This window comes from Engystomops pustulosus, chromosome 6, assembly GCF_040894005.1.
Source record: "Engystomops pustulosus chromosome 6, aEngPut4.maternal, whole genome shotgun sequence".
Lineage (NCBI taxonomy): Eukaryota > Metazoa > Chordata > Amphibia > Anura > Leptodactylidae > Engystomops > Engystomops pustulosus.
In genome coordinates, this window is record NC_092416.1 from 152,292,727 (window position 1) to 152,581,084 (window position 288,358).

Sequence of the window (288,358 nt, forward strand, 5' to 3'; positions counted from 1 at the left end):
ATATTTTTATTCATTATACATCTACCCGTTTGTCTTTCCTTCCACCTGAAAACAAACATCTTCAGGTTCATCAGCTTCACAAGTGGTCTCTAATCATTGACAATTCCCTGGCTTTTTTCGTTGAAATAAGGCATTCATTCTCCTCAAATTTGTCCTCTTCAATAAATCACACAGCCACATGAGGCATGGACGGCTCCTGACTAGATTACAGCATGCTTGAGAAAAATCTTTATTTTACTGTTGTGGTTTAAGGAGAAACTGCACTAGTGGAATCTTAATCCAGATCAGTAGACCTCTACAATACATGCGATGGAGATTAAAGTTAGGCAACAACACACAATTTCCTAAGTGTCAAAAAGAGTATTTGGACTGAAATCCTACTCTGAAGTGAAGAAATCGCTCATCAGCGGAAAGAATCTAAAGGCTAGACTCACCTTTGCTGAACAAAAGGTTGTATGGACAGAGAAATGGCCCACAGTTCATTTTACTAATCTTCTTTGAATTTGATGGGAAACATTAAATTCAGCAACAAACTGGGGGAAGACTGAACCCAAAGTGTGTAAAGAAGTCAGTGAAAGCTAGTGGAGGAAGTGTCATGGTTTGAGGAATGTTTTCTCTAGCAGGAGCCAGAACTTACAGCTACATGGCAGAGTGATGGCCGGTGTGTATCAGACCCTTCTTCAACAACTTGTGGTTCCTTCCTTGTCTTCATGACTCAATAAGCTACAAATTTCCATGAAGAAAAATGCCCCTGTTACACAGCAAAACAGGTAGGAATCAGTTCCTTTAAACAGAAAACAGTGACACAATGAAATGGCCAGCCCAGAGTCCTGAGCCAAACACGATGGAAAACTTCTGAAAAATCCTTGGTGACAAAAAGTTATAGAAACCCACAACTACTGAAGAGACTGGAAGAAGAGTGGACCAGAGCAGTGTGAGAGACTAAAGATGTCTTGTGGCCTCAGTTATCCTGAAGTCAGTAAAGGCCTGTGCCTGGTGTAACATTCAGAAAATTTTGTTAAATGTTGATCCATTTAGATTAAATTTTTTTCTGAAAAAAACAAGTGATCCTACATTGTTCTCTAATTTGGATCTCATTGTATGTTTTGGGGCAACAGTTTTACTTCGGTATACTATCATGGATAATTATATAGTAACAAAGGACGTCAACAAAGGAATAAGGCCGAGCTCAGATCACTAAGCCCTGCTTAGTGCAGACATTTTTGTTATGCAAGCTGCGCTTGTCCGTAGGGCCTCTACTGGGGGGCACTAAGAATGGAGCTGTTGACTTTATGTTCTGAGCTCTATCTTCTGCGGAGAATAGCTTGTTCTTAAAGGCATTGTTTTAATAATGATATGCATCCCCTTTTCACAGGATTGGGTTGTTAGACCCCTTTTACCAGTAGAACGATGGATCGAAGGTCCCACTGATCTGCTTCATAGAACAGGGACTTCCGGACTGACTTCTATGGGTCTCTGGTCAGTTAACATACATAACCCAGAAGTATACATCAGATAAGGGGAACTTGGAATCCCTCATTATGCTGATTGCGGGTAATCCAGCACCCGAGACCCACCCTCTCCTACATTTGTGAAGCAAGGGATACCACACTCTCCCCTACAATCTGATATTTATCCCCAATAATAGTGGATAAATATCATTAATACCAATATACCTTTAAGGACTCATGCTAAGGATGGTTCATCCATATTTTAGTCTATAAAGAAAACTCCTTTAAGGATGAGTACATCTTTCATGTAAACTCCAGTAAAAAAAAACCTAAATCCAAAACTTCTATGAGTCAAAGAAATACATACTTTCCCTGCTTCCATCTAGTTTCGGGACATCTGGTTTCGGGCCTGCTTGCCACAGGGTGGTATGGGACCTACCTCATCCAATAATGTGCCTCCTCTGCCGTTTACGTTTCCCCCTGGGCATTAAAGTTGCTGTGTTGTCCCCAGTTCATGGAGGCCACTCATTGGCGAACACAGGTCCTGGAACAGTGGTAAGTCTAGATTTTTTTTTACCCCGTCCGCTGTTGGTTTTATGGAAAACACCTTAAGCTCTGATTGCCTTATACCTTCAGATTTTTATACCACCATATTTCATGCTATATCACTGGGACATACACTGTAGAGAATACATTTTTCGACAGCTGATGATGATTTGATAAGTGACTGTAATTATGGCGGATTTGTGATCCACATTTTCTAGGAATGCCGTGTTATTAATTAGGAAATGCAGATGGAGTTTACAATGTCAGATATTAATCATACTCAGTTATTGGCTTTCTCAAGGTTTCATGTCAATGTCATCATGGTGAGGATGTACAGGAGAGCAGCAATCTGGGTGATACCAGATTGGAACAATGTAAAAATCATCTTAATATGGTTTCAGTGGTTTACAATAAAGACTACAGATTCGGGGTCTTTCTTTCAGAAACAATGCCACATGTGTTCACAGGTTGTATGTGGTATTGCAGTTCAGTCCTATTTACTTAAATGGAGCTGAGTAAAAATACTAGACACTGGACATGGACAAGTGATAGAAGGAGATAAATGGGCACATGTATCCGTCTGTTTTTTGGGACTATTCTTGGCTTTTCTGCTGGTCAGATGTATCTTAGTGGGTTTTCCTTATTGATACATGTCGCTTTGGGTCTTTAGTGAAGGTGGAGGAGGTCATGTGACATTGTTCTGGCTAAGTGTATGTAGCAGGTCTCAGTGTGTTCAATACTGTGGATACAGATGGCTCCTTCACAGACTAGTGAGGTACAAGATCTCCCTTGTTTCCTCACAGATTTTATAGAATCTTTTCTCTCTCTTCACCTCATGCTACACCCCCCTTGTACTCGGCGATATCAGCACTGTGTAGAGAAGCTATTAACCCTTAGTCGTCACACAGCACAGACTCTACACGCTCTACTTATAATTTTTAGTACTTATTACACATTCCCTGCTCCTCCATGTGATGAAAGCTGCCAGGCTGTCTCCATATACATCCTGTATGTACACTGTGCAAGAATCTCACTAAATTATTTAATGAGAGAAAACAAGGCATCATGGGATCTGTGGGCAGATTGAATTAGACTCAGTACAGTTACAGGAAGAGGTTAGTCTCTGTCCACTTCACCTCTGGTGAGAAAGATGTTTGTCAAACACTTTCAGAACAGAAAACGACATAACTTTAAAAAGAACGGGGTGAATAGCAATATGATCATCGTTATTAGATTTTAAAGGGGGAATCATTGGTAAATTCATTATAACTTCAGGGTTACGCTTTAAGAGGCCTGTTTATTTTGGCCAGGTTTTATTTCTTAATGGCACCATCTATGGTGAGATGAGCTGTTTCTATTGGCATGTTTATGGGGTAACTAGAACAGTTTTGAAGCGTTTTGTACTGGTGAAAGGTTATTCTAGTTTACTCAGGCCTCATTTACATTTACTTACCCGATCTGCGAAGTGCATTGTCCAACTGGAATGCACTGTGCCGCGATTCACTAAGATTGTGCGCTGGATATCCTGCATGTGTCGCTTCCCCGAGTCCAAATCAGTCGGATCGTCCGACGGCACGCCCCCGACTTCTGTCACATGAAAGCCAATCGAGTCACGTGCGACACAATCCCAGCGCAAACCCGTCAAAGCTGTACAATTCCCGAAAACTGTGAACAGTCTGACGAAAGCGCGATCCGCGACCCTTAGTAAATAAGCCCCCATGGGGTTAAATGTGAAGGAAACCAGAGGATTTGGAGCTCTGTAACAGTAAAATGATGTTAAGAAAACCATCAGAATTTTGGAGTCTAGGATACAAGATCCACATACACCAGGATTTACAGCCTTGTCATAAAGTGGTTTTGCTTTTATCTGGAGAAAAATGATTGCGTTCAGTTCACAGTGAATATGTACGGCCCTTGCCTTATCCAAACTACAAACCAAATATGACACTGTAATTAAAATCTGCCGTATATCACATCTTCCTGCGGCGTGTAGTCATTTGTGCTGGGTAATGCAGATGATATACGGAAGGAAATGTTAGAATTTCTTATTGTGCATTACTTGTGAAGGGAAGAGCTGGCATCACTTTACCCATGTTTCACAATGGCAATGTTTCAAAGCAGAAAATTTGGAAGCGAAAGAGAGAAAATAGAAATACCCTGGAAAATCTGCTGTAAAGGAACTGTCGTCTGTATATTCAGGATACGGATAATGAATTCAATGGAAAGCTGTGACATATTGGAAGATTGGCAGCAGAGCTGTGGATAGACATTATTATGATTTGTTCTCAGTTCTGTGAGCTATGAAAATGTATAATTCTCTTATATACAGTGCACAGGATAGTAGGATTTTTCCCTAAGGCTTGGCCCCCAGACTTAGCTCCTGAATAGCATGATCACTCCTATAATCACTCCTAATATAATCTCCACAATTGAGCAGATTATCACACTTATATTCATTCCCGATGTAGATTCACTTTCATGATTACTCTTGACTTTTGATTTAGGGCCCACCCCTGAGTAGTATGATCACACCTATAATCATTCCCGATGTAGGGTGACTTTCATGATTATTCTTGACTTCTTATTTAGGCTCCACCCCTGAGCAGTATTTATCATACCTAAAATCACTCCTGATATAAGCCTCATCCCTGAATAGTATGAGAATTATTTTATTCATTACTAAAGTAAGCATCACTGCTGTGGAGTATGATAACCCCTATTGTAAGCCTACCCCTCAGTATTATGGTCACATTAAGGATTACTCTTGATATAATCCCCAGCCATGAGCAGTATGATCATTCCTGATATAAGCACCACCCCTGAGCAGTGTTATTAGACTTTATATAAGACCGATTCCTGAACAGTATGATCACTCCTATAATCAATAATTATGTAAGCACCACCCCTGAGCAGTATGATCACTCCTGATGTTAGATGCACGCCTAAGTATTATGATCACTTCTATAATCACTACCAATGTAGAGTCACTTCCATGATTACTCTTGATAAGATACACCTGATTTAGGCTCCACCCCCGTACCTGAAAGACCACCCACCATGATTTCTCTTGTTAAGATACCCTGGATTTAGGCTCCATCCCTGAGTAGTATGATCACACCTATCATCCCTCATTTGTATGAGCACTATTGTAATCATTGCTAAAATAAGAATCACCAAGGAGGACTATGATCAGCCCTAATGTAAGCCCACCCCTGAGTATCATAGTCACTTTGACGATTACTCTTGATACAAACCCCAGCCCTGAAAAGTATGATCACTCCTGCTATAAGCCCTTCCCTGAACAGAATGATCACTCCTGTAATCCACTATTATGTAACCACCAGCCCTGAGAAGTAGTATCACTCCTGATATAAGACCTACCCCTGAACAGTATCTTCACCCCTGAGCAGTATGATTACTCCATGTGTTAGCTCCACCCCTGAGTAGTATGATCACTTCTATGATTACTCCTGATACAAGCTCCATTCCCAGGTACTATGATTAGTCCTAAAATTACTATTTACCAACAGTTGGACTGGAGCTGATTTGATTATGATTTTATACAATCTACAGTGTTCTACTTATTCTTCATCAAATTTCAACAAGACATGTGTGATTTCCACCAAAAAGGAATCCAGTCTACGGGTTACATGTTATATTGCAGCTGGCCTTCAATACTGCATACAAACTGTGAACATTAGAGGTGCTGTTTGTGGAAGATAAGTCATACTTTCTGATTCTGGACAGCCCCTTTAAGAACTATTACAAGTAGTTCTCAAAAACAGTGTGAACACATGATGTGCTGTTTATACAAGGCAGTATAGTATGATACATTAGCCTATACATGATCTGCAGTTAATTATTAGCTATGGGTAATGACTCTTATAATTCACCAAGGCACAATTACATCTGAATGAACTGACTGAGCTCCTCTCATATGTATCTCAGAAATTAACCTCAATATTGACTTGACTTTTTTCATAAGTCACCAATAAAGGACGGTCTATAGCAGTTACATGTCACAATAATGAACAGCCCGCATTGTATAATTACCATAATATAATGTTATACCATGCGGACAATATAAAGGGCTATTCATTATCTCAATTTAGAGAAAATAGGAGATGCCCTTTTAATGCCCCACGTCCTCTTCATAAATCCTGCTAAATGACAGTGACATTTTATACAAATGAATATACATACAGAACATTAGACTTCATAGTTTCCAGAGCACTAAAAATCATGTATTTTTAGCTTGGAGATGATAAAAAAAATCCTTAGAAGATGGGAACATAGGCAATGGCAGGGTTGGTATTTAAAAGCCCCTTTCTAGTATCGTGTAACCCACCAGGTTGCTTTTCCTCCACATCATGCTTCTCATTTCTAGTGAAACACACTAGAGGGAGTTTATTAACGCACTTGCGCCACAATGCTGGTGGTTTTGCGACCAAAAAATGTCTAAAATGACTTGCACCATATTTATCAAGGCTTTTAGACCTTTTTTTTGGCAGCTTTGCGACTTGTCCAACTTAAGGGGTGTGGCCTTTGGAAAATAGGCATGGTCTCATGAGAAACGGGCTTGGCTTGCAGGAAATTGTCCGTGTGCCCAAAATTCTGGCACATTAAGGGTACATTCACACTACCGCCATATGGCAGGTGCGCTGGAGAGGTAGAGTGGTGAGCAAAGGGATGCACGGCCGTATGAACGGAGAAAGATAGAACATGTTCTATCTTTTCCCCATGTGCAGTGTGGTCTATGGGGACGTATATACGGTCGCAGGCTTGCAGCTGTATATACCTGCGGGTGGCATCAGAAAGGTGAGTACAGTGTTTGTTTGTTTTTTATATAGGCTTGGCATACTTTGGGGATGGGATGTCTGGCTATATACTGAGGGGCAGGGGGCTGGCTGTATACTGGGGAGCAGTGGGCTTGCTGGGTATACTGGAGGCAGAGGCTGCTGGCTATATAGTGGGGGCAGGGGCTGGCTATATACTAGGGGGTATGGTCTGGCTGTCTATATACGGGGGGCATTGGTTGGCACAATATCTACTACGGATAATGCCTTGATCGAATTGGCGAAACGTCGCACTATGTTGGTGGTATAAAACCCTTTTTTTCATTGGAAATGCCGGAGTGCTGCTTCTCAATTGTCTACTACTATACATTGGTAGTACCTCTTAAGAAGACCTGCACCCGAATATCTATATATACACGGTGCCGCTCAAAATACCCTGTTTGGACTACTACTACGGAGAATTAGATGGCTGGCTATATACTAGGGGGCATGGGCAGGCTGGCTGTGTACTAGGGGGCATGGGCTGGCTAGCTATATATTGGGGGGTATGGGATGCCTAGCTATACACTAGAGGGCATAAGCTGGTTATATACTGGGTTACAGGGGGCTGGCCAGCTAAATCACGAGGGAGGAAGGGGACTGGCTGGCTATATACTGGGGGTTGGCTGTGACCAATGCATTTCCCACCCTAGGCTTATACTTGATTCAATCGTTTTCCCCAGTTTTTGTGTTAAAATTAGGCTTATACTCGAGTATAGGGTTAGGAAATATAGATTAGGGTTTAGTTGGAACCTACCTTCACCTCTATATTTATTGGTACATTTCCGATGGTAGGTTTACTTTAAAGGGTCATTTTGCACTCCTGGCTATCTTCCCTGACCAATCTAAGCATGACATGTCACCCTCAGACTTTCTTTGATCACATGTGTACTCGACCTGCCCCAAGGTAGAGGTAGCAACTTGGTGGAGGTGAAGATCAGATCCTTGCACATGGGTAAAGGGTGAATTGCATTTTTACGCAGTGTTCCCACTGCAGCAGTAAAGCAGGGTTTAGGGTGGCTGGTGTTGACCTGGGTGTACCACAAAAAAGATTTACTGCCAGTCATGGTGTCCTCTAACCTCAACATTATCAGATCAATTCAGATATAACCCACAACAGAACAGGTATACAAAAAGCTGCTGCATGGACAATGTAGAAAACTTCCATGATGTCCAGGGGTCTTATTCAGACGGAGGCTATTGTAAAATCCGACATAGCGCAGTTGGAGGCATTATCCATCCCTGCCGGGTGAACTGCTGCGCGCTGGTGACATATAATCTGCTCTAAAACACGAGCAGATGGATGAGCTCAGATCTTTGGCACATTAAATATAGATACCTGCGATTCGGAATGTCTTTTATCACATTTTCAGGACAATTTTTTTATATACAGAAAAAAAACACTATAAACACTTTAATTTTGTATAAAATGGGAATGTAGCTGTAGATAAAAGACTCCAACTCCAATGCTAAAAATACTGCGCCTGCAGCTTGACCTATTTTGTTAAATGCTCGAAAAGATGTTTATTCCTTAGATGTGTCTCCCGTCTGTAGGATTTCCTGCTCTGTACTCTTCCTACTATGTGGTCCTATTATTCTAGGTTTTATTTCATTCTGGACACTGCTGATTCCCTTCCAGTAATTAAATCAATGGCCGCCCAATATAACAGCGTCTGTAATTAATGCATTACCTAGGTGTTTACCCTTGGATGTTGACTGTGGGTTATCTGCTTTGTGTGATCACCTTGAATGTGGTTCTTTGTGCAGAAATAAAGGTCATTTTTTAAGGAATTATAGGAACACCTCGGATTTGTAACATCGAATAATATACAGTAAGTGATAGACCTTATTTCCGTATCTTCAGCAAAACAGACATTGTTAAAGGTGTGGTCTTATTAAAGGGGTATTCTCACGAAGACAGTTTCTTATATGTACTCAGGATAACAAAATTTCACATTATTGGCATTTCACATATTGTCCTATCTCTATCAGTCCTGGTGTATACAATTTTCAGATCCAACCCTGTAACTTCAGACTTAGGGTCGGGCTGCCATCTTTGATTTTTTGAGATTGTGGAGCTGAGATTTCTGTCTCTCTCTGCTCTGAGCCTGCTGCCATGCCCCCTGCACGGAGCTCTGAGACACAGACACTTCCTGCCAGGAGATCTTGAGCAGAGAGAGAGGCTGCAAACTACAAGCTACAAGGAGATAAGTGATATGGGGTAAGCGGAGGCAGGCACATGTCTGTGAGATTTAGCAGAGCTCACAGTGTAACAGTGTAATGGTCTGTCAGTCTCTGTGTCATAGGCATCATGCATCTCTGATCTGTCTCATCTCTTTGTGTCAGTGTTTAGTACAGAAGTCATATGAAAGTGTATATACATCTGTAACCTGATAATGTAACCACACTGTCAGCCCACAGAACTAGATGGATAATAATGTGTCTGCTTAGAGAGGCCCCACCCACACCCTGGAACCTTACACTGAGCAGCCTAGAGAGTAATAGGAGCTAAAACAGCAATAAAACTGAGTAAAATTGTAAAATAAGGGGTTAAAATGATCTTTATTGAGTTAATATTACTAGGGGATTGAGATGTGAGAATTTTCTTTTGTGGGAAAACCCCTTTAAGACTAGATTAACAAATCATTTAAGATTAGATTCACTGAAGATTGCTCCAGTTGTCCTGGGAATTGGTACATTACCCCCTTGAGTCCCCACAGAGAATAAATTTGGTTTTATAGATCTTGCTGCCCATTCGAGATCCTTATTTACGGTGCTGACCAGAGAGCCTATAGGCAAGCTTCCCATTACTGAAGTAAGTCTCACTGTTTGCACTATTGTCAAGGAGTAAGAGCTCTCCATATGCAGACTTTGCCAATTAAGGCCACCCTGCAGGCGTGTGGAGACTTATAGCAACTCTTTTGAACCTTGTAGTCCCCTTACCATCAAGCAAGACTTTCAGGAAGCCTAATGGAATAATGTGGGATTAAAGCCAAACCATTATATCTATTCCAGAAGGAACAGATCCCCAACTGTAGACAATGTGGTTGAATCTCTTCAGTACAGTGTAGGGAACTGGTAAAGCTGAGTGAGAGGCTTTTGAATAGGGTTAGGAAGTAAAAGTTCTCATTACGGAGACTTTGCCAATTAAGGACGCTTTGGAGGCGTGTGGAGATTTATTGCCATTGATAATCCACTAGGGGATTCTGGGAAATATGCTAATAAATTTTCCTAGATGGGACTAGGGAAACCACACCTTGTAATAAAGTCCTGCTCCTGTGACCACTCATTTTCAGTGACTTCTTTCCATTCCAGGTATTTCACAGAAACTAGGATCCAGGAGGAAACTGCAACCATCCTTTAAAACAGGAGTCTAGTAGTCTTCTGTCATATTGAACTAATCAGACCTATTGATACTCCTGAGTGTGTTGTGGGACAAGAAGGGATGTACCAAGGATGCAGGAGTGAGCAGCAAATGTCAAGGCAGGTGCAACAAATTCATGAACAGTTAACAAGCAAAGGTCAAAATTCAGGTGGAAAGTGCTAACACTGGAGAGTTCTGAAGCCACTGGCTGAGCTGGGAAAAGCTAGCGGCAGATATTGCCAACCATTAGCATATGTAATTGACGTTATTTCCAAACAGCCATCTTATATCAAACTGAGCCTGGAAGCCGGGAGAATTGGTACTTCTATCAGTTATGCCTATTGCCCACAAGCGAGTGTGATGTGATTTACTGGCATCACACTCACATTTTAATTTCGCCTGAATGTCCGACCCAAACGCTCCAGTCTCGATGTGTTTGAGCAGGACATGCAGACAAGCTTACGAGGGGAGAGTGTTGTGAGTAACTACCATCACACTCGCTCGTGGGCAATAAACCTCAGTAAGAAAATTCACTGGACTTGCCACTTACCCCATAAAAACTAGTATTTAATTCTGGCCCAAAGAAGTACGATGGTGTCTCTTCTTTTAGCAGTACAGAAGCAAATTATGTCTGTAGAGCTGTATATACACACATGCTTTTTATTCAGGACATTGGATAGCTCCATACTTGAAGACATTTACTTACCAGGTCCAGTCGCGATCCAGCGTGTCTGATTCGGGTCTGGCCGGGATTCACTAAGATAGTGCACCCGATGTCCACCAGGTGTTGCTGCTGCGCTGAAGTCTGCTGGAGTTCACCATCCGTTGCTGGGTGCAGGTAAGTGCGTGTCAAGCCACACATTTTTTAAAAAAAATACAGCGGTTTTTCCGAATTCTCCGACGTTCATGCCCTCTGATTTCTGTCGCGTGCATGCCGGTGCCGATGTACCACAATCCTATCACGTGCACCAAAAACCCAGGGCAATTCGGCGCAAAACGGTAATTTTCGGGAAACGCGACAACTAATAGTGATTGCCACAACTTACTAAAAGTCAGACTCTTTTCTCTGTTCAAGTCAAAATGTGGGTGAATTATTTCAGACCCTTATGGGTCACGCCAGAAATGAATTCAAAACTCAACAAAGCCACGCCCCTTTGTCTACTAATATGAAAATAACTTATTAATTTATCCAACTTATTTGACCTTGAAAACACTGTGGGTAAGTCTCCTCTTGTATAGTCAAGCATTGCAGAATACATGCTATATGGCTGTATTCTACGTGGAAGTACCTTCAGTAGTTATTATGAACTACAGAGTGTGTAGAAATGATAAGATTAAGATCTCTGATCAAGATATGCTGATCAAGATCATATTAGTGAATAAATCTAGAGTGTAGATGTAATGGCCCGCTGGACAGGGCATTACGAACCAAATTAGCTCCAGTTGGCTTCCTGGCTAGCTAATGGAGTGAGGCCAGCTCTATTAAGCTAATTCTAGAGATTTTATCTATTTCCACTGGAGTTCTCTTATTTCTTATCCTATAATACCATCTTGTAGCATTATGTTCTACTACATCTAGCTTGAGGCCATTCATTGATTGGTGTCCCAGATTTGGCAGTCTATAAATATTGCTTCTGGTTGGACTTCTAGATCTTTCCTCAGTAGACTTAACTGAGTCTGCAGAGACAGCCAGCCTGCTACCTGCTGTCTCACTAAAGAGGGATACCTCTATGTGCCTTATTCCATGGAGACTGTATCCAGTATAGCTACTATCCAGCCACTATCTAAGAAACCAGGGCTGAAGTACTCTCTCAGGCCAAGCTGCAGATCCAAACAACCACTGCCTTGTGGAACCCAACAGAGAACAACCATTGCAGCTGTTACCTGCTGCTCTGTTGGACTGTCTGCCTTATAAAGAGACTAACAACTTGGGTCTCCCCTTAACCACCAGCCTGGGGATCTATCACTACACTTACATCGGGAGTGCCCGGGAGGAACCTTCCACTAAATTACGGCCATCCCCTCTTTTTGCATCCCCTATCTGGCCCTGAGAGGCAGGGGTTGAGGCCTGGACCAAGTCACCTGTGCGTAACTATAGTGTTAGGCCACATTACAAACCAGTCACTCAGGTCCCAGGAACCCCAGCTGGCCCCACACTGGGTTCAGGTTCCAGTGGGCGGACATTGCATAAATAACTTTTAGACCTTCCTTTTGACTGCACCCTAAAACCACTGACACATGTATGGTCTTTGATGGTGGACCTCCACAGGTAGTAGGCACTCACAATGGTATTAGCTGCACTGTAGTAGTAGCAATGTAAAGTAAGGTTACACTCCAGTGTGGCTGCAGAAATGAGGGGCGGGGGGAATCAGGAGTCAAAATGTCACTCCAGGGAATATCTGCAGAAGTTAGATCCAAGAATAAAGTAGAGTTAAGAAACTTCAATACTATGAAATAGTAGGGACACCAGGCACAATGAGCCTTAGGTAATAAATGTGTAAAAATGTGTCTATCATTCCATCCCACATTGAAGGCAACTAGATACATCTGACTGTGGGGACAAAGCGGGTGGATAAGTTACACGGAGCAGACATGGAAAAACAAGATATATACTGAGAAATATTATTATTATTGTTATGAAGAACCACTAGCACATCAGACTACTTACTCACTTCTGCTGCGGATTTGTATTCAGTGAGAATACACTGCCAGCTACAAAGAAACTTGTACTGTACATTGGTTCAAACGGGCTACAGAATACTTATACATTTTAGAATATATACAGGTTATATGTAGATTAAGGTATGGAATTCTCTGATGTGTGACTATGTCCTCAGTAATTATTCCCCATCCATATGCCAGTTTTATTAACTCATTCATTTGCATATGACCTAATGATTCACACATTTGCTACTGAGATTTATGTTGGTGGCACTAATATTACACTATATTTAACTCTACAGCCGTTTTACAAGATATTTCACTCCTGCAATGTATATGTATTGCTTTTACCTTTGTGTTGCCACATATACAGGATCTGGATTTCTCTACCGTCCGAGAGTCCTCCCCACTGGAAATACTATAAAAAAGCAGACTTAACATTCATCTGTTTACCCAGGCATTTGATTAATGCACATCCATCTGTCAAGCGCTCAGTACTTGTCTTCCACTGTTCCCTCGCTCGCTTTCTTTTATATTTTTATCCCCTGCCTCAGTTGCACTTAGGAATGTTTTGCTCAGAAGGTGCGGCAAATATTCCCTCAGGTACAGATAACAACCTTCAGTGACCAATGACATATCGAAAAGCACGGCAGATGTATAGAAACATCTACATGCTGTAGACCAGAACATGGAGGCACATTTGTGCGGAATGTCCGACAAGGATTCGGAGCTGCCGGGATTCACTAAGATCGTGCGTCCAATTTCCTGCATGTGTCGCTTCCCCCGCTGAGGTCCGCCGGAGTTCACCTTCTTCTTCCCGATGCATGTGAGTGCTGATCTTGCGACACAATTTGGTTTTTAAATTCGGCGGTTTTTCTGAATCAGTCGGGTTTTCCGATGTCCATGCCCCCCGATATGTGTCGCATGCAAGCCGGCGCCGATGCGCCACAATCCGATCGTGTGCGCCAAAAACCCGGGGCAATTCATGGCTAAACTGAAAAAGTCAGGAAACCTGACGAAAATGCGGTGTCATTAGTAAATGTGCCCCATGGTGTCACTACCCCTCTAGTCCTTAGAATTAGAAGAACTTGAGAAGGTAATAAAACTGTAAGTGGGCAGCAATGGGTTGTCTGCTGTGGGCAGCGGTTCTCAACCTGTGGGTCGTGACCCCAACAGGGGTCGAATGACCAAAATACAGGGGTCGCCTAAAGCCTTTGGAGCTGCGATTTTATCGTGTTTTTAATGCAAATCACATGGTTTGGGGTCACCGCAATATGAGTAACCGTATTGCGGGGTCAAAGCATTACAAAGGTTGAGAACCACTGTATTAGAGGGATCACTGTGCTTTTAGTAAACTTTTATAAAGTATTGAGGAGACCATAAACAAGTGTTACATTTTACAGTAGCATCGAAGGAGGAGGATTTAGTAAAAGGATGGAAGGACATAAGCTCCTTCAATGTTACCAATGTTAAAACCAATAAAATACCAATGTTGCTGGAAGAGAAAGATTGGTTAGAACAATGCACGAATATGTTATGTTAATATTAGCTGTGCAATGGACTTTATGCTTCTGCTGATGGTGAGCTAGAGAGAGATAGGAAAGAAGGATCTCCTCTGTTCATCCAGTGTATGGTAGACATCATATGAGCTGGTCACCACTAGACTACCTTTAGGCAAAAAAATTTATGATTAATCTGTACAAGAAGCATATTCTGTATGAAATTTCTGGGTCATGACTTCATCTATATGCAACACCCCTGCCAATACATAGGCGGACTGTTAGTGGCGAATAGCGCCCTCTCCAGGTTAGGAGCTATCAGAGAGAGTCATGAACCCTCTATGAAATGGCAGCTGTAGATTCTGCCTGAACAGGCAATAGTTAAAAACGTGTAAGATATTAACCAATGAGTTGGCTGTATTGTAAACTGGAGTGTGATTGGAGAGGTGCTGCCACCTGACCAGGGGGAGTATAAAACCTCTGTGCAGAATCTGATGTTTGACCGTTCTGGCGTGTTGCTTGCTACCTGTTGTTCAGTAAAGAACCGTGAGTTGATTTGCACAACGTTTCCTCCGTCTGATCCCTGGATACGGCTGCTTACCACCAAGGGCTTCCCATCCATTATCCATTATCCTATCTTACAGACACTCAGGAGTTGTCCCAGGGAGAACCAGTGCATCAGCCTCTCCCTCCATGTTTTTGCACACACCACCTGCTGGAGACCTGCCAGGCTATAAGACAGCCCTCCGGTCCCTATACCAAGCACCGTGACATCAGCGCGCCATAGGCCGCAATCGCCAGCCACTCCGGTATTCTGGGCCCCGGCTGCCTCCGGGCCCCAAGAAAAGGCTAGGCCTCGGTGGGGGATATTGCATGTAACACTTCATCTAATGTAGGGGTGTCAATGGGCAAATGGACATTTTGGACATCCGCAGGTACCAGGTGTAACCCCAGTTACACTACTGCCCATACATAATAATAACATGCTGTGCTGTGCTAGCCTGTGGCAAATGTTTAAAGGTTGCAGCCATGAGTCAGTGAGTACAATTCGTTATATTGTTACATCTGATAATTTAATGACTGCTCACAGACGACCCACCACTTGCGGTCATCTACATACACTAATGTGTGAGAGCACAGAGACAGAATCTTAAGTGGAAGCCAAAGATCGATTTTAATTAAGATAAAGTTATCAGATTTATCACACTCTGTACAGAAGCAAGCAGGGGCAATCGTGTGCCAGAATACTAGGAGAGATGCCAACAAGTCAGTATACCCTAGCCGGGGTATTAAGATACTAGGCTAGGGCAGAAAACAAAATATTTACCTCCAAGAAATGTAATTATAATCCAACAGATCATATAGATCCAATACTGTCTATGTAATTCTGAATCGCTTCTTATCTGTGGGCGCCCCCTTGGCCTGCCATAGCCATGGCCAGCTGTTAGGGGCACCACTTTGCGGGATTGGCTGTTCCGACGCCAATCCGTCTTTATGTCCAAGTCGAATGGGGCCGAACTCAAACGTCGGGTTGGCTCATTATTATTCCTAGAGCTGCTGCTCTTACCCCATATGGGAGAAGAAGATCTAGTGTTTAGTAATCCAATATGCCTAATCCCTGAGACAGCAGATGCTGGGGCATAATCAAGATCCCCCCATTATATAGATTATACATTGTGGGGCTCTGTACTCATTTATCTAATGAATTTGAGTGTGTCCTGTTATATGCCTATAAGTGCCTTTACTTGGCCAAGGTAGTAAGAGAAAAAACCAGGGAAGTAAACATAGTCATGATCAGATAGATAGCATCAGATCAAATGCACTAAATATGTCCCCTGTACATACATTGTTAATTGGCACATTCAGCCCCCATTTATCTAATGTACCTGTCACGATATAGAATCTGTAGTATTATTGCCAACCTATCACTCTACTTGTCCAGGGCATTTGGATGATAAACTAGGACAAAAATGGAATATACATCTGCAGAAACATATTCATGGACAGACGGATCAAAGAGACGAAATTCAGGATGACCAAATATATGCCGCACAGGCATTGGCTCCATATGACTTGGCTGTATAAATATTATAGCCCCTTCAAGTCTGGAATCACTTCCTACATTTGGTACTAGAATAAGGCTTTTTGGGGAATAGAGGATGCGTCCCTTCTGCCTGCTTTCAATCTGCTGTTTGAGGACCTTCAAAGGCCCTGAAATGACTCTGGTTTAAATCTGTGTTGAGAACAGGATTTCATGGGTGAAATATAAAATTAGTTGGGTGCTTTGGGTGGCCATGGGCTTGGGTGCTGGGCTACCACCCAAACCACCTATATTATAGTCCACTATTGTGCGCAGGTAAGTGTGATCAACTCACCTTCTGGGTGTATGATGACACGGGAGGCCTGCAGCTCCGTTCCGTAACCGTTCCACCGGCCTGTAAAAGCAAAACTCCAGTTTTATTTAACCCACGGTCGGTAAAAGCACAGCTAGTTACAGTAAGCAAATATCATCTTTGGACCCAAATGGTCTGAAACATGTAAGATGATAATTGCTTTCTGCATCTTACTGTGCTGACCATCTTTTTTTTCAGGTTGAATCTAGATGTTACTTAACATCTGTTGTCCATATGACAGCAGATGTTCGGTAACATCTGTACACACATTGTCAAACGTTGGGGTCACATAGGTGGCTAAATATAGTATCGGTGTCTATTATGCGGTTTGAGTGCACTATGAGAAAAGCACATTATAAATGATGTTTTTATAGCGTTTTACTTTTTGGATTGAAGTTTTTATTTGGCAAAATCAAAGTTGCATGAAACACTGACGGATCGCTTGTCTGTATCAGGTCCTTGCTATGATGTCTTATGGTTCTAGCAATTCTATCCATGCCTTGAAGATAACTTTATCTGCAGCACCACCTAGTGGCCAGCAGCACGAGCAGCAGATGATTACTTTTCTAATAGGATTCCGATGATTGGCTTCAGGCGAGCACACAGAACACGTCCACATTGCGCTCCCATGAACAGGCTGCAAACAGTATCTTCCTATTCCATGCACACAGTCGGAGCATCCAGCTAAAGGAATAAGCAACCAGCCAGACTAAACGGAGCGATTTCTCTCCAGATTGCACACAAGTCCATGGCCAGTGACCGGGTATCACACCACCGCTTCTAGAGATGCAGGGAAGTGTGAATTATCTCCAGGGTTGACAGAAGGAGAAAAAAAACTTTTCACTGGACACTGGTATTGGTTTGACCTGAGGGGGTAAAAAGGATGGCGGCATTGAGGAGGAAATTTGGAGAAGAATACCATGTGGTGACCACTACGGTCGGTGGTGGGTTCTTTCCTTCTGTTAAAAGAAAAAGACAGAGGTTTGTGGACAAGAATGGACGCTGCAATGTTCAACATGGGAATCTGGGTGGCGAGACCAGTAGATACCTGTCAGATCTCTTCACCACCTTGGTGGACCTGAAATGGAGATGGAACCTCCTGATCTTCATCTTAACCTACACAGTAGCTTGGTTGGTAATGGCTTCAATGTGGTGGATTATTGCCTATATCCGAGGTGACATTAACAGACCGCACGATGACAACTACACCCCCTGTGTAGCCAATGTCTACAACTTCCCCTCTGCGTTCCTCTTCTTTATAGAGACAGAAGCTACCATTGGGTACGGTTTTAGATACATCACTGAGAAATGCCCTGAGGGGATCATACTCTTTTTGTTTCAGTCTTTGCTGGGATCTATCGTGGATGCCTTCCTTATAGGCTGTATGTTTATCAAGATGTCACAGCCCAAAAAGAGAGCAGAGACTCTGATGTTCAGCCACAGCGCTGTCATCTCCCAGCGTGACGGAAAATTGTGTCTGATGTTCAGAGTGGGCAACTTAAGAAATAGCCATATGGTCTCTGCTCAGATACGATGTAAGCTAATAAAGGTAAGTGCTGGAGCGTCTCCGTATTCTTATATGGAAGTACTCTGCCTCTATCACCACATCAACATCTCATCTTATCTTATTTTGCACTATTCTGCAGCTGATTCTTTATACAGTGAAATTTATAGCATGTCCCAATAGATAATAAAACATGCAATTCTAAGATTTAGGGAATCGTATGTTAAGCAATTTCCTAATATAGTAAACAACTGCGGTAGATTAAGCCAAATTGCGACCGTCCTATGTCCAAGATATAGACTTTAAAGCTACGTACCCTAAATTTCGGCTTGCACTCTCAGGTGCATATGTGGTTTCCGGGGGAATTGCTGGTGGCAACTGAGATACTATGGTGCATTAATGGCACCAGGGATGTTATAGGATTGTTAGGAACAATCGTATTCTAAGCAATTTTCTAATATAGTACACTACTGCGGTAGATTTAGCCAAATTGGGACCGTCCCATGTCCAAGATATAGACTATAAAGCTATGTACCCTAAATTTCGGCTTGGAATCTCAGTTGTGTATATAGTTCCTGGGGCACCTGCTGGTGGCAATTGCAGATACTATTGTGCATTAGTGGCAACGGGGATGTTATAGGATTATTAGGGTAAATCGTATTATAAGCAATTTCCTGTTATAGTACACAACTGCAGTACACATTGCGACTGTCCCATGTCCAAGACATAGGCTATAAAGTTATGCTTCCTACATTTTAGATTGGACTCTTAGGTATGTGATTCCCAGGGCACCTGCTGGTGGCATCTGCAGATATTATTGTGCATAACCGAGGACGTTAGAGGATTATTAGGGTCAAAACCATTTCACTTTATCTAACTCTAGTACGGGAATCAGTTCTTCAATAGTTTTTTATTTCCATTTTAATATCCATGTGGTTTACCATCACCTGTCTTATCCGAACGTAGCTCAGATCTGTCCTATAGAGGTTACTAAGAGGATCTAAGGACAGTAGTGATCTATTACATCCCTCATTCCTAGATCTATACAGTATAACCGGGCATTGCTAGAAATGCAATTCCATAATACTTATATTTATTGATAGGTTTCCAGTTTATTATGGAGGTGCCTCATCCCTAGAGCTATACAGTATAACCGGGCATTGCTAGTAATGCAATTACATAATACTTTTACTTATTTATAGGTTTGCATTTTATTATGGAGGTGCCTAGAAGCACTGGGAAAACCCTGGGGGCATAACTAGGGAATGCACAGAGCATAGCGGACCATAATATTCCACCTTTCTACCCCATATAAATCATTCAGCCTTAGCAATAATTCATAGCAATAACCTTTATATACAGTGTATACAGGACTATATCTCTTGAAGGCTCTAAATAATACAGTATATTGATGTATCTTCATGCTTAGGGACTTCTATATTCATCTTATATAACAATGCACACGTTGTACTCTGTAACTCTGGACTGTATCAGGGCAAGCTAGAAGATTATATAGGGTTTATTCCTATTTCTGTAATTGAAGTTTTTGGAAGCTTCTTTATGCCCTCTTATGGTGAGTTCAGGACCATAACCTACAGTCAGGACCTACTGTACATGCTTTGTCACTTCTATATCTGCACCTTAGATGATCTGATGATGGTGGTGGTAAGATTAGTGATGTTAATGACAGTTTCTTTCAAAGGGAAGATCAAAACTAAATTTCTTTCTGAAACATAATACTTTGTATTGGTTGATGTTGTAGGTTCTCCTTGTAGGTTCATACACCGTCCAAAAGCAGCAATGGTTAAATCCCTTGATTATTTTTGATTAGTAAGCTTCAATCATAGACATACACATGGTTCTAGAAATATCTCAAAATTGGGCAAGGATCAGTTGGATAAGTAACTGGAGATAAAGGTTGGACACCATATCTGAGGGTCACACAGTTTAGTCTTTTTCAGCCCCATAGTGGAATTAAGGCAGCAAAATAGGTGGCATCCTCCACCACAGCCATTTAACCCTCATGATCAATATCTTAATGCTCAATAAGCTTTTATTCCAGGGCCAACTATGGGGCTTTTTTCTTAAAATAACTTAGTTAAATCAAGTGATGTCCCTTAACTCCACAATGGGGTTTATCCCAAAACATATTTATTCCCTGTCCACAGCATCTCTGGTGATCGGCTGGACAGGGACCAGAAGTCCTACTGACCTGCGCCTTATAGACTGGGACTTCCAGAATGGGCAGTCCTGTATGTTGTCTTGGAAGTCTTATAGAAGTCAATGGAACCGGACAAAGCAACATGTTCAAAAACTTAAGTTTACCATCATCTTAGGGCTCTGTGAGGAATCTGTCCTATGATGGACTTATATAGCGCCATTGACTTGCTGCATTTTCCTATTGTGAGCCTAAAAATAATTACTTTATTTATATAGCGCACACAGATTATGCAGCGCTGCACAGAACTTTCCAAATCGGTCCCTGTCCCCATGGGGCTCACAATCTAATCGTCATACCGGTATGTTTTTGAGTGTGGAAGGAAACCGGAGGATCCGGAGGAAACCCATGTAAACATGGAAAGAACATACAAACTCTTTGCAGATGTTGACCCTGGCACTTGAATCCAGGTCCCCAGCACTGCAAGGCTGTAATGCTAACCACTAAGCCACCATACTGCCCCTATTACAAATTAGCTAAGTAGCTAAGAAAATCTTAAAGGGATTTTCAAAAAGAGTAGATCCCCTACCACCAACACTGCTGCCAAGCTACTACCCAACAATGTTACATGTCCTCATGTATCACTGCAGTATGACGCCCTGTTCCCCCTGCCATCGGGGATCCAGTAGGCAGTCGCAGAAGCTCTCTCTATCCCTCATACACATGCACGCTCAGTTTGGAGAAGTGTGCATAATTCAGGAAAAGGAAGAAGGGAGAAAGCCACATTCAAACACTTCTGGTGGTGGCAGATGTCCTACCAGATCAAAAAGATTGGGAATTGACATTGAATGTCTTTCACCTTCCAAAAATTATCTGGTTAATACATGCAGTCATGTCATAGCACAAGGGCAATGCACATAGTGATGTAACAAAAGAATAAGACTTGGAATGTTGTATCATTATGTGCATTACCCTTGTATTGCTGCATCATAACATGTCCTATTCACGTGTAACATCACAATGTGCATTAACCCTTGTACAATGACATCACAATATCCCTTGATTATGTGTTACATGACTGTGTGCATTGTCTCTATACTATGACATTACTGTTTGTTTAACCTTGATCCTGGAACTTCTCTAGTTGCTTGTAGTGACATGACTTGTGCATTTTCTGTATACTATATCACTATGCTCATTTCCCCAGGGCATGTAATTTATGTGCTGTAATGGCAGTGAGTTTACATTATACATCCATGACTTATGTATATGTATGCGATGATGTGTACAATGCACATTACAATGACGTGACTGTGTTCAGCATTTCTGTACTGTGACACTACTGTATGTATCATTTCAATTTTATTAGTAGATGAACTCTTGGCATTCCTAACGTTGCAATGTGAAATTGTGTTGTTATCCAGCAATTGTATGTCAATGTCCATCAGAGTCCATGCGGGACTTTAACCTGGCCAGAAGTGCAGTACTAAGGCTATGGTGTCACATGCTGGAATAATCCATGGCCTTCGTGCTCCACTTCTGGCCGTGACCAAGGACGAGGATGACCCAAAACTTTGCAGATGCCGCTGATGCAAACTGACTTAAAGGGCATCTACCAACAGGATGGAAGACTGTATGCAAATGAGCCTGATGGGCTCCAGGCTCCATTAACACCTTAGTCCCTCAGGCTCATTTGCATACAGTCCCTCATCCTTGAGCACCCAGCCATATTCCATGATTACTAAGTATTATGACATCACTTTTCCATTATGTCTATTCTGTGACATCGCCATGAAATTCTGTACCGTGATACTGCTCTGTGCATGATCTGTGTGCATCATGTCCATGCTGTGACATCACTGTGTACATTCTATTCATACAGTGACATGATTTCTGTATTGTCACATCGCTATGTGTATTATATATCTTTGTATTATGTATTTGCTGTAACATTACTGTGTACATTATTTTAATTCTATGTCATGATTGTGTAATGTGACACTGCCCTGTGCACGATTCATGTCTATTAAGTGTATTCTATGACATTACTATGCATGATATTTTAATAGTGGGACATGATTTCTGTAATGTGACATCACTATGTGAATTATCTCTGTGCCATGACATCCCTGTGACATTCTGTACTGTGACACTGCTGTGTCTATGATCTGTGTAAATTATTACTTCTATAATGTGACATGACTACATGCATTATTTCTTTGCTGTGATATCACTGTGACATTCTGTGCATTATGACTATGCTGCAACATTACTGTGTACATTATTGTAACTCTATGTCATGATTGTGTACTGTGACACTGCCCTGTGCACGATTCATGTCTATTAAGTGTATTCTATGACATTACTATGCATATAGTGGGATATGATTTGTGTAATGTGGCATCACTATGTGAATTATCTCTGTGCCATGACATCACTGTGACATTCTGTACTGTGACACTGCTGTGAGCATGATCTGTGTAAATTATTACTTCTATAATGTGACATGACTACATGCATTATCTCTTTGCTGTGATATCACAGTGACATTCTGTGCATAGTGACTATGCTGCAATATTACTGTGTACATTATTGTAACTCTATGTCATGATTGTGTACTGCCTTGTGCATGATCCATGTCGATTATGTATTATATGACATTACTATGCATGATATTTTAATAGTGGGACATGATTTCAGTATTATGGAATCACTATGTGCATTATCTCTATGCCATGACATCACTGTGACATTCTGTACTGTGACACTGCTGTGTGCATGATCTGTGTGAATTATTACTTCTTTATTGTGACGTTACTGTGTGTGATCTGTGTGAATTATTGCTTCTTTATTGTGACATCACTGTGTGTATTATCTCGATGTCGTGACATCACTGTGACATTCTGTGCTGTGACACTGCTGTGTGCATGATCTGTGTGAATTATTACTTCTTTATTGTGACATTACTGTGTGTGATCCGTGATCTGTGTGAATTATTGCTTTTTTATTGTGACATCACTGTGTGTATTATCTCCATGTCGTGACATCACTGTGACATTCTATACTGTGACACTGCTGTGTGCATGATGTTTGGATTACGTCTTTGCTGTGACATGACTGTGTACATTATTTTCTTCCAGGGACATGACTGTGTACATTATTTTCTTCCAGGGACATGGCTGTGTACATTATTTATGTAATGTGACAAAGATGTTTGTCTTCGGGATAACACAGTCACAGACATAACAGCAGAATAATCGTAGACATTGTTTGGTCTGCACTTACTAGCACAGTTCTACATTTTGCTGTGATCGTATTTGGTATCTGTGGTTCCCCGACCCCCTCCCCGTGTCTGTCTGTCAGACCATCATTCATGCTTCTGTGCCTTTTGTTCATTTATTTATAAGATCAGGTTATACTCAGGAGGAATATCCAATGTAACCTGAATTATATTACTATCAAATATTCACTCTCTTCATTTCAAAGTATTACATATCACATACATATTCCAATAACATTCTCTGTCCATAGAAAACATGTAGATATAGATGAAATCCATTACTATATGAGAAATCAGCCCCAATGCCGGGAAAACAACAACACGACTGACTCTGCCGCCTCAGCAATAATTCACACTTGACTTTTACATAAACCTGAAGATATAGCGCGCAGGAAGAAGTGATACAGCAAATGTGATGTGTTACAACTAACACATTGGGAATGTGTCACCGCAACGGCGCATTAAATATGTAATATGTTCCCAGTCACTTTGGCTTGTGACACGCAGAGAGCGTCGCATGAGTTGCCCAGATTGTGTGCAATCTGGGATGGAAAGGCAGCACCGAGTTATGTAAGAATCTGCACACGCCAATCCGGCGATCTTTTCTTATAATAAGACTTGTTTTTGTTAATCCAGCGCTGCAGACCTGGGAGCGGAGTTGTTGCAATCGCTCCCCATCAGATCAGCTGGAGTTGGGAATGTCTATATCTGTCAGTCTTTTCTTGTATTCACTCAGCTATTCATTCCTCCGGTGCAGAGGCTGCATGTACTCAGCTTCAGAGGCTCCAAGACAACCTCCCAGTGTGGGAGATGGTTAGAGATTCACTCGTATCGGGCCAAGAGCAGGAGGATTTGGACTTAACATTTCTACACACTATTCTTAGGTGATGTGTACCAGCCTGAGTGTTGGATTAAGGTGGGTTTGGGTCTCGGGCGGAAAATCTGGTTGAGGTCCCAACAAAATGGTAGGGTAGACATTTAACATCCATGTAATAGGCAGGGTCTCCCCTGTGCCCCAATGTGTAAATATGCCCCAATGTGTCTGTAATCCCCCGTTATAATCTATTAAGCAGGGTGATCCCTCCCTTCTTTATTGTTTATCCCCAAAGCAGCAAAAAAAAAAAAAAAAAGTAACAATGTGCTCACCTCCCGCTTCTTCTCTGGCATCCGCTTGTGGATCTCCCCTCTTTGAAGGCAGCACCCGATTACACCAATATGAGGTTTAAAGGGCCTCTACCACCAGGATGAAGGATTATAAACCAAGAATACTGACATGCTGGTGTGTGCCCCTCTGGCAGGATCTGCTCTTCCTTCAGCTTCTTAGGACCTTGTTTTAAAAAAAAAAAAAAGGTTTTACAAATTATGGAAATTAACCTGAGGGGCTCCGGTTTTATTTCTTAAAATCAAGGGCATAAGAAGCTAAAAGAAGAGTGGATCCTTTCAGAAGGTGGAAACACCAGTATGTCAGTGTGCTTGGTTTACAATCCTTCATCCTGGTGGTAGCACAACCCTAGACGTTGAGCATCTTTTCATCATCACTCAATTAATTGATCACACAGAATTACACTATTAGCGCTTTCTCCTTGTTCTCTTTCTCCCGCCTCCCCCTATCCTTAAAGAGAGGAATGGCAGAGGTTTATATATACCCCTCTGCTGCTGCAGGCTGCATAATCACAAGTGATTAAACCAAAACCAGCTCATTATTCCAACTGGCGGAGCTCCATGCCTGGGATGGACCCTCCTGCTGCCTTAACTCCTCTTGGGGGCACAAGCCCCGGGGGCTCTTCTCATAATCCTGCCCTGGTCAGACGGGCCCTCCGGACAATCAGAGGATCCTTGGGTGGACCAAGGCTCTAACCTAATACTGCAGCTCAGAGACACAGCAGAAGACAAACTAATTTGGAGGTTACTAAGGTCATCCTAGGGGATGATGAAGGGTGGACCGCAGAACAATTTTATATGGTGCTTCCAAGTTACCCTAGTCTGATGCCCTACTGGCTACATACAAATGTTCAGAACCAGCTCCTGAAAATTGTTCTCTCCAATGTCATACGGCATGCTCCATGTTTGGGTTTGAAGCATTATTCTTGCATCCAAACAGATGTTCTTTGTGCAGTGGCAAAACTGAGGTATTGCAGCTTAGTCTTAATTCAAATGAATAGGAGCTGATCTGAAGTAACAGCAGAGAACGGATTCCGGTTTTATTCTCTGTTTATCAGTGATTGAGAACAGCTGATATGTGGGGGTTCTGATTGTAAATCCCAATAATCAAATTTTGAAGACCAATTGTATGGAAAACCCCTTTAACACAAAGATGCTTTAATTAGCATTATGTTTGGGGGAGGTCATCAATACACCCAGATTTTGACCTTTGCAGATATCTGCCATGTGTAGAGGTCACCACTGGGGTTAGTAATAGGTTGCAGCTGTGACCTGTCCTGAACGGCACAGCTAAAAAAGGAGCTGCAGGGGCTGGGATGGGACCACTAGCAATAGAATATGTTCAAACTATAGAATCTTTGTGTCAAAAGTAACAGATGTTTAACCAGACCTTGAACTTCTTCAACCTGTCTGTGGTTAATATTATTGATTGGTTTCCCTACATGGCACTGCAATGGAAGTGAAAGGGTCATTATATATACGCAAGATCTCAAAATGGGGTGCTTTATTTACAGAATATAATATGGAAGTTCTTAAAAGGAACCGGGATATACAATCTAGCCATCCAGATTAGTAGTGTGGCCACTTATTCATAGAGCCCCAGCAGATATTAGCCCAATGTATAATAACCTTATGGCCAATAGTCAATGTACAACGTATGTCCATAGCCAATAGAACTGGTCAAAAATATATGACAAACGCAGACGTTACCTATAAACTGTTCCACAATTATATTTGTGTGTGTGTGTATATATATACTGTTTCATATAGAGTATGATGTTATGTAATGTAACTTCCTCCAGGCCAAAGACAACCTAATAATGGAGAGATTAATTATTGTACAACATCCATTGCCATATAATCAAACCTATACATCTTAATTGTATCTGTACTTGCAGCAGGCAGGGATTCGCTTCATCCCCCTGACCTTGGATAAGTCACTTTGTCATTTTGTTATCCGGGCATAGAGAATTGAATTGTAAGGTTGATTGAACAGCCATATTTGTATGTGTAGGGTGTACACAGCGGCCCTCACCATGTGACAGTAAATACAATATATTTGTGCGCTGGATAGGGATGACGGGGACTTCCTTTGGGAACGCTTCTCATTTTTGCTGAGATCTTTTTCCATTATGAAGAAAAAGGTAATCACTGAAATGTTGATCTGACAATTGGACCATCTGATATGTATGGAATTCAACATGAATGTTGCCTCTATATGAGTTGCTGCCAAAAAAACGAAAAATCGAACCACAATAGATATTGCAGATCTGATTGAGGCAATTAATTTCTGAGACAATTCTAGTCCTGTAACAACCTGACCCCGATCCAATACTGTAGCTTTCCAGCTGGCCATATTCCAGACACAGGTCATCGATTTCCTCCCTGTCTGTGAATTGGCTGTTGTCTCGTAGTGCTGGGAGGAGACTGAGCTTCTGTCACTCACTTCTCCCTTTCCTGAAGAGCTTCTATGTGACCTAAAACCTAGAAGCTTCTCTCTGTTTTTCTAGCAAGAAGGAATTTAGAAAGTTTTAGATTGAAAATCACATTTGGAGGGAAAGCGAGAGGATGAGAGCCAAAGTAATAAAAGGAGAAGCTCTTTGATGTACTTGGGCTGACTGCTATTGTTCCATATGACTGTTTATATTGGGTAATGTAATATTTTATTCCTATATGTCCCCTATGATTTGTAAAGTGCTACGGAATATGATGGCGCTATATAAATAAAGATTATTATTACTATTATTATTAGATTTATTTTACGTAAAGTGTCTCATATTCACATTCTATTTATGTATTCTTGTTAAAAAAAAGTCACCTCTCCTAACCTGTGTATGTCAGTAAATACTTATACTGGAAATAACAATTTCGGTAGAGCCGAGGGCATTTAAATCATTTGCTCGGCCATCTTTGATTCGATTGTTGCCACCTGTACGGGAGTGGCGATTGGTTGCTATTACAGTCAGGAGTCTATGTCAGGCCTGTCATTCAGCCTCATCTCTAACTGGAGGCAGCTGTTTTGAGATCGCTAGCAAAACTCGCAAATACTGCAAAACTGCAGTATATGGTAGTAGTGATCAGACCCCCAAGGGAAAAAATGGGGAAAAAAATCCAAAACTGAAAAAAAATACAAGTTCAAATCACCCCCTCTCCCTAGAATTGATATAAATTGATCTAATAAACAAAAAAATCATAAACATGTTGTCTCAAATGTCCCAATCTATTAAAATATAAAAATGGTTATTTCCCTTAGTAAACCCCATAAAAGAAAAGAAAATCCAATGTCCGAGATGCCACTATAACAAGTGTTCAAAAGCTCATACAGTACACGAAATGGCAGCAACGAAAATGTAAGCTCACGCTGTAAAAAATGAAACCATACATGTAAGCTGGAGTATAAAAAAATATTGGTGTCAGTATACTGCATGGAATATTAAACGCCGTCACTAGAAAGCACAATTTGTTACGCAGAAAACAAGCCCCTCATGCAGCTCTGTACATGGAAAATAACAAAATGTATGGATTTTTGAAGTTGGGGAGCAAAAAAAATGGAACCACAAAAACTAAAAAGTCGGTAAGGGGTTAAAGCTCTCTCTGGTTTAGTGGCTAGTGGTTCTGTATCTTGTAAAATGTCATACTTTATACCTACCTAGAGATGAGTCAATAAGATGGTCAGACTCAATGCCGATGCACCCAGCACCTGCACGCAGCTTAAAAGCTCTCCCGTCTTGCGGGCCGTACCCAATGCATTGCTATGGAGAAGGGAGGGGTCACCCCTCCTCCTCTCCATAGCACCGGGAATATGGCCAGCTTGAAAGATGCAGTGTTGGATCGGGGTCAGGTTGTTACAATTGTAACTAGAACTATCTCAGAAATCAATTGCCACAATCAGATTTGTAATATGTCTTGTGGTTCAAAAACTTTTTTTTAGATAAGTTGGCAGCAACTTATAAAGAGGCTCATTCATGCTGAATTCATACATATCAGACGGCCGATGCACCCATCACCCTCACACAGCTTCAATGAAGCAGAGGTAGTACACCCGGCTTCATTGCGCATGCGCAGTACCTGTAACTAGGGTGTACTGAACAGCCGCGTAGGTGCTGAGAGCTCCAGACCAACATGAGTATTGCCTATGAGCTAAGGGCATTTTTATTTGCATGTATATAATCACTCTTAATATAATCTAATAAAACATTGACAATTTTTTTAGTCCAACTCCTTCAGTTTTTCTCCAGGTTTTGTTTGTTAACTGCAGGCACAAAGGCAAATAACATAAGGTGATTTGGGACCCTGCATGACCGGCCCATATGGACCTTTGGGTGGTTTAGTGTCCCAAATCCCTTTAAGAAGAGATGCTCCAGAATTGTTATATGATACAAGTATTACTATAGCAGGGATGGATTCTCTTATATTCATAAGGAAGATTTTTTATTGACATGTAAAAAAAAACTTCTAACGGTGGCTCTGACTTTAAGGATTTATCGGTGGATTTGCCGTTACTGGGGCATCTGAGTAAAATGTGTATGTCACTGGGATATAGTAGAGCGCACTCTGTATTTTCTTCCAGGGTTGTCAGCTCTGATTCATTTTTATGAAAAATAATGTCCTACTTTACATTCACTGTACATCGTTTCTCAGCGGAAGGAACAGGATCACTGCTACTCCTGACAGCCCAAATCTCATACAGCGCAATGATAAGGCCACTGACAGCTCAGTAAATGTTTCATCCCAATGGAAGCCGTGCATTGTGCCGGTAATAACACAGTGTTCCTCAATATACATCATTTATTTTCATCCTCAGCTTTGTTTTGGCACTTTATTGGGGACACACATTCTCTATTCATCGTCAGAGATAACAGCTGGTGTGTATTACACATCCAGGTCCATAGGGTACTACTACCAAGTCGATACAACAAGTCTTAAATGGGTTGCAGCCAAGATAAAATAAGAATCCTTAAAGGGGTATTCCCTTTTTTCTACTGACCACCTCAACTTGGGACAGGTGATTAATATCGGATCAGTAGAAGCCTGGCACCCCGATGATGTGTATTCATCAATGTCTATTAAAAACAGTACCACTCATTGGGGCTCATTTACTTACCTGGTCCAGTCGCGATCCCACGGTGCGTTCTCCGACGTGGATTTGCTTCCTGCCGGGATTCACTAAGGTCCGTGCGCTCGATGTCCACCAGGTGTCGCTGCTCCGCTGAGGTCCGCCGGAGTTCACCTTCTTCTCTTCAGTGCATGTAAGTGCAAGTCAAGCGACACAAATTCTTTTTTAAATACCACGTTTTTTCTGAATCCGACGGGTTTTCCGATGGCCGCGCCCCCGATTTCCGTCGCATGGGAGCCGGCATCGATGCGACACAATCCGATCGTGTGCGCCAAAAACCTGGGGCAATTCAGGGAAAAACGGCGCAAATCGTAAATATTCAGGAAACCCGGCGATTCTGCCCCTTAGTAAATGAGCCCTAGTGATTGATATTGCAGCTCAACTTCATTTTCTTGAATAAAATAGAACTACAAATCAATGGATCTGGCTGTAGATAATTGGGCGCCAGTTGTCACATCCACGCCATTCTGAAACAAATAGTTAAATAAAGGGAGCCTAACAGCATGTGGTATGTTGTCAAGCAACTGAACACTTCCCTGACCATGTTTCTTTTATGATCCAGTGCGGTGGCATCAACCTAAAAATTAACTTTGAAGGGAGCGTAAATTTCTTGTAAAAAGTCAAGGAGGTGGAGAATTAAACACTGAATGCAAGCTTTCCCTGTCTCAAAAAGCCACTTCACTGTAATTGATGGTTCTGCATGCAGAGACATCACTAACCAGATCTCCTGAAGTCTGGTGCATGATATAAGTCAAGGGAGGAGACCTTCAGAGGCAGGGAGAGCTTGACTCAGTGCTCCTGAGTTTGTGGTTGTATCCAATGCCAACCAAAAAAAACAACAGCAGTACTGATTAGAATTATATTAGACAGGTTAGAATTATATCTGTGAAATGCTCTATTTTTGTTAACAACATTGAATTAGAGAATTTGTTATTTTGCCATTCTGAGTATATTTAAGAATTTTGTCTTTGTGGGAATACCCCTTTAAGAAAATGAAGGTTTTCCCCCCTTGGATAGACTCATTAAGTATCCAATTTCCCTGTCTATACTGTACTGAGCTTTTTGGTATCTGTTTTCCCATATTACTGGTGGAACATTTACTGTCTCCTGAGATGTTCCAAATATATTTTGTACCAACCAGGGAAATTGGCCAGACCCCTGGAGTCTTGGAATGTCCTGCTGAATCTGGGTCGGTTGGGAAGCATGCCTTTTATCTATTAAAATTGAAAAGCAGATTCCGAAGGGGAACCTGTCATCAGAAATTGGCCTAATAAACCAATTCCAGTATGTTAACAAGCAGCAGAGCAGCCTTTAGATGATGTTTCTTTCATAGTCCAGTGCAGTGACATCATCCGGAAAATCAGTTTTGAAGTGAGATGTAGACTGATTTCCCTGCCTCTGAACACCTCCTCCCATGTGATTGTCATCATGCGTCGGACTTCAGGAGATCTGCTCTATGATGTCCCTGAACGAAGGACCTTAATTACAGTGAAGGGGCGTTCTAAGGCAGGGAAAGCTTGACTTCAGTGTTGAAATCTCCGCCTCCTTGACGTCATAAAACCAATTTACATCTCACTTTAAAGTTGATTTTCTGGATTATGCCACCACATGAGGCAATGCAAAAACATGATCTATAAGCTGCTAAGCTGCTTGACAATGTCACGGGTGCCCCTCTGACCCATGTCCCTTCCGCTACGTCCCCAACTCTGATCCTGTGCTGCCTGTCCTGACCTCCTGCCTGTCCCCGACTACGATTCTGCTATATGACTTTGTACCTCACCTTGGCTGCCACTGCAGACAAAATTGTGTCTGTGGAGCGACTTGGTAGTACCACGCCGCCGCAAGTCCAACCCACTTTGCGGCAGGCTCTAGTGAAAACCGGGTACTGCTTAGACTCCGCTCCCAGGTATCCGCTTACGTCATTGTCAGCGGTGGTCCAGTGGGTCCACTACCCCTGGTGCCTGACAGACAACATATTGGTAGTGGTTTATTAGGCAAATTTCTGATGACAGGTTCTCTTTAAGGTAATGAATCCAGTACATCCCAGGCTCCACATTCAGGTCACAGCAATAAGGGACAATGCGGGCGAGTGGACTTGCACACTAGGTCTGTTGAACTAACTCTGCTGCAATGTGATGATATATACTGGACTTACAGTGTCTTTATATACTGTATATAAAGATATATACAAGACTTATATCTTTTTATGGACTTTCTATATATGCAGCAAATAAATGTAAAATTTAGTTTAAGTAAAAAATGCATTTTAAAAGCAACTATGGTGTGAATTGTACCTTATTGATTTGATTGATCCAGGTGCATTATGGAAATTTAGGCTTGTGGGACCCCTATCAAAAGGAAAGAAAGATTCAAATTAGCAGGTTACACAAGAGTCTCGGCTTTTTAGGCAAAAGCCCAGCTGCATCACATCTTTACCATCTATGACTATTCATAATAATAACTACCGAAAGAACAGGAAATAATATGCATCTTCAATCCCGATAACATAAACCCCAGAGATAAGCCCGAGGGGGTTTATTGTACCCATTTTAATAACAAGGCAATGTTTTTCTAGCTATTGTATAGTATTTCTTCACTTTGATTGGTTTTTCAGTAGAGTAACTGAAAATGTAATATTAAACCTCTATGTTCAACCATAAACTTTGATATTAAAATCTGAAAAGGTTTCTTTTATTAGACCTTGGTATCAATCATCTGCAACCAAGGAACGACTTTCATTTCCTGGAGGGTTACAATATATCCCATGTTCCTGGGAAGTTACATATGCAGAGATGCTGAAATTAAAATATGATTCCCAAATAAATATAATTCATATTGTGAATATTGGTGAAACTTTGTAAATACAGGCGGTCCCCTATTTAAGGACACCCAACTTACAGGCGACCCCTAGTTAAAGACAAATTTTTTGTCTGAAACAACAATTATAAAATATACAGTTTCAACTTAAGAACAAACCTATGGAACCTATCTTGTATGTAACCAGGGGACTGCCTGTATGGGTCTAATATCTGAAGCATCAAATTATGTTCTGTTGATAACTGGACTTTTAAAGAACTTGTCTTAGGTGCCTCTGAATCAAAGGGATTGTCTACTTTCACCTTCCATTTCCCAGTCCATGGACTGGCCGGTCCATGGACTGTGTATTATTCCTGGACCGACCACCAATATGTGAATTGAACTTTCTACCTCGTTTTCTATGCTGCAGTAAATTCATGTCACACCACTATGGTAGACTTGGAAAAAGCGGCTGGTCCATGGACTGTGTTTCTTGGGCCAACAGGGTCGTGTGAAACCAGCATAAGAAAAGAGGACCTCAAAGAACAGACAACTACCTTCAATTAGCTCCGAAAGTTTTCGAGCAATCAACTCCTTTTACACATAGTGATGTATAATTTAATTATTAATTAGTTAAAATAGAGAGTTTCCTTCTCTATGTTTCTGGAGGACCTAAACTATCCATGTGTTATACCATTAAGCACAGTGTAATGCTACAATTGTACTGTGGAGGTGCTGTAAAAAAGACAAACTCTGCAGGGAATCTCTGAAGGACCTGGTTACTTAGTTTCATAGTACGGTTGACATATGTCCATCAAGTTCAACCAAGATGAAAGCGATTCGATCAGGAGGGATATATTAGGGAACACAATTCTATATTATGATATAACCATCCATGTTATTTTGATAAGAAGAATAAAGGTATCTAGACTCTTCTTGAAGCCCTCTACTGCCCCATACTGTGCCCCTACATGATAAATTCATCATGCCCCCCCTTAGTCATCTCTTTTGAAGACTAAATAAATCAATTTATTTAGATCTTTTCTATACCCCCTTTCCCCTTTAACATTTTTTGTGGCTCTTTATTGTACCCTCTCCAGTTCCAGGTTATCTAGGTTTGCAGGACAATGTTTGATATTTTTGGTGGACCTTCCTGACTAAAAGAGAAGAACTCCTTTAAATATACTGAGAGTAAGTCACTTGGTTTCCAGCTTTATTCTTCATTAAGGATTTGATTAATATTAAATTATTAATATATAATTTCCACATCGTGTGGTTTTAGGAAAGATTCCAATAATAAATTAATGTTGAGAAATCTCTCCTCATATCATTCCTTCACGTAAATTTCTAGATGAATGAATGGTGAATCTACCCAACACATCGCAAGCAGCGGAGAATATTACCTAGAAGCCAAGTCTATAAATATTCTGGCTGTTCCTTGAAGGTCCCTTAAAAACATGAGGGAAAATGGTTAATTTCTCTTTTCACAGTTTTTTTTTTCTCCTGTACACATTTTGGTGGATATAAATTTGTCATGCTCCATTAATCTTTTACTGCCTATGCGAAACACACGATTTTCAAGTTCAATTCCGGCACAGTTGTGTTCAAGCTATCTGCTATGATCTAGTCATTGTAGAATGGTGACCTATTTCAGTGAGGTTGGTCAGGCACACATTATTGGGCTGCCAATCTACTTGTTCCCAGCAGGGTGGTAGCCCCCATCCATTGTAGATTTGGCCATCCGTTCAGTTGAATGAATTTTTGTTTTTATGCCTTGCATGATATGGCCAAAAATCGTATACTGAACCTTTGGTGATTTAGAAGTATTTTACAGATAACTTGTCGGAAGGTTGTACGGCAGTAGATTCTTTGCTCACTCATCAGTCATGGAGTTTTGGATCAGTAGTTGATCCAGTTGAGAGAAGTATATGTCCTTCCATCCTGTTTCTATTCCTTTTGATCCTTCTTTTCATTTAGAGCATGTCATCTCTTAGTGATCACCAGTTTGGGTTATTTTTCCACCCTGCATGCCATTTTAGGTGTGCCAAAGAGCGGGCCCATCCCGCGGCACATACAGCCAGAAATCTCTGCCAGATAAAACCTGGTCTACGGGCCTACATGGTGCCCAAGTCTACTAAGAGGCTGAAGTCTCTAAGTAGATTGAGGACACCGGGGAGAATTTTAAGACTGGCTCATAAAATGCCAGTTTTAATAAATTTCCCCCAATAAGTCTACTTTTTAGTACCTGACTATAGGCAATGTCAATTGGTTCTGAGTAGCTCTTTCAGATATTTATGGATGAGCTGATATACTAAACACATCCCATAAAAGACATTGGGGGTCATTTACTAAGGGCCCGATTCGCGTTTTCCCGACGTGTTACCCGAATATTTCCGATTTGCGCCGATTTTCCCTGTATTGCCCGGGATTTTGGCGCACGCGTTCGGATTGTGGCGTATCGGCGCCGGCAAGCGCGCAACGGAAATGGGGGGGGCGTGGCCGAACGAAAACCCGACGTATTCGGAAAAACCGCCGCATTTAAAAACGAAAAATGTGTCGCGGAGCTTGTACTTACCTTCACTCAGCCGGGCTCGGTGTATTCCAGTGCGTTCCGATGCTCTTCAGCGCAGCAGCGACATCTAGTGGACGGCGGAGGAACTGCCTTAGTGAATCCCAGCCGGACCGGAATCCACCACAGAGAAGGCGCCGCTGGATCGCGAATGGACCTGGTAAGTAAATCTGCCCCATTGTTTGAAGTGATCTTACTGTCCATTGGATGTAACTTAATTATCAAAGAACAGTTCCAGGTTTAATATTGCTCATTTAGCTGAAAGTGAAAATAAGAGACTTGCCGAGCAGGGAGAGATATAGTATTCTGGTAGAAGATAATGTTTATGGAATGCCATAGACAGACATGGGGCAGAAAAAAGTTAAAACTCACTGTCCTGAGCCATATCAACAAATACAGGGAGCTAGTACTAGGCAATATTCTACCTGCATATACAGGCTGGAATACTGGATTTACAGACAGTTACTGTGCAGACTTTGCAGACTGTTTTTTTTTTTTATAAATGAAGCAGATTTTTTCATAAATTATAATCACACAGTTATGATTTAAATAAAATTTTATCATAAATGGATTGAGCCACCAATTACATTTATAAAACTGTATAACTTCATAGTGCGCATAACCGACCAGTGCTCCGTTCACCTGTATAGGACATCCAGAACAATTATTTCTTCCAGCTCCATAGAAGTGAATGGAGCACTTATAGGTTCCCATTTTCATGATTTCTAGGGCTACCAGTAATCAGACTCATAGCGATAGGGGATACATGTCATTTATAGAACAACCCCTTTAATATGTTAAAAGCCTAGCGGAGGATGCAGAAATTGTAATTACAAGGACCATTCCAGCCCTAAGACCTTTCCTGTCAAAGAGAACCATGACATTATAAATGGCCATTATATAAACTTACTATAATGTCACACTTATTATACCAAGCTCATTATACAAATGAAGGGCTTTCTTTTACGATGCATAAATCCCATAATTCATGACAGCGTCACACACTCTAGCATTCAATGTAATTGATAGATGGAGGCCAAAGTCTAAGTTTTGCTGTATCAGCCACTGTGTTAAACAGTAAGATGATAAGTGATCCATATAATTTAAAGTGGACCCGCCACCTCTCCTACCTGCATTAATCTTATAAAATCACAACTCTATAGCAATAAGTATGTGCCGTATTTCTAATAGAAGTTTATTATCTAAATGGGTGCTACCATTTAGGTGTATATCCCTTCATGGGTTGTTGCTACAAGCTCTAATTTTTCCAAAGACATTTCAACGCCAAGCCCTTGTAACAAATGTAAATCTCCTGAGCAGGTAGCCAAATATACTCTTCTGACTTAGGTCCAACTTATATAAGGCCCCCTTTTAAAGGGATTGTCCGGGATTACCTATTTTTTTCGTATGTACTCCAGGGGGTATGAAAGTAACTCAGCTTTCTCTGGGTCCGGAATTTGACCATTTGTGCACCCGCTACCATCAAACAGGTCACAGGCAGAGGCTGCAGCAGGCATATGGCTGTCCACATGATGTCACCGCCTCTGTATAGAGACAAAGGGGCTCATTTACTAAGGATTGCGGATCGCACTTTTGTCAGACTGTTCATCTTTATCGGGGATTGCACGGCTTAGACAGGTCTTTAACAGGAGTCTGCGCCGCTGTCTGCGCCGGGATTGTGTCGCACGCAATGGTTTTTTGGCGCAGCACAGCTTCCATGTGATACAAATTGGGGCGGCGTGCTGTCCAGACGATCCGACTGATTCAGACTGAGCACAGGATTTAATTTTTAAATTGTGTTCCAATCCAATGCACTTACATACACCACTAAAAAGATGGTGAACTCCGTCGGACCTGAGCGGGGAAGCGACACATGCAGGATATCGGCGCACAATCTTAGTGAATCGCGGCACAGTGCACGATCGTCGGACAATGCACTTTCAGTGAACTCCGTCGGTCGGGTAAGTAAATGTGCCCCAAAGACTAGCGTTGATGGGCAGTGCAGTGCTGCAGCAGAGGCCCAAAACAGGCGGGCATATGCTGTTTCTTATTTGCATACCCCTAGGGCTACGAAAAAGATATGTAATCTCCTTAATGACCAGACCCTTTAAAGGAAATCTACCACTCGGGTAGACAAGATTTTAGAGAATTAGAATTTTAAGAACTAAAGAGAATTTCTTAATAAAGTATATTAGAAAAATGTTCACTTACTGGTCGGCCGTTCTTCCTGTACTTCGGAACATTTTTTTATTATGCCTGAAACACCCGACTAACACAACAATATTGCCTTTACAGAATATGGTAATTAGAACTGGGCGCCCCTGTGGACGTCACACATGTGGCCCAGAGCTCTTCCTGGTCTGCAGGAAGAGAGAGGAAGTGTGGACAGGGTCAGGTTATTATTGGAGCTCCTTCTGTTCGACCCCTGAATCTTCCTGTTCAGGTGGATGTCAAGGACGCTCCAATGACAATCCAAATTTCTTCTCCTTCTGGTGCCCTCAGGCCTATTGAAAGCTGTGGTATAGCATAGAGCAAGAAGATTGCAATAAGTAACTGCTTGAATTGCTGTGTTGGCACTTTGCAAAAAAATATGCAGGTTTTGGGTTGCAGTTTGGGCACTCGACCTCTAAAAGGTTCGCCATCACTGCCCTAGAGGTAACGAGCATCCATCATAGGACAGGCTACCACCAATGATGTCCTTAAGTTATTAAAACATAATAAAACAATATAATTTTGGTTTATTTGTGATTGAACAGTCTCACATATTAAAGGCAATGGGAGTTATTTATCATTGGTTTACTTGGGCATTTTTGCCATAAAAAAGTTCAAGAAAGTTGCATTGAGTTTTTTGCGAGTTTTCACTGCTAAAAAGTGACATGGGGTTATTTCCGCCACTTTACTATTCTATCGTGAACATAGAACTATTGCTAGTACAACTCTGTGCAAAGCAGATTCATGATTTTTTGAAAAAATTGCAGAAAGTCGCATAGTCACTCTGGTCCCCTGCTGGAGTATGTATTGGGACTTTTTATGGATTTTGTAACATTTTGAAAAATAAAAAAAGAATCCCAAATAGCAAGTAAAGCATAAAAACATTGATTAGAGGGCTAAAGCCACTTTAATTAATCTGAAGGGGCAAAGGAGCTCCAAAGACAGACATACAACTGCCCCAAGGAGCCGCCTAATGATAAATAAACCCCAATGTGTTGTTTGGACATCACAGCATAAAATGTAAAAATGTGCTGCCGTGTTTTTTGTCATTTCACTGCATTTGGAATAGTTTTACAATGTATATTGCAAGGGATATTAAATGGAGCTATTAGGTAGTAAAAATCAGTCATGCACAAAACAAACTAAAAAATGTAAACGTTTTTGAAAGTAGGAGAGCAAAAATTGACAAAAAATGGAAAAGGGCTTTGGCATTAAGAGGTTAAAGGGAAAAGCTGGATGAACCCTAACTGAGCTTCAGGGCATATGTAGCATATGGATGAAGCATGGATGAAGGTTTTGGGTTGGGAGTAGTTGAGTGCCAAAATCTGTTCTCTGTAGTCCTCACTGTATAAACAGGAAGGCCCGTTTCACTCTTGCGATGAACTCGCATCACACTCGCAACGCAGGCTGCCCGGATCGCACGGCCCGAACGCTGCACACCGGAACGGAACTCAGCATGTCAGTTCACTCCCGGTGTGCAGCGTTCGGGCCGTGCGATCCGTGCAGCATGCGTCGCGAGTGTGATGCGAGTTCATTGCATCACACTCGCAAGTGTGGAACGGGCCGAAATGTGATTGTCTGCAAGTTGTACAACATAATCTCTCATCAAATTACTTACATCCATATTCTAGTCAGAATTTCTGTAATATTTCAACATTTAATGTTTGCATTGTCTCTCAGTCCAGACAGACTCCAGAAGGCGAATTCCTGCCGCTAGACCAACGTGAGCTGGATGTTGGATTTGGCACCGGAGCGGATCAGCTGTTCCTCGTTTCTCCATTAACTATTTGCCATGAGATCAATCACCGGAGCCCATTCTTTGATCTCTCGCAGAAATCGTTGAGGAGTGAGCAGTTTGAGATAGTTGTCATTCTGGAAGGCATTGTGGAAACTACAGGTGAGATTCAGAGCAGCATAATATCTGCAGCAGGAAGGGGAAAGCGCAGGTTAGTTTAACTACCGCATCAATAATGTAATGATTAGTATACAGAGAAGGGAGGGTAGAGGAAGAAGAAAAGAGTCACGGTAGTTGTAGTTGTATGAAACAGAAAAAATGAGCAAGGCTGAATAGAGAGACGCAGCATACTTCACTAGAAATCAATACCTGTTCATACAAACTTCCAGGGTTGTACCAGAGGCAAGACATAACTGAAGACGTTGAGATGTTTAAGACATGGAAGATTCTTCTATAACACTTCTTTAAGACATTGAAGTACCTAAAAGAAAACACCAAGTATACAACTTTGTTGGCTGACAACATAGCAGAGATTGCACGGACCACAAGATCGAATTGAAACTATTCTTTACCTCAGGCAACCAATATTACTGTGTAGCAGGGAGTATACAGAGGCAGTGCACATGGTTGAGGTTGAACACATGGAAACAGTGGGGCACATTTACTAAGAATGTTGGACACTGCACTAAAAGTGCTCTGCCCATCTATAATAATTGGTGCGACCGATTATTAAGAACGTACACCAGAAATCATGAATCTGGCACTTCTCTACACTGGCCCGACAGAGTTCACCAACTTTTTTGTGGTGCACATTCAACAAAGGACGTATGACATACTTTGCATGCTAAATCAGGTGCAGGGTCCGACTGAGCGCTGGTCTACCCTAGCCCCTTTGTGATCTGGCTTTACAGACTGTTACACTGTCTCCCCCTCCCCCCTGCATCCTCAGTACTTCTTGCCTCACTTCTTGCTCACTGATCAAATGTTTTTTGGTGAAGACTATAGTAAATATGGCAGGCGGGGACATGAACATGAGTCATGTGTAGGGTGGAAAATCGGTGAAACTTTCTGGGATGAGGCTTTATAAATGTCTTGTCTGCCAGAAAACTGTCAGACAAGACATTACAAATCCCTCCCACTGTGCTCATAAAATAATATATATCTCTCACACCTCAACTGACCACACTGTGCCCACCACATATATAATTTATGATAAATATTATGCCCCCTTAATACATTATACTGAACCCTTATACTGTGGACACAAAGTTAATGAACAATTATACAAATTCCCCTTACTGCACTATAATATATACTTAAACTTTAGAGCAGAAGAGGCTTCGGCGCTGCGCGCCTACATAGGATATACCGGAGAAGCCTCTTCTGCTCTAAAGTTTAAAAAGTGTTAAAACCGCGATACCGCGGTTTATAACACTAACGAAAGTAAGTACCGGCACCAGCTCACCCTGAGCTGGTGCTCGGTACTTACAGCTTACCCCTACCATTCTAAATGGCAGGTTTCCTTTAAAAGACATCTACCACCAAGATGAAAAGACTATATGCAAATGAGCCCGAGGGGCTCAAGGTTTCAGTAACACCTCTGGAGCCTCTCAGACTCATTTTCATACAGTCCTTCATCTTGGTGGTTGATGTCTTTTAACATTAAAACGGCTGTATACTTGAGTAAAAAAAAATATAGGTTATCCCAGGTTTTTGTGTTAAAATTAGGGGCCTCGGCTTATACTTGGGTCGGCTTATACTCGAGTATATAGTAATAGTAACTTTTACCAAACTGTTACGTTCCCTACCATAAATGTCCAAATCGAGACAACTATTGGCTTTTTGATTTCTGACTACCGTAATTTCTGGGCCATTAGGCGCACCGGAATATAAGGCGCAACAGTCCGATGCGCCTTATATATGTAATAATTCCATATATAAGGCGCATCGGACTATAAGGCGCAGGGTCCGGGGGCGTGGCGGAGGTCCGGGGGCGGAGCGGAGACCCAACGGGACGCGGCACAACGCCGAGAAGAGACGCGGGGAAGGTGAGCGGGGAAGGTGAGGGGGAGGTGGAAAATAGAATACTTACATAGATCCCCGCTACCGGGTCTGCAGTTCCCGCTGGAGATCTGCTGTCTCCGGTAGCGGGGACCTATGTAAGTAGGGTCCGCTGCCCTCCTATAGGGCGCACCGGACTATAAGGCGCACTTTGGATTTCCAAGTAAATCCAAGGCTTTTAAGTGCGCCTTATAGTCCGGAAAATACGGTATAAGCAAAGATAACATTTTCCAGTAGCATCTACAAGATTTTCCTTTGTTATCATGAGACTCATAAGGTCCCACAAAACCATTTTCTTATGGATATTTTATGTATTTTCATTAATATGAAATCCGCAGCAGAGGTGAAGCTTTTACGGACTAATTCCAGGTGACTGAGATCTAAAATTCATCCTTGCCCCACGATGTGCGTCAGAGACTATAATGAGAGCTTATCCTCTGATAATCATTTGGCACAAGAAAGATAATTTCCTATTCTTCTTTGAAGTCTATACAGCAGGATGGACATTTACAAAGACGTATTATGAAGGTGGTAAAGCATTCAGCGCTATACAAATGTAATATGAAAAGACTTTGCCTGCATGACAATACTGCACATTATTGCAGGTTGTTCTGAGATTACAAAAGCAGCATGTTTTTCTTCCGAAATTCACGTCAAAAGGCTGATTTGCTATAGACACATGCCAGGTGATTTTGGCAGAGCAAGTCAGCTGTTCTGACCTTTAACATCACATGTTGGTGGAATGAATGGTTGGGCATACTGAATTCCAACATGCCTGGTCCTTCGATTTTATGGAAATGAACCTGGTTTATTTGGCTCTTCCTGTTTGAGAACACATGCGCTCCTGACAAAGTTCCCCAAACATATTTTTGGGTAGGATACTATTCCTAAGAATCAGTAGGAATAGCTATTTAGCAAACAAGAGTTTGGCCAACGCCATCTTAGGGGTTTTTTAGTGTTACTTTACTGTCAGAATCCATTAAACCAGGGACACTTACTCATAGATCCAGGTACCGGGACTGTAGTAATCATCTTCTTTTTGTCATCCATGGCTTCCTTCCTTCTAAAATTAACCTTTAAAATTATGATTATGAGTCGGAAGTGCAGGGGGCGCTACTGCACTTGCGGCTCATTACACTGTCTTATCCTTCTTACTTCTCCCCCAGCATTTCACCTGCCTGCTTTAATCCCACACAGTGGGAAGGGGGAAGAGCTCCTGCGCTGCTTAACAGCCTGTGAAGCTGCCGCACGGAGGGGCTCTGGGACCACAGAGTCCTTCTGACTCATTAGCATAATTTTAAAAGTTGATTTTAGAAGGAAGGAGGCCATGGATAAAAAACAAAGAAGATTACCACAGTCACGGTGCCTGGATCTACAAATATATATCCCCCGGGTTTATCATGCTTGGTTTTGATAGTAAATTTCCACTAAATAGACTTATCCAAGCTATGGATATATTTACATGACACTAACATTTGCATCAAACAATTTAGGGAGGATATTTTATAACCAACTCTGGTTCTGCATGGTAATGTTCCTGTTCCTAACCTCTGCCCTTGAGATAGGTGCAGGCACCTGAGGTAGATCTGCATGTGTAAGACATTTCAGCTGTCCTGATATATAAAACTATTACTTGACTGTTTTGGAAGCTCCCGTGTAAATTACCTGAGTGAGTTGCACATGTCGGGCCAGCTATCCATTCACAGTGGTAATGGGTTGAGGATCTTAACCCCTTTTCTTGCGGTTCCTAGAGGCATCAATTAGATATTTATGGTCTACAATGTAACCCTTTGTATCTGCCATCATTTATTTTTTTCTATACATGTCATATGCCAATTTAACTCCTACATTATAATCCCATCATGGAATTCAACATATCTAATAATCTCTATGGATTGTCTTCCAGGAATGACTTGCCAGGCAAGGACGTCTTATACGGAGGATGAAGTGCTTTGGGGACATCGGTTTCTTCCAGTCATGTCCCTTGAAGAGGGCTTCTTTCGAGTTGACTACTCCCAGTTTCATGCTACCTTTGAAGTCCCAACCCCATATTATAGTGTCAAGGAGCTAGAGGAGAAACAAGCCCCAAATTCTCCTCTAAACTCTCTCTGCAGTGATAAATATAACCGGGAGAGAGTTTGTTCTTTAGACTACCTCAACGTCTTTGAAGTAGGCAGCAGTCTACTTCCATCTAAACTTCAAAAACTCAGCCGGGGCAGTGCCAACTCCCAAAGGAAGCTCCTAAGAATGTGCACCAATAGTGTGGAGAGGGCGTGCAGCACCGGGGACCTCCCATTAAAAATACAACGGATCACAGTGTCCACGTGTGAAGACAGCGAGGAGAGTACACCACTCAAGTATTTTAAGGTAAAACCGGAGTGTATGACGCAGTCTACTGGAAACCTCCAGCTCCAGAAGAAGACACAGAACATGCTGACCTTGGGGACAATGCTAGACAGTAACCTACCGGCAAAGCTGAGGAAAATGAATTCTGGCTTCATCAGCTAAATGTAAAGGAAGATGCTGGATCCTAACAATAAATGGCCTTAAACTTTGTGACAAGAAGAGACATTCACTGTTCTACATTTTGTCATAAAACATTGTTTTCAACATTCAAACATGCATTGAGAAAGTCTTGTCTTTTCATTAATGCATGAGAACTGACATATAGAATATACGGTATGTTTTGGAACCGAAAAAAATTGCTAAAAACAATAAAAACTGTTTTTCTCATCACTGTGAATAAATATTTACTCAATGTACAATAAGTCAACAATGTGCATATTAAGTGACTGTTGCCGGCAGTCTCTTTCAGTTACTGTCTGTCGCTGGCAGTCTCTTTCAGTAAGTGTCTTTCATTGACTGTCTCAATGTACAACAAGTCAATGGGGGTCATTTACTAAGGGCCCGATTTGCGTTTTCCCGACGTGTTACCCGAATATTTCCGATTTGCGCCGATTGTACCTGAATTGCCCCGGGATTGTGGCGCACACGATCGGATTGTGGCGCATCGGCGCCGGCATGCGCGCGACGGAAATCGGGGGGCGTGGACGAACGAAAACCCGACGTATTCGGAAAAACTGCCGCATTTAAAAACCGAAAAAGTGTCACTTGGGGAGCGCTTACCTTCACCTGGTCCGAGCTGGTGCATTCCGGCGCGATGAGATGACTTTCAGCGCAGCAGCGCCACCTGGTGGACGGCGGAGGAACTACCTTCTTAAATCCCGGCCGGACCCGAATCCAGAGCATAGAACGCGCCGCTGGATCGCGAATGGGCCGGGTAAGTAAATTTGCCCCAATGTGCATAATAATAATAATAATCTTTATTTATATGGCACCATCAAATTCCATAGCGCTTTACAGATTCGGGGGAACATACAAATAAAATAAGACATTACAGAGTAACAAAAACCATGTGAAACAATAGGAGTGAGAGCCCTGTTCACAAGAGCTTACAATCTATGAGGATACTTTGGGGTGCAGAGCTGTGAAATTTTTTGCAGGATTAGCATTTAGGAGACTGTAGGACCTATTCATCACTTTTTATTTAATTTGGGGCACATTTTACATTAGAGACTACACCGTTGGGAATAACCGTTTTTATATATTGATAGATCAGGATGCAACAATACCTAACACGTTCATGATTTTATGTGTTTATTTTTATATCAGTTCTAGAGGAAATGAGGATTATTTGAACCATTTTTTTTGACATTTTTTAAACTTTAAAACATTATTTCTACAATTTTTTTAGGTCCATGTGTTACTTTAACCCTATGGGGTCTGATCACTCCTGCCACACATTGCGGATCTATGATAATGACTGGTCAAGGAGTCTAAAAGAGTCTCCAAGCAGTCATGGCAATAGATTGTCGCCCTCTGATGGCAATCTGATCCAAGATGGAGATGCCCAGGTGGCGTCGACTGTTACATGGTGGCGGCAGCATGGAAAGAGTTAACGCCCATGATAAGTTCCAGTCTTTGAGCCCTATCCATACTCCCCTTGCCTATCTATCTAGACCAATAGCTATCTCCCTCTTGTCCATCATTCACATTGACCCCGGGGCATAACTAGGAGTCATTTTCTATCCCAGGCAATGCCGGGAACTTCAGCTAGCTATATATATAATATATATATATATATATTTATAGCCAGCTGCAGTTCCTGCCGTTGCCTGGGATAGTAAATAACTGCTCTTAGCTACAACAAAATAGAATGCAATGGGTACTGAAAGTATTCAGACCCCTTACATGTTTTACTCTTTGTTTCCTTGCAGCCAATTGGTAAGATAAAAAAGTTTTGCTCAATAATGCACACTCTGCTCCCAATCTTGCCAGAAAGATAGATATTTTTGCTAACTTATTAAACAAGGAAAACTGAAATATCACATGATCATAAGTATTCGGCCCCTTTAGTCAGTATTGAGTAGAAGCAGCTTTGGAGCTGGTACAGCCAGGAGTCTTCTTGGGAATGATACAAGTTTTTCACACCTGGATTTGGGGATCCTCTGCCTCTTCCTTGCAGATCCTCTCTGGTTCCCCCGGGTTGTATGGTGAATGTTGGTGGAAGCCGTTTTCTAGTCTCTTCAGAGATGGTTAGTTGGGTTTAGGTCCGGGCTCTGGCTGGGCCAGTCCAGAATGGTCACAGAGATGTCCTGAAGCCTCTGCTTTGTTATTTTAGCTCAGTGCTTAGGGTCATTGTCTTGTTGGAAGGTGACTCTTTGGCCCAGAACACTCTGGGAGAGGTTTTCATCCAGGATATATATCTCTGTACTTGGTCACATTCATCTTTCCTTCAATTTCAACCAGTTGTCCTGTCCCTCCCCCATAACATGATGCTGCCACTACCACGTGTCACTGTTGGGACTGTTGGTGATGAGCACTGTCTGGTTTTCTCCACACACACCGCTTTGAATTAACACCAAAAAGTTCAATCTTCATCTCATCAGACCAGAGAATCTTATTTCTCATAGACTGGGAGTCCTTCATGTGTTTTGTTGCAAACTGTCAGTGGCTTTCATATGTCTTTCACTGAGGAGATGCTTCCGTCGGCCATAAAGCCCTAACTGATGGAGGGCTGCAGTGTTAGTGGACTTTCTCCCATCTCCCTACATCTCTGGAGCTCAGCCACAGTGATCTTGGGATTCTTCTTTCTCTCTCACCAAAGCTCTTCTCTGACAATTACCTAGTTTGGTTGCACGGCCTGGCTGAGGAAGAGTTGTGGTTGTCCCAAACTACTATGGAGGTCATTGTGCTCTTAGGAAACTTAGTTTCTACAGAAATTATTTTGTAACCTAGGCCAGATCTGTACCTTACCACAATTCTGTCTTTGTCTGAGTTACTTGGGCAGTTACTTAGACCTCATGATTCTCATGTGCTCTGACATGCACATGGCCTTATATAGGTAGGTGTGTGTCTTTCCTAATCGAGTCCAATCAGTTTAATTAAGGACAGCTGGTCTCATAGCTGCTACCACTGTAGTTAGGCCCCTGACTGACCCCACTACAAAATTAATATCCATACAAATGTTTTGTACAACTTGATTCCCGCATGCAGAAATATACAATTTGCACATTTCATTAGCTTTATGTTTTACTGAGCAACATATTCATAATTATAATTAAAAGAATACAGTGAGAACACAGAAAACCACCCATTAAATGTGTTTGTCTATTCTGTAGATGAATGTCTTACGGAAGACAAAATCTACAATACAAGCCAGACATATTATGCTAATGTTCCTGCAATTACAGCGGAATTCAAACAAGCCTGTAAGCCGCAAAATGTGGAAAATAATGTAAAAAATGAATTATTGTTTTCTGAGCATTGTGTACAGAGTACGTGGTACATAACCTGCCATAGCCTTTCTATAATCTACTTCCCTTTTTGCTTTGTGTACTTTAGACTACAGTGTCAGCAGAAGCATAAAGAGGAGATTGATCGCCATGGCCATGGGGCCAATGTCCTGGACCATTACTTACACTGCAGCAAAGGTAGAGGGGCTATGCCTTCTGCAAGATGTTAGTCAGTCCTTTAAAAAATGGACCTCATAGGTCCCAGGGGATCCCACAATGTGAGACTGCACCAAGGTGACTGCAGGCGATACAGACTAACGATTGTGCCTTCTTGGATAACACTGGCTACTACCTTAAGATGAATACAGACCTCGCTGTGATTGTACAACATGTGTGCCCATAAACAACAAGTTCCCAACAAAAACCCTTCATCAGTCTGAAAATCCTTCAGCCTTAAAAGGTCTCCTCCGGTTCTGAAATGAAGTAGTCAGGGTAGTTTCCCATTGTTGTTGGTGCTGAGCTCTCCTTGCGCCTCTGTTGTGATTTGATTCTGTTGTGCTTCCGTTTTGTCTCAGCGTTTACAAAAAACACTTAAGATATAACATTGCTTTGAAAACATAACACAAAACAAAACAGAAATAAAACAGATTACATTCGCTCAATCTATCGAAATATAAAAACGGTTATTCAAGATAGTGAACCCCGTTGAAAATAGCACCCATTTGTCTGCCACTCACCACTTTTTTTTGCCATTAAGAGACCCATAAATGTCAGATTTAAGAGGTCACACAGACCCCAAAATTGTAGAAAAACGTCTTGTCGTCCTGCCAAAAATGTCACTTTACAAAATACACAAGTGATCTTAAAGGGGTTGTCCAAGTTTAACCTAAAACATATAACCGGTCAGGGGGTTTGAAGAATAGAAAAAGAGCTTATACTTACCTGCGCTTGGGTTCCCATTGGCATGCGCCATCTCCCATAAGTACCGTGCCTCTATTTGTTTACAGAGGGAGGTCACACCAACCTGACCACTACCGGCTCCCGGACACAGCAGTAGATTCAATGCTGTAGTCTGTGACCATAAGTAAACAAACAGCTGCACGGGAGACAGTGCAGGACCACAAAAGCAGAGGTAAGTATAAGCTCTTTTTTCTTTTATTACCCCCACCTGCCAGTTATATCTTTTAGATTAAACTTGGACAACCCCTTTAAGGAGTTAAGATACCTGTACATGAATGAACTATGCATTATCAGGCTGTAAAAAACAGGCCTGTGTGTCAATGGGTCAGATGCAGGGATGAGAGTAGAAAAGACTACTTCTGACAACAATATGATAAAACTTTATTAATCCCCGGGGGATAAAATTATTTTGTACATAGTATTCCGGCAATTGTTACACAGTTATAGACAGGCTTAACATTACAGATACATGAATACACTTCACGTTCTTACATGTTACAGGCTATGTGAACACATTACATATGGGAAAACAATTACGATAAGAAAATATACCAGTCACAATAACAAGTAGACACAGGCTAGACAGACATGCATAGGCGTTACTATGGTAGGAGTGCCGATGTGGCACTAACGGTGTTGTGGTGAAATAGTGGTGTGCTGCTGCTGTTGGTTTGGCAGAAGAGACACTGCCCGTACCTCTTTTGCAAAGTAGTGAAACTAAAGCTACCTGGAGCTTGCTACCACTGGAGCCTTGGTACAGTGTTCCTCCTGACTTGTGGTAAGGCTCTGGTTTTAATCACTTGCATTTCAGTTGCTCCGATGGACCCAGTAACTGGTGCTCTTGGCTGCCAGGTTCCGGTGCTCTGTTGCAACCAGTTGTGCGACATGGAGCTGCTGCTGCTGATGATCTGCTAAGTGGTGAAGGGGGTGATGGGGGGGAGTGCCAAGTAGGTGCCACAGGATGGTTGGGAGGGGGGGGGGGTCAAAAGCCAGAGCCAATGCACAGGCAGCCACCTACTGTGGTGCCATCTTGACAGTGCATCTTTCTAAGTGCCACTACAAGTCCACAAGATTTGGAGTGGTAAGGCCATGGAGTAAAGAGGTAATGGTGCTTTCCAGTCAACATTTTGAAGGACAAGATTTACACAAGTTCTTACAGATAAAGTCCCTTTTTTTTGGGTTCAATTCTTGTATATTTCAGTTTATGCACTTAAAAAGCTGCACTTAAAAAGATCCACTGGGTAAGACCTCAGTCAGTTGTGACCTGTAGTTTGAAACTACCAGGTGTCAACAAGAGGGTGGAGAGACAGAGAAAGGAAGTCTCCAGAAAGCAGCAGTTATTAGAGATACATTCACACATACCAATAAACATGAAAGGTGCATAGAAACAACAACACTGCAAGAGATGCCTGGACTTTGCCAAATTAAGCAGACATACCCATAGATGGCAGAAATGAGTGATGGTGACACCAGATGAAAGTGATGACATTGAAGATGATGATGATAAAGATGAAGTGCAGGGCCATATTCCATAATGCTAGATTCTGGTATAATTTTGTTTGTGCACTTAAATAGCTGCACTTAAGGAGATGCACTGGGTAGAGCTCGGATGTGGAAACGATGGCTTTGTAATTGAACCAATAGAATGGGAATGTTTGATATCCACTGAAACAACAGATTACATTACACATTACACAAACCTATGTCACATCCTGCGGCCCACCATTGTATCAAAATGCTTCTACCCAAGGCATTGTGCCTACTATAAATGACTATACAGACTATTGATCGCTATTAACTTATTGCAATCCAGACAAAATCAGGTTCCAATTCAATATTTCCAAATGTGTGAATTTTGACAGTGTAACTTTCCTTCTCTGAATTCTGCCAAAACATTCTGTGCTGAATTCCCAGGACTGTTCTGTATTCAATGCAGATGAGGTCCCAATTTTCCATTACAAAAATTTTTACCTAAAAAATCGTGAGCAATTTTTCATAGCTGAATGAAGACCTTGGTGCATAAAGTAGAATGTTACAGGGTGGTTAAGAATCGGAAGCAGGTGCACAGATTACATACACAACAAGCCTCGCTGCACAGTCATCGCCGGTAAATATTTGCAGACACAAGTCAGTGGAAAGTCATTTCAGGCTCCTATAAAAGCCATTCGACCACAAAGCAATAAATGTCTTATCAGCGCACGACCGGTGAAGAATTTGCCTTGTAAATGCAAAATGTTTGCAGGTGGGAACACAGATCGGAGCAGATATGTTTGACATGATGTAGGCTTAATTGTTCCCTTTGCCGGCTCAGTTTCAGAGATATCTTGGAATCACATACATGTATTTATATTTAATGCGTAGTGTAAACCCATTGGGGCAGATTTACTTACCCTGCCCATTCGCGATTCAGCGGTGCATTCTCTGCGCTGGATTCGGGTCCGTCCGGGATTTATGAAGGTAGTTACTCCGCCGTCCACCAGGTGGCGCTGCTGCGCTGAAAAGCATCTGAACGTGCCGGAATACACCGAGCTGGAGCAAGTGAAGGTAAGCGCTTCCCAAGCGGCACATTTTCGGTTTTGAAATGCGGCGGTTTTTCCAAATACGTTCCGAATACACCCCCCGATTTCCGTCGCACACATGCCGGCGCTGATGCGCCACAATCCGATCGCGTGCGCCAAAATCCCGGGGTAATACAGGGGAAATCGGCGCAAATCGGAAATATTCGGGTAACACGGCGGGAATCGGGCCCTTAGTAAATGACCCCCCTTGTGTCTTTACATTGAGTAGCATCAGTGTTATCCCTATAAATAAATGCTTCACAGAAGGTAAGTGAGAGTAGAGAGAAATGCTGCTGGAGCTAAATAGGAAGCTCCTAAATCACCCCAGTGCTTTATCCACATCAACACAGCTCGGAGCTTCTCTCGTATGGTACTGCTGTTGCATTTGAGTGAGGCACAGAGAGTTTAAAGTATTGTACCAATCAACGTAATGGAGGTCCACCTGCTGGGACCACAACCGATCACTAGTTTTTACTAATCGATGAAGACTGCTTCCCGACGCTCCATTCAATTGCATGGAAGGATCTGAAATTGTACAGTGCTCCAGCACTCCTAATCACTGTCTATGCTCGCTGTCTAATCTCCAGGCCTCGTTCTTGTGATTAGTAGGGTTCCCTGCAGGTCCAGCTTGGTATCCCCTACAACTCCTTCAAATGAGCAGATACGCATCTACTTTCTATGTGCAGTACATTGGCGACATCATAGTAGCTAGTCTCTACCCACAAGATTTTGAGCATGCAGTGGAGAAAACTTCTAGAAGTCAATCATGGTCTTACTGATCATGTGCACACATTATACTACTGATTTATACAGTTGCATAAAAGGGTCAGGTAAACTGAAGGGATTGTTATTTAGAAAAAATATAGAGCAAATTACAGTATCACTCCATGAAATCTGCAACAGGGGAACCTGTCACAAGGATTAAAGAGGACCTGTCACCAGTTTTGTGACCCTAAACCTACTACAGGACCATATGGACCTGTGGTTTACGGTCCCAAAATGACCATTTAGAGTTCTCGGCGTAGGGGCAATATAAAAAATAACATACATAATTACGTAGTTGTAGGTCCAAAGGGGCATGTCACACTCAAATCTGAAATTATCGCAGATGAATGCCTCTTCTAGCGAGGGGGGGTGAGGTCAGGAGATTACCCCAAGCTTCATTGCACATACGCTGTACCATACGCCGTGACCAGGTAAGTATTAATGTTAGTTTTCTTTTACTGCCCCCACCTTGAAACTCATACAAGGTGATTCAGGAACACTAATCCACAGGTCTATATTGACCTGTGGTTGGTTTAGTGTCCCGTGTCACCCTGACAGGTTCCCTTTAAGGCCCACAATGTACTTCTTTATTCCATGATATTCAGCACAATGAAGAAAAAGATTCTTGATATCTTTTTGATAGCTGTAAGGAGCCACCTGTCTCCTCCTGGCTCTAATGTGCTTCAGGCCTAGTACATTACGTTATAAGCTTCCTACAGACGCTATCCCCATCAGTTGGGCTTGTGATGGATAATATACCCACCCTACAATACACTAATTACACCAGGAGGGGACATCCCAGCTTATCACCTTTTCAGCCCCCTAACTCTATCATCATTTCCATGAAGTAGTAGATGCTCATAGAGAAATCAATATTTCACTTTAACCTTTAACTGGGCCATTAACCCGGGTTACTGACAAGACAAAATGTCACCTTTTTTCAGTACAGATGTGCAAGAAGCAACATTTTTTTTAATTAAAAAAATTTGACTATAAACCCGGTAGCTTCCTGTTGTATTGAATGTAAGGTTCTAGCCTGAAACATACCGGTGTATTTAATGTGGAAGGAACGATCCAGTGTCACCGGTGACTAATTATTTTGCTATTCGGGAAGCAGTAACAGAGACGCGGATTATTGCAAAGCCATGACAGTCTGAGACGTATGGGCATTCGGCGGGAGGTAGACCATCTCAGGGTCACAATCAATACCACATTCTATGTAACACTAATCTGAATGCTTGGCGTCACTTGTCTTCAGGTCCCTTGTTACATTTTACAACAGCGTGTGGGAAATAGTGTAATTGTAACAACAGAAGCGAGAAATAGTTGTTACATATCTAATGGCTGGTATTACTGTATAGCAGACGCCTCCTACACGTGTCTATCGCGTGTAATTAACCTGAAGTGGCAAAATATGTTAATCACATATGAAAAGGGTTTTACTCGCTCAAATACTAAGATAGTCTGAGCATAGCGGATGGAGCTGTTTGCTATTGGCAGGGTCGGCTCCAGGTTTCAGTAGGCCCCTTGGCGACAGACCCTCAGTGGGCCCCTTTGCAGTGAACTTACATGGCGGTATTAAAAATTAATAAACTAAAACAGTCTCCTGTTACCTAAAATATTTCCAAGTTTATCATAACAAACACCCCCCTCTTGGTTATTTTATATAAACCCCCTCACCCCTAATGTATTAATTGGATACAGCCCTCCTCACTCCATGGATTCCTTATTTACTGCTTTATGTGGGGCCCCCCCCCAACAGCTCTGGGCCCTGGCACATGGATGGGTATGCCCAGCGCTGGCCACTGGCCTCAATCATATTGTCAAAAACCCATTGGTAGTGCTGCTGGATAGGACTGGGGGTCCATCGGTGATGATGGGTTGCAGGGTGTAACAGGGGAACAGTATATTCACAAATTTTCCCATCGCACATCACTCCCTGTGACATCAGGGAGAGACAATCCATGGAAAAATGGTGTCCCGCATGCACAAGCGTTGCTGGCGGCATCTAAAGGGTAACACCAGTGAACAAATGTGGGTGTTTCCCGTCGGTTTAAGTATTTGGGTGTGGGTACTGGCTTCAGTCATCAGTATTCTAATATATTGGAATACTATAGTATTGCATTACATTGTATGAGCAATCAGAAAGAAAACTCAGTCCCAGTACAGTACTTCAACCCTAAGGGAAAACGGGTGAAAAAAAGTTAAATGAAGAAGAAAAAATACTGAAATCAGGAAGTGGAGACAGATAACTACACTCCATACCTGCAGCAATGATTATATTCACTTTATTGGAACTGATATGTAGTAACCCAGCTTGGCCAGTACACAGAGGACGGAGCTGTGTTTCTGGGTTAGTTCCCTGTATAAAGACAAAGGGCTTCTACATGGTATAGAGGAGCAAAGTAATGAGTATTTCATTTTTTAAAATTTTTATAAAAGAATATAGTGGATATGCTCTAAAATTTTGATAAAGTTTTACATTATGTATATGGCAACATCCAAGTACATTGCCTCTTTTAAATGAATTACAGTCATAAAGATAATATTATATAAAAATGATTCAGAAAGTAGCAGTAAAAGAGTGAAGTTAATAAAAGAAGAAACCAGGGAGGAAACTGCATAGAGGGAGAAATATATGTGACACAGGAGTGTCCCCTAGTGGAGAGACGGATGTACTGTAATCTCATCAGGAGTAAGGCATGCAGAGCACGATCGCTGCCCGCTGGCAGATGTTATGCCAACTGTGCTATTCTACAGTAACTCAGCGGTGGCGAACATCCCCGCTTCTGTGAAATCTGTGCGTTTTGAAAATGCAGAAATTCAGAATCATTGTGGGAATAAATGACAAAGGGCTTATTACAGTCCCCGGCTTTAGCGGATCACAACGGCCACATCACGCGCTGACTACATGGTGAACCTTTCTATAGTATGTAGTTTGTCCACCTATAGAATATTCATTGAGGTTATGAATGGCTTTATATTTAAAGGGGTTACAGATTCTGGAGATACATAAGGGCACGATGAATTCCCCCAATATCTGACAATAGAAGAGTTGGGAGTTGTGTACCAGCCATGAGGTGAATTGAGCCTCTTGCCCCAGGCAGCGCCACCTGCAGCAAGATTTGGGGCAGCATCAGGGGTGAACGTTTCTGCTACAAAGCAAAACCTGCCAAAATAATGCCATCATGTGCATGAGACACTACATGGAGAACCGACTTACTAAAAATATGACCTGATACATTACTATTGGATGTGGAGAGGGTGCCGTTCCATAGTTTGCCTCTGAGAGTTTAGGTTCACCCCTGGTTGGGAGGCCCCATGCACATTGGATAGCACATCTTTAACTGAGTACTGTCACGGGTGCTCCCGCGATCCCTGTCTTGGATCGCGGGCGCACCTGTGCCTCTCTGTGGTCCGGTGGCCGGCTTCACTTACCTCCCTCGGCTCCAGCGGCATCCTCCGCAGCTCCCGTGGCTCTGTGCGCGTGTCTTAATGGGGTTGACCACTTTACCTCAGGTTTTTGTAATGTGTGAGGGGCAGGATATTAGGTAATTTACCAATATACATCTATTAATAGTTCTGATCTGCTTTCTTGATATGTAAAGTGAACTTTCCTGTCTTTTACCTCATCAGCCAAACATCCCTGTCCATAACATGGCCGCAGATGGAGGGTCATGTGATTTCTTTCTGTCCATAATAATAATTCTTTATTTATATAGCGCACACAGATTATGCAGAGTTGCACAAAGCATGTCAAATTGGTCCCTGTCCCCATGGGGCTCACAATCTAAACAACCTACCAGTATGTTTTGGAGTGTAGGAGGAAACCGGAGGACTCGGAGAAAACCCACACAAACACAGAGAAAACATACAAACTCTTTGCAGACGTTGACCTGGTTGGGAATCGAACCCAGGACCCCAGCGCTGCAAGGCAGAAGCACTACTCACTCAGCCACCGTGCCGCCCCTTGTCCATAAACAATCGCCAGTTGGAGATCACATGACCCTCCATCTGCAGCCATTTTATGGACAGGAATGTCTCTAAAAAAAGTGTTGGAAAACTAAAAGTACTGGGATTGAGAAGCTGCGCCCAAAAAGAACGGGGGAAAAAAAACTGTCAAAATTTTCTGGCTGTATTCCCGGGATTTGAAACTTTTTAATACCTTGTACACCATAAAGCTGGCGTACACGGCGTGCTAAATGCCCCCCCAGAGGGTGGACGGCCTGCACTAAATCTGAGCTGAATGAGAATTTGTAATGAACTGGATTTAACATGGATTTTCTTTCACATGTTTCAGGTTTTCTCCTTTCACAATGGATTGGAGGGGAATTTATCAAGACTAGCTTTTTAAAATTACCACCACCGATGCTAATGTGATGAAATTCAGTAAAAGGCTCAGGCCTCTTAGTGAATATGGGAGCAAATTTTGCCAGTTAAAACAGTCTTCTAGTTCTTCTGTTCTAGTCTCCGCCGGTTTCCCGTCTGCCCAGTTTCCTACAACTCCTCGTTTCCTAAAACTCGATACACCCATAGTGGCCTGTGGGTTGTAGAAACCTGAAACGTGGCATTCACATGGAGATTTATATGTTTTTCCGGTAAATCTGGGCTATTGAGTGTTACAACTCTGCAGGTCATGTCATGTGGAAACCCTGCAGCATCTACCGATAAATCTACCGAGAGTTATTGTAACCCACACACGATTCTCTGCAGGATTATCGGCAAACAAAAATCACTGTAGTTGGGGACCTGTAATAATTTTTGCTTTGGGGTTTATAAGATTATTTAAAATATTCCTGGCTCCTGCATTGCAGCTTCTGGCCCGCATATGGCCTGCAGAGCCTCGATTTGCGGACACCCTGCTTCCCAGCAAACCAATGAGTGCTTCCATCACTAATAGAAGATCTCATTGGTGCAGAAGGGGAGCTGTGACTACAAGTGAGAAGTCCTCACTGCTCCTGGGTGAGTCACTGGACCCAGAGCAGGAGAAGAGGGGACCTGGGAACGATGAGTACATGTTGGATGTTTTGTACTCGCTGCTCCGGCTCCCTTACCTGTTATGGTGCCGCACTACTCTAGGTCCTGGCGCCATCACATACTATCAGTATCTTTGTTTCAGGCAGCAGAGCAAAATAATGAGAGCAGCAGAGTGAGACTTTAATCCAAGTTTCTTCCTTTTATATTGAACGTAAAGTCTCATCTTGAAACATCCCAATGTAGTTTATGTGGAAGGAAAGTTCCAGTGTAATCGGTGACTAATTATTTCACTATTCGGGAAGCAGATACATGGATTATTGCAAAGCCATGACAGTCTGAGTCATATGGGCATTTGGCGGGAGGTAGACCATCTCTGGGTCATAATCAATACCAGATTCCATGTAACACTGAATGCTCAGCGTCACTTGTAACAGAACAGAACTGTTACATTTTACAACAGCGTGTGGGAAATAGTGTAACTGTAACACCAGATGTGAGAAATTGTTGTTACATATCCAATGGCTGGTATTACTGTATAGCAGACGCCTCCTACACGTGTCCATCTATTACTTCACCTATCTAACCTGAAGTGGATAATTGTTCATCACATATGAAAAGGGTTGATGGTTGTTTTCGGTCAAATATTTAGCTGTTTCCTACTGGCCTCAAGCATAGTGTGAAAAACTTATAGGCAATGGTGCCAGATAGGGCCTATGGCGATGGGCTTAAGGGTGCAATAGGGAAGCAGTATATTCACAATTAGTGATGAGCAGACCCAACGTGTGCGCTGGCATTTTGATGTCATCCGGCATCAACGATTCTCCAAAAAATGGTGGTGGTAAAACACGTGACAACAACGATTGCAGGAGCTACCAGTGGGGGTGAGCGCTTGAGTTCATTTACCGGGTTCGCTTATCCCTTTTCACAAATATATTGGAATACTAGTGTATCACATGATATTGTATGAGCAATAAGACATTTTTTTTAATTACAAAAACATTCATGTTCTTTAGAAGGGGGCAATTCTTCTGTATCTTCTGTCCCCTGTCCAGGTGGTCTCCGGTATTTGCGGCCTTCCCTGGTGGTCTCTAGTTTTTGCAGCCTTCCATGGTGGTCTCCAGTATTTGTGTCTTTCCCTAGTGGTCTGCAGTATATGCCGTCTGCTCTTGTGGTCTCAAGTATTTGCTGTCTTCCCTGGTGGTCTCCAATATTGGCGTCCTGCTCTGGTGGTCTCCAGTATTTGCCGTCTGCCCTGGTGTTCTCCAGTATTTGGGGCTTGCCCTGGTGGTCTCCAGTATTTGCGTCCTTCCCTGGTGGTCTCCAATATTTGCGGCCTGCTCTGGTGGTCTCCAGTATTTGCTGTCTGCCCTCGTGTTCTCCAGTATTTGGGGCTTGCCCTGGTGGTCTCCAATATTTGCGTCCTGCTCTGGTGGTCACCAGTATTTGCCGTCTGCCCTGGTGTTCTCCAGTATTTGGGGCTTGCTCTGGTGGTCTCCAGTATTTGCGTCCTTCCCTGGTGGTCTCCAATATTTGCGGCCTGCTCTGGTGGTCTCCAGTATTTGCTGTCTGCCCTGGTGTTCTCCAGTATTTGGGGCTTGCGCTGGTGTTCTCCAGTATTTGGGGCTTGCCCTGGTGGTCTCCAGTATTTGCGGTCTGCTCTGGTGGTCTCCAGTATTTGCTGTCTGCCCTGGTGGTCTCCAGTATTTGCGTCCTTCCCTGGTGGTCTCCAGCATTTATGGCCTTTCCTGGTGGTCTCCAGCATTTGCTGCCTTCCCTGGTGGTCTCCAACATTTGTGGCCTTCCCTGTTGGTCTCCAGTATATGCTATATGCTCTGGAAGTCTCAAGTATTTTCTGTCTTCCCTGGTGGTCTCCAGTATTTGTGGCCTGCCCTGGTGGTCTTCAGTATTTGTGGCTTACTCTGGTGGTCTCCAGTATTTAGGGCCTGCCCTGGTGGTCTCCAGTATTTATGGCCTGCCCTGGTGGTCTCCAGTATTTATGGCCTGCCCTGGTGGTCTCCAATATTTGCAGCCTGCCCTGGGGTCTGTTTTAGTTATTTTCTGAATGCAGTATTTGGTTTCTGGAGTTGTATTTAGTTCTGTACTTTGTAATTTCTGAAGTGGCATTTTGTGTTGTGTTGTGGTTGTGATGCGTCTAAGGTGCTGGTTACTAGTACAACCACTTGGAGTTGAGTGTTGTGTCAATGCAGCCCTCGGACCAATAAAGTTTGTGCACCCCTGATCTAGCACAATGTCATGGCTTCTGACATGATACCAGTTTGAACCGAGCTTTGCAGATTTTAGACAAGCTTTGCCATATTCCTTAATTTTCTGCACATTCCTCCACATCGGCGACATTACTATGAGACATCATATTGTAACTATACAGATTGCTAAAGACTTTACCTGTTATTTCTAGTATTATTTTATTTATAAAATAATCCTGACACCTTGAGGTCGTATCAAGTACTACAAGAAAATAATTTAATACTTCTTTGTTTGCAAAAATTGAAGATCATTCCATAATCAGACCTGAAGTACTGAGAGTCTGTAAAAATCTGTTTTAAAGGAAACCTACCACTTGTAGTGGCAGGTTTCTGATGGAAATACCGGGCACCAGCTCAGGGTGAGCTGGTGCCAGTGCTTATTCTTGTTAGTGTTTTAAACCGCGGTATCGCGGTTTAAAACACTTTTTAAACTTTATAGCCGGCGCAGGAAGGTACGCGCTCGGCGCTTACCGTGCGCGCGGCTACATAGGAAGTGAAGGAGAGCCGCGCGCATGGTAAGCGCCGAGCGTGTACCTCCCTGCGCCGGCTATAAAGTTTAAAAAGTGTTTTAAACCGCGATACCGCGGTTTAAAACACTAACAAGAATAAGCACTGGCACCAGCTCACCCTGAGCTGGTGCCCGGTATTTCCATATGAAACCTGCCACTACAAGTGGTAGGTTTCCTTTAAGTGTCATTTTCAATGTATATAGCATATACCAGTACATTTTTATCATAATGTCTTTCATATAGCTTCTTTTATGGTGCTGGCTCTTTGTCTTGCTAGGATGCACCGAGAACATTGTTAGTCTGCTTCCCTCTCTTACAGTTGACAATATACTTACGGTACATTCCCTGCAGAATAATTATTTTCCGCTATACTGCCAGGCTACTGTAGGACTGTGCTCCTTCCCTGACAAGCAGGGCAAAAAGCTATTCTCATTGGTTACTCTGCTTTGAACTGGGAGACCATGGAGGACTAACTCAAGATGTGTAACATGCAACGGGGTGTAGAAAATACTCTAAGCATTACCAATTGCCCTGCATCTAACCCCACCCTCTAGTATTCCCAAACAGTGTAGTCCTACCTTTCCTGGGACCACTTAACCCTTACCTTCACTAGTATAATTCCTCCTAGAGACGGTTGTGAGAATAGTGAATAGCAGCAAAGCAAAGCAGAAGGTCTTGTGAGGATCGGAGATTATGTGTAGGGTGGTATTGGATGATTAGGTTAGAAATGTTTAGAGAGGACAGATGTATAGGAATTTGTAAGTCATGGTTAGTATTTTAAACTGATTTTTTTTGTGAAATCAGTAACCAGTGGAGAGACTGGCAGAAAGGAGAGGTAGAGGAGAAGTGAAGAGACAGATGGATTAGCCGGGAGGAGCGAATGATAGATGGAGGGGTGTTAGCGGGTTACCTGGGAGATCACAGAGAAGAATATTGCAGTAGTCCAAGCGGGAGATGATGAGGACTTTTTGAGTTGAAGTCGCAGTGAGGCTTGAAGGATAAGACATACTCAAAGGTTACCCCAAGGTAGTGGATTTTTGGAACCAGGGAAAAAGTGGTTTATTATAATGGTTAGGTGGATAGGTTTGGTGTGTGCAATGTCTTAGGTGGAGAAAAGATTGTGACTTCTGTTTTGTCTGTGTTATGTTTTAGAAAGCAGGAGAAAAGAAGGAGGATATGGATTATAGACAGTCTGGGATTCCTGCTAGAATAGAGGTGATATCTGGGCCAGAGGTATACAGTCATTAGCACAGAAATGGCTGTAGGACTTAATTAGTTCTCCTTGGCTAGAGGTGTAGATGGAGAAAAGTAGTGGTCGTAGGACAGAGCCTTTTGGAACACCAACAGAGAGGAGGCGAGGTGAAGAGGTGGTGTTAGAGTAAGACACTGAAGGTGCGGTTGGATGAGGTATGAAGAGATGGCGGAAAGAGCCAGATCAGTGATACCAAGGGCTGATGGTCAATAGTGTCAAAGGCAGAGAACAATCGGGATGAAGGAGCACCTAAAGGCCTACCTCTGAACCATCCTAGATACGGTGGGACAGTTCTGGATTTTGGGCTCTGTCCTGGGTGACAAGAAGTATGTCCCAGGAGCTCTCAGTATTATCACCATCTCTGAGCTGCTGTGTGTAGCAGAGGAAGGCAGGCGACTTGTAATGACATGATCCCACCTTCCGGCTTCAGAGATGCACACAGTAGTAGAGGACTGCTGCAGGGGGAGCATGAGAGGTAAGTATCTGGTGCTTACACAAGGGGGAGCTGTGGGGAGGCACACTATGAGGGGGAGCTGGGGAGGCACAATATGAGGGGGGAGATGAGAGGAGCCACAATATGAGGGGAAGAGGGAGAGCACAACATGGGGAGCGGGGCAAAATATAAAGAGGAGGAGGTCAAATTATACTGTGTAGGGATGGAGTAAGGGGCATGGCAAAGGGCAGGGATTGGAGGGGAGGGTTCAATATGTTATCATCCTGCCTGTTGGCTTCAGAGCTGCCCACAGCAGAAGGAAAGGAGCAAAGAGGAGAATTGCAGCAGGGAAGTGGGGAGAGGTAAGTTACTGGTGTTTATTGGTGCTCACCCCTCCACTCCCTTGCACCCAGATGTGGGCTTGCCTGGGTTACGTTTGTGTGCATGAGGCCTAAGGATTAACAAATTTCATAAAACATATTTTACATATGAAGAGGGGTATAGTTTATTAAATAGTGTAATTTATGGAGTTTTACTATTATTTAGGTCTCTAAAAGTGACTTGAAATCTGAGCAGGTCACTGTCATTGTGAGAGTGGGAAATGTAGACCGTAATACAGAACCAAAATGGAAGACAGCTCATAAAGGGCACATAACATACAAAATATAACAAGAGGCTTTATAATATAGTACAATACAATAGTCCTTGAATTCAATCAAGATTTATTAGAATGCTACTAAAATAGGATGTAGTAGTACACAGTAGTAGCTGTTCATTTTCTTATTGCCAATTTTACTATCACTCATAATAATAATTCTATCAGACTTTACTGAACCCCTTGCCAGGGGCATAACTATAGTGGCAGCTATGGGGTCCACAGTATCAGGGGGTACCCTATGGGGCAGATTTACTTACAAGCGCACTGGAGCTCACAGAAAGTACATTGTCCGTCTATAAAGCCCGATGCGGCGATTCACTAAGATTGTGTGCGTGAAATCATGAATCTGTCGCTTTCCCGCTGTGGTGCATTTTAAACATACAGCATGTGACACAATTTAAAAGTTAAATACGGCGCTCGGTATGAATCAGTCGGCCCGTCCAATGGCACGCCCTCTAATTTGTGATGCATGGAAGCCAGGACAGCTGCACCACAAAAAAGTTGCGTCTACCACAATCCCAGCGCAGACACTTCTTAAATACCTGTGCAAGCCGTTTTAACCCTGAAAAAGGTACACAGTCTGGCTAAAGTGTGTGCGCGACCCTTAGTGTGTGTATCTTCAATGTGTATAGGCTGCATGTGTATATAGTGTATGGTGTGTATATACTGTACATCTGTATATAGCACTCTATGTGTGTGTATATGTGTTTATGTATATACCGTAGGTATAAAAAAGTGTGTATATATGAGTGTAGTATGTATATGTGAACGGGGCCCCATTCAGAAGTTTGCTATAGGGCCCTGCCTCTCCTAGTTGCGCCACTGCCCCTTGATGGCCTTTAAAGAAGCGCTCCAGTCATTTCATTATGTCTCTATACCCTCAGTGGGAATTATTTATCAATGGCTTCGTAAAAAAGTTGCATCTCTGTTTTTCGAAACCTTTTAATGTCAAAAATTGGCACAGGGCAGTTCCCGCTACCTGGACATAGAAGCACCAACAGATTTAACCAACAGATATATCAATTTAATCAGCCAGTGCAAGGCCAGAATTATGTACTGACACTTTTTCAAAAGTCGCAGTTTATAAATTTCTCCTTGCAGTATATGACAGATTGATAAATTCTGTGGGTTGTTGCTTTTACATTCCGGTAGTGAGAATTGCTCTGTGCAAATATTTGTTTAAGAGGCCTAGCAAAGCCAGTGATAAATAACCACCATCTAAGGCTCCATTCACATGTCTGCATATAGCCGCCATAGTGGTCCATTATGCATGAGCACGATTCGGTGAGTGCACCATGTATCACTGCTTCCGAGCCGTGCCGCAAAAGATAAGGCGGGTCTTATTCCTGCCCACACGTGCAGCTTAGCCGCACAGCGCTCTATGGAGAAGGCCTCACCCTTTTTGTCAATTTCACAGCACCTGGAATTTATTTACAGCTTTCCAGTACATTGCATGGAATAATAAATGGCGCCACTAAAAAGTACAATTTGTCCCGCAAAGTAAGCCCTCACACATATCCGTTAACGGGAAAAAAAATTAAACGGAGGGGAGTAAAAAACAGAAACGCAAGAACAAAAAAGGGCCTATAAGGGTTAAAAACGTCCTGAAAAGTAAAAGCTCCGGATTATTATATGTGTATAGAGGTAGAACACAGTTACTTTTGCCTCTTTTGGGAGTTGCGGCAGAGACGGGGTGGAGGTGGCGCCGTGTGGTTTGGGGGAAAACACAAGACTGAAGAGTTTTTGTGATTAGATATGGCCGATACAAATGAAAGGTGAGGGAGTAATGGACAGGGGATCACTGTGGCAGCTGCCAGGTGTGGGAGGAGGGTTGAGGAGAGTTCGGTGTTCATGGACGCAGTAATGCCTCCCAGTAATGGGAGGGGTTCTGTGGGGCAGTGGTTTTGGTGGACTTTTTCCATAGTACAGCATTGCCAGTGACTGTAGTATAGCTGCTGCCCCAGTACAGAGGTTCTGTATCCTGCTTAGCATTGGCCTCACAGTCTGCTCCTTCTGCATAGTTCAGTCAGTGAGGAGGAGGGAGCAGGGGGCGGCCAGTGCCTACAGGGAGAACTAGTGATGTCTGACAGTGTCATATTATCATATAAGCTTTGTATTGGTCATGATCCCCCTGAGAGCCTGACATCCCCCGTATAACAGTCCACCATTGCCTGCACATTACAGGATAACAACATGGATAACTACAAGGGGCTCCTCTGCCAAAATAATCGAGTCACTTCCAGGGGTTTCTAGGTCTTGTAGTTTTATTGCGGCCGCAGAAACTTATACTATATGAAAGTGGCGACTACATTTCCCAGAGTGCATTGCTTGTGATGCTAGCGGTCACATGCTTCGCTGCCGACCAATCGGGTGGGGCTGCCTTTTTGTCTGCTTCCTAAGCTTGCAGACGGGAAGATACAGGTAGGCTTGTACTTGTCTGACGAGGGAGTGTTAGTAAATAGCGGATACTCGGAGCTCACTCACACTCACATGAGGGACGGCGGGGCGAGCCGCCTACATGCAGTATACACAGCGCTGCACTGCCACAGCCTGCACAGGCTCCTTCCTGGAGTTGTCCCGGTTTTCTGCTGTTATACAGGTGGCACCAGGCTATGTGCGGCACAATGGCTATCTGCAGGGGGGCAGCTTCTTATGTGACATCCCCTCTAATGCCTCCTCTTCCCTATACACAGCAGGAAGCTGATTTTGTGGGGTTAGATAAACCCCTTTAATTTATCACTGCATCTCCACAGCTTAACATTCCCTTTGCAAATATGATGGGGATCACAGCATCAGGGCCGGCTGTAGATAAAAGCGGGGTCCCCAAAATAAAACTATTTTATGTATAGTCACAGTCAGTGAGAGGCTCCTTTAGTCCTGCAAAATAACCGAGCATAACTCGGGTGGTGTGTCACCTTTAGAAAAAAAAACGAATTTTGTGATATTTAAAGTTTAAATAACGATGTATAATTATTTATGCCGTCACATGGCCCCAATAGCGAAAAAGCTAAAATTTTATAGTCTACAAAAGGGGCCAATGAGAAAACTAAAATCCTGGCAGCTGCAGGTCCCTCCAAAAAATAACAAAAATGCTGTGTACCTTCTAACTAGTTTTAAGGACATTTGTGTCCTGAATAGTGTCCCGCATAGCAGTGTACATCACAGCCCAGCCCGGCAGAGCTCAACTCAATAAATTAACTTACCTAACTAGCACAGGCTCTAACGACGCCTCGGACCTCCGTTACTCCTCTTCAGGCTGCCTCAGCTCCTGTGTAGAAGATGTTCTTGCGTCTGTACGAGCCGGGGCTGCTCTGTCTCCACGCTCCTCTATGACGTCATTGCGCGGCCTCTGCAGAGCAGGACGAGAAGACAGGAGCACCAGCTGCGATCTCTCTGACTGAGATGCAGCCGCTCGCTGCAGAGCACTTGACCTGCCACAGACAGCCCCGATCAGTCCGCCCCTGCGCTACAGCACGGCGGGCGCCGTGTCACTGAAAATGGCTACATGTGTCAGTGCTGACACGCATATCATAGGTTCGCCATCACTGACATAGACAGATGATCGGGAGATTGATGATAGAAGATAAATATGAGAGATGACATAGATTTATAGATGTATAAATATAACGTAGATTATATATAGATAGATGATAGGAGTTAGAGTACAAGAGAGACAGGTAGATCTAGAAGAAATATAGATACATAGACAAAAAGCTAGATGGATAAATGGTTAGATAGATATATAAATAGATATGCAATAGATACATAGACGATAGATGATAAGCATCTTGAACCAAGGGGTATTAAAAGATCAATACATCCTCTGCCCACAAAAGTCCACATGCAGGGGGTCCCAGGGCAGATGCCCAGTTTGTCCCCCTCCCCAACGCCAGCCCTAGACATCATCATATCATATAATGTAGACCAGCTGCCCATCTCCTGTGTGTATCAGGAAGGGTCAGCCTAAGCTCACATTATTCAATGTACGGAGCCTGTTTTTTTACTGTATGTATTAAAGGGACCTTGTCAGGAGATTTAACCCCACAAATGGCCACCAACTGGTTATCCAAGACAGTCAGTCCACTAAGAAGACATTTAAATGTTGCATGCAAATTACAATAAGGAGTGAGGGGGTGCAGAAGAGTCGCACTAGGGCAGTGATGGCGAACGTTTAGGAGACAGAGTGCCCAAGCTACAACCAAAACCCACTTGTATCCCGCAGTGCCAACACAACAATGAAAGCAGTAACTTATTTATTCCTGCTATATAACAGGTTTTAAATGTATTGGTGTCCTGAGTTCACTAATACAATAAAAAGGTGGAGAAATTTGGATTGTAGCAGGAGCTGAAATGACAATCCATCTCTATCCCCACCTTCTGGCTCCTCCTGTAGTCTTGACAGCCAAGGATGTCGCTTTAAATAGCGCTGAGCATGGCACGTCCTGGGCTGTATTGGACCACAGGAGGAAGCCTTGAGTCCTATCTGGCAAACGTTGAGCAGGGGTGAAGGCCTGTGTGCCCAAAGAAAGGGCTTTGAGTGCCACCTCTGGCACCCATGCCATAGGTTCGCCACCACTGCACTAGGGTGTCCTATACTATCAGCCAGAATGACTCTTCTACAACCTTTCTTATTCTAACCCTTTCCTGAAATCATATAATATAATTTTATAATAATATAAGCAAATTTAGGAGTCTCTCCTATTAAAAGAAATCTACCATCAAAGTCCATCAGGATAAACCAAGGACACTTGCTGATAGATCCAGGCACCATGACTGTGGTAATCTTCTTAAAAGTGTTATGCATAGCCTCCTTCTAAAATCAACTTGTATAATTATAATATATGTTATCAGAGCCTCTCTGTGCTGCAGCTTCACGGGCTGTTACACTGTGCTGTGTGAGATTACAGCATCCAGAGAGAAGGTGAGACAGTGTAATAGCATGTGAAGCTCCATCATAGAGGGGCTCAGGTAAAGCCTCTCCAGAGCCCCTTTGACTCATTAGCATAATTTTAAAAGTAGATTTTAGACGCTATGGATAACGAATATAGGAAGATTACCACAATCACTGTGTCTGGATCTATGAGTAAGTGTCCCCATTTTGCTTCTGCTCAGGCATTTTGTTGTCACCATTGGGTAACGTACAAGATAGGGACCATAGGTTTGTTCTTAAGTTAAATTTGTATGTAAGTCGAAACTGTATATTTTATAATTGTAGTTCCAGACAAAAAAATTTTTTTTGCCCCAGTGATAGTTGGTGTTTCAGATTTTTTGCTGTAATGGGACCAAGGAAAGCTTCATTACAGACACCTTACAGCTGATCATTGCAGCCTGGGACTATAGTAACATCCAGAGAGCTTCACCAGAGGTTACAGGGGGCAGAGGGGTCCGTCTTTAACTAGGGGTCGTCTGTAAGTCAGGTGTTAAGTAGGGGACTGCACAGGTCCAGCTGTATCAGGTATGAGGCCTGTCTTAGTTGTGGTCTAGGGATTTTGTTACCTCCCATTATTACTAATATCACTGTGATGACTGTTTTTGTCTTTCTAGCCAGGCAGGATGTCAGAACAAGGGAATGTAAGTGAAGCTTTGGGACCATCAGAAGAAGGGAGCGCATTGCTGGACAGTGACAGGACCTTACTCAGTGTAAGTGACCATGTATACATTATATAGGGGGAGATTTATCAGAAGTGTCTGAGAGCAAGACTGTTGTAGTTGCCCATGGAAACCAATCAGAGCTTAGCTTTTATTTTCCCACAACTGTTCATAAAACTAAAGCTGAGCTCTGATTGGTTGCCTTGGGAAACTTGAACAGTTTTATCTCAGATGCTTCTGATTGAATCACCTATTATGTCTGTGTGCCCATAGACGTGGCTACCACACGTGTGCACAACAACTTTTTTAGTTTTATTTTTGCATATTCCTGACTCTTCACAGCTACAAAATACAGTGTACAATAGGGCTCTACAATATTATAAGAAATCAGAAATGTCATCTTCATATAGTTATCATCGTAACAGAGGATATCACAGTGTCCAAGAGATCTGATCCATATTTCCTAATGGGGAAGTTTCTAAAAATAAAGTGTTTTTATCAATCCCATTTACTTTCTCCAACAAGTATGCGTAGGGTGGAGTCACAATGACGCGTCTGTTGTGCACCCATTGCGTGTCGTTTTTTCAGTTTGTCACGCATCTTTTTTTTTTCCATGTCCGTTATGCTTCCGTTGTTTCATTTATTTTCATCCCCCCCCCTAAAAAAAAAAGGTTGAACATTGGTTACAAAACACAACATCTGGTTTCCCAGCCTCATCCAAGAAAAAAAAACGAGCTGTCATCAGCTTTTTTTTTTGGCGGACCCATAGACTATTTCCTTGCGTGATCTGAATACATGAATAAAAATGACAGGTTCCATCACTTTTTTTTCACGGTCAACGGATCAGTGGAAAACAACTGGAATGGGAAAACACCTATAGATAACAATGGTTCATTAAAAGGAGAATTCCCATTTCAGCAAAGACCTGTTATTGTTGGTATAATGAAAAGTTATACAATTCTCCAATATACCTTTTGTATCAGTTCCGCACCATTTTCTAAATCTCTGCTTGCTGTCATTCTATAGAAAGTTTTTGTTTCCTTCCAGTGGACAGAAATCTGACCATGGTCACACAGGTGCACGGCTCACAAAGCTCTGATTACTCTCTGTGATACTAACGAGCCATGCACCTGTGTGACCAGGGTCAGATTTCTAAGCTTAGAAGCTTTCTATAAAATTGACAGCAAGCAGAGATCTAGAAAACTGTGAAGAATTGACATAGAAAGTATATTGGAAAATTGTACAACCTTTCATTATACAATTAACAACATTAATTGCTGAAATGGGAAAATCCCTTAAGTGAAAACAGAATCAAGGATAAGAAAGACAACCCCAATGTGAAAGAGCCTTTAGGATAGACCATCAATGAGAGATGAGCAAAGATGAGCATTTGAAGAAGCTTCACCAAATTGTTAAAAAGATTCAATGTCTGAATCTCTTTTGTCTGAATCAATGCTGATCCAAATGTCCAGGAAATTGGTATTAAGGAACCTCTTGTCCTCTAACAGATCCTAGAAAAACCTAGCCTGTTCCATACATTTTTTTCCAGTTTTTGTCTTCATTTTTATTAAAACATTAAAAACAGAAGTGGTGGAAACGGACACTAATGAAACCCATTAAAAGTTTGTTAGATTTCTATTGTTTTAGTGACAGATCATAGAAGAGGACACATCACTTCCTTCTTTGAAGGGGCTGGCCCAACTTTGGACGTTATCCCCAATCCACAGGGCTACAACATTTCCCACTATATGCACATACTGTGGGATACTTCCTCTGGCGTTCCTCCCCCCCTTGAAAGCAGGAGGATACAGGAACATCAGACAGCGATTGGTTCCTGCCGATGTTCATGGTGTCTTCCAAGTGATGTATCTGTCCTTAAATGGACAGTTATTTCATTGGCGACTTCCCTGAGTGTATGCTCACTGGAGGCAGGAGATGGATGCAATACAGCTGCATCTGTAATCTCTAGGTAATAATGGCCTCCGCTGTTTTCTTGCTTTTCATCCTGTGTTTCGTGCTGGATGCAATGTATACTGGGCAGACTAAAACAAAACTTATGCCTCCGACTGCTGGTATAAATCTATGAACATGTTTAGGGTGTACATTGGGACCGTTGCTGGCAAAACGTGTTACATTTACTAAAGTTGAACCTTAGAATCAAAAGGGTATTCCCATCTGGGCATTTACATTTTATTGAATTCATTTGCCATATGTAAACATTTCTTTAATTGGATGTTATTAAAAAAATGTTCCTTTGTGAAGATAATTTCTCATAAATGTAGTCATATGGTCCCTTAGAAACGAGATGGCTTCCTTGGATACGACCACCTCTGCTGGAGGGATTGCACAAAGAAACAAAAGGTTTTTGTATATAAAATGTCCGGGAGTTACTGCAGGTCCCACAGCCGTCCTGTGGTAATGATCGCTGAAGCCAGGACGTCAGGCAGGGCTCAATAGCACATGTCTGGCCACTGCTGCCAAAATGTAAGGTGGTCGTATCCAAGGAAGCCATCTGGTTTCTAAGGGACAGAATGATTACATTTATGAGAAATTATCTTCACACAGGAACATTTTTTTTAATGGCATCTAATTAAAGAAATGTTTACATATGGCAAATTAATTCAATTAAATGTAAATGCCCAAATGGGATTACCACTTTAAGGGCAGTTTCCCACTGCCATGATCAGTCCGTCAATCATGGGCCGCACAGTGTCCTGTTTCATGAACCAACCACAGTGACCAGGATGGGACTCATAGGAACCCCCACTTCCCAGAGGAACAGCTGCTTTTGATGCAAGGAGTGCCGTCCGGGACACTGTGGTTAATCCGTGAAACAGGACAATGCCCTTGATTCACAGACTGACCACATTTGTATGAAAGAGCCCCAAAAGTGCAACAAAATCACTTGTACCCCGAAAAACTGGAGCAGCCGGGCAGAGTACTTTCTATAAGGACTACAGAGAACACACAACGAATGTATTTTCTCTGCTACTGCAGTCACGTAGGGAAGTGTAATTGCCCCATAATGTCCTACTTCCTCAGTCCAGTACTTCAAAGAGGAGGCACTCAGAAGCATCTTGCCTTATCCCTCTGTAATCCCTGCTGCCGATGTACCATTGCACATTTAGGTTTAACATGTTAATAGATGGATTCTGTGATTCTAGTATTTCACATTTTTCTTGTTCCTTCTATATTGTATACCAGGTATCCACATCCGATGCCAATATGGAAGCAGAGCGCAAATCACACAGTGTTCATGAATCAGAAGAAGCTGTAAATTTAGGTGAGACTTTGGGGGGACTTAACAATGTGTCTCTCGCTAGTTTCTAACTGGAAAACACTAGTCTTTGGCTGCGCCAGATTTATCACGGTCATGATGAATTCTGGTGCAGGATAAGACTGTCGGTTTCTACTTTAGACCTACTTTTAGTGAGACCACCCCCCTTTCCACGCCCATTTTCCATAAGGTCACGCCCCTTATTCGGACAAGTCGGAAAGCTGCCAAAAAAGCTGGTCTCATAATTGTGGTGCAAGGCAATTTAGACAGTGTTTTTGGCGCAAAACCACCAGAATTGTGGCGTAAGTGCGTTAATACATCCCCCCCCCCTTTGTCTTCTTGTTTTCACCTGAAATGCTGTGCACCACATTTATTAAGGGTTTTAGACCATTTTTAGGCAGTTTTCCAACTACTCAAAAAGCATCATGTCCCCACAGGAAATATCCCGTGCGCCAGAGTTTTCTATGTTGGTGCAACAGACTAGAACAACTAATAGGAGGTGCAAAGCACGACTGCACCAGATGAATCATCCAGCATCAGACTAAATGAGGGAGATGTATGAATCTGTCCACGCCCAAATACTGGAGTCATTTGCACCTGAAATGCTGTGCGCCAGATTTATTGAAATTTTTAGACCATTTTTAGGCAGTTTGGGTGTTTCCTTGGTAAAAGGGGGCGTGTTCTTGGTAAAAGGGGGCGTGTCCTTTCAGAAAACAGACCATGATGTCAAATCGATTTGAAAGACTGTAATATTTAGTGAAAAAAAGGTTGTATTTGGCTAACTACTTGTTATAGATGGGGGAGAAGTAGATTGATGTTTTCACGTCAGGCCCCAGTCTTTAGGCTTATTATTAAATTTCATTTGTTTTTACCTCTTGTTACTGTTTAGTGACCTGTTTTTTCCCTGGTTCCTCAATAGACATGCCTGATAATATGCACAAAGACGACTGCACCACCACTTTACTCCCAGAACAAGATTCTGGAGCAACAACTTCTAACCCAGCTGAAGAGGTACCAGAGAGAAGACATCTTGTGGAATCTCCTCCAGAAATCAGGGAGGAGAATTTCCAGAATGTTCCCGGCACAGACTCTGGTAACGCAGCAGCTACGGCTTATGAAGAAGACCTGAACGATTTTTTCATGGACGGTTCAGACACATTTCATTGCGATATCGAAGCCGGCGCTGAGCTTGATAGTCTACCTTACCCACCACCTTTTAACCCCCACATGAGAGGTATGGGCGATAAGCCATATGGGTGTAAGTTTTGTACTCGTAGGTTCTCCCACCGATCGAGCCTTTATCGGCATCAGAAAAGCCACAGCGGGGAGAAGCTGTACAAATGTTCTGAGTGCAGCAAAACCTTCACCAACTCATCGAATCTCAGCGTGCATTCCAGAATCCACACCGGGGAGAAACCGTACGAGTGCAACGGCTGCGGGAAGAAGTTTACACGCAAATTTGCACTTGACCAACACCTGAAGATCCACAAACAAGAGAAGTTATATATATGCTCCCACTGCGGGAAGAGCTACTCGGACTATTTCTTTCTCCTCAAACATCAACAGATGGAGAGGCCCTCTCCTCCGTATATTCCTGACAGTATTATGAAATAAATCATGTCATATCCATCTTGTCTTGAGCTTTATTATCGATAATACCCCAACTGGCTGGTCTTGCTATGGTCACATCAGGGTCATATGGGAATGTAGCTGGAGGTAAAGGACAATAAAATGTCCAGTCAGAACACATAAAAGGAGATTTTCAGGAGATTCCTTAGGAAAAGGTGATGCCCTATTGATCCCCCTCTGTAACTAGAACTGGGGTCTTGAGTCCTGCGTACTACCTGCAAGGAAAGTTGGTCCAGGATACTTGCTAGTTAGAGAAAAAATGGATATTCTCCTCTGGCCATTGACATTTAATTTCATTCACCTGCCATGTAAACCCATTTCTTCGAGATTGCTGTCCTTGGATATGACCACAATTGCACAAAGAAACAAATAGATTTTACATATGAAGTGTTCGGGAGTTACTGTATGTCCCACAGTCGTCCTGTGGTAGTGAACACTGAATCCAGGTGGTCAGAAGCCCCAATACACAAATCTGACCACTACTGCCAGGCTGCGGGGTGGTCATATCCAAGGACATCTATCTTGTTTCTAAGGAACAACATGGTTACATTTGTGTGAATACCCCTTATAGGAGAATTTGCCATTATTTCTACCCTCCCAGGGTACATTGCTCTTTACTACTCCACTGTAGGTGTGTACTGAAGAGGAATGGGATACTTTCACCCTTTTTTTGGGGAGTAGTGAGGGTCTTACTGATGCAGACCACCAGTGATAAGGTTGATGAATGTTGAGAATGGAAAAATCACTTTTGACATTAATGATGGTCTGGTTTCGTTCATGTGACTGGGACTAAGTATAGCATCGGGCTGTCCTAAGACGTGAGCAAACCTAGAATAGGGAGATATAAAAAGAAAACCTAGTATTTAGTTTTTCAGTGCTTTCCCTAATTAAAGATCTCAGGATTTGTGGACAACCTAGGCCCATGAGGGGAAATAACCCTTCTGAGATCAGAGCAGAAAAATCCTTTTTTTTTTTTCCTCTTGGACATCACATCTCCCCTCGGCGCCCCCCGCATGTAGGGTGGTGTTTTCTCTTTTTCTCCTGTGTGCACACTGACCAAGAATATGAATTCTACCTTTTTAACTGCAGAACCGATCGAGTGTCAGTAAATGATAGTTTTGGTCAAGTTTCTTAAACGCAAGGGACAAAATTGACAGTGGTTAACCCAATCCAATATACAGTCACTGCATATTGGATGGGATTTAACACCTTCAGGACAACCAACCCGAATTAGTAACCTCTCATCTGGGTGAAATCATTGTGACCTGATTAGTTCCAAATCATGTGATCCCCATACCGACCAATCAATGGAAGCTTAAAGAGGTTGTCAAAGAGTTAAAATATTTTAATTTATGGCTGGAGGGGACTCAAAGAATTAAAAACGTATACTTGCCTCTCTCTCTCTCTGCTTCTGTTGAGCTGTCACTGCCAGCCTGTATCTATGCAGAAATCTGAGTTGTCATCCCGACCACTGCTGCACACCTGCTACAGCGTTAGTTTCAGGCTGTAACAGACATGCAACAGTGGTCGGGACAGCACTGCCGGCTGCTTAACGAGAGTGAAAAAAAGAGGAGCCCCTCATCCATATATTAAAACAATTGAAACCTTTAAGTATTCCTTCATAGTGAGTATACATATATATATAATATAACATACCAGAAATTAATTTGTCATTAACCCATTTCTGCTTGCTTCACTGAAATCACTTGGCTAATAGTGCAGTCCTCCTTATTTTGTGGGCTCTGCTTGATGACACTGCCCTCTTCTGGTTCAGGGTGGCAAGGCAAAACACAATCCTGGAGAAATTTAAATAATACGAAGTTACAGATTGTATAAATATGTAAAAATTCCACGGAATTACAGTGAAATCTCTTTGAGCAGAACGCCAAGTTTGCGCAGAAAAATGGTCTTTTAAAGAAGTGGACAACTTTGTGCACTGAAATAAATCGATATTTAAGGTAGTGGTATTGTCGGAGGGATGGTCTTCCCATATGTGAACGTTTGTGATCATGAAAGAGTTTTGCAAATCCCATCCTCAATGATGTTTAACCCCTTCACGACTGCCACGCTGCTATATACGTCCTCTTTGCACATGCCCCATGCATAATGGACATTGTAAGGACAAGCTTATTTTTTAAATTTGTGGTCAGTTATTGGCACATTTTATATGTAATTAATAAAACTATCCTATCATTTTAAATTCTCACATGTCATGAAAAAAACTAAGTAAAAATTTTGTATATGTATATGTAATGCTTTACCAGACATATCGTTATTTAAAGAAGCGCATAGCAGAACGTCAAAAATTGACCTGGATATTCAGGCACCAATGACTCAGTCATGAAGGGGTTAAAAGGAATTTGTAAGATGTTTTGACCATACAAAACTATAGACAGTATGAGGTAATGGCCCTGGTGGGCTATATAATCATATGAAAAGGGACTTTATATTCCAGCTCTTGCATTGGCTCTGTGCAGGTCTTTCATCCTGAAGAGCTTTCTGCTCTCTGCACTGTGTTTCACCTTAACCCCTCCACACTGCTAATAGCAGGAGCTGTATCAGAAATCTGGTTGTTAACTTAGAATAATCACTCAGTACAGAGAGGAGGGGTTGTTCATTGCAAAGAGTAGACAGCTCTCCAGGCTGAGAGACCCTCCCAGAGAACAAGCAGGAGCTACAATCCTGGCTTACAACTTTACTTTCCATAGTCCTTCTGCTTCTTACTACACACACATAAATATGGTTAGGCAGCTCTCCAGGGCCTATAACTAAAACTCAAACCAAAGAAAGAAAAAAGAGCAACACCAGCATATTGCATTTAATAAGAGAACCTCTCTTATTATCGGATATACATGAAATAATCCAGAGGTCGATTAACAAACGTTGTCACGGGTGCTCCCGTGACCCATATTGCTGGTCATGGGTTCATCCGTGACCCTCCGTTTCCCATGACCTTTGCGAATAGTGTGATTCCCGTTGTGATCCCCGACCTGTTCCCGTGTAAGCTCATCCGCTGCCAGCCCTGACCTTCTGCTTTGCCTCTGACCCTGAACCTTTGCCGCCTGTCTTGACCTCCTGCCTGTCCCCGACTACGAACCTGCCTTCCGTTTCTGTACCTCGTCTTGGCTGCCACCGCAAAGAAAATCGCACCTGTGGAACAACCTGGTGGTACCACGCTGCAGCAAGTCCAATCTGCTTTGCGGCGGGCTCTGGTGAAAACCAGGTGACACTTAGACTTCGGTCCCAGGTGTCGGCTTACGTCATCGTCCGCGGTGGTCCAGTGGGTTCACTATTCCTGGAGCCTGACAAAAGTGCTGGGCAGCAAACGCACACATTCGAATAGAAAGTACATTCATATACATTTATATAAAAAGGGGAAATGAAAGTAATAACAGCACATGTAGCAGCAGCACCAGAGTACCTGCCAAGTATTTTGATACCGACAGATCTTCTCTCAAGATTTGTCACTTCTTGACAAAGATTGGTTGCTATCAAAACATGCCGGGGAGGTGCTGGGCAGCGTCGCTGCACTCTGGTACATTTTGACATTTTACACTTAGTTGTTATACTCAAAGAGGTTTGCCCATGAAAGAAAGTTCTCAAATCGTAATCCACTAGTGATGTTTACATAATGAAGATTTTTAATCACTTACTTTACTTTTTTTTTCAGTTTTATTGCTGTTTTAGCTCCTATCTCTCAGTGATGGTCAGTGTAAGATTCCAGAGTGTGGGCGGGGACTCTCTAAGCAGACACTTCATGATTCCTCTGTGCTATGAGATGCTGTGTGCTGACAATGTGCATAGATTATCAGGGTAAGGGGTTTATCTACACTTTCATTTAGCTCCTGAATTTCTACTAGTATCTGACACATAGAAGACAAGAGTTGAGATATATGGATAACAAGAGATGGATGTAACACACAATGGCACACTCCAGCTCTGCTATATCTCAGCTATAACATACACAGAGTCAGCCCTGCTATACCTCCTTCCCCTGCTATAAAGATCTGTAGCTTGTAGAGTAAGCCTGCATACTGCTGCTCTTTGGTCTTGTAATGCAGGGGGAGGGGCAGAAAGCACTGCAGTGTGCAGACAGGAGAAGCTATTCATGAGAAGAAGCTGCCCTGCCTGACCATAGTCAGAACATTTATGGTCGGATCCTGGGGCAACCAAAATTTTGTACACCAGGACTGATGGAGACAGGATGGATTTATATCTGTGAAATGCTGTATTTTTGTTAATAGCAGTGAATTAGAGAATATGTCATGTTGTTATGCTGAGAATCTTGTCTTTGTGGGAATAGCCCTTTAACCTGCTGCTACATATGCTGTTATTATTTTAGCATGCATTTTATTATATAAATGTATGATTGCACTTTCTATATAAAATTGTGCGTTCACTGCCCAGCACTTTATTCTGTTTGTGTATCCACCTCTGTATTTTAAAATTATTCTTTAATGTATATCCAATAAAATGATTGATTTTTAATTCATTGCATTATACTGGTGTTGCTCTTTTTTTCTTTCTTAGGTTTATGATGATGTTGTTTATGGTCTTTGAGCTTAGCACTTTACATCATGTCAATGCTGCCTTATTATTATGCACTTACAATGATCCAGTTACCCCTTTGATTTCCATGTTTGTAGCTGCCTATACCTAGAACTGTCTGCAGTTTATTAAGACCAAAACCGATGAGATTCACTTCAAAATAAAAATATTCACCTTCTACAATATCTCATTGTATATAATATTGCAGGATACAAGCAGATTACACAAAGTAAATATTAGTCCAAAGTATACAAGCAACTTCATTTATTAGACAGGATTTGCTGTCATTGTGGATATTGTCAGATTAGTGATGTTAAAGACTTTCTATTCTACTTCATGTCATTGATGTGCATTTTTAAGATATAAAGAAGATTATTGAGCAAAAAAAGGTGTTAGTGCTTGGCTTGCCTACTATTCATACACACAGTAAATAATGAATTCTATATACAAGCAGTCCCTGGGTTACGTACAAGATAGTTTCCATAGGTTTGTTCTTAAGTTGAACTTGTATGTAAATCAAAACTGTATATTTTATCATTGTAGATCCAGACAAATTTTTTTTTTGCCCCAGTGACAATTGGAGTTAAAAAAAATTTCGGCTGTAATGGGACCAAGGATTATCAATAAAGCTTCATTGCAGACACCTTACAGCTTAACACTGCAGTCTGGGACTATAGTAAAGCATTCAGAGAGCTTCACCAGAGGTCACAGTCTGTAGCTAGGGGTCGTCTGTAAGTCCGGTGTCCATAATTAGGGGACTGAGTGTACATACAGAAGTGAGACACTCCCATTCCCATTACACAATTATATGTCACCATGGCCATTGTCTAAAACTAAAATAAAAAGTGACTATTGCAGTTTGCTCTTGAAACACTAGAGGGAGTGCCTCTGTAAGAAATATTGATTCTAGTCCAGCACTGCCCCATTATTAGAGTAAAATGATCCTGATCCGCTGTCATGTGTATCCGAAGCCACACTCCATTTCCCTGATGAGCTGTTTTATACAATTATGGGAACTCTCTTCACTGTGGAAAATGTATCAAACCAAAGATGCTAAATTTTTGCCAATTTTTTTATTTTATTTTACACTATACACCCCACAGTACCCCCAGTAGGCATGGTTATCCTCCGTACAACAGATTTACCAATGCAACTTTTTTTCATTAAATTTTCAATTCAATTCATTAAATGAGGGTTGTAAAAAGAGGAGTCACATAATAGTCCAATTTGTATATTTTTGTGTAAATGCAATATGAAATTGTCTTTTGTGTGTTGTGGTTTTTAGACTGAATGGAGGGATTTATTAACGCGCTTGCACCATAATTCTGGTGGTTTTGTCAAAAGGGCCATTCACCACATTTATAAAGGCTTTTTTTTTTTTGGCGAGAGGAGTACACTGGGTGGGTAACGTGAGTTCCCAGCCTCATCCACCTTGTGGAGCTTGAGAGAAAGTACAAATGGCGGATGTATATATCTTAAAATATAATTTTTATTTGTGATATTAAATGGATAAAATAAATAAGGCAAAAATTGTTAAGCAAAAAACAGATGGTCAGAAGACCCGCGAGGCACACCGACAGCTGTGCGTTGCTGATGTTCGAGGAGAAAGAGATGAAGGAGCGTCTGCCGTATTTGCAGAGATAGTTGACGTATTACTCCGCGATCGGTGTGTGTAGTCACTGAAGAGTATGTAGATCCTGGGTTGAACAAAAGAAGCCAAATGTGGTATCTTCGTCCAGGTGAGTGGTCATAAGTACTCAGAGGTGTATACACAGTGTGGAGATAACCAGGGGTAAGGAGACGCACTCATTGGGGTGTGGAGTGCGGGGGGGCCCTATTAGGCCCTAGCAGGGGCTGAGTGAGGAACCTAGGTGTCCCTGGATAGTCTTAAACTCGGGGCAGCATCCCTAGGTGGCTGCTGTCCCGACTGGAACCTTCCCCCGTCCTCGGCCTACTGACCATAAATAGAGCGGGGAGGGAGGAGGGGGGGTTCTATATTTAGACTGCTACTGTGATAGTCACAGTCATGTGCCCACAGTAAAAAGACAAGTGCATTGAATGATAAGAGAAAGGTGATAAGACAGAGTTAAGGTACGAATCCCTTAGTGATATATGTACATAGTCTTGGTACAAGTCATGAAACCAAGGTACACTATGTGCTGAATGGAGTAAGGTCAGTCTTCCCTACATGCCATGTTTCGCCTATGGAATACAGGCTCATCAGGGGAAATAGGACCTATTGGGGAAATAACAAAAAAGACACCAGGGTCGTAAGATGAGGTAAGCAGAAATATCGGTGTAATAAGACCAATAGATAGTGCTTACCCTTACTGTATTAGGTAAAATGCAGCATGTTACCTGACCTTAACAGAACGATAAGGTCAGGTGGCCTTAATAACAATAAAGAGCCAAAGTGATCATAGGTAAAAGTTATGGAGTCTTACCTAAGGTCTAGGTGCAGGCCAATGGGATCCTCCAGAATAGGTGCACAAAGGTGTGAACGCCGGGGCAGTATAGTGATGCTGCTGCCCCATTGACATATAGTGAGCTGCCCCATTGACACACTGGGGGTCATTTACTAAGGGCCCGATTCGAGTTTTCCCGACGTGTTACCCGAATATTTCCGATTTGCGCCGATTTTCCCTGTATTGCCCCGGGATTTTGGTGCACGCGATTGGATTTTGCCGCATTGGCGCCGGTGGCACGAGACGGAAATCGGGGGGCGTGGCCGAACGAAAACCCGACGGATTCGGAATAACCGCCGCATTTTTTTAAAAAAATGTGTCGCGAAAATTGCCTTTACCTTCACCAAGTTTAGGCCGGTGAATTTCAGGGCATTCCAGCGGACCTCGGCGGACTTCAGCGCTGCAGCGACATCTGGTGGACGGCGGAGGAACTGCCTTAGTGAATCCCGGCCGGACCCGAATCCAGCGCAGAGAACACGCCGCTGGATCGCGAATGGGCCGGGTAAGTAAATCTGCCCCACTGTGTCTGAGCGCTCACCCCGGCAGCATCACTATACTGCCCCGGCGTTCACACCTTTGTGCACCTATTCTGGAGGATCCCATTGGCCTGCACCTAGACCTTAGGTAAGACTCCATAACTTTTACCTATGATCACTTTGGCTCTTTATTGTTATTAAGGCCACCTGACCTTATCGTTCTGTTATTATGACAGACTTCTCTCTGGTGCACCTAAACTGATCCCTCTTGACATGCTGCATATATTTACCTAATACAGTAAGGGTAAGCACTATCTATCACAGTAGCAGTCTAAATATAGAACCCACCCCTCCTCCCTCCTCGCTCTATTTAGGGTCAGTAGGCCGAGGACAGGGGAAGGTTCCAGTCGGGACAGCAGCCACCTAGGGTTTAGGACTATCCAGGGACACCTAGGTTCCTCACTCAGCCCCTGCTAGGGCCTAATAGGGCCCCCCCGCACTCCACACCCCAATGAGTGCGTCTCCTTACCCCCGGTTATCTCCACACTGTGTATACACCTCTAAGTACTTATGACCACTCACCTGGACGAAGATACCACATTTGGCTCCTTCTGTTCAGCCCAGGATCTACATACTCTTCAGTGACTACACACACCGATCGCGGAGTAATACGTCAACTATCTCTGCAAATATGGCAGACGCTCCTTCATCTCTTTCTCCTCGAACATCAGCAACGCACAGCTGTCGGTGTGCCTCGCGGGTCTTCTGACCATCTGTTTTTTGCTTAACAATTTTTGCCTTATTTATTTTATCCATTTAATATCACAAATAAAAGTTATATTTTAAGATATATACATCTTCCATTTGTACTTTCTCTTTTATTTTTTTGGCACTTTTCCGCTGTGTCTGACTAGGGGAGTGACATTCTGGGAAATGGGTGTGACCGAACGAGAAAGGGCGTGGCTTGTAGAAAATCGTGCGTGCACCCAAAATTCTGGCGAATAGTTTAGCAGTGGTTGTCATTACCTGAACTTATTTTGTAACATAGGAAGCTTTTATTATGCTTTGTACGCCAAAGTATGAAAAGTCCAAATTTCTTGGCAGGAAATTGTGACCCGATATCCACCCCTCACCCACTTTTTGAACATTAGACGTCACGCAGGGCGAGGCAGTATCCTGACACAGATTATAGCCAATATCTACACCACCTGGCATAGCTTTCATTTGTGTGCCGGAATTACTACGGATCCAGAACCCCTTAGTAGCTCCAGCGTGTCATGCACCGGTGCCAGGATTATTGAGAATGGAGCACAACGCACCAGTCTTTATTAATGAAACCCATATTTTGTCAGAAATCACCTGTGAATAATTTGACACCAGGGTGTAGCAATGTCAGAACTGATTAAACGATGGGTAATAACTAGAGATGAGCGAGCACTAAAATGCTCGGGTACTCGTTATTCGAGACGAACTTTTCCCGATGCTCGACTGCTCGTCTCGAATAACGAGCCCCATTGAAGTCAATGGGAGACCCGAGCATTTTTCAAGGGGACCAAGGCTCTGCACAGGGAAGCTTGGCCAAACACCTGGGAACCTCAGAAAAGGATGAAAACACCACGGAAATGGACAGGAAACAGCAGGGGCAGCATGCATGGATGCCTCTGAGGCTGCATAATCGCACCATTATGCCAAAATTATGGGCAACAGCATGGCCATGACAGAGTGACAGAATGAAGCTAGATAGCATCTAAAACATCCAATAATTGACCCTGACACTATAGGGGACGGCATGCAGAGGCAGCAGCGGCAGGCTAGAGAGTGTCATGGCGACATACCCTAAATGGACTCAGGCTTCAAACCAATGGGTGGCAGAGAGGAACCAAAGGAGGTGAGCAAGAAGCGCTCAAATAATATCGGTACATGATAAAAGTTTGCCAGTATATTTTGTGGATTACACAGCAGGGTGGCGACAAAGTTAACATGGAAGCCATGAAAACAACCCAAAATTCTGCCTGACACAGCTCGTTTGATAAGGGGACCATGTATGGAGGCAGTGAACTAGTAGTAGATTAAAGGTGCTGCAGTTAAAACTATGTTAGTTGGATCTTGGCATGGAGCTGGCGCTCCGCTGCCAGGCGAGCTTTCGCCAATCCAAGCCCCTGTCTCTAGGCTACTCCCCAAACAGCACTTCTAAGAACCTTTTGTATAAGATCAAGTGTAGTAGCGTTCTTATAAGTTTAGGATATGGCGGGTGAGGGGAATGTAAACAGATGCGCAAGAAGCGCTGAAATAATATCGGTAAATGATAAAAGTTTGCCAGTATTTTTTGTGGATTACACAGCAGGGTGGCGACAAAGTTAACAAGTTTGTTGTGGAAGCCATGAAAACAACCCAAAATTCTGCCTGACACAGCTCGTTTGATAAGGGGACCATGTATGCTTACAGTTCATGCCAGTAGCTGCACTGGCTGCCAGTCTCCTTTCGAATAGTTTAAAATAATAACCCTCATCCATAAAGCTCTGTATAATGCTGCACCCCCCTACCTCTCCTCTCTTATCTCAGTCTATCGCCCAACCCGTGCTCTTAGATCCGCCAGTGATCTTAGATTAACCTCTACCCTAGTACGGACCTCCCACTCGCGTCTCCAAGACTTCTCTAGAGCTGCACCAATTCTATGGAATGCTCTGCCCTGGACTATCAGACTAATACCTAACCTCCAAAGTTTCAAACGTGCTCTTAAAACCCATTTCTTTAGGCAAGCCTATAACACTCATTAACTGCATGAAGTTTTAACTCTTCTACTAACCCGTCCTGTGTCGTCCTCCCATCTGTTATCCAGCAACCAACAGGCACCAGACTTCTCTACAGTCCCATTCACCCTGGACCTGGTATATAAGATGATGGCTGAGTGGTTCAAGCGACAGCAATTCCATTTATTATATTTTGTTCTATTCCCTAAGAAGAATGGCTTGACCATTAAATATTCTTTTACCTCGTGTTACCCCATCATCTTCATAAACCGTAAGCTCTGGCGAGCAGGGACCTCACTCCTGTTGTTCCATACAAATGTTGTGCTCTGTTACATTACATTTGTATTTGTTTCCTATGATTTGTAAAGCGCTACGGAATATGATGGCGCTATATAAATAAAGATTATTATTATTATTATGGAGGCAGTGAACTAGTAGTAGATTAAAGGTGCTGCAGTAGTAGTATGTTAGTTGGATCTTGGGATGGAGCTGGCGCTCCGCAGCCAGGCGAGCTTTCGCCAATCCAAGCCCCTGTCTCTAGGCTACTCCCCAAACAGCACTTCTAAGAACCTTTTGTATAAGATCAAGTGTAGTAGCGTTCTTATAAGTTTGGGATATGGCGGGTGAGGGGAATGTAAACAGATGCGCAAGAAGCGCTGAAATAATATTGGTAAATGATAAAAGTTTATTAGTATATTTTGTGGATAACACAGCTGGGTGGCGACAAAGTTAACAACTTTGATGTGGAATCCATGAAAACAACCCAAATTTCTGCCTGACACACCTCGTTTGATAAAGGGACGATGTATGGAGGCAGCTATATAGACGACTTTTGGAGGTAGCAATGGAGACAACGTGTGGAGGCTGCTATGGAGACAATTTAATTTGGATAGTGCCTGTATGTGGCAGTCCCAAAAATTTTTCAAACCAGAGGAGCAGGTAGGTGGCCCTCCAGAAAAATAGAATAGATTGAGTGCCTGTATGTGGCACTCCCAAAAATTGTTTAAAACAGAGGACCGGGTCGGTGGCCCTCCAGAAAAATTAAATGCATAAAGTACTATAGCTAGAGCCAGTGGGCCCTGTCAAAAAATAGCCAGTTTCCTCTGCTTTACTGTACAAAGAGGAGGAGAAGGAGGAAAATGAGGAGGAGGAGGAGTGGATCAATTATTCAGGTTGAGCTTCCTTCACCTGGTGGAGATTGGAAATTATGAGAAATCCAGGCTTTATTCATCTTAATAAGCGTCAGCCTGTCAGCGCTGTCAGTCGACAGGCGTGTACGCTTATCGGTGATGATGCCACCAGCTGCACTGAAAACACGCTCGGACAAGACGCTAGCGGCAGGGCAGGCAAGAACCTCCAAGGCGTACAGCGCCAGTTCGTGCCACATGTCCAGCTTTGAAACCCAGTAGTTGTAGGGAGCTGTGTGATCATTTAGGACGATGGTATGGTCAGCTACGTACTCCCTCACCATCTTTCTGTAAAGATCAGCCCTACTCTGCCGAGACTGGGGACAGGTGACAGTGTCTTGCTGGGGTGACATAAAGCTGGCAAAAGCCTTGTAAAGCGTACCCTTGCCAGTGCTGGACAAGCTGCCTGCTCGCCTACTCTCCCTCGCTACTTGTCCCGCAGAACTACGCACTCTGCCGCTAGCGCTGTCAGAAGGGAAATACTGTTTCAGCTTGTGAACCAGGGCCTGCTGGTATTCATGCATTCTCACACTCCTTTCCTCTGCAGGGATGAGAGTGGAAAGATTTTGCTTGTACCGTGGGTCCAGGAGAGTGAACACCCATCGGTGCTGGAATAAATTCTTTGAACGCGAGGGTCACGGGATAGGCAGCCTAGCATGAAATCTGCCATATGCGCCAGAGTACCAACGCGTAAGAATTCACTCCCCTCACTGGCCTGACTGTCCATTTCCTCCTCCTCCAACTCCTCTTCTTCTGCCCATACACGCTGAACAGTGAAGGACTCAACAATGGTCCCCTCTTGTGTCTCGCCAACATCCTCCTCCTCTTCCTCCTCATCCTCCTCCACCTCCACCTCCTCCGATATGCGCTGAGAAACAGACCTAAGGGTGCTTTGGCTATCAACAAGGGAATCTTCTTCCCCCGTCTCTTGTGACGAGCGCAAAGCTTCCGACTTCATGCTGATCAGAGAGTTTTTCAACAGGCCAAGCAGCGGGATGGTGAGGCTGATGATGGCGGCATCGCCACTGACCATCTGTGTTGACTCCTCAAAGTTACTCAGCACCTGACAGATATCAGACATCCACGTCCACTCCTCATTGTAGACTTGAGGAAGCTGACTGACCTGACTACCAGTTCTGGTGGAAGTTGACATCTGGCAGTCTACAATGGCTCGGCGCTGCTGGTAAACTCTGGATAACATGGTCAGTGTTGAATTCCACCTCGTGGGCACGTCGCACAACAGTCGGTGAGCGGGCAGTTGGAGGCGGCGCTGCGCTGCCCTGAGAGTGGCAGCATCTGTGCTGGACTTCCTGAAAGGCGCACAGATGCGGCGCACCTTCGTGAGCAAATCTGACAGATTGGGGTATGTCTTGAGGAAACGCTGAACTATCAGATTTAACACATGGGCCAGGCATGGCACATGTGTCAGTCTGCCGAGTTGCAGAGCCGCCACCAGGTTACGGCCGTTGTCACACACAACCATGCCTGGCTTCAGGTTCAGCGGTGCCAGCCACAGATCAGTCTGCGCCGTGATGCCCTGTAATAGCTCTTGGGCGGTGTGCCTTTTATCGCCTAGGCTCAGCAGTTTGAGCACCGCCTGCTGTCGCTTAGCAACGGCACTGCTGCTGTGCCTAGAGCTACCGACTGATGGCGCCGTGCCCACGGATGGTAGTTCGGAGGAGGAGGTGGAGGAGGGGTGGGAGGAGGAGGAGGCATAGTAGGCCTGAAACACCTGGACCGAGGTAGGCCCCGCAATCCTCGGCGTCGGCAGTATATGACCAGCCCCAGGGTCAGACTCGGTCCCAGCCTCCACCAAGTTAACCCAATGTGCCGTCAGCGATATATAGTGGCCCTGCCCGGCAGCACTCGTCCACGTGTCCGTGGTCAGGTGGACCTTGTCAGAAACGGCGTTGGTCAGGGCACGGGTGATGTTGTCTGACACGTGCTGGTGCAGGGCTGGGACGGCACATCGGGAAAAGTAGTGGCGGCTGGGGACCGAATACCGAGGGGCGGCCGCCGCCATGAGGTTGCGAAAGGCCTCGGTCTCTACTAGCCTATAGGGCAGCATCTCCAGGCTAAGCAATCTGGAGATGTGCACATTAAGGGCTTGGGCGTGCGGGTGGGTTGCACTATATTTGCGTTTCCGCTCCAGCGTCTGGGGTATGGAGAGCTGAACGCTGATGGATGCTGTGGAGGATCGTGGAGGCGACGATAGGGTTTTTGTGGCAGGGTCCTGGGCAGGGGGCTGACTATCAGCTGACACAGGGGAAGGAGCAGTGGTGTGCACGGCCGGAGGTGAACGGGCTTGTTGCCACTGAGTGGGGTGTTTAGCATTCATATGCCTGCGCATACTGGTGGTAGTTAAGCTAGTAGTGGTGGAACCCCTGCTGAGCCTGGTTTGGCAAATGTTGCACACCACAGTCCGTCGGTCATCCGGTGTTTCCTTAAAGAACCTCCAGACTTCTGAAGATCTAGCCCTCGCCGCAAGAGCCCTCGCCACGGGAGCTTCACTAGTTGACACATTTGGCGCTGATGCACCAGCTCTGGCCCTGCCTCTTCGTCTGGCCCCACCACTGCCTCTTCCAACCTGTTCTGGTCGAGGACTCTCCTCCGTCTCAGAAGCACTGTGTTCACCCTGCCTCTCAACCCAGCTTGGGTCTGTCACCTCATCATCCTCCGATCCCTCAGTCTGCTCCCCCCTCGGACTTCCTGCCCTGACAACAACTTCCCCACTGTCTGACAACCGTGTCTCCTCATCGTCGGACACCTCTTTACACACTTCCACTACGTCAAGAAGGTCATCATCACCCACAGACTGTGACTGGTGGAAAACCTGGGCATCGGAAAATTGCTCAGCAGCAACCGGACAAGTGGTTTGTGACTGTGGGAAGGGTCCAGAAAACAGTTCCTCAGAGTATGCCGGTTCAAATGCCAAATTTTCCTGGGAGGGGGCAGACTGGGGGGGAGGAGGCTGAGGTGCAGGAGCTGGAGGAGTGGCGATTTCGGTGACATGGGTGGACTGCGTGGAAGACGACATGCAATCCACGACATCACCTGTTCGCACTGTTCTGGCCTCAACAGTGCTCTACCACGAGTCCCAGTAACTTCAGACATGAACCTAGGGAGTGTAGCTCTGCGGCGTTCCCCTGCTCCCTCATAAGCAGGTGGTGTCTCACCCCGGCCAGGACCACGGCTTCTGACCCCTGCAGTACTGGACGCCCACGTCCCCGCCCTCGTCCTCTACCCCTAGCCCTCGGGTTAAACATTTTTAAAATGAAAGTTATAGCTTTAATTTTTTTTTAACTTTTTTTTGTGTTTTTTTTTTTTTTTGTGTTTTTGAGTTTTTAAAACCAAACAATGCTATCCTATTGCTATGGCTATTTTCTAGCCAAGTATGAAAGCACACTACTATGCCAGATGAGATGACACTGAGTTATTAAACAAAATAAACGTAAAATAAAAAAGGACAAATGGCAGACTGTGCCTAATTGAAATCCAACCCCTACTAAATTTTCCCACTTCGGTCTTTGCAATGGATATGTGCGTCACTAAGCGCAAAACACAGCGGTCGCAAGTCTCACTACAAATTGCTCACAATTGGCTAGTAGATGCACTGCAGCAAGTACAGCCACCAGCAGATCAACCAGAAATCAAATATATAACGCTACTGTAGGCGTAAGCCGTTTGGATTCTCCTATGGCTATTTTCTAGCCAAGTATGAAAGCACACTACTATGCCAGATGAGATGACACTGAGTTATTAAACAAAATAAACGTAAAATAAAAAAGGAAAAATGGCAGACTGTGCCTAATTGAAATCCAACCCCTACTAAATTTTCCCACTTTGGTGTTTGAGGTGGATATGTGTGCCACTAAGAGCTAAACACAACGGTAGCAAGTCCCCCTGCTAATTCCTCACAAAATGGTACTAGATGCAAATAAAAAAAAAAAAAGTAGAACGTTATTGTAGCCCTAAGAAGGGCTGTTGGGTTCTTGGAGAATCACTCCTGCCTAACAGTAAGCTAATAGAACACCCTAACGCTTTTCCTGACCAGCAGCAGCTCTCTCCCTAGCGGCATCCAGACACAGAATGATCCGAGCAGCGCGGGCAGCGGCTAGTCTATCACAGGGTCACCTGATCTGGCCAGCCAACCACTGCTATCGACGTGTAAGGGTACCACGTCATGCTGGGTGGAGTGCAGAGTCTCCTGGCTTGTGATTGGCTCTGTTTCTGGCCGCCAAAAAGCAAAACGGCGGGAGCTGCCATTTTCTCGAGCGGGTGAAGTATTCGTCCGAGCAACGAGCAGTTTCGAGTACGCTAATGCTCGAACGAGCATCAAGCTCGGACGAGCATGTTCGCTCATCTCTAGTAATAACAAATTGTCAAGTTATCCATTTTTTATGGGGCAGATGGTGGACATAGAACAGTTTTGCTCTCACATACTTCTGATAAATCTCCCCCTAGAGTACTAAGAAAAAATACTCATAATGTATTTTTCTAGTGGGGATAGATCTTATTTAAAGGGGTTGGCCTCTTTTCAATAAATCTTTTCTTTCAGACATGTCTCTTCGTGCACTTGTGTCTTTGCCTCCTTTGAGGGCTGCAGTCTTTCCATGTTCTCACCAAGCTGCCCTCTACATTTACACACAACTGCCGTCTCTGTTTCTGCTCCAGGACATCCATGTGATGTCACCTTCTCTCACCTTTTACATTCCTTTCACACTTACAGAGACTGCAGAGGGAGTGGGGAGGAGCTGGATGAGTCATACTGTGCTGCTGCAGCTCCACCTGTTCTGCAGAGCTCAGAGATGGTAAGCAAGAAGAATAGAGGGTTTGCATCAGAAAAAGTGGGCTCCTGGGCAAAATTAAAGTGGGGCTCAAAATAAAACTATTTTATGAACAGTCACAGTCAGTAAGAGGCTTCTTTAGTCCTGCACAATAATAACATTTTGTAGTTACACACAGTAGTAATAGTAAGGCAATCTGTAATATAGGACTTTAGGAGAATTTTATAGGAGAGACAGATTATAAGTACGGTAGATGAATGATAAAAGATAAATATGAAAGATTATATATATTTATAGATTCATAAATATGAAGTATATTATATATAGATACCTGATAGAATTAATAGATTGATTAATCAATAAGAAAAAAATAGTTAGATAGATAAATGGTTAGATAGACAGATATATATAGATAAGGAATAGACAAATTATAGTAGACAGAAAACTAGACAGGCCGACTAGAGATTGGAAGGTTCTTGTTATTGGCCGCAAACTTTTTTAAGGGCCATCTTTATGTCCTGATTCCTGAGACTATATATTATAGGGTTAAAAAAGGGGGTAAATACAGTGTGTAGTAAAGAGACGATCTTATTAACCAGTAAGGTGTGTCCTTTAGATGGGATCATATATTTAGCTGTTAGTGTCCCATAAAATGTCCCCACAACAATAAGATGAGAACTGCAGGTAGAAAAGGCTTTGTGCTTGCCGGTTGTAGTTGGGATCTTCACAATGGTGTGGAAGATATGTGCGTAAGTGCCAACAATAAACCCACAAGGTCCTATAAACATTGGCAGAGAAAACAGGAAGACTTCTAGTTCTACACCGGACGTATCTGAGCAGGAAAGCTTCTGCAAAGGAAAAAGTTCACAGTATATATGGTCAATGATGTTGTCATGGCAAAAATCAAAGTTTGATATAGGCAAGACAATAGAAAAATTGAGTGTAAGACCCAGAAGCCATGGCCATAGAGACAGACTGATCCGAAACTTTGGGTCCATGATACTAGAGTATCTTAAAGGGTTGCAGATGGCCAGGTATCTGTCATAGGACATAATTGGAAGGAGAAAACACTCGGTAACGGTTGTCCCACTAAAGAAGTATAACTGGGTAATGCAGCCCAGATAAGTCATCTTTTGCCCACCGAACAGGATGGCTCCGAGCATGTTAGGAACAATGTTAGTGGAAATCACAAGGTCAGACATGGAAAGATGACAAAGAAAGTAATACATGGGGGACTGGAGCCGGACATTGACCGACACCAGAAATATGATAAGGAGGTTTCCCATAAGTGTACAAAGGTATATGATTAAGAAAAAGATGAAGAGGACAACATTAAAGTTGTGAAGGTTTCCGAAACCCATTAAAATAAATTCAGTCACTCTCGTTTGGTTATTCATGGATATTGAAGCTCTGATCTGCAAAACTGAGGAAAAATAGAACAAGAACACAGAAGCTTAAACATAAATGTTTAATATGTTTTCGAGAACCTGTATTCATCGGAGTTCCCTAAATCAAATTAATGAGGCTTCAGTTCTGGACAACCCCACAATCCTCAATATTGAAGGAGGTGGTGGCACTCCTTGCAATGTTGAACAGACTCATCTCTGTCTTTGTACCACACTCAGCTGCGCTTGGTAAGTAATGGATGAAGCACTGTGCTTATTTTCAGAATATTGTGCATATCTGTAATAAAGCCACCGTGACATAATTACACTTCATTGTACAGTTTAGGCTGTACAGGCTGAGCTTTGCAAATACTGGACAGGTGTCTGCTGTATTATACAGCCAACACCTGCTGTTACCTGCCGCGTTTAGTACTAACACTAGTACTAGTACTCTCAAAGCATTTAACCTGTTGGTTTCTGTGGCCAAACCAGGTGCATAACTAAGAGAAGCAGGGCCCCATAGCTGACTTCCGATTAGGGCCCCCTTCCCCCTTAAAAAATATAAATATTTGTATACTCACACATTTTTTACAATTACACACATTTATATACACATACAATTCTTCACTGATACACACCCATTTATACACATTTATGCATTGATATATACATTTACACCTACAATATATACACAAATACACACACACATTTATAGTATATATACATCATATTGTTATGCATCCTGTATATACACATGTATACACACACATACATACAGTACAATCTGCAACTAAGGGACGCACATCCACTTTCGTCGGACCTTGTACGAGGTGTTTTCTCTGGGATTGTGCCACACATGGTTGTTTTTTTGGCGCAGCTGTGCTGGCATTTTAAAGCAACACAAATCGGGGGGAGGGGGTGTTGGTGTCATCAGACGATCCGACTGATTCGGACTGAGCGCTGGATTTAACTTTCAAATTGTGTTGCAAGATCAATGCATTTACATACACCAGGAAAAAGTAGGTGAACTCTGTCGGACCTGAGTGGGGAAGTGACACGTGCAGGATATTTGGCGCATGATCTTAGTGAATTGCAGTAGAGTCCATTATTGTTGGACATGCACTTTGGGTGAGTAAATGTGGGGTAAGTAAATGTGCCCCAATATGTATATAATGGTGCACATCCTCCTTTCTTTCATGTGTCAGGTAGGGTGACCAAGGCCCACTGACAATGCGGGCCCCATAGCAGCTTCTGTAGTTGTAGTTACGCCCCGGGTCAAACCAAACTTCAGCACCAATACTGGAGGATGTGAGGCATCCAGTCCTATGACTGCCTCTCAGATCCCACCTAGAGATTTGTATAAATAAAAACATAAGCATGTTAAAGGAAATCCACCATCAAAATCCATCAAGATAAAATTACTCATAGATCCAGACACTGTGACTGTGGTAATCTTCTATTTGTTTCCCATGGTAGAGCACCTCCGTACTGTAACTTCACAGACTACTATGCTGTGCAGAAGCACATCTTCCCCCTGCTTCTTCAGCAATCCTCACTCCCTCTGCCTGTGGTAATCTCACACAGTTGAAAGGGGGAAGTGCTCCGGCAGAGTGTAACAGCCTTTAAAACTACAGCATGCAGGGGCTCAGGGTACTTCTGGCTTATTAGCATCATTTTAAAAGTTGATTTAAGGAGTAAAGAGGCCATGAAAAACAAATTTCAGAAGTGATTAAAAAGAATTACAGTTCCAAAAACTGTATTACTGAAAACATCTGCACATGCCACAAAAAAGACACCTTTCACTGCAAAAACAGTCTTTTCAAAGATTTAACATTTTTTTTAAAGGTATTAAGAAAAAATCTATACCAATGTATAGGACAGTGGCGTCATTTGAAATTCATTCTCTACAATTGAATCCTGTAAGAACATGGCACATTTGCCTATTTCTGTCAATTTAACTGAATTTAGAATATATTACCAAAGAACAATTTTTTTTCTGAGAGAACAATGGTTTTATCAATAAAAAAAAATGTCTTCTACAAGTGTTTAACACACTTACCTCTATACTTACAATCCGCCTATGGCTAGGTTTGTGGGCTGCTGTATGATAGTGTGACTGGCTTTTATGTGATTTCTATGCAGTTATGAAATATCTGGGGAGTCCTCATGTATTCCAAATATACATAATAGAAAAATCTTTTACACCAGGGGTAGGCAATTTATTTTCCCATAGGGCCACATAAGAAATTGGAATGGTTTTAGAGGGCCAGACTTATACTTACATCAGTTCAATACCTAATGCTCTCTCAATATGCCTCCTTCATAATGCCCCCTCACCTTATGCCTCCTTCATAATGCCCAGATTCATAATGACCCCTCTCATTATGCCCCTATTTATAATGACCAGTCTTATTATGCCCCCTTGTAAAATGCTTCCTCTATTATTCCTCCTCTCCTTATGCCCCTTCCATTATTTTTTTAATGCAAGGATTTTTTATTTGAAAACATAAAGAAACTATATCAATTTGGTATCTCCATGATCATACTGAGCCAAAGAATAAAGGGGAGGTGTCAACAGGAGCGCACAGTGAAATCCGTAAAAACAAAGCAAATTAAAAAAATAGTGCATCTACATTTTTTTGCCAATGCAATTGGATTTTTTTCCCAGCTTCCCAGTACATGGAACAGAATATTCAATGGTTCCACTGGAAAGTACAATTTGTCCAGCAGATAACTATCCCTGAAACAGCTTTGTATACAGAAATGTCTGGCTATGGGGGCAGGCTATATACTGGAGGTATGGACTGGTTATATATTGGAGGGCGGGGGCTACTGGCTGCAAACTGGAGTCAGGGGCTTTCTATATACTAGGGGCAGGCAGGCTATATACTGGAGGGCATGGTCTGGCTATATACTGGGGGCATGGACTGGCTATATACTGAGGCAGGGGCTGCTGGCTATATACTAGGGAGCATGGGCTGGCTAGCTATATACTGGAGAGCAGGGGCTGCTGGATATATACCGGGTGCAGGGGATGACTTGCTATACACTAGGGGAAATTGGCTGCCTATAAAATATGGGGGCAGGGGATGGCTATATACTAGGGGACAATAGCTGGTTGCCTATATACTGAAGGGCATGGGCTGGCTATATACTGGGGGTATGCACTGGCAGACTATATACTGGGAGCAGGGGCTAACTGGCTATATACTAGGGGGCATAGGCTATATACTGGGTGGCAAGGGATGGCTGGCTATATACTAGGGGGCATGGTCTGACTATATACTGGGGAATGGACTGGTTATATACTGGAGAGCAGGGGCTGCTGGCTTTATACTGGGGCAGGGTTTGGCTATATACTGGGAGCTGGCAGGCTATATACTGGAGTGCATGGGCCGGCTATATACCGGGGGCATGGGCTGGCTGGCTATGTACTGGAGGGCAGGGGCTTCTGGCTCTATACTGGGGACATAGGCTGGCTATATAATGGGGGCATGGGCTGGCTATATACTGGAGGGCAGGGGCTGCTGGCTATAAACTGGAGCAGGGGCTGGCTATATATACAGGGCTGGTAGGCTATATTTTGGAGGTCATGGGCTGGCTATATACTGGAGCAGGGGCTGCTGGCTATACACTAGGGAGCATGGGCTGGCTGGCTATATACTGGAGGGCAGGGCCTGCTGGATATATACTGGGTGCAGGGGCTGGCTATATACTATGGGAGCAGGGGATAACTGGCTTTATACTAGGGGGCATAGGCTGGCTGGCTATATACTGGGGGGCAGGGAATGGCTGACTATTTACTAGGGGGCATGGTCTGGCTATATACTACGGGGCATGGGCTGGCTGGCTGGCTATATAGTAGAGGGCAATAGCTGGCTGCCTATATACTGGAGGGTATGGACTGGCTATATACTGGGGTATGCGCAGGTAGGCTATATACTGGCAATACTGGCAGCAGGGGCTAGCTGGCTATATACATTGGGGGGCATAGGTTGACTGACTACAGGGGCAGGGGCTGGCAACTTCATAACCAAACTTGATACTGTTCTGCTCACAGTAATCAATATAGAAACAGTGCCCCCACAATAGCTAGTATAGTAATATGGGCCTCATAGTAGCCAATTTAGTTACATGGCCCCCACAGTAGCCAATATAATAATATGGGCCTCACAGAAGCCAATATCATTACAGTGCCCCCACAGCAGTCAATATAGATACAGTGCCTTCACAGTAGCCAATATAATCACAGTGTCCCCACACAGTAGCAAGGTCATGTGGACCCATATTAGCCAAGTCACAGTGTCCAACACAGAAGTCATGCTTCTCAGTGCTCCCCACAGTAGCCACCAGTTACAGTGCCCCCCATACATTAACAAAATTTAAATAATTACGTCTTTACCCTCCTCTTCAAACCTTCTTTTCTTGGAGTTGTAGTGCCTGCGCCATGTTAGGTTGACCAATTGCCCTCAGCAGACCTGACCCAGGGGGACACATCATCACACATTGCTGCCTGCTCAGCATCTTCTCACAGTTCGCACTGGTCTGTGGTCACTGGAGGTCTGTGAAATGGACGGAGAGCTTTGGAGCAGGGAGCTAAAGGTGGGATCCAGCCCCTGTAGGACTGGAGGGGTCTGCCCCATGTGCTGGACCGAAGTTATCAGTGCAGAGCACGGGGCAGAGATTTAGGACAGCTGGGGGCCCCCTCTCCCTGTGGGCCTAGCACCCTGCTCCCATGATAGTTACACTGTTGAATGCTCTATATTGTATCAGCGATCAGAACTCTTAGGTTTTATGTACCCTAGGAGGGGTAAAAAAAATACATTTAAGAAGATAAAAAACTATTACAATTTCAATTCAGCCACCTAAATAAACATATTAGGTATCACTATGTCCCAAAAATGCCCAAAAATACTGAATACAAACAATTATTCCCTGCAGAGAACCCAATAACAGAAAAAGTCCAAATGACCGAATTGCTACTTTTCCAACATATCTGTCCCATCTATTGCGCAGGGGGCTGGAATTCACACCTCTCATGTGACGTCACCTCCCTAACCTGCATGGGAGAAGGAGGTGACGTCGAACGAGAGGCGTGAATAATTGACAGCCCGGATACCAGACATTGCGACCTGGCACTCTGGGCTGTTTTTCATAAGTCTTTTTTGTACAGCGACCCCCCTGTGTCAGGATTATAGAAGACCAGCACCGTATCAAGGAGAAGAGGACTATAGGTAAGTATCTGTAGTTTAATTTTGCTCTAGTGGTAGATTTCCTTTAATCCCCCACCTGAGAGGGCAGATGCTTTTAGTTGGGTAAAACCTTGTGACCAGTTGTCTTTAATATTTAGGGAGTAACTTATAGTATTCCTACTCATACATAAAAGAAAAACATGAAACCTTTGCCATTCAATTATTAGAATACAAGCAGGACACTGGAGACCATCATTACACGTGATGAAGACAATTGGGAATGGTTGTTTATGCAGAGGAATAAAAATATATTTGCCTTGGGAACTTTAATGGAATTATCAAGAGAAACTGTAGCCAAAAACGCCATCAGTCTCTAGTGTCTTTCAGTCACCTATTATTTTTTTTGCTGGTTGTATTCCTTACGTGTCTTATCATACTTCTTGCCGGCTTATTAATAATAATGACTTAACAATATGGTAGGTCTTCTATCAGGGAAGGACAGGGTGTAGAATGATTGAACATCATCAGTATCAGATTGGCGAGGTAGATGGTGGGTGACACTTGTATTACAAAAGTGGCATAGCCTCTTTTGGTATACACAGTATATTAGCTTAAACTAAGCCAACAAATAGGAATTTAAAGTAGGACTAGAGTTACTGCAGGAGTAGTTCTACTGTATAATATAAAGGAAAACTGTTTACATTTATTTGCTCAAATTCCTTTAAAGGGGTTGGCCACTTTTCAATAAATCTCTTCCATTAGACAGGCCTGTGCATGTATACTGTATATTCTTGTGTCTTTGCCTCCTGTGAGAGCTTCAGCATTTCCCTGCTCTCCACAGAAGTAGAACGGATCTCCTGCTACAGCTCCTCCATATCATCAGTGCACAGACATGTAAACAAAAATCCTACATGTCACGGGTGCTGCTGCAACCCATGTCCCAGGCGCACCCGTGTGCCTCTCTGTGTCCCCTCACATCTGCAGCAGGCTCACTCACCTGTCCGCGCTCCAGCGTTGTCTCCCCCGCAATTTAAAGGGCTAGTGCGCCCCTGATTGGGCCTGGTCAATCCAGCTTTTTTATAAATAGCTGGCCTCTTCCTATAAGCTTCGCTGGATCTTTGTGCTCTCATGCCTATGAAAAAGCTGTGTTCCTTGCTTTGTGCGTTCAGAATGATTTCCCGTTGTGACCCCGGTTCTGTTCCATGGCCGCCACCTCAAGCAAAGTCACACCTGTGGAGCAAGGTGAACAAGTCCAACTCGCTTTTCGGCAAGCTCTGGTGAAAACCGTGTGCCGTGTACCGTGTCAACTACCCTTGATCCTGACAGTAAGATCCGCCCGTGGATCCTGCTAAGGTTCCGCTTCCTGGACTGGCTGATATTTCCACCATCATGCCCCAGCAGTCCCAGCAGATTGCCGTGCAAGGTCAGCAACTCGGAAAAGTCACCGCCATGTTGCAGCAATTATTTGCTACTCAGCAGCAGTGTCAAGTTCCTGCGGTCCTACCTGCTATTCTGAGAAGGTTTCTCTACCTTCCAAGTATGGGTCTCCTCAGTATAGTGTAGGAAACTGGTTTGGCTTGTGACTAGGGTCCAGAAGTAAAATTTCTCTTTACGGAGAGGGCCATTTAAGGCCACCATTAGGCATGTGGAGTCTTATAGCCATAGATGCTCCACTATGGGCATTTGGAAAATATGCTAATTTTTCCAGGATGGGATAAGGGAAACCACACCTCTTTTAGCTACCTTGTAAGGTAGCTCCCTTGACATCAAGCATGACCTACAAGAGACGTTATGACATGATGATGGATTAAAACAGTATATCTATTCCAGAAGGAACAGACTCCCAACTGTAGACAGCACTGTTTCAACTTGATTGGGTCTCCTCAGTTTAGTGTAGGGAACTGATTTGGCTGGTTGAGAGGCTTGTGACTAGGGTCCGGAAGTAAAAGTTCTCCTTACGGAGAGGGCCATTTAAGGCCACCATTAGGCGTGTGGTGTCTTATAGCCATAGATGCTCCACTAGGGGGATTCTGAGAAAATATGCAAATCTTTCCAGGGTGGAATAAGAAAAACCATGCCTCTTTTAGCTATCTTCTAAGGCAGCTCCCTTGACAATGTGACTATGTAGTTCAGTTCCGTACACTAGCTTGGAATGAAGCGGCCTTGGTTGCTACCTTTATGAAAAGGACTTTCGGGACAGATTAAAGACTCACAAGACCTGCTGTCTTTTCCGAGTGGTCTCATCTCTCTGGCGAGTAGGATTGACATCTGGAGAAAAAGTACACTAAACCAGTCCTCACAGAAATAGAAAGAAGAAAAAACAAGCGCTTCCTGGTGCAATAAATTGCAGGATGCAGGAGACAGTCTCAGCAAGATTGTCTAATAAAAAGCCGATCTCGAGCAGAACAACGTTCTACTTTGAAAAATGATCATTCTCTAAATTTTATAACTCGGTACAACGACAAATTTAGAGAAATAACAAAAATACTTAATAAACACTGGTAGATTCTACAACAAGATCATGTTTTAAAAAGCAGTCCTCCCTGATAAACCTAAAGTTACCTATAGATGGGACTCCACCCTCAGGAACATTTTAGCTCCCAGCCAAATTAAACAACAAAAAACAACAAACGGAAAAAATACTAAGTGATAACATCCCTACTGTTAGAAAACGTAACGACAAATTATGTTTGTGCTGCTCAACAATCAAGGACAAAAGTACACATTTTAAATCTAATTCTACACAACAAACTTTTTCCGTAAAAACGCCAATGAAGTGCAAATCTAGTTACCGTATATACTCGAGTATAAGCCGACCCGAGTATAAGCCGAGACCCCTAATTTCAACACAAAAAACTGGGAAAACCTATTGACTCGAGTATAAGCCGAGGGTGGGAAATGCATTGGTTACAGCCTCCCAGTATATAGTCTGCCAGCCCCTGTAGCATACAGCCTGCCCAGCCCCTGTAGCATACAACCTGCCCAACCCCTGTAGCATACAGCCTGCCCAGCCCCTGTAGTAGGAAAAAAAATAACACTGTACTCATCTTTCCGACGTCCCCCATAGGTCCTCTTCTGTCTCAGACTGTCTCAGACAGAAGAGGACCTATGGGTGACGTCAGAAAGGTGAGTTTTGTCTTTATGTTTTTAGTTGACTCGAGTATAAGCCGAGTTAGGGTTTTTGAGCACACATTTTGTGCTGAAAAACTAGGCTTATACTCGAGTATATAAGGTATGTTATTTATTTAATTGAGTGTCCTTGCGGTCTGCAATATATCAGGACAACGCAAGAATTGCATGATCGGGTTACTGGACATAGAACTAACGTTAAGAATGGCTTCCTTAAACACAGGCTTTCTAAACATTTCCTTTTTAAACATTGTAAGGATGAAACCTTATTTACTATCATGCCGATTGATTATATTCCTGATTAATATAATCATGGATATCAGACTCTATGCTGCAGAGAAATATATTGGATATATAAGATGCAAACACTTAGCCCCTTTGGGCTTAATGAAGTGTCTAAAACCATTATGTAATAGCCCTGTGTGATTTTTATACTTACCATGGGCTCTTTCCATTTCGGTCCTCACCGATTCTTCTTGCGGATCACGGTATACACCGATTGTTTCTATTTACGCCAATGAGTTAAAAGGCATCAGTTTGTCCATTGATCGCCTCGATTTGTCATTTACACTGAAGAATAGGTGTTATGTTGACAGACCATTGGTCACCTGACCTTTGGTCGGCCAAGTGACCCGCTCTTGGAATTAATACTTCCGGAACCCTGCGTTCCAATGAGTAGTTCCCCTTAGTTCCGGTAGATTCTACATCTTCTATCGCAGACTGCAGCATTTAAACTACAGGCGGTCCCCTACTTAAGAACACCCGACTTACAGACAACCCCTAGTTACAAACGGACCTCTGGATATTTGATATTGGTAATTTACTGTACTTTAATCCCAGGCTATAATGATCAGCTGTAACAGTTATCAAAGGCGTCTGCAATTAAGCTTTAATGTTAATCCTGGTTCTAATGACAACCCAACATTTTAAAAATCCATTTGTCACAAAGACCAAAAAAATTCTGTCTGGGGATACAATTATAAAATATACAGTTCCGACTTACATACAATCTCAACTTAAGAACAAACCTACAGAACCTGTCTTGTACGTAACCCGGGGACTTCCTGTAATCAATTTGTTGTTTCATCACAGTAGGAAATTTTAATATTGTAAAGACTTATACTTATGAGCTGTTATATTATGTATTACACTATGCTTACTTTCTAACTTTTTTATCTCTCCATGATGTCACTTCCTATGTGGGGATATATATTACTATGATTGTCACATTAGTTTAGACCTGATGAAGTGTCCAGTGTAGAGGACGCAAAACGCGTTGTTCATTTTATCATGTTTTTTTATTTGATTTTATCATTTGCAATAAAACTAATTTAAATTGACCATCCGCCTTTGAAATAGCCCCATTTTTCTTCTCAATCCACGAGGACGGAGGTGAGCCCCTGCCTTTCGGAGATTTGAAGTCATCACAGAAACAAGCTCTCAACTAAAGCTGAGGGGGCAGCTAGCTTTTATTTTTTTACTAAAACCAGTCAAAACATATTTTGTTACTCAAGGTTGTACATTCACACCTGTTTAAAGCAGTTAAAACTGGTTTGAATTACTGACTGGTAATCAACTTACAATTTTATTGGGAATGATTTGTCCCAATTACCGTATATACTCAAGTATAATTTTACCACAAAAACCTGGTAAAACCTAGATTTTTTTTACTCAAGTATAAGCCGAATTTGGGTTTTCAGCACATTTTTGTGCTGAAAAACCAGGCTTATACTCGAGTATATAGAAAAGCGTTCCTGGTGGATTGTGCACCTGTCCAATACAATATTGGATTGGATGTTGAGACATATACAGTGCTATGCAAATTAATTTTGTATTGGACAGGTGCACAATCCACCAGGAACGCCTTTCTTTCCCTGAACGGCACAAACTCGAAATGGATGAGGTTAGCACTCACTTGTTCTTGAATAAATGTGAATCTTTTATTGGTCCAGGATAAACAGCAGTTTTACCATTGATAGGGATAAAAAATCCCTATCACCATAGACCAATAACAGATTCACATTTATTCAAGAACAAGTGAATGCTAACCTCATCCATTTCGAGTTTGTACTTAGCTTGATGCATAAGAAGTCTGTTGGGTTACCCGGACGAAGATAGCATGGACGTCCCCTGCTATCTGCAGCTTTGTATGGTCAATACTTGCCACAAGATCTCCCTGACAGATTACCTGTATTTCACAACAACATTTTTCGAAATGCAGTCTTAATGTCCTGGTTTCTCAGGCTATATACTATAGGGTTAAACAATGGAGTAAGTAAGTTATGTAATATAGTAACAATTTTGTTAACCATTAAGGAATGTCCTACTGATGGGATCATGTATTTAGCTATTAGTGTCCCGTAAAATGTCCCCACAACAATAAGATGAGAACTGCAGGTAGAAAAGGTTTTCTGTTTGCCAGATGTAGATGGTATCATAAATATTGCATGGAAGATATACACATAGGTGACAATGATAAAAGAACAAGGAAGGATGAATATTGGCATTGAAAACAGAAAGACTTTAAGTTCTAGAACAGAAGTGTCTGAGCAGGAAAGTTTCTGGAGAGGATAAATATCGCAGTATATATGGTCTATGATGTTGTCATGACAAAAATCAAAGTTTGTTACCGGTAAGACTCCTGCTAGATTAACAGTAAGACCGAGCAACCATGGCCATAGTGAAAGAAAGATCTGGAGTTTGAAGTCCATGATACTTGAATATCTCAGGGGGTTGCAGATGGCCAAATATCGATCAAAGGACATCACCGACAGAAGAAAACATTCAGTAGTGATTGTACCACTAAAGAAGTATAATTGGGTGATACAGCCAATGAAAGTCATTTTCTTCTCTCCGAACAGAATGGCAATGAGCATATTTGGAAGAATATTTGTTGAAATCATAAGATCGGAAATGGAAAGATGACAGAGGAAGTAATACATGGGAGACTGGAGCCGGATATTGGTGGAAACTAGGAGGATGATCAGAAGGTTTCCTATAACCGTGAAAAGAAAGATGAGCAAGAAAAGAATGAAGAGCAGAATACCAAAGCTGTGGAGGTTTCCGAAACCCAATAGAATGAATTCTGTCATTACTGAATGGTTCATTGTAGATATTAGGTTAAAGCTTTAGGACAGAGTATCAGTTCTATGTGAAAAGAAGACCTTGAAATGTTACAAGAAACAAAATGTATTATGCAATACATAAGTAAAAACCTCTAATTTCTAATACATTAAGGACAATGATGACAATGACGCATTGAAGGGTTTTCCTTCAATGGACTAAACCCCCAACTTAATCCATTGGAGATTCCATAGGATTTAGCCTTTAACGATTAAGGCTGGGAAGTACTTGTAATGTAAATGTTCTTATCCGAATGAGTCAGTAATGATTGATTCTAAACTAAGAGCTTCTACACAAGCTAATAAGTTTGCTTTATGTGTTGATAATAATCTCCAGTATATAAGAAAGCAATGGCCTAGATTTACTAAAACCCTTGCGCCAGGTTGCTGTTGGACTTTGCACGTTCTTTAATGTGCAAACTGCTTGCACATGTATTTAAGAAGTGTCCGAGACACATTTGTGGCGTGGATGCACTATTTTTCATGCACACTCAATTTTGCTCTGAAATGTGCATTCCAGTAGGACCGTGCGCCACATTTAACATGCAAAGTCCGACATAAGTGTGTCTCATACCCCTTGTTAAAGGTGCACCAGAAAAGTGGTTCACTCTGTCGTGGCAGTGCATGGGGCACCAGATTCATAAAGAATGTGCACCAGAAATCCTGAATCTGGCGCAGTTTGCACAGTTTTTTATAAATATGACCCAATTACTTTAAATCGGTTTAAATTATTGTTACAGAATACACCGGGAAATGTAACATCATCTAAGTCTGGCAAAGGCTGTATGATTGATAAAAGAATTAGAATGGACTGACTGTGTATCATCATTCAATCTGCTTATCTATAACCTTTCACATATTTGCACAATTTTTCATTAGTGTTACATGAATTGAATTGAATAAATTGAATTGATTGTTGAGTACTTACATTATGCTCATGGGTTTGGTAAGATTTAAGTCAGTAGTGTGAGTACATTCATGTCTCTCTTTATGCATTAATAAATCCTGCCCCCAATATCCAGGGATCAATTATTAAATTCCCAGGATTAATCAACAGAACAGCCAATTATTTAATTGGTCAGTATTTATAGTATGTTTTTCGTGTAGCAGGTATGACAACAGAATGCAACAGAATTAAAGCTAACTTAATAAGATATCCAAAAATGTATTGCATTTGTTTTCTGAGATTAGCAAATTTGTAACCACTACTAAGTGGTGTTGTAGAAAAATAAAATTGGCCTATCGTCCCATCACACCTCCATTCATGCACATAGCTCCTGTACTTGCCAGTCCCAATCGCTATACGATGGCTATAGCAGTGAAGACATAAGATCAGCCTGGCCCCAGTCAGTTGCAGCTAATGCCAGGGATGCAGTGGTCACATGCTGTCCCCACTGTCGCCATTTTATGCAGAGAGTTACCAACAACTACAGGAGCTGTGAAAGGTAAGTAGACATTTTATTTTTTCTTAATTGTTTTACAAAACTTTTGCCATTGTCCACAGTTTTGTTAGACCAACAACGAGTCTTCTTGTTTTTAATCACACTTAGTCTTTAAAACTTATTATTGTTATCCTACGTTTGATTTTTTTAAAATAGGATAAACAACACCACCCCAGTCACCTTCCATCTTAAAAAAATGTTTAGGTTATAAAATCTCTAAAACTATTTTGAGTTTTTAACTTCGACAAAATGTTTCTTCTGAACAAGATTAAAAAAAAAATTCACTCAATTGATTTGATCTATATCACTGACGGCCAACCTTTTAAACTTGGGTTGTCTAAATTCTTAAAAAGCATGCATAAGTTGGGTGGCGTGTCACTACTAGAAAAATCTAGGGTTAATTCTCTCTTATGCAATGTTCTCTTCTCCCAGGTATTACTGGGTTGTAACTGTGGTGGGTACACTGGTAGCAGGGTGAGTTTTTGTAGCTGCTTTAAGGTAATGGGGCACACTTACTTACATTCCTGCTGTAGTTCACTGAAAGTGCATTGTACGAAGATCATGCACTGTGCCACGGTTCACTAAGATTGTGTGCCCGATATCGTGCATGTGTTGCTTCCCCGCTCGGTCCGACAGAGTTCACCATCTTTTTAGTGGTGCATGTAAGTGCTTGGGCTTGCGACAGAATTGGAAAGATAAATCCTGCGCTCAGTCCGAATCAGTTGGATCCTCCGACGGCATGCCCCATAAATTGTGCCACAACAGGATCGCGTTGGCCAAAATTCCAGCACAGACACTTGTTATATACCTGTGCAAGCCGTGTAATCCAAGAAAAAGGCGCACAGTCCGACGAAAGAGAGCAGTGCAATCATTAGTAAATGAGCCCTAATGACCGGTTAGCACACACGTGAGGTGACACTCCTATCCCCCCTGTAGTAACTGGAATGGTGGCAAACAATTGACGGTCCAGCCAGGATTCTCGGTCCAAACACTTTCTTTATTTGAGCATAAATAGCAATGACAAATCCACTCAGAAAGACGGTGGTCGCCTACGCGTTTCAGACAGTTTACCTGTCCTTAATCATGGCTAACAAACAATGGAAAGACATACACTTTATACATGAATAAACCCCTCCCTAGGTCCCAACTTCCAATGAACACTTAGTTCCGTTAACTCCTTCTTAACGGAGGGAAATGTATTAAGCTAAATGAGGCATTAAACATTAAAAGTTAAAAACAATCCTGGTATGATACGATAAATAAAGCATACAGGTCGCGTTGGTGAAAAAGAAAGTATACACAATATTCTTAGCTAGTGTCGAATGTTCCTATAAGCAGTTGCTTGTAGTTTCAGTGACCGTAATCACAATCACGTGATCGGTCATGTGGTGGGGGCTCGTCAAGGGTGTTGCAGTCGTTGCTATGCAGCGGATGGGCGGTCTTGATGACATGGTTGGAAATCACATGACCTATCATGTGTCAGAAGCTCCCCTGTGAAAGCCGGAGCCAGCGTAAGACAGTATACAGACCACCAAGCCCGACCAGAAAAATGCCATCATCTAGCTAACCCATTGGAACAAGTAAGTAGTATTCCATGCAGGTCACAACGGCGGTGCAGCAGGGATCCAAATTTTGATAGTAAAATAATACATATTGTTGTGGGAACGGGGGTTCCCGTGCGGCACAGTGGAAGCGGCCCGATGGAATAGAGGTAACGAGACCTAGGGGTAACATAGAAAGACAATATGTTAAAAATGCATTAGAATACAATATTAAAGGTTAAAATGTACTCCTAAGAATCGGAGTATGACAGACAAAATGACTGCAGGATAGGTCTACAATTAAATTTACTTGCACACATTGAGCAATGAGAGAACTAGAAAACACGTAAAAAGTAATAGTGCAGGCTATGTACAACCCAGATTGACCATCAATTAGTAATGGTACATTAGTTCACTTTTAAGATTGAGGCCTTGGGGAAAACAAGTCTCTAGTGAAAAAATCCAATATGCCTCCCTATTGGCTAATCGTGTTTTAATGTTGCCACCTCTGACGTTATTTTTCACTTTTTCAATTACGTAAGTGTTGAGTGTGTTGGTGTCACCTTGGTGGATTCTAATAAAGTGCTGAGATGCACCAGATAGATTCCGACCTTGTGGGTTTAAAATGTCATGGAGGTGTTCCATAAAGCGGATTTTAAATTTCCGGGAGGTCTGACCTATGTACATTAAGTTACAGGCTGTACAGTGGATAATGTAAACTACATTTGTAGTGTTGCAATTTGAAAATCCCTTAATCGGAAAAGTACGGGAACCCTTGCTGTCAGTGAATTCTTTCTTTTTATTCCAGGCAAAGGTGCAGGTTGTGCATCTTGTGGCACCGCACCTGTAAAAACCCTGGGAACTAAGCCAAGTTGTCTTCGACTGTGTAGAGAAAAGGGATGGAGACAAAAGATTACCCAGACTTACTCCCCTTCTGGAAACAATTCGACATCCTCTATCCAGTATTTGTTCCAGAATAGGATCCGCTTTAAGTAACGGTATATGCTGTTGAACAATGTTTGAGATGGCATTAAACTGTGGGCTGAACTGAAGAACAAGGGTCGGTAGTTTATCAGGTGTCATACTTGGTGTATTAGAGGGTTGGTTCGGATGGATGAGAGAGTGTCTGTCTTTATTTTTAACCCTGTTGTAGGCTCTATCTAGGGTCCATTGTGGGTAACCCCTTCTTTTAAGCCTAGTATACACCTGTTTCGCTTCTGATTGGAAGAGGGCATCTGTACTACAGTTTCTTTTGGCCCTAGTTAGTTCCCCAACTGGGATCCCCCGAATAGTGTGTGAGGGGTGTTGGGACTTGGCGTGTAGTATCGTGTTGCCGGCTGTGGGTTTTCTGTAAGTGTCGAAAACAACAGTTTTGTCCACAACGCCCACAAGATGTAAATCTAGGAATGAAATCACGTGATTGTGATTACGGTCACTGAAACTACAAGCAACTGCTTATAGGAACATTCGACACTAGCTAAGAATATTGTGTATACTTTCTTTTTCACCAACGCGACCTGTATGCTTTATTTATCGTATCATACCAGGATTGTTTTTAACTTTTAATGTTTAATGCCTCATTTAGCTTAATACATTTCCCTCCGTTAAGAAGGAGTTAACGGAACTAAGTGTTCATTGGAAGTTGGGACCTAGGGAGGGGTTTATTCATGTATAAAGTGTATGTCTTTCCATTGTTTGTTAGCCATGATTAAGGACAGGTAAACTGTCTGAAACGCGTAGGCGACCACCGTCTTTCTGAGTGGATTTGTCATTGCTATTTATGCTCAAATAAAGAAAGTGTTTGGACCGAGAATCCTGGCTGGACCGTCAATTGTTTGCCACAGTTTCTCCTATACCCCAGCAGAGGGTTGGCCCGTGCCGGGTCCGGTCGCTCAGAACGAAGGTGAGCTGGCATTCTTTCCGCTATATGATGTTACCATAACTGTTGCCCGTGCGCACCTTCATCATTTCCACGCAGATGAAAGACGTTTTGGATTCAGACATTGAACTGCATGATATATGGTCACGATCTATACCAATATGAATAGATCACAAAGAGCAGCTGCTGTTTTCTCAAGTAATCTTGAACTGATTGATTCACAAGTTGATACTATAGACAATGTAAAGATTCTGGAGAAACTTATTGAACAAGAAACACGGATCTGGTGGGATCAGACCACCTTAAAAGCCTATTTGGACCGTTGCTACATTCCAAGAGGTCTTAGACTAAAGAAAATCCCGTCCATCAGTTATTCAGAAGAATTCATCTCCAATTGGAATAATACCTTTTCGGAATGTTCCTTTAAATTAATGAACCTTATCGTAGAATGTGAAGAGACAAAACTACAGGAACTACAGACGAATATTAACTCAACAAAAGCTCTTATTAAAGAGAGATGCACGGAGGAACAATACAGTGCACATCTACAGACAATAGATCAACATATCATTGCCCTCGAGGAAAAAATTGCCGAAGGCAAGAAAATCTAATTCCGACGGGATGAATTCGACTACCAAAACCAACAGGTTTATAAGTGGGGTCGTTGGGAGAGACCACCGCACACCCCTCGATCAATCCTGAAGAAATCCCATCGCAAATACAAACATGACAGGACTCAAAAAGTGGGTTTTCTGTCCTCTGATCAGGACTCATCAGAATATCACACTCAAGAATCAGAGTCGGAACCTAGCACCAGCACTCCAAAACGCCCATCCTATTATAAAAAGAAAAGATCCAAGAAACCGATTAAGAATGGCGAGACAAGCATGAATACCACAGAAAACAACAAAAACAACAAGAAATTACCATCAAAAAACGCAGAGGGGGGCGTAAACACCGGAGAAGAAAATGGCATCCCCTCGAGAACTCTGAGGAGCAAAAAAATATAACTAATAAATTGGACGTAATCAATTTATCAAACCGAACCCTGACACCCAATCAAGTTGAGCTTTTATCACTAGGATTGAACTTTGTCCCAAATAGAGACTTTGATGTGTATTCCACTGTCTGCAATATCAACAAATTTGTAAGGGATTTAACGGTCAAACGTCACTTTTACAATCATGAGGGAGAACATACAACATCCACCACTGAGTGTCATGTGAGTAATAATGAATTTGTACCCTTCAATTTTACTGATCAAAATGTATTGTTGAATCTGATGTCTTTGGAAGATGATTTATGTGGTCAGGCGTCTGTGGATGTATTTAGGGATTTTAAAATTAAAAACCCTAACTTCTATCCTGTCAGCTCTCGAGCCGATTGCATGAATTTATTTCAAGAGAGGGTCGAACGTGATCTGAGGAGCCTCAAAAACTCCACTTATCAGACCAAATCCAACCTCTCTCCTCCTTTGGAGCATGCATTACGCGAAATCAAGACCTGGCATGATACAATAATCAAAATGTCAGATAAGGGGGGTTCAGTCGTAATAATGGACAAAACCCTATACAAAGAACAAGTTCTATCACTGCTAAGTGACACATGCACATATCGCAAACTAAAAGAGAACCCGACTAAGTCATTCAGCAGTGAACTCAAGAAACTTTTGGACGAAGGGTTATCAGTTGGAGCCTTAACCCAGAACCAAGTTAAACAGATCCTCACGGAGGACCCAGTGGTTCCTATTATGCACGCTTTGCCCAAAACCCACAAGGGGGTGTCACCTCCCCCTATGCATCTCATTATTTCGGGCATAGGGTCCCTTAATGAAAACTTATGCGATTGGCTCGATAAAGTGCTGCAACCTCTGGTTCGTAGGGTCCCTGGCTTCTTACAAGATTCAAGGGATGTTTTGATGACATTAGATCAGAAAATGTGGAGATGCAACTATCACTGGCTTAGCTGTGATGTTGTATCTTTATATACGTCAATTCCACATGATGTAGCAATGAGGGCCCTCTATTTTCATCTGAATAAATATACAGACTACACTCCGGAACTTAAGGAATTTGTTGTTATGGTTTGTCAATATTTGATCACCCATAATTTTTTCATGTTTGACAATGTTTTTTATTTACAGACCAAGGGAGTCAGCATGGGGGCAAAGTTTTCCCCATCCCTGGCAAACTTGACCATGTCTTGGTGGGAGGAACATGTCATCTACTCACATAACAATCCTTTTGCCGGTGCCATTGAGTGGTATGGCAGGTACATCGACGACATTTTGATAATCTGGAACGGTGATGTGCCTGCCATACCACTCTTTGTTGAGTATCTCAATGACAACACATCAAATTTACTTTTTACCTTCACAACACACCACAGGGAAATTTCATTCCTAGATTTACATCTTGTGGGCGTTGTGGACAAAACTGTTGTTTTCGACACTTACAGAAAACCCACAGCCGGCAACACGATACTACACGCCAAGTCCCAACACCCCTCACACACTATTCGGGGGATCCCAGTTGGGGAACTAACTAGGGCCAAAAGAAACTGTAGTACAGATGCCCTCTTCCAATCAGAAGCGAAACAGGTGTATACTAGGCTTAAAAGAAGGGGTTACCCACAATGGACCCTAGATAGAGCCTACAACAGGGTTAAAAATAAAGACAGACACTCTTTCATCCATCCGAACCAACCCTCTAATACACCAAGTATGACACCTGATAAACTACCGACCCTTGTTCTTCAGTTCAGCCCACAGTTTAATGCCATCTCAAACATTGTTCAACAGCATATACCGTTACTTAAAGCGGATCCTATTCTGGAACAAATACTGGATAGAGGATGTCGAATTGTTTCCAGAAGGGGAGTAAGTCTGGGTAATCTTTTGTCTCCATCCCTTTTCTCTACACAGTCGAAGACAACTTGGCTTAGTTCCCAGGGTTTTTACAGGTGCGGTGCCACAAGATGCACAACCTGCACCTTTGCCTGGAATAAAAAGAAAGAATTCACTGACAGCAAGGGTTCCCGTACTTTTCCGATCAAGGGATTTTCAAATTGCAACACTACAAATGTAGTTTACATTATCCACTGTACAGCCTGTAACTTAATGTACATAGGTCAGACCTCCCGGAAATTTAAAATCCGCTTTATGGAACACCTCCATGACATTTTAAACCCACAAGGTCGGAATCTATCTGGTGCATCTCAGCACTTTATTAGAATCCACCAAGGTGACACCAACACACTCAACACTTACGTAATTGAAAAAGTGAAAAATAACGTCAGAGGTGGCAACATTAAAACACGATTAGCCAATAGGGAGGCATATTGGATTTTTTCACTAGAGACTTGTTTTCCCCAAGGCCTCAATCTTAAAAGTGAACTAATGTACCATTACTAATTGATGGTCAATCTGGGTTGTACATAGCCTGCACTATTACTTTTTACGTGTTTTCTAGTTCTCTCATTGCTCAATGTGTGCAAGTAAATTTAATTGTAGACCTATCCTGCAGTCATTTTGTCCGTCATACTCCGATTCTTAGGAGTACATTTTAACCTTTAATATTGTATTCTAATGCATTTTTAACATATTGTCTTTCTATGTTACCCCTAGGTCTCGTTACCTCTCTTCCATCGGGCCGCTTCCACTGTGCCGCACGGGAACCCCCGTTCCCACAACAATATGTATTATTTTACTATCAAAATTTGGATCCCTGCTGCACCGCCGTTGTGACCTGCATGGAATACTACTTACTTGTTCCAATGGGTTAGCTAGATGATGGCATTTTTCTGGTCGGGCTTGGTGGTCTGTATACTGTCTTACGCTGGCTCCGGCTTTCACAGGGGAGCTTCTGACACATGATAGGTCATGTGATTTCCAACCATGTCATCAAGACCGCCCATCCGCTGCATAGCAACGACTGCAACTCCCTTGACGAGCCCCCACCACATGACCGATCACGTGATTGTGATTACGGTCACTGAAACTACAAGCAACTGCTTATAGGAACATTCGACACTAGCTAAGAATATTGTGTATATTTTCTTTTTCACCAACGCGACCTGTATGCTTTATTTATCGTATAATACCAGGATTGTTTTTAACTTTTAATGTTTAATGCCTCATTTAGCTTAATACATTTCCCTCCGTTAAGAAGGAGTTAACGGAACTAAGTGTTCATTGGAAGTTGGGACCTAGGGAGGGGTTTATTCATGTATAAAGTGTATGTCTTTCCATTGTTTGTTAGCCATGATTAAGGACAGGTAAACTGTCTGAAATGCGTAGGCGACCACCGTCTTTCTGAGTGGATTTGTCATTGCTATTTATGCTCAAATAAAGAAAGTGTTTGGACCGAGAATCCTGGCTGGACCTTCAATTGTTTGCCACAGTTTCTCCTATACCCCAGCAGAGGGTTGGCCCGTGCCGGGTCCGGTCGCTCAGAACGAAGGTGAGCTGGCATTCTTTCCGCTATATGATGTTACAGTAACTGGAATGGACCTTGGTCCAGCTGTTTGGCACTGACAGGGCAACTATAGGACACAGTGCTAGTCACAGTTAAGTGTGAACTAAATACCTTCACTAACAGAGGTAAGATGGCCGTTGATTGCCCCGTGTTGCAAGGCCTCCGTATGGTGATTCTTCCATTTAGTAATGGAAGGGTGGTAAACAGACAGTATCACCATCTATTGGTGGGGCAAATCGTGGATAACGGCTATCTTACCACTGTTAGTGGAGAACACTGCACCATACTCACAGCAGGAGATTATTATTTATTATTGATGACCTCTTCTTTGTTCGTAACTTGTTAGTCCATTTTGTTGGGGTGGATTTATTCATCTATACCAGAGTACATATATACAGAACCAAAACCAACATTCAGCAACTAAAATACACATAAATGTATTAAGAGCAAAAAAACTTCAAGAAACAGTTAACATGTTTAGAATTTTTAAAGCTCTTTGTTTCCAGACCAATAACAATGAGTTTACCAACTACCATGTGTGCCCATTGTGGTCTGTAATTGGATAAAGCTACGTAAACTGAAGGTATTAACATTTTTAAGTTTGTATTTTCTACTTTTTTTTTAAATTAATACTAATTAATTACTTTTTAATATATATTTTAGGCTCCCTACGGAGGCCAAAGATAACAAATGAACTAGAGAGTACATTTCCCCATATACAACCATTTTTGCAATAGACTGCCTTGTGCCAAACTCCAATATACTTGAACTCCTGTGCCCAGGGGTTTATAGAGCTGCCTCTTTTATTTCCATTACTATAATCAAACTTATGTTCCTACTCCTTTGTCAATTAAGCCCCCAGCTGTCTCCACTCCTAAAGAACATTAACCCTTTGACTCCAGTTTTTACCTTCGTGCCCAGGGCCAAATTTTAGAATCTAACATGTTTCATTATAAATGGTTATAACTTTGGAACACTTTATACTTCATGTTAGTTGTGAAAATTTGGGTGACATGTTTGCGTTGGAAAACGCAAATAAAATTTCAAAAATGTTTCCATTTTCAAAGTTAATTTTTTTTTTGTTTTCCATACTGATACTCATACAACCCAAATAACATAATAGCAATCATTCACTGAATGCCTGTTTCATGTTGGCATGATTCTTTATACATTCTCTTATTTTTCTAGGATGTTATGAGGCTTAAAGGGAACCTGTCACCACATTTGCACATATGCAGCCAGTGACAGATTCCTATAGAGCTCTATTGACTGACTGACCTCCCTCTTTTAGCTAAAAATTGTTTCGCTTACATCCACATAAATCCCCTTTTATATTATGTTATCTGGCATCAGAAGGGGCGTGTCCTGCTCGGCCGGTGCCTCAAATCTACTCCTACTCATGTCCCATGGCTCTTCTCAGCATGCCATGTGACCAGGGTGACATCTGTACCCGTACTTTGTGTGAACAAATGAAGTCACAGCAGCCTCCATGGACACCTACCCTTCTCCTTCCTCCATGGAGGCTGCTGTGAATTCATGTAATCACATACATACTTTACAGTTTGCTATTATTAGAAGGCTGAAAGACCTGAATTGATGTCACTCAGGTCACATGGCATGAAACTCGGGTCACATGGCATGAATGTAACACAAGGAACACAAGGCACTGTGTAAAAAAAAATACACAATATTTCCCATCTGTACATAGAGCTTTCTATGTCTGTAGTTGAATATTAGCAGACGGTCCCTAAGAACAAGGAGGTAGGGCAGTGATTTGAAGAAACACAGAGCTGTCAGTCAGAATAATGGGGCGTGGTTGACTGTCAGCCTTGGAGAGAGAAAAGTCACAGATATCAGACATGAGTCACAAAAGCTAATTTGCATATCTGAAAAACATCTGTAATTAAGGTACAGGGCATCACTGTCAGCTAATTTAAGGTCATACAGGGAGGACTTGTAACCCTTTATCAGCAGGCAAAATCTGGTGACAGGTCTCCTTTAAAACTTTATGTGCAATTTTACACATTTTAATGAAAATCACCAAAACTTTTTTTAAAAAAAAGTTCAACTGTTGACTTTGAGAGGCGTAAATAACAGTTAAACCCCAGAAATTTTCCCATCATAGAAACTATACCCCTTAACGTTTGTACAAGAACATTTGAAAGTTTGTTAACTCATTCACAGGGGTTAAAACAGAAGGTGCAAGTTAGAAATTGTAATTATTTTGCAAATTACATTCATTTTGGCCCAAAAATATCACATACCCAATAAATTAAGCAGTTTATGTAAATCCTCTTTCTGTCCTGTATCCAATGAGAGATAAAGAAGTCTGATAAAGTGTCCAATGACTTAAAGGTGTTCTGCAGTCATAGCAAGTCGGGCCCTATCCTGTGGACCTGACCCCAAGAGCAAGGGTCTGTTGTACCCCCATCGTAGCTCAAGATGAATAGAGCAGCTGGTTGCGTATACTGCTCTATTCATCTCTGTGGTGCTAATGGAAGCCTAAAAGTCCATTGAAATTAACATTTCAACAGTTCAATTTGACTTCTGATATTGTCATTTAAGGAATGAAAGATAATGGTGGAGGTTCTAACAAAGGTGTAAACTGGACCTAAAACACGAAAATAGTTGAAATGTTTCCCTGAAAGATAAAATCTGATGAAGTTAGAGAAATTTCAGTTTCATAGACAGGCCCTCCAAAAATCTAATTATGTTTCTTTCTTTAATCCCTTGAGGGTTAGTTCCATTTTTGCATTAGATCTTTGTACAAAAGAGATGATATCTATAACCAATCACTCCATGCCACCCAGACAGTTACATTTTTTATAGCCCCAATTTCAAGTTGTACAACCTTGACTTTTGCGATCAGTGCATTGATTCTTTTGTGGGTGTGATGGTAACTACAGGTGATTTCAGTTTTATCCATTACCGCCTTTCAATCTTACCTCTTAGAGACATCTTAAAATTTCCCACTGTTCCAATTTTAATTTTTGCTCTTTGATTTTCTGTCTCACTGCTGCTGGCCATGGTAATGGGAGGATGTCTAAAATCTTTCAGGTAATTTTGGTAATATGACTCTTGGTACTCTTGCTTCTAGGATATTGTAGTTTATTATATATAATAGACTTCATTCCTACAGATTTTAAAACCATTTCCTTAAAACATCCTTATCACATCTACCTTTTTGTAACCGCAAAATGTGCATCTCATTCATTGGTCCTGTTGCCTCTGGTTGCTGGAGGAGCGTTGCAGAAGTTTTGCTAGGTGATGGTGCGTGTTGCATGGATGGTGAGCATTGCGTAAGCTCTAACCTTTTTTGTATACAGTTTTCGAAATCTATAGCGTGGTTTGTGGCAGTGTTGTAATGGTTACTCCACAAAGAAGAGCTAATTTCGACCCACCTTTGATGAACAAATAAGACATCTCACACTTTCTTCAATTGCTTGACCTGACCATTCACCATGCCTAATAAAGAGACCTTTTATTTAGACAGCTGGAAAAGGTCATCAACATTTTTAGTTTGCCCATTAAAGTTATCAATGACGAAAAACCATTTTTTTACACTGACAACCATCTAGGGGACAGAGAGCAAATATATAATAGGCAAATACTGTAGTAACTAATCTAATCTATCTTTTATATGCAATATACATGATTGAAAATTTCTTCCTATTGTCCATAAACTTTTTAAGTGTAATCTTTATGTCCTGGTTTCTGAGACTATATATTATGGGGTTAATCAGAGGAGTAAATACAGTGTGTAGTAAGGAAACAATCTTATTTAGTAGCAATGCATATCCTTTAGATGGGATCATGTATTTAGCTGTTAGTGTCCCGTAAAATATCCACACAACAATAAGATGAGAACTGCAGGTAGAAAAGGCTTTGTGTTTGCCGGTTGTAGATGGTATCTTCATTATAGTGCGGAAGATATACACATAGGTTACAATGATAAAACCAAAGGGAAAGAGAAATACTGGCACAGAAAATAGAAGTGCTTCTAGTTCTACATAAAAAGTATCTGAGCAAGACAACTGCTGAAGAGGAAAGAGATCACAGTAGAAATGGTCAATGATATTGTCATGACAGTAATTAAAGTCTGATACAGGTAAGACTCCAGAAAGATTAAGAGTAAGACCCACCAACCATGGCCATAGAGAAAGAGATATCTGGTACTTCAAATCCATGATACTAGAGTATCTAAGAGGATTGCAGATGGCCAAGTATCGATCATAGGACATCACTGACAGAAGGTAACATTCTGTTATAGTTGAACCTGTGAAGAAGTAAAATTGGGTGATGCAGCCAATATAAGTCATCTTCTGTTTTCCAAACAGACTTGCAATAAGCATGTTGGGGACAATGTTTGTAGAAATCAAAAGATCAGAAACAGAAAGATGACAAAGAAAGTAATACATTGGGGACTGGAGCCGGATATTGGTGGAAACTAGGAGGATGATCAGAAGGTTTCCTATAACTGTAAAAAGAAAGATGATCAAGAAAAGAATGAAGAACACAATACTGAAGCCGTGGAGGTTACCGAAACCCAATAATGTAAATTCCATACTTCTAGTCTGTGAAAATCAGGCATTTAAATGGCTACCCCAGGGAGCAGGGGGGACTTGTACTCTAGCTAGGCTGGAGCCAGCTACTTGGGTTTGGGATTCTAAGGATATTCCCTTTGAACATTTACCAGCACATATGTTGTCAAAAAGGGAGACACCCCATTTTCCTAAAATGCCTGAAACACCACAATTTAACCATCCTACTAAGTTAATACATGCAAAACCTACTTGGGCTGAGAGGGTTGGTATGTATGCCCCAGTAATTAACAGTTACTTCTTATCAGAAGGAATTCTCAGAAATGCCAAGGAAATTGAGGATTTGGGGGAACTGTTTGATAACATCACAGATTATCTTTTTGATGCAGTGGCTGTGACATCTATATATTTAAAACAGTTGATTATTGTTACCAATCAGCATGCAGTAGTATTGGATTATCTTACTGCAGCCCAGGGTGGTTTGTGTCAAATAGTGGGCTCAGCATGTTGCCATTTTATTGATCCCAATGGCACCTTTCAGATCACTCATGACTTGAATCGAGCAAACCAACTTAAAGAGGGGTTTAGGGGTACTCATCTAGCGCCACCCGAATTCACCTGGCCAGATTGGCTATCATGGCTTAACCCATTCAACTGGTTTAAAGGAATTGGAGGGTGGATATCGGGAATTTTCCATATGTTGATACAAGGTTGTTTCCTAATACTGATTATTTTTATCCTAGTGAAGATTTTCCTTTTAATACTGAAAAAGATCCTAAAATCCAATTGTTTTGCAGGACAATCGAAATCAGCTAATTTGACTATCATCAAAGACTCCACATCCCCAGTAATGATGATGACCATACCTGCTCCACTCCCTCAAGTAGAGCTACAGACTTCAGATATGGATGCATCAACCACAACAGCTCCAAGCCCAGCCTCACAGTTTAAGTGCACCTATTGTGGAAAACAAGCCGTGGAGAATCTTGCCAATTGCATTTATTGTGGAGTAATGTTATAATGCTATTCCTATACACTCTTATTAATGGACTTATCTAATGGAAACATTATGACTCTTATTAATGGACTTTTATATAGTGGAAACATTATGAAAATATTCCCTCTTCTTGTACTAGTTTATGTGAACTAAGAAAAGTTAAGATAGGGGAAGCAGTGGGGTTTTCTGGATGGATGCTGGACGTCCCATAATTTGTGAGGACTAGTGCTCTCACACATTGTGTAGGAAGGATGACCTTATGCACTGTTTCCCATGGAAATTGAGGCTAGGTAGAGAGGGATAGTTCATGTATCTAGTAAAGAATTGATAAAAAGGAGGGACTGTTAGAGTAGTTTAACTTGCTTGGTTAACTAATTTAGTTATCTGCTTCTTTACTTATGTTATCATGAACTTTGTACAAACTGAGAATCTGGAATACAGAAATATAATTTGTTTATGCACAATGGTTGCACAATAGTTGGCCTCTGACTTGGATGTTGGACGGATGCGGAGGACCACAAGGATATGTAGGGGTATAATCAGTTTTTGATAAACAATGTTGTGAAATCTGTATAAATGTTAAATGGGAAACACATGTCTGTTTTTATCCTTTTTCACATTTTTCCATATCTTATTAATCATGCTGTCATAAGTTACTTACGTAAATGGTATAAACACTCCTATTTTGAAAAGGTATAAAATAAACTGCGTGGGGATAATTTTTCAGATCTCCATGATACAGATATATCGTTGTCTGTGTCTATGTTATTTCGGCCGTTTTATTATTTTAATTAATTACTCTCTGCCTGATTGATATTGAACTCTTTATTACTTCAACAGTTGTTCATCATAAAAAATCTGAATTTTCAGCTCTTTATCTGCAACAAAGAGGAGAAAAGGAAGAACTTGTAATAGTAAAATGTCTTTTACATGGGTCAACAAGTAGACTAAAATGATTTACAATCATTTTACTGTATATATCTCAAAAGCTCAGCGGTCATTGAAGCCCTTCCCAGTGCAGGACCTTATGGTAATGCATGGACCAAGGTGACTTCCCGACCAGAAAAGTAGGAAATTTTAAATTTCGAAAATCGAGAATTTTTGACGAATATCTTTTTTTTTTCATAAATAAATGCAAAACATATCACCCAATTTTTTTCAACTAACATGAATTGTCATAAGAAAACATTCACAAAATCACCTGGATATATTAAAGCGTTCCAATGTTATAACCACTTATAGTGACACAGGGCAGATTTGAAAAAAATGGGCCACGTCAAGAAGATGCAAATGGCCATGTCATTAAAGGGTTAACAAACCTTTTTTTTTCCCAGCTGTTTAGATTTCGTTTTACCTAAACATAAATATTGAACTCTTCCCTTAAATCTGACTTCTGTGAGATCATGAAAACATTGTAACCCAGTTCTACAATTTTAATGTAAAATCCAAATTCCTTATGTAAAAAATGATTAAAACTTTAGAGAGATCTCTGTGCAATGTCAAACTAACAGTTATAACACTACATGAATGTACCCCAGGTTTGTATGTACCCTATACGTATCCTTCACTTGCTGATGTTGTTTGGTTAATGATGAGAGAGACTTGGGGCGTGGTCTCGGCATGCAGAGCGAGTAGACGCACGCAGCTTGAGCTCCCGCTTACCGGACTCTAAAAAGCGACATTAAGAGCCATCACGGTGCCCGAATTCTGAGAAGACCCCAGCGATGAGTAAGGGGAAGCATCAGAAGCCCACCCCGAAGCCCGCTCACCCGGCAAACACTCTCCCGCGGTACCTGCGCCCCAGGCTGGAGTCCGAGACTAGGCCAGGGAAGATGGCCGCCACCTCCACGTGTGCCTCCGCGCCTGAGAAGGTACCTGGCTCTCGGCGGAACCCTCAGCCGCAGACAGAGACAACAGCCCGCAAGTCAGCCCCTGGTTCCTCATCTCCGGCGCACGGTGTGCCCCGTGCTGGGAGTGGAGCGACTCCCCCGGCAGGCTCTGGAGGGAGGAAAGGACAATCTCCCGCTGCTCCGCAGAATAAATCACCAGTGAACACACAGGCAATATCTGTCGCGGCCGCGACACTTCGCGATGACAGGGAAACGGAGGCTCCGGTCGTCGCAGATACCCAGGTACAGCCTACCTTCTCACAGGCCCCGGGTAACCAGCGCCAGAATTTCCATCTGCAGGCAGAAGGCAGTTCACGGAAGACCTTAGTACATAAGGCACAAGTGCACATAGCGCCACCTGGTGGCTGTGATCTGAACGACGTCCCTATGCCTGCAGAAATTACAGAATATGCTGGCCAAGCTCCCCCTGGGGTAGCGGGTCTGGGGCAAAGAGGGGAAACACTACCCTATACTCAAGCTCAGGAGAATACTGATTCCGTCCTATTGATGGATTATATGCCTAGTACCCCGGAGCCACCTCCGACCCCCATGTCGACCCAGTCTCAGCTCAACCCATCAGGAAGAGAAGCAGACACAGATCGGTACCATAAGCAGCCAGCTGTACGACAAGGGGCCCACGCGGGAGCACCGGCCTCTCCACTACTGGCCTTCTCCCCCTCCCCGTCTCCACCTCACCAGTCTCCGGCATCATATATGGACCCATGCTGCCCAGAGTTCTTGCCCTCGCACTCGTGGTCTCATGATCCCGGGCTGCTAGAGGAACCTCCACTGACCAGGGCAGACTTACATGAGGCCTTGAGAAATTTACCTACACGAAGCTTCTTCGATTCCATGATATCCAGGATGGAAAAAATGCAACGTCACTGTCTGGAGGAAGTTCACCGTACCATGGAACAGATGGGCTCAAGGGTGAGCTCTTTAGAAAGGCAAACCACAGCTCACGACACCAGGCTAGATCATCTAGAGCAACGGGTCACTGCACAACAACAAATGATTCGATCCCTGACCCTGGAACACGACGACCTTGAAAACCGAGGCCGCCGTAACAACGTACGGGTGAGAGGCCTCCCTGAGAACGAGGAGGGCAGAGACCTGGGGTCCACCATCACTACAATCTTTAATGAAGTGCTTGGAGACCCTCCTGATACACCAATTGAGTTGGACAGGGTACATAGAGCCCTGGGCCCGAAACCAACTGACCCTGCTTACCCTCGTGATGTGGTGTGCAGAATCCATCACTACTGTACCAAAGAGCGCCTGATGAGATGTGCCCGCGAAAAAGGCCGTTTGGTACACGGCGAAGTCACTATACAAATTCTACCAGATCTCTCTGCCCGCACCCTTCAAATGCGACGTGTCCTACGCCCCCTGCTGGACAAAATTAGAGAATGTGACGCTTCCTACATCTGGGGTTTCCCTTTTCATTTGGTTGTGCGGAAAGAAAACCGCTCACTGCCTGTCTATGACCCTGGTGATTTACCGGCCCTTTTCGAAATGTTGGGTTGCCCCCCTTTTGATGTCCCGGATTGGCTTCAGGTTGCAGCGCTACCACGCTCACGACAAAGACGCCGTGATCGACCAGGGAACGCCCGCCCGCCAAGGATGTACCCAGCTAGGAGGGAGCGCCCCAACGACCGCTGACTCTTAGGCGGGAAAACCTCCACAGAAAGGAAGATTGCTAATAGTCACCTCCGACAGTAAACAAGTAGCTGCCTCTACACGGAGCTACATAGTTGTATCTGCTATTGTCTACCAATTAATCTTGGACATTATTAGCAAAACGTTACTTACTAGCCTTTAGCCTGTTGTCCCTTGTACGTGTAACATTCACATCCAGCCCTCCTCAGTAACTGGGTGTTTCACAGCTGCACATAACCTATCCATGATCGTGACAACTGACGGACTGGGTAAAGAAGAGTGCACCGTGATACTTTCAGGATAGTCCGGAGCGGATGTCTCCTTTCTCTGTATAGTCTTACCAAGTTCCCCACTAGGGACTCCCCAGGTGTTGTCCGCCTAGCGTGACCACCTTTAGGATAAAGTTTTTCCTACCTTTATTTCCCCCCCCCCCTTAGCAGAAGTTTGGGACTCGTGGTCCCTTTTGGTTGTCCTTCATCTTTCCCCCCAGTACTCCCTCCCCTGTTCTTTACCCCTTAGAGGGTTCGCCTTCTTCTTTTCCTTCCCCCACTTCTTACCCTTTTATACCCCCCCCCCCCACCCCCTCTTGGTACCTTCTCCCGTTACCCTTGCCCCTTCCGCCCCTCTCCCCCCCCCCCTCCAGCGGGCCTCCAAAACCTAATTACAGAAATGGATTCTAATATTAAGATTGTTTCCTTTAATGTTAGAGGGCTCCGTACTCCAGAGAAACGACAGATGCTCCTGCGAGACCTGTGGCGCTTAAGGGCACAAGTGGCCTTTCTCCAGGAAACTCACTTCCGGAAAGATAAGATACAGAGACTCTCCAGCCGCCGCTTCCCGTTCTCCTATCATGGATGCTCGGAGGATTCCCGCTCCAAGGGTGTGAGTATTCTTATTTCACAGTCAGTTCCTTGGGTCTGTCTGGAATCCAAGTCGGATCCGGGGGGGCGCTATGTGTTTGTTAAGGGAACCATACAAGCACAGACTGTCACCTTTGCGAACCTCTATCTACCAAATACAGGTCAGCCGGCTGCCCTGGCTAAATTTCTGGAAGATCTTTCCTCATTTCAGGAAGGGATTCTGGTTATAGGGGGAGACCTGAACCTAGTCTTGTCCCCGAACCTAGACACCTCGAAAGGGGTATCCCATATCCCTCGTTCACAAGTAACTCGAGTAAGAGACCTGCTTCACGCACACAGAGTAGTAGATGTCTGGAGGACTATGTATCCGAGCTCCCGAGATTACACATATTACTCCCCTACTCATGACACATACTCGAGGATAGATTATTTCCTCATTGATCATTTCCACTTGGATAGGATAACCGAAACTACCATCCACACTTCTCCGCTGTCAGATCACGCTCCTATCTCAATTACGCTGAGCCTAGCCCCTCCGTCACATTCTATGGGAAGATGGGTACTTAATAACTCACTCCTAACTGATACGGGACATGTTCAGGAAGTGAATAGAGAGCTGGAACACTACTTCTCCTCGAACGCTGACTCGGTCGCCAACCCCCTAGTGTACTGGGAGGCCCATAAATGTTACATTAGGGACGTGTTTATGAGAATAGGAGGGAGGGTTAAGAGGGAGCAGTATGCGCAAGCAACAGACTTACTGGCTCGGATAAAGGAGACTGAGGACAGACACAAACAGACCCAAAACTACGCAGACAGGACCTTGATTCAATCCCTGAGAGATCAATTACGTACCTTATATCTAGTAAAGGCCAAGGATTCACTGGTGAAGTGACGTAAGACCTTCTACGAGCATGGTAATAAGCCCGGTCGCATATTAGCAAATGCTCTTAGAACACAAAGGGCACGAAATTACGTTCCCCACATTAACAATCATACAGGGTCCAAGATTTCCTCACCGGCAGGTATTGCGGAGGCCTTTAAAAATTTCTACTCCTCCCTTTACCAGCTGCACCCACATAGGCCCCCTACCCCGACAGATATTGGAGACTATCTGAGCTCAACGGACTTCCCTGCTCTGTCTACAGAAGACAGACAGAGTCTCGAAACCCCGATTACCCCAGAAGAAGTGAAGCTAGCTCTTGACATGACCCAAATAGGCAAGTCCCCAGGCCCGGATGGCCTCTCCGTCCAATATCTTAAAACTTTTAAAACCCATCTCACGCAACACTTCCTGAACGCCTTTAACTCTCTCTCCGACGGGCACACAATCCCGCGTGACTCGCTTCGAGCCCACATAGTCGTAATTCCCAAAGAAGATAAAGACCCGGCGTCCTGTGCAAGTTATAGGCCAATCTCGCTTCTTAATGTTGACCTTAAACTCTTTTCTAAAATCCTGGCCAACCGCTTGGTCTCCTTAATGCCGGATTTGATCCACACTGATCAGACCGGCTTCATCCCCACAAGAGAAGCAAGGGATAACACGACGAAAGCACTTAACTTGATCCACACGGCAAATTCAAACGCTACCCCGATGGTTATTCTCTCCGCGGACGCCGAAAAGGCGTTTGACCGGGTGGGATGGCCTTTTCTCTTTGGTACTCTAAGACACCTGGGCTTGGGCTCTAACATGATGGCCTGGATAGGAGCACTATACTCGAGACCCTCTGCAGTAATAAGAGTCAACGGAGTCTACTCTGACTCTTTTGATATAAAGAATGGGACGAGGCAGGGATGCCCATTATCCCCCCTTATCTTTGCCTTGACAATGGAACCCCTCCTTCGTAGGATCAGAAATAACCCTGATATCTCTGGCCTGAAGATGGGCGCACAGGAGGTCAAAGTGGCAGCATATGCCGACGACCTATTATTTTCCCTCACATCCCCTCTTGTCACCATTCCAAACTTGCTCAAAGAACTGGATAAATTCAGTAGTCTCTCCAATTTTAAAATAAACATGCAGAAATCTGAGGCGATGATAATAAATACCCCACGGGACATGGGTGATCATTTACGGGAACAATTTAACTTCAGATGGGCACCTTCATCACTTAAATACCTGGGCGTTCACCTTCCTGCTGATATAGATGATGCATTCCGCCTGAACTTTCTCCCATTACTACAATCTCTCAAACTTGATCTGAAAAGATGGTCTGCGGGCTACCTATCATGGTTTGGCAGGATTGGAGCAATCAAAATGAACGCCCTACCTCGCCTACTTTACCTCTTCCAGGCACTGCCTATCAGGATCCCAGCCAGTTATCTCATGGAGACTCAACGCCTTTTCTCTTCCTTTGTCTGGGCCAATAAACCTGCTCGGTTAAAAAGATCTATTTTGTTTACAGCTAAAACAGAGGGGGGCCTGGCAATGCCAGACGTGACCCGGTACTATCAGGCTTCCCATCTTTGCAGAATAATTGACTGGCTACACCATCAGAGCTCGAAAGCTTGGGTTCCCTTGGAACAACATGCTACTCAGATCCCCCTGCCCTGCCTTCCGTGGCTAAAGAGGAAGTGGTGGAGGGACCTTACCCGACATCCCACAATCCATGCTACCCTACTGGTGTTCGATAAATGTAGACAGACCTGGGATATCTCACCGGGACACTCTCCCCTCATGCCAATTCTGGGTAACCCTGAATTTCCCCCGGGGCTCTCCTCTCCGGTTTTTAAACAATGGATGGCCTCCGATCACTTTAGGGCGTGCCACTTCATTGTGGATGGTGAATGGTGCACAGGGGAGACCCTAACGTCTCCAGCAGACCTCCCTCAGGCATCCTCTTGGCAGGGCGCCCAACTGACACACTTTCTGACCTCCCTACCATCCTCTTCTATATTCGCAAGACAGCGGACTGGATTTGAGGGACTTTGTATGCGAAAGACTCAGGTTAGGGGTTCGCTTTCACTCTCTTATAAACTGCTGACAGCCCCACCACAAGACTACGTTCCACCATACATCCTAAAGTGGGAGAGAGACCTGGACATTAACCTCACTGAAGAGCAGCGTGAAAAAATTTATCTTATGGCCCACAAAACAACCATTAGTTCACTCTACCAAGAAACTAACTATAAGATACTCACTAGATGGTACAGAGTTCCTCATGTCCTACACAAAATGTTCCCGGAGACTCCCGCATGTTGCTGGAGGTGTGGAATGGAGGAGGGGACAATCTTGCATATATTTTGGGGGTGTCCCAAACTGGCCCCTTTTTGGGATACCGTTTTAGAGGTGGTTCGCGAGGTGACAGGCAAAGCTTTGCAAAACGACCCGGCCTGGGTACTGTTACACCACAACGAGATTTCCCTTCCCACATACCGGCGCTCCCTGGTCCGACACTTACTGAACACGGCTAAATCTTGCATACCAGCCTGTTGGCTCTCTACTGAACCACCCACTGTATTTCAGTGGTTAAGGAGGGTAGAGGAGGTTAGTCGGATGGAGAGTCTCTTGAGCTCGGACCCTAGAAGTGCGGCCCGTTTCCAAAAGACCTGGCAACATTGGATCATCTTTAAGTCATCATCGGCATATAATGCCTTGCTACGAGACGCCCCGGAGGAGACGGAGGAGACCTGAGCTTGGAGGTGTCGCTGGCTTGGAGGGGGGGGGAGGAAATCTACCCCCTCCCCCCCCTGACCTCTTCAATTCCCCTTTTCCCTCCCCTCCTCCCTCTTTCCTTTCTGATCCCCCCCTTCACTCCTGTGTTTCCTTTTTCATCTATAAATTGGTTGCGATTACTGTGCCTTACCGTTTGACATTATAGACGGATGTTCGTGACTTATTGGATAATTTCAGTGAATGTCGAATTGTCTTTATCACCTAGTCGCTCCTTAAGAGCGCTGTTTGTAGAGAAAAATGTTCTATTTTTATCTATGTTTTGTTTTGTTTAGAAATGAAAAATTTCCAATAAAAACGTAATACGAAAAAAAAAAATGATGAGAGAGACTTCTGATTGGGGGTATTCTCCTGCTGTCAACATTTTGATGCATAGTTTTCAGAAAATCCGATAAAATATTTGTTTAAAAAACCCAAAACATTACAGAGAAAGCTAAGTAAGCCTTAGTGTGAGTGTCAGGCAGTATACAAGTATGGTCCGCTTTTACATCCTTTTTTCATTGCTGTATCCTGGGCAGAATATCTAGGGACAATGCTTATTCTCATTACACAGGAGAAAAACATCAATCAACTATCTGTGTTCATTGTTTTTATTGTATTTTTATACACTCTCCTATGACAATAGTGAACATATCAACTTATTATATAATATATATACACTCACCGGCTACTTTATTAGGTACACCTGTCCAACTGCTCGTTAACACTTAATTTCTAATCAGCCAATCACATGGCGGCAACTCAGTGCATTTAGGCATGTAGACATGGTCAAGACAATCTCCTGCAGTTCAAACCGAGCATCAGTATGGGGAAGAAAGGTGATTTGGGTGCCTTTGGACGTGGCATGGTTGTTGGTGCCAGAAGGGCTAGTCACCCGTTACAAATCGCCACCCGTTACAACCAAGGTAGGCAGAAGAGCATCTCTGAACGCACAGTACGTCAAACCTTGAGGCAGATGGGCTACAGCAGCAGAAGACCACTCCAGGTGCCACTCTTTTCAGCTAAGAACAGGAAACTGAGGCTACAATTTGCACAAGCTCATCGAAATTGGACAGTAGAAGATTGGAAAAACTTTGCCTGGTCTGATGAGTCCCGATTTCTGCTGCGACATTCAGATGGTAGGGTCAGAATTTGGCGTCAACAACATGAAAGCATGGATCCATCCTGCCTTGTATCAACGGTTCAGGCTGGTGGTGGTGGTGTCATGGTGTGGGGAATATTTTCTTGGCACTCTTTGGGCCCCTTGGTACCAATTGAGCATCGTTGCAATGCCACAGCCTACCTGAGTATTGTTGCTGACCATGTCCATCCCTTTATGACCACAATGTACCCAACATCTGATGGCTACTTTCAGCAGGATAATGCGCCATGTCATAAAGCTGGAATCATCTCAGACTGGTTTCTTGAACATGACAATGAGGTCACTGTACTCAAATGGCCTCCACAGTCACCAGATCTCAATCCAATAGAGCATCTTTGGGATGTGGTGGAATGGGAGATTGGCATCATGGATGTGCAGCCGACAAATCTGCGGCAACTGTGTGATGCCATCATGTCAATATGGAACAAAATCTCTGCACCTTGTTGAATCTATGCCATGAAGAATTGAGGCAGTTCTGAAGGCAAAAGGGGGTCCAACCCGTTACTAGCATGGTTTACCTAATAAAGTGGCCGGTGAGTGTATATATATATATATATATATATATATATATATATATATACAGGTGGTCCCCTATTTAAGAACACTCGACTTACAAATGACCCCTAGTTACAAACGGACCACTGGATATTGGTAATTTATTGTACTTTAGTCTTAGGCTACAATTTACAGCTGTAACAGTTATTAAAGGTGTCTGTAATGAAGCTTTACTGTTAATCCTGGTTCTTATGACAACCAAACACAGAGACCAAAAAAGTTCTGGCTGGAATTACAATGATAAAATATACAGTTGCGACTTACATACAAATTCAACTTAAGAACAAACCTACAGACCCTATCTTGTATGTGACCTGGGGACTGCCTGTATATATATTGCATAAATTATTATATTTAAGAAAATATTATTACTTCTCTACAAATACTATTTTACTATTAATTATAACACTTAAAAATACATTTTTTATATTTTGTGGCCTAAGAAAAATAAGTAAAATTTCTTCCATGTCCTACTCCTTTTTAGAAACACCACCCCTAAAAATTGCTATGGCAATCATTTGACGCCACTAAAATTGATAAATCAGTAACTAAAGGTTTAGTACTCGAACACTGGCTGTGGTTTTGGATTTGCTTTGTATTCAGGGAGGGGATCTCGCTGCATTCAGGGAGGGGATCTGGCTAGTACCATCATCTCCTGCAGTGGTCCAGAGGGTCCACAGACTCCTTCTTCCAGACTCTTTCTAAAGAGACTGCCTGTAAGACCCCGTTCTCTGACAGTAAGATCCGGCCATGGACCCCGCCAAGGCCAGGCATTCTGCCAAGGATTCTCAGCCGTTGCTGGGTGGTCCGGAGTGGTCGCCCAACAGTCCCGGCTGCTCATTTTTCAGGAAGAACAACTAGGCAGAGTTGCCTCCGTGCTTCAACAACTGCTTGACTCCCAGCAACTGCGAGATCGCCACTCCAGCCACCGGCTTTCCCAGAGCCGTGTCAGCCTCCAACTCTCCCAAAAACGCTCCAGTCACTGGCTTTCCAAGAGCCACTCCAGTCTTCGGCTTTTCAAGAGCCACGCCAGTCTCTGGCTTTCCAAGAGCCACTTCAGTCTCTGGCTTTCCAAGAGCCACTCTAGCCTTCGGCTTTCCAAGAGCCACTCCAGTCTCCGGCTTTCCAAGAGCCACTCCAGTCTCCGGCTTTCCAAGAGCCACTCCAGTCTCCGGCTTTCCAAGAGCCACTCCAGTCTCCGGCTTTCCAAGAGCCACTCCGGTCTCCCTGTTTCCAAGAGCCACTTCAGCCTCTGGCTTTCCAAGAGCCATTCCAGTCTCTGGCTTTCCAAGAGCCACTCCAGTCTCCGGCTTTCCAAGAGCCACTCCGGTCTCCCTCTTTCCAAGAGCCACTTCAGCCTCTGGCTTTCCAAGAACCATTCCAGTCTCTGGCTTTCCAAGAGCCACTCCAGTCTCCGGCTTTCCCAGAGCCACTTCAGTCTCTGGCTTTCCCAGAGCCACTCCCGTCTCCGGCTTTCCCAGAGCCACTCCAGCCTCTGGCTTTCTAAGAGCCACTCCATTCTCCGGCTTTCCAAGAGCCACTCCAGTCTCCGGCTTTCTAAGAGCCACTCCAAACACAGAGACCAAAAAAGTTGTGGCTGGAATTACAATGATAAAACATACAGTTCAGACTTACATACAAATTCAACTTAAGAACAAACCTACAGACCCTATCTTGTATGTAACCTGGGGACTGCCTGTATATATATTGTATAAATTATTATATTTAAGAAAATATTATTACTTCTCTACAAATACTATTTTACTATTAATTATAACACTTAAAAATAAATTTTTTTATATTTTGTGGCCTAAGAAAAATAAGTAAAATTTCTTCCATGTCCTACTCCTTTTTAGAAACACCGCCCCTAAAAATTGCTATGGCAATCATTTGACACCACTAAAATTGATAAATCAGTAACTAAAGGTTTAGTACTCTTACACTGGCTGTGGTTTTGGGTTTGCTTGGTATTCAGGGAGGGGATCTCGCTGCATTCAGGGAGGGGATCTGGCTAGTACCATCATCTCCTGCAGTGGTCCAGAGGGTCCACAGACTCCTTCTTCCAGACTCTTTCCAAAGAGACTGCCTGCAAGACCCCGTTCTCGTGACAGTAAGATCCGGCCATGGGCCCCGCCAAGGCCAGGCATTCTGCCAAGGATTCTCAGCCGTTGCTGGGTGGTCCGGAGTGGTCGCCCAACAGTCCCGGCTGCTCATTTTTCAGGAAGAACAACTAGGCAGAGTTGCCTCCGTGCTTCAACAACTGCTTGACTCCCAGCAACTGCAAGATCGCCACTCCAGCCACCGACTTTCCCAGAGCCGCGTCAGCCTCCAACTCTCCCAAAGCCGCTCCATTCACTGGCTTTCCAAGAGCCACGCCAGTCTTCGGCTTTTCAAGAGCCACGCCAGTCTCTGGTTTTCCAAGAGCCACTTCAGTCTCTGGCTTTCCTAGAGCCACTCTAGCCTTCGGCTTTCCAAGAGCCACTCCAGTCTCCGTCTTTCCAAGAGCCACTCCAGTCTCCCTCTTTCCAAGAGACACTTCAGCCTCTGGCTTTCGAAGAGCCACTCCAGTCTCCGGCTTTCAAAGAGCCACTCCAGTCTCCGGCTTTCCAAGAGCCACTCCAGTCTCCGGCTTTCTAAGAGCCACTCCAGTCTCCAGCTTTCCAAGATCCACTTCAGCCTCCGTCTTTCCAAGAGCCACTCCAGTCTTTGGCTTTCCAAGAGCCACTCCAGTCTCCGGGTTTCTAAGAGCCACTCCAGGTGGCACTCTATTCTCCACGTCTGATGGTTCCTGTTATTCTCCAGAGGTGTCTCATTGCCATGAAGAAGTGGAAGAGACAGAAGAAGAAGAGGCGGAAAAAAAGGGGGCCCTAAAGGGGGCAATACTGTACCCGTGCCTCTCTGTGTGGGGAGACTCCCCCCTGACCCAGACTTACCTTTCCACGAACCTGCTTCCCGCCCGATTAGGCTGCGCGGCCCTCTCCTAAGTTGCGACAGCGCCGGCTCTTCTAGCCTGAAATGGCCAGTGTCCTCTTGATTGGCGCTGGCTAATCCAGCTCTCCCTTATAATCTGGATTCTCCCTTCCAGTCTTGCTGGATCTTCAGCATCATTTCCTGCCAAGTGAATGCCCTTCAGTGTTCCTTCATTTTTTCCAGTGTCAGCTTCTTTCCTAGCAACTTCCATGGTTTCCACACCTTGCTTCCCTAAGCGGTTCCTGTTGAAGAGAAAGCCTTTCCCACCGTTCTCAGATGACCCTTTGTCTCCAGCATTTCCTGATGCTCCTGTGTCTCCAGCATTCCCATATGCTCCTGTGTCTCTAGCGTTCCTACACTCCCGGTGTTTCTAGGTTCCTACAGTTCCGAGTTTCCAGCACTGCTCCAAGGACCTTTCCGTTCCTGTCTGCCTGTGTCGTGTGCCAGCTCCTGCTTGCCCGCCATGAGTTCCAGCTCATCCTTCCAAGCCATTCTCCTGCTGTCACCCCAGGCTTGGACTGTGTTCTGCATCTCCTCTTGCATCCCTGCTACCTTGGCTGCCACCGTGGGCCTAGTCACACCCATGGAACAACCTGGTGGCACCCCACGGCAGCAAGACTATCCCGCTTTGCGGAGGGCTCTGGCAAGGACAAGGTGCCACTTAGACTCCGGTCCCGGGAGTTGGCTAGTACCATCATCTCCCACGGTGGTCCGAAGGGTTCACAGACTCCTCCTTAAAGAGTCTTCCCATAGAGACTCCCTGTGAGACCCCATTATCGTGACAATGTGAAAGAGATTTTATGGATTTATCTGGAATCAGTGATCCTTTCCCGTCCTTTGGTTCTTGGGCATATTCATTATATATTTTAGTTTGAGAAAATTTTCGGCAAGTATCTTGGACAGAGTTATGATCAATGTCAGAATTTAACCCTTTCTCTTCAGAATGGTGCAACCAGGAAAGCATTGGGAATCCAGGAGGTTTGTTCTATATGTTTCATAAAATAAGTTGTTACGTAAAATAAATTGTTGTGGCCAAATGTGGTTGATGTGTTTTATAATGCAGGTAAAAGTTTTGATGTACTGTAGTATTTGAGTTTTATATGATGATTTTGTGTCTTTGTAGGTATAGTCCCCTGCTACATGAGACTTGTAATGAAGATAATTAGAATGTTTTGTGAGTGAGTAAAAGAGGATATGTCAGACCATATATCATCTGTTGTGGTCCAGGAGAACAAGATTGCACTTTCTATGATTTTGTAGGAGTAGCTTAATGGAGCAGATTTATCAAGCTGTCTAAAAGTCAGAATATTCCTAGTTGCCAATGGCAACCAATCACAGCTCAGCTTTCATTTTACCATTGCTCATGAATATTTTAAAGGGGATCTGTGATTGGTTGCCATGGGCAACTAGAAATATTCTAACTTTCAGACAGCTTGATAAATCTGCCCCAATGTGTTCAAGACTGTTACTTGACCTTTATGCTGCTCTGGTTAAAACCCTTGATGCTTTGGTTATACTTGTAAAATGACTTGACCTTGCATACCTCTCTGGGCCAAGTAGTTTTTTTCCTAGGCCAGTTGTCATCTGATACAATATAGTTGATTGAAGTGTTGACTAACTTGGAGGGTGAGAAGCCTGAAATTAAAAAAAAAAAAGAATTGGGATATCTAGTTGACTACAATTAAAAAATTGAGGTAGGACACAGAGAACTGGAGTAGGCGTCTTATGTTTTGTGGTATAGAAGCATTCATGTCAATGCCTTAGGACTGGAATTGTGAACGTATTGCTTACAAAGAGTGAATGAACTTTATTAAGACAGGTAGGTTACCTATACTCATTGTGGTAAGAATAGAGGATCTTTGGAGGCATTGTTAAAATAGTGGAAACTTGTGAATACTGTGCCATACAGTACAGTTGGGTACATAAAATGAGTGTGCTGGGACTAGGGGAAACTATGTGTATTTGTGTTAGCAATTAGCTTACTGATAGAAAACAGAGGGTTGTCATTAATGCCACTGATCACTGGTTCAAGCCCAATACACTGCTCTGCAATACTAATTCATTATAGAGCAGTGTAAACTGTCTGGCATACAGACGCATGTGTAGACAGTTTAAAGTCAGACTCGGAAAGGATCTGACTGCCCAGGACATTGGGCAGCTCCGGGGCACTCGGCAGACCTCGGTGCTGCCCAGAAGAAGATCGGATTCCCCGGTAAGTGGCAATGTTTGTATAAGTGTGGGGGGACTAAATAGTAGGTAACTTACCCCTACTTACCACTTGGAGTGACGGTAGGGAGGTAAGAATAAGGCTCACCAAATAGGGTTGTGCTGGACATAGTCAAAATACTAGTAGAACACTTAAGGAAGATACCAATTGGTGCTGCCTGTAGATCATCAGAACACAGTTGCCAACCGGTCTGGACCAAATTAGAATGATTTTCATGGAGGTTTGTCAGGATGTCACACACAGGTATTCAGGAAGGAAAGGCGGTATACTTTGGATAGGACTGGTTTATTAATATCTCAATAACACAATGTATTTTGAAGTTACATAGGACTCCTTTTTCCAGTTATTAGAGACTGAAGTCCAGACGGCCAATGGGTGTATTAGAAATTTAGCATAAATTTACTGTCCTAAACTAAGCAACCAATGGGGGGGGCAAAGTTAGACTAGGCAGACTTCAATGATCCCAGATTTATCATCCAGCATCTAACATAGCTAGATTAAGGAAGATGGGGGCCCATTGGCACAAAATCTGATGGAGGGCCCCACTGAATGTAGCCCAGACAGTGGTACAGATTATTATTCAAAATTCTCAATATCTAAATTAACTTTCTCCTACTTATCTGTTAGCCTACCTCTTATTAGCTAGCATAGTGGCAGTGGAAGCAGTACTGACTACTAGTTCTAGTCGCCACGCCATTCCAAAGCGCGACTGGTTCCTTAAGACTTCTCTCTCCTTCTCTTACAGATCAGGCGTGACCAATCACTTCAGGCAACCACTGTTAGGTACTAAGAGGGGATGAGCAGAATGGTGGCACCTCCTCTGAACATAACTCCCAGAGATAGTTGAAATTTGCTGATGAGGTCACCTCATCAGCACGCCCCTGGAGCCCTACCTATAATTTGGTCCTGCTGTCTAGTCTAACTTTGCATTTTGTATTAATTTTACAAACTTTTGATAAATTTGTCACTAAACCAGTTTAACTCTGATAACCCCATCAGGAGTAGATCAGAGTGGCTTCCCTGTTTTTCAAGGAAGATGTGAAATTTGCTGCAGGAAAACGAACACATGCCAATCTCTTGGGGCCGCAACTTGCAGAGTAGACAAGCTGTCCTGCCAGGCCAGGAGTGTGCCATCAGAGTGGGTGTTCAGTGCGGCGGGGGCCATCATTACCTCAAGGAGAACCACGAAATGTGGAGTGACTGACCTTTGTCAAGATGAATCAGGCGTGGATCGACCAGGATTTTAACACAGCAATGCCTTATGCATCAGAATAGATCAGCCATGACGCCTCCCCCAAACGTTGAGAAATGAGTCTGGATTCTAACTACTTGCCCCACTCACTATTTTGATGCTGCCACCTGCCTGATGCCACACATCTGCTGCCAGTTGCTCCATCCGCCTCCCAACATCTTTACCATGGACTGGAATTGCCACCCACCTCCACACTCTGTCATTGTGCCACTTTCTGACCTCCGGCTGCTGCTGCCGGCACCTCCACACTCATTGTGCCACACTGTGGCCTACCATGTTGCTGCCACCACCAGAATTTGTCATTGCACCACTCTCTGGCCTCATGCTGCTGCTGCCAACCACCTACACACACTGTGACTGTGCCACTCTATGACCTCCTGCTGCCGCCATCTCCTCACTTTGTCATTGTGCCACACTGTAGCCTACCAAGTGGCTGCCGCCTCCAGAATTTGTCATTATGCCACTCTCTGACCTCATGCTTGCTAAGGTAATCTGGAGAAATCTCCCCCATGCTTCCAGAAGCTCATCCCACAAGTTGGATTGGCTTGATGAGTACTTTTTGCGTACCATATGGTCAAGTTGCTCCGACATGGGGTTGAGATCTGGTGACTGGGCTGGCCACTCCATTACAGATAGAATACCAGCCACCTGCTTCTTCCCTAAATTGTTCATGCATAATTTGGAGGTGCTTTGGGTCATTGTCCTGTTGTAGGATGAAATTGGCTCTAATCAATCACTTTCCACAGGGTATGGCATTTTGTTGCCAAATGGAGTGATAGCCTGCCTTATCCAAAATCTGTTTGACCTTGTACAAATCTCCCACTTTACCAGCACCAAAGTAACCCCTGACCTTAACAATGCCTCCACCAGTCTTGACAGATGGCGTCAGGCATCTTCTAGCATCTTTTCTGTTGTCCTGCATCTAACAAATGTTCTTCTGTGTGATCCAAACATGGGCTCTGCTATCTCGGGAATCCCGGGGAGAAGAGGAGCCAGGGGTGGGGAACCTGAAGGTGAGTACTTAATTTATTTGCTGGGGGCAGTGTGCTGGAATACCTATATATTGGAGGGTGCAGTGTGCTTGATACCTTTATACTGGGGGTGCAGTGTGCTGGATGAATATATACTGGGGGCAGTGTGCTGGATACCTATATACCTATATTCTGGGGGTGCAGTGTGCTGGATGCATATATACTGGGGGCAGTGTGCTGGATACATATATAGTGGGGGCAATGTGCTGGTTACATATATACATATATACTAGGGGTCAGCAGTGTGCTTGATACCTATATGCCTGGGGGGGGCAGTGTGCTGGATACCTATATAATGGGGGGAAGTGTGCTGGATACTTTTTTACTGGTCAGCAGTGTGCTCGAGACATGTATACTGGGAGCAGTGTGCTGTATACTTGTTTACTGGGGGCAGTGTGCTGGATACTTGTTTACTGGGGAGCAGTGTGCTGGATACATATATTCTTGAAGGAAATTTGCTGGATACCTATATACTGAGGGTAAGTGTGTGTAATCAATTGGGTCAGTAATTCATATTTATACAGATGCATCATCACATATATCTGATAGAGGGGGCACAGTATATAGCTTACAGGGGGAATTTATTTATATTTATTATAGGGGGCACGGTATAAAGGGGACATATATTAGTTCATTATTGGGGTTTTGTAAACATGTCAATTAAATAGCTCTGTACATATGTAAAATCATTTGGGATACTGTATATATGTATATTAGAACCAGGAATTGGTCCTGGTGCAGTGTTTCTGTATGAAGCTCAGTTCTAGTACTGTACTTATGTATTGGACTTTATACGGGTGCTGTATTTATGGACTAAGCTTTGATCTGGTGAAGTATATATGTAAAATGCTATTATAGTAATTGGAAATGGGAGGCACTGTATATGTTAGAATGAATTCAGGGGGAGCAATATCAAAGCTAAAGTAGTGGGATAGTGCTACATACACTATAATACACACATGATGCTTGTCTCTAATATTTTTAATTGGATAGGGGTGCTGTTTATGCTAAAATTGGGGCAAATTGTATATATTTGAATGACCTTGCGCTGTGTCTTTCTCTGTGTCATGAGAATATGTCCCTAGATATTCAGCTCAGCACACAGCAATGAAGAAAGAGTATAAAAAGGGATTATACTGATATGTTGAGCAGCCACTGCCTCTAGGTACGGGAGCTGATTCTTAATGCAGTAATTCAATGACTGCTTCCCATTATTTGTTAATGTCACATTTGTGTGATTTACCTTAAACAGTTTAGTGTTTTGTCTGTGGGTATTTTTATTAAAAAAGTCTACTGCAACCTCTTCTAAAGTTTTTCCTACCCTTGATGGGGACCGAAGTTTATTTGTGACTTTTTAATTTTGATTTGTGCCAAAATTGCTACTTTTTCATACATTCACATCTGGGTTTTAAAGATATATAAGGCGCAACACTGAAAAAGTCTTGCACGCCTTTTACTAGGTGAGTGGAAAAGTCCCAAATTGAAGCGCAAATTTAAAAATGTGGTAAAAAAGTTGCAAATATAAGAGAAGAAAAGAGAAAGTCCTAAGATAAATGACCCCCATATATTTTCTCATTCATCACAGGCTACCCAGTCCTCTGCAATATAAAATTTGTCTGTGCTCTCTGTATGTTCACCTAAGCTGACATCCTTTCAAATATAGAATATCATTTTAGATCAAGAGAGATTACAAAAGAAGTCTTTATTCTATAATACATCTAAAGGTTTGCCTCTTAAAGTGTTCATTGTATGTAGTATCACAGAGCCATATTGTTTAATCATTCATCTCTGCTAACGTTTTGTTAAAGGATTTCTTATACTCAGCCCATCACTGCCGATCTCTGTTTGTCTCGGTGGTGCGGTCCTGACCACAGCAACGATGCTACTGCATGACACTAATGCTGTAGCTGTCACATGGCTGTGGTCAAGACTGCACCACCGGGCTCTGTAAAGAAATAAAGACCTGACAGTGATAGGCTGAAGGGGAGAAACAGAGGCCATAAGTATTAGAGCTTTATTTTTTTATAGCCCCCACCAGCCATATATAGCTCGTTTTTTAATCCTGGACAGCCCCTTTAAACCAGTATCATTAAATATATATTTTTTTGGTTACTATTCTGCATTTTTTGTTTTTGTTTTTCTTTAATATAAATTGAATGTCATTTTCTGGAGTACAGATTTTGTAGAATCTGCTCGGTTTTGGGGTGCCAGTTAATATTAAATTAAAAACAATAACTAATGGATCTTAAAGGGGCATCTTATATAAGTATACGACACAGGGGAATATAAATAAAGGGTAAACTACCTAAGGGACAGAGACAAAGGAAGTGTATAGGTAGAGGGTAGGGAAGGAAATGCCCAACTAATGATCTATATACAATATACATTGGCCCATATTTATCAAAAGTAATTCAAACTGGACTATGTGCAGTTTGCCTGTATAGGGTGCAATCTTCATGAATCTGGCACCCTCTGCATTGCTCGGGCAACACAATTCTGCTTGATAAATGTGGCGCACAGTCCAGTGCACCTCTTTCAGTGCAGAATAGTGCACTTCTTGTAGTGGCAGGTTTCCGATGGAAATACCGGGCACCAGCTCAGGGTGAGCTGGTGCCGGAGCTTATTTTAGTTAGTGTTTTAAACCGCGGTATCGCGGTTTAAAACACTTTTTAAACTTTATAGCCGGCGCAGGCAGGTACGCGCTCGGCGCTTACCGTGCACGCGGCTACATAGGAAGTGAATGAGAGCCGCGTGCACGGTAAGCGCCGAGCGCGTACCTGCCTGCGCCGGCTATAACGTTTAAAAAGGGTTTTAAACCGCGATACAGCGGTTTAAAACACTAACTAAAATAAGCTCCGGCACCAGCTCACCCTGAGCTGGTGCCCGGTATTTCCATCGGAAACCTGCCACTACAAGTGGTAGGTTTCCTTTAAATACATGTGCAAGTAGTTTGCACTGTAAAGAATGTGAAAAGTCAGACAGAAAACTGGAGCAGGGTCTTTCAGTGCAGAATAGTGCACTTCTTAAATACATGTGCAAGTAGTTTGCACTGTAAAGAATGTGAAAAGGCAGACAGAAAACTGGAGCAGGGTCTTTAATAAATCTGGGCCATTGTCTCATCATTTTACGCTTTCTAACAGATTTGTACACTTTTTATTCCCTCATTTGGGGATTAGTGGCATAAACATAAATTAGACATTTTTCTATTGCTTTTACTTTTGTTCATACATCTTTCATTCTCCAGGAAAAATCCTATGTTATAGGGTCTGAGAGCACCAACTCGAGGGTCTTATAGATATGTTTTATATATAATATAATAATATTTTTTATATAATAAGTATTGATGAGAAGAACCACAAGAGGTTTGAGAAGTTTGCCTGAAAACTGACAGGCAAGGTGTATTACAGTCCCCCAATATGTTCAAAAGTAAGCAAGAGTACAGTTTATATCTGGTCTGACAGATACCCATATTTTTGGGTATCATGAATGTTCTAACTATGTTTCTTTTCCTCTTGTTTGCAATCCGTAGCAGCACCCAACTGGATAAGACTTGGTTGGTGACAAACCTTAAATTGATTATAGTCTTTCTCAGCGGCCACACAGCCTATTGGCTACAGTCTTCAAAATATGATTTAACAACAATAGGCCATGGTCACTACACTACTTACCGTGTCCATCACTTCCTCTGCCTCCTTCTGAGTCCTCTCTTTTCTGCCCGGCTGCCTTGTAGGGCTTACATGCTGACTTTATTGCTCTTTCAAGGCCTGTGATTTTGCAGATGATCAGTGATAGGGGAGAGAGAGTTCACGTTTTTGCACTAGTAAAATCATAAAATATAGAACAAAGGACACTGGAAGATGTTTGATTAATAAAGTATATCACAAAGTTCACTATTATCATCTGCACCATTGTTTTATGCAATTTTGATAGCAGTCTATTTATAAGGATAATACGTCACTCCATGTAAGCAAATTTATTAACTCAAATTACCTCTAAGCATCTTTTATGTTATGACTTGGACACTTTAAAAAAAATTTCCAACCTCTTAAGTTAGAAATTGTTCACTCTACGTATAAGTTTCACTTTTTGTTTAAGATAAAAGAATTAATATTTCAGTATATCTAAGATGAACCAAACAAGAGTGACAGAGTTCCTTCTATTAGGTTTCGGAAACCTCCACCGCTTCCGCATTGTAGTCTTTATTCTTTTCTTGATCATCTTTCTTTTTACAGTTATGGGAAACCTTCTGATCATCCTCCTAGTCTCCACCAATGTCCGGCTCCAGTCTCCCATGTATTACTTCCTCTGTCATCTTTCTATTTCTGACATTGTCGTTTCTACAAACATTGTCCCTAACATGCTTGGTGCAGTTCTTTATGGAGCAAAACAAATATCCTATGTGGGCTGCTTAACCCAATTATACTTCTACGGCAGTACAATTGATGCTGAATGTTTTCTTCTGTCGGTGATGTCCTATGATCGATACTTGGCCATCTGCAACCCACTAAGATACTCTAGTATCATGGACTTTAAGTGCCAGGTATTTCTATCACTGTGGCCATGGCTAACTTGTTTTACTCTTAGTCTATTTGCAGTCATACCTATGTCAGACTTTTATTTTTGTCGTGACAATATCATCGACAGTTTCTACTGTGAACTTCTTCCTGTTCAGCAGCTTTCTTGCTCAGACACTTCTTTTTTAGACCTAGAAGCAGTGGTGCTTTCTGTGCCAATATTTATCATGCCATGTGGTTTAATCACTGTAACCTATGTGTATATCTTCCGTACTATAATTAGGATACCATCTACAACTGGCAAACAAAAAACTTTTTCTACCTGCAGTTCTCACCTTTTTGTTGTGATGATATTTTACGGGACACTTATATCCAAATACATGATCCCATCTAAAGGAGCTTCCTTGCTGACAAATAAGATTGCCTCCTTACTACACACTGTATTTACTCCACTTTTTAACCCTATAATATATAGCCTTAGAAACCGGGACATAAAGATGGCACTTCAAAAAGTTTTTGGCATATTATGAGAAGTTTTATTTTGCCTAATACATTTGGAGTTTGCTAGATTGTATAGTGAAATTATAGCAATAAAAAAAAAAATATATATATATATATATTATACCTTATAATATTTACAGTTGACATATGTCAAAGATCTCATGAAAATTTATCAACTTATTACTTACTTTGGACCAGCTTGTCATTTGATGTGTTCCCTAACACTTTGCGATGATAGACAATAGTAATAAAATATTTATTGCCACCTTTGTTTTAGTTCAATTTAGCAGTTTCCTCTATACATTTTCCTATGTATTTTTTCAACTGATTGTGATAAGTAGACACATGGTTGTTTTGTGTTTTATTCATAACACTATTGAGCATAATACTATGTTTTGGTTCTCCACCTTCTACAGTAGGGAATATGAGATGGACTCTTACCCTGTCTTAATAAATTTTGATCTCTGACATATGTCACCTATAAATATATATTAAATATAATATAAATACCGTATATACTCGAGTATAAGCCGACCCGAGTATAAGCCGAGACCCCTAATTTTACCACCAAAAACTGAGAAAAACTATTGACTCGAGTATAAGTCGAGGGTGGGAAATGCATTGGTTACAGACCCCCCCCCCCCAGTATATAGTCAACCAGCCCTCTATAGTATACAGCCAGCCCAGCCTGCGCCCAGCAGTATACAGCTTGCCCCCAGTAGTATACAGCCTGCCCTTAGTAGTATACAGCCTGCCCCCAGTAGTATTCAGCCTGCCTCCAGTAGTATACAGCTTGCCCCCAGTAGTATACAGCATGCTCCCAGTAGTATACAGTTTGCCTCCAGTGGTATACAGCCTGCCCCCAGTGGTATACAGCCTGCCCCCAGTGGTATACAGCCTGCCCCCAGTGGTATACAGCTTTCCCCCAGTAGTATACAGCTTGCCCCCAGCATTAAAAAAAATAAATTTATATACTCACCCTCCGGTGGCCCCGATGTCCGCGCCACTTGTCTTCAGGCTTCCGCGCCGCTTGTCTTCAGGCTTCCGCGCCCGTCTTCTTTCTTCTGCTGGGTGCCGCCATTGCTCTCTCCCGGCCGACGGAAAGACATGGCGGCGCCCACCAGAAGAAAGAAGACGGGCGTGGAAGCCTGAAGACAAGCGGCGCGGGCGCCTGAAGACAAGCGGCACGGGCATCGGGGGAGAAGCACTGCACATCGGGCACACCGGAGGGTGAGTATATAAGTTTATTATTTTTTAAGTATTTTTTACTCTTTATAGCTGGATATTGACTCCTGTATAAGCCGAGGGGACGTTTTTCAGCACATTTTTTGTGCTGAAAAACTCGGCTTATACACGAGTATATACAGTATATATTAAATATATATACAATGTCTAATGTGAATATGTTATAATAGTGTTTGACAAAGACCTCAAAATGTTACACGTTTGGGCCACAGTAAAAATCACTTGAGGAAGCAACCTTTGTAGTGCCAGGATCTTTTGTCAATGTAAAACTGTTCTAGTTGCTCATGGCAACCAATCAGAGCTCAGCTTTCATTATCCCAACACGGGTTTTAAAATGAAAGCTGAACTCTAGATCAGTTTTACTCTGTATTTCATGTACTGCCCTCCTTCAGTGATTCAAAATGAGCAGTTATCAGAAGCTCGTACCATTTTAAGCAAGTCTGAGTGTATGACCACAATGTGACGGAAGCAAGCGACTGTGACTTCAGGGTCAAGTTACATAATTAGTATGGTTGAAAAAGGACGTTTGTCCATCAAGTTCAACCAAGGAAGGAAAGGGATCGGAAATGGATTCTAAAGTCTCTAAATTAAGTTCTAAGAGGAACGTTTTAATCCTCCCCCCATGAAGGCTGAAGTCACCTGGCGACCAGCTAACCTGGGCAAGTGCCGGGGCCCAAGTGTCACTTTAAGACACTGGTACAAATGATCACCATCCGGCTCGTGTTTACTGGCTCTATGCTGCCCTCGTTGGTAGTACAGCATAGAGGCAGAATCCAAAACCTTTTCCTCGTTCCCCCGAAGCGGTGCGTGTATGGCAGGCACATGCCAAAGAAAGAAGGCGGCTGCAGGCGCTGCTTTGGAGGAACAAGGAAATGTGAGTTTTTTTTCTTTTCCGGAGGGGGGTCAGTGTGACTACAGGGGGAGGGGACAGTATGGCTACAAGGGGAAGGGACAGTGTGGCTACAGTGGGAGGGGGGCAGTGTGGCTACATGGGGAGAGGGGCAGTGTGGCTACAGTGCGGGGGGCAGTGTGGCTACGAGGGGTAAGACGGCAGTGTGGCTATGTAGGATGGAGGAAGTGTGGTTACTGGAGGGGCCCATAAAAGGCTCTGTCACCCAGGGGCCTACTAAAACCTGGAGCTGGCCCTGACAGAAGGAGTCCCCCATCAGCCCTAAGGAAGTGAGAATACGTTTGGGGGTCCGTGCACATCACCGTGGTCTGTATATTTTATACTAGTGGCTTATCCATTAACATCATAATTTTACCCCTGTTAGCTCCTCAGACAATTGGGGCATTTAGGGCATAGGATGTTGCTATACTCCATTATGAGGTTTGGTGTTGTGATGCAATATTTTTGACTGACTAAGGTCCCTGTTTACAGCATAGATTAATTTTTAGTGATAATACCATTGATAATCATGTTTTATATCTGGGTTTTGTGCATTGTATGTTAGTCTGTTGTTGTCCTTGTGTTATCCATTTTTATCCCTACGGGAAGCTTTAGTCATCTAATAAAGTGTATTGAATTTTGATACTTTTTGGTATCTTATTTTCTTTATACAAATTGAGTAGGCGTTCACTGTGGAGCAGTAAGCTAATTGCTTCTTAGCCAAAAAGTGTCACTTCCAGTGACACTACTGACCCCACCCATCTCAAATGATGTTGGGCCAAGACACTCTAATTTAGGAATGGACAAAGTCCAAATTTATCCTGTAATTGTTGTGGCTGGCACCACATCTGCCCAATTGGAATATGTTTTGGGCTTTGGTTTCTGTATACTTACTGGGGAACATGTAACATAAGTCTGGCTTTGTCCTTTTTTTTTTCTTTCTAAGAGGTTTTTCCTTATTGTTACATGTGGTGTTTGGTATTTAGTGAATTTGCATCTTCGTAAAAGACCACTAAATTCTCACTTGAAAGAATAAGAATACATGGTACATTTTGAAGACTACAATGAGAAGTGTAAGTGCATTTTTGTAAAACGGTATAGAACACTTTGTAGAGCTGTATATGTTGTGATAAATGTGTAAGTAGAAATTAGTTTTGAAAAACTCTGACATTGTACTTCTATTGGCTTCTGTTATGTTGTAGAAGCTCTCAAATAATTGCAATTCTTATAATAACACTAGCAATTTTTAGAGTTTGCTTGTTGGGTCTTTTTCTATGTCAGGTAGGAAATGACAAAGAAATAGACATTACAAGTCCTGGCCACTGGAAACATCAAGAGGCAGAAGCCTATGCACATATTGTTTGTCATTGCTTTACATGGGGTCCTGTAAAAAGGAAATGAAAGTTAAAATTTAAAAAAAATATATTCAAATCACCTCCCTTTCCCTAGAACTCATATAAAACAAAATAAACAGTAAAAATCACAAACATGTCAGGAATTGTTGCATTCCAAAATGCCCAATCTACCAAAATATGAAACCAAAAATTCGTTATCACTGTGTTTGTGCCGAACCGAAGAATAAAGTAGGTGTATCATTCAGAGAGCACAGTGAAAATCCTAAAAACTGAGCTCACAAGAAAGTGACGCAAATACATTTTTGTCAATTTCACCACATTTGGAATTTTTTTCCAGCTTTCCAGTACACAGCATGGAATAATAAATAACACCACCAAATAACACCATAAATTTTACACAGAAAATAAGCCCTAACATAGCACTGTACTCGTAAAAATTAATAGGGGGTTAAATCAGTGGCATAACTAGGAATGAGTGGGCCCCAAAGCAAAGTTTTGGCTGGGGCCCCCTCCAACCATAGGCCCTCAATTTTACATAGGGGTTTCCATTATCTTTTTCTATTAATGAGGAGATTACCAGAGAGCAGCTGTAGATGAAGCTCTGCAGAAGGTTTCCTTCTACTGTATTAATAACTATAATAATAATGCTGGTTGCTGCACAGGTTTCTCTGTTATAAGTAATGGTAGAAGTTATGGCAGTTGGGAAGAGGCTTCTATTTACTGTCGGTCTCTGTTATTCTCCACAATGGAAGAAGATAAAGGAAACCAATCATGGCCGCTCCTGCTCAGTACCAGTATATGGGCCATGTCCCCTCATCACTAACTAGTCAGGAGGTTTAAACCTGACACTGCTTGTCTTAAAGGGCACCTACCACCCCGATTTTACCTATAAAGGTAGAAGGGGTGGTAGGTGGATGGATGGGACGTGAGGATAGCCCTTTTTTGGGCTAATCCTCACGTCCCGGGTGTCTTTTACAAAACTTTATTACATCTATATGCTAATTTTTTTATGCGGCTACTGGGGCGTGGAGTAGCCGGACACAAGGCTACTAGTCGCGGTTACTCCACGCCCCAGTAGCCGTGTTACTCCGCCTACCAGATAATCTTCGGCGCGCAGCTCCTGGTAGCTGCGCGCCCTCGTCCGGGTCCCCTGCGTTCTGCACATGCGCAGAACGCAGGCCTTCGGCTGCACGGCCGCGGCCCTGGGGCCGGAACTACTGCGCATGCGCAGTAGCCGGGGGACTCGGACGAGGGCGCGCAGCTACCAGGAGCTGCGCCACAAAGATTACCTGGTAGGCGGAGTAACGTGGCTACTTGGGCGTGGAGTAGCCGCGACTAGTAGCCTCATGTCCGGCTACTCCACGCCCCAGTAGCCGCATAAAAAAATTAGCATATAGATGTAATAAAGTTTTGTAAAAAACACCCGGGACGTGGGGATTAGCCCAAAAAAGGGCTATCCTCACGTCCCATACATCCACCTACCACCCCTTCTACCTTTATAGGTAGAATTGGGGTGGTAGGTTCCCTTTAAGAGCCATTAGCTGCAAGAAAGCAGGGTAAGGGTTAAATCTCTGGACTCCTTGCTTCATTTTACTAAAGTCACTTATAAGCAGGAACAGGAGCAGTAGAACCTTCCACTATATGCACCAGCAGCTGCAGAACCCCCAATACACGCGCCAGCTGCTACAAAACTTCCAATACATGCGCCATTCGCTGCAACCCCTCAATACACGTGGCAACTACATCACATTTATTACTGACTACACCACATTTATTACTGACTACACCACATTTATTACTGACTGCATCACGTTTATTACTGACTACACCACATTTATTACTGACTACATCACATTTATTACTTACTACACCACATTTATTACTGACTGCTCCACATTTATTACTGATTGCGTCACATTTATTACTTACTACACCACATTTATTACTGACTACACCACATTTATTACTGATTGCGTCACATTTATTACTGACTACACCACATTTATTACTGACTGCTCCACATTTATTACTGACTACATCACATTTATTACTGACTACACCACATTTATTACTGACTACATCACATTTATTACTGACCGCACCTCATTTATTACTGACCGCACCTCATTTATTACTGACTACACCACATTTATTACTGACTGCTCCACATTTATTACTGACTGCATCACATTTATTACTGACTACACCACATTTATTACTGACTGCACCTCATTTATTACTGATTGCGTCGCATTTATTACTGACTACACCACATTTATTACTGACCGCACCACATTTATTACTGACCGCACCTCATTTATTACTGACTGCGTCACATTTATTACTGACTGCGTCACATTTATTACTGACTGCGTCACATTTATTACTGACTGCACCGCATTTATTACTGACTACACCACATTTATTACTTACTACACCACATTTATTACTGACTGCTCCACATTTATTACTGACTACACCACATTTATTACTGACCGCACCACATTTATTACTGACCGCACCTCATTTATTACTGACTGCGTCACATTTATTACTGACTGCGTCACATTTATTACTGACTGCGTCACATTTATTACTGACTACACCACATTTATTACTTACTACACCACATTTATTACTGACTGCTCCACATTTATTACTGACCGCACCTCATTTATTGCTGACTACACCACATTTATTACTGACCGCACCACATTTATTACTGACCGCACCTCATTTATTACTGACTGCGTCACATTTATTACTGACTGCGTCACATTTATTACTGACTGCACCGCATTTATTACTGACTACACCACATTTATTACTTACTACACCACATTTATTACTGACTGCTCCACATTTATTACTGACCGCACCTCATTTATTACTGACTACACCACATTTATTACTGACCGCACCACATTTATTACTGACCGCACCTCATTTATTACTGACTGCGTCACATTTATTACTGACTGCACCACATTTATTACTGACTGCACCGCATTTATTACTGACTACACCACATTTATTACTTACTACACCACATTTATTACTGACTGCTCCACATTTTTAACTGACTAGACCTCATTTATTACTGAGTGCTCCACATTTATTATTGACTAGACCTCATTTATTACTGACTACATCACATTTATTACTGAGTGCTCCACATTTATTATTGACTAGACCTCATTTATTACTGACTGCGTCACATTTATTACTGACTAGACCTCATTTATTACTGACTGCATCATATTTATTACTGACTGCTCCACAATTTTGTCCTGGGTCCTAGATACATATGTCAGCTGCTGCAGAACCTCATATTAATGCAGAAATGCAGTGGAGGGGGAAGATAAGTTTGGATGATGCAGAGGGGTCTGTATGTGTTTAAGGGACAAACTAGGAGAGGTGAGGAGAGCTCCATAGCTGCTCCTGCACACAGGACACTAAGGGGTTAAGGCAGAGTGTGAGGAGACACTTGGGGGAGGTAGGACTTAGCTCTGGCTTATTCGGGTCTGCTATGGAGAAGGCTGGGTCGTCTCTGCAAGTGCTGGACGTTCTCCCTCTTCTCTGTATGAAGATTTCCGCGCTGCTGACATGCAGAGCGAGGATTGGCTGCAGGCTGGCAGGCTCCTCTCCTCCCTCTCTCCCTCCTGAAGGCCTCCACGGAGCTTGCTACAAGGAGATAGAGGTTGGTGCCCGCCCCTAAATACAGTCCTGCACTCAGCGGTACCGCTGCGCTTCTCATTACATGGAGGGGGCATAACTACAGCCAAGGTGAAAGAGAGGCCCAGGACACGGCCCAGTACAGGCCCATGACCCTGCCGGGCCCCTTGCTACGTCTGCTATGGCTGTAGTTACGCCCCTGTAAGTAGCAAACAATGCCAATTTCTGCTTAGTAGCTAATAACACTCTAAATGGTATTCCCTGTGTTGCCAGTAATCGGTCCCAGATTGCCTCAAATTTCTTAGCATTTTTCTTTTCAAATAGACCCCATACTCCAACCGCATAATATTATTCATGTGATGTTTCTATTCCCTCATAGTAGGAGGTGAGGCTCCTATGTATTGAGAAAGGTTTTCCTTGCATGCTCCCTGAATAGTGGTATGGTTCATTTCACTGTCAGGCATATTACCCAAAACACACAATCGAGAGTTAGTACTTAGAAGTACAGGCAGTCCCCGGGTTACATACAAGATAGGGTCTGTAGGTTTGTTCTTAAGTTGAATTTGTATGTAAGTCGGAACTGTATATTTTATCATTGTAATCCCAGACAGAACTTTTTTGGTCTCTGTGACAATTGGATTTTAAAAATGTTGGGTTGTCATAAGAATCAATATTAACACTAAAGCTTCATTACAGACACCTGTGATAACTGTTACAGCTGTTTATTGTAGCATAGGACTAAAGTACAATAAATGACCAATATCCAGAGGTCCGTTTGTAACTAGGGGTCGTATGTAAGTCAAGTGTTCTTAAGTAGGGGATCGCCTGTATTTGAAAAAACTCAGACAGAAGGCGCATTTCCTCATTCGAGTAGTCACCTAACTCATGGCAGGCCCAAAACATATGATGCAGATTGGAATTGTCCTGTTGACAGCGAGGGCATTAAGATGTCTGCGAATATTAAATCTATACAAGATCTCAGGGGTCTAATATGCTCTATTAATAAGAAACTTCAGCCTTTGACTCTCACTAGGCAATAACCTAGGGACCAGATCCAACAGTTCATTCTAGTGGTCATCTGTAACTGGGCCTATGTCATTCTCCCATTTCTGCCGGTTTGGAAATTGAAATTTGTCCAGGCATTTACCCAAGAGCCAGGAATACATGAAGGAAATCATCCCTGATGTTTCTTTTCTCTTGGTGATTCATGTCAACAGAATGCTACCCTCCACAGATACAGTCACCTCCCCAAATTGGGCCGTCTCAGTTGCAAATACTGATAAAAGAACCTTCCTCCTAAACCAAACCCATTGTTGAGTTGCTTAAATGCTATCAGTCGACCATCTTGGAGGACTTAAGCTATGATAACCAACCCTTTCTGTTCCCATGGGGAGAAGCCCTCTAGTTGAAGTATTTCTGGTAATGTGGGATTACGCCACAGGGGACTATACTCCGTTCCTGGCCCAACCCTGTTAGTTTCTTAAATGTAGCCCATATACTCTGGAGGATTGGTAGTGTCACATTATGAAGGTTAAAAATGCCAGCCTCCAAGTCATTCAATGGAGAAGGGTTTCTGAAACACTGACAAATTAATCTCCCGACACTCCCCAACCCATCTCTATACCCCCACCCATCAAGTTGTAGCTGCGACGAGAAAGTATAGCTAGGGGTTGGGAAAAGCTAGGCCCCCAGCATACTTATTTCTTTGCAAATATTCCCCCTTTTAAAAATAAGGTATGCTCTGCTAGTAGCTGATAGCCCATGATTTTGGGCCTCCTTACAATTCCGTTATTAGATCCAGGGCGGCAATATAAGCAGATTCATTCGCAGCGACCCTATTTTTAAGAATCTGTAAATATTCCCATTTAGTTTTATGTTTACTAATTTGCTATATATTTAATCACATAATGTGCCCTTTTAACACCCTCCATACAACCAAAGTAGATGATGTGGCCACATTGTGGTAAAGGAATTGCTCTATATTGGACAAGTAAGCCCCCCGCTATCAAGGAGTTGGATCCAGAAGGGGTTGGTTTTCCTCAATTCCACAGGATTGCGCTGGCCCTGATCAAGAAGTAGGGTTCTCAGGAGTGGACCTGGGCAAATATATGTAACATCAGCGACATATGGGAGGAGGGAGTATGTTCCCAAAGGAAGGTCTGTATGTGATAGGGAGCCATGGGAACTAGAGTAACATGAATATTGTTGATCCTGGGAATGACTCAGGCGCCATATGTCACATCAGCCCACCTCTTCCAGAAGCCTAGTGAGAGTAGTTTTGTGATGTGTGGGCCCCTGTAGTGCTAAACTTATCCAATTCTGGAGACAAATAATTGTTATAGTCTCCCACTGAAAGAACAGGGACCTCGGGAAATGCTGATATAAATGCCAGCACCTTCCTTAGAGTTTCACAATTAAAGGGCTGTGGCACATAAATTGCTACAATAATAAGAGTTATCCTATAAATAGACATTATAAACGGCCATCTGTATCCATTAAGGAGGTGAAACATACCAAGGGAATTGCCTTAGGCATGAGTATGCTCACTCCATGTGAGTGGGTAGAATAAGTGGAGTGGTAGGAATTAGCAATCCAGGCCCTATTCAGCAGATTGGTATTATCTGAAGTAAGATGAGTTTCAAGTACACAGGACCACAGGGTGTGATCCTGTATTGTGGAAATATCAAATAATATATCGATAATGGTGGTTTATGTCCCAACTTTAATATTGACAACTATCTCAAACAGGACATTAAAACGTAAACTTTATTCGGACAACGTTAAAAAGCGTTTGTGGGGCTGCCTACAATTCAATTTATTAAAAAGGCCAAGTGTACAAGACGGACATACATAAATTGTAGTGTGGCCTCCAACACACTAGAGATTTGTGTGCAGGGACAATGGTGCTATGTTCACTGGTTGTATCCACACCTGTCGCACCTAAACTCTCAACCAATATGGTGAGCAGTGTTGGAGGCCATTCATCCACAACAAAAGAATGGTACTAGACCCTCATGGTTAGGTACCAGTATCTGTTCACACATGAGGGTCTGCACCTAGTGTGACCATACGTCAAATAAGTGCCTGACGCGTTTCCCCGCTACATAAACTGAAGTAGCGGTTCATCAGAGGAGTGTTACGATACTGACCCCCTGAATCTCAACTGTCTATGCTAGTCTGAAGCATTGATGTCAGCTTGCTAGCTAAGCTAGACTACAGAGGGGTCGGTCACGCTAGTATGGTGACATACGCCGGCATTTGTTTGGCCGCGCGTGCTGCCGGCGTCCCGGGCTATTTAAAGACTAAGCACCGCCCACAGGAAGGAGGAGGAGGGGGACGGACCTCGAGAGTGCTCGACGTCACCGGACACTCCCCTAAACACTCGGCGGAGTCCTCCACACGTCACCACTCGAGGACCCAATCAGGAGTCAAAGAGTATGACAGCGAAGGCACCAATCCGATACCAGGGAGCGTGACAGCCGATGCCCTCCTGAAAATAGTGTATCCTGCCTCCTCATGAATCGCTACATCGCGATAGAGTTACTTGAGGTACTTGATCGCGGTTCTCAGGGAACCTAAGCACATAGTGTATCTGTAGGCTCAGATGGGGACATAGGTATAAACTGAAGAGTAATGTACAGAGGTAACAGGGTCACAGAATTTTATACACAATAGGAGGTACTGGGTGTACCACTGGAATCCAACATTAATCTCATATTTACAGTAGTTGGATTATAATGATGTTGTAATAACACAACTGGGTTATTATAATGACAGGTGAACATATCAGGAAGCCTTGTAACAGAAAAAATGGTGTCGCATCCAGATGCATAGGACATCATTTATCAATGGCTCCCAAAGCATTAGAGTATGGGGATAATCTATGGTTAAATGAAGCAGGCATAAGCAATGTGCTCATTTAAACCATCAGGTTGAATTGTTCCCAGATCAAAGATCCATCGCGATTCCCGTTGGGATAACTTTCTTTCAAAGTCCCCTCCTCTGGGTGAGGGTTCAACTATCTCAATGATCTGGAAACGTAGAACTTTATGATTCCCCTGATGGTGTTCCCATATATGTCTCGAGACAGATGTATCCCTTTTGTTCTTGACATCGTTGATGTGTTCCCTAAAACGTCTTCTCGCTTCACGAGTTGTTTGCCCAACATATTGGATCTGGCATATACATGTGAGTAAATAAATCACTCCTTTCGTTGTGCAGTTGGAAAAATGTTTCATATAATAGGTTCTCCCTGTTATAGTACTTTGGAATGTGTTGCCAGTGCAGATATATTGGCATGACTTACATCCACTGCCACGGAATGTCCCTTTGGGTTTCTCTGGAAGCCAGGTGTTATGCCCTGTAAGGGGTTTTAAGTGGCTTTGGACCACACTATCCCCTATATTTTGGCCCCTTCTATACGTAATAGAGGGAAACACATCAATCGTGTCAACAATATCTTTATCCATCCTCAGGATGTTCCAGTTGTTACGTAGAATTTTCTTTACTTCATCCTGGCATCCATCATATGTCCCTATAATCCTAGTTTTGGACTGTCCCGTATCGGTTCTCCTTTTGGGGACCAATAGGTCATGTCTCCTCTGATTTAGAGCGTGTTGGTGAGCCTCTCTCAGGACATCGGACGGATACCCCTTGTCTAGGAATCGTTTCTGGAGATCCCTTGAGGCTTCGAGATACTGATTCATAGCAGAACAGTTTCTTCGAACCCTCAAATATTGGCCTTTTGGGATTCCCCTCTTGAGGGGTGCCGGATGCCAGCTTTGCCACCTCAAGAGGCTATTCGAGGCAGTGGGCTTTCTAAACAATTGAGTTTCCAGATTCCCAGATTCTTTAAGGAGGATTTTTATGTCCAGGAATGTTATCTCTTTGGGATTTATTTCGTATGTAAAGAACAGGCCTAAATCATTAATGTTCAAATGGGCCACAAACTCCACAAAGAGATCCACCGGTCCATTCCATAGGATCAGGACATCATCAATGAACCTCAGCCATAGGATTATGGCCGAGGTCCATTTGTCCATTTCCTCCTGGAAAACGACTTCTCTCTCCCACCAGCCCAGGTAGAGGCTTGCAAAGGTGGGAGCACATGGGCTCCCCATTGCAACCCCCCTGAGCTGGTGGAAGAACTTCCCCTCAAAGAGGAAAAAGTTCCTCGTCAATACAAAATCAAGAAGTCTCATGACAAACTCGTTATGAGCCCTGCAATGCAGCCCTCTGGTCCTGAGAAAATCATGCACCGCATTACAACCCTTCTGATGGGGAATCGAGCTGTAGAGGGCCTCGACATCTAAACTGGCCAAGTATGATCCAGAAGGGAGTGTGTATCCATTAAGGAGGTGAAACATACCAAGGGAATTGCCTTAGGCATGAGTATGCTCACTCCATGTGAGTGGGTAGAATAAGTGGAGTGGTAGGAATTAGCAATCCAGGCCCTATTCAGCAGATTGGTATTATCTGAAGTAAGATGAGTTTCAAGTACACAGGACCACAGGGTGTGATCCTGTATTGTGGAAATAACAGCATATTGTTTGTTGGCATCCCCCGAGACCTGTACGTTCCACACCAATATCTTAAGCCTTATATACATTTAATGAGTATGAACCAGTAACCCGTATGAACCCCACAAAGTAACACATTAGTGCCTTTTACCTTAGATTGCCTCCCACTACCCTCCCCCCATAGGTCCAAAAAACATAAACCGTGCAGTAAATGAAACATTCCCCAACTAGGGAATTAAAGGCTATGATATTCTTCTTAGACATCAAGTGTTCCTCAAGCACCTGCAGCTTGCTGCATAAGTACTGTTCATGTGGTGTATTCAATCCTCAGCAGCTGGTTTATTACAGAGTCTCCCCTCGTTGATGTCTAGCCAATGGACCACTCCACTTGGCGACCAAATGCAGTGATCCTCAGACGTGGAGGGAACAGGATTGCATAGCGGACATTCAGGGCACAGAGTCGTCTTTTAATATCCATAAAGTGAGCTTGTCTCTTCAAGACATTGGTGAGATTCTCATGATTCCTGGCTTTCCGTGGAATATTGTCCCTGTCAAGGAAATATATTTATATGAATGGATAATATATTCATCAGCATTGGCCCAGGAGCACCCTCTGGCAGCAGGGCCCTGGTGGGCACCTAGTTTAATTACAAATAGTGGTGTAAAAACGTCATCTCCAAATTTATCCTGTAACCAGACTTCAAAAAACTCCTCTGGGTGTGCACCCACAACTCAGGGTGTTTTCTATTTCCTCTGACTTATCTAACAGCATGGACACATTATTAATCACTCTTTGTGTGTTCTCTCACATCGCCGACTTAGACATACCCCATGACAGATGCATCTTAGAAGTTTTCCCTTATCCCCTTCCCGACGTGCCCCGTACTAGTACGGCGCGCGCCGGGTCCCGGTGCATGGAGAGGGCTCGTGGGCCAAGCCCTCTCCATAGCCGGTAAGTCTTTGCTGCATATTGCAGCAAAGGCTTACCGATCGCGGGTGCTTTCACGGCGATCGCCGCCGGCAATGCTGCCGGAGGCTCCAAAATGATGGCGCCGCATGGGCGCCGCCATCTTGCCGCGGATCAGCGCTCCCCGATGACGTCACGGGGAGCGGTGATCCGTTGCCATGACAGCTTCGGGTCTCACGAAGGACCGAAGCAGTCTCGTTTTAACCCATTCATTACAATGTGCTATCAGCACATTGTAATGAATGAGGAGTAAAATCCCCATATACTGCCATATTGCAGTATGGCAGTATATGGTAGGATCGATCAGACAACCTAGGGTTAAAGTACCCTAGGGAGTCTGAAAAATAGTAAAAGTAAAAAAAAGTTAAAAAAAATATATATATAATAAAAAAACCTAAAAATTCAAATCACCCCCCTTTCCCTAGAACTGATATTAATATTAATAAACAGTAAAAATCATAAACACATAAGGTATCGCCGCATCCGAAAATGTCCGATCTATCAAAATATAATTACGGTTTTTCACTGCGTTTAACCTCGTAACGGAAAATAGCGTCCAAAGTCAAAAATGACATTTTTTTGCCATTTTGAAAAATATAAAAAATTAATAAAAAGTGATCAAAAGGTCGCACAGTCCTAAAAATGATAGCAATGAAAACGCCATCAAAAGTCGCAAAAAATGACACCACCCACAGCTCCGTACACCAAAGTATGAAAAAGTTATTGCCGCCAGAATATGGCAAAATCAAAAAAAAAAATTTGTACAGGAGGTTTTAATTTTTTTAAATGTATGAAAACATTATAAAACCTATACAAATTTGGTATCCCCTTAATTGTACCAACCCAAAGAATAAATTAGACATGTCATTTGTGGCACACAGTGAAAGCTGTAAAATCCAAGCCCACAAGAAAGTGTCACAAATGTGTTTTTTCACCATTTTCACTGCATTTGGAATTTTTTTCCCGCTTCCCAGTACGTGCCATGGAATATTAAATACCGTCACTACGAAGTGCAATTTGTTACGCAGAAAATAAGCCATAACAGAGCTCTTTATGTGGAAAAATAAAAAAGTTATAGATTTTTGAAGGTGGGGAGTGAAAAATGGAAGTGAAAAAACTAAAAAAGGCCAAGTCGTTAAGGGGTTATTGGTCTTTAGTGAATTTACAACTTTTCAAAACAAACACTAAATCAACAAGTGTATCTTCATGATAAAAATACATGGTACAACTGGAAGTCTACAATGAGAAGTGTTAGTGTTTTTGTTGTAAAACAGTTTGTAGAGCTTTAGATGTCATATTGCTCTGACATTGCATTTCTATTGGCTTCTATGATTCAAAACTGTTGTAGAAGCCCCAAAATAATCCCAATTGCTAGAAAAACATCAGAAATTGTGACCATTTCCAAGCAAGCAAACTTTCGCAGATGAAAATTCTCTTGTGTCTATTCCTATGTTGTCTATATGCACATCATGTATGTAGTTGTATTACATAGGGGCCTGTTCTGTGGACTGTATCCATTAGGCGCCTACTCCAATCAAGTGTAAATAGTCTAATGACCAACAACAATATAACACAATTTGAACGATTTGTACAATAGTATTGTACAATATTTCTTATTTACATCATCCAGTGGGAATAAAAAATGTAAATGGAATTTTCATTTATATTGTTGTTTTTTATCAATTTTAGAATCGACTCAGATGTTGCTTCCAACAAATGTTGTCGCTATGTTGTCTTCCAACAAATTTTTTTGTAAGACCATTTAAAGGTATATGTCGCTTTCATAAAATCAGTCACTGACTCAATGATTTCAAATAGGTATTTCTGGTTAGTTGATTCATAATAGGTGATTTTTCGTAGTCATATTTGATCATTTTCCTGATGGAAACATGATGATCTGTATATAACAATTTGACTTCAACCCCTTAATGACCGCCCTACGGCGGTCATTAAGGGTACTTCTTCTGTCGCAATGCCTTTCTACGGCGGGACATCGGGTTTAGCTGGTGCCGGTGAAAAAACTCAGATACCGGGTGTTTAACCCCTTACACGTCCCTGTAAAGCATGACCGCGACGTGTAAGTGTCACTACCGTGGATCGGAGTCCCCGGTCTGCTTACCAGAGGATCTGATCCCTCCAGCTGCAGCCCCGGAGTCTGGCGAGTGCCCTGAGGCCGTCGGTTTCTGTCCCCGCTAAGTTCCGCCTCCTGCCAGCACCCGGCTGTATGTAACTGAGCATGGGGAGCATGCTCAGTTACTTACACTGTACATTACAATTACAAGTGTAAAGGCTTGAACAAGCGATCGGACACTTTTTCAAGCCAAAAACACAAAAAAGCACATATTTGGTATCACCAGATCTGTACAATAAATCTAAATCAATATTGAACCCGCTCGGTGAACAACGTAAAATATACAATTTTTCATAAAACACCATCACAAAAAATTTTCTAAAAAGTGATCAAAAAAAGTTACATTTAATGATATGACTGAAAAGAACAACTCTTTTCGCAAAAAATAAGCCCTCAACCAGATCTGACCGCAGAAAAATACAGAAGTTATGACCCTGAAAAGTTGTCGAAAAACGTGATTTCCTCAAATATTGATTTTGCTCAGTAAAATTGAGCAAAGATAAGAAAACCTATATAAATGAGATATCACTGCAATCGTAGTGAACCAGAGAATAAAGATAAAAAAAATATTTTTACATTACGGTGAGTGGGGGAAAAAAATGTGCTAAAAATCCCCCAAAAATTGATAAATTTTTTGTGTCCCCCTTGAAATAGTTACTAAAATCTCATGAATAAGCTTTAGGCCCCCCACATTAATTATCTATACATTGTATCTCATCCTGCAAATAATAAGCCCTCATATGTTCGCATTACCAAAAAAATTAAAATTTATAGCTTGCACAATGTGACAATGCAAATCTGCTGTAAATGCCGCTGCTTTCATTCTATGCCCGGCCGTGCGCCCATACAGCAGGTTACCACCAGATATGGAGTATCAGTACTCTCGGGAGAAATTGGGCATGAAATGTTGCAGAGCGTTTCATCATTTAATGATTATGAAACGGTCATTTTTGGCCTAAGTGAATGTATTTTTCCAAAAATTTTAGTTTCTAAATCGCAGGTCCATATTGTTTTAACCCATGTGAAACACTTAAAGGGTTAATAGACTTAATAGAAGTTGTTTTACATACGTTACATGGGTAAAGTTTCTATAGTGGGGTAATTTATGGGGTTTTATTATCATATAGGCCTTTCAAAATCACTTGAAAGCTGAGTTGTCCCTCAAAATGTGAGTTTTGGGGATTTTCATGAAAATGAGAAAAATCGCACCAATAGTTCTGCGCCTCATAACATCCTAGAAAAATGACTGGATGCATAAAATATCATCTCAACATAAAGCCAAATTTTCACTTTTTTCAGACTGAAACGCAAAACTTTTCACTTAAATTTTATAGCTAACATGAACTACAATGTGTCAGGAGAAACATTCTCAAAATCACCCAGATATGTTAAAGTGTTCCGAAGTTATAACCAATTATGGTGACGTGGGGCAGATTTGAAAAATCGAGTCTGGACTGTTAGGATTGGGTAACACAAAAGACAGGGGATAGTGTGCCCTGAGCTTGCCCCAACCTCTGTCCCTTCCTATAGCCCCCCCACGCTAAACCGTGGGGCGACTACGTGAAGACTCGAAATACACTGGATAAGTGTGGGAAGGGAAACACAAACAGACTGACAAACATAAAACACAAAAGAATGGTAAACTAGCCGGAGTCACAATGAGAGGGTACGTCAATAGCAAAATCAGTAGGCAAAGAGTCAATGTCAAAAACGAGCCGAGGTCAACAACGATACAGATACAGAGCAATACAACCTAATGCAGCAAGCGAGTGATGAAGGGATTTCAAACATTGGCACAGGTGACTAGTGAGGCTGCAATTTATGCAGCCAGAACCCCACCTCCAGAACCTGATAGGAGCTGGACAACTACTGAGAATTAACCCCTCATGGTGCAGAATAACCAAGCACAATAGCAGGCACCATGCAGATGTACCACATGTCAGCAGTTCAGAACACAAGATCTTAGCAGCCGCTGCCCGGGACGAGAGGAGGAGTTTGCGCGGATACGCGCTGGAGGTTGGAGAACACTGCTAGCACCACCAGAAGAACCAGAAGTACCAGCATTCTCTCCAGCGAACCTGACGTGGACATTAAGCTGAAAACTAGTGTCGGTGATAAGGGGCTAACATTCTGGCCCAACTCGCCATCACCAGCAAGACAAAAAGTTGAAGAGCCAATATTGCAAATATTTTTATTCTGCCAGTGATGGTCAATTGTTAGAAATAGCTAATTCCTTTGATACCTGTAAAAGCTTGTTTTTGAGATACCAAGTAGGTTAATCAAATGAAACAGCTGATGAACTTTAGCGAATGTGTTACCACTGTTAAGAACTCCAGCTGCCAAAATCACTTACCTAGAGGTTGACATCCACATTTAGGTTGACTTTCCTACAATTTAAAGGTTTGTCCTTTAGCACACTCCACAAAGATGGATATAAAGTAACCAATCTACTTTTGTATTATCCACTGAAAAACCACACCCGCTCTGCCATTGCACGGTAGCATCAAAATTAGGGGATCTAGACAACTTTCAAATACTATACATTTTTGTTCATGCACTGGATTTCGATAATTCACACTTACATCAGCATGATACATTTGAAAATAAATCTCTTAATTTTTTTTTTTTTACAGTTACTGACATCAATAATAGCAGACGGTGAACAATTGTGTCTGATATGTGACACAGACACCTAGTCCCTCTTGCTGGACTAGTGTTGCTGGATACAATGCTATGTACTTGTCATTGTTGCCTACATTTAGGCCCAGATTGTTACAATGTAGCACAATTTACCCAAAAGCTCAAGAATCTTCTGCAACTTGTGTTGATTTCTAAATTCTTGAATTCCGTATAGGCAGATGAATCCTATTTTTAAAATTTTATTGTGTTTAATTCTTGATCGTAGCATTGTATGTTTGTATTACTTCTAAATTGCTGGACACATTTGCAGTCAATTAAAGTCATTTTGTCAGCTATTTGTACTGTTGCCTGAACCAATTTTATATCAGTTGAGGCATTGACAACACCACCAAACTGGTTTCCACAATTGGGGCAGACAATTTTATAAAACACAACAATCAGCAATTCCATCATTCAATCATTTGCGTTGCAGCTCTTGATATTCCTGCATTGCACTGCCATGTGCAGTAGAATTGCCTGTAGTTGAGTCAAAGATTGTAGGTTTGGCCTCTTTCAGTAATGTTTTATGCCAACAGCTGTTGGGGGTGAAGTGTTTAGAGCACATTCTGTAGGTATCATACTTTTTAACATACAATACTTTTTGAACAAAAAGCATCCAGGTCTCCAAAATCTTGTGTTTTATTTTGCAACCATTTTTTAATTATTTTAGCACTTTTTGGAAAGACATGCAGGGCAATGTTGGAATTATGCTGACATCTCCCAGGGTTGCACCCATTAACCTAACATGAAGTCTACTACTCCTACACAGTATATAAAATGTTAACTCTAGGTAAATGTGATCAGTCATTTCTTACAATCCAGCATTGTTTTTAGTAGAAGTTTAAATATAAAAATGAAATGTGATGTATTTCTAACCTGGATTTATAATCTAGACGGATTAGGGAATACTAAAAATATCTATTATTTGGCTCTGTCCATTAAGGGGTTTCATTAGATGCATTAGTGGTTGCAGAAGTGAGCGATAGCTAAATGTAACTTAACGCACCTACAGAGCATGCAGGCGGGTGAATACAAGAGACAACAACGTACACTGGCAAAATGAATGCACACAGGATCTGGGAGCATGCACGCTGTAGCAGGAGGCGTGGCCAAGCAATGGATTCATATACAGAGATCAGAAAGGTTAAGAAATCCGAGCCCGGAAACGGGAATGTAACACAAGAAACAGGCTTCAGCTGGTGGACGCATTTGATTTTGTTTAAACTATAACAAGAAGTTAAAATAAAAGATTGCAGCATATATTCACTCTACTAGACCCACAGCATATTAAGAAAAAAAATGATATGGCGTCTACACTTTAATTGACTGTCATTTAATACACAGCAAACTTTCTTCAGTTGCATAAAAGACAACAACAAGTTTATCTTTGTTTTGTTCTGCTTTCAGTTTTATAAAACCTGCTCTACATAGATAAGAAAAAATTCTTTCTCTGTGTCATGAGAATATGTCCCTAGATATTCATCTCATCACCTAGGAATAGAGAAAGAGTACAAAAGGGGATGATACTGATATAGTGTCACACATATCCATATTTTGATGTGAAGTTCTTGAGACTCTTGTATTTTAAATGTTTTTAACTGTTTTGTTGTCTTGTTTTTGTTAGCAATCCGTAGTAGCACCCAACTGGAAAAGACTCGTTGGTGCCCATTCAACAAACCTTAACTTGATTATTTTCTTTCTCAGCGGCCACACAGCCTATTGGCTACAGTCTTCAATATATGGTGTAACACCAATTGGCCATGGCCACTACAACTACTTATCCTGTTCATCACTTCCACTGCGTCCGTCTGAGTCTTCTCTTGTCTGTCTGTTTGCCTTGTAGGGCTTACATGCTGACTTTCATGCTCTTGAAGATTTCTTGCTCCTGAATGTTTTCACACTACTAAAATCAAAAAGAAATAGAGAAGAAGGACACTTGAAAATGTTAAATAAATAAAATATATTACAACCTTCAATATTATCCTCTTCACTATTGTTTTAGCCAATTTGGATAATAGTCTATTTATAAGTCTATTTACTCCATGTAAGCACAAAAATACTTCATTAACTCATATTACATCCAAGAATATTTTATGTTATTATCTTGTACCTTTACTTGGACACTCTGAAACTTATTTGAGCCTCCTAAGTTATAAATGATTCAGTCTATCTATAATAAATTTCCCTTTTTGTTTAATATTAAAGATCTGATATTTCAGTGTGTCTATAATGAACCATTCAGTGGTGACAGAATTCATTCTATTGGGTTTTGGAAACCTACACGGCTTCAGTATTGGAGTCTTTATTCTTTTTTTGATAATCTTTCTTTTTACAGTTATAGGAAACCTTCTGATCATCATCCTAGTCTCCACCAATGTCCGGCTCCAGTCTCCCATGTATTACTTCCTCTGTCATCTTTCTATTTCCGATCTTGTTATTTCCACAACCATTGTTCCTAACATGCTCAGTGCAGTTCTTCATGGCGCAAAACAAATATCCTATGTGGGCTGCTTATCCCAATTATACTTCTATGGTGGAACAATTGATACTGAATGTTTTCTTCTATTAGTGATGTCCTATGATCGATACTTGGCCATCTGTAACCCCCTCAGATATTCTAGGATCATGGACTTTAAGTGCCAGGTATTTCTATCACTGGGGCCATGGCTAACAGGTATTACTGTAGGTCTATTTGCAGTCATACCTATGTCAGGCTTTTATTTTTGTCGTGACAATATCATCAACAGTTTCTACTGTGAACTTCTTCCTATTCAGCAGCTTTCATGCTCAGACACTTCCTGGTTAGACTTAGAAGCAGTGGTGCTTTCTGTGCCAATATTTATCATGCCATGTGGTTTTATCACTGTAACCTATGTGTATATCTTCCGTACTATAATGAAGATCCCATCTACAACCGGCAAACACAAAACCTTTTCTACCTGCAGTTCTCATCTTATTGTTGTGATGATATTTTACGGGACACTAATATCCAAATACATGATCCCATCTAAAGGAGCTTCCTTGCTGACAAATAAGATTGTTTCCTTACTACACACTGTATTTACTCCTCTGTTTAACCCTATAATATATAGTCTCAGAAACCAGGACATAAATATGGCATTTCAAAAAGTTTTTGACAAATTATTGGAAATTTCATCTAATACATTTTGAGTTTGCTAGATTGTATCAGTGAAATCAAGGCGGGAATAAAAGTGTCTGAGAGCAAAACTGTTTTAGTTGCTCATTCCAACCAATCAGAGCTCAGCTTTCTTTTTCCCATCACAGTTTTAAAAGCTGAGCTCTGATTAGTTGTCATGAGCAACTAGAGAAGTTTTGCTATCCGACACTTCTGATAAATCCACCATGATTTTATTTCCAGTATATTTTCACAATAATGTATCAATATAGCAGACTCAAAATATATTAGATGAAAACTATGATGGGAAAATTAAAGCTGATCTTTGATTAATTGCCATGAGCAACTGGGGCAGTTTTGCTCAAGCAAGCAGTCCAATAAAAAATAATGATGGCACAAATTGGTAATTATTCTCTGTTGAGATCCTTAAAAGTAGCATTTTTACTAAATTCTCTAGTCACATCTGTTAGGTTGTAAGTGTAAGTTGTTGTAAAAAGATTCTTACTGTTGGCTGTATTTATGTACTATTTTATTTCATTAATCCCAATTGAACAAGTGACAGATACTTAGAAGTTTATGTCCAATGTCTGGCAAATTGTTGCTATGTTAAGGCACAGAACTGTGTAGAGCTGATCAAATGTGATATATATGAACCTCACTCCTCTGCGCTCCTTTTATCTGCCGTTGTGTACACATTTTAGAAAGACTGTCTGATAGGAGCAACAAAACAGGTCTAATGATGGTCTATGTGTTGCACTTCCAAGTGTTCCAAATGTTCCAAGTCTTCTTTCGCACTCTGCAGCTCACAGAAGGTACAGAGTGTACATCCATAGCCACCCAATCCCAGGAGAACTAGTTTTGCAATATGAGGAACTAGAACAATGGTTGTAGCAATGGTCCTGTTAAGGAGGCCCAGAAACAGATTTGTGGAACTCCTTCTAGAAGAGCTTAACTGATGGTGGATGATTGGAGATCTGGAGTGGCCGATCTGTTAATTTCCATGGGAATGAATGCAATGGTTGTAGCAATGGTCCTGTTAAGGAGGCCCAGAAACAGATTTGTGGAACTCCTTCTAGAAGAGCTTAACTGATGGTGGATGATTGGAGATCTGGAGTGGCCGATCTGTTAATTTCCATGGGAATGAATGCAGGTTCAGGTTTGCAGGAGAGTTTCCTCACTGCAGTTAGGACAGTCCTCCCAATCACTGGAAGGTGTGTATTGTTCAGCCACATAAAGTCCATTGCCCAAGCTGCGACTGGCATCCAACCCTCTGAATGCTTCAGATATCTTTGGCCTTTTCTGGCTAAAATTGTGTGCAACGAAGTAGCAGGTATTTTCACCCATGAGAAATTGCTGCCGACATTAGGTTTGTAAGAGGCATTTCCACAGCAGGCTTTAGTGTACCACCTGACATAGTTATCTCTGTCATTGGAGCCATGTACCTTGCAGCGTTTCTGCAGACTTTAATTGAATCAACAAAGACCCAACCACATTCCATTTTTCTGGTTTTGCCATGTATACTCCTCCCGAAACTCCAGTATTGACCTTGCATGAAGAAGAGGAGGGAGACAAAACATCCCGAGGAGCGAGGCTGGGAAGATGAAGAAGGAGAGATTTACTTTGAAACTGGAGCCCCAGGAGTATAGGTGAGATGGTGAAGAAATAGGGTTGCAATAGCAGCTGTGATTGCAGATATTGCATAATGGGCCAATGATCTTATAGCACAAACTGCCATCTGTGTGGCATTACTGGCTTGACAGGTAAGTGTGTGTGGGGGGGATTTTACCGTTTGAAACTGCACAGGATTTGGATAAAGATGTGCAAATGACAGGACCAGCAGAAGCAGTATTTATTATGTAAGTGCAAGGTACCGAGTGCATTTAAGAGGTGCTAACAGCTCTAACCCTTACCCTTTCGCTCTGAGGTGAAACTGGGTAAGTAGGTGACACATGAAAAAGCCATCAAAGCCATCAAGCATAAAGGCCCAGCAGATACATAGCCTTAAAAGAATAAAGAAAATTCCCACACCAATGAGAATTAAACCTGTGCCCAAATTTTTATCAAATACCTAGCTATTCTAATGGTAAATCGATTTTTAAGATGCCTCCAGCAATAGGCCCCCAGTGTCCCTGTATGTTGTGTGTTTGATTGTGTTGCTTAATTTAGTTAAGAAAACTTGTCTTCGTTGCATTAACATCTTAGTGAAAAGACTTTAGATTGTTCTTTCATCCTCACCTTCTTAAAGCTGTATCGGTTTCTTTATTATTTTAAGCCACTATTTTGGGGTACAAAATATGTATTGCCAAATCTTTAATAAAATATTTAATTCTGTGTTTTTTAATGTATTAAATTTAAAAATGTTCACTAATGTGGTATGAACAAAATTATAATTTTATTCTCTGGGAATCCAAATTTGTGTGTGTATATATATATATATATATATATATATATATATATATATATATATATACTGTATATTAAAGTAAAACTAACATTGCTGTATATACTTGAGTATATAAAAATAAATGTATACTCACCGCAGGCTATATACTGGGGGGCTGGGGCTACAGGCTATATAAAGGGAGGCAGGGGCTGCAGGCTATATAAAGGGGGACATGGGCTGCAGGCTATATACTGTGTGGCAGGGGCTGCTGACTATATACTGGGGGAATAGTGCTGACTGTATACTGGGGGTATGAGATGGTTTTCTATATACTGGGAGCAACTGGCTTCTGCCTATATACTGGGGGTATGAGTTGGCATGCTATATACTAGGCTTATACTCAAAGTTTTTGCAGTTTTGTGTCAAAATTAGGGGTTTTGGCTTATACTCGGGTATATACAGTAGCAAAAATATCTTGTTTAATCCCTGATCCAAGTGGTTTTGCTCAAAAAACAATTATAAAATTCCGGATCTTGGGAAAGCTTGGTGCAGCCTGGCTGCCGTACATAAACACATTACTTCCACATTTCTGAACTGTTCAGACAAGTACTTGCACCCTCTGCATATGTAGCTTAGTCTTTCCTGTAGCTTGTACCTTCTGCTGAAGGGGGCTAATTTCAAATGTCTATATCTTCTGAGCACTTTCTCCTAGAAACAGAAGTCATATTAGACAGAAGAATCTCCCTCCTTTAATATGATATAAGGATTGTGTATGGATGCTCAACTGAACCAGAGATATTCACTCTAAAACGTACAGATGGAAATCTCGGAAATAGAAAGCTGTATGTAAAAAACTCAAATTTTTACTACAACTTTAAATGGAACCTGTCATCAGAAATTGGCCTTATAAATCAATACCAGTTTGTTGCAAGGCAGCTTAATGCCTTTTAGATCAAATTTTGTTTGGTGGCCTCTTCCAGAAAATCATTTTTAGAGTAAAATGTAAAATGGTTGCATGGAGGCGGAGAGTTTAGTCCTGAAGTCAAGATCTTTCCACTTCATAATGCCTCCTATGCTAAGATTGATATCATGCATCAAACTTCAGGCAATCTGTACAGTGATGTCAATGGATGCGAGACCATCAATACAGTGAAGGGGGCGTTTAGAGGCAGGGAGAGCTTGACTTCAGGGTTAAAGTCTCCTCCTCCTTGACTTGAAACATACTGTTGGAAGTGCAATATGATGTGGCTTGAGACAATGTAAGGGTCTTTGTGGACAGAAGGATAGATAGGCCATAAATGCCTACAATCCTCCTAATAAAGATTGTACAAACAGGTTGCATGTGATAACAATGGACAGTGCTATTACACCTGGAGGGTCTAAGGCCATCCTGACATGAAGACACTGAGGACAGCTGCATGTCATTGCCCCCTGCAGATTCTCCCAGGTCTGGGGGGAAGCAAAGACTCAAATTACTTGTCCTGCACGTTTGTGTGATAAGAAGATATGGAAGCAAGGATGCCACCTATTGGTGGTATGGGCAATATATGTAGACTATGGGGGTATAAAGTAAGCACTTCCTCCCTTACCCTCTACCGATACACTTCCTTTCTCTCTGTCCCTTAGTTTACCCTTTATGTATATTTCCCTATATTGTACCCTTAATAAATCCCCTGTAAAGATCCATTGAATTGCCTTACAATAAAGGAAATCATTTTTATTGCTAAGTTAATAAAATATGAAATTAAACCCTATTCTGAATTTCTAGGTTCTTAGTACATTGGGATCCATATGCTGTCCATGATTTTCACATATAAAAAGGAGAGGCATTTAGTGAAGAAATATTTTAAATTGTTTTTCTTTGAAATGAAAAGTGGATCAACACCATACAAAATATGTAACATAAGGTAGGTATGTGCTCAGGGAAACTAATTGTAGTATGTGTCCTTTAAAGTTTTTAAATAGCATGACTAAGAAGGACCTACCAAGTTAATAGGGTTGGAGTAGATAATGCTAGTACACTTGTGGCAGGATACAGACAAGGATAGCGAGTAGAGATGAGCGAACACTAAAATGCTCGGGTACTCGTTATTCGAGACGAACTTTTCCCGATGCTCGAGTGCTCGTCTCGAATAACGAACCCCATTGAAGTCAATGGGAGACTCGAGCATTTTTCAAGGGGACCAAGGCTCTGCACAGGGAAGCTTGGCCAAACACCTGGGAACCTCAGAAAAGGATGGAAACACCACGGAAATGGACAGGAAACAGCAGGGGCAGCATGCATGGATGCCTCTGAGGCTGCTTAATCGCACCATTATGCCGAAATTATGGGCAACAGCATGGCCATGACAGAGTGACAGAATGAAGCTAGATAGCATGTAAAACATCCAATAATTGACCCTGACACTCTAGGGGACGGCATGCAGAGGCAGAGGCAGCGGCAGCAGGCTAGAGAGTGGCATGGCGACATACCCTAATTGGACTCAGGCTTCAAACCAATGGGTGTCAGAGAGGAACCAAAGGAGGTGAGCAAGAAGCGCTCAAATAATATCGGTACATGATAAAAGTTTGCCAGTATATTTTGTGGATTACACAGCAGGGTGGCGACAAAGTTAACATGGAAGCCATGAAAACAACCCAAAATTCTGCCTGACACAGCTCGTTTGATAAGGGGACCATGTATGCTTACAGTTCATGCCAGTCGCTGCACTGGCTGCCAGTCTCCTTTCGAATACAGTTTAAAATAATAATAACCCTCATCCATAAAGCTCTGTATAATGCTGCACCCCCCTACCTCTCCTCTCTTATCTCAGTCTATCGCCCAACCCGTGCTCTTAGATCCGCCAGTGATCTTAGATTAACCTCTACCCTAGTGCGGACCTCCCACTCGCGTCTCCAAGACTTCTCTAGAGCTGCACCAATTCTATGGAATGCTCTGCCCTGGACTATCAGACTAATACCTAACCTCCAAAGTTTCAAACGTGCTCTTAAAACCCATTTCTTTAGGCAAGCCTATAACACTCATTAACTGCATGAAGTTTTAACTCTTCTACTAACCCGTCCTGTGTCGTCCTCCCATCTGTTATCCAGCAACCAACAGGCACCAGACTTCTCTGCAGTCCCATTCACCCTGGACCTGGTATATAAGATGACGGCTGAGTGGTTCAAGCGACAGCAATTCCATTTATTATATTTTGTTCTATTCCCTAAGAAGAATGGCTTGACCGTTAAATATTCTTTTACCTCGTGTTACCCCATCATCTTCATAAACCGTAAGCTCTGGCGAGCAGGGACCTCACTCCTGTTGTTCCATACAAATGTTGTGCTCTGTTACAATACATTTGTATTTGTTTCCTATGATTTGTAAAGCGCTACGGAATATGATGGCGCTATATAAATAAAGATTATTATTATTATTATTATTGAGGCAGTGAACTAGTAGTAGATTAAAGGTGCTGCAACTATGTTAGTTGGATCTTGGGATGGAGCTGGCGCTCTGCAGCCAGGCGAGCTTTTGCCAATCCAAGCCCCTGTCTCTAGGCTACTCCCCAAACAGCACTTCTAAGAACCTTTTGTATAAGATCAAGTGTAGTAGCGTTCTTATAAGTTTAGGATATGGCGGGTGAGGGGAATGTAAACAGATGCGCAAGAAGCGCTGAAATAATATCCCTAAATGGTAAAAGTTTGCAAGTATATTTTGTGGATTACACAGCAGGGTGGCGACAAAGTTAACAACTTTGATGTGGAATGCCCTGTAATAGCTCTTGGGCGGTGTGCCTTTTATCGCCTAGGCTCAGCAGTTTCAGCACCGCCTGCTGTCGCTTAGCGACGGCACTGCTGCTGTGCCTAGAGCTACCGACTGATGGCGCCATGCCCACGGATGGTAATTCGGAGGAGGAGGAGGTGGAGGAGGGGTGGGAGGAGGTATAGTAGGCCTTTGAGACCTGGACCGAGGTAGGCCCCGCAATTCTCTGCGTCGGCAGTATATGACCAGCCCCAGGGTCAGACTCGGTCCCAGCCTGCACCAAGTTAAGTGTAGTAGCGTTCTTATAAGTTTGGGATATGGCGGGTGAGGGGAATGTAAACAGATGCGCAAGAAGCGCATGATGCGCATGGAGCTGGCGCTCCGCTGCCAGGCGAGCTTTCGCCAATTCAAGCCCCTGTCTCTAGGCTACTCCCCAAACAGCACTTCTAAGAACCTTTTGTATAAGATCAAGTGTAGTAGCGTTCTTATAAGTTTAGGATATGCCGGGTGAGGGGAATGTAAACAGATGCGCAAGAAGCGCATGATGCGCATGGAGCTGGCGCTCCGCTGCCAGGCGAGCTTTCGCCAATTCAAGCCCCTGTCTCTAGGCTACTCCCCAAACAGCACTTCTAAGAACCTTTTGTATAAGATCAAGTGTAGTAGCGTTCTTATAAGTTTAGGATATGCCGGGTGAGGGGAATGTAAACAGATGCGCAAGAAGCGCTGAAATAATATCCCTAAATGGTAAAAGTTTGCCAGTATATTTTGTGGATAACACAGCAGGGTGGCGACAAAGTTAACAACTTTGATGTGGAATCCATGAAAACAACCCAAATTTCTGCCTGACACACCTCGTTTGATAAAGGGACGATGTATGGAGGCAGCTATATGGACGACTTTTGGAGGTAGCAATGGAGACAACGTGTGGAGGCTGCTATGGAGACAATTTAATTTGGATAGTGCCTGTATGTGGCAGTCCCAAACATTTTTCAAACCAGAGGAGCAGGTAGGTGGCCCTCCAGTAAAATGGAATAGATTGAGTGCCTGTATGTGGCAGTCCCAAAAATGTTTCAAACCAGAGGAGCAGGTAGGTGGCCCTGCAGTAAAATGGAATAGATTGAGTGCCTGTATGTGGCAGTCCCAAAAATTTTTCAAACCAGAGGAGCAGGTAGGTGGCCCTCCAGTAAAATGGAATAGATTGAGTGCCTGTATGTGGCAGTCCCAAAAATGTTTCAAACCAGAGGAGCAGGTAGGTGGCCCTGCAGTAAAATGGAATAGATTGAGTGCCTGTATGTGGCAGTCCCAAAAATGTTTCAAACCAGAGGAGCAGGTAGGTGGCCCTGCAGTAAAATGGAATAGATTGAGTGCCTGTATGTGGCAGTCCCAAAAATTTTTCAAACCAGAGGAGCAGGTAGGTGGCCCTCCAGTAAAATGGAATAGATTGAGTGCCTGTATGTGGCAGTCCCAAAAATGTTTCAAACCAGAGGAGCAGGTAGGTGGCCCTGCAGTAAAATGGAATAGATTGAGTGCCTGTATGTGGCACTCACAAAAATTGTTTCAAACAGAGGACCGGGTAGGTGGCCCTCCAGAAAAATTAAATGCATGAAGTACTATAGCAAGAGCCAGTGGGCCCTGTCAAAAAATAGCCATTTTCCTCTGCTTTACTGTACAAAGAGGAGGAGAAGGAGGAAAATGAGGAGGAGGAGGAGTGGATCAATTATTCAGGTTGAGCTTCCTTCACCTGGTGGAGATTGGAAATTCTGAGAAATCCAGCCTTTATTCATTTTAATAAGCGTCAGCCTGTCAGCGCTGTCAGTCGACAGGCGTGTACGCTTATCGGTGATGATGCCACCAGCTGCACTGAAAACCCGCTCGGACAAGACGCTAGCGGCAGGGCAGGCAAGAACCTCCAAGGCGTACAGCGCCAGTTCGTGCCACATGTCCAGCTTTGAAACCCAGTAGTTGTAGGGAGCTGTGTGATCATTTAGGACGATGGTATGGTCAGCTACGTACTCCCTCACCATCTTTCTGTAAAGATCAGCCCTACTCTGCCAAGACTGGGGACAGGTGACAGTGTCTTGCTGGGGTGACATAAAGCTGGCAAAAGCCTTGTAAAGCGTACCCTTGCCAGTGCTGGACAAGCTGCCTGCTCGCCTACTCTCCCTCGCTACTTGTCCCGCAGAACTACGCACTCTGCCGCTAGCGCTGTCAGAAGGGAAATACTGTTTCAGCTTGTGCACCAGGGCCTGCTGGTATTCATGCATTCTCACACTCCTTTCCTCTGCAGGGATGAGAGTGGAAAGATTTTGCTTGTACCGTGGGTCCAGGAGAGTGAACACCCAGTAATCGGTGCTGGAATAAATTCTTTGAACGCGAGGGTCACGGGATAGGCAGCCTAGCATGAAATCTGCCATATGCGCCAGAGTACCAACGCGTAAGAATTCACTCCCCTCACTGGCCTGACTGTCCATTTCCTCCTCCTCCAACTCCTCCAACTCCTCTTCTTCTGCCCATACACGCTGAACAGTAAAGGACTCAACAATGGTCCCCTCTTGTGTCTCACCAACATTCTCCTCCTCTTCCTCCTCATCCTCCTCCACCTCCACCTCCTCCGATATGCGCTGAGAAACAGACCTGAGGGTGCTTTGGCTATCAACAAGGGAATATTCTTCCCCTGTCTCTTGTGACGAGCGCAAAGCTTCCGACTTCATGCTGACCAGAGAGTTTTTCAACAGGCCAAGCAGCGGGATGGTGAGGCTGACGATGGCGGCATCGCCACTGACCATCTGTGTTGACTCCTCAAAGTTACTCAGCACCTGACAGATATCAGACATCCACGTCCACTCCTCATTGTAGACTTGAGGAAGCTGACTGACCTGACTACCAGTTCTGGTGGAAGTTGACATCTGGCAGTCTACAATCGCTCTGCGCTGCTGGTAAACTCTGGATAACATGGTCAGTGTTGAATTCCACCTCGTGGGCACGTCGCACAACAGTCGGTGAGCGGGCAGTTGGAGGCGGCGCTGCGCTGCCCTGAGAGTGGCAGCATCTGGGCTGGACTTCCTGAAATGCGCACAGATGCGGCGCACCTTCGTGAGCAAATCAGACAGATTGGGGTATGTCTTGAGGAAACGCTGAACTATCAGATTTAACACATGGGCCAGGCATGGCACATGTGTCAGTCTGCCGAGTTGCAGAGCCGCCACCAGGTTACGGCCGTTGTCACACACAACCATTCCCGGCTTGAGGTTCAGCGGTGCCAGCCACAGATCAGTCTGCGCCGTGATGCCCTGTAATAGCTCTTGGGCGGTGTGCCTTTTGTCGCCTAGGCTCAGCAGTTTGAGCACCGCCTGCTGTCGCTTAGCGACGGCACTGCTGCTGTGCCTAGAGCTACCGACTGATGGCGCCGTGCCCACGGATGGTAGTTCGGAGGAGGAGGTGGAGGAGGGGTGGGAGGAGGAGGAGGCATAGTAGGCCTGAAACACCTGGACCGAGGTAGGCCCCGCAATCCTCGGCGTCGGCAGTATATGAGCAGCCCCAGTGTCAGACTCGGTCCCAGCCTCCACCAAGTTAACCCAATGTGCCGTCAGCGATATATAGTGGCCCTGCCCGGCAGCACTCGTCCACGTGTCCGTGGTCAGGTGGACCTTGTCAGAAACGGCGTTGGTCAGGGCACGGATGATGTTGTCTGACACGTGCTGGTGCAGGGCTGGGACGGCACATCGGGAAAAGTAGTGGCGGCTGGGGACCGAATACCGAGGGGCGGCCGCCGCCATGAGGTTGCGAAAGGCCTCGGTCTCTACTAGCCTATAGGGCAGCATCTCCAGGCTAAGCAATCTGGAGATGTGCACATTAAGGGCTTGGGCGTGCGGGTGGGTTGCACTATATTTGCGTTTCCGCTCCAGCGTCTGGGGTATGGAGAGCTGAACGCTGGTGGATGCTGTGGAGGATCGTGGAGGCGACGATGGGGTTTTTGTGGCAGGGTCCTGGGCAGGGGGCTGACTAGCAGCTGACACAGGGGAAGGAGCAGTGGTGTGCACGGCCGGAGGTGAACGGGCTTGTTGCCACTGAGTGGGGTGTTTAGCATTCATATGCCTGCGCATACTGGTGGTAGTTAAGCTAGTAGTGGTGGAACCCCTGCTGAGCCTGGTTTGGCAAATGTTGCACACCACAGTCCGTCGGTCATCCGGTGTTTCCTTAAAGAACCTCCAGACTTCTGAAGATCTAGCCCTCGCCGCAGGAGCCCTCGCCACGGGAGCTTCACTAGTTGACACATTTGGCGCTGATGCACCAGCTCTGGCCCTGCCTCTCCGTCTGGCCCCACCACTGCCTCTTCCAACCTGTTCTGGTCGAGGACTCTCCTCCGTCTCAGAAGCACTGTGTTCACCCGGCCTCTCAACCCAGCTTGGGTCTGTCACCTCATCATCCTCCGATCCCTCAGTCTGCTCCCCCCTCGGACTTCCTGCCCTGACAACAACTTCCCCACTGTCTGACAACCGTGTCTCCTCATCGTCGGACACCTCTTTACACACTTCCACTACGTCAAGAAGGTCATCATCACCCACAGACTGTGACTGTTGGAAAACCTGGGCATCGGAAAATTGCTCAGCAGCAACCGGACAAGTGGTTTGTGACTGTGGGAAGGGTCCAGAAAACAGTTCCTCAGAGTATGCCGGTTCAAATGCCAAATTTTCCTGGGAGGGGGCAGACTGGGGGGGAGGAGGCTGAGGTGCAGGAGCTGGAGGAGTGGCGATTTCGGTGACATGGGTGGACTGCGTGGAAGACTGACTGGTGGTGGACAAATTGCTCGAAGCATTGTCAGCAATCCACGACATCACCTGTTCGCACTGTTCTGGCCTCAACAGTGCTCTACCACGAGTCCCAGTAACTTCAGACATGAACCTAGGGAGTGTAGCTCTGCGGCGTTCCCCTGCTCCCTCATCAGCAGGTGGTGTCTCACCCCGCCCAGGACCACGGCCTCTGACCCCTGCAGTAGTTGGACGCCCACGTCCCCGCCCTCGTCCTCTACCCCTAGCCCTCGGGTTAAACATTTTTAAAATGAGAGTTATAACTTTATTTTTTTTTTTACTTTTTTATGTTTTTTTTTGTGTTTTTTTTTTTTTTTGTGTTTTTTGTTTTTTTTTGAGTTTTTAAAACCAAACAATGCTATCCTATTGCTATGGCTATTTTCTAGCCAAGTATCAAAGCACACTACTATGCCAGATGAGATGACACTGAGTTAGTGCCTAATTGAAATCCAACCCCTACTAAATTTTCCCACTTCGGTCTTTGCTATGGATATGTGCGTCACTAAGCGCAGAACACAGCGGTCGCAAGTCTCACTACAAATTGCTCAGAATTGGCTAGTACATGCACTGCAGAAAGTACAGCCACCAGCAGATCAACCAGAAATCAAATATATAGAACGCTACTGTATGCGTAAGTAAGCTCTTTGTATTCTCCTATGGCTATTTTCTAGCCAAGTATCAAAGCACACTACTATGCCAGATGAGATGACACTGAGTTAGTGCCTAATTGAAATCCAACCCCTACTAAATTTTCCCACTTCGGTCTTTGCTATGGATATGTGCGTCACTAAGCGCAGAACACAGCGGTCGCAAGTCTCACTACAAATTGCTCAGAATTGGCTAGTACATGCACTGCAGAAAGTACAGCCACCAGCAGATCAACCAGAAATCAAATATATAGAACGCTACTGTATGCGTAAGTAAGCTCTTTGTATTCTCCTATGGCTATTTTCTAGCCAAGTATCAAAGCACACTACTATGCCAGATGAGATGACACTGAGTTAGTGCCTAATTGAAATCCAACCCCTACTAAATTTTCCCACTTCGGTCTTTGCTATGGATATGTGTGCCACTAAGAGCTAAACACAACGGTAGCAAGTCCCCCTGCTAATTCCTCACAAAATGGTACTAGATGCAAATTAAAATAAAAAAAGTCGAACGTTATTGTAGCCCTAAGAAGGGCTGTTGGGTTCTTTGAGAATCACTCCTGCCTAACAGTAAGCTAATAGAACACCCTAACGCTTTCCCTGACCAGCAGCAGCTCTCTCCCTAGCGGCATCCAGACACAGAATGATCCGAGCAGCGCGGGCAGCGGCTAGTCTATCCCAGGGTCACCTGATCTGGCCAGCCAACCACTGCTATCGACGTGTAAGGGTACCACGTCATGCTGGGTGGAGTGCAGAGTCTCCTGGCTTGTGATTGGCTCTGTTTCTGGCCGCCAAAAAGCAAAACGGCGGGAGCTACCATTTTCTCGAGCGGGCGAAGTATTCGTCCGAGCAACGAGCAGTTTCGAGTACCCTAATGCTCGACCGAGCATCAAGCTCGGACGAGCATGTTCGCTCATCTCTAATAGCGAGCTCTAATTTAGCAAGTCTTCGGTTGAAGCAGAGGAACGCTGTGGGGGTCATTTACTAAGGGTCCGATTTGCCCGACGTGTTACCCGAATATTTCTGCCGATTTTTGCGCCGATTTTCCCTGAATTGCCCGGGTTTTTGGCGCACACGATCGGATTGTGGCGCATTGGCGCCGGCGTGCACGCAACGGAAATTGGGGGTGTGGCCAAACGAAAACCCGACGGATTCGGAGAAACAACCGCATTTAAAAAGAAAAAGTGTCGCTGGACACGCGCTTACCTTCACCCGGCAATGGACCGTGAACTCCGGCGGACCTCGGCGGACTGCAGCGCAGCAGCGACACCTGGTGGACGTCAGAGGAACTGCCTTAGTGAATTGCCGGAAGACCCGAATCCACCGCAGAGAACACGGCGCTGGATCGCGAATGGACCGGGTAAGTAAATCTGCCCTTTTCACAGCGTCATTGTGTTCCGCCCATTTCCTGTGTCTCCTGCTAACCTGGAGCTCCTAGCGCACACATCATTCTTTTGCTTCGTCCCAGGACCTGCTACCTTCTATCAGTATTCAGAGCACGTCTTGGGATGCTTTTATTAAAGGTCAATAGTGTTACTTAGTGGACCACACGGAATGAGGCATTTCGGTGCCCCAGTAAGACAAGCAAAATTGCACCCAACCCCCCCTTCCCCTAAATTGTAGAAAAAATGTGTCAGAATAAGGTTGATGATGCCCCCAATTTAAAAAAAAATCATAAGAAAGAAATCCAAGAAGGTTACTGCTTTGGGATCATATACAATTAGGCCTTTTAGTAGTATATTTATAGCGCTAATAGAAAAATATGTCTCTCCAGCAAAATGACTACACATATAGATAGCCACCTGAAATGTATATACCGCAAATATTAACATAATATGACTGTGGCCTCTCTACACTCCATCCCTAAAAAAATCAGTCAACAGGTAACAGCTAAGTTCTCCACAATGTGCCCCCTGCATTTACAGATAATACAACGTGACCTCGCAATATATTATTATATATACTACTGTATACTTTCCCCACATTAATTCATATTTAACAGCAAATACTAATTAATTTAGATAGTAGACCACCCACAGTATATATGCAACCCTGCACAAGCCCCCAGTATATAGGTAGCCCCAGCACATGCCCCCAGTATATATATAGCCCAAGACTCTCAGATCATGCCCCCAATATATAGGTAGCCCCCACACATGTTTAAGATTATATAGAAAACCCTGGCACAAGCCACCAATAAATATATATATATATATATATATATATATATATATATATATATATATATATGTAGCCCCAGGCTCTCAGAACATGCCCCCCAGTATAGAGGAAGCCCCATTATATGCTTCCAAGTATATATGTATCTCAAGGCTCTCAACACATGCCCCCAATATATCGGTAGCCCCCACACATGCCCCAACAGTATATAAGTAGCCCAACACATGCCCCAGAAGCATATAGGTAGACCCCACACATGCCCCATCCATATATCGGTAGCCCCCACACATGATCCCTTACCCCTGGTCCGCGCCCTGGGCCATAGAAATTCAATCGGCTCGGTGCCTCCGCTCCCCCTGCTCACCCAGTAGCGATGCCATTGGGCTTTTGACTAGAGTCGGGAAATAAGAGCATGAGTGACTTACAGTGATTGATGCTACAATGGAGAATTTTAGGAAATAAACAAATATGTTTTCCAGGATGGGACACCAGGTGTCACTGCAGTGCTGAAGTCCGCCGAGGTCCGCTGGAGTTCACCAAGCTAGGATGGGTGCAGGTAAGTGCGTGTCAAGCAAAGCATTTTTTAATAAAATACGGTGATTTTTCTGAATCCGTCGGGTTTTCCGATGGCCACGCCCCCCGATTTCCGTTGCGTGCATGCCGGCGCTGATGCGCGGCATTTCAGTGAAAAACAGTAATATTCGGGAAACACGTCGGAAAAACGCAATTCGGGCCCTTAGTAAATGACCCCCACTGTCTTTCCAAACCATAACTTGTTGGAACATAAAGGTGACCCTGAATAGTTCTTGACAATTCCCGTGGACCAGATGCACATGCCTTGTGAGCCACCTTTTTTGATGCACTCTTCTGGGCTCGGACATGTACCCCCTGTAGGGTGAGTAACAAGGCGGGCCAGGACAGTAATGCCCTGGACAGTCAAATTATGTTAAAAAGCTGCCATAGCTTATAGCTGAAATCTTTACCAAAGTAAACCTGGCATAGATTTAAATTCCTAGGCTCTAAATGGCGCTAGTATTGTTTATGCTTTCAACTTTTTAGCCCCTTACAGCCCCTTTACTTCTCGTGACATTATTTATTATTCCATGCCATGTACTGGGAAGCTGGAAAAAAATTCCAAATGTGGTAAAATTGGCAAAAAAATGCATTTGCATCACTTTTTTGTGGGCTAAGTTTTTACGACTGACACGGGTGCTCCTGCGACCCACCTCACTGCTTGCAGGCCACTGTACCTTGCCTTGGCTGCCACCGCTGACAAAGTCGCACCTGTGGAACAACCTGGTAGTACCACAGTGCAGCAAGTCCAACCTGCTTTTCGGTCCCAGGTGTCAGCTTACGTCATCGTCTGTGGTGGTCCTGTGGGTCCACGACTTTCACTGAGCGCTCCAAATAACACATCTGCTTTATTCTTTGGTTCGGTACAATCACAGTAATACCAAATATATATATAGATTTTATTGCGTTTGAATACATTTTCAAAAATGATGTGTAAAGTGTAATTTTTTATGAAATGAGCTGACATTTTCATTACTACCATTTTGATCATTTTTTATGTAAAAATGGTGCAAAAGTAGTGTTTACTGCCAGGAATAACCGTTTTTATATTTTGATTTGATTTTGAGATGCGGCGATACCAATTTATTACGGTTTGCATCACCTCTAGGGAAAGAGGGGTGATTTGAACTTTTAAATTTTACATTTTTATTATTATTTTTTAAACTTTTTTTTAATTTGTCTTAGACCCTCTATGGTTCATTAACCCTAGATGTTGTAATTATTCCTACCATATTCTGCAATACTACTCTATTCCAGTTTATGGCATTTTTGCAAAGTATTTATTACAATGAGCCATGATTGTAATAAAGAAGAAGACCCAAGGCTGTCATGGCAACTGATCGCCGCCCCCTGATGATGTTCGTGGGAGCAATGATTGGAACCAAGATGGCAGGGCCCACACGCTGCTGTCTTTTAAATCCCAACAATGTTTTCCGATGCTGGCAGCATCGACAGGGTTCATACCAAATTTTTTTAATGTTGTGGCTATTTTTATTATTCTCGTTTTTGTGTTTTATATATTGATTTGATTGCAATCTAATGTCTATTTCAATGACTTGTGGTTTATTTTATAAAAGTTATTTATGTATAAAAGTTGTTTTTCACTTGATTGCCAAAGTCCAACCAGTGGTAACATCTTTGAATAAAACATTAAAGGGAACCTACCACCACGATTCTACCTATAAAGGTAGATCGGGTGGTAGGTGGATCAATAGGACGTGAGGATAGCCCGCCTGTGCAGCTCCGGCTTCGGAGCACTGACCGAGCAGGCGCGAAGAATGCCCCAGTGGCCGCATAACGAAATTTGCATATAAAGCTAATAAAAGTTATCAAAAAGTGCGGGGACGTGAGGATTAGCCCTTAAAAGGGCTATCCTCACGTCCTATTGATCCACCTACCACCCGATCTACCTTTATAGGTAGATTCGTGGTGGTAGGTTCCCTTTAAACAGCACAATATACACTACAGTATGATGACTACACCAGATTCTAGATATCTAATTTCATTACCAAAAAAAAAATATAATTAATTAAAGTTTCTATTATTTGCTAGAAATTTTTGAAGTGCCATCTTTATGTCCTGGTTTCTGAGACTATAAATGATAGGGTTAAACAGAGGAGTAAATACAGTGTGCAGTGAAGAAATAATCTTATTCATGAGTATTGAAGCTCCTTTAGATGGGATCATGTATTTAACTATTAGTGTCCCAAAAAAAGTCCCCACAACAATAAGATGAGAACTGCAGGTAGAAAAGGCTTTGTGTTTGCCGGTTGTAGATGGTATCTTTGCTATGGTGTGGAAGATATACACATAGGTTACAATGATAAAACCACAAGGTAAAATAAATAGCGGAACAGAAAATACAAGTGCCTCCAGTTCTGTTAAAGAAGTATCTGAACAAGAAAGCTGTTGGAGAGGAAAAACTTCACAATAGAAACTGTCAATGATATTTTCATGACAATAATTAAAATTTGATATGGGTAAAACTCCTACAATACCAAGAGTAAGACTCAGTATCCATGGCCACAGTGAAAGATTAATCTGCTGATTAAAGTCCATAATAACATGGTATCTTAGGGGGTTGCAGATGGCCAAGTATCGGTCATAGGACATCACCGACAGAAGAAAACATTCAGTATCAATTGTCACACTATAGAAGTATAATTGAGTGATGCAGCCAACAAAAGTTATCAATTGTCTACCTAGCAGAATAGCAACAAGCATGTTGGGAACAATTGTTGAGGAAATTACAAGATCAGAAACAGAAAGATGACAGAGGAAGTAATACATGGGGGACTGGAGCTGGACATTGGTGGAGAATAGGATGATGATCAGAAGGTTTCCGATTACTGTAATAAGAAAGATGATCAAGAAAAGAATAAAGAGTAAAATACCAAAGCTGTGGAGGTTTCCAAAACCCAATAGAATGAATTCTATCAGTCTTGTTTGGTTCATTGTAGACAAACTGAATTATCAAATATGTAATCTAGAGTACAAAGAGAATAAATATCCTACTCACAGTAACCACCACAGGGAACATGTCACCAGCATTTTCACTTATTGTCATGAGTCAGGGGTAGTGGACCCACTGAACCACCGCGGACGATAACGTAAGACGACACCTAGGAGCGGAGTCTAAGTGGCACCCGGTGTCCACCAATGCCCCTGCAAAGTGGACTTGCTGTGTCGTGGTAACACCTGGTGGTGGCAAAGGCGAGGTACAGAATCGTGAGGCAGAATCGTGGTCAGGGACAGGCAGGAGGTCGAGACAGGCAGCACAGGATCGAGTTCAGGAGCAAGGCAAAAGGTCAAGGCAAAGGGCAAGAAACACAGATTTTACGATGCTATGAGAGCACAAAGATCAAGTCAGGCTTGCAGGAAGAGGCCGGCTTTAAATTGCGGTGCTTTAAATTGCCCTTTAAATTGGCCATTTAAATTGTGCCACTAAAAAGTCCAATTTGTCCTGCAGTTAACAAACCCTAACACAATTCTGTAAATGTAAAAATAAAAAAAGTTATTGCTTTTGAAATGAGGGGAGTAGAAAACAGAAACGCAAAAAATGAAAAAAAGGGCTAAGTGGTGTAAGAGTTAAGGGAGGAAACTTTAGTTGATTCATTGGGGCAGATTTATCAAGCAGTCTGAAAGTCAGAATATTTCCAGTTGCCCATGGCAACCAATCACAGCTCCCCTTTAAAATATTCATGAGCACTGGTGAAATGAATGCTGAGCTGTGATTGGTTGCCATGGGCAACTGGAAATATTCTGACTTTCAGACTGCTTGATAAATCTGCCCCACTATGTACTCTCATGCTTAAATTATTTTTATATAATAAAACCTATTCCAGACTCGTAAGATTTTTTACTATAAGGTGGAGAAAATATACATTTCATTATTTTACATGCTTTGAGAATGAAAGTTAGATTCTGCATCTGCATCAGGGTAACTACAGCATTCTCAAGGTATGTTTGGTTTACAATGCATAAAAACAAATGGTAGATTTCCTTTCATGTTTAGGGAACTAATGGAAATGGTTTGAAACAAAATACTATCATGTTCTGGTTTCCTATATGTAATTTGAAATGGATTCAATAGATGTTTAAATAATAATAATGACCAAAAAGTATTCTTTTAAAAAGTTCTTTATTGTTTTAAACCACCTAGGAACAGTAATAAGAAAATAAATATAAACACAGACAGCTTTGCATTTTGCCTCCCTTACCATCATTGATAAGATGTTCAGGTGTTCAGATGTTGGATTGGACATCAAAAATATTTTCTAGACAGGTCGTTTAGGGATGGATTCAGTGTACACCTGTGGATAAATGTATATTAAAGGGGTTGTCTGCCTCTTTAAAAATCTAGCAGGCAGGCTGGAGAGGTAAGTTTTAAAATAAGAAAGCTGTACTCACCTCCTCCATTGCTTCTGGGTCCTGCGCCGCCCTCTTGCTGGTTCCATTTTTACGGGGCATGGAAGCTCCACTGAGTTTGGCTTCCGGCCGGCGCTGTATGCTGTGCTGAGATATGGGGACGGGTCAAACGGGAAGTCAAACTCAGCAGAGCCTCTGTGCCCCTGTAATCAAACAGGGGCACGGATCAGTGAGATGGCGGCGTGGAATCCAGGGAGGGGCGGAGGAGGTGAGTACAACTTTCTTTTTTTCAAACTTACCTCCCCATCCCGCCTGCTCGTTTTTTTTAAGCAGTTGAACAACCCATTTTAACTTCACTGTCCATTTCATTAAAAAATTATGATTTATATTTGCTTTCTTTCACCCCCTGAATATATAAATCAGCTGACTAAACTTTGTTTACATCTGTGTCAGCATTTTCCTCATACAGTTCATACTCTCATGCTGAGATTACGCTGAATTCACATTAGTCAGCAGTCTGAACAGTGCTTTAGTGGCTGGCCTGTGTATCACATTGACCAAGTGATAAATTTATCATGATATTTACCATGTATGTAAAAAAATGCATATATAAAACCAAAATTTTTTTTATTCTAGAAACCAAAAAAAATAAAATTAAAAGATTTTACATTGAATGAGATTGAGTATGCTGCCTTCAATGGGGAAACAAGTATAGTGCAGAAAAATAAAAAATTTTTGGAAATCCAACACAAATTTAATTTTTTTGTTCTACCATATTTTCATATGTCTAAAAAAATAACTCTTAGTTTTCTTTAACTTTCTTTAACTCTTAGTGGTCTTTAAATAAAACGATTACATGAATAAATCTGTATAAGCCATCAATAGTCTTGAGAATAATGTCCAGGACTTACTGGTACCGTCTGAAGCACAGGCAGTGACTTCACAATATATCAGTGTCATCACCTTTCTTATATTCTTTTTTATTGCCTTGTGCTGGGTTAAATATCTAGGGATGTTATTATTTTTATGACCCACAGGAATCCTTTTTCTCTCAATTGTGTAATTGTTAGAAAATCCCATATACCCTGCATTCATTGAAATTTGTTGAGAACAATATAACCTAAAAGTGATCCAAATGAATATCCCAGAGGTCTGGATTTGTATAATAATTACAGATGAGTTGGTTATGGTTCAACAAGTTCATTTAAATTCTCAAAAAAGTTTGACCAGAACATGAGCCCCAATTAAATCGATGGGGATCAGGATTGTAACATCCAAAAATGCCTGTAAAATGGGGCTTTAAGGGGTAGAGGGTTGAAAAATGTTGGGAACAACAAGCAGTTGGCTTGCCCAAACCGGGATAAGGAGAGTATTAGAAGTAATAACATTTAAAAAATAATCAAACATGATAAATAGTATAAAATAATAATAATTATAATAATAATAATAATAATAATAATAAAATACTGTTAATTTTACTGCACTAAAAGATGGTTTTGGTAGTGATGAGAGGACCCGACAAGCACTGTTTAGGAGCAGAGCTAAAAATTTAAAATAATTGCCATATTTAAGGCAGTGTGAAGTACTACATGTACACAAAACTTTCTTTTATAGAAACTATTGACAAAAACATAAACTAATTAACAAAGAGTTTTGCTCCCATTGCTCACAGGATGGGTTGTTGGAAAAACAGCGTCCAGGTTCTCAGGCATGGGACAGTTTTGAAGAGAAAAAAAAGAGGGGGAGATGGATGAGCTTTGTCTCAGCAGGATGGCACCCAGCCCAACTCACTGGCATTACATAAGCAGGACTGGGGGATGCTAAGGAGGAGGAAATATGTCCTTACCTCACATGAGCCACTACATGCTCCAGTGCCTGCGCTACCAACGCAGAGTTGTCAGCATTGTCAATAGTGGAGATCCTGTTGGATCACCACTGTAAGGATAACATAACATCCTTAATAACCCCACTACAGTTTGATAGAATGCACCGGTAGAGGCATTAATGGTGCCTCATCCGAGGTTGAGACCTTAGTGGCAGTATGAGGCCAAGGAGGAGAAAGTTGCTAAAGCAGCATGGACAACAGCACCATCTCGGAAGGGACAGTAAGCATTGTGACAAGGTGGAACAACCTGTTCAGTTCTCCACAATGTCCACCGATGTGCCACCATCAGATACGGCCTGTGGTACCAGGAAGCAGACTGTGAGTCTGTCAATGGTCATTCGAAGGTGAATATGACTAACTTTGTGGATGAGTATCTGATGACACATCTCCCGGTAATGGATGCCCTTCCCATTCAATTTCGGGGCCAGAGTTTGCCTTCTATGGCAAGTGTCCTATCCAAACATGTGTTCGGCAATACCAGAGGTTTCGTCACCAACAAGAGGATTTGCCTATACATATTCAAAGTGGACATTCTTACATTCATTAAGATAAACCAGGCATGGATTCCATGGGACTTGGCTGTGCACGTGTGACTGGTTAAAGTATTGCCTCCTTCCTCCTCTGCCTCTTAACCCTTACATCACCACATGCATCTCCAACTCCTCTCCCTCTCCCGGGCCTCTGACACTTGTCTCAAATTATTATTTTGTTTTTATTTATTCTTATTCTTTTATTACATTTTTTATTTTATATTTATAATTTTAAGTACTTTACCCAACCCATTTTATGAAGGGGCATTGCCCTGTTTATTGATGAACAGACCAAAAATCTGGATACCCATTGTGTCTTTTATTACAGTGAGAGGAAGGGCTCAGTTTTTCCCATTGCGTCTGTTATGGTAGTGAGAGGAAATGATCTGGTTTTTCCCATTGCATCTTTTCTGGCAGTGAGAGTAACTCCCCTGGTGTTGAAGCTCCCATCTGACATTGACGGCTCAGTGGTGGTTTAGAGCACTGTGCTCCCATAATGGAAATTACAGATGTCAAAGCATTAATGCAGTTTTCCTGAAAATTTTATTATTTCAAGACCTCGACACTTCTTTTCTGATGGATGTATTTGTGTGTGCTATTCACTGACAGGAGCAACTTTTCAAGGTATGATGATGATGATTTTTCACAGATGACTTTTTCATTTTGGATGGAAAAAGTCATCTGTAAAAAATAACTTGAAGTTATTGTTCCCTAGATTGCTTTATTGCATATGTTCTGGAGTTTAATCAATTCTTCTTAACAATGTTGCCTCCGTTGAGTTTTGGGGAAAATTTGTTTATGCATTTACTAATGTTTTCGGATGCAGCCCTTCTTAAAGCCCTCACTTTATAAATTTTTCTGTTTTCAGAAACAAATGAGGTCTTGTTTTTTTTGTGTAACAAAATGTACTTCCTATTGGCATCATTTAAAAATCTGTGTTATGTACTGTGAAGCTGTAAAAATTTTCCAAATTTGGTAAAATTGATGTTTAATTTTTTTTTTCACAAAACTTACAAGGTACAATCACAAAATGATACATCTGCTTAAAATGATTAAGTCATTAAACTGGGCTCATTAAAATGTTTGAAAAACAAAATTAAATAGCTAAGCAAAGTTTTAATACCTTAAAAACATAAAGCTGATTTTTATCTCTGTATTATGAGTTGCCAAATTGCAATGTAACTAATATTCTTAGGATTTAGTTTGTGATTCAAAATTTTTGTATTTATTTACTTTTTCAACTTTCCTTCAAATTTTCTTTATTAACTTTTAAGTTCCTCCTAGAGTTAGTCATGGCTGACTGCAGTATAATACATTGGTCAGAATCCTCGTATTAGGCCACCCTCTTTCTCTAGGCTTAACAATTGCAATGCAGTTAGTGTAGTTTGCCTCAGTAATGTGCGCCAGTATTGAATTATCGGGCGAATGATCTTCAATTATATGGTGCGGTCCTCACTGCACTGGAAGGATGCACGTTTTTAATTTTGGTACATCTGTAATATACAGCGTGTGACACAATTGTGTCAAGTTGGAGTAATCAATGCGTTGAAAACTCTGACTAATGGTACCACGTCCCTTTAGGTGTACAGTGTAAGTGTAAGATACAGTACAACCATGACACAATACTGGCACTAACACTTCATAAATACAGGTGCAAGCACATTACAGGTTCTTTTAGGTGCAATGGTAGAAACAAAACTGGTGCAGCCAGTTTAATAAACCTGGGCTAATGTAAATTGGGGGAAACTATGCTGGTATGTGCGCTTCTATGAAGATTGTCCACCATCTTGAATCTTTCTCACTACCCTTTGCAATAATTTCACGTGGCTGCATTAAAAATTCAGAAACTAATTAAAATATTCCCTAGTTTATCATCCCCAAACAGCCCTGCCATGATTATTTTATATAGAGTCTTCTTATGGTTTAATTATATACAGCCCTAGCATGGTTCTATTAAATAGAGCCTTCCATTGATTCATTATATGCAGCCCCCCCTCACCAGGCGCTAACAGGCTGTAGGAGACTGAAATTCAACCAGGTAACCCAGGGGTATTTATGGTGCTGGTGCTGACCCTGGTTGTAAAGAAAGATGAGAGAAAAATCAAATATTCAATTTGTGGAGATCTAGCCAAAATTTCTAAAAGATTTAGTTTGTGTCTTAATCTATTGGGCCCAATATAGCTACAATTTTCCAAGAAATGATTATATAACCCCCTCAGCTGGTTACACATCGGCCCTATAGTCCATGTACATGATATACTTTTAGTGATAGGGATTCGATTCACCGAGTTCCCCAAATTTTCTGACATTTAAAATAACAAGTATTTCCTGGCTGCAGAGAGCCTGTAGGGTGTTGTGGAACACCGTGCCATGCTCAAATATGCATTTGGAATGTGGTTTGGTCTTCAAACAATGCTGGGTTTTAGTATGACACGCACATGACAGCCGCAGCTCTTAGAATCGCTTCACTCTTCAATTCTATGGGCACTTACAGAGGCCAACTTCCCCAAATAAGTGAAGCAGGAACGCAGCCTGACAAGGTAACATCCGTGCCTGCTTGAAAGGACTGAGCTGAGGGCCAAAATCCCACTGTAACATCAAAGAGTGCACTCTGTTTACACTGACATCAGATGATTCCATAGATTACGACAGAACCTGTTCTGTTAAACGCGGATACATTTAGAAACCCCCCAAAGGAGTGGAGAGGGTGTCAGCAGTAATTTTGCATTGATGTCACTGACCATTTTGCCTTTATTTTCATCCATCAGTGTCCACTTTCAATCAGTCAATAATCCATCAGTATTGCTAAAGCCAAAAACAAACAATTGTAGATGGTACAATTGTAGATGGTACCATTGTAGATGGTATCTTTGCTATGGTGCTGAAGATATACACATAGGTTACAATGATAAAACCACAAGGAAAGATGAATAGTGGCACTGAAAACAGAAAGACTCTCAGTTCTACAACAGAAGTGTCTGAGCAGGAAAGTTTCTGAAGAGGATAAACATCACAAAAGATATGGTCAATAACATTGTTTTGGCAAAAATCAAAGTTCGATATAGGTAAGACTCCTGGAAGATTAAGAGTAAGACCAAGTAACCAAGGCCATATTGAGAGAAATACCTGATGTTTGAAGTCCATGATACTAGACAGTATCTTAGTGGGTTGCAAATGGCCAAGTATCGATCATAGGACATCACTGACAGTAGAAAACATTCAGCAAATGTTGTACCACTGAAGAAGTATAACTGGGTGATGCAGCCAATGTAAGTCATCTTCTTTTCTCCAAATAGAATAGCACCGAGCATGTTGGGAACAACAAATAAGTGAAGCAGGAACGCAGCCTGACAAGGTAACGTCCATGCCTGCTTGAAAGGACTGAGCAGAGGGCCAAGATCCCACTGTAACATCAAAGTGTGCACTCTGTTTACACTGACATCAGATGATTCCATAGATTACGTCAGAACCTGTTCTGTTAAACGCGGATACATGTAGAAACCCCCCAAAGGAGTGGAGAGGGTGTCAGCAGTAATTTTGCATTGATGTCACTGACCATTTTGCCTTTATTTTCATCCATCAGTGTCCACTTTCAATCAGTCAATAATCCATCAGTATTGCTAAAGCCAAAAACAAACAAGAGTTAATCCAAAACAGAGATGAGCAGTAAATGGGATATTTGCATGTCCTCTGTCTTCTGTATCCACTCCTGCTTTTGGCTATCAATCCTGTAGCTTTTCATTCCTTCTGACAGTTGAAATGAAGGGGAAAATCAAACTTAGTGGCAACGTCATAGAGTGGTGGAGGGTGAAAACAGAATTATGGAAATCACAGGGTGTTCCAGGGAGACAGTGGTCAGTTGGCAGCAGCATGAGTAGGCCGCAGAGTGGCACAATGACAAATTATTGAGGTGGTAGCAACATTGTAGGCCACAGAGTGGCACAATGACAAATTATGGAGGTGGCAGCAACATCATACGGGCAGAATTACAGAGAGTGGAGGTGGCGGCAGCAGCAGCAGGAGGTCAGAGAGTGGCACAATCACAGTATGTGTAGGTTGCCAACAGCTGTAGCAGCAGCATGAGGATAGAGAGTGACACAATGAAAAATTCTGGTGGTGGCAGCAACAATGACAGAGCATGGAGGTGGCAGCAGCAGGAGGTCAGAGAGTGGCACAATGACAAATTCTTGAGGTGGCAGCAACTATGTGGATCTGATACAGATTTCTTGATATCTACTTTAACAACAAAAAAGAATTGAAATTTTGGGAATACAGAACCCCAAAAACTGACACACTGGATTTTGAGAAAAAATCACTCCACCAACTATGTGGATTTTAAACAGATTACTTGATATCAACTTTAGCAATTAAAAAGAGTTGAAATTTGTGGTATACAGATCCCCCAAAACAGGCACCCTTGCCTTTGAGCAAAAATAACTCCATCAGCTGCTGAGTACAAGCAGCAAGACGCTAAAGACAGCACATGCAGTGTGAAATGACGGGATTGCAAATGGACGTCTGTTTTTATGGGGCTGTGACATCACATAAGCCTGCCGGTCGCTGATTGACTGACATGTCTGCGCATGTGATCGGGGGTGTTCCTTTCTTCTTCCCAGAGTTCTCTGCCCCTTGTAACATGTTGTGCTCAAGGCCATTTTGCTAATAAAGGGGGGAAAAATTGCTCGTACAAAATCATCATAAACTTTGGATTTGTGCAGAACCGAAGTTTTCCTGAAATTCAAAACAAATTCCACCTAATTAGAATCGATTCACCCATCTCTAAAAAGGATGTATTAAAATGTATTTTTTCAATTTTCTGTTACCCGTTCCTTGCACCCTAAGCTCTGGGATGAACGAATGCCATATTTTACATATTGGAAAAGATTGGTATCCAATGAGGAACCTGAAAAATAGAGATTTGCACAGAATCTACCATCCTAAAATTAGATTAGCTCATCTATAAGTGCACTTAATTTAGAATGACTTATAACTCTAATATGGTACATTTAATAAACTGCTGCCATTAAAATTATTACTAGAAATTAGCAGATGCAAACTTTCTGTTATAGTTCGGATACACCCAACGTGACCCAGACATATTGCCGGATTGGCTGCCAAAGAGCCAATCGGGCAAATTAATGCCACTAAAAATTAGCCATGTCTATGTTTGGCCAGGGCTGTCCCTTTGGCAATAATAGCCACGGCTAAAAGTTAGGGTGTAAATTTGCCTGATTGCCTCTTCAGAAGCCAATCCAACAATACATATGGGTCATGCAGGGGTGACCAGAACCACAAACCCAAACTGAAATTTGGGTCCACTGACGACTAATTATGACTCACCGCTAAGTTGAGAGCAAAAAATGTGGTCTAAGGCCTTAAAGGGGTTATGCCACGAAACAATTGACTACAAAAAGCTGTCAAAGAGGTTAAAATATTTCAAAAATCTATTTGTAAAGGTTACCTGGAAGTAAAGATACCTTTCTATTTGTTATTATGATGCTTGTTCAGCCTCTACTCTGTTCCACACAGAAGCAGATGTGGGAGGGGCCAGGCACATGCACAGCACTGACAGCTGCAGTTATTGCACAACTCAGTGCTACAGAGCGCTCAGCCTTCAGAGTCTCCTTCCACCTGCTGTGCTCAAATAGTCCCTGCATTTACTGATCCAATAGAAGTCCAATAGAAATGTGTCACACGCCCCATGTTAAAAGTGCACCAAAAAAAGTTGGTGCAGTCTGTCAAAGCAGTGCAGGGGGCACCAGATTCATGAAGAACGTGCACCAGAAATCCTGAATCTGGCGCCCCCTGCACACTACACAGGACACTGCACATAGTCCACATGTACTATGTATTCTCACAGCATCATGGTCGGTCAGGCTGACATGCATGGCGGAAGTCTAGCTGGTTGCAGGGGAGGCAAACCCCACGTGTATCGTCACTCCAAAGTGCCACTTACCCCTGAGGAAGTCACTTTGAAGAGAGGATACGCATGGAGTTTGCAGTCCCTGCATTTTTCTAGACCTCCGACATATTTACACTTTACTGTCCGCCTGACCGACCATGATGCTGTGAGAATACATTGTTTTGCTCTTCTTGTATGCATTGATTGTACAAAATTAGGTGCAATAGTTGTTTTTATAACTTTTACTAATAAACTTTTGTATTTTTGCATGTTGATTGAATCTCTTTCTGTGTATTTTGTAAGGAATTGCAACCAAATCACTAGATAGATAGATATGTGATAGATAGATAGATAGATAGATATGAGATAGATAGATATGAGATAGATAGATATGAGATAGATAGATAGATAGATATGAGATAGATAGATATGAGATAGATAGATAGATAGATAGATATGTGATAGATAGATAGATGGATATGTGATAGATAGATAGATGGATATGTGATAGATATATAGAGAGATAGATAGATAGATAGGAGATAGATAGATATGAGATAGATAGATGGATATGTGATAGATATGTGATAGATAGAGAGATAGATAGGAGATAGATAGATATGTGATAGATAGATAGATATGTGATAGATAGATAGATAGATAGATAGATAGATAGATAGATAGATAGATAGATAGATAGGAGATAGATAGATATGTGATAGATAGATAGATGGATATGTGATAGATATATAGATAGATAGATAGGAGATAGATAGATAGATAGATGGATATGTGATAGATATGTGATAGATAGAGAGATAGATAGGAGAGAGATAGATATGTGATAGATAGATAGATATGTGATAGATAGATAGATATGTGATAGATAGATAGATAGATAGATAGATAGATAGGAGATAGATAGATATGTGATAGATAGATAGATAGGAGATAGATAGATATGTGATAGATAGATAGATATGTGATAGATAGATAGATAGATAGATAGATAGATAGATAGATAGATAGATAGATAGATAGATATGAGAGAGATAGATGGATATGTGATAGATATGTGATAGATAGATAGATAGTTAGATAGATAGATAGATAGATAGATAGGAGATAGATAGATGACAGCTTCTCACATGTTGCTGATGTTTAGCTACTTCCCTGCTAGTCAGGCACAGGGGCCCCTTTGCAGGAGAGCAGGGTAACATGGAGGGACAGTGAATGGTGGAGAGTACAGGAGGAGGACTGCATCAGGAGAGGTCAGAGCTCAGCCTGTTACTTGTGTTATCTCTGCAGCCTCCTGTGTGACCTGACTAATGGTGGAGGGAGGAGAGGGCTGCTGCATTGCTATGATCCATGTTATGGGGGACTCCTCTGTGCAGCAGATAGTCATGTATGTCTGCAGTTACCTTGTATCTGCTGCTGTAGGCTCCTGTGTGACCTGACTAATGGTGGAGGGAGGAAGGGCTGCCATATTGCTATGATCCATGTTAGGGGAGGACTCCTCTGAGCAGACATGTCTGGCTGCAGTTGCCTTGTATCTGCTGCTGTAGGCTCCTGTGTAGCTGGTGAGCAGTGGCCATCACAGCACAATCTCTGCCCCTCCTCCTCTCTCACCTCCTATTGGCTGCAGTGTGTCAGGTGACCTCTCAGTGTGCAGAGGAGCTGTGAGCCCGTGGAGTGATCTGTAGTGGAGAACAGCTGACTGACTCCAAATCGGCCAGATCAGCTGTTGCTCAGGACGGGACACAGCTACCACCGGGGGGCGCCAGCAACCAGAACAAAAGGAGTTATCTCAGTAAGCCTGCAGATTTTGTAATAAGTGTAAATGGTGAAAGTACTTTTAACAATGCATTGGACCCAATTACAGCAATGTGCAATGGTGACACAACCCCTTTAAGGACTTAACTAGGCCAAATTCTTATATATAACTATTATCTGAGCAAGAAATTTTCTAAATGCTATTTTTATATCCTGGTTTCTAAAACTATAAATTATGGGGTTAAAAAAGGGGGTAAGTAAGGTGTGTAATAGGGAAACATTTTTATTACCCATCAAAGAATGTCCTACAGATGGGATCATGTATTTAGCTGTTAGTGTCCCATAATATATCCACACAAGAATGAGATGAGAACTGCAGGTAGAGAAGGTTTTCTGTTTTCCAATTGTAGATGGTATCTTTGCTATGGTGCGGAAGATATACACATAGGTTACAATGATAAAACCACAAGGAAAGATGAATAGTGGCACTGAAAACAGAAAGACTCTCAGTTCTACAACAGAAGTGTCTGAGCAGGAAAGTTTCTGAAGAGGATAAACATCACAAAAGATATGGTCAATAACATTGTTGTGGCAAAAATCAAAGTTTGATATAGGTAAGACTCCTGGAAGATTAAGAGTAAGACCAAGTAACCAAGGCCATACTGAGAGAAATACCTGATGTTTGAAGTCCATGATACTAGAGTATCTTAGTGGATTGCAAATGGCCAAGTATCGATCATAGGACATCACCGACAGTAGAAAACATTCAGCAAATGTTGTACCACTGAAGACGTATAATTGGATGATGCAGCCAATGTAAGTCATCTTCTTTTCTCCAAATAGAATAGCACCGAGCATGTTGGGAACAACGTCTGTGGAAATTACAAGGTCAGAAACGGAAAGATGACAAAGGAAGTAATACATGGGGGACTGGAGCTTAGTGTTGACTGCAACAAGGATTATGAGCATAAGATTTCCAATAACTGTAAAAATATAGATAATCAAGAAGAGAATGAAGACTACAATGCCAAAGCCGTGGAGGTTTCCGAAACCCAATAAAATGAATTCTGTCAATCTTGTTTGATTCATTGTAGACATGATTTTATGTTTAAGCCATTGACATATGATAAGGTCTAGGTGGACAAAAACAACAAGCATTATCAATACATTTTATCAATCCAGAAAACCTTTTTATTATAAACACATACAGAATATCACATTATGCAGCAAGACCTAGCCGAAAACAATATATTCGATTAGTAAAGGATAAAAGTTACAGCAGAATCCACAGCAATAATGGATATGCTACAGATTTAAGACCTGTGCTAAAATTTTAAATTCTAAACTGTTGACATAAAGCAGGGGTAGGGAACCTATGGCTCCGGAGTCAGATGTGGCTCTTTTTTTGGCTGCATCTGGCTCTCAGACAGATCTTTAATAAATAGTGATGGCTGCTGTGTGTGGACACTGGACGCCATTGCCGCCATCGTCTAAGGCTGGGTCAAAGAGAAGAGTGTACTTGGGGGCATGTGCTATTGCTATCTATCTACTGGGAGTAGATTCCGGACCGGAATCTAAGTGGCACCCAGTCTTCACCAGAGCCCGCCGCAAAGCAGGATGGTCTTGCTGCAGGGTGGTACCACCAGGTCGTTCCACAGGCGCGACTTGTCCATGGTGTCAGCCGAGGTCAAGGTACAGGATCACTAGGCAGTCTCGTGGTCATGAACAGGCAGACGGTCAAGGCAAGTGGCGATGATGTGAGGTCGGGGACAGAGCAAGAGGTCAGGGCTGGCAGCAAAGGAGCAGAATCAGGAACAGGTCCGGGGTCACAATGGGAGGTCAACACTTGGGAAGGAAACACTGTGGAAAGCTTCCTCATAGGCATGAAGCCCTAAGATCTGGGGGGGGGGGGGGTGATGCTGGGAGCCACGGGTCTTTACAGGAACCCGGGAAGTGGCTAGCGGCAATCAGTGGTGCGATGTCCCTCTAAATCGCCGAATGCCGGCGCCGGAGTGCGTGCTGGCCTGCCGGAATGGGAGCAGGAATGTGGAGAGGTGAGTGAGCACGGAAAGGGGCGCCGCCACAGAGAGGGGCACGGGTGTGCCTGTGATCCAAGATGTAGATCGCAGGGGAAATCCGTGACACTAGGACTACCTATCTACTGGGGGCATGTGCATATTGTACGGCTCTTGCGGAATAACATTTTAAAATATGTAGCGTTCATGGCTCTCTTGGCCAAAAAGGTTCCTGAACCCTGACATAAGTATAAAACTAAATGAAAATAATTATGCATTTGGGGTAAATTATGTAATTATCAACGTCTCACTTGTCTATGCCTTGTATCACCAAGCGATTATAATTTTGGAACACTTTCATATATCCAGAAAAAAAATATTTGCAGAAAATTTTCAAAAAGTCATAATTTTCTACTTTTCTGATACATAATCATCAACACCAAAATAACTTGATAACACTTCCTGAATGTCTGCTTTATGTTGAAATGTTTTTTTTTTATGTGTCCTCTAACTTTTGCAGGATGTTATAAGGACTTTAGAACTTTAGGTGCGATATTTCACATTTTCATGAAAAACTCAAAATAAGACTTTTGAGGGACCTGGTCAGCTTTCAAGTGAACATAGAAACTAAACCCCTGTAATATATGTAAAAAAAAAGGTTTTGTTAACCCTATAAGTGTTTCACAAAATGGAGGTGCAATTTTGAAATTGTGAATTTTACTTGGATAAATGAATGTATTTTTCAAAAAATGTACACATTCATAATGGTTAACATACCAAAGCATTTTCTCCGGAGTATGCCAATGCTCCACACTTGGTGGTCAACTGCTTATGTGCACATGCCATTTAAGAAAGAAGCCCCATTCAGATTTGCACTTTTTAAAGGCCATACAACATTTTTTTTTTTTGGCAACTATGACATATGGGGCTTATTTTTTGTGAGAACAGTACTTACAGTATTTTTCAGACTATAAGGCGCACCGGAGTCTAAGGCGCACCATCATTAAATGCCTGCTAAATTGTCTAGATTCATATATAAGGCGCACTGGACTATAAGGTGCACCTGATTATAAGGATGTATGACCAGCAGGTGGCAGACCTGTACACAGTTCAAGGCAGCTGTTGTCTGTCAGTACGGTTCATATATAAGGTGCACTGGACTATAAGGCGCACCTTTGATTTCTTAGAAAATCAAAGGATTTTTTGTGCGCCTTATAGTCCAAAAAATACAGTAATTGCAGGACACCTTTAGCTTATTTATGAGATTTCATTAATTTGTTCTTGTCTTAATATAATGCATGTGAATTCCTTACTTCTTGTGGAATGGAATTCCATGGAATTAATGGTGCCCTATAAATAAAAAATAATATTAAATATTTTTGGAACAGTCCCTTTACTTTATGTTAATGGAATTTGGTGGTACAGTTAAACCATTGTAAAGGGACTAGGGACTGATGTGACAAGCTCTGTGCAGCGCTGCGGAATCTGTGTGCGCTATATAAATAAAGGAATTATTATTATTATTACATGGTATTCCTTTTGTGCTTGTGCAATATACCAATGAGTACAGTTATCTGTTTATATTTAAGTCTTTGTTAAATGTATGTGCTTTTTAGATTGACTAAAATGAGATTGTGTTTTTATGGCAATTTTGACTTTTTCAATTTTGTTTATTATGATTATGACGGAGTTGTTGCCAATGTTACTTTTCCTTGATTAAATGCTTAAGATTTTGTGTTTAACTTTGTGAAACCATGTAGATTACAATTGAGTAAGAGAGTTACATTTTTAAGTAAAAACAACAGAAAGTTTTTTTTTCTATTCCATCAAACTAAAAATAATTACCTTTCATGTTCAAGGAAAGCAAAATCAGTACATGAATAAATCCTCATAAGCCATGGCTGATGTATAGAGAATAATTTCCAGTTCTTGCTGTGTAACTCCACAATATTTCATCACCTTTTATATCCTTTTCTTATCGTTGTGTGCTGAGCTGATTATCTAGGGATGTTATTAATTTTATTACCCACAAGAATACATTTTTTTTCTCAGTTTTATGATGTAATTGTTTAGAAACTCTCTTTCTATTGTAAATTTTTTCGGGATGTAAGAAAACATTTTGTTCTTAATATTCTGATAATTAGGTAAATACAATTTCAGTTGAAAAACACCACAAGAGATTCTACCATGTTTTTATTTGTTTCATAAAAACAGAGGCCAAAAAGTAAAAGTGATCAATAAATCTCATTGCTTTTTGTTTATTCAGTTGAATTAAATGGTTCTTAACAATGTTATAAATTACGTTGTGTAATAATTTGTGGGCAATTTAACCCTTTCAATACGCAGCGTTTTTTGTTTTTGTGTTTATGTTTTTTTTGTTATTTGTTTTTTTTGTGGACAATTTAACTCTTTCAGTACTCAGCGGTTTTACGTTTTTGCATTTCTGTTTTTTACTCCCCTCATTCCAAAAGATATAACTCTTTTATTTTTCCGTATACAGAGATGTGTGAGGGCTTGTTATCTCGGGGCAAATTGTACTTTTTAGTAACTCAATTTAATATTCCATGCAAAGTACTACACAACTTGAAAAAAATTCAAAGTGCATTGAACCTGAACATTTTTGCAGTGTTTTCTTGTGGGCTATATTTCACGTCTTTCTTTGTGCACTCCAAATGACACCTCCCCTTTATTTTCTGGGTCAGTATGATCACAGGGATATAACATTTATAAAGGTTTTATTAGGCTTTAGCAGATTTAAAAAAAAAATGTAAATCTTTCTACAAAAAAATATTTGCCATTTTGACAAATTCTGAGGCCAATAACTTTTTCAAACTTTGACATACAGACCTATGCAAGGTGTAATTTTTGCCGGACGCACTAATATTTTAATTTATATCATTTTTTTTTACATTCAGGTGAAGGGAGCTGTGTAAGCTGAGGTTTTAATTAATATCAATATCGAACAAGTATGACCTTTTCATAATTTTCTATTTTTTTATGCTTGGTGAAATGGTGAAAAAAGTGCATTTTGAGGTTTTTCTCTGTTATCAAATATACCATATGGAATAATTAATTAAGTAGGAAGAAGATCTGTGCAAGCAGTTATGATAAGAAGGAAACTCACAGTCTCTATTTATCATGTAGAGTATGAATAATTGTTGAATGTCTAGGCAAAATTTGTGTGTAGTATTTTTTACATATGATCAAGCACTAATTGCTTCCTTACATAATAATAATACCTTTATTTATATAGCACACACAGATTCCACAGCGCTGCACAAAGATAGCCAAATTAGTACCTGTCCCCAATGGGGCTCACAATCTAATCAACTAAAACAGTATGTTTTGGAGTGTGGGAGGAAACCAGAAGACCTGGAGGAAACCAACGCTTACATAGAATCTTGTCCAAAAATATTGCTATTGGGAAGAGAATGGAATCTGTACCAGCCAAAATAGGTCTCCCAGGAGGGTTCATCAAATTTTTATGGATCCTAGGTAACAGATATAGTCACAAAAGATAAGCAGTTTGTTCAGTTTGTGGTAACATTACTAGGTTATTTGAGAATGAATTGTTTCATGGTATTAATTTGTACACATGACCTAAAGTATTTATGCTTATTATGCAAATTAGGTGACTATGATGTGATGTCACTATGCAAATTAGGTGATCAGGATGTGATGTCACTAATATGGAGGGTATATATGTTTGATGTTACCATGTATACACTATGCTTGAGGAAGACCTGTGGGTCGAAACGTTGCATCATATGACTGCTGAATAAAGTTAACCATTAATGAATATAACTACTTTTGGAGCCCTGCTGGCCTTTTTTCCTTATTATACTAAGGTAAAGGAATGAAACTGTCTTCAGCTATAGTCTCCACCAGTTTTCCCTTCAAGCCTACACCTGATCCCCACCCTATCACACTCACATTCGGTAAAAGGTGGCATCAGGAGCAAAAGGTGACAAAAAAATTGCAGAAACAGGGCTTTTTACATGCCTGAAAACTGCCAAATAATTCTGCATAACGTTGATGGTATGTCCACTCCTGGAATTGTCCAAAGTTTTGAATTTTTCAAACTTTACAATGCTGTACTTCAAATTCTTTGGCTCTATAACCCTTTGCAAATTGATGGTCAGCATAAATTCTTAACCTAAGATCATTGCCAAAGTCTTTCCTTCTAAACATTGTACAACATTAGTACCCTAAAGAAACTATTGTAGGGTTACTACTTTTTTTCTAGTCACGACTCAGAGATTGAATTTTGTAATTTTTATTGAGTTTAAATAAGTCATATACTTAGTCATTTCTTGAGACCTAATGGTAGATCATTATTCTAAGCCATATATTTCTTTATTGACAATGAAACCTTTAAATATTTTATTAATCAATAAACAAACAAGGAACATTTATCACTCCAAAATAGTATACAGCTGTTCTGAGAGCAAAGCAAAAGATTGTGGGATTAACAAAAGGTGGAGATTAACAAAAAATAAAATCTCTTACCCTTGTTGCATCATACCAAGATTTTTTTTTTCTTTGCATGTACATTTTTGATCCCCTCCTTTCAAAATCCTTACTTTTTAAAATGTGTCTAGAGCTGTATAAGGAGCTGTATATATAATTATTTCTTAGGCCCCCTAGGGTACCTGAACCCTAGAGGGTCTGATCAGACTAACATTAGTATTGTAGCATAGGGGGATTGTACTGCTCAGGCAGACTGTTACACATTGTGTTAAATGACAGAGGGACTGTTCATGGAAGGGCAATGGTATGAGCTAATATGACAGATTAAATGAGTCGCCAGCATTTGGCCACTACACTTAAGCAGTTAACCTACCCAATTGGTGCTGGTTGTTAGCAGTGGGTGTTTGCTGCAAAATGTACCAAACACAAGAAAGAAATATACAGGACTCAAGCGGTGTGCGCTCTCTATACATCCTTAATGGCACTGTGGCTTAGCGTTACATCATACATCATTTAGGTTCTTAGGCACACAGTTAGCCAAATTCTTACACATAGCTTTTAATTGAGCAAATAGTTTCCTGCAAGCTATCTTTATATCCTGGTTTCTAAAGCTATAAATTATGGGGTTAAACAGGGGAGTAAGTAAGGTATGTAATATGGAAACATTTTTATTAATAATCAAGGAATGTCCTACAGATGGGATCATGTATTTAGCTATTAGTGTCCCATAAAATGTACATACAACAATAAGATGAGAACTGCAGGTAGAAAAGGCTTTGTGTTTGCCAGTGGTAGATGGAATCTTCATTATAGTACGGAAGATATACACATAGGTTACAATAATAAAACTGCAGGGAATAATAAATATTGGCATGGAAAACAGGAAGACTTCCAGTTCTAGAACAGAAGTGTCTGAGCAGGAAAGCTTCTGGAGAGGATAAATATCACAGTATATATGGTCTATGATATTGTTATGACAAAAAACAAAGTTTGTTACCGGTAAGACTCCTGCTAGATTAACAGTAAGACCCAGCAACCATGGCCATAGAGAAAGGAAGATCTGGAGTTTTAAGTCCATGATACTAGAATATCTCAGTGGGTTGCAGATGGCCAGGTAGCGATCATAGGACATCATCGACAGAAGAAAACATTCGCTAAAGGTTGTACCACTATAGAAGTATAACTGAGTGATGCAGCCAACATAAGTCATCTTCTTTTCTCCAAATAGAATAGCATCGAGCATGTTGGGAACAATGTTTGAGGAAATCACAAGGTCAGTAGCGGAAAGATGACAAAGGAAGTAATACATGGGGGACTGGAGCTTAGTGTTGACTGAAACAAGCACAATAAGCATAAAATTTCCCAAAATTGTCAAAATAAAGATGGTCAGGAAGAGAATGAAGACTACAACGCCGAAGCTGTGGAGGTTTCCAAAACCCATTAGAATAAATTCTTTCACTCTTGTTTGGTTCATAGAAGGCATGATGTTCTACCATAAGTTCTAGGTGGACTATCAAAAGAAGTGTAAATGACAGATCTTATCATCTCAATAAAACCCTTTAGTTTGTGGACATACAGTAAATTCTGCTGCAAATAAAAAAAACCGTATGGTTTAAAAAGTTTTACAATGCTTAGGAGTTGCACCAAAATCCACAGAAATATTTGATATGCTGTAGATTTTAAACCTGCAACACAAATAATTTTGTCCTGCAGGTTTATTTCTTCCAGCCTGTGTACAGAATTTGAATAATTTCCATCCAATATGTTGACATTTATAAGCCACCGAAAATCTGGCAGAAGCTATGCCCCAACTCCCTTTCTCAGTCACTAAAATCCATCTGAGTAAAATTTAGGTGCTTAACTCCCTTTCCCTCATCCTGTACAGGCCTTTGCTACAAGAGGTTCTGCATCTCACTTTCCTAAGCCATATTTAGTATAATACATAAAGTCCTGATGCTTCTCTCCTTCAGTCACTCCATTCACCCCTGTGTGTAACATTTACTGCTCAGTCTTTCCTCTCCCACCTCTAACATTGTCAATAGAGAAAAGACATAAGCCCACATTTATAATATTTATGTGTAGCGGAGTGTGCAGGGTGCACCATATTTATAAGATGTGTGGCACATTCTTCATGAATCTGGCGCCCCATGCACTGCCCTGGAAGTGTTCACCATTTTTTTGGTGCACTTTGTTCATGAAACAGAATTATGGCGCACGGTCTGACTGAGCAGTAAAAGCCTCTTTAGGAGCACATTTTTCTGTCTTTTCGGACACAGAGCAGCCGCTACACAAAACTGCCGCAAACACTTTATAAATACATGTGCAAGAAGTTTGCACATTCTTTCTAGTACAAAGTCAGACAGAAACTGGCACAAACCCTTTAATAAGTGTAGGCCAATATCTTTTTTTAAGCTTTTAAGTTTTTGACAGTAGCAATAACCAGAGTTATAAATGGAGAATGGTAAAGTTACAGAAAATTGTAGACAGAAATGCGTAGCCTCTTAGCGCATTTGGAGGTACATGCACATTGGGAAATGTGGTCTGTTGCCGCATCCTGACGTAAATGTAAGTCTCAGCTCCTAACACTCCCTAGGCTGCTCAGTGCAAAAGGGTGTGGGCGGGGACTCTCTAAGCAGACACATTATGATCCATCTAGTTCTGTGAGCTGACAATCTGTTTCATATACACATTTATTTACCTTCTAAACATTGTACTAGTATCTGACACACATAGAGAGATGATACAGATCATGGATAATGAGACAGATCATGAATGATGAGATCCATTAAATGCCTGTGTCACATAATGACACAGTCAGCACTCCTACATCTCTGATTTTCCACAACACACTAGATCTGCTGTGCCTTCCTGCTGTGCCTCCCCAGATAAACAACTTGTCTGTAGCTTGTAGTTCTCCCCATGTTGCTGCTGCCTCAGGAACTCAGATTCTATGTCTCAGTGTGCATCAGTGAGTGAGCTCCATGCTGACTGCAGGGGGACAGAGCTACAGTGCAGAAACAGAGTAACTCAGCTCTGCAGCTGTCACACAGAAGTTACAGGGTAGTGTCTAGGGGCAACTGAAATTGTGTACACCAGGACTGATAGAGACAGGTTGGAATTATATCTGTGAAATGCTGTATTTTTGTTAATAACAGTGAATTAGAGAATGTGTTATTTTGTTATCTATCCTGAGGTACAGGGGGGTTAAGAAGAGGGCTCACAGGCTAAGCCCTCTTCATACAGAGGAAGGGGGGGGTTGCATATTGCCAGTGTCTCATTGTAATTAATACTGTGTAAAAATGCCATATACTGCAATATAGTAGTATTTCAATATATGGTAGGAATTATCAGACCATCTAGGGTAAAAAAAAAGTTTAAAAAAAGTTTAAAAAATAATAGAAAATCTAAAAAAAAAAACTCATATCACTTCACTTTCCCTAGAACTGCTATAAAATATAATAAAGATTAAAAATCACAAACACATTGGGTATCACCATGTCCCAAAATTCCCAATCTATCAAAATATAAAAACAGTTATTCCCGACTGTGAACCACATAACAGATAGAAGCACTGAAAGGCCACTTTTACACCATTTTACATCACATAAAAAATGTAATAAAAAGTTATCAAAAGGTTGCACAGTCCTCACAATGGTAGCAATGAAACCATAATTTCGCTCATTTTTCAAAGAATGACATCTCTCACAGCTCCTCACACCAAAGTATGAAAAAGTTATTAGCGTCAGAAGATGGTGAAAATATATATTTATTTTCGTACACATTCAGCTAATTTTTGAAAATGTGTTAAAACACTTATAAAACTTACCGTATATACTCATGTAAATATGCTGAAAAAACTCACCTCTACATGAGTCAATTTAAAAATAAAAAACGTAATACTCACCTTCCAGTGTCCGGATCGTTGGCGCAGGTCCCGATCTTCGGCATGGTTCCCAGCGGCTCCTCTTCTCTCTTCTTTCTTCTCTGGGGCTGGCTGTATACCACATGGGGCTGGCTGTATACTACTTGGAGCTGGCTGTATACTACATGGGGCTGGCTGTATACTACTTGGGGCTGGCTGTATACTACATGCGGCTGGCTGTACACTACTTGGGGCTGGCTGTACACTACTTGGGGCTGGCTGTATAATACATGGGGCTGGCTGTACACTACTTGGGCTGGCTGTATACTACTTGGGGCTGGCTGTATACTACATGGGGCTGGCTGAATACTACATGGGGCTGGCTGTATGCTACTTGGGGCTGGCTGTATGCTACTTGGGGCTGTCTGTATACTACATGGGGCTGGCTGTATACTACATTTGGGCTGGCCGTATACTACATGGGGCTGGCAGTATACTTACTTGGGACTGGCTGTATACTACCTGGGGCTGGCTGTATACTACTTGGGGCTGGCTGTACACTACATCGGGCTGGCTGTATACTATTTGGGGCTTGCTGTATACTACATGGGTCTGGCTGGCTGTATACTACATGGGGCTGGCTGTATACTACATGGGGCTGGCTGTATACTACTTGGGGCTGACTGTATACTACAGAGGGCTAGCTTGCTGTATACTACATGGGGGCTGGCTAGCTGTATACTACACTTTCGGCTTATACTCGAGTCAATAGGTTTTCCCAGTTTTTGGTGGTAAAATTAGGGATCTCGGCTTATACTCGGTTCGGCTTATACTCGAGTATATACGTATATAAATTTGAAATCACTGTGATTTCCAGCTTCCCAGTACACGGCATGGAATAATAAATAACATAAATAATTGGCAATCTGTAGGGCTACTAGGAGCACTGATAGAGTAAAATGGGTGCTATGTGCCGAAGCAGATTAAGTGATTGGGGCACATTTATTAAGGGTCCAAACAGCGCATTTTCGGGTTTCCCGATTTTTTCCGTTTTACGCTGAATTGTCCCAGGTTATTGGCACATGTGATTGCATGCGACACAAATCGGGGGGAGTGGACGCCGACAAGCCGACTGAGTTGCAAGATCAGCACTCACATGCACAGGGAGGAAGAAGGTGAACTCCGGCGGACCTCAGCGGGGGAAGCGACACATGCAGGAAATTGGTCGCACGATCTTAGTGAATCACGGAAGATCCGAATCCTTGTCGGACAACACACAGCGGGGAGCGCGACGGGACGGGTAAGTAAATGTGCCCCAGTATGTCAATTAAGAGAAGAAGTTCAGACCTAGGGGAGGGTTGAGGGGGAAGGGAAGGGGGGTTTCATGTTGGGGAAAATGTCATCTTGTACATTTGTATTGTATATGTGACGTATGTGTCATTGTAATTGCTTTATGATTCTGTGTGCAAATAAACATTTTCTGGTTAAAAAAAACCATAAATAATAAGTTACATTTGTTATGCAGAAAATAAGCCCTCATACAGCTCTGTACACGGAAAATTGAAAAAGTTATGGATTTTAGAAGGTGGAAAGCGAGAAATGAGTGAAAAAACCCTCCGTCCTTAAGCAGTTCATAACACTGTATGCATTATTTCTGTACTCTGACATCAGTACCTGTGTATAATCACTATACTGTAACATTACTGTAACATGGGCTGTGACAGCACTGCAAGTCAGAACAGGCAAGTCAGACAAATCGCTGCTGGCGCAAAACAGCTGTCATGTACCTTGTCCATTTGTGAGTCCCTGCGTCTTCCCCTCCCTTTGAATGTTTTGACCCGTCATGGTTTTGTGAGTATCACTAATAAACCGGATTGGAAAAAGGAAAAACTGTGGTGAGTGCCATTCTACTGTTTCTCCACTATTTCAAGATTGCCGTTTTTTTTCTTGAATAAGAGCACCACCCTGCTGTTTTCCCAAGTTTGACTTACTTCATACACAAGTCTGGAGACTGGAAAACTAACTATACAAAGTAGTGCCATCCAACGTTTCCTCTCTGTTACACACAGTACAGACAGCAGACTGGTGTCTTATGACAAGCCATACATCTCCGTCTCCATTGTTCTGACCAGGACACATTTGTATCCACTAAAAGTAAACAATGAAGGTTTCTATTAAACAGCAGGAAGCAGGGATCTTACAGAACTTGATGTATTAATACAAAAAGTATATTGGAAAGCTGTTATTTTACATGGAATAAGTTGGTTTGGTGATGAATGTAAACCTCTTAAATATTTTATAGCTTCAGGCAGGACTCAGACAGTAGTATGACAGTACAGTATATGTGTGTATTAGAATACGGTATATTCTTTTTCTTCTAGTGCAGATCTGTGATGCTATAAGTAGCAGTTATTTCACCATGGTAGGAATTGGATTAGTCAACTGAATGCAGCCATAGAGGTGACAGTGCTAATAGTGACAGGTCAGCTAAAGAAACATTACACAAATCTCTACTAATGATCTATGGAAAATTGGTTTTGGTACTTACAGTGTGAGAGTCAGGCAGTGGCTGCACAGTATACAAGTGTCATCACCTTTTATAGTCTTTCTTCGTTGCTGTGTGCTGGGCAGAATATCTAGGGAGAGTTCTTATTCCCATTATACACAGGAAAAAAGTAATACCTCCATCTCTTAATTGTGTTTTGCAACTCATTATATTTCAGCCTTTACAAGAAAACCCCATTTTTCCATTTAACCGCTTGGATTCCACAGTCATCAGCAATCATGGCATCTGCATGATTTTTTAGGATCTTTCTGCGCTGCCCTGCAATGCAATCACCGGGTGCCCTTTGTTTAAAGGACTAACTGAGGTCCTAACAGTGGCCTGCAGGTCTGCCATTGCACCTGCCTATTAAAAATTGTCTTAGGCAAGGTATACTGCAAGGTATACTGTCAGGCACGAGTGTGGTGTATTATGCCAGTAATCAACAGATTCGTTTTCCATCGATAAACATTGAAAACAAACATAAAAAAATAAAATAAAATTGGATTAACCCCTTAAGGACAAAGCCAGTTTATAGCTTAAGGCTCAGCCCCAGTTTTTGTATTCTCACATGTGTTGCTTTATATGGTTAGAACTTTTAAACTCTTTTACTTATCAAAGCGATTATGAGATAGTTTTTTCGTCACATGCTGTACTTCATTTGTAAATATTTGGCTGATTAATTTTTTTTATAAAGAAACAAAAACTTAACAATAATGATTTTTTTGAAAAATTTCCAGACCCTAAATTATTCACCACCTAAATTAGTTGCTGTATAACATTTCCCATATGTCTGCTTTACGTTTTCATCATTTTTTAAAAGTCTGGATAATTTATTTTGATGTCACACGCTTACAAATTGAACAGCAGTTTTCCTTATTTTCAGACTTGTGATATGACTTTTTTGGGGATCATCAATGTTTTGAATCAAATTTTAAATATTATAATTAGAGATGGAGGGATGCATAGGGAGGTCTTCAAACAATGAGTGATTTTTGCTAAAAGTTCAGGGTGTCAGTTTTGGGGGATCTGTATTTCCCAAATTTCAATTTGTTTTTGTTGCTAAAGTAGATATCAAGAAATCTGTGTCAAATCCACATAGTTGGTGGAGTGATTTTTTTCTCAAAGTACAGGGTGTCAGTTTTTGGGGTTCTGTGTTCCCCAAATGCCTTATGCATCAGATTAGATCAGCCATGACGCCTGCCCCAAACATTGAGAAATGAGTCTGGATTCTAACTACCTGCCTCAGCCACTATTATGATGCTGCCACCCGCCTGATGCCACACATCTGATGCCAGTTGCTCTATCTGCCTCCCACTATCTTTACCAGGGACTAGTATTACCATTGTGCCACTTTATGACCTCCTGCTGCTGCTTCCGGCACCTCCACACTTTGTCATTGTGCCACACTGTGGCCTACCATGTTGCTGCCACCACCAGAATTTGTCATTGTGCCACTCTCTGGCCTCATGCTGCTGCTACTGGTGCCGCCCACCTATACACACTGTGATTGTGCCACTCTCTGACCTCCTGCTGCTGCTGCCGCCACCTCCACACTCATTGTCATTGTACCACACTGTGTCCTACCATGTTGCTTCCACCTCCAGAATTTGTCATTGTGCCACTCTCTGACCTCCTGCTGCTGCCGCCACCTCCACACTCTGTCATTGTGCCACACTGTGGCCTACCATGTTGCAGCCACCACCAGAATTTGTCATTGTGCCACTCTCTGACCTCATGCTGCTGCTACTGTTGCTGCACACCTATACACACTGTGATTGTGCCACTCTCTGACCTCCTGCTGCTGCTGCCGCCACCTCCACACTTTGTCATTGTGCCACACTGTGGCCTACCATGTTGCTTCCACCTCCAGAATTTGTCATTGTGCCACTCTCTGACCTAATGCTGCTGCTGCCGCCGCCACCTCCACACTCTGTCATTGTGCCACTCTGTGGCCTACAATGTTGATGCCACCTCCATAATTTGTCATTGTGCCACTGTGCCATTGTGCCCTGGAACAGCCTGTATTTCTTTAATGCTGTTTTCACCCTCCATCACTCTATGACGTTGCCACTATGTTTGGTTTTCCCCTTCATTTCATCTGTCAAAAGAATTGAAAAGCATCAGGATTGATAGCCAAAAGCAGGAGTGGACACAGAAGACAGAGGACATGCAAATACCCTATTTACTGGTCATCTCTGTTTTGGATCCACTCCTGTTTGTTTTTGGCTTTAGCAATACTGATGGATTATTGACCGATTGAAAGCAGACACTGACGGATAAAAAGAAGGGCAAAATGATCAGTGACGTCACCCTCTCCATTCTTTTGGGGGGTTTCTACAGAACAGGTTTAACAGAACAGGTTCTGTCGTAATCTATGGAATCATCTGATGTCAGTGTAAAATGAGTGCACTCTTTGATGTTATAGTGGGATTTTAGCCCTCAGCTCAGTCCTTTTGAGCTGGCACAGATGCTACCTTGTCAGGCTATGTTCCCGCTTCGCTTATTTGGTGAAGTTGGCTGTCAGGCTAGAGGGATGTGGATCCTCTGGACCACTGCAGACAATGACACAAGCCACTACCTGGGACCGGAGTCTAAGTGGTACCCGGTTTTCACCAGAGCCCGCCGCAAAGCGGGTTGGACTTGCTGCGGCGTGGTACCACCAGGTCATTCCACAGGAGTGACTTGTCTGCAGTGGCAGCCAAGGTCGGGGTACAGAAACGGCAAACAGTCTCTTGGTCAGATCCAGGCACAAGGTCAGGGCAGGCGCAGAGATGCAACGTCAGGGTCCAATCCGGGGTCAGCAACAGGAGGTCCAAGCAGATGGGTACGGGAATATGGCACACGGACAACAGCACGGAGGAACACTGGTACACAGGACAGCAGCACGGAGGGATTCGGGTAGACACTGGAACACAGAAGGACTCAGGAACGCAGGAGACACATGAGACACTGGAACGCAGGGAACACAGGAGACACAGGAACGTAGGCAAATTGCAACAGAGCTTTCTCTCAGGCTGTGAGGCACAAAGATCCGGCAAGGTAGTAAGGGAGGTACTTGCCTTTTAAAGGTGAAGTGTTCAGCCAGCGCACCAATCAGCGGTGCGCTTGCCATTTAAATCTTCTGAAGGTGTTGAGACGGGGACACGCACACACAGAGCCAGACGGAGACAAAGGACCGGGGAGAGGTGAGCTGCGCAGCACCGCCTGCGAGTCCCAGGGAGCACGGGTGAGCCCGCGACCCGCGATATGGGTCGCGGGACCACCCGTGACAGTACCCCCCCCTTTGGCCTCCCCCTCCTCCTGGGCTGTAGAAACCTCTGTAGGAGGTCATGGTCCAGGATGTTGTCTTCAGGCTCCCAGGATCTCTCCTCTGGCCCAAACCCCTTCCTGTCAACCAAGAAGAACCGCTTCCCTCTCACCATCTTCATGTCGAGGATCTCCTTCACCTCATAAACCTCCAAGGAGTCAGCCACTGGGGCAGGTGGAGGTACTTGCCGGGAGAAGCGGTTCAGGATGACAGGCTTGAGTAGGGAGACATGGAAGGAGTTCGGGATGCGCATGGTGGAGGGAAGGCGCAGTTTGTAGGAGACTGGATTTATGCGGGATAGAACCCACGAAGGGACCCAAGAATCGTGGGCCAAGCTTGTACCCAGGAATCTTCAACCGGATGTGTCTAGCGGATAGCCAGACCTTGTCACCCGGAGAAAAGACCAGAGAAGGCCTGCGTTTTTGTCGGCCTGGAGTTTGGTGCGAGCAGAGGCCTGCAGCAATGAAAGGCGAGTCTGCTCCCAGATGGTCTTCAGATCTCGTATCAACACATCAACAGCAGGAACATCTGTGGGCACAAGTAGAGGAAGAGGAGGACGTGGATGCTGTCCATACACGATGAAGAAGGGAGAAGAGCCAGAAGTCTCAGAGTTCAGGGAATTGTATGAGAACTACGCCCATTGCAATAAAGCGGACCAGTCGTCCTGGCGGGCCGAGATGAAATGGCGAAGCTAGAGTTTGGTTGACTCTCTCTACCTGTCCATTAGACTGTGGATGGTATGCAGAGGAAAAGTCCAGTTTCACCTGTAATTGGCTACATAGAGATCGCCAGAAGCGGGAGACAAACTGAACCCCTCGATCCGAAACAATGTGTAATGGAAATCCATGCAGTCGAAAGATGTGACTGAAGAATAGGCTGGCTAGGCGTGGAGCAGACGGCAGTCCAGGCAACGGAATAAAATGGGACATTTTTGAGAACCGGTCAGTTACCACCCAGATGACAGTATTCCCAGAGGACAATGGAAGGTCCGTGATAAAGTCCATGGCCATGTGCGTCCACGGGTGGCTGGGTATTGGCATTGGCATCAGGAGACCAGCAGGTTTAAGGCGAGATGGCTTATTACGAGCACAGGAAATGCAGGAACCCACAAAATCCTGCACATCCTTGGCCAGGTCTGGCCACCAATAGTAACGGGAAATGAGGGCTATAGAACGCTGCACCCCAAGGTGTCCAGCCACACAAGAGCAATGTCCCCAATTTATAATTCTCTTCCGAAGAGCAGGTCGGACATACGTCTTGCCTGGTGGAAGCTGCCTGGTGGAATATGACTAGGAAAGGAATCTTCTCCAACCACATCTGAAGCACGAGAGAGGGCATCGGCCTTAACGTTCTTCTCTGCAGGGCAGAAATGTATTAAATAATCAAATCGGGAGAGGAAGAGAGACCAACGAGCCTGTCGAGGATTAAGACGCTGAGCGGTCTGGAGATACAGGAGGTTCTTGTGGTCGGTATGAATATGAACCGGATGACGAGCTCCCTCCAGTAGATAGCGCCATTCCTCCAAAGCTAACTTTATGGCCAAGAGTTCCCGATCACCAATGGAATAATTTCTTTCGGCAGGTGTGAAAGTCTTTGAGAAAAACCGCATGTGAGGGTACGACCCTTGGGCCCCTTCTGAGTGAGGACGGCCCCAGCACCCACGGATGAGGCGTCAACCTCTAATTGGAAAGACCTCTCCGTGTCAGGCCTTGTGAGTACTGGTGCAGTAGCAAAGGCAGACTTCAACCCAGTAAAGGCCTCTTCAGCAGCCGGAGGCCATGGTCTCGGGTTGGCATTCTTCTTAGTCAATGCCACGATGGGAGCCACAAGGGAGGAGAAGTGAGGAATGAATTGTCGATAATAATTGGCGAAACCCAGAAATCTTTGTATGGCACGTAACCCGACTGGACGAGGCCACTGAAGTACGGCTGCCAACTTGGAAGGATCCATCTGAAGTCCCTCATCAGAAATGACGTATCCCAGAAACGGAAGCCTACTCTGGTGAAATAGGCATTTCTCGAGTTTATCATATAAACGGTTGGTCCTTAAGCGCCTGAGAACCTGTCGGACGTGGGTCTGGTGAGACTGTAGATCTGGGGAAAACACCAAAATATCGTCCAAGTAGACTATGACACAAGAGTAGAGCAAGTCTCTGAAGATATCGTTAACAAAATTCTTGAAAAACCGCTGGAGCATTGCAGAGTCCAAAGGGCATCACCAAATACTCAAAATGGCCGTCACGGGTATTGAAAGCTGTCTTCCACTCGTCGCCTTCCCGAATACAAATGAGGTTGTATGCCCCTCGCAGATCCAGCTTGGTGAAAACCTTGGCACCCCGTAGGCGGTCAAAGACTTCGGTGATGAGAGGCAAGGTATAGCGTTTTTTTATCGTGACTTTATTGAGGCTGCGGTAATCTATGCACGGACGGAGGGAACCATCCTTCTTGGATACAAAGAAGAAGCCAGCTCCAGCGGGGGAAGAAGACTTCCGGATGAATCCCTTCTCCAAATTTTCCTTTATGTAGGCAGACATGGCTTCGGTCTCAGGCACTGATAACGGGTATACTCGTCCTCGTGGAGGAGACATACCCGATAGCAAGTCAATGGGACAGTCATAGGAACGGTGTGGAGGCAGGACCTCCGCTTGCTTCTCAGAAAAAACGTTGGCATAGTCTCGGTAGCACGCTGGAAGGTTCTTCAGACTCTTGTCGCCCAAGGTAGTTGGCAAGACAGGTACAGGGTGAGGAACTTCTAAGCAACGAGACCGTCAATCCGGACCCCAATGAAGAACTTCTCCCGTCCTCCAATCAAGGACTGGTGCGTGGCACTGCAACCATGGAAGACCTAGCAGAAGAGACCAAGTAGAGCGAGGTAGCACCAGGACAAATTCTCCTTGTGTAGAGCACCGACTTGCATAGTTAGTGGCTTAGTGCGATATCGCATCGGATCAGAGAGGACTTGTCCGCTAACTGAGGAAATAACCAGTGGTTTATCAAGTAGGACCACTGGAAAGCGATACCATGAAGTTCCCCGCGGAGCCGGAGTCCAGGAAGGCAGAAACTTGGGTCTGGTTGCCGGCACCAACGCTGAGAAGCACCGGAATCAACAAGCGTGGAGAAGCACTGCTCACACCTAGGGAAGCTTCTCCCAAGAACCCAAGGTGCGGGCATTTCCCAAGGAAATGATCAGGACTAGCGCAGTAGAGGCAGCGGTTTCCTTGGCGTCCTCTGGTACACTCCTGCGGTGACAATTTGGCTCTGTCCACTTCCATAGACTCCTCTGCAGGTGGTATGACCGGAGGCTGGAATGGTCTTTGGAAGATAGGAGCTAGGCGAGGGGGGCGTAGCACGCTCTCTGAACCGCACATCAATTCGGGTGGCCGGGGAGATGAGGTCACTCAGAGAAGATGGCAGATCACGAGCGGCCAGTGCGTCCTTAACCTGAGAAGATAGACCCTTCTTGAAAGCTGCAGACAAAGCCACGTCGTTCCAGGAGAGTTCTGACGCCATGGTGCGGAACTGGAAGGCATATTCTCTGACAGAGGAATTCCCCTGACGTAAATTCAGCAAGGCAGACTCAGCGGAGGAGGCCCGAGCTGGTTCCTCGAATACAGACCGGAATTCAAACAGAAAGGCCGCAAGGGAAGCAGTGACTGGGTCGTTCCGGTCCCAAAGGGGAGTAGCCCAGGCCAGGGCTTTCCCAGAGAGAAGGCTGATTGTAAATGCCACCTTGGCACGCTCCATGATAAATTGGCTCGGCATAAGTTCTATGTGCAGAGAGCACTGAGTTATAAAGCTCCTGCACATCTTGGAATCGCCATCATACTTGGTGGGCATGGGCAGCCGCATTCTGGGTTCAACAGCAGGTAGACTAGTCGGAGCAGAAGGAGTCGCAATAGCAGCCTCAGGAACCTGTTGCTGGTTAGCTAGCAGTTGTTGCAGCATGGCGGTGACTTGCTCCAGTTGATCACGCTGCGCAGCAATCTGCCGGGATTGGTGGATCACAATGGTGGCAAGATCTGTCTTGCTGTGAGGCGGAACCTCGGCGGGATCCATGGCCGGATCTTACTGTCAGGCTAGAGGGATGTGGATCCTCTGGACCACTGCAGACAATGACACAAGCCACTACCTGGGACCGGAGTCTAAGTGGTACCCGGTTTTCACCAGAGCCCGTCGCAAAGCGGGTTGGACTTGCTGCGGCGTGGTACCACCAGGTCGTTCCACAGGAGTGACTTGTCTGCAGTGGCAGCCAAGGTCGGAGTACAGAAACGGCAAACAGTCTCTTGGTCAGATCCAGGCACAAGGTCAGCGCAGGCGGCAGCCTGCGAGCCCCGGGGAGCACGGGTGAGCCCGCGACCCAGGATATGGGTCGCTGGACCACCCGTGACATTGGCCTCTGTAAGTGCACATGAAATTGAAGAGTGAAGCGATTCTAAGAGCGGCGGTTGACATGTGCGTGTCATACTAAAACACAGCATTGTTTGAAGAGCAAACCACGCATATTTGAGCATGGCACAGTGTTCTACAACACCCTACAGGCCATGCAGCCATGAAATACTTGTTTTTTAAAGTGAGTTGCCATGATTCGATTCTGGTCAAATCAAATCTTGTCAGAAAATTCGCCGAACTCGGGAAATCAAATTTTTGAAAAATTTTCCCATCTCTAATCCTTACCCTTGTTGCGTCATACCAATAATTTTTTTCTCTTTGCATTTACATTTTTGCTCCCCTCCTTTCAAAATCTTTTTAAAATGTTTCCAGAGCTGTATAAGGGTTTTTGTTGTTGAGTGATGGTACTTTACATGTTAATGCTTGCTTGTTTTTATACAGTTTAGTGAATGGGGAGGATTTTAAAGGAAACCTACCACTTGAAGTGGCAGGTTTCAGATGGAAATACCGAGCACCAGCTCAGGGTGAGCTGGTGCCAGAGCTTATTTTTGTTAGTGTTTTAAACCGCTGTATTGCGGTTTAAAACACTTTTTAAACTTTATAGCCGGCGCAGGGAGGTACTCGCTGGGCGCTTACCATGCGCGTGACCGTGCGCGCGGCTACATAGGAAGTGAAGGAGAGCCGCGCGCATGGTAAGCGCCGAGCGCGTACCTCCCTGCGCCGGCTATAAAGTTTAAAAAGTGTTTTAAACCGCAATACAGCGGTTTAAAACACTAACAAAAATAAGCTCCGGCACCAGCTCACCCTGAGCTGGTGCTCGGTATTTTCTTCTTAAACCTGCCACTTCAAGTTGTAGGTTTCCTTTAACATTTATTTTTCTTTGTTTAACATTTTGTTTTTATTATTATTTCTTAGGCCCCCTAGGGTACCTGAACCCTAGAGGGTCTGATCAGATTAACATTTGTAATGTAGTATAAGGGGATTATATTGCTAATTTAAGCATCTGTGTCAGGCAACTGTTACAAATTGTGTTAAAGGACAGAGAGACTGTTCATGGAGGGGCAATGGTACAAGCGAATATGACAGATCAAAGGCGCCGCCAGCATTTGCCCACTGCACTTAAGCAGTAAACATACCCAATTGGTGCTAGTTGTTAGCAGTGGGTGTTTGCTTCATAGTGTACCAAACACAAAAAAGAAATAGACAGGGCTGAAGTGGTGTGTGCTCTTTATACATCCTTAATGGCACTATGGCTTAGCGTTACATCACACATTTAGGTTCTTAGGCACAAAGTTAGCCAAATTCTTACAGATAGCTTTTAAATGAGAAAATAGTTTCCCAGATGCTATCTTTATGTCCTGGTTTCTAAAGCTATAAATTATGGGGTTAAGCAGGGGGGTAAGTAAGGTGTGTAATAGGGAAACATTTTTATTAATAATCAAGGAATGTCCTACAGATGGGATCATGTATTTAGCTATTAGTGTCCCATAAAATGTACATACAACAATAAGATGAGAACTGCAGGTAGAAAAGGTTTTCTGTTTGCCAGTTGTCGATGGTATCTTAAAGATTGTGTGGAAGATATACACATAGGTGACAATGATCAAACCACAGGGAAGGATAAATATTGGCATGGAAAACAGGAAGACTTTCAGTTCAAGAACAGAAGTGTCTGAGCAGGAAAGCTTCTGGAGAGGATAAATGTCACAAAAAACATGGTCAATAACATTGTCATGGCAAAAATTAAAGCTTGATATAGGTAAGACTCCTGCCAGATTGAGAGTAAGACCAAGTAACCAAGGCCATACTGAGAGAAATACCTTATACCTTAAGTCCATGATACTAGAATATCTCAGTGGGTTGCAGATGGCCAGGTAGCGATCATAGGACATCACCGACAGTAGAAAACATTCGGTAAAGGTTGTACCACTGAAGAAGTATAATTGGGCGATGCAGTCAATATAAGTCATCTTCTTTTCTCCAAATAGAATAGCACCGAGCATGTTTGGAACAATGTTTGTGGAAATCACAAGGTCAGTAGCGGAAAGATGACAAAGGAAGTAATACATGGGGGACTGGAGCTTAGTGTTGACTGAAACAAGCACAATAAGCATAAAATTACCCAAAATTGTCAAAATAAAGATGATTAAGAAGAGAATGAAGACTACAACGCCGAAGTTGTGGAGGTTTCCAAAACCCATTAGAATGAATTCTGTCACTCTTGTTTGGTTCATTGAAGGCATGATGTTCTACCATAAGTTCTAAGTGGACTATAAAAACAAGTAAATGACAGATCCTATTATCTCAGTAAAACATACAGTGGACATACAGTACGTTCTGCTGCTGCTGCAAAAAAAAAAAACATGTTTAAAAAGTTTTGCAAAGGTTAGAAGTTGCCCCAGAATGACATGCTGTTAGTTTAAAACCTGCAGCACAAATAATTTTGCCCTGCAGGTTCATTTCTTCCAGTCCGTGTGCAGAATTTTAATAAATTTCGTCCAATATGCTGAGATTTAAAAGCCACCGAAAATCTGGCAGAAGCTAAATTGCTATCTGTGTGTCACCAGTCTTGAAGGTGGTGTAAACAGTAGGGATATATTCAAAATTCAGGTAGTTTGCATGCATATGCATAGTCTTTCCTCTCCCACCTCTAACAGTGTCAATAGAGAAAAGACATAGGCAGGGCCGGTTCTAGACAAAGTGGGGCCCTGGGCAAAACTAAAAGTGGGGCCCCAAAATAAAACTATTTTATGACCAGTCACAGTCAGCAAGAGGCTCCTTTAGTATGGTAAAACAAACTGTAATATGGGAGAATTTTATAGGAGATAGATAAATGATAGGGAGATTTATGGGCAGGATGTTGGCTCCATGATTAGCACTACAGCCTTGCAGCGCTAGTCAACATCTGCAAAGATTTTGTATGTTCTCTCTGTGTCTGCGTGGGTTTCCTCCGGGTCCTCTGGTTTCCTCCCACACTCCAAAAAATTACTGGTAGGTTGATTAGACTGTGAGGCCCATTGGGGAGAGGGACCGATATTTTCTGAAAGCAGACACTTGCCCCATTTTCAAAATTGCATCAAAGATTTAATAGATATAGGCGCCTTCATGCAATTTTGATTCAAATTGAAACATTTTATTAAAAATACTTAAAATTTGACTTTGATGGCAAAAAATTTGATCCAAACATGGACATTTGTAGAGTTCACAAATGTGCCCTATTGATATGTTCACATGAATAAATCCACATAATATCACTAAAACTGTAATAACTAGATATCTGCTTTTCAGCTAGACATTTTTAGACAGTCACAACCTGCAAAATATATCAATAAAACAGAATAAAAAGTAAAGGCGCCATAAAACCTATAGAATTTTGAAAGCAACAACCAGGCGATGCATTTGGCAATTAACATTCAAAATTTCCTCTAAAATATGTACAAATCCAGAATACTTATATAAAGAAAATCTACTTTCCTAAAACAGTAAGATATGAGGAGAGCATACATACCCCACAACAATATATTCACCAAAATATGCAGCAAATGGAACTGCAGAAAATTCACACAGATCTATTATTGTATGCTCCTTACACAATGGTGACCCAAATAAATAACTATATATCCATAAACCTCTCTAATGAGATAATAAAAGTCACGTTTAGATGTGCGCCAGTGTATTAGCTGCACAATAACAGAACCCTCCGCGCTTCATAAGAATGAAAGTGAGAATGTCATAACATAGGTGTAAATAATGGAGGATGATGGGAAATAAAAACTTTATTCCAGGACATGTGTGTTTTTGGTGTTACATATAACTTTATGGACATGTTCTGGTCACGGTGTAGTCACATTAGGTGAAGAGGATCGAATGTTCATCGTATCAGTCAATTTTCCCAACAAAAAAATAACTATCACAAAATAAAAGGGAATAAGAGAGAATGGGCCGCATTTATCACTTTTGTGCGCCTAGGTGTAGTAGTTGCGCCTAAATTCTGGCGCACTGTTTTCCAGAATTATCACAAGCTACAACCATCTGTGATAAGTTAATTTCCTGCCTCTTATTAATCACTTTACTTTAAGACAGTTTAGGCGCAATTTTGGCGCAGTTTAGGCGTAATGTTAGATTCGGGCACTTACATGCGATCCTGCTACAAGCTCCTCTCTGCTTCTCCCACAGCCCAGAATGAAGATAACACTCACAGCAGCACCCAGGTGTGTAACAACCTGCACCCAGTGACCTCCTCAGCAGGGGCTTCTCCTGGAGGGGATCCCCCAGTGCTGGTCTCCTGCTGCACCCCTGTAATTCTGCACAGTATCCCCCTCAGAAACACTGGTGATACTGTGCAGAATTACATGGGGGACACTTGTCAGTACTATGTGCAACATTCTGTAACGTTCTCTTCTCTCTTGCTTTGAGCTCAGGATTCTGCAGAATGTTTTGTAAATAGAAGGTGATGAACTGTAAATAGAGTCTGCAGCTCCTGTCTGCAGAGTATCTCATGTCTGTATTATCTGTACTAGTGTCTGCAGAGTATCTCATGTCTGTATGATCTGTTCTAGTGTCTGCAGTGTCTGGATGAGCTCTGCTGCTAGAAATTAGCTGTTCTGCAAAGGGGCTCAGTGCTTTCTTCTCAGATAACGCCACCTTCGGGCTGGAGTGTTTTTGCGCCTAAATGAAAAGTCGCAAGTGATGAATATCATTAGGCGCATCAAAACATCTGGATTGCTAGGATAAATGAGGGAAAGCTGGTTATTTTTGCTGCGCAGCTAGTTTGGCATTTAGTCGCAAAAATGGCACAAAAACGGTGCGCCTGAATGAAAAGGCGCAAAAACAACAGAAAAAAACGATTGATACATGTGGCCCTAAGTGTGTTCTTAGATTTGCATAGAGAAGGGTTAAAAACATGAATATTAGTTGATATTATTCCTTCTCAAAATGTAGTAACATATAAAGTGAATATTTCCATTATCTGTGAGGTGCAGCAGCTCCTGTGTGCAGCTAATACTCCCTGCAGCCTGATGGCTAAGAATATGGAGATGGGGGAGACACTTCAGGGGGCTGTATCTCTGGTTCTGTGACTCATAGAACCTCACTCCTTTTTTCCTATGAAAGAAGAAAGTCTCCTCTTTTATATGAATCTAAATTTGTGTTTCTAAAATGTAGGAAAACGGAGATATTTATATATAAAAATGGCACCTGATATTCTCACTTTAAACCTGAATATCTCTGGATCCATAGCACCTAGAAACAAAATTCAAGATTCATTTGAAAGAAGAGATTCTCCCCTTTCTCCATGGGGGCCCTGGGCAATTGCCACCTTTGCCTACCCATAGCGCCGGCCCTGGACATAGGCCCACATTTATCACATTTATGTGTAGTGGAGTGTGCAGGGTGCACCAGATTTATGAAATGTGTTCTTCATGAATCGTGCACCCCCTACACTGCTCCGGAAGTGTGTACCATTTTTTTGGTGCACTCTGTTCATGATACAGAATTGTAGAGCACGGTCCGACTAAGCAGTAACATCCCCTTTAGGTGCAGATTTTTTCTTTCTTGACGGACATAGAGCAGCTGCTACACAAAACTGGCGCAGACACTTTATAAATACATGTGCAAGGGTGAATTTACTGAGTATGATTTGTGCTTTCTCATTTGAGATCCAAATAGAAAATAAGAGCAAGCAAACACCCCACATCCAAATGCTCTTTTTTAACCCCTTTTTCATTTCCAATTTTCACTCCCCACCTTCAAAAATCTATAACTTTTTTATTTTTACACGTAAAGAGCTCTGTGATGGCTTGTTTTCTGCGTAACAAATTGCACTATATATTGACTGTGTTGAATATTCCATGCCGTGTACTGGGAAGCAGGAAATAAATTCCAAATGCAGTGAAAATGGGGAAAAAACGTACTTGCACCCTTCTCTTGGGGGCTTGGATTTTATAGCTTTCACTGTGCGCCCCAAATTACATGTCTACTTTATTCTATGGGTTGGTACGATCACGGGGATAACAAATTTGTATAGGTTTTATAATGTTTTCATACATTTACAAAAATTAAAATCTCCTTTTTTTGCCATCTTCTGGCACTAATAACTTTTTCATACTTCGTTGTATGGATCTATGGGTGGTGTCTTTTTTGTGACTTTTGATGAAATTTTCAGTGCTGTCATTTTTAGCACTGTACGACTGTTTGATCACTTTTTATTGAATTTTTAGATTTTTCAAAATGACAAAAAAGTGCAATTTTTGACTTTGGGCCACGTACTTTCCGCCGTCACTTCTTCCGAAACGTACGTCGGGGGTGCTGTGGTGGCGGTCAATTTTCTCTCCTGAATTTTGCATGATGTCACGCCCGGCTGGGTAAAATTAATTTGCATACTTTTGAATGTGTCTATTTGGACAGGATAATGGGGCATATTTATCAGGACCTCTGCGCACCGCCACTGGCGCAGAGGCCCTGAAATAATCGCAAATGCTAGCTTATTGCTAGCGTTTGCGATTATTTTCCCCAATCCCGCACCTTCACGCCAGTGGGGCGTGAAGAAGGGGCGTGAAGGGGGGGGGGGCGCGGCCGGCCGAGCGGGGGGCGCGGCCGGACGGGAGTGGGTCGGCGCGGGGTGTTACTGTCCCCGCGCCTGCGCACTTGCTGCTGCCGGCGACTTTTCATACATGAAAAGTCAAGAAGCCTCTTGATGTATCGGGCTGCGAATTTGCAGCGGCGGGGCTATCATACGCTGGCGCACGAGCGCCAGCGTATGATAAATATCCCCCAATGTGTCTATTTAGGACCACCACCGCATGTCTGTGTGCTTTTGTGGAATTTTTATTGTAGTTTTTAATAATATGTTCTTGATTGCTGTATTTTGTGTAAATAAAGCTTGATATTATTATCTTATTTCAAGTTGTGTCATACTTTATGGTCTATGACCTTTTGGTGACTTTTGTCCTATATACCCATATTGGCCGGTTAGCATCCTCCGTGCCCGGCACAGAGGTACTGCCTGTTTTACTGGCAGCCCTGGAGTCCTATGAAGGTAGGGTTGCCGGCAGTAAATTTCTGTTAGCATATGCATTAGCGTGCTGTAGGCATAATCTGACTACGATCACTTGATCACTTGGCAAAAAAGGCAAATAAAAATTTTTTAAAAAATTAATAAAGCCCCCTTTAGATATAAAAATCTAATTTCACATTAAAACAGTGAAAATCATAAGAAAACACTACATATTGGGTATCACCACATTGTGACAACAGGTACAATAAAATAAAATTGTTACTAAACCTGTAAGTTAAAAGAATGTAAAAAATTTAGAAGAAAGTTAAAAAATATTAATTTTCACATCCAACCTCATAAAAAAGTAACATTTACCTCAACACGATACTAATTAAAAGTACAGCTTGTCCCACCAAAAAAAGCCCTAAAACAGCCCCCATGGCAAAAAAACAAGCACATTTCTCACCAAATGAGTTGCCAAGCAAGTCAACCATAAATAACTCTATAAACGGGGTATCTCTGTAATTGTGGTGACACAATAAAGATAATATATCATTTTTATGGTACGGTGAAAAAAACCCTATACCAGAATTAATGATTTTCTTACCCCCGCCATGAAAGAGTTGACAATAGTCTCAACAATCATCTATTCAAACCCCCTAAATGATGTACCACCTGAAAATTGGATCTAATACCAAAAAAAGAACAAGCCCCAATGTGTCCACATTACAAAAATAAAGCCTGTAAAATAGCCCAAAAAGGGCTATCCTTACGTCCCATTCATCCACCTACCACCCGTTCTACCTTTATAGGTAGAATCGTGGTGGTAGGTGCCCTTTAAACGAAATGTTTGTTTTCATGCATTGTGAACCAAACATACCTTGAGACTGTTGTAGCTACACTGATGCAGAAACATATCTTGTTTAATCCCCGAACTGATTGGTTTTACTGAAATTTTTTTTAATAAAATTATGATAATGAGGCTCTGTCGCTCCTGTGGCTGCCCCGGCACTTCTCCTCAACCCATTTATACACTGCTCAGCCTTGTGTCCCCCAGCATAAGCCGAGTATACGTCATCACTGTGTTGTCCAGGATAGCTGCACCATCCCAAAGCTACTGTGTATGAGTCATCCAGCTCAGTTTGATTGGTCCTGTCTGGGCAGCTCCTGTGTATGTGGAAGTAATGGGGCACATTTACTTACCCGGCCCGTGGAATTGCCAAATTTCCATGTTTTCATAATTAAACACAAAAGATATCATCCAAGTTTTTCCACTTATTTGAATCACACATTTACGTACCCGGTCCGCGGAGTTCACCTAAAGTGCATTGTCCGACGATAATGCACTCTGCCGCGATTCACTAAGATCGTGCACCCAATATCCTGCATGTGTCGCTTCCCCGCTCAGGTCCGACGGAGTTCACCTTCTCTTCCTGGTGCATGTAAATGCATTGTCTTGCGACATAATTTGAAAATTAAATCTCGCTCTCAGTCCGAATCTGTCGGATTGGCTGATAGCACGCCCTCCGATTTGTGTGGCATGGAAGCCAGTGCAGCAGCAATAGAAACCGACCACATGTGCCACAATCCCAGTGCAGAAACCAGTTAAATACCTGTCAAAGCTGCGCAAAACCTGAAAAAAATGCAAAGTCAGCAGAAAGTGAGCAGCATGACCCTTAGTAAATAAGGCCCAATGTCTTTATGTACGGCAGCCAGCCTGCACCCAGCTTTCCCAAGGTCCTGAATTTTATAATTGTTTTAGGAGCAAAACCACTCAGTTCAGGGATTAAAGAAGATATGTTTCTGCATCAATGTAACTACAGCATTCTCAAGGTATGTTTGGTTCACAATGCATAAAAACAAATGGTAGATTTCCTTTTAGTAGCATGAAGCAGGCATAATACAAAACTTGATGAATTAATACAAAAAGTATATTGGAAAGCTGTTATTTTACAGGGAATAAGTTGATTAGGTGATAGATGTAAACCGCTTACCGTATATACTCGAGTATAAGCCGACCCGAGTATAAGCCGAGGCCCCTAATTTTACCACCCAAACCTGGGAAAACCTATTGACTCGAGTATAAGCCGAGGGTGGAAAATGCATTGGTCTCAACCTCCCAGTATATAGCCATCCAGCCCCCAGTAGTATATAGCCATCCAGCCCCCCTGAAGTATACAGCCATCCAGCCCCCCTGAAGTATACAGCCTGCCAGCCCCCTTAAAATATACAGCCTGCCAGCCCCCTTAAAATATACAGCCTGCCAGCCCCCTTAAGTATGCAGCCTGCCAGCCCCCTTAAGTATGCAGCCTGCCAGCCCCCTTAAGTATGCAGCCTGCCAGCCCCCTCAAAGTATGCAGCCTGCCAGCCCCCTTAAAGTATGCAGCCTGCCAGCCCCCTTAAAGTATGCAGCCTGCCAGCCCCCTTAAAGTATGCAGCCTGCCAGCCCCCTTAAAGTATGCAGCCTGCCAGCCCTCTTAAAGTATGCAGCCTGCCAGCCCCCTTAAAGTATGCAGCCTGCCAGCCCCATTAAAATATGCAGCCTGCCAGCCCCCTTAAAGTATGCAGCCTGCCAGCCCCCTTAAAGTATGCAGCCTGCCAGCCCCCTTAAAGTATGCAGCCTGCCAGCCCCCTTAAAGTATGCAGCCTGCCAGCCCGTAATATACTGCCAGGCACATTAAAAAAAAAAACCTTCTATACTCACCTACAGGCGGCTCCCTGATGCTCCGTTCCCCGCGGCTGGTCTCCGGTCTTCTCTGTGTTGTATCAGCCGGCAGATACGCGTCCACGCGATCTGCCGGCTGGCGCACAATATCACGTGATGGTGTCGCCGCTGATGACGTCATCGGCTGCGACACCGTCGCATGATATTGTGCGCCAGCCGGCATATCGCGTGGACGCGTATCTGCCGGCTGATACAACACAGAGAAGACAGAAGACCGAAGACCAGCCGCGGGGAAGACAGAAGAGGAGCCGCCGAACATCGGTAGCCACGCGGACCATCGGGCCTCCGGAGGGTGAGTATGGAAGTTTTTTTGTGTTTTATTGACTCGTGTATAAGCGAGGGGAGGTTTTTCAGCACATTTTTTGTGCTGAAAATCTCGGCTTATACACGAGTATATACTGTATTTATCTTATGGCTTCAGACAGGATTCAGACAAGAGTATGACAGTACAGTATATCTGTGTTTTAGAGTATATTATTTGTCTTCTACCGCAGATCTGTGATGCAGTTGCAGTTATTTTACCATGGTAGGAATACGATTAAGTTAACTAAATGCAGCCATAGAGATGACAGTGCTAATAATGACCAGTCAGCTAAAGAAACATTACATAAATCTCTAGTAATCATAGTATTATAGTATATAAGGCCTGAGAAAGTCCATCATGTTCTATAGAAAATTGGTCTTGGTACTTACAGTGTGAGTGTCAGGCAGTGGCTGCACATTATACAAGTGTCATCACCTTTTATAGTCTTTCTTCATTGCTGTGTGCTGGGCAGAATATCTAGGGAGAGTTCTTATTCCCATTGTACGGAGTGACTGGCATAGTAAGTGGGAAATTAAATATAACTTTTATTGATAATGGTTATAATCACTCCACTGTGTGGACATATGTTGCTACTAAGAACAGTGTTTAAACAAGTTCACTAAAAGTTTTTTAGGGACTGAGTAGTCCAGTGAGTACACCTCGCCTGCATATGTATATGTAATGCCTGGGTAATGGATTTTTACTCACTGGATGAATCATTGAGCGCTGGGTTTTACCAACAAGGGATTGATAGATAAGGTTTATCAGATCCCGTGCAAAGTAGCGATGCCTGCCTTAAAGTTCAGTCTTACTGTGCTACAGATAGAGATGGGCGAATCGATTCTAACTTCGGTTAGAATTTCAGGAAAACTTCAATTTGTCACGAATCTGAAGTTTACGGTGATTCATGGGAACAAAATTTTGTTTTCTCCTTATTACCAAAATGGGCGTGAGCACAACGTGTTGCATGGGGCAGAGAACTCTGGGAAGGAGAAAAGAACACCTTCAATCACATGTGCAGACCTGGAAACCTATCAGCGACCGGCAGGCTTATGTGATGTCACACAGCCTTATAAAAAGAGGAAGCCGTTTTCAATCTTGGCACTTCACACTGAATGTGCTGCCTGTAGCATCCAGATGCTTCTACTGTACTGTGCTGTTGTGATTTCTGCTCCAATCCCGGGGTATCCATTTTGGGGGATCTGTATACCCCAAATATCAGTTCATTTTGTTTCTCAAGTAAATAGGAAGAAATCAGTATGAAATCTACATACTTTCTGTAGTGATTTCTGCTCCAATCCCAGGGTGTCCATTTGGGGGATATGTACACCCCAAATAGCAGTTCTTTTTTGTTTCTGAAGTGAATAGGAAGAATTCTGTATAAAATCCACATATTTTCTGTAGTAATTTCTGCTCATTTTCCTGGGTGTCAGTTCTTGTGCTTCTGTATACCACACATTTCAATTTATTTTTGTTAAATAAAGTAGATCCGTGTCAAATCAACATAGTTGATTAACCAATATGTCAGACAGAGAGGTGGTAGCTGTAGCAGGCACAGGGCGCAGCACAGTAAGCGGACGTTGCGGCAGAGGTGGCTCTGTGAGGCCTGAACTGCAGTTGTCATCTAGCAGCAGTGTGTTGATAAACAACCCAAAGGTTGTCGATTGGTTGACTAAGTCATCCACTTCCTCCCAGATGACATCTGACGACCCCAGCCAAGAGTCAGTGGGTTCGTCAGATACAACCCTTAGTTGGCAAGGCCCAGGAGCAGGTCAGCGGCGCTCACCTATCCACAACCAGCCTCTGTCCTTTTCATTTCCCTCAGCCAGAGATCTACTAGGTGGTATGGGCTCAGCGCCACTATATATCAAGGATGAATTTTTTGAGGACAGTCAGCAGCTGCTTGGCAGTGAAGGGGTTGGGCAGACATTCACTGCTTATTTCAGTAGGTGGGAAAGTAGAGATGTGGAGAGTGGCACGGGAAGTTATGTGGATACTAAGACCATTGAGGAGGATAGCAGTGACAGAGAAACACAAATCGATGATGATGTAGCCGATCGCACTTGGGAGCCAAGTGAAACCAGGGATATATCATAATCATCATGAGAAGAGGGTGTCAGCTTGCGCGTCAGGCAACGAAGCGGGCAGCAAGTCGCTACTGTGGCCGTGAGGTCAGCAGTGTGAGTACGGGAGCCAAACGGCCGCGGGGTACAAACCCGCTTCGAAGGTCCAAGTAACCAAGTTAATTTAAGATGCTTGGCATCGAAACGCATTAACCAGCTTTTTTCCCTCGTGTTGCAATGGACATTTTTATGTGAATAAAGTAATTTGTTTTGCAACAACTTTTCTTGGATATACTCCGTGAAGTGCCTGACCGTACTATATTTTACTGCAGCCGGCTATGGGTGGATTGCTCTCCGTGCACCAGGAGATGTCCGGAAACTGCTGTGCCTGAAGGGGATCCCATGGTAGGGTGAGCTGGCATTCTCTTTGTCTGCATCTTTTGTGGATAGAGTACATGTTTTTTACATTCCAAGTAAGCAGTGATATAGGGGCTCAGCGAGGCAGCGGCATTAGTACAGCGTCATCATCCAATGGCCTGGAAGAAACGTGGAACAGATATGGAGGTCCATCCTGCCTCCACAGCAACAGCAGCAGCACCTAGTGGCACACATGTCTTTTCAGCCAAACAAGGCTCCAGCACCTCTGCCGAAGGGAGCTGTTTGTCTTTGACATCATCTCCCAGGCCAGATGCTCCTGCTCCTCGCTATGCATAGCGCCAGCAGTCGTTGAAAGAGGCGATTACAAAGAGACAACTGCATGCATCCAGCCATCCTAAGGTGCAGAAGCTAACCATGCTCTTGTCCAAGTTGTTGGTACTGCAGTTCCGTCCTTTCCAAGTTGTGGACTCTGCACATTGTCAAACTGCTGCTCCTGCACCAGTGTCCGCCTCCTCCTCCTTCTCCACCACCACCTCAGCCTCCACAAGTCTAAGTCCTGCTCCACCATACCACATGTGCAGGGCACAGCGGTGTCACACAGTTCTACACCTGGTTTACCTGGGCAAACAAAGTCACACAGGGAGGAACTGATTTTTTTTTGATGATGCATGCAGAACGGAGTACTCCCAAGGCCACGTTTTTGTCAGTCGCCAGGATTATGGGATGAACAACGTAATTCCGCTGCTTCATGTCCTGGAATGCATGCTGCAAAATCTGTGAAGTCAGGGCACTGGAGAAGTGGAGATTACATCTCATGGCCACATGAGTCCAGAAGGGGCTGAACTGGAGGAGGAGGAGAACATTGGCGCACAAGCAGAGTCTGGTGAAATCAGTGGGTTTTCCACTCAGGTGACAAGAGAGGAGGAGCAGGAGCATCCGGAGGAGGTAGAAGACGAGGCAGTTGAGCCAGAAGCACGTGGCAGTATACAGTGGAGAAGGAGGCCTGAAGTCCCTAAGAGTCACTTTCGCAGATGGCCCGCAGCATGCTGCTTTGCTTAACTAATGACAGCCGAATAGTCAACATCCGCCATAGGGATGAGTTTTCGCTCTCCACTCTCTTGGACCCTCGCTACTGGTCAAAAATGGGTGACTTTTTTCCTGCTGCTGAGAGGGAGGAACAACTGGCATAGTATACTATAGGCCGCTGCCTATGTGCGCCATTCAGGGCCGGATTATAGGCGGGGCTCCCGGGGCTAGAGCCCCGGGGCCCCCACCATCTTGCCCCCCCTAAGGGCCCCCACCAGATCGTACCCCCTGCGATGCCGTGTCCCCGCTCCTGAGATGCCCGCTGCATCGCGGCTGCATCGCGGCTGCATCGCTCCCCCTGGCACAAGTGACATTGTCTCCGCCCGCCCACCCTGGCACAGGTGACTCCCCCCCTGGTACAGATGACACTGCGTCCACCTCCACGCCCGCCCCCCTCGGCACAGATGACACTGCGCCCGCCTCTCCACCCGGCTCCCGACCACACAGGTCATCTCCTCCCGGCGCGCCCATACCCTGCCATGCATGGCCGAGCTACCCACCCACAGCCGGCCCGCGCAAACAAGCAGCCCCGCTCGACCCCCCCGCCCCCGCTGGAACAAGCAACCCCCGTGCCCCCCCCCCCCCTGCCCGGCCGAACAAGCGACCCACCCCTCCGCCCCCCACCGCTCGAACAAGCACCCGTCAACTCCCCTGCACCGCCCCCCCCCCCCCGGCTGAACAAGCAACCTCCCGAACGCCTGCCTGAAGCCACAGCCGGTCACCCCAAAATGTAAGTATATACATATGTATTTATCGGTGTGTATATATGTATATACAGTGTATATGTGTATATATGTATATACAGTGTATATGTGTATATATGCATCTACTGTGTATATATGCATTTACTGTGTATATGGGTATACCCATATACACAGTAGATGCATATATACAGAGTAGATGCATACATACACATATACCCTGTATATACCCATATACACAGTATATACACCTATACACAGTGTGTATATATATATACACACTGTGTATAGGTGTATATACTGTGTATATGGGTATATATGCATCTACTATGTATAGATGCATATACTGTATTTATAAACGCATATATGTGTGTACATTTAAATATATATACATAATGCTGGGTATACAAAAAGCAAGGGGATTTGCAAAAGCACTCCTCTCAAAAAGATATGACTCAGGTGCACATCCCAGGGCTTGGACCAAGGCCCATCAGTAATCCAATAAAGAGAAAATGGCAGCACTCCGAGATTTTGAAAAAAGAAAGTGAACTAGTTTATTCACACATATGTCCAAAACACGACGTTTCGGCTCCTTGAACCTGGAGCCTTTTTCAAGTGAGGTGTACAAAATCAAGTGACAATTTATATCAAATACATAGGAAGTGACATCATAGTGAATAGATCATGTGATTTGCAAAATCACGATATGTAAACATCAACATCAGAGGACAGAATATGTCCATATTATTTAGGTGATATCATATAGTGCATCTGTGACAATATAGAGTATACAAGTGATCTATCGCTCACCCCAGGATCAGTAGCAACGAGTGCATCAGTCTATGGCGTCCTGCCGATAGTACTGCGCATGACAGTGACCATGTGATATCTGATAACAGCGGGCACGTGATCGGAACTATTCGCGCGCATGCGCGTTGCAGTGCCGAAGTTACTGGTGCCATTGTAAGTAAGGGAAGACTCCAATTGCATATGATTGATAATCAAAATTGCTGAATTATATCGGCATTGGTACGGGCGCTAAGTTCCTGTGGACCAGGTAGTGTAAAGCCCACTCTGTACCGCTAAGTCGCAGTTCAGTGTGGAGCACCAATCAAACCCATAGCTGCCCTCCAGGACATAATGTCCAACGGGCGCACATTTAGGGTATAGAAGTCACCACCAACCTTCGGTCCATAAATCAGAAACTATTTGCACCCCAATAGCAAATTATATAAGGAGTCCCCCAATATATATGCATGTGAAAACTGGTCACTGAAACAATTATCTGATCCCAAAGGTACTCAGCGACGATTCATTCTTCAAGTGAATTCAAGGTGTAAGTGCTGATGTGATAACGATATCTGTAAAAAAAGGAAATAAAATTGACTTGAAACAACTAATCAGCATAAATAACATATATATTTTACACCTAAGTTATTCAAAATTAGATAGGGGGATCTGTCATCTATGGGATTCAGCCCATTCCTAAGTGATGTCGGTCACCCTGAATTCCACATTGAGACCTCTAGGTTTTAAGGTCCCTAGTCTGTATATCCACTCCATTTCTTTTCTGCGTAATCTACACAGTCTATCTCCCCCCAACCTATGTGGTGTCACTTGGTCAATGATCCTCACACGTAATTGGGATTCAGTGTGCTTTGTCTCAACGAAATGTTTAGAGACTGGAAGGTCAGTTCGCTTATCTCTGATGGACTGTCTATGGTTGTTTAGTCTAAGTTTGAGTTCTGTACTTGTTTCCCCAACGTAGTACAGACCACAAGGGCACTCAAGCAGATAAATAACATAAGATGACCTGCAGGTCAAATATTGTTTGATTTGATATTTTTTGCCAGTTTGTTTATCACTAAATGTGTCACCTTTAATGATGTATTTACAATTTACACAATTTAGGCATGGGAAACATCCCTTGTTCTTCACTGTCAAAAAGGACTGAGAGGCTTTTTTAGGGGGGCCAATGTCCGATTTAACTAACATATCTTTAAGGTTTTTTGAACGTCTGTAAGAGAAGAGTGGCAAGTGTCTGAAATGTGTGGACTTATTTAGCCCATCCCTCAAAATTGGCCAATGCCTTCTAATAATATTGGAGACCTGGGGGCTAGTCTCCGTAAATGTAGAAATAAATGTAAGTCTATTCTCCATCGTTGTCCTAGGTTTCATTTGTAAGAGCTCACGTCTATCTTTGGTGAGTACTTTCCTTTTATGTTCCACAAGAATCTTATGTGGATATCCTCGGTTATGGAATTTGGTCATCATATTTTCTAACTCCCTCTGTAGGGGAGGATCCCTGTCCACTATTCTCCTAACCCGTAACATTTGGCTGTAGGGTAGTGTTTTAACCATTCGCCTAGGGTGGCAACTTTGAAAACAAAGTAGATTGTTCCTATCTGTCGCTTTTATATGTAAGTCCGTAGCGAATGTATGATCCTCTAATGTCACTTTAACGTCTAAGAATTGCATCTCTTTCTTTGAGTGTACGTATGTAAATTTAACCGTAGGGTCAATAGAATTCAAAAATTCAAAGAACCTTTCTAACTGGCTTTCATCTCCTGTCCATATCACGAAGACATCATCTATATAACGCCACCAGGTCGCCACATGATCAAACAGTGGCGAGCCATAGATGTGGTGTTCTTCCAAATATCTCATAAATATGTTGGCATATGTGGGTGCCACATTTGAACCCATGGCGGTTCCCTGGGTTTGAATGTAGAACCGGTCCATGAAAAGGAAATAATTAGATGTTAACACTAATTCCAAAAGGGATAGAAGGAATGCATTACATGCCCCTGAGTATAGGGATGAATCAGATAAGAATCTCTGTACAGCCAGTATGCCTCTAGTGTGGTCTATCGAGGTATAGAGACTCACCACGTCGAATGACACCAATGTGATCTCGGAGTCTGGGGACAGCAGAATCCCGTCAAGTTTGGACAGAAAATCCGAAGTATCTCTTATGTATGAACGTGCTTCTACTGCAAATCTTCTAAGCAATTTATCCAGGAAGATTGCAATATTGCTAAAAATAGATCCAGAGCCCGATACTATGGGGCGTCCTGGAGGATTCTCCAAACTTTTATGTATTTTTGGCAGAGTATACAAAACCGGAGTTCTAGGTGCTTCCACAATCAAAAATTTCTTGACATCCTCATCTATAATACCTCCTGTTATGGCTTCATTAATCAAACACAACAATTTCTTCTCAATAGAGAATTTAGGATCTGTAGGCATCTGGCGATATACATTAATATCCCTTAACTGTGTCTCAATCTCATCAATATAGTGGGCCTTGTCCATGATGACAATCGCACCGCCTTTGTCGGCAGGTTTGATAATCAGATTGTCATCACGGACAAGGTCCGTGATTTGCAGTAGAAGCACGTTCATACATAAGAGATACTTCGGATTTTCTGTCCAAACTTGACGGGATTCTGCTGTCCCCAGACTCCGAGATCACATTGGTGTCATTCGACGTGGTGAGTCTCTATACCTCGATAGACCACACTAGAGGCATACTGGCTGTACAGAGATTCTTATCTGATTCATCCCTATACTCAGGGGCATGTAATGCATTCCTTCTATCCCTTTTGGAATTAGTGTTAACATCTAATTATTTCCTTTTCATGGACCGGTTCTACATTCAAACCCAGGGAACCGCCATGGGTTCAAATGTGGCACCCACATATGCCAACATATTTATGAGATATTTGGAAGAACACCACATCTATGGCTCGCCACTGTTTGATCATGTGGCGACCTGGTGGCGTTATATAGATGATGTCTTCGTGATATGGACAGGAGATGAAAGCCAGTTAGAAAGGTTCTTTGAATTTTTGAATTCTATTGACCCTACGGTTAAATTTACATACGTACACTCAAAGAAAGAGATGCAATTCTTAGACGTTAAAGTGACATTAGAGGATCATACATTCGCTACGGACTTACATATAAAAGCGACAGATAGGAACAATCTACTTTGTTTTCAAAGTTGCCACCCTAGGCGAATGGTTAAAACACTACCCTACAGCCAAATGTTACGGGTTAGGAGAATAGTGGACAGGGATCCTCCCCTACAGAGGGAGTTAGAAAATATGATGACCAAATTCCATAACCGAGGATATCCACATAAGATTCTTGTGGAACATAAAAGGAAAGTACTCACCAAAGATAGACGTGAGCTCTTACAAATGAAACCTAGGACAACGATGGAGAATAGACTTACATTTATTTCTACATTTACGGAGACTAGCCCCCAGGTCTCCAATATTATTAGAAGGCATTGGCCAATTTTGAGGGATGGGCTAAATAAGTCCACACATTTCAGACACTTGCCACTCTTCTCTTACAGACGTTCAAAAAACCTTAAAGATATGTTAGTTAAATCGGACATTGGCCCCCCTAAAAAAGCCTCTCAGTCCTTTTTGACAGTGAAGAACAAGGGATGTTTCCCATGCCTAAATTGTGTAAATTGTAAATACATCATTAAAGGTGACACATTTAGTGATAAACAAACTGGCAAAAAATATCAAATCAAACAATATTTGACCTGCAGGTCATCTTATGTTATTTATCTGCTTGAGTGCCCTTGTGGTCTGTACTACGTTGGGGAAACAAGTACAGAACTCAAACTTAGACTAAACAACCATAGACAGTCCATCAGAGATAAGCGAACTGACCTTCCAGTCTCTAAACATTTCGTTGAGACAAAGCACACTGAATCCCAATTACGTGTGAGGATCATTGACCAAGTGACACCACATAGGTTGGGGGGAGATAGACTGTGTAGATTACGCAGAAAAGAAATGGAGTGGATATACAGACTAGGGACCTTAAAACCTAGAGGTCTCAATGTGGAATTCAGGGTGACCGACATCACTTAGGAATGGGCTGAATCCCATAGATGACAGATCCCCCTATCTAATTTTGAATAACTTAGGTGTAAAATATATATGTTATTTATGCTGATTAGTTGTTTCAAGTCAATTTTATTTCCTTTTTTTACAGATATCGTTATCACATCAGCACTTACACCTTGAATTCACTTGAAGAATGAATCGTCGCTGAGTACCTTTGGGATCAGATAATTGTTTCAGTGACCAGTTTTCACATGCATATATATTGGGGGACTCCTTATATAATTTGCTATTGGGGTGCAAATAGTTTCTGATTTATGGACCGAAGGTTGGTGGTGACTTCTATACCCTAAATGTGCGCCCGTTGGACATTATGTCCTGGAGGGCAGCTATGGGTTTGATTGGTGCTCCACACTGAACTGCGACTTAGCGGTACAGAGTGGGCTTTACACTACCTGGTCCACAGGAACTTAGCGCCCGTACCAATGCCGATATAATTCAGCAATTTTGATTATCAATCATATGCAATTGGAGTCTTCCCTTACTTACAATGGCACCAGTAACTTCGGCACTGCAACGCGCATGCGCGCGAATAGTTCCGATCACGTGCCCGCTGTTATCAGATATCACATGGTCACTGTCATGCGCAGTACTATCGGCAGGACGCCATAGACTGATGCACTCGTTGCTACTGATCCTGGGGTGAGCGATAGATCACTTGTATACTCTATATTGTCACAGATGCACTATATGATATCACCTAAATAATATGGACATATTCTGTCCTCTGATGTTGATGTTTACATATCGTGATTTTGCAAATCACATGATCTATTCACTATGATGTCACTTCCTATGTATTTGATATAAATTGTCACTTGATTTTGTACACCTCACTTGAAAAAGGCTCCAGGTTCAAGGAGCCGAAACGTCGTGTTTTGGACATATGTGTGAATAAACTAGTTCACTTTCTTTTTTCAAAATCTCGGAGTGCTGCCATTTTCTCTTTATTACATAATGCTGGGTATATGGTATGTATGTTTATGCTCTATATACTAAATGTGCATGTGTATTTCCCGTATGTGTGTGTATATGCTGTATTTACTGAATTTGTGTGTATTTGCTGTATGTGTGTATATACTTTATGAGTTGTATGTATACTCTGTGTATTAGTGTATAGATGTATTTGAGTGCATAAATGTGTGTGTATAAGTGTATACTTGTGTGTATGTATGGGTGCAAGCATACGAGTGTAGAACTTTATGTGTGTATATAAGTATATAAAGGTGTGTATATATCAGTGTATAAATGTGTGTAATTGTATAAACATGTCTGTATAAGGGTACATTCACAAGAACGTATGGGGGACGTATATCTGGCCGCAAATTTGCTACCGGATATACTTCCCCCATAGGCTTCTATACCGCCTCGGCTCGGTACAGTGAGCACAACGAGTACTCACTGTTTCGTGCTGCGCCCGCAAAAGAGATAGAGCGTGCAGTAAGAACAACCATGCAGCTCTATTCTCTATGGAGAGGGGAGTGGTGAGCCGCGATCACCTCTTCTCCTCTTCAGCACGCTTAACGTGTGCCTGCCAGGCTGTAGTCAGCTGTGTTACTGGGGGTGAGGTGGCTGTATATAGCTGTGTTACTGGGGGAGAGGCAGCTGTATGTAGCTGTGTTACTGGGAGCGAGGCGGCTGTATGTAGCTGTTACTGGGGATGAGGCGGCTGTATGTAGCTGTGTTACTGGGGATGAGGCGGCTGTATGTAGCTGTGTTACTGGGGATGAGGCGGTTGTATGTAGCTGTGTTACTGGGCGAGAGGCGGCTGTATGTAGCTGTGTTACTGGGGGAGAGGCGGCTGTATGTAGCTGTGTTACTGGGGATGAGGCGGCTGTTTGTAGCTGTGTTACTGGGGATGAGGCGGCTGTATGTAGCTGTGTTACTGGGGATGAGGCGGCTGTATGTAGCTGTGTTACTGGGGGCCAGGCGGCTGTATGTAGCTGTGTTACTGTTGACGAGGCGGCTGTATGTAGCTGTGTTACTGTTGATGAGGTGGCTGTAGGTAGCTGTGTTACTGGGGATGAGGCGGCTGTATGTAGCTGTGTTACTGGGGATGAGGCGGCTGTATGTAGCTGTGTTACTGGGGATGAGGCGGCTGTATGTAGCTGTGTTACTGGGGGTGAGGCGACTGGATGTAGCTGTGTTACTGGGGATGAGGCGGCTGGATGTAGCTGTGTTACTGGGGGCGAGGCGGCTGTATGTAGCTGTGTTACTGGGGGTGAGGCGGCTGTATGTAGCTATGTTACTGGGGGTGAGGCGGCTGTTTGTAGCTGTGTTACTGGGGGTGAGGCGGCTGTATGTAGCTGTGTTACTGGGGGTGAGGCGGCTGTATGTAGCTGTGCTACTGGGGTTGAGGCGGCTGTATGTAGCTGTGTTACTGGGGATGAGGCGGCTGTTTGTAGCTGTGTTACTGGGGGCGAGGCGGCTGTTTGTAGCTGTGTTACTGGGGGCGAGGCGGCTGTATGTAGCTGTGTTACTGGGGGCCAGGCAGCTGTATGTAGCTGTGTTACTGGGGAGGAGGCGGCTGTATGTAGCTGTGTTACTGGGGATGAGGCGGCTGTATGTAGCTGTGTTACTGTTGACGAGGCGGCTGTATGTAGCTGTGTTACTGGGGATGAGGCGGCTGTATGTAGCTGTGTTACTGTTGACGAGGCGGCTGTATGTAGCTGTGTTACTGTTGATGAGGTGGCTGTAGGTAGCTGTGTTACTGGGGATGAGGCGGCTGTTTGTAGCTGTGTTACTGGGGGCGAGGCGGCTGTATGTAGCTGTGTTACTGGGGATGAGGCAGCTGTATGTAGCTGTGTTACTGGGGATGAGGCGGCTGTATGTAGCTGTGTTACTGGGGATGAGGCGGCTGTAATGTAGCTGTGTTACTGGGGGTGAGGCGGCTGTATGTAGCTGTGTTACTGTTGATGAGGTGGCTGTAGGTAGCTGTGTTACTGGGGATGAGGCGGCTGTTTGTAGCTGTGTTACTGGGGGCGAGGCGGCTGTATGTAGCTGTGTTACTGCTGGGATAGTGGAAAGGCATCAGGAGGACATGTACACTCAGTGGGGGCCTCCACCAGATTTTGCGCTCAGGGGCCCCCACCAACCTTAATCCGGCCCTGGCGCCATTATCCATCCTCTGTCAGGTCTGACCAGGGGATTCCTGACAGCCATCGCTCACGTACTACTGCCTTGGCTTCTGTGGGTAGATGGGGAGGTAGGAGCAGTAGCAGCTCCATCAGCAGCAGCTTAAGTCTGGATTTCTTAATGAGCAACTTCCATGACCCGCCTAGTGTAGAGGGTAGCCACCATCAGCAGCAGCAGTACATGGAGCAGACCCTGTACCAGCAGGTGGTGGCCTACTTGGACAACACTTTAACACGCCAGGTAGAGGATCTCCTGGACTACTGGGCAGCCAAACTTGATGGGTGGCTGAAATTTGCAGAGTTTGCAGTAGAGAAGCTGTCCTGCCCGGCCAGTAGTGTGGCATCAGAGCGGGTGTTCAATGCGGCAGGGCCTTCGTTACCCCAAGGAGAACCCACTTGTCCACCCGTAATGTGGAGAGACATCTTTTGTAAAGATAAATCAGGCTTGGATCGGCCCGGATTTAAATTCACTAATGCCTTATGCATTAGATTAGATCAGCCATGACGGCCCCCCCAAACATTGAGAAATAAGTCTGGATTCTGCCTCCCACTATCTTTACCAGGGACTGGAATTGTCACCCACCTCCACACTTTATCATTGTGCCACTCTAGGGCCTACCAGGTTGCTGCCACATCCACACTCTATCATTGTGCCACTCTGTGGTCTCCTGCTGCTGCTGAAGCCACCTCCACACTCTATCATAGTGCCACTCTATGGCTTACCAGGTTGCCACCACCTCCACACTTTCAATATGCCACTCTGTGGCCTACTCATGCTGCTGCTAAATGACCACTGTCTCTTTGGAACACCTTGTGATTACCATAATGCTGTTTTCACCCTCCACCACTCTGACATTGCCACTATGTTTAGTTTTCCCTTTCATTTCATCTGTCAGAAGGGAAGAAAAGCCTCATGACTGATAGCCAAAAGCAGGAGTGGATACAGAACACAGAGGATATACAAATATCCCATTTACTGGTCATCACTGTTTTTGATCCACTTTGAAACGAAGGGCAAAATGATAAGTGACGTCAATTTGGGGGGTTTCTACATATATCCGCGTTTAACAGAACAGGTTCTGTGGTAATCTATGAAATCATCTGATGTCAGTGTAAAAAGAGTGATGTTATAGTGGGATCTTGGCCCTCTGCTCAATCTTTTCAAGCTGGCACAGACTTTGCCTTGACAGGCTGCGTTCCCGCTTCGCTTATTTGTCCATGGAATTGAAGAGTGAAGCGATTCTAAGAGCGGCGGCTATCATGTGTGTGTCATACTAAAACACAGCATTGTTTAAAGACCAAACCACGCTCCCAATGCATATTTTAGCATGGTACAACGTTCTTCAACACCTTACAGGCACATCTGCCTTATCATAAAAAGAGCGCAAATGAAATTGTGTCGTTTAGGCTGTTTGGTTTGTTACGTTTCATGCAGAAGATCCCTTGGGATTCTTTTCTTAACCCCTTACCGACGTGCTTTACTGGTACGGCGCACATCGGGTCCCGGTGCATGGGATGAGCCCTCTGCATAGCCGGTAAGTCTTTGTTGCATATTGCAGAAAAGACTTACCGGTAACACCCGCGGAAAGCCACTCCCGTGACTGAAGACCCGAGCTCATTACTGTAGTGTCCCATAAAATGTATTGTGACTCAAGACTTCTACAAGCGTGTGGCGTTGACCACATTAAGAACAACATTAGAGGTGGCCCTATCTCTCAGAAATTGGCACAATGTGAATCCAAATGGATCTGGATTTTGAACACGCTTAATCCTCACGGACTCAGTGGGGGTCATTTACTAAGGGCCCGAATCGCGTTTTTTACGTCGGGTTACCCGAATATTACCATTTGGGCCAATTTTCCCTGAACTGCCCCGGGATTTTGGTGCACGCGATCGGATTGTGGCGCATCGGCGCCGGCATGTACGCAACGGAAATCGGGGGGGCATGGCCGTGGGAAAACCTGTCGGATTCTGAGAAACCGCCGTATTTAAAAAAAAAAAAAATGTCGCTTGACACGTGCTTACCTGCACCCAGCCTGGCTTGGTGAACTTCAGAGAACTCCGATGGAATTCAGCGCAGCAGCTACACCTAGTGGACATCGGGCGCACTACCTTAGTGAATCGCCGGAAGACCCGAATCCTCCACAGAGAACGCACCGCTGGATCGCGGATGGACTGGGTAAGTAAATCTGCCCCAATGAGTCCCTCAGTTTTGCTCCATTCCTCTGACCCTACCCAGACAGATGGGCTTTTAGTTTATTTTATGCTTTTGTTTTTAATTTTTGTGTTATATGGTGTTTATGTCTAATTTTAATTCTAATTTGTATTCTCTTTTGCCTTTAGCCATAGGGAAGTACTACTTCGGCACTAACATTTAATCATCTTTCCTTGCATTTTGAAGATATTTGATATCTGAAGTAAATAATAAGAACTATTTGGAATCAATATTCTGAGAAAATCGGAAGTATGACATCATATGCAACATTAGAAAACCAATAAATACATAACAAAATGATACGTCGTAATATAGGATATGATAATATTATGTCATGAAAGATTTTTCTTTGTTTTTTGGGGTAATTATTCACGTAATACAATCTTGAATTAATTGTGGATCTCGACTTAGGTCTACTGGCAGTGGACAGGATGTCGGGGTGACACCATATTTGGATTGGTATATATTTTTTTGATACCAAGGTTGTTACATCCATATTAGAGATGAGCGAGCAATAAAATGCTCGGGTACTCGTTATTCGAGACTTTTCCCGATGCTCGAGTGCTCGTCTCGAATAACGAGCCCCATTGAAGTCAATGGGAGACTCGAGCATTTTTCAAGGAGACCAAGGGTCTGCACAGGGAAGCTTGGCCAAACACCTGGGAACCTCAGAAAAGGATGGAAACACCACGGAAATGGACAGGAAACAGCAGGGGCAGCATGCATGGATGCCTCTGAGGCTGCTTAATCGCACCATTATGCCAAAATTATGGGCAACAGCATGGCCATGACAGAATGACCGAATGAGGCTAGATAGCATCTAAAACATGCAATAATTGACCCTGATACTATAGGGGACGGCATGCAGAGGCAGCGGCAGCAGTGGCAGGCTAGAGAGTGTCATGGCGACATACCCTAAATGGACTCAGGTTTAACCAAAGGAGGTGAGCAAAAAGCGCTGAAATGATTTCCTATGTGAACAAAAGGTTGATGGTATATTTAGTCGATAACACAGCATGGTGGCGACATAGTGACCAAGTTCCATAACGTATCTGGTGAAACACCCGAAAAATGAGCCTGACACAGCTCGTTTGAGAAAGGGACGACATGTGGAGGCAGCCATGGAGACGACTTCCATGATTAGGAGTGACTACTGGGGCATCCATATTGCTTCTATGATTGAAACTTCAGGTCTCCAGCATGGTGACAGATGGGCCAAGTTCCACTATGTATCTGGTGAAACACCTGAAAATTCTGCCTGACACAGCTCGTTTGATAAGGGGATGATGTGCTGCATATCCTCTCGTGCTCCAGCTTCTGGGGTATAGAGAGTTGAAAGTTGCGCATGGAGACATTGGTGGACGCTGTGGAGGCAAAATGGACAGGAAACAGCAGGGGCAGCATGCATGGATGCCTCTGAGGCTGCCTAATCTTGGGATGGAGCTGGCGGTCCGCTGCCAGGCGAGCTTTCGCCTGTCCAAGCCCCTGTCTCTCGGCTCCTCCCCAAACAGCACCTCTAAGAACCTTTTGTATAAGATCAAGTGTAGTAGTGTTCTTATAAGTTTGGGTTATGGCGGGTGAGGGGAATGTAAACAGATGCGCAAGAAGCGCTAAAATAATATTGGTAAATGATAAAAGTTTGCCAGTATATTTTGTGGATTACACAGCAGGGTGGCGACAAAGTTTTTTTTTTTTTTTTTAAATTTCAGTTGCCGTTTATTGAACACAATATTTCTGGTTTTATTATACACATTGCCAAATATTTTAATATTGCAAATTAAGCAGAACAGAGTGTTTGTGCTAGAAATGGATTTTAGCCCCGGCCTGCAAGAGGCTATTCTTGAAGCGCAAAGGGTGACAAAGCTGCATCTACTAATACACCTCTTTAGTTCACTCTATTTCTATGAAAAACTTTTATGGGTTGTACTAGGCTTTTTTTCATTCTTCTAAACCAGGGCCTAGTGCACTGGTATGCAAAAGAGGGATGTTGGCTCAATTTTTAATGCATGTATATTAGAAAGCTTATGATTTCCTATAATCTAGGTAATTAAGGAAAAATTGGGAAACCATTTGACATGCAGCTAATTAGGATGCGGGGTTCAATATTTTAACATTCTATTGAAGTGCTCTGCAAACTTCTAGAAATCGTGATTTTATCATATGATCTAATAAGTTTACTATAAGACTTGGCAGACTTTGGGGTGAGGCATTGGCAATTTCCACCACCTTAATTCTATTTGGATCCCAAACACAATCTTCTTCTAGCCCACTATTAACCATTCCACAACCCGCTGTCACCCAGGCGGTATCATAGCCATATTCATGCCATGTCTTTTGCATGGGATGATATTGATGATCAATCTTCAGGACTTTTCCCACAGGGTGGCGACAAAGTTATCAAGTTTGATGTGGAAGCCATAAAAACAACCCAAAATTCTGCCTGACACAGCTCGTTTTAATAAGGGGACCATGTATGGAGGCAGCTATATGGACGACTTTTGGAGGCAGCTATGGTGATGACTAGAGATGAGCGAACACTAAAATGCTCGGGTACTCGTTATTCGAGACGAACTTTTCCCGATGCTCGAGTGCTCGTCTCGAATAACGAACCCCATTGAAGTCAATGGGAGACTCGAGCATTTTTCAAGGGGACCAAGGCTCTGCACAGGGAAGCTTGGCCAAACACCTGGGAACCTCAGAAAAGGATGGAAACACCACGGAAATGGACAGGAAACAGCAGGGGCAGCATGCATGGATGCCTCTGAGGCTGCTTAAACGCACCATTATGCCAAAATTATGGGCAACAGCATGGCCATGACAGAGTGACAGAATGAAGCTAGATAGCATCTAAAACATGCAATAATTGACCCTGACACTATAGGGGACGGCATGCAGAGGCAGCGGCAGCAGGCTAGAGAGTGTCATGGCGACATACCCTAAATGGACTCAGGCTTCAAACCAATGGGTGGCAGAGAGGAACCAAAGGAGGTGAGCAAGAAGTGCTCAAATAATATCGGTACATGATAAAAGTTTGCCAGTATATTTTGTGGATTACACAGCAGGGTGGCGACAAAGTTAACATGGAAGCCATGAAAACAACCCAAAATTCTGCCTGACACAGCTCGTTTGATAAGGGGACCATGTATGGAGGCAGTGAACTAGTAGTAGATTAAAGGTGCTGCAGTTAAAACTATGTTAGTTGGATCTTGGCATGGAGCTGGCGCTCCGCTGCCAGGCGAGCTTTCGCCAATCCAAGCCCCTGTCTCTAGGCTACTCCCCAAACAGCACTTCTAAGAACCTTTTGTATAAGATCAAGTGTAGTAGCGTTCTTATAAGTTTAGGATATGCCGGGTGAGGGGAATGTAAACAGATGCGCAAGAAGCGCATGATGCGCATGGAGCTGGCGCTCCGCTGCCAGGCGAGCTTTCGCAAATCCAAGCCCCTGTCTCTAGGCTACTCCCCAAACAGCACTTTTGTATAAGATCAAGTGTAGTAGCGTTCTTATAAGTTTAGGATATGGCGGGTGAGGGGAATGTAAACAGATGCGCAAGAAGCGCTGAAATAATATCCCTAAATGGTAAAAGTTTGCAAGTATATTTTGTGGATTACACAGCAGGGTGGCGACAAAGTTAACAACTTTGATGTGGAATCCATGAAAACAACCCAAATTTCTGCCTGACACACCTCGTTTGATAAAGGGACGATGTATGGAGGCAGCTATATGGACGACTTTTGGAGGTAGGAATGGAGACAACGTGTGGAGGCTGCTATGGAGACAATTTAATTTGGATAGTGCCTGTATGTGGCAGTCCCAAACATTTTTCAAACCAGAGGAGCAGGTAGGTGGCCCTCCAGTAAAATGGGATAGATTGAGTGCCTGTATGTGGCAGTCCCAAAAATTGTTCAAACCAGAGGAGCAGGTAGGTGGCCCTCCAGTAAAATGGAATAGATTGAGTGCCTGTATGTGGCAGTCCCAAAAATTGTTCAAACCAGAGGAGCAGGTAGGTGGCCCTGCAGTAAAATGGAATAGATTGAGTGCCTGTATGTGGCAGTCCCAAAAATGTTTCAAACCAGAGGAGCAGGTAGGTGGCTCTCCAGTAAAATGGGATAGATTGAGTGCCTGTATGTGGCAGTCCCAAAAATGTTTCAAACCAGAGGAGCAGGTAGGTGGCCCTCCAGTAAAATGGGATAGATTGAGTGCCTGTATGTGGCAGTCCCAAAAATGTTTCAAACCAGAGGAGCAGGTAGGTGGCCCTCCAGTAAAATGGAATAGATTGAGTGCCTGTATGTGGCAGTCCCAAAAATTGTTCAAACCAGAGGAGCAGGTAGGTGGCCCTCCAGTAAAATGGGATAGATTGAGTGCCTGTATGTGGCAGTCCCAAAAATGTTTCAAACCAGAGGAGCAGGTAGGTGGCCCTCCAGTAAAATGGAATAGATTGAGTGCCTGTATGTGGCAGTCCCAAAAATTCTTCAAACCAGAGGAGCAGGTAGGTGGCCCTCCAGTAAAATGGAATAGATTGAGTGCCTGTATGTGGCAGTCCCAAAAATTGTTCAAACCAGAGGACCGGGTAGGTGGCCCTCCAGAAAAATGGAATAGATTGAGTGCCTGTATGTGGCACTCACAAAAATTGTTTCAAACAGAGGACCGGGTAGGTGGCCCTCCAGAAAAATTAAATGCATGAAGTATAGCAAGAGCCAGTGGGCCCTGTCAAAAAATAGCCATTTTCCTCTGCTTTACTGTACAAAGAGGAGGAGAAGGAGGAAAATGAGGAGGAGGAGGAGGAGTGGATCAATTATTCAGGTTGAGCTTCCTTCACCTGGTGGAGATTGGAAATTCTGAGAAATCCAGCCTTTATTCATTTTAATAAGCGTCAGCCTGTCAGCGCTGTCAGTCGACAGGCGTGTACGCTTATCGGTGATGATGCCACCAGCTGCACTGAAAACCCGCTCGGACAAGACGCTAGCGGCAGGGCAGGCAAGAACCTCCAAGGCGTACAGCGCCAGTTCGTGCCACATGTCCAGCTTTGAAACCCAGTAGTTGTAGGGAGCTGTGTGATCATTTAGGACGATGGTATGGTCAGCTACGTACTCCCTCACCATCTTTCTGTAAAGATCAGCCCTACTCTGCCGAGACTGGGGACAGGTGACAGTGTCTTGCTGGGGTGACATAAAGCTGGCAAAAGCCTTGTAAAGCGTACCCTTGCCAGTGCTGGACAAGCTGCCTGCTCGCCTACTCTCCCTCGCTACTTGTCCCGCAGAACTACGCACTCTGCCGCTAGCGCTGTCAGAAGGGAAATACTGTTTCAGCTTGTGCACCAGGGCCTGCTGGTATTCATGCATTCTCACACTCCTTTCCTCTGCAGGGATGAGAGTGGCAAGATTTTGCTTGTACCGTGGGTCCAGGAGAGTGAACACCCAGTAATCGGTGCTGGAATAAATTCTTTGAACGCGAGGGTCACGGGATAGGCAGCCTAGCATGAAATCTGCCATATGCGCCAGAGTACCAACGCGTAAGAATTCACTCCCCTCACTGGCCTGACTGTCCATTTCCTCCTCCTCCAACTCCTCCAACTCCTCTTCTTCTGCCCATACACGCTGAACAGTGAAGGACTCAACAATGGTCCCCTCTTGTGTCTCGCCAACATTCTCCTCCTCTTCCTCCTCATCCTCCTCCACCTCCACCTCCTCCGATATGCGCTGAGAAACAGACCTCAGGGTGCTTTGGCTATCAACAAGGGAATATTCTTCCCCCGTCTCTTGTGACGAGCGCAAAGCTTCCGACTTCATGCTGACCAGAGAGTTTTTCAACAGGCCAAGCAGCGGGATGGTGAGGCTGATGATGGCGGCATCGCCACTGACCATCTGTGTTGACTCCTCAAAGTTACTCAGCACCTGACAGATATCAGACATCCACGTCCACTCCTCATTGTAGACTTGAGGAAGCTGACTGACCTGACTACCAGTTCTGGTGGAAGTTGACATCTGGCAGTCTACAATCGCTCTGCGCTGCTGGTAAACTCTGGATAACATGGTCAGTGTTGAATTCCACCTCGTGGGCACGTCGCACAACAGTCGGTGAGCGGGCAGTTGGAGGCGGCGCTGCGCTGCCCTGAGAGTGGCAGCATCTGGGCTGGACTTCCTGAAATGCGCACAGATGCGGCGCACCTTCGTGAGCAAATCAGACAGATTGGGGTATGTCTTGAGGAAACGCTGCACTATCAGATTTAACACATGGGCCAGGCATGGCACATGTGTCAGTCTGCCGAGTTGCAGAGCCGCCACCAGGTTACGGCCGTTGTCACACACAACCATTCCCGGCTTGAGGTTCAGCGGTGCCAGCCACAGATCAGTCTGCGCCGTGATGCCCTGTAATAGCTCTTGGGCGGTGTGCCTTTTGTCGCCTAGGCTCAGCAGTTTGAGCACCGCCTGCTGTCGCTTAGCGACGGCACTGCTGCTGTGCCTAGAGCTACCGACTGATGGCGCCGTGCCCACGGATGGTAGTTCGGAGGAGGAGGTGGAGGAGGGGTGGGAGGAGGAGGAGGCATAGTAGGCCTGAAACACCTGGACCGAGGTAGGCCCCGCAATCCTCGGCGTCGGCAGTATATGAGCAGCCCCAGGGTCAGTCTCGGTCCCAGCCTCCACCAAGTTAACCCAATGTGCCGTCAGCGATATATAGTGGCCCTGCCCGGCAGCACTCGTCCACGTGTCCGTGGTCAGGTGGACCTTGTCAGAAACGGCGTTGGTCAGGGCACGGATGATGTTGTCTGACACGTGCTGGTGCAGGGCTGGGACGGCACATCGGGAAAAGTAGTGGCGGCTGGGGACCGAATACCGAGGGGCGGCCGCCGCCATGAGGTTGCGAAAGGCCTCGGTCTCTACTAGCCTATAGGGCAGCATCTCCAGGCTAAGCAATCTGGAGATGTGCACATTAAGGGCTTGGGCGTGCGGGTGGGTTGCACTATATTTGCGTTTCCGCTCCAGCGTCTGGGGTATGGAGAGCTGAACGCTGGTGGATGCTGTGGAGGATCGTGGAGGCGACGATGGGGTTTTTGGGCCAGGGTCCTGGGCAGGGGGCTGACTAGCAGCTGACACAGGGGAAGGAGCAGTGGTGTGCACGGCCGGAGGTGAACGGGCTTGTTGCCACTGAGTGGGGTGCTTAGCATTCATATGCCTGCGCATACTGGTGGTAGTTAAGCTAGTAGTGGTGGAACCCCTGCTGAGCCTGGTTTGGCAAATGTTGCACACCACAGTCCGTCGGTCATCCGGTGTTTCCTTAAAGAACCTCCACACTTCTGAAGATCTAGCCCTCGCCGCAAGAGCCCTCACCACGGGAGCTTCACTAGTTGACAGTGGCGCTGATGCACCAGCTCTGGCCCTGCCTCTCCGTCTGGCCCCACCACTGCCTCTTCCAACCTGTTCAGGTCGAGGACTCTCCTCCGTCTCAGAAGCACTGTGTTCACCCGGCCTCTCAACCCAGCTTGGGTCTGTCACCTCATCATCCTCCGATCCCTCAGTCTGCTCCCCCCTCGGACTTCCTGCCCTGACAACAACTTCCCCACTGTCTGACAACCGTGTCTCCTCATCGTCGGACACCTCTTTACACACTTCCACTACGTCAAGAAGGTCATCATCACCCACAGACTGTGACTGGTGGAAAACCTGGGCATCGGAAAATTGCTCAGCAGCAACCGGACAAGTGGTTTGTGACTGTGGGAAGGGTCCAGAAAACAGTTCCTCAGAGTATGCCGGTTCAAATGGCAAATTTTCCTGGGAGGGGGCAGACTGGGGGGGAGGAGGCTGAGGTGCAGGAGCTGGAGGAGTGGGGATTTCGGTGACATGGGTGGACTGCGTGGAAGACTGACTGGTGGTGGACAAATTGCTCGAAGCATTGTCAGCAATCCACGACATCACCTGTTCGCACTGTTCTGGCCTCAACAGTGCTCTACCACGAGTCCCAGTAACTTCAGACATGAACCTAGGGAGTGTAGCTCTGCGGCATTCCCCTGCTCCCTCATCAGCAGGTGGTGTCTCACCCCGCCCAGGACCACGGCCTCTGACCCCTGCAGTAGTTGGACGCCCACGTCCCCGCCCTCGTCCTCTACCCCTAGCCCTGGGGTTAAACATTTTTAAAATGAGAGTTATAACTTTTTTTTTTTTTTTACTTTTTTTTTTTTTTTTTGTGTGTTTTTTTTGTGTTTTTTGTTTTTTTTTGTGTTTTTTGTTTTTTTTTGAGTTTTTAGAACCAAACAATCCTATCCTATTGCTATGGCTATTTTCTAGCCAAGTATCAAAGGAAGCACACTACTATGCCAGATGAGATGACACTGAGTTATTGCCTAATAGAAATCCAACCCCTACTGAATTTTGCCACTTCAGCCTTTGCTATGGATATGTGCGCCACTAAGCGCAGAACACAGCGGTCGCAAGTCTCACTACAAATTGCTCAGAATTGGCAAGTACATGCACTGCAGAAACTACAGCCACCAGCAGATCAACCAGAAATCAAATATATAGAACGCTACTGTAGGCTTCAAGAAGCTATTTGTATTCTCCTATGGCTATTTTCTAGCCAAGTATCAAAGGAAGCACACTACTATGCCAGATGAGATGACACTGAGTTATTGCCTAATAGAAATCCAACCCCTACTGAATTTTCCCACTTCAGCCTTTGCTATGGATATGTGCGCCACTAAGCGCAGAACACAGCGGTCGCAAGTCTCACTACAAATTGCTCAGAATTGGCAAGTACATGCACTGCAGAAACTACAGCCACCAGCAGATCAACCAGAAATCAAATATATAGAACGCTACTGTAGGCTTCAAGAAGCTATTTGTATTCTCCTATGGCTATTTTCTAGCCAAGTATCAAAGGAAGCACACTACTATGCCAGATGAGATGACACTGAGTTATTGCCTAATAGAAATCCAACCCCTACTGAATTTTCCCACTTCAGCCTTTGCTATGGATATGTGCGCCACTAAGCGCAGAACACAGCGGTCGCAAGTCTCACTACAAATTGCTCAGAATTGGCAAGTACATGCACTGCAGAAACTACAGCCACCAGCAGATCAACCAGAAATCAAATATATAGAACGCTACTGTAGGCTTCAAGAAGCTATTTGTATTCTCCTATGGCTATTTTCTAGCCAAGTATCAAAGGAAGCACACTACTATGCCAGATGAGATGACACTGAGTTATTGCCTAATAGAAATCCAACCCCTACTGAATTTTCCCACTTCAGCCTTTGCTATGGATATGTGCGCCACTAAGCGCAGAACACAGCGGTCGCAAGTCTCACTACAAATTGCTCAGAATTGGCAAGTACATGCACTGCAGAAACTACAGCCACCAGCAGATCAACCAGAAATCAAATATATAGAATGCTACTGTAGGCTTCAAGAAGCTATTTGTATTCTCCTATGGCTATTTTCTAGCCAAGTATCAAAGGAAGCACACTACTATGCCAGATGAGATGACACTGAGTTATTGCCTAATAGAAATCCAACCCCTACTGAATTTTGCCACTTCAGCCTTTGCTATGGATATGTGCGCCACTAAGCGCAGAACACAGCGGTCGCAAGTCTCACTACAAATTGCTCAGAATTGGCAAGTACATGCACTGCAGAAACTACAGCCACCAGCAGATCAACCAGAAATCAAATATATAGAACGCTACTGTAGGCTTCAAGAAGCTATTTGTATTCTCCTATGGCTATTTTCTAGCCAAGTATCAAAGGAAGCACACTACTATGCCAGATGAGATGACACTGAGTTATTGCCTAATAGAAATCCAACCCCTACTGAATTTTCCCACTTCAGCCTTTGCTATGGATATGTGCGCCACTAAGCGCAGAACACAGCGGTCGCAAGTCTCACTACAAATTGCTCAGAATTGGCAAGTACATGCACTGCAGAAACTACAGCCACCAGCAGATCAACCAGAAATCAAATATATAGAACGCTACTGTAGGCTTCAAGAAGCTATTTGTATTCTCCTATGGCTATTTTCTAGCCAAGTATCAAAGGAAGCACACTACTATGCCAGATGAGATGACACTGAGTTATTGCCTAATAGAAATCCAACCCCTACTGAATTTTCCCACTTCAGCCTTTGCTATGGATATGTGCGCCACTAAGCGCAGAACACAGCGGTCGCAAGTCTCACTACAAATTGCTCAGAATTGGCAAGTACATGCACTGCAGAAACTACAGCCACCAGCAGATCAACCAGAAATCAAATATATAGAACGCTACTGTAGGCTTCAAGAAGCTATTTGTATTCTCCTATGGCTATTTTCTAGCCAAGTATCAAAGGAAGCACACTACTATGCCAGATGAGATGACACTGAGTTATTGCCTAATAGAAATCCAACCCCTACTGAATTTTCCCACTTCAGCCTTTGCTATGGATATGTGCGCCACTAAGCGCAGAACACAGCGGTCGCAAGTCTCACTACAAATTGCTCAGAATTGGCAAGTACATGCACTGCAGAAACTACAGCCACCAGCAGATCAACCAGAAATCAAATATATAGAACGCTACTGTAGGCTTCAAGAAGCTATTTGTATTCTCCTATGGCTATTTTCTAGCCAAGTATCAAAGGAAGCACACTACTATGCCAGATGAGATGACACTGAGTTATTGCCTAATAGAAATCCAACCCCTACTGAATTTTCCCACTTCGGTCTTTGCTATGGATATGTGTGCCACTAAGAGCTAAACACAACGGTAGCAAGTCCCCCTGCTAATTCCTCACAAAATGGTAAAAGATGCAAATTAAAATAAAAAAAGTAGAACGTTATTGTAGCCCTAAGAAGGGCTGTTGGGTTCTTTGAGAATCACTCCTGCCTAACAGTAAGCTAATAGAACACCCTAACGCTTTCCCTGACCAGCAGCAGCTCTCTCCCTAGCGGCATCCAGAGACAGAATGATCCGAGCAGCGCGGCCAGCGGCTAGTCTATCCCAGGGTCACCTGATCTGGCCAGCCAACCACTGCTATCGACGTGTAAGGGTACCACGTCATGCTGGGTGGAGTGCAGAGTCTCCTGGCTTGTGATTGGCTCTGTTTCTGGCCGCCAAAAAGCAAAACGGCGGGAGCTGCCATTTTCTCGAGCGGGCAAAGTATTTGTCCGAGCAACGAGCAGTTTCGAGTACCCTAATGCTCGACCGAGCATCAAGCTCGGACGAGCATGTTCGCTCATCTCTAGTGATGACGTGTGGAGGTAGCAATGGAGACAACGTGTGGGGGCAGCTAAAAAGACGACGAGTGGAGGCTGCTATAGAGACAATTTAATTTGGATAAAGCCTGTATGTGGCAGTCCAAAAAAGTTTTCAAACCAGAGGAACAGGTAGGTGGTCCTCCAGAAAAATGAAATAGATTGAGTGCCTGTATGTGGCACTCCCAAAAATTGTTTAAAACAGAGAACCGGGTAGGTGGCCCTCCAGAAAAATTAAATACATAGAGTACTATAGCTAGAGCCAGTTTCCTCTGCTTTAGTGTACAAAGAGGAGGAGAAGGAGAAAAATGAGGAGGAGGAGTGCATAAATTATTCAGGTTGAGCTTCCTTCACCTGCTGGAGAATGGAAATCATGAGAAATCCAGGCTTTATTCATCTTGATAACCGTCAGCCTGTCAGCGCTGTCAGTCGACAGGCGTGTACGCTTATGACGTGATGATGCCACCAGCTGCACTGAAAACCCGCTCGGACAACACGCTAGCGGCAGGGCAGGCAAGAACCTCCAAGGCGTACAGCGCCAGTTCGTGCCACATGTCCAGCTTTGAAACCCAGTAGTTGTAGGGAGCTGTGTGATCATTTAGGACGATGGTATGGTCAGCTACGTACTCCCTCACCATCTTTCTGTAAAGATCAGCCCTACTCTGCCGAGACTGGGGACAGGTGACAGTGTCTTGCTGGGGTGACATAAAACTGGCAAAGGCCTTGTAAAGCGTACCCCTGCCAGTGCTGGACAAGCTGCCTGCTCGCCTACTCTCCCTCGCTACTTGTCCCACAGAAGTACGCCCTCTGCCGCTAGCGCTGTCAGATGGGAAATACTGTTTCAGCTTGTGCACCAGGGCCTGCTGGTATTCATGCATTCTCACACTCCTTTCCTCTTCAGGGATGAGAGTGGAAAGATTTTGCTTGTACCGTGGGACCAGGAGAGTGAATACCCAGTAATCGGTGCTGGAATAAATTCTTTGAACACGAGGGTCACGGGATAGGCAGCCTAGCATGAAATCTGCCATATGCGCCAGAGTACCAACGCACAAGAATTCACTCCCCTCACTGGCCTGACTCTCCATTTCCTCCTCTTCCAACTCCTCCAACTCCTCTTCTTCTGCCCATACACGCTGAACAGTGAAGGACTGAACAATGGTCCCCTCTTCTGTCTCGCCAACATCCTCCTCCTCTTCCTCCGCATCCTCCTCCACCTCCTCCGATATGCGCTGAGAAACAGACCTGAGGGTGCTTTAGCTATCAACAAGGGAATCTTCTTCCCCCGTCTCTTGTGACGAGCGCAAAGCTTCCGACTTCATGCTGACCAGAGAGTTTTTCAACAGGCCAAGCAGCGGAATGGTGAGGCTGATGATGGCGGCATCGCCACTGACCATCTGTGTTGACTCCTCAAAGTAACTCAGCACCTGACAGATATCAGACATCCACGTCCACTCCTCATTGTAGACTTGAGGAAGCTGACTGACCTGACTACCAGTTCTGGTGGAAGTTGACATCTGGCAGTCTACAATCGCTCTGCGCTGCTGGTAAACTCTGGATAACATGGTTAATGTTGAATTCCATCTCGTGGGCACGTCGCACAACAGTCGGTGAGCGGGCAGTTGGAGGCGGCGCCGAGCTGCCCTGAGAGTGGCAGCATCTGTGCTGGACTTCCTGAAATACGCACAGATGCGGCGCACCTTCGTGAGCAAATCAGACAGATTGGGGTATGTCTTGAGGAAACGCTGAACTATGAGATTTAACACATGGGCCAGGCATGGCACATGTGTCAGTCTGCCGAGTTGCAGAGCCGCCACCAGGTTACGGCCGTTGTCACACACAACCATGCCTGGCTTCAGGTTCAGCGGTGCCAGCCACAGATCGGTCTGCGCCGTGATGCCCTGTAATAGGTCTTGGGTGGTGTGTCTTTTATCGCCTAGGTTCAGCATGGCGCCATGCCCACGGATGGTAATTCGGTGGAGGAGGGGTGGGAGGAGGAGGAGGCATAGTAGGCCTTTGAGACCTGGACCGAGGTAGGCCCCGCAATCCTCGGCGTCGGCAGTATATGACCAGCCCCAGGGTCAGACTCGGTCCCAGCCTCCACCAAGTTAACCCAATGTGCCGTCAGCGATACATAGTGGCCCTGCCCGGCAGCACTCGTCCACGTGTCCGTGGTCAGGAGGACCTTGTCAGAAACGGCGTTGGTCAGGGCACGGATGATGTTGTCTGACACGTGCTGGTGCAGGACTGGGACGGCACATCGGGAAAAGTAGTGGCGGCTGGGGACCGAATACCGAGGGGCGGCCGCCGCCATGAGGTTTCGAAAGGCCTCGGTCTCTACCAGCCTATAGGGCAGCATCTCCAGGCTAAGCAGTTTGGAGATGTGGACGTTCAGGGCTTGGGCATGTGGGTGGGTTGCACTATACTTCCTTTTGCGCTCCAGCGTCTGGGGTATGGAGAGCTGAACGCTGGTGGATGCTGTGGAGGATCGTGGAGGCGAAGATGGGGTTTTCGCACGGGAGGTGTTTGGGCCGGGGTCCTGGCCAGGGGACTGACTAGCAGATGACACAGTGGAAGGAGCAGTGTTGTGCCCGGCCGGAGGTGAACGGGCTTGGTGCCATTGAGTGGGGTGTTTAGCATTCATATGCCTGCGCATACTGGTGGTAGTTAAGCTAGTAGTGGTGGAACCCCTGCTGATCCTGGTTTGGCACAGGTTGCACACCACAGTCCATCGGTCATCCGGTGTTTCTTTAAAGAACCTCCAGACTTCTGAAAATCTAGCCCTCGCCACGGGAGCTTGACTACGGGAAAAATTTGGCGCTGATGCACCAGCTCTGGCCCTGCCTCTCCGTCTGGCCCCACCACTGCCTCTTCCAACCTGTTCTGCTATAGGACTCGCCTCCGTCTCAGAAGCACTGTGTTCACCCGGCCTATCAACCCAGCTTGGGTCTGTCACCTCATCATCCTCCGATCTCTCAGTCTGCTCCCCCCTCGGACTTCCTGCCCTGACAACAACTTTACCACTGTCTGACAACCGTGTCTCCTCATCGTCCGACAACTCTTTACACACTTCTTCCACTACGTCAATAATGTCATCATCACCCACAGACTGTGACCGGTGGAAAACCTGGGCATCGGAAAATAGCTCAGCAGCTTGTCCGGAAGTGGTTTGTGACTGTGGGAAGGGTCCAGAAAACAGTTCCTCAGAGTATGCCGGTTCAAATGCCAAATTTTGGTGGGAGGGGGCAGACTGGGGGGAAGGAGGCTGAGGTGGAGGAGCTGCAGGAGTGCTGATTTCGGTGACATGGGTGGACTGCGTGGAAGACTGACTGGTGGACAAATGGCTAGAAGCATTGTCCGCAATCCACGACATCACCTCTTCGCACTGTTCTGGCCTCAACAGTGCTCTACCACGAGTCCCAGTAACTTGAGACATGATGAACCTAGGGAGTGTAGCTCTGTGGCGTTCCCCTGCTCCCTCATCAGCAGGTGGTGTCTCACCCCGCCCAGGACCACGGCCTCTGACCCCTGCAGTAGTTGGACGCCCACGCCCTCGTCCTCTACCCCTAGCCCTGGGGTTAAACATTTTCCAAATTAAAGTGTAAACTTAATTTTTTTTTTTTAAACAAAACGATGCTATCCTATTGCTATGACTAGTTTCTAACCTACACTGACAGCACACAACTGGATTTTTTGCTGTGCCTGATGACTTTGAGTTCTAAAAAGAAATAAACGTAAAAAAAAATAAATCAGCAGACTCTGCCCAATTCAAATCAAACCCCTAATAAATTGTCCCACTTCGGTGTTTGAGGTGGATATGTGTGTCACTAAGAGCTAAACACAACGGTCGCAAGTCTCCCTGCAAATTACTCACAATATGGTACTAGCTGCACTACTAATGGCAGCAAGCCCCGCCACAAGCAAACCAAAAATAAGGAAAATAAAACGTTATTGTAGCCCTAAGAAGGACTGTTGGTTTCTTGTAGAATCACTCCTGCCTAACACTATTCTAATAGAACACCCTAACACTTTCCCTGACCAGCAGCAGCTCTCTCCCTAGCGGCATCCAGACAGAGAATGACGCGAGCAGCGCGGGCAGGGGCTAGTCTCTTCCAGGGTCACCTGATCTGGCCAGCCAACCACTGCTATCGACGTGTAAGGGTACCACGTCATGCTGGGTGGAGTGCAGAGTCTCCTTGCTTGTGATTGGCTCTGTTTCTGGCCGCCAAAAAGCAAAACGGCGGGAGATGCCATTTTCTTGAGCTGGTGAAATACTCGTCCGAGCAACAAGCAGTTTCGAGTACGCTAATGCTCGAACGAGCATCAAGCTCGGACGAGTATGTTCGCTCATCTCTAATGATGATATTATAACTTTCATTTCTCGATTTATCTTGAAGTATAAATGAACTCATTGTACTGGAGTTTGGTATGTTTTCACCTGATATGCTGGTGCTGTCTGTGCACATGCGTCGGCGGGTCTCCGGGCCCGGTCGATGTGCGCGAGTTCCGACGTCACCAGTCATGTGATCGGATCACGTGGTTGCCGTTGCTCCGGAGTCCGGAAGCGGAGCGTTGTCCACGGCATGCGCCCGATAGAAGATCATTGAGCGTTAATTATATACAGGTGAACACTCTTGACTCCCATTGGTCTTTGGGCTTTTAAATAATGTCCCTCGTTTGTGTAACAATACCCCTTGACGAAAGCAGCGTGCCTAAACGTGCATCGGGGTGCTTTTTCATCTGGGTGGACGTGTGTACTCTGGTGCCTAGGTAATTCTATTACTGGACTTTTACAATGTCACTTGCTATGTATGACTGAAATGTTATGCAGTTTGTCCCATCTTTATTAATATCTCTTCTGGCACAGTAGACTGATTCCACATGGTCATTAATCTATATTTGTATATTACCACGCCACCCTGATGTTTTATGTAATCTCCCCAGCATTAGCTGACATTCTCTCTGCATAAAACGTCTGTCCCATGTAATTTTACTGTATGTCTTGATCAAATAAAGATTCTTTCATACGTTTGTAAATAACTTTCTGTGCAATTCTGGTATTTGTTCTTGAGTAGGTTTAGTGTCAGACAGGAGAAGTGTCAGTCCTGCCAGACCGTAAACTTCTGATTTACGGTTGGATCCCAGGGAAACAAAAAATGTGTACACCAGGACTGATAGAGACAGTTTGGAATTATATCTTTGAAATGCTGTATTTTTGTTAATAACAGTCAGAGAATATGTTATTTTGTTATCCTGAAGAAAAGAGAAGAAGCAAGAGCCAGGGGTACTCAATGTGTAGGTTATCCCAGGTGTTTTCTCAATACAGTTAGGTTTCTGCTTATCTTTTTAGGTTGTGCTGATGGCACAACTCATATGTAGGCAGTATCGATGGAGATGGAACGCTGCTGTAGGGGAATGGACTCGGTAAGACATTGGGGCACATTTACTTACCCGGTCCAGTCGCGATCCAGCGGCGCGTTCTCTGCTCTGCATTCGGGTCCGGCCGGGATTTATGAATGTAGTTCTTCCGCCGTCCACCAGGTGGCGCTGCTGCGCTGAAAGTCATCTCATCGCGCCGGAATTCACCACCTCGGACCAAGTGAAGGTAAGCGATCCCCAAGCGACACTTTTGCGGTTTTTAAATGCGGCGGTTTTTCCGAATCCGTCGGGTTTTCGTTCGGCCACGCCCCCCGATTTCCGTCGCGCGCATGCCGGCGCCGATGCGCCACAATCCGATCGCGTGCGCCACAATCCCGGGGCAATTCAGGTACAATCGGCGCAAATCGGAAATATTCGCGTAACACGTCGGGAAAACGCGAATCGGGCCTTTAGTAAATGACCCCCATTGTGTTTTTCAATAATGGGCATCTATTGGAATCCCCTGTTACTCCGTAAAAAACGATCCAGCACGATCCAATATTTCAATATATTTATTAAAATTGAAATTAAAACATAACAAAATGAATAAAATAATTTTATTTTATTCATTTTGTTATGTTTTAACTTCAATTTTAATAAATATATCGCAATATTGGATCGTGCTGGATCGTTTTTATGGAGTAACAGGGGATTCTAATAGATACCTTTATTGGAAAAACAGACAATGAATCTTCACTCGGCTTATACACGAGTATATACGGTAATTTGGATGGTAAGAATATCTGTCTGAAAAGCATAACATTTAGAATTCTTAAAGGACATCTAACATCATATTATCGATGGTAGACTGTCCTCACGTGCACGCTTGTTACCTCTAGGGGTGGATGGCAGTGTTTTTAATTACTCCTTGGACATTTGTATTGTGTGGTAACGAAGACTATACAAATATTTAAAGGGAACATGTCACCATTAGGGATGAGCGAGTATACTCGTCCGAGCTTGATGCTCGTTTGAGTATTAGAGTACTCGGAACGGCTCGTTGCTCGGACGATTATTTCCCCTGCTTGAGATCGAGCATTTATTTAAGAAAAGGCAGTGAAGAACAGTGAAGAATACAATTAAAACAGTGAACACAGGATCATTTAAGTGAAGAACACAGTGAAGAACAGATTGCAGATGTTCCGAACATCTGCTGACTTAGCCGAAGACACAAGCGCAGACGCTGGATCAGGCATGCAGGAGCGGAAGTGGGCTGAAGTGGAGCGGGACTGGAGCGGGCATGGAGGAGCGGAGCGGGCATCACCGAGCAGGTATGGAGGAGCGGAGCGGGGGCTGGAGCGGGCATGGAGGAGCAGAGTGGGACTGGAGTGGCCATGGAGGATCGGAGCAACCATGGAGGAGCGGGCATCACGGAGCGGAGATCACGGAGCGGAGCGGGACTGTAGCGGGCATCACGGAGCGGGCATGGAGGATCGGAGCGGGGCTGAAATGGAGGCTGGATCGGAGCGGGGCTGGAGCAGGACCAACACCACAGAAAGAACACAGTAAAGAACAGATTGCAGATGTTCCGAACATCTGCTAACTTATGGGAAGACACGCCTGCCAATGGTTTTCTTCACAATAGTATATGAAGAACATCTGCAATGTGTTCTTCAAACATATTGTTCTTCATATACTATTGTGAAGAACACGTGTCTTCCGATCAGTTAGCAGATGTACGGAACATCTGCAATGTGTTCTTCACTGTGTTCTTTCTGTGGTGTTGGTCCTGCTCCAGCCCAGCCCCGCTCCAGCCTCCATTTCAGCCCCCGCTCCGATCCTCCATGCCCGCTCCGTGATGCCCGCATATTCCAGGTGTGGCCGAACCAGTGCCTTGTATAGTGGTAATATTACATCACTATCACGAGAGTCCATACCACTTTTGATACATGACATGATCCTACTAGCTTTAGAGGCAGCTGATTGACATTGCATGCTGTTATTCAATTTATGATCTACTAGTACCCCCAGGTCCTTCTCAACAAGGGACTCTCCCAGATTTACTCCCCCAAGACATATTTTGGATTATTGGCCCCCAGGTGCATAACCTTACATTTATCCACATTAAACCTCATTTGCCAAGTGGATGACCAAACATTCAGTTTGTCCAAGTCACCCTGCAGCCTATGAACATCCTCCATAGACTGTATTACACTACACAGTTTGGTGTCATCTGCAAAAATAGACACAGTGCTACTAATTCCTACCTCTATATCATTAATAAATACATTAATTAGTAGTGGGCCAAGCACAGAACCCTGAGGTACACCACTCATAACTGGTGACCATTCCGAGTAGGAATCATTGACCACAACTCTCTGGATACGATCCTTCAGCCAGTTTTCAATCCAATTGCAAATGATTTCTGCCAAACCAATAGCCCTAATTTTACCCATCAGGCGTCTATGAGGGACAGTGTCAAATGCCTTTCCAAAGTCCAAGAACACAATATCCACAGCTGCTCCTCCATCCAGGCACCTGCTCACCTCTTCATAGAAGCAGATAAGGTTAGTTTGACAACTTCTATTCTTAGTAAACCCATGCTGGCTATCACTTATTATTCTATTTGATGTCACATACTCCAGTATGTAGTCTTTTACTAACCCTTCCAACACTTTCCCCACAATGGAAGTTAAGCTTACAGGCCTGTAATTGCCTGGCAAAGTTCTAGAGCCCTTTTTATATATTGGCACCACATTTGCCTTGCGCCAGTCACTTGGCACCACACCAGACATTACGGAATCCCTGAAGATTTTAGACAGTGGTACAGCAATAACAGAACTGAGTTCTTTAAGAACTCTGGGGTATAACCCATCTGGTCCAGGAGCTTTGTACACATTGATTTTATTGAGCTTAGATTGGATAATGTCTACATTTAGCCAGTCTAGTAGATTACAGGGTGCATGACCCGCACTGGCATCACCCAAGTCAGAAGTTCTCTCTTCTATTGTATAAACAGAGCTAAAAAACCTATTAAGTATCTCCGCCTTCTCTTGGTCTCCAGTCACTGATGCCCCAGTCATCTGCAATGTGTTCTTCTTTAGCGTTCTTTCAATCTGTTCTTTCAGTGAAAAATGGTCGAGTCTCCCATTGACTTCAATAGGGCTCGTTATTCGAGACAAGCACTCGAGCATCGGGAAAAGTTTGTCTTGAATAACGAGCACTCGAGCATTTTAGTTCTCGCTCATCTCTAGTCACCATGTTTTTCACAATTACAATTATTGGCAGGTTCCTATATAGTCATAGTAACTCTCTGACCCCCTGCTTTTAGGTAAAAATGGTTTCCCTTACATCTTCACTTGCCTGGTATCCAGGGATCTATAGGGCGAGTCACCTGTGTGCCTCATCGCTCCCCATAACCTAAAATATGCACACCCCACGTCTACTCTATATTAGCTCCTGGTCCCTCCTGCTTTTAACAGACAAGTGGTGATGTCGGTCGGATGTCTAAAAAACTTGTGCATGTGCGAGAAGACTATGCTTGCGCAGCTGGCAGATTACTAGTCCCGCTGCAAAATATGATTACTACATGTCACATAAACACATCTAAATTTCAATTGGGTACGTGAAATCTTTCTAAAGCTATGACTGCATATAGTGACATGGCAGATATGAAACATCGGGCTTGTTTCTCAAGGTAAATATGAATTTGTTCCTTAAAGGTTCAAGAATCCTACTGTGGCTGCTGTCTCACAACACATCATTCCCAGCCACCACTAACTTTGTTGGCATGCCATTTCCCCCCTGCACCAGGTCAGGGAGAAAATAAGGTGTGCACTGCACAGTCCCATTAGTGGCAAGGTGCATATCCCAACTGACACATGGACAAGTAAGCATGGGTGTGGCATCCCTTTAACTGCCCACTGGGTTAAAGTGTAACCGTCATTTTAAAAAAAACTTTGATATGTTGTAGGGTAGGTAATTTTAAGCCCTTTTGCAATTGGATTAGTTACTCGAATCTTGCTCCTTCCTCTTGTATTCTGCAGACTTCCCCTAGATGTCAGTGACTGCTCAAATAGCTGTTACTATGGACATTCCCTGCTCACAGCTAATTACCTCATTTCTCACTGCTCCAACACTCAGTCTTGTGCCTTAACTAATGTAGTAACAAAACAACTACATTCTTATCTCTCCCTCAGCTTTCCCTGCACTGTATAAACTAATAATCCACACAGACACAAGCTGCAGCCCCCCTTCACCCATCACCTCACACAATGAAGTGGCAGGAGACTCTCTCCAAGTCTGCAAGCTGTGCCCTCATGTGCTGTCCCCTCATGTGCTGTGCTGGAGTGTTACATAGATAGATAGATAGATAGATAGATAGATAGATAGATAGGAGTAGATAATAGATACACCGTTAGATATGAGAGATAGATATGAGATAGATAGATAGATAGATAGATGTGGTGTCAATGGTCAGCAGTGCGGCTTGTGATGAGGTGACAGGTGGCAGGCTCTGCCCCTCCATCTTGTTGATTGTAGTTTTTTTGAGAGCTGAAAACCATGGTTGCTATGGGCCAAAAGAGGTACTAAATTTGGCCGAAAGGCAAAATACTTTGAGGAATGATTCCCAGGGACACCTGAAGAAGAATTAAGTATTTTAGTTTTTTTTGCTCAGAATGACGGTTATACTTTAATGTAGTAGTGGCTGGGCCTGAGGCTTTGCTTTTCCAGATATAATTCCATACTTTATGGGTAGATGTGTAATAAGTGGAGCGAGTTTGGGATGTAAATTTATCCACGGGTCCCATACTTGAAATTATTTTAAGGTATTATGTCTGCTTGCCAATAGCCTTTCAAATGTACAGTGTTCAGCCAGTGGTTCTGTAAGGGACCTGGATGTAGGGGGATGATTGGATTTCCATTTTCTGGAGATAAAGAGTTTAGCTGGTATAATAATATGGCCCTCTAGTGCCCTGTACCTTTTAGAGGATTGCTTGAATGTCTACTAGCAACATTAAGGTTTTTTTTGGTGTGCTAATAATATAAGATACTTAGGAAGACAGCAAACATCTTAAAAACTACCAGGAATGGATATAGAAAGTATATAGGAAAACTTTAACCTTATCAAGTGAAAGACCTTTATTAGCTGCTCATGTTATCATCATACTGCTTTAAATTTTATGGATGCCTTTAGGGCGATTTATTTTATTCTATTGACTATTATTAAATAAAATTATTTAATTTTTCATGACCAAGTCCCTTTTTGATTTTGGTTTATATTATTTGGTTATTAAGATGAAAGCTAACTGCGTTTTTTTACTGTTTCCTGCTGCGGAGCGACATATACACCCAGCAGAGGTCACAGAGTCTATGGGGGGAGGTTGGAGTTAGGTGCAGACCAAAAGGATTAATATGGAGAAAACTTTTCTTATCTTAAACGTACAAGAACCACAATGCATTTCAGGGGCCAAAATGGCCCCTTTTTTAAGGAGATTTGGCTTCAGGTAGATGCTGGTTTTTGCAGGCTGGAATTTAGTATGACCAGGAAGATGCCTAGCTGGTATGTCGCTGTCAGCCAGGCTGGGGGGCTTTGGAGGGACACTCCAGTGGTGGAAGTGTTGGATGTCTGTGTCACAGTTATGGAGTATTGTGTCTCCTCACCTCCAGTGTCATTCTCCATTTCATTATAATAACCTTATAATTTCCCATGTATATCTAAGAGCTAAAAGTTCCCAAAAGTCCAATGAAATTAAGGTAAAAAAAAAATTGTACAATGGCAATGTTTTGGCTGTGCAGGAAGCAGGGACACACAGAGTTATAGTCCAAATCAAGTGTTTTATTCACACTTCTTTGCCAAAACACAAATTCAGCCTTGGCTTAGGCCAGGGGCGTTGCTAGGGTGGAAAAAGATCCGGGGCACGGGCCCCAATGCATATGTATCAGACTTTACACAACCTATACACGACACATACAGATACAGAAAACACAAGAGAAATCCCTACCTGTTACATCCAGTGTCAGGAGGTGAAGTGTAGTTGTCCTCTATCTTCTCTGTTAGGGCCGGCATCACCACATCTCCTCTTCAGCCACGAGTCCTCCCTGTGGAGTTCACCACACAGACATCTTATGTTCTTTATTGTCCCCATCATCTTGGTCCCCTAATGGTGTTATCCTGCTGCTACCCCTAACACTCTGCTACCTGTACTGTAAGGCCCCTTTCGCAGGCCAGGACTGCTTGACTTGGGAGTTGGAAGGGTGACAGCTCTTCACCCCTCCCCTCTTCATAAGAAGTCCTGTAGCAGGGCCGTTCCGTATGCTAGCTGCTGTTTGTACAGATAGCATATGGACGACCATGTGAAAGGGACCCTAATAAAGATACACAGAAAGTCCTCCTGAAAATGCTGTTAATACAAAAATAATAAATGCTTCCTAACATAACATATTAAAACCTTTATTACCTATAAATCATATATAAACACATATATATACACATACATACAGGGGGATATTTATCATACGCTGGCGCTCGTGCTCGTGATAGCCCCGCAGCTGCAAATTCGCAGCCCAATACATGAAGAGGCTTCTGCCTCTTGATGTATCGGGCTGCCAGTTTTCACATATGAAAAGTCGCCGGCAGCAGCGAGTGCGCAGGCGCGGGGACAGTACCGCCCCGCGCCGGCCCACTCCAGTCCGTCCGCGCCCCCCGCTCGGCCGGCCGCGCCCCCCCCTTCACGCCCCTTCACGCCCCTTCACGCCCCACTGGCGTGAAGGTGGCGGATTGTGAAAAATAATCGCAAAAGCTAGCAATAAGCTAGCATTTGCGATTATTTCAGGGCCTCTGCGCCACTGGCCCCCACAATCTGGTTTTATAATAAAGCCCCATAATTTACATTACACCTCCTCATAGTGCCACCCACCTAATAATGTTCCTGAATCGTGAACTAACAAGTAAGAATGCAATCTACACTTAATTACTGTGGCCCCCCACTAATAAGCTCTCAATGTGACCCTAAACTTAAATGATGCCGAGCCTAATCGTGCCTACATAAAGAATCAACTCACCTAATAGTTGTCGCAGCCCCTAATGCTCCCCACAGCCCCACTGAGAAGTCCCCTACAGCCCCAGTAATGTCCCCCACAACCCCCAATGTCCCCCACAGCCACACTGAAAAGTCCCCAACAGCCCCAGCAAAATCCCCCACAGCCCCCCAATGATGTCACAGCCCCCAATGCCCCCCCACAGCCACACTGAAAAGTCCCCTATAGCCCCAGTAATATCACCTACAGCCCCCCAATGTTGTCACAGCCCCACCTAGGAGTCCCCTACAGCCCCAGTAATATCCCCTACAGCCCCCCAATGCTGTCACAGCCCCACCTAGAAGTCCCCTACAGCCCCAGTAATATCCCCCACAGCCCCCCAATGTTGTCACAGCCCCCAATGTACCCCACAGCCACACTAAAAAAAAGTCCCCTACAGCCCCAGTAATATCCCCTACAGCCCCCAAATGTTGTCACAGCCCCACCTAGGAGTCCCCTACAGCCCCAGTAATATCCCCTACAGCCCCCCAATGTTGTCACAGCCCCACCTAGAAGTCCCCTACAGCCCCAGTAATGTCCCTCACAGCCCCCCCAACGTCCTCAACGCCCCACTAAGAAATCCCCCACAGCCCCCAGTAATGGTCTTCAACAGCCCCCCTCAATGTCTTCACAGCCCGCAGTAATGTCCCCTAGAGTCCCCTGTAAAATGTCCCCCACAGCTCCCTCCAATGTCTTTATAGCCCCCTGTAATGTCCTCTACTGCACACCTCCAATGTCTTTACTGCTCCAAGTAATGTGCCCACAACCCCCTGTAATATTCCCCACAGACACCAGTAATGTCTCCACAGCCCCCAGTAATATCCTGTAATGTTGTTTCCCATAGCCATCTGTAATGACAACTTAAGTCCCCTAAATGTACCCCCTCCCCCTTGCATAATTAAAAAAAAAAAAACACTTATTCTCACCTCAGTCTCTCTTCCAGCTTCTCACCTTTCCCTGCAGCGCTGAGGCGCGGTGACGTCATCACCCGGCGTCTCCTGCTCCTGGCAGCTGTAGTGAGCTGCTTGGAGCAGGAGACGCTGTGTGACTGCGTCTCCTGCTCCCTGTAGTGGAGAACGGCTCCGTTCATCCGCTCTTCACTCCTCATCGCTATCTACGTCCTGAGGACATAGATAGCGATGATAGTGAGGAAAATTGCCTGGGACGTTCGGGGCACAGGTCAAAAGATCCGGGGCACGGGCCCCGGATCTCTTGACCTAGCGACGCCCCTGGCTTAGGCACATACAAAATAAACCCTACCCAGCTGGCTACTGCCTAATACAACGATAACACCTAACTATACATGTGCCAGGCACACTGTTTTGGCCAGCAGTAGTACAGGAGGCACTCAGTTACCTTTGCTGTGTGAACACAGTCCAGCCTTCAGCTCTCCAGGTAGGGCCTCTCCTACTGCTTCTAGCCTGCAGTCTAAATCAGGCTCTAACGAGTCCTGTGAACCGCACCTGTTGGCTATACAGAAACCCAGGACCGAAGCCCGGATGGAGTAGGAGTCCCACTACCAGCCTACCCCTACTCCATAATAAGCAAGCCCAGTACGGACATTACAAAGATGTCTATGCTAGCTAGGCCAACATAGACAAACAGACTCCTCCTGCTTACCACATGTCTGCATTAACCCTTGGCCCCAATGTCTCACGTTTACCAATAGCACTTTTCTACAAAGACTGCTTGTACGGGTAGCCTACTCATAGCGCATTTTTAACACAACAGTCTGTGATTTTATCCCATGAATTCATCACTAAACATTATATCAATACTACTGTATGGTGTAGTGTGAGCTGTAGCAGTGGCTGCCCGTAGGTCTTGAAGAGGGAGGGAGAGACAGCAATCCAAATCCTGCACGTTAGTTCATATAGTTTGGTGCTCGCAGCCAGAGATTCTGGTACATGAACCTGTAGTCCGGGACATCGATGCCCGTAGGTCTTATTTTCAGGGGAGGGCTTATATTTCTAAGAGTTATTTTTTGGGGGTGTCTTATTTCCTGGGAAACAGGGTAAAATTGAAACAATATGATAGTGTACACCCGCATTGATGCTAGCGGTGTTTGCCTGCAAGGGACACCAAGATTATATGAAATATACCCAAAAATTTAACAGAAGCGTCATTCGGAATCAAAAAGTCAATCAGAATAGACAGGATTACAAGTCTCCCATTCTCTTCACGCTCACCAGAAAAATAGAAAAAGCCCATTGATGGCAAGCGGTTAAAATATATCTACCATCATGGAAATCAAAAGATTGTTATGCACAAAAAATACACACATTTTATTGAACACTATTAAGCAAACCAAATGTATTTTTAATATGCAAAACTTTTTGGCCCAATTATTGGCCAAAACTTTTTAAATGTTGTCTTTATGTCCTGGTTTCTGAGACTGTATATTATAGGATTGAACAGAGGAGTAAATACAGTGTGTAGTAAGGAAACAATCTTATTCATGAGCATTGAAGCTCCATTAGATGGGATCATGTACTTAACTATAAGTGTCCAATAAAATGCCCCCACGACAATAAGATGAGAACTGCAGGTAGAAAAGGTTTTGTGTTTGCTGGTTGCAGATGGTATCTTCATTATAGTGCTGAAGATATACACATAGGTTACAATGATAAAACTACAGGGAATAATAAATATAGGCAAAGTTAAGATAAAGACTTCCAGTTCTACAGTAAAAGTGTCTGAGCAGGAAAGCTTCTGCAGAGGAAGAACATCACAGTAGAAATGGTCAATGACATTGTCAAGACAAAAATCAAAGTTTGCTATAGGTAAGACTCCTGATAAATTGGTTGTAAAACCCACCAACCATGGTCCTAAGGAAAGATATATCTGGTACTTCATATCCATGATACTAGAGTATCTTAGGGGATTGCAGATGGCCAAATATCGATCATAGGACATCACTGCCAGAAGAAAACATTCAGTAGTGATTGTACCACTATAGAAGTAAATCTGAGTAATACATGCATAAAAGGTAATTATTTTCCCTCCTAGAAGAATGGCACTGAGCATGTTGGGGACAATATTTGTAGAAATTACAAGATCACAGGAGGAAAGATGACAGAGGAAGTAATACATGGGGGAGCGGAGCCGGACATTGGTGGAAACTAGGATGATGATCAGAAGGTTTCCAATAACTGTGAAAAGAAAGATGATCAAGAACATAGTGATAAATAAACTGCTGAAGCTGTGGAGGTTTCCAAAACCCAATAGAATGAATTCTGTCACTCTTGTTTGGTTCATTGAAGACACTGAATTATCAGCCCCTAAGTCTAAGACATAAAATCTAGTCAGAATAAAGATAAAATTAAAAAAGTATTTAATAAAAAAGTTTTCTGAAGCAAAACCGCTTTTTGTGTTTTTCTGATACTTCCAGAACTTGCAAGAAGGTGGGCAGATAGTAAATGACAAAGATGACAATGATCATGGCCTTAACAACCCAACACACTCCACATATTTTACACTGCAAAAAAAACCTGCTCTCAGGCTAGAAGTTAATGTTTAACGTTCATCAGATACAGGATTGAGAATTGATCACTTTGTATCCTGCTGCTCTTGTTGCCAGGTCACTAGATCCATAAATGAACCAAAAACCAGAAAAGATCTGGTGTCATGAGGCCTAATACAAATAACATACACTCGGTATTAAACTTAATGGGGCACATTTACTTACCTGGTCCCTGCGCGATCCCCGATCCGGAATGTCCGACAATGATGAAGTCTGCCGCGATTCACTACCAGCGTGCGCTCAATATCCTGCATCTGTTGCTTCCCTGATCAGGTCCGCCGGAGTTCACCTTCTTCTTTCCGGTGCATGTAAGTGCTTGGCTTGCGACACAATTTTAAATTTAAAATCCCGGATCGTGCAACGGCCCGCCCCCCGATTTGTATTGCGTGAAAGCCCGCGCGATTGCGTCACAATCCAATTGTATGCGATGCAATCCGTGACGCGATCCCCAAAAACGCCGGAAAACCCGAAGGAAATGCGGCCGCGGGACCTTAGAAAATAAGCCCCAATATGTTTATTGGTATGCCTTAAAATCATTTAAAAGAAAAACCCCAACACAGAGTGATGTGTTTTTACTGCCAGGGACAAAAATAGTGACACATTGGCAACAGATGCAGAAATACAGGTAACCAGAAATAATAGTAAACGAACAATGTGATCCATGTAGAGAACCCCAGAGCAGGCAGTTATAATGGAGACACCGGAGCATGTAAAAATAGTAATGGCGTCCTGATGCTGATTGTACATTCTGCTGTAAGGGAAGAGAGCAGGATGGTGCCCAGAGCAGGAGTGCACCCAGGAACAGTGAGAACATCTGACAATTTTTCACTGCCCTCTGGTACTTACCTGCATCTCTGCTTTGGGTCCTAATGCTGGTAGTATACTCCGGCATCGGGAAGGAGAGAAAAGTGATGTCCAAAGCAAGAGACTAAAAAAGTTATTAAAAAAAAGAGTATAAAAAAGTTATTAGCACCAGAAGATGGCAAAATCCCCCCCCCCCCTAATTTTTGGACAGGAGGTTTAAATTTCTGTAAATGTATGAAAAAATTATAAAACCTATACAAATTTGGTATCCCCGCGATTGTACCGGCCCAAAGAATAAAGCAGACATGTCATTTTTAGCACACAGTGAAAGTCGTAAAACCCAAGCCACAAGAAAATGTTGCAAATGCGTTTTTTCACCATTTTCACTACATTTGGAATTTTTTTCCCGCTTCCCAGTGCATAACATGGAATATTAAATACTGTCACAATGAAGTGCAATTTGCTAGGCAGAAAACAAGCCCTCACAGAGCTCTTTATGTGTAAAAATTATAGTTATAGTTAAATATAGTGCAGCGCAACGTTTCAGCTCCAAGGAGCCTTTTTCAAGCTAAGTGATATCAGTGAGAGTCATACATTTATACCAAACATAGTGGTCACATGACCAGACAAGGTCCCTCCCCCTCATTAGCATATCGCGTCATTTCAATCAAATAAAGTGCATGTTTTTCTGACCAAAATATATAAACAATGTCATAATATCAATAGTTCATTCAGTTATAAAGTGCATACAGTGGTAGTATATTATTATAATACAGTGTCCCATGTGCTGTGTACAATAAAGTGCCTAGTGCAATAAACATTAAAAACATTCAATTCATAATCTCTAAAAGATAGCCTGTGTTTCGGGGTCTCACCATCCGTTCCATGTGGGTATTGTGTGCATAACCACCGCTGAGTGCGCGCCTGTGCTTACATCGTGTGACACGCACAGGTGGAACGCAAGCCAGCAGAGGGTGCATTGCGCATGTCCGCGCTGTAGAGCTAGTCGTCAAGGGAATCAGAAGGACGCTCTGACGTCACTGAAGAGGCGGGTTCTGTTGGTGCAGATCGGACTCCACATTAAGGCATGGTACAGACTGGTAGGTTGCAATATTGCAGAATCATGTATCGAATTAAATACTGGTCAGATGGTCACTGGCACAGCAGAGGGCATTATAATCCACCGCTCCCTGCATGAGGGGAGCAATTTAGGAAAAGACTCTGTGATACAGATATATATTTTGGGGAACAACGGTCTGGTCCTGTGCAGTAAGGAACACAGACCTACAGGCATAAATTATAACTCTTGGTACCAACTCAGTACAATTCGCAGAGTTTGTGCCACAAATCCCGCTATAAAAAATTACGTAACTGCAGGCCACTCTCATGGCACATATTGTGACCATCATGATTATGGTACATATAGTACCTATATTGTGTGTATATCTACCAGTCCGATTTCGACATGTAAAATTTTTTTGGGAAAAATGGACGACAGCACTTAGGTAATTGAAAAAGATATATATAGCACAGCCAAAAAAATACATGGATATAGGATGGTGAGAAAAAACTCCCGATAGAGCTTCAATGTAATCTTGTAATCTGTAAAACAGAAAAAATACTATTTTAGAAAAAGATATTGCATAGTATATATACAGAAATATTTACGCCAAATATTGAGGAATCGAATCACTTATTGCTTATAGAACTTCTGTAATTAAAGAGAATCCACGGACATGAACTTCAACACATATATTAAATATTAATGAGCTTGAAATCCACATTTAACCCTTTTGGTTTCAAAGAATCAAGAGTATGTATCCATTTTAGCTCCTTTCTCTTTAGTACACGTTCTCTGTCCCCACCTCTTCGTAGTGGGGGTACATGATCAATAAGCTGAAACCTTAGATCTTTTTCTACGTGCCCGGCTTCAATAAAGTGTTTTGGTACGGGCAGGTCTCTCCTCCCACTCCGTATAGTATACCGATGCTGGTTGAATCTTGCTTTGAATTCAAGGGTGGTCTCCCCTATATATATCAAACCACAAGGACAACTCAACATATAAATCACAAAACAACTGTCGCAATTTAAATAGTGTTTGACCTTATACTCGATGTTATTGTGGAAAAAATTAGATCCTTTGTTCATTTGTTTACAATTAATGCAGCTTCGACAGGGGAATGAGCCCTTGCTCAGCTCTCCAAAGATTCCCAGTTGTTTACTTTTCCGAATGGGTCCCACATCTGATCTGACTACCCGATCCCTGATGGACTGGGATTTCCGATAGGAAAAGAGTGGGGGATTTTGAAATTCTATAACGGAAGTTGGGCTACCTGAGAGTTTCGTCCAATGCCTACGGATAATGTTTGAGATGGCAATACTTTGTTCGCTGTATGTAGATACAAACGGAAGCCTTTTTAGGGGGGGACGAGAAGACATGGGGGATAACAATTCGGTTCTGTTCATCTGTTCGGTTTTTTCTAAATTCTGTTGTATTACCCCATTGGGAAAACCCCGTTGCGTAAATTTGTCCGCCATGTTGTGTAAATTTTTACTTATCTTTTGAGAATTGCTTGTGATGCGTTTAACTCGCAACGGTTGACTGTATGGTAATGTTCTTATCATGGCACGGGGATGATGACTCTCGTATCTTAGCAGGGTATTTCTATCCGTTGGTTTCACATAAATATCTGTTTCCAAACCCCCATTATCATATGTCACTAAGACGTCCAAAAATTGGATTTCTTTTCTAGAATGTACAAGTGTAAATTTTATGGTTTCATCTATCGTGTTGAGGTATGAATGAAACTCAAACAAATCCTGTTCAGTACCAGTCCAAATGAGGAAGATGTCGTCTATGTACCTCCACCAACGCAGACAATGTCCGAAGTGGGCGGAGGCATAGACGGCATCTTCCTCTAGGACCCTCATGACTATGTTTGCGTAGGTGGGTGCCATATTGGCACCCATTGCTACCCCCATTAGTTGAAGGAAATACTCATCCCCAAATAAAAAATAGTTATTTCTCAGTACCAGCTCCAAGAGGTTTATGATAAATTCTTGTGTTTTTGGTGTGTATTCCTCAGTGTTTAATTTGCGTCTCACGGCATCAATGCCTCTTGTATGGTCAATAGATGTATACAGCGACACCACATCAAAAGAGGCTAATATGATGTCACCTGTGATGTCAGTTTCTACCGTTCTAAGTTTATTAATAAAGTCCGTAGTGTCTCGAATGTATGACTGGCCTGTAATTGAGAGATCTCGTAATATTTTGTCCAAAAAGATTGCTATATTTGAGAAGATGGAGCCTGTGCTAGATACAATCGGCCTGCCAGGTGGAGAGTTAAGATTCTTATGGATTTTAGGCAAGGTGTATAGGATTGGTGTAGTAGGATGTTCAATGACTAAAAATTTGTACATATCCCCATCAATGATCTTATCAGATATAGCGGCTTCTAATATCTGTTTAATTTTCCTGGCCAGGATAAATTTGGGATCAGTGGATATGTTACGGTAAACCATGGTATCCGCTAGTTGTCTACGGATTTCTGCTATATATGAGCTGGTATCCATGACGTCATGGGCCAGCTCATCTAGTGCAGCAATTTCTGCTCTAGTGAAGTTTGGATGACACAACTCATTATCAGTTACAGTTTTACGCAGTTGTTGTATCTCAAATTTCACTGCCGAGATGAACGCTTCAATATGTGGCGCGTTCACATCGGGAATGAGTGTACTAGCATTCCGTAATTGCAATTTTTTAAGAGATAATTCAACATTTCTCACAATATTATTACCAGCATTTATATATTGACTACTAAAATAATGCTTCAATTTGATATTACGAAAAAAATTCTGTAAATCGATCTCTACCTGGAACCAGTCAGGTTTTGATGCAATACAAAATGATAACCCCTTAGACAAAACTGACATTTGATTTTCTGTAAGTATTTTGGATGAGATATTTACCACTAATGTTGATTTGGGTTCCTCTTTCTGAGGGCCATTGCCGGTACGGTAGATTTCTGTTTCGGTCTTGTGGAGTTTTCTAGCTCTATGGTGCTTTCTTCCCCCTCTCCTGGTTTTGAGTTGTCGTGTGGATGACGTGACTCTAAAAAAGCAGCTGAGTCCATAGATGAAGTGTCTCTTGCATTGTCCTGTTTCCCATTTCTCCTTGTATTGGGAGTACGATTTTTGCGTTTCTGATATGTTTCTTTTTGGTTGGATCCATCCATAGATAAGTCCGGATTTATAGTCTTGCATATCTCGGTTCCACTTTTTACGCTTAATTTCTTCCTGTTCTTGTTTAAAGTTGGACGATCTTGTATTCACTAGGTCTTTATATTTCAAAAAATCTTCCTCTGAAATAGATCCCTTTAACGTGGTTTCAGTTGTTTGCAATTTCAATTTTAGTAGAGTAATTTCCTTCTTTAAGTATTCTATGTTGAGCAACATAAGATCCATGGAGTATTTATTGGATATCTGTGTAAACTTCTCACAAAACTCGGTTTCATGTTGAAAGAACATGGGTGTAATTCTGGAGCGCATACCTCTTGGTATCATATGTGACCTGTAATATTCGCATATAGTTGCTAGATGTAATTGCAGAGTCACCAACCTCTGAGTCGTTTTCAAGTTTCCGTTTTAATTCAGGTGTGGCCGGGGGGGTGAGGAATGTAGTGTCGATGTCCACATCCTGCAGGATCCTCTCACCATCTTCCGTTGTATAAGCGAAAACATGGATTGAATCGGCTTGTGTAGTGGTTTCCATAATAATTATTTTTAAAATTTTTGGAAGTGTGCACGCTGTGGCCAAAAAAATACGTAAAGAAAGTCCAAACAGCACACAAAAACAAGGTAATTTGTAGTGGGTGCAGGCTCACTAGGACTAGGCCTCAAGTCCTCCAAGGTAGGTAAACGAAAGCAGGCAGCACTCCAGATCATGCGGTGAAAAAATCTTTCTTTTTATTCCATGCGCAAAAGTACATCATAGTGCAGCGCAACGTTTCAGCTCCAAGGAGCCTTTTTCAAGCTAAGTGATATCAGTGAGAGTCATACATTTATACCAAACATAGTGGTCACATGACCAGACAAGGTCCCTCCCCCTCATTAGCATATCGCGTCATTTCAATCAAATAAAGTGCATGTTTTTCTGACTAAAATATATAAACAATGTCATAATAATATCAATAGTTCATTCAGTTATAAAATGCATACAGTGGTAGTATATTATTATAATACAGTGTCCCATGTGCTGTGTACAATAAAGTGCCTAGTGCAATAAACATTAAAAACATTCAATTCATAATCTTTAAAAGGTAGCCTGTGTTTCGGGGTCTCACCATCCGTTCCATGTGGGTATTGTGTGCATAACCACCGCTGAGTGCGCGCCTGTGCTTACATCGTGTGACACGCACAGGTGGAACGCAAGCCAGCAGAGGGTGCATTGCGCATGTCCGCGCTGTAGAGCTAGTCGTCAAGGGAATCAGAAGGACGCTCTGACGTCACTGAAGAGGCGGGTTCTGTTGGTGCAGATCGGACTCCACATTAAGGCATGGTACAGACTGGTAGGTTGCAATATTGCAGAATCATGTATCGAATTAAATACTGGTCAGATGTTCACTGGTCTCCTGCCAATTTAAAAGCACCTGGGTCGAATGGGGTAGAGTGCTGGTACCAGGCAAAAAACAAAATAAATGAAGGGATAGAATATACTAAACCAACATGAGGAGAGAAAAAGTACTAGACCGCACATCCACACATCATACAATGATCTACTGCCGCTAGGCTAATTAAATAACGAACTCGAGGTTCTTAGTTACATTTTGATCAGATTGTATAAGCCCACCAACCACTTCAAGGTGACCTCTTTTTGGTGGGTCCCTACGCTATTGTGTGCGGCACCACATGGCGTCCACCACCGCTGCAGCACAGCGCCGGCAGGGACCAAGACCTGGTTGCCCCCCAGCACCTGCCAGGTGGTAGTGTTCCTCACTGTATGGCTGTAGTGTTCCTCACTGTATGGCGGTAGTGTTCCTCACTGTATGGCGGAAGTGTTCCTCACTGTATGGCGGTAGTGTTCCTCACTGTATGGCGGCAGTGTTCCTCACTGTATGGCGGCAGTGTTCATCACTGTATGGCGGTAGTGTTCCTCACTGTATGGGTGTAGTGTTCCTCACTGTATGGGTGTAGTGTTCCTCACTGTATGGCCGTAGTGTTCCTCACTGTATGGCCGTAGTGTTCCTCACTGTATGGCCGTAGTGTTCCTCACTGTATGGGTGTAGTGTTCCTCACTGTATGGCGGTAGTGTTCCTCACTGTATGGCGGCAGTGTTCCTCACTGTATGGCGGCAGTGTTCCTCACTGTATGGCGGTAGTGTTCCTCACTGTATGGGTGTAGTGTTCCTCACTGTATGGCCGTAGTGTTCCTCACTGTATGGTCGTAGTGTTCCTCACTGTATGGCCGTAGTGTTCCTTGCTGTATTTTCTCCTGCTTTGTGATATAATTGCTGATGTTGGTCTTTCTTTAGTGGTCTGTTTATTATCAGTATGGTGGTATTTATCTTGTTGTAATGGTCATCATGTGGCAGTATTATATGTTCCTTATAGAGTGGTATTGTCGGTATTTTTAGGCTCAATAGCCGTGTTGGCACTTTGCGATGATAATGTAGACTTTGGTTTGCAGTTTGGGCACTTTTGAAGGTGGGGACTGAAAAATAGAAATGAAAAAACAAAAACAGGGCCAGGTCATTAAGGGGTTAAGTGATACAACAGAGGCAAGGGCTACCATTGTTCCCAAATCACAACTTGTCTTTTGCAACATAATTCTAATAATGTTGTTATAGTAGTCACAGGCCTAGTGAGCCCAAGATAGGAAATTTCAAACAGAAAACACTGCAATGCAAAAAAAAAGTCAATGGAATAAAAATTAGTTACAAATATTTGTTAAGTTAGCAAATAAGTAAAAAAAGGAAGCAGCATTAATTGCTCAAACGAGGGGACTGTGCAGCTTATTAAGACTGCAGAGCATTGCAAAAGGTATACCAATACCCAATACTGCCTCTTGTTGGAGTAACCTCTTAGCGCTCTGTGCCTGATATATCGGACACAGAGCGCTTGGCTTGAACGCTTAGTGTCCGATATATCAGAAACAGAGCTGAGCCGGCATCATAAAACACTGGGTGTCAGCTTTAACTAACAGCTGACACCCCTGTGAAACACCCGCGGTCAGCGCGATCACAGCATTTAAACTGCCTGCTGGGGGTCTCTCCACCACAATCGCCACCCCCCAAAGCCATCTTTCGGGGTGCCAATAGCTTCTATGGTAACCCTGAGGACTAATAAAGACCCCAGGGCTGTCCACAGGCAGTGCCTGTAAGATCTTTTTTTTTTGTTGAACAAATATTATTTGAGCCATCGTGTTCTTTGCGTACATTATCAAAAACATAGATTCAGTGATACATAGCTTTTTATACCATGCCAGATTTGGCTCATATTTTTATGTTTTAACAGTGATAATCCATTTCTCAGACATCCAATTTTAACATATCAGCAAGCAGGTGAGTTACCGAGACTTCAGAGAGTAACCGACTGAAGAATAACAAAATTAACATAAAAAATCAAGAGAAAATTTAGGGCACTACTGAGACATATTCCATTTTCTATAGCGTACACCACTTATTTATCTGCCTCATTTAGCATAGAATGCCGTGAGGCTTTATAATAAGGTGTTTCCAACCATTTCTTCCATCTTTGGTGGAATTTAGAGGTGGAGGAAATTAGATCTTTCTAATGTGTAATTATTACTTATCCTGTGAGTTACTTCTGCAAAGGAGGGTATCTTAGAAGATTTCCACATGCCTGAAATTAAAGAGAAAAAAATGTCCTATCTGCTGGTAGTAGGTCGTTCAAGCCCAAGCCCAAAAGCAATAAAGCTGGAGTTATGGTGAACTGTAGACCTAACATATTTTTCGGTAATGCTTGTATTTGACCCCAAAACCCCTTGATTATACCACATTTCCAAAATATGTGATGTATACTTCCCCTTTCTTTTCCACATTCCAAAATAAATTGGAGGCAGTTGGGTAAATTTTAGACAGTTTGCTTGGTGTGTAGTACCACCTATATAACAACTTACTTCTTGTTTCTAGACATGTACCACATTTGGAGAAAGAGGATGTGAGGAAAAAAATACTTTCCCAATTTTCCTTTTCTACCTTTACATTTAAATCTTCTTCCCAATGTTGCAAACTAAGCATCTCATTTTGTGACGGGATCTTAAAGGCGCAATGTCAGCCTATGCATGTGACTGAGCTTATACCCTGCAATACATTAGTATTTCAGGGTTTTATCATGAACAAGCAATCAGATGATTGCTTGTTCATGTCCCACCTCAAAGCTATCTCAAAATTGCTTTGATAAGTAAAAGTGTTAAAAAGTTGTAACCATATAAAGTGATGCAAGTCAAAATACAAAAAATAAGGCGGAGGGTTAAGCTATAAACTGGCTACGTCCTTAAGGGTTTAATGGCATGACATGATTGCAACGTACACATAGTAGTTAAAGCAACAGGTGTAAATTTTAGGAGTTATTGTATATATACCACAGTGTATAAGAAAATGAACAAAAAAGAGCATGAAACTTAAAGGACATATGCCAACAGAATGAAAGACGGTATGCAAAGAAGCCTGACGGGCTCCAGGCTCCATAGCTATTAATGGAGCCTTGAGCCCCTAAGACTCATTTGCATACAGTCTTTCATTATGGTGGTAGATGCACTTTAAGTAAAAATTTAGCAAATACGATTTTATCCTACAAAAAATAAGAAACATATTCCAAAGGTGTTCAAATGCTTCCCGACATTTGACGTAATAGTACTGCATCGCGGGAGGTGCGTTCCCGCAAAATGCAGTACTATTACGTCAAGCTTCTGGCGCTGGCTCCTGAACGGAGCCGGCGCCAGAAGCTGCGGGTGTCGGCTATATATTATAGCTGACACCCGCCTCTAACACCCGCGGCGTGTTAGAGGCATTTAAAGCCAATTATAGCTGAATCGGACCCCCCCGCGGCGCTTACCGGGGGGGTCCGCTGCTCCGATCGCAGCCCCGGATCCAGAAGCCGGGTCCGTGCCTTCTGGCAGGACCCGGCTGTAAGACACTGGGCATGCGCAGCATGCTCAGTGTCTTACATTACACAGTGCAATACATCTGTATTGCACTGTGTAACCTTTAAAAAAGCTTGAACAAGTGATCAGAAGATCACTTGTTCAAGCTTAGATGTCAATTACTGTAAAAAAAGTAAAAATAAATAAATAAAGGTTTTTTACAATAAAAATAAATAATAAAAGAAAGTGAAAGTCCCCCCAAACACCACATTTCCCTTTACACAAGTAATAAAGTATAAAAAACACTAAATCACGAAAAAACCCCACTTATTTGGTATCGCCGCGTCCGTAACAATCTGTACAATAAATCCTAATCATAATTGGACCCGCTCGGTGAACGTGGTAAAAAAAAAAACCCAAAAACTTGCCAAAAATTAAAACTTTTTATCAAATTGCTTTACAAAAAATGTTCTAAAAAGTGATCCGAAAAAGTTACAAGCACCAAAATACCAATAAAAAGAGCAACTTGTCACGCAAAAAATAAGCTTACAACCAGCTCCGTAAACCAAAAAATACTATAATTATGCCACTATAAAAATGGCAATACTAAAACAAATGCAATTTTTTCTATTCTAGTTTTCCTTCAATAAAATTGGACAAATAAAAATAAAACTATATAAATGAGGTATCGCCGTAATCGTAGTGATCCGTAGAATCAAGATAATATATTATTGTTATGCTACAGTGAACACCCCCCCCCAAAAAATGCTAAAAATCCAAAACAAGAATTGATGATTTTATTTTCCTCCACACGTAAAAAGTTAATAAAATTGCTTCAATAAGCTAAAAACCCACTAAAATTAAGTTTTTTTTTTACAGTGCATCTCGTCTCGCAAAAAATAAGCCCTTATTTGTCTAGATTGCTTAAAAAATAAATAAAGATTGTATAGCCTATTCCCAACGAGCGTTGTTATAGATTGGTGCGGCGGGTAGTGACTTTCCAACACCGGTCAGGGTAAGACGGTGGCTGTTCACTGATCAGGGTAAGACGGCGGCTGTTCCTGACAGCCATCCATCCTGCCCCATGGACCAGAAGGGTTACGTTCCCCCCACACACCCCCAGTTTATTATCGCTGCTATTGGCTCATCAATTCAGACGAGCCAATAGCAGCGAATTTACTTATGACGTCAGTAATACCGGTCACCATGTCTGTAGACACGGTGATCGGGGCAGGGTGGCGGCTGTTCCTGACAGCCACCAATTGTGCCTTGCGGTCCAGAGGGGTTTTGTTGCCCCCCTCTGTCCATGTTTGCCGCTATTGGCTGGTCGATTTGGTCCAGCTAAAAGCAGCAATATTTGTCACAATGGGCATCGCTAGGCTGAATAAGAGCAACACTTGGCGATAATTTCCCTACTAAAACGAAGAAAAGCGCTGGCCGTGCACATTGTTCAGATGATGCTGTACAACTCCTACGTGCTGTTCCAATGTGCAGGTCCTGCCGTATCATTTCTCCGTTTTCAAGAGGAAGATATTAGGAAACTAATATTGGGACAAGAAGGACGGGGCCCCAGTACCTCTGGTTTAGATGTTCCTGTGTTTTGCCAGGGCAGCATTTTCCCGGTGAATTCTGCTGCTTCTAATGGTAGGACTCAATAAAGAGTCTGTTCCAAAAGAGGAGTTAGGATGGACACTACATACTAAGGATGGACACCATATACTAAGGATGGACACTATATACTAAGGATGGACACTATATACTAAGGATGGACACTATATACTAAGGATGGACACTATATACTAAGAGACCTGCGACACCTCCAGAGTGACAAAAGTTTAATTGGTCCCCTGGTATATTCTACCTCCTTATACACTAGACCAGTGATGGCGAACCTTTTAGCGATCGAGTGCCCAAACTGCAAGCCAAAACCCACTTATCTACCACAAAGTGCCAACATGGTAATTTAGAGCAATATTACCTACATAAGGGCCAAATAATACTGCCACATGTTTACCACCACTATTAGTATGCATAACACAGACATATACAGTGCACACGTATATACAGTATGCATAACACAGACATATACAGTACACACATATATACAGTATGCATAACACAGACATATACAGTGCACACATATATACAGTATGCATAACACAGACATATACAGTGCACACATATATACAGTATGCATAACACAAACATATACAGTGCACAGATATATACAGTATGCATGACACAGACATATACAGTGCACACATATATACAGTATGCATAACACAGACATATACAGTACACAGATATATACAGTATGCATAACACAGACATATACAGTACACACATATATACAGTATGCATAACACAGACATATACAGTGCACACATATATACAGTATGCATAACACAGACATATACAGTACACAGATATATACAGTATGCATAACACAGACATATACAGTACACACATATATACAGTATGCATAACACAGACATATACAGTACACACATATATACAGTATGCATAACACAGACATATACAGTATGCATAACACAGACATATACAGTACACAGACATATACAGTGCACACATATATACAGTATGCATAACACAGATATATACAGTACACACATATATACAGTATGCATAACACAGACATACAGTACACACATATATACAGTATGCATAACACAGACATATACAGGATGCATAACACAGACATATACAGTACACACATATATACAGTATGCATAACACAGACATATACAGTACACACATATATACAGTATGCATAACACAGACATACAGTACACACATATATACAGTATGCATGGCACATATATGTACACATATACACACAAATATGCACAGCACAGATACAGACACATACATATACTTATATACACATAACACAGACATAAACACACACAAGTGCATAACAAAGACATATTATATATCTGTGTTATGCATATGTGTGTAAATGTCACATATACACACACATATATGCATAGCACAGGTATATATGTATGTGAACTGTATAAACAAATTTTAGACACTGTACAACTTACAGTTATCTATGAGGAAGGCACACAGCAGCCTCTGGATGTTCCGGGTCACAGCCTCCCCCTCCCCCTCTCTCTCTGTCCCGGCTCCACTTCACGTCTCCTAGTAGGAGGGGGAGGTACAAGCTCTCCATGCTGCTTCCTGCTCCCAGCGCTGCACTGGGATCTTCTTATAGAGCAGCGCTCCTCTGACAGGAGCACAGACATCCTGCACCCAGCTGTGGGCTGCATCTGAGGGGCCCGCAGGTCCTCAGTTTAGAAGAACTGCATCTACACTGTGCAGTGTGACCTGCCTGCTCTGTATCTGAGCGCAAGGTGCAGATGCTGTTCTTCTAAACTGTGGACCTGCGGGCCTCTGCACATGGTGGAGGATGATGGCATGCGTGCCAGCAGAGAGGGCTTTGCGTGCCCTGTCTGGCACGCGTGCCATAGGTTCGCCACCACTGCACTAGACATTCACAATTCACGCCCAACCTGTTGTGAATTAATTTCGGTAAAATGAATAATTGTAACAACTGTTATGTCCCGTTGCTCCCCATACCCCTCCATTATCTCATAAGGGGCACCACATAACGGGCACTGAACTTTCCAGAAAAAATTGAAATTTCCATCTTGGACTCCATTGCACATCATATTTGGAAACCACCTATATGTTCAAAATGCTCATTTCACCACGTGTATTACACTACACCACATATTACACCTTGCTATATTCCCCAAGGGGTGTACATTCAACAATTAGGGTCACTTTTCGGGTTTTCCTCTGTTTTGGTACCACTACGGCTCTCCAAATGTATCCTGACACATGTGAAGGATTTCTTGCAAATTTGGCCTCTAAAAGACAAACATTCCTCTTTTCCTCTACTGTGCGCCCATAATGCATTTTATATGCACATGTGGGGTACTTCTACACTCGGTAGAAATAGTTTTACACCTTTTTTGGGGTTATTTAATATATTATCCCTTGTGGCTTACATAAATTAGGGGTAAAGTGACATTTATAGGAAAATTTTCACCTTTTTAATGATTAGGGCCTAATTGGATCATTCACCTGTAGGGGCAAATACATACACTCACCGGCCACTTTATTAGGTACACCATGCTAGTAACGGGTTGGACCCCCTTTTGCCTTCAGAACTGCCTCAATTCTTCGTGGCATAGATTCAACAAGGTGCTGGAAGCATTCCTCAGAGATTTTGGTCCATATTGACATGATGGCATCACACAGTTGCCGCAGATTTGTCAGCTGCACATCCATGGTGCGAATCTCCCGTTCCACCACATCCCAAAGATGCTCTATTGGATTGAGATCTGGTGACTGTGGAGGCCTTTTGAGTACAGTGAACTCATTGTCATGTTCAAGAAACCAGTCTGAGATTATTCCAGCTTTATGACATGGCGCATTATCCTGCTGAAAGTAGCCATCAGATGTTGGGTAGATTGTGGTCAAAAAGGGATGTACATGGTCAGCAACAATACTCAGGTAGGCTGTGGCGTTGCAACAATGCTCAATTGGTACCAAGGGGCCCAAAGAGCGCTAAGAAAATATGCCCCACACCATGACACCACCACCACCAGCCTGAACCGTTGATACAAGGCAGGATGGATCCATGCTTTCATGTTGTTGATGCCAAATTCTGACCCTACCATCCGAATGTCGCAGCAGAAATCGAGACTCATCAGACCAGGCAACGTTTTTCCAATCTTCTACTGTCCAATTTCGATGAGCTTGTGCAAATTGTAGCCTCAGTTTCCTGTTCTTAGCTGAAAGGAGTGGCACCCGGTGTGGTCTTCTGCTGCTGTAGTCCATCTGCCTCAAAGTTCGATGTACTGTGCGTTCAGAGATGCTCTTCTGTCTACCTTGGTTGTAACGGGTGGCGATTTGTGTCACTGTTGCCTTTCTATCAGCTCAAACCAGTCTGCCCATTCTCCTCTGACCTCTGGCATCAACAAGGCATTTCCACCCACAGAACTTCCGTTCACTGGATGTTTTTTCTTTTTCGGACCATTCTCTGTAAACCCTAGTGATGGTTGTGCGTGAAAATCCCAGTAGATCAGCAGTTTCTGAAATACTCAGACCAGCCCTTCTGGCACCAACAACCATGCCACGTTCAAAGGCACTCAAATCACCTTTCTTCCCCATACTGATGCTCGGTTTGAACTGCAGGAGATTGTCTTGACCATGTCTACATGCCTAAATGCACTGAGTTGCCACCATGTGATTGGCTGACTAGAAATTAAGTGTTAACAAGCAGTTGGACAGGTGTACCTAATAAAGTGGCCGGTGAGTGTATATTACACATTGCAAAATTCAAAGATTAGGGTCACTTTTCGGATTCTTATCTGTTTTATACCACTAGGGTTCTCCAAATGCATGTCAAACATTTCTGTCAAATTTGGCTTCTAAAAGGCAAACATTCCCCTTTCCTTTTACTGTGCGCCCATACAACATTTTATATACACATGTGGGGTACTTCTACACTCGAGAGAAATAGGTTTACACATTTTGGGGGGTTATTACATTTTTTTATCCCTTGTGGCTATATAAAATTAGGAGTGAAATGACCTTTATAGGAAAATGTTCTCCTTTTATCTATTTAAGTCCTAATTAAATCAAACACCTTTACGGACAAATACACATATTACACCTTGCTAAATTCTCTAAGGGGTGTGCTTTCCAAAATGGTGACACTTGTTGGGGTTCCCCTCTGTTTTGGTACCACTACGGCTCTCTAAATGCATGCTGACACATGTAAAGGATGTCTGTCAAATTTGGCTTCTAAAAGGCCAACGCCCCTCTTTCCCTTCTGAGCTTCACTGCGTACCCATACAACATTTTATTTGCATGTGTGGGGCAATTTTATACTCGGGAGAAATGCTAGTACACATTTTTTGGGGTTGTTTCATCTTTAATGCCTTATGGGATACAAAAATTAGCCGTAAAAGTGGGAAAATGTTCACCTTTTTCCTTTTAGGGACCTAATTGAAGCAAACACCTGTAGGGGTAAATACACATATCACACCTTGCTGAATTCTCCAAAGGGTGCACTTTCCAAAATGGTGACACTTGTTGGGGTTCCCCTCTGTTTTGGTACCACTAGGGCTCTCCAAATGCATCCTGACACATGTAAAGGATGATTGTCAAATCTGGCTTCTAAAAGGCCAAAGCCCCTCTTTCCCTTCTGAGCCCTACTGTGTACCCATACAACACTTTATATGCAAAAGTGGTGCAGTTCTGTGCTTAGGAGAAATAGTTTTACACATTTATGGGGTTGTTTCATCTTTTATCCCTTGTGGCTTACAAAAATTTGGGGTAAAAGTGACTTTTTTGAGAAAATTTTCACCTTTTTTCACTTTTGGGGCCTAATTGAATCAAACACCTGTTGGGGAAAATACACAAATTACACGTTGCTAAACTCTCCAAGGGGTGTACTTTCCAAAATGGTGTCTCATGTTGGGGCTTTTCTCTGTTTTGGTACCATTATGGCTCTCCAAATGCATCCTGACACATGAAAACTTTTTCAGCCATATTTGCCCTGCAAAAACGAAACAACGCTCTTTCCATCCCAAGTGCCCCCCTGTGCCCGTACAGCAGGGTACAGTGACAAAATGGGTATTGGCATACTCAGGAGGAATTGCCCTAAATATTGTAAAATGCATTTTCCTTTTTAACCCATTGTGAAGGTGCAAATTTTAGTGTTCAATGAATCTATAGTAAGAGAAAATTACATTTCTCTAATTTCACTTTCATTTATCTTTCACCCTCATGAAGCGCTCAAAGGGTTAACAAAATTCCCAAAGGTTGTTTTGAATATTTTGAGGGGTGTAGTTTCTAAAATGGTGTAATTTGTGGGGGTTTTCTGTCATGTAGGCCTTATAAAGTCACTTCTAACTAAATTGACCCTCCAAAAGTAGGTTTTGATGATTTTCGTGAAAATCTGAAAAATTGCACCTAAAGTTATAAGCCTCCTAACATCCTAAATAAAGGAAAAGATGTTTGAAAAATGATGCCAAGTTAAAGCAGACATATGGAAAATGTTAGTTATCAAGTTATTTTAGTGATATGAACAACTTTCCAAAAAGTAGAAAATTTTGAATTTGGAAAACATTGTTTTTCTCAAAATTTTTGCCAAATTTCCATTTATTTCATAAATAAATACTAAATATATTGATTAAATTTCTCAACCAGCATGAAGTACAATGTGTCACGAAAAAACAATCTCAAAATCTACTGGATATGTTAAAGCGTTCCAAAGTTATAACCACTTAAATAGACACATGTCAGATTTTAAAAAATGGGCCGTGTCAGGAAGGTGAAAAGTGGCTTCAGCGTTAAGGGGTTAAAAATAAGAGCACATCATGAAACAATGGCAGGTCTACAGATAAAACAAGAAATTAATAAATATATTTAAGAAATCTCTGATCTATAAAGAATAATCTCCAGCACTTACCATCTGACTGCAGGCAGCAGCACATAAGCAGTGGTATCACATTTTATATGTTTCTGTTGCTGCTTTGTGCTGGGCTGAATCTCAGGGGAGTTTCCATTCTCATCACACTAAAACTTTCCTGGAAACTTCAAACAAACTTTGGAAGTTTAAATTTACATTTAAAACTTTAAATAATACAGTACAGGAAACTTTTAAGGACAAACATCACATGATATGGAAAATGTCAAATCCACTGACTTTGCCTGTGAATTTTTTTAATGTAATGTGTGGCACAGTCATTTTTATTGTGCCTTTAATAGTGGAAGTCGCAGGATAAGGATGTTCAAGCTCTACATAGCAACCAAACTTGCTGATATATTATACTAGTTGTAGCTCTCGGCATTGCCTGGGATAGTAAATAACAAAAAATATTTTATATGTATCTATATGTTCACTGACCATCTCTGTCACTGACCGTTTAATTTTTATAAACTTTTTTTGGTTCCTCGGCATATCATCTCTCCTGAACAACTTGTTTTTGCAGCTCCGGTGGATCTCCGTCAACTACCTTTCGGCAAGACTTATGTCACACCTGCACTCCAGAAAGGGGATTCTGTCTTGGGGACATTCTTCACGATTGGCTGGGCACGCAGGGGTGCAATGTTCCGTGTCCTCATCTCCCACTGCTTCTGGTGGCTAGACCTGGTCAAAGATGTTCTAGATTTTGTGTTATCCTGCTCCTCCAGTCCAGCCTCTCGCCTCAGACCGGCTGGCCTGTTACTTCTGTTGCCGATAACCAGTTGCTGACCTGTTACCATGGGCTCTCGTATAATTCCTGGGACTCTGGGTCTGCTGGCACAGCTCCATTCTTTGTTGTCTACGGACAAGTTGTCTAGTTCCGCAATTTGTTTAAACAGCGTGTCAAGTTGTTTCCAGCGGCATTTCTGCAGTTATGAACCTATGGATATCATAACACATAACTGTGCTTCAATTCTCGCCGCCTGTTTATAGTTACAGATATTGGCGCATGGTCTGATAAAAGTATTGGACTTATGTAGGCTTTTACTACTGATTGACTATACCTTTGGGAAATAAATATATAGTCTAACCGATGTAAGACTGGTGTGAAGCAGAAAAATATGTGTAATCTCGGCTATCTGTGTTGAGAAGTCTATGGGGCACATTTAATTACCCCTCCCGTTGACGCCACTGGTCTGGAATTTCCTAAGAGGATTCGGAGCTGCCGCGATTCACTAAGATTGCGCGTCCAATTTCCTGCATGTGTCGCTTCCCCGCTCAGGTCCGCCGGAGTTCACCATCTTCTTCCCGGTGCATGTAACTGCATGTCTTGCGACACAATTTTGAAAGTTAAATTCAGTGGTTTGTCTGAATCAGTCGGGTGGTCTGATGGCCACGCCCCTGATTTGTGTTGCATGCAATCTGGCGCCGATGCGCCATAATCTGATTGCGTGCACCAAAAACCCAGGGCAATTCAGCACAAAATGGAAAAATTCACGAAACCCGATGGAAATTCGCCCGTGGGACCCTTAGTAAATGTACCCCTATGTGTCTGTTAGATTAAGTGCTTCTAGAGCCTTTGTTACCTTCACTATTGTCCTATGCAAAACGCGATTCCCCACATTGGAGTCTAGGTCGGAATTGAGAGCTAGATTAGGATCCCCACCTACTGTGAGGGCCCCCTCCCTGAAATCTCTCAATTTTTCTAGTGTCTGTGCGATCCGCTTATGTTGTCCTAGGTTAGGGACATATAAGTTAGCTATCGTAATATGTTCATCCCCTAGTTTACCCTTGATAAAAATATATTGCCCTTCTCCGCCTCTCAATTCGGTGGTGATTATAAGTGGTAGATTCTTACTAATGGCTGTGCTCACTCCTCTAGCTGCTTTAGAGCATGTATTATGGAACCACCATCTATAATCTCTAGTGGGAAGATTGGGTATTTTATTATTTGAAAATGTGTTTCCTGTAATAGTATGATGGAGGCTTTTTGTCTCGTTAGAAGGTGCAACACTTGTCTTCTTTTATGCAGGTACCTAATCCGCTAACATTGTGTGAAGCAAAAACCAAGTCTGTCATTTCAATTCTATAGCTTAGATTTTCCAGACTTTTTTGCTGTCAAACTCCCTAATGCTTATGTTATGCATGTGTTAATGGGGTGTTATCCCATGAATGTAAATATAATAAGAGGTAAATATGCAGTCATCTCTGAGCTTAATGCAGTTTTGCGTTAGTAAATAGTGCCACAAAAGTGAACAAATGAATACTAAATGGCTAGTTCTGCTTGCGGCACGAGTAAACAGACATTTGATTTTTAGCTGTTCTGCTCGATCCTGGCCTACTAAGGGGCTAAATAAAGCTTTTGGTAGCTCTGGCCAGGCCTCATGAACAATAGTTTCAGGTAAGCCCCGTTTAGTAGGCTGCGGTTTTCATGGTCTTCCGCTCTTGTTAGAGCTTCATTTATCAATGTGTAGTGTATAGACATGGCTTCTTTCACTTTAGCATTATAATGCAGCATATCGTTTCGTGAGGCCTCCACCTGCTCAAGCCTGTGACCAAGGTGCTTAATATTTGTTCTAATCCCGTTTAAGACTCTTTTTAATAAAATTTCGTGTAGCTGGTACCTGTGCAGTTTCCGTTCCAGCGTCTGAGTATTCCCCTGCACTTTCTGCCTCCGAGTCTTCCTCTCCCTCATGGTCTGAGGCAGTGTCCGGCGCCATCTTGGAAAGGTGCCATGGAGACTCGCTGACTTTTTTCCTCAGGTATTTTGCAAAAACGACCTGATTTTTCCTGGTTTTCACCGGCCCCGGAGCATCTCTATGCTTATCCTTGCTGCCTTTCACCATTTCTTACTTTCTGGATTGCAGCTGTGGTGCGTGCCGAGGTATTACAGTGAGGAGCTGCAAATCACACAGCCATCACTGTTCACGGTAAAGGTCCGCCCCCAGAGCTGCTGATTTTGATCAGACCCAGTATAGCTCTCTTCAGCATCAGTTTCCTCTGTAACTGGGGCTATTATAAATGCTACAGGGGAAAAACTAGTAACTGGAAAAAAAAAATTTAATAAAAAAAAATGGTGGAAATGTACCCCAGGGGTCTTTTATGACCTCTTGGAGGACATATAAAGAAAAACACACATACACATAATATTAATAAAATGTAAAAAACATTGAAAGTCTGCCCATTTGCCCAAGATGATACATATTATGGGCCAGATGTATCACTTGTTTTTTGTTTGTTTTTTTGCGACAGTTTTGCGTCTCAACACCAAGCTAGCCTTGCGTCAAAAATAAAATTTTTTCCTCATTTATCCTATCAATCCAGATGTTTTGCTGCGCCTATTCATCATTAGCAACTTTTTCATTTAGTCACAATCTGGGTGCAAACACACTCCAGCTGCGTACATTGAGAAGCAAGACCCTGAGGTATTGTGCAGAGTAGTTTATCCCCAGTATAGAACAGCAGCAGAACTTAGGCAGTGTTTACACTACATGTAGCCTCTGTTTTTGGTTAACCCCTAGGGGACTCAGCCTATTTTGGCCTTAAGGACGCAGACCCATTTTTCAAATCTGCCCTGTGTCAGTTTATATGGTTATAAAATTGGAACACTTCAACTTATCTATGTGATTTTGAGATTGTTTTTTTGTGACATATTGTACATCATGTTAGTGGTGTTTGTCTGCCAATATGTATTGTAGTTTTTTTTTTTTAAAAACCCAAATTTGGCAAAAAATGTGAAAAATTTTCAATTTTCATAGTTTGAAATTTTTGGCTTGCCAAATAAATCATTTTACTTCACAAAAAAGTTTATATCCAACATTTACCATATCTCTAATTTATGTTTTCATCATTTTGACAGAGTTATTTCACTTTTTTAGGATTTGAGAAGGCTTAAAAATATAACAGCAATTTTCCAAAATAAGAGAAAATTTCCAAAACCATGTTTTTCTGGGACCAGTACATATCTAAAGTGTTTTTTTGAAGGCATATACATTAGAAACCCCTATAATTCACCCCATTTATAAACTGCACCTCTTCAACAACTCAAAACGGGTATAAGGGTGTCTGTTAACCCTTTAAGCATCTCACAGGAATTCAAATAAAAAAGAGGTAAAGTTAAGAAATTAAAATATTTTTTCTATAACAGGTTTAATTAGTTCAAAAAAATGTAAATTTACAAGAGTAAAAGAGTAAATGCATCCTAAATTATGTTATGTGATTTCTCCTGAGTAAGAAAATATCCCACATGTAGATGTGAACTGGTTTTTGGGCACATGCCAGGGCACAAAGCAGAAAGAGGGCCACTGGGCTTTTGAAGAGCAGCATTTTATGAAAAAACATTCACGTGTCATGTTGCTTTTGTAGATCCCCTGAGGTGTCAGAACAGTAGAAACCCCTGACAAAATGACCCATTTTGGAAACTACACCCCTCAAGGAATATATCAAGGGGTAAAGTGAATGGCTTGACCCTACAGGAGTTTCACAGAATTTATTAACATAGGACTGTGAAAATGAAAATTTACAATTTTTTCAAGAAAATCTCATTTTAGCCCCCAATATGTCATTTTTAAAAGCAGTTTAGGTTGAAAAGCACCCCAAATTTTGTCACAAAATTTCTTCTGAATATGGCAATACCCCATATGTGGTTGTAAGTTGCTGTAGGGGTATATGGCAGGAGTTGGAAAGAGAACAAGGCTTTAGGGCCTTTGGAGAGCAGATTTTGATGAAATCATTTTCATGCCCCATGTCATGTTTGAATAGCTCCTGGAGTACTGTAACAGTGATAAACCCCCAAAGTGACCCCATTTTGGAAACTACACCCCTCAAGGAATATATCAAGGGGTAAAGTGAATGGCTTGACCCTACAGGCGTTTCACAGAATTTATTAACATAGGACTGTGAAAATGAAAATTTACAATTTTTTTCAAGAAAATCTCATTTTAGCCCCTAAAATGTCATTTTTAAAAGCAGTTTGAGGTAGAAAAGCACCCCAAATTTTGTCACACAATTTCTTCTGAATACGGCAATACCCCATATGTGGTTGTAAGTTGCTGTAGGGGTATATGGCAGGAGTTTTGAAAAAGAACAAGGCTTTAGGGCCTTTGGAGAGCAGATTTTGATGAAATCATTTTCATGCCCTATATCATGTTTGAATAGCTCCTGGAGTACTGTAACAGTGATAAACCCCCAAAAGTGACCCCATTCTGGAAACTACACCCCTCAAGGAATATATCAAGGGGTAAAGTGGAAGGTTTGACCCTACAGGCGTTTCACCGTATTTATGAACATAAGACTGTGAAAATGAAAATGTACATTTTTTCAAGAAAATCTCATTTTAGCTCCCAAAATGTAATTTTTAAAAGCAGTTTGAGGTAGTAAAGCACCCCAAATTTTGTCACACAATTTCTTCTGAATATGGCAATACCCCATATGTCGTTGTAAGTTGCTGTAGGGGTATATGGCAGGAGTTGGAAAGAGAACAAGGCTTTTAGAGAACAGATTTTGATGAAATAATTTCCATGCCCTATATCATGTTTGAATAGCTCCTGGAGTACTGTAACAGTGATAAACCCCCAAAAGTGACCCCATTCTGGAAACTACACCCCTCAAGGAATATATCAAGTGGTAAAGTGGAAGGTTTGACCCTACAGGCGTTTCACGGTATTTATGAACATAAGACTGTGAAAATGAAAATTTACATTTTTTTCAAGAAAATCTCATTTTATCCCCCAAAATGTCATTTTTAAAAGCAGTTTGAGGTAGAAAAGCACCCCAAATTTTGTCACACATTTTCTTCTGAATACGGCAATACCCCATATGTGGTTGTAAATAGCTGTAGGGGTATATGGCAGGAGTTGGAAAGAGAACAAGGCTTTAGGGCCTTTGGAGAGCAGATTTTGATGAAATCATTTTCATGCCCCATGTCCTGTTCGAATAGCTCCTGGAGTACTGTAACAGTGATAAACCCCCAAAGTGACCCCATTTTGGAAACTACACCCCTCAAGGAATATATCAAGGCGTTTAGTTAATGGTTTGACTCTACAGGTCAAGTTTTACAGTATTCATTAGCATATGACTGTGGAAATGAAGAATTAGAATTTGTTCAAGCAAATGTCACTTTAGCTCCTGAAATTCCATTTTTACAAGGGGTGAAGTAGCTAAATGTCATTTTTAAAAGCAATTAAAGGTAGAAAAGAACCCTGAATTATGCCACAAAATTTCTCCTGAGTATGGCAATACTCCAAATGTGGTTGCAAATTGCTTTTTTAGTGAAATAGCAAGGTTCAGAATGGAGGGAATGCTATTTTTGAAGTTTAGTTTTGGCTGAAATATCTCGGAGTCATGCTATTTTTGCACATACCCAAAGGTACAGTGAAAGCCCCCAACATGTGATCCCTTTATGAAAGTGATAAAATTTGATCTTGGTCACTTATGTAGAATTTAGTGAAAAGCCGAGGTTAAATTTTAGCTTTTCATTTTTCCACAAATGTTAAATTGTGGCATCGGATTTGTAATTTTTGGGCAGCACTGGCATAGGCCTATAAATGTGCAGATAACATCATTAGGTATTCATCTAAGGGTATAATGATGCTTTTAGTTTTGTTATAAAAATTAAAAAAATGGGCAAAATAAGAAAAATGGGCAAATAACAGAATGGCACTGATGGGATTTTTCCAAATTACACTTCCAGGGCTGTGTGGTAGATTCGGAAGCAATCCTTCATACACAGCCCAGGTTTGGAAGGACATGTGTCACATTGGTATATGGTATCCTTGCGGATACCATTCTTTGTGCACACACGGCATCTTTTTTGGGCGTTTTGCTTTTTCTCTGTTGGTGGCACCACAGACGGAAAATGTTGCCCTGGTACTATTCGGGGAACATTTAGAGCTTTCCCCTTCCCCTTCACCCAGGAGGAGTGATTTGATGACATTCTCCTGGTACTCTAAGTATTTACCCTGGTGGCCGGCCTGTCTGAAAAGGACAAAGGAGTTGTACATTGCCATCTGTACAAGGTGGATTGCTAGTTTTTTGTACCGGATTCGGTTTCTTCTAGTCGCTGTGTAGGGCTTCAAAATCTGGTCATTTAAATCAACCCCCCCCCATAAATTTATTATAATCCTGTATACATACAGGCTTCTGGATGGTGGTGGAAGTGCCAAGCAGGGTGACAGGGGTACAGCTGGCATCATCACCTCTTTTTTATCTTTAAATTTTAAGCACAGCACCCCCTCATTTTGCACTGCTCTGCTTTCGCCAGCTCTCAGCGTTTGACTAACAAAAGTTTTGGGAAGGGGTTTATGATTTTTTCGCACTGTCCCACAGGCCATTGTACTTTTGTCCATGAGGCATTTAAACAGCGGAACGCTTGAATACCAATTGTCGGTGTATAAGTGGTACCCCTGATTAAGTAGTGGGAATATAAGGTCCCACACAATTTTTCCATTTGTGCCAATGTGTGGTGAACATTCTGGGGGCTGCATTGTCCTGTCTTTGCCCTCATATACACGGAATGAAAATGTGTATCCTGTCTCTGCCTCACACAATTTATATAATTTTATTCCGTATCTGGCTCGCTTATTAGGCAGATACTGTCGGAATTTAACTCTCCCCTTGAAGCTCATTAGGGACTCATCTACTGAGATTTCCCTTTGAGGGGTGTAGACAGCTGAAAATTTTTCTTCTAAAAATGTTAGAACGGGGCGTATTTTAAAAAGTCGATCATAGTTTGGGTCATCCTGGGGTAGGCATAAGGAATTATCCGCAAAATGAAGAAATTTTTGTATAGCTTCGAATCGGGGCCTGGACATTATTGTGTGGTACAGCGGGCAGTAGTACAGAACATCCGTGGACCAATAGGATCTTATTTTAGGCTTTTTTGTAAGGCCCATATTTAAAACAAGGCCCCAATACTTTAACATTTCCCCACAGTTTGTAGGGTGCCACCTATAAGGCCTGGCATAAAAAGAAGATGGATTTGCCCGTATAAATTCTTCAGCATATATATTGGTTTGTTCTACCATTAATTGGACCAAATTGTCCGTAAAAATTAATTCGAAAAAACCGAGGGCAGAGAGCCCTTCAGTAGGGACCTTAATCCCTGCTACTGCAGTAAATGCCGGAATTTGGGGGGTGTAATCTGTTAGGGGTTCCCAATCTAAATCCTCAGGCAGAACCTGAGCACTAACTCTCCTACGACTACGAGGGGGTTCTCCTGAATCACTGGAGGAGGAATCACGAAAAAACTCAGGTTCTCCCTCACTGGCACTTTCAGTATCTGAGGCAAGCATGGCGTACGCTTCCTCAGCGGAGTACATCCTCACTGCCATTTTACTACGAAACACGACACAACAATTATTTTTTTATTTTTTTATTTTTTTTTAACACTAACGCTGACTAACTAATGGACTGACAGGGACGGAATGACAAATGACAATGACAGACGGTGACTGACACTAATGAACGAACAACCTTTTTTTTAAATTTTTTTTTGTTTTTTTTACACTTACAGACACTGACTAACCCACTAAACCACTGACAAACTGACGGTAACTAACAAATAATACAGCTAACGGACAATGACTATCACTGTCAGTAACAGAGATAATCTACCTAAAGCGACACTAAGTAACTAATGTGACGGACTGAAAGCGCACTGACACTAAGTAACTAATGCGACGAATTCACGGCGCACTGACACTAAGTAACTAATGCGACAAATTCACGGCGCACTGACACTAAGTAACTAATGCGACGGACTGACGGCGCACTGACACTAAGTAACTAACGCGACTAATTGACGGCGCACTGACACTAAGTAACTAATGCGACGGACTGACGGCACACTGACAATAAGTAACTAACGCGACGAATTGACGGCGCACTGACACTAAGTAACTAATGCGACGGACTGACGGCGCACTGACACTAAGTAACTAACGCAACGAATTGACGGCGCACTGACACTAAGTAACTAACGCGACGAATTGACGCCGCACGGACACTAAGTAACTAACACGACGAATTGACGATGACGCACTAACACCTAAGCTACCTAAAACTTTTTTTTTAGATTTTGAAAAAAAAAAAAAGAAAGAGAACTCTCCCTTATGAATGGGAGGTGAAGGGGTCAGGTGCTGGGGGCACAAAGAAGGGCGATTAGGGGTTTATGGGGTGATTTCACTGTGTGAGGGGCAGACGATTCTCTGACAGGCTCTGATCTCTCCAAATTCTCTCAACCAGAGATCAGAGCCTGTCAGCACAGATACTGTGCCCGCCTGTGACCCTGCTTCACTGTGATTGGTGGGTTCGATCTGATCCACCAATCACAGTGATAGCCAGCGATGGACCACATCTATTGGTCCATCGCTGGTCACATGTCTGGGGTCAAGAATCTCCGGTGCCCGGTCGCTGTCTATGCAGACAGCGATCCTAGGCACCGGCAATCTGCAGGTAACACTGCTGTGACAGGCGGTTCTGTACGGAACCGCCTGTCACAGCGATCGTCGGCAGTGGACCCACAGCAGCGGTCCATTGCCGGTGACAGGGGAGTGCAGGCTGTCCGTGACAGCCGATCTCCCCGTTCCCGGACACTGTCTGTACAGACAGTGAGACCGGGAACCTCTGATGCCGGCTCCGATGCTGTGACAGCCGGTTCTGTATAGAACCGGCTGTCACAGCGATCGTGGACAATGGACCAATAGGAACGGTCCATTGTCGGCAAGCCTGGGAGGTCAGCTATACGTCCCAGCTGACCTCCCAGGTCCCGGGCACTGTGTGTAGCTACAGTGCGCTCCGGGAGAGAGGACGTTATAGTGCGTCCTGGTGCGCTAATGAAGCTCTCACCAGGACGTAGTATAACGTCTAGGTGCCTCTAGGGGTTAATGAGCTTCTATTTACAAATAATCTGCAAAACCAGCAGCAAAGAGCAGGATAGAAAAGAAGTGTGTAGGAGTTGTAGGCAGGACAGAGAAATGTCCCTGTGTAACAGTATCCGAGGAGGATTACTGGCCAGAGTTACAGGGGGGCAGCAGAAGATCAGCACTGGAGAATCCCCTCCAG

General features: G+C 43.1%; 12 protein-coding genes across 14 annotated transcripts; 4 read left to right on the top strand and 8 right to left on the bottom strand.

Annotated features, from left to right (window-relative positions):
* The first annotated feature begins 17,333 nt into the window (after positions 1-17,333).
* On the top strand, positions 17,334-44,073 carry LOC140064693 (G protein-activated inward rectifier potassium channel 1-like). Of its 2 annotated transcripts, XM_072111816.1 has the most exons (3): positions 17,334-18,298; positions 39,225-39,441; positions 43,247-44,073. In XM_072111816.1, exons 1-3 carry the CDS (start codon positions 17,633-17,635, stop codon positions 43,846-43,848), a joined length of 1,485 nt encoding a protein of 494 aa, XP_071967917.1. In that variant the 5' UTR covers positions 17,334-17,632; the 3' UTR covers positions 43,849-44,073. The 2 variants fall into 2 exon arrangements, with proteins under 2 accessions (XP_071967917.1, XP_071967918.1); XM_072111817.1 differs by lacking the exon at positions 39,225-39,441 and having other exon boundaries at positions 43,247-43,383.
* A 19,720-nt stretch (positions 44,074-63,793) lies between these two features.
* LOC140066132 (uncharacterized) lies at positions 63,794-72,006 on the top strand. 2 transcript variants are annotated; one of them, XM_072113678.1, is made up of 4 exons: positions 63,794-63,932; positions 67,056-67,151; positions 70,305-70,383; positions 71,297-72,006. In XM_072113678.1, the coding sequence occupies exons 2-4, from the start codon at positions 67,065-67,067 to the stop codon at positions 71,989-71,991; spliced, it is 861 nt and encodes a 286-aa protein (XP_071969779.1). In that variant the 5' UTR covers positions 63,794-63,932; positions 67,056-67,064; the 3' UTR covers positions 71,992-72,006. The 2 variants fall into 2 exon arrangements, with proteins under 2 accessions (XP_071969779.1, XP_071969778.1); XM_072113677.1 differs by lacking the exon at positions 63,794-63,932 and adding an exon at positions 63,952-64,110.
* Positions 72,007-88,698: 16,692 nt separating this feature from the next.
* On the bottom strand, positions 88,699-95,926 carry LOC140065969 (olfactory receptor 2A7-like). Its single transcript, XM_072113529.1, has 2 exons — positions 95,794-95,926; positions 88,699-89,642 (listed from the first exon to the last, which is right to left on the bottom strand). Exons 1-2 carry the CDS (start codon positions 95,924-95,926, stop codon positions 88,699-88,701), a joined length of 1,077 nt encoding a protein of 358 aa, XP_071969630.1.
* A 4,194-nt stretch (positions 95,927-100,120) lies between these two features.
* On the bottom strand, positions 100,121-101,032 carry LOC140065970 (olfactory receptor 11L1-like). The gene has a single exon (XM_072113531.1). It carries the CDS (start codon positions 101,030-101,032, stop codon positions 100,121-100,123), a length of 912 nt encoding a protein of 303 aa, XP_071969632.1.
* Positions 101,033-114,013: 12,981 nt separating this feature from the next.
* Positions 114,014-114,949, bottom strand: LOC140065971 (olfactory receptor 11L1-like). Its single transcript, XM_072113532.1, has one exon. The coding sequence runs from the start codon at positions 114,947-114,949 to the stop codon at positions 114,014-114,016; it is 936 nt and encodes a 311-aa protein (XP_071969633.1).
* Positions 114,950-129,583: 14,634 nt separating this feature from the next.
* LOC140065972 (olfactory receptor 8I2-like) lies at positions 129,584-138,223 on the top strand. The gene is made up of 4 exons (XM_072113533.1): positions 129,584-129,647; positions 129,793-129,843; positions 131,524-131,665; positions 137,296-138,223. Exons 1-4 carry the CDS (start codon positions 129,584-129,586, stop codon positions 138,221-138,223), a joined length of 1,185 nt encoding a protein of 394 aa, XP_071969634.1.
* Positions 138,224-158,883: 20,660 nt separating this feature from the next.
* LOC140065973 (olfactory receptor 11L1-like) lies at positions 158,884-159,825 on the top strand. The gene has a single exon (XM_072113534.1). It carries the CDS (start codon positions 158,884-158,886, stop codon positions 159,823-159,825), a length of 942 nt encoding a protein of 313 aa, XP_071969635.1.
* A 16,324-nt stretch (positions 159,826-176,149) lies between these two features.
* LOC140065974 (olfactory receptor 10A3-like) lies at positions 176,150-184,051 on the bottom strand. The gene is made up of 4 exons (XM_072113535.1): positions 184,034-184,051; positions 183,761-183,901; positions 178,535-178,695; positions 176,150-177,089 (listed from the first exon to the last, which is right to left on the bottom strand). Exons 1-4 carry the CDS (start codon positions 184,049-184,051, stop codon positions 176,150-176,152), a joined length of 1,260 nt encoding a protein of 419 aa, XP_071969636.1.
* A 4,678-nt stretch (positions 184,052-188,729) lies between these two features.
* Positions 188,730-189,680, bottom strand: LOC140065975 (olfactory receptor 6C3-like). The gene has a single exon (XM_072113537.1). It carries the CDS (start codon positions 189,678-189,680, stop codon positions 188,730-188,732), a length of 951 nt encoding a protein of 316 aa, XP_071969638.1.
* Positions 189,681-195,569: 5,889 nt separating this feature from the next.
* Positions 195,570-196,550, bottom strand: LOC140065976 (olfactory receptor 1J2-like). The gene has a single exon (XM_072113538.1). It carries the CDS (start codon positions 196,548-196,550, stop codon positions 195,570-195,572), a length of 981 nt encoding a protein of 326 aa, XP_071969639.1.
* Positions 196,551-210,434: 13,884 nt separating this feature from the next.
* LOC140065977 (olfactory receptor 1J2-like) lies at positions 210,435-211,412 on the bottom strand. Its single transcript, XM_072113539.1, has one exon. It carries the CDS (start codon positions 211,410-211,412, stop codon positions 210,435-210,437), a length of 978 nt encoding a protein of 325 aa, XP_071969640.1.
* A 48,261-nt stretch (positions 211,413-259,673) lies between these two features.
* Positions 259,674-261,769, bottom strand: LOC140065978 (olfactory receptor 8I2-like). The gene is made up of 2 exons (XM_072113540.1): positions 261,724-261,769; positions 259,674-260,641 (listed from the first exon to the last, which is right to left on the bottom strand). Exons 1-2 carry the CDS (start codon positions 261,767-261,769, stop codon positions 259,674-259,676), a joined length of 1,014 nt encoding a protein of 337 aa, XP_071969641.1.
* Between the last annotated feature and the right edge of the window lie 26,589 nt (positions 261,770-288,358).

What these genes read in the sequence shown, in the direction of transcription:
- LOC140064693 (XM_072111816.1), top strand. Translation starts at nt 17,633, where the DNA reads ATGGCGGCATTGAGGAGGAAATTTGGAGAAGAATACCATGTGGTGACC. An exon ending in TACGATGTAAGCTAATAAAG is followed by an intron (nt 18,299 to 39,224) that starts GTAAGTGCTGGA and finishes ATTGTCTCTCAG; the next exon opens with TCCAGACAGACTCCAGAAGG. An exon ending in AGGCATTGTGGAAACTACAG is followed by an intron (nt 39,442 to 43,246) that starts GTGAGATTCAGA and finishes ATTGTCTTCCAG; the next exon opens with GAATGACTTGCCAGGCAAGG.
- LOC140065970 (XM_072113531.1), bottom strand. Translation starts at nt 101,032, where the DNA reads ATGAACCATTCAGTAATGACAGAATTCATTCTATTGGGTTTCGGAAAC.
- LOC140065978 (XM_072113540.1), bottom strand. Translation starts at nt 261,769, where the DNA reads ATGCCGGAGTATACTACCAGCATTAGGACCCAAAGCAGAGATGCAG. An exon ending in GACCCAAAGCAGAGATGCAG is followed by an intron (nt 260,642 to 261,723) that starts GTAAGTACCAGA and finishes TTTATGTCTTAG; the next exon opens with ACTTAGGGGCTGATAATTCA.
- LOC140065974 (XM_072113535.1), bottom strand. An exon ending in CAAAGATACCATCTACAATG is followed by an intron (nt 178,696 to 183,760) that starts GTACCATCTACA and finishes GTTTGATTACAG; the next exon opens with GGGCACAGAGGCTCTGCTGA. An exon ending in ACCCAGAAGCAATGGAGGAG is followed by an intron (nt 177,090 to 178,534) that starts GTGAGTACAGCT and finishes TTGATAATTCAG; the next exon opens with TTTGTCTACAATGAACCAAA.
- LOC140065975 (XM_072113537.1), bottom strand. Translation starts at nt 189,680, where the DNA reads ATGTCTACAATGAATCAAACAAGATTGACAGAATTCATTTTATTGGGT.
- LOC140065971 (XM_072113532.1), bottom strand. Translation starts at nt 114,949, where the DNA reads ATGGAATTTACATTATTGGGTTTCGGTAACCTCCACGGCTTCAGTATT.
- LOC140065972 (XM_072113533.1), top strand. Translation starts at nt 129,584, where the DNA reads ATGTCAGAATTTAACCCTTTCTCTTCAGAATGGTGCAACCAGGAAAGC. An exon ending in AAGCATTGGGAATCCAGGAG is followed by an intron (nt 129,648 to 129,792) that starts GTTTGTTCTATA and finishes GTGTCTTTGTAG; the next exon opens with GTATAGTCCCCTGCTACATG. An exon ending in GAAGATAATTAGAATGTTTT is followed by an intron (nt 129,844 to 131,523) that starts GTGAGTGAGTAA and finishes CTTATCTGTTAG; the next exon opens with CCTACCTCTTATTAGCTAGC.
- LOC140065973 (XM_072113534.1), top strand. Translation starts at nt 158,884, where the DNA reads ATGAACCATTCAGTGGTGACAGAATTCATTCTATTGGGTTTTGGAAAC.
- LOC140065977 (XM_072113539.1), bottom strand. Translation starts at nt 211,412, where the DNA reads ATGCCTTCAATGAACCAAACAAGAGTGACAGAATTCATTCTAATGGGT.
- LOC140066132 (XM_072113677.1), top strand. Translation starts at nt 64,030, where the DNA reads ATGCAGTATACACAGCGCTGCACTGCCACAGCCTGCACAGGCTCCTTC. An exon ending in GGTTTTCTGCTGTTATACAG is followed by an intron (nt 64,111 to 67,055) that starts GTGGCACCAGGC and finishes TTGTCTTTCTAG; the next exon opens with CCAGGCAGGATGTCAGAACA. An exon ending in AGAAGAAGCTGTAAATTTAG is followed by an intron (nt 70,384 to 71,296) that starts GTGAGACTTTGG and finishes GTTCCTCAATAG; the next exon opens with ACATGCCTGATAATATGCAC.
- LOC140065976 (XM_072113538.1), bottom strand. Translation starts at nt 196,550, where the DNA reads ATGCCTTCTATGAACCAAACAAGAGTGAAAGAATTTATTCTAATGGGT.
- LOC140065969 (XM_072113529.1), bottom strand. Translation starts at nt 95,926, where the DNA reads ATGAGAGCACAAAGATCCAGCGAAGCTTATAGGAAGAGGCCAGCTATT. An exon ending in CAACGCTGGAGCGCGGACAG is followed by an intron (nt 89,643 to 95,793) that starts GTGAGTGAGCCT and finishes ATTTTTCCTCAG; the next exon opens with TTTTGCAGATCAGAGCTTCA.